The sequence below is a fragment of the Mobula hypostoma genome, chromosome 1 (assembly GCF_963921235.1).
Source record: "Mobula hypostoma chromosome 1, sMobHyp1.1, whole genome shotgun sequence".
Taxonomy (NCBI): Eukaryota; Metazoa; Chordata; class Chondrichthyes; order Myliobatiformes; family Myliobatidae; genus Mobula; species Mobula hypostoma.
Window position 1 is genome coordinate 81,936,265 of NC_086097.1, and position 243,793 is coordinate 82,180,057.

Sequence of the window (243,793 nt, forward strand, 5' to 3'; positions counted from 1 at the left end):
TGGCCTGACTATAATAAATCCTCAGCATTAACTCCTTGCTTTTATATTCTACTCCCCTTGAAATGAATGCCAACATTGCATTTACCTTCTTTACCACAGACTCAACCTATGATTTAACCTTTCGGGTGTCTTGTACAAGGACTCCCAAGTCCCTCTGCACTTCTGATATTTGAACTTTCTCCCCATTGAGGTAATAACACACTGTTGTTCCTTTTACCAAAATGCATTATCATACATTTCCCACTGGATTCCGTCTACCACTGTTTGGCCCATTCTTCTAATCTGCCTAAGTCCCGTTGCAATCACATTATTTCTTCAGCACCAGCTACTCTTCCACTTATTTTTGTATCATTCACAAACTTTGCCTCAAAGCCATCAATTCTGTTAAGCAAATCATTGACAAACAAGGTGAAAAGGAGTGGTCCCAACTCTATAAATTTGTTTCAAATTATTAGACTTATGGAAAACACTAAGTGCATCAAAAAATAAAGCTCCCTGGATAAAACTAACCATCCAACTGACTGCTTTAATTTCATTATAAAAATGCTAATACAAAATCAAAATAAAATAATCAGATGAAAATTTCACTCTGTAAAAATCACATTCATGTTCTTTAGATTATATTCTAATATTTCATTAATAAGGTACAATATTTTGAGAAAGAAGATAATGCTTATGTTATATGAAAGGAAAGTAAAACTTAGGTGGATAGTATGGGATAGAAACTTAGAAATATAGAACACTTACAGCACAATACAGGCCCTTCAGCCCACAAAGTTGTGCCGAACATGTCCCTACCTCAGCAATTACTAGGCTTACCTACAGCCCTCTATTTTTCTAAGCTCCATGTACCTATCCAAAAGTCTCTTAAAAGACCCTATAGTCTCTGCCTCCATCACCATTGCCAGCAGCCCATTCCACGCACTCACCACTCTCTGAGTAAAAAACTTACTCCTGACATCTCCTCTGTACCTACTCCCCAGCATCTTAAAACTGTGTCCTCTTGTGGCAACCATTTCAGCCCTGGGAAGAAGCCTCTGACTATCCACATGATCAAAGCCTCTCATCACCTTATATACCTCTATCAGGTCACCTCTCATCCTCCGTTGCTCCAAGGAGAAAAAGCCGAGTTCACTCAACCTATTCTCATAAGGCATACTCCCCAATCCAGGCAACATCCTTGTAAATCTCCTCTGCACCCTTTCTATGGCTTCCACATCCTTCCTGTAGTGAGGCAACCAGAACTGAGCACAGTACTCCACGTGGGGTCTGACCAGGGTCCTACATAGCTGCAACATTACCTCTCAGCTCCTAAATTCAATTTCACGATTGATGAAGGCCAATACACCATACGCCTTCTTAACCACAGAAGCTGCTTTGAGCGTCCTATGGACTTGGACCCCAGGATCCCTCTTATCCTCCACACTGCCAAGAGTCTTACCATTCATACTATATTCTGCCATTATATTTCACCTACCAAAATGAACTACTTCACACTTAAACAACAGGAATTCTGCAGATGCTGGAAATTCAAGCAACATACATCAAAGTTGCTGGTGAACGCAGCAGGCCAAGCAGCATCTATAGGAAGAGGTACAGTCGACGTTGCAGGCCGAGACCCTTCGTCAGGACGAAGGGTCTCGGCCTGCAACGTCGACTGTACCTCTTCCTATAGATGTTGCTTGGCCTGCTGCGTTCACCAGCAACTTTGATGTATGTTACTTCACACTTATCTGGGTTGAACTCCATCTGCCACTTCTCAGCCCAGTTTTGTATTCTATCAATGTCCCACTGTAACCTCTGACAGCCCTCCACACTATCCACAACACCTCCAACCTTTGTGTCGTCAGCAAACTTACTAACCCATCCCTCCACTTCTTCATCCAGGTCATTTATAAAAATCACAAACAGTAGGAGTCCCAGAACGGATCCCCAAGGCATTTCACTGGTGACCAACCTCCATGCAGAATATGACCCGTATACAAACACTCTTTGCCTTCTGTGGGCAAGCCAGTTCCGGATCCACAAAGCAATGTCCCCTTGGGTTCCATGCCTCCTTATTTTCTCAATAAGCCTTGCATGGCTTGCCTCCTTACTTTCTAAATAAGCCTTATCAAATGCCTTGCTGAAATCCATAAACATTACATCTACTGCTCTTCCTTCATCAATGTGTTTAGTCACATCCTCAAAAAATTCAATCAGGCTCGTAAGGCACAACCTGCCCTTGACAAAGCCATGCTGACTATTCCTAATCATTTATACCTCTCCGAATCTTCATAAATCCTGCCTCTCAGGATCTTTTCCATCAACTTATCAACCACTGAGGTAGGACTCACTGGTCTATAATTTCCTGGGCTATCTCTACTCCATTTCCTGAATAAAGGAACAATATCTGCAATCCTTCAATCCTCCGGAACCTCTCTCGTCCCCATTGATGATTCTAAGATCATCGCCAGAGGCTCAGCAATCTCCTCCCTCTCCTTCCACAGTAGCCCGGGTAACATCTCCTCTGGTCCCGGCGACTTATCCAAGGGGCACATTCTCTTTCTTAATATCTACATGCTCAAGCTTTTCAGTCTGCTGCAAGTCATCACTTCAATCACCAAGATCCTTTTCCATAGTGAATACTAAAGTAAAGTATTCATTAAGTACCTCTGCTATTTCCTCCAGTTCCATACATACATTCCCACTGTCACACTTGATTGGTCCTATTCTTTTCATCTTATCCTCTTGCTCTTCACGTACTTGTAGAATGCCTTGGGATTTTCCTTAATCCTGCCTACCAAGGCATTCTCATGGCCCCTTCTGGCTCTCCTAATTTCCTTCTTAAGCTCCATCCTATTAGCCTTATTATTTTCTAGATCTCTAACATTACCTAGCTCTCTGAACCTTTTGTAAGCTTTTCTTTTCTTCCTGACTAGATTTATTACAGCCTTTGTACACCACGGTTCCTGTACCCTACCATAAATTCTCTAAATTCTCTGTCTCATTGGAACGTACCTATGCAGAATGCCACACAAATATCCCCTGAACATTTGCCACATTTCTTCCGTACTTTTCCCTGAGAACATCTGCTTCCAATTTAAGCTTCCAATTTCCTGCCTGAGAGCCTCATAATTCCCCTTACTCCAATTAAACACTTTTCTAACTTGTCTGTTCTTATCTCTCTACAATGCTATTGTAAAGGAGATAGAATTATGATCACTATCTCCAAAACGCTCTCCCACTGAGAGGTCTGACACCTGACCAGGTTCATTTCCCAGTACCAAATCAAGTACAGCCTCTCCTCTTGTAGGCTTATCTACATACTGTGTTAAGAATCCTTCCTGAACACACCTAACAAACTCCATCCCATCCAAACCCCTCGCTCTAGGGAGATGCCAATCGATATTTGGGAAATTAAAATCTCCCATCACGACAACTCTTACACCTTTCCAGGATCTGTTTCCCTATCTGCTCCTTGATATCCCTGTTACTATTGGGCAGCCTATTAAAAACACCCAGTAAAGTTATTGACCCCTTCCTGTTCCTAACCTCCACCCACAGAGACTCCATTGACAATCCCTCCATGGCGTCCACCTTTTCTGCAGCCGTGACACTATCTCTGATCAACAGTGCTATGCCCCCACCTCTTTTGCCTCCCTCCCTGTCCTTTCTGAAACATCTAAAACCCGGCACTTGAAGTAACCATTCCTGTCCCTGAGCCATCCAAGTCTCTGTAATGGCCACCACATCATATCTCCAAGTACTGTACCACGCCCTAAGCTCATCCGTTTTGTTCACAACACTCCTTGCATTAAAATAGACGCATCTCAAACCTTTGGTTTGAGCGCGTCCCTTCTCTATCACCTGCCTATCCTCCCTCTCGCACTGTCTCCAAGCTTTCTCTATTTGTGAGCCAACCGCCTCTTCCCCAGTCTCTTCAGTTCGGTTCCCACCCCCCAACAATTCTAGTTTAAACTCTCCCCAATAGACTTAGCAAACCTCCCCTCCAGGATATTGGTCCCCCTCAGATTCAAGTGCAACCCGTCCTTTTTGTACAGGTCACTCCTGCCCCAAAAGGGGTCCAAATGATCCAGAAATCTGAATCCCTGCTCCCTGCTCCAATCCCTCAGCCACACATTTATCCTCCACCTCATTCTATTCCTATTCTCACTATCGCATGGCACAGGCAGTAATCCCGAGATGACTGCCTTTGCAGTCCTGCTTCTCAACTTCCTTCCTAACTCCCTGTAGTCTTTTTTCAGGACCTCTTCCCTTTTCCTACCTATGTCATTGGTACCAATATGTACCATGACCTCTGGCTGTTCTCCCTCCCACTGCAGGATATCTTGGACAAGATCTGAAACATCCCAGACCCTGGCACCTGGGAGGCAAACTACCATCCGACTTTCTTTCCTGCGTCTACAGAATTGCCTGTCTGACCCCCTAATTATAGAGTCCCCTATCATTACTGCCTTCCTCTTCCTTTCCCTACCCTTCTGAGCCATAGGGCCAGAGTCTGTGCCAGGGACATGGCCACTGTCACTTCCCCCAGGTAGGCTGTCCACCCCAACAGTACTCAAACAGGAGTACTTACTGTCAAGGGGTACAACCACAGGGGTACTGTCTAGTACCTGACTCTTCCCCTTCCCCCTCCTCACTGTGACCCACTTGTCTGTCTCCCGTGGCCCCGGTGTGACCACCTGCCTATAACTCCTCTCTATCACCTCCTCGCTCTCCCTGACCTGGCGAAGGTTATCGAGCTGCATCTCCAGTTCCCTAACTTGGTCCCTTATGAGCTGCAGCTCGACACACCTGGTGCAGATATGGCCGTCAGGAGGCTGGGAGGCTCCAGGACCTCCCACATCTGACACAGAGCACAGAAAATTGGCCTCACACACATACCTCCTCCTTTCCACAAATAGCACCAGTAAATCTACCTCGCCTCGTCCCGTTACTGCCAAAGCCCATTGAGCCGAAGCCCTATCACTCTGCTGCCTCTCACTCCGCTGCCCGCTGGATATGGCGGTCTTCTTTTTAAACCTTTTGCGCTCTACTGGCTGACGTCACACGCCTGCGCAGTCTTGCCTCTCTTTTACTCTGAGTGGTAAAAACGGCCTTTGTTCCGAAAATCAGCCGTTCACTTGCAGCCTTCTTGCTCTGATGTTGTGAGTTCCTTCTGCTAATTGTACTTGATCTCCATAACCATGTTTCACCAAGACTTGAAGTCATCCATGCCTTCCTGGGTGCTCCTTCTCCATTTTGATCAGTCGAAGGATTGATTGCCTTGTGTCAGCAAGGATGTGACATCTTCAAAATGGCTTTGATATCACCCTCAAACTGTTTTTCCATTCTTCTAGCTAATGCCTTGTCATAACTGTGGCCAGCGCAGTGAATCTGTCCGAGCATGGTCAGAGTCTTGATGCTGAGAGAGGAAGTTGCTTCATCTATCCTGACAATGGATTTGGAAAACTTTGCTGTTACATTTTGAAACTCTGAAAAATAAAATTAGTTGAAAGGAAAAGAAGGGAGTCTGAAATGCAGGTCTAACTTCATGTTTACTTTACGCAAGATGTGTAAATTTCACATGGTAGTGTCATGACGTATGCAATTCATTGAACTTTACAAATAAGCCATAATGAATTATTTAAACAAACAAGAATGTTTAATCAAACAATATATTTACAATATTACTCAAATACTACTGAAATATTAAATACACAACATTTGCAAAGACAACATTAATGATATCCCACCAGTGCTGTAGTTATCTGCTGCAGGCAGTCCATGTTTCTGAAGAAAACAGTAGGTTAACTGCTGTCTAGTAGATGCTTCCTTTTGTCTAGTTTGAAGCCCTGGTCTCCAACACTTCTTCCCTCAGATATGGTGTAATTCTGCTCCTGTATCTTACAGTCTTATGACCAAAGGCTGTACTGATATTCTAAAGACAATGGTGGATCTTACCATCACTGTCCATTTCGTTGGTGCTGAGTCCATTGTCCCAGGTCCTCTCTCTGTGCTTTGTGCACTCAGGGTAAATGACAAAGAAGGCAGCTGTGGAAGTTAAGATAAACATTTTGGTGTCCACGACTCTGCATGCTGGTGTAATTTCTATATAAGCAACACTCGAAAAGAGAGATCAGCCAGAATTAATTACAGCTCCAAACATGTCACTATTTGTTACACACCATTTTACCCAATTTAAGTGAACTCCAAAAATACATCTTCCAAATCACAGGACTTCTCTACAAAATCTATTAGGTAATACACCATCAGTTATGGCAAGTTAATCTTAAAATTCGCAAATGCTATGTTCACACATGCTACGAGATGTCAGTATGATAAATGGAGAATGACTGAACAATGTTGATGATTTTCCTTCTTACCTTGTGAATTACAGATATGCGCAAGCTCAAGCAATTACAGAATTTTACAGCAAAGACGAATGTCATTGTGTTTGTATTGGCTCTGTGGAAAAGCTCTCCAATTGAGACACTTACAGTTCTGTCCCCACTGCAAGTCCACTCCCCCCCCCCATGTGAAAGTATGACAATATGACAATTAGTCATGGTGTGAAAGGTTATGGGGAGAAGGCAGAAGAATGAGATGAGAGGGAAATTCAAATGACGGAGAATACTTGATGGGCTGAATGGCCCAATTCTTCTCCTATCTCTTATGGTCTTATGGTCTTATATCCTTTCAGATCAGTTTTAGAATTTGCTTTCACTTCCCTTTCAATAATTGCATTCCAGACCACACATTCTATATCAAAGATGTCACAAGAACACAATAAAATAAGAGAATGAGCAGGTCATTTGGCCCCTCAAAGCTGCTTTATCATTCAATATGACTAAAACTGATCCATGTAGGCCCAAATCCTCTTGTGCCCCGTAGTCGTCCTTTCAATGGGTACATTTAATGTCAGAGAAATGTATACAATATACATCCCGAAATTATTCTTCTTCAGACATCCACAAAAACACAGGAGTGTTCCAAAAAATGAATGACAGGTAAAACGTTAGAACCCCAAACCTCCCCACAACTTCCCCTCCCAGGCACAAGCAGCAGCAAGGCAACAAACCCCCCCCCAACATCTATCGAGCACTCAAGTGTGCCGCAAAGCATCAATAAAGACACAAACCTGCAGTTCCGCAAAAACTACTTATTCACCCGATAATTCGACATAGCGCAGGCTCTCTCTCCCTCTCTCTCTCTCTCTCTCTCTCTCTCTCGCTAACCCACTGCTCCCGATGTTCTGTGTTCTCCAGCAACGCTCCGGTCAGGGGCACCAGCCTAGAATCAGCACGTCCTCAGAGCCACGAAATCCCGGAAACCTGAAGGCGTGTTCGTCTTCCCGGCCGCATCCTTGGGATGTCAAAAAGCAGCCAGTCATGAGGCCCTGAGAGCGGGTCCCATTCCCACAAAGAACCGAAGTCAGAGTGTAACTTCAGGTCAGAGTCTTCAAAAGAACCTTGAAAAGGAAAAAAAAGGAGATACCAAAGAGAGAAATAAAGCTGTTTCTGAAGTTGCAAGCAAAGGAGTTGCCGTTTAATGCCATCTTCCTCTTCTTTAAATACCACCAGAGATCCATCCTCCACAACTTCCAGAGTAGAGGATTCCAGAGATTCACCACCCTCTGCAAGAAATTCTTCAGCACCTCAGCTTTTAATGAACACCCTTTATCTTGCAAATACATGTCCCTTTGGGCCCCTCTCATTTGAGGAAATACAAAGTAAACTTATTATGAAAGTACGTGCATGTCACCCTGAGATTCACTTTCTTGCAGGCATTCACAGATAATGCAAGAAGCACAATAGAATCAATGAAAGACTGCACCCAACCAAATGGACAAACAACCAATGTGCAAAAGACAATTGTGCAAATACAAAAAGAAAGAACAAATAATTATTAATAACAATAATAACATATTGTCCCAATAGTAATATCTACAACAGGTGTCATCCCAAAGTCACTACACAATAGCATTAAACAATTAGGGCTACACAGTAAGATCTATGTAAGTCTCCAGAAAGCCACAATGCTAAACACCACTAGAATAGTCTGAAAGTTCCTAGCAATTGACAAATGAGCATACTTGGCTATACCCATATCTCAGGTCTTACCAGCTTGAGCTGAGAAAAAATAAATAAAAATAATAATAATAATAATAAATAAATAATAAATATCAAGAACATGAGATAAAGAGTCCTTGAAAGTGAGTCCATAGACTATGGAACAGTTCAGTGATGGGGTAAGAGAAGTTGAGTGAAGTTATCTTCTCTGGTTCAAGAGCCTGATGGGTGAGGGGTAATAACTGTTCCTGAACCTGGTGGTGTGGGTCCTGAGGCTCCTGTACCTCCTTCCTGACTGCAGCAGCGAGAAGAGAACATGGCCTGGATGGTGGAGGTCCTTGAAAATGGATGCTGCTTTCCTGTAACAGTGCTCCATGTAGATGTGCTCAGTGGTGGGGAAGGCTTTGCATGTGTTGGACTGGGCTGTATCTACTACTTCTGCAAGATTTTTCATTCAAGGGCATTGGTGTTTCCAAACCAGGTTGTGATACAACCAGCCAATATACTCTCCACCGCACATCTACAGAAGTTTGTCAAAATGTTAAAGGGCATGCTGAATCTTCGCAAACGTCTAAGAAAATTGAGGTGTTACCATGCTCTCTTTGTAATGGCATTTATGTGCTGGATCCTCAGAAATGATTACACAGAGGAATTTAAAGTTGCTGACCCTCTCCACCTCTGATTTCCTGATGAGGTCTGCCTCATGAACCTCCAGTTTCCTCCTCCTGAAGTCAATAACCAGTTCCTTGTTCTTGATGGTATTGAGTAAGAGATAGTTGTTGTGGCAGCATTCAACCAGAATTTCAATCTGAGTCATCACCACCTTTGATTCAGCCTTCGACAGTGGTGTCCTCAGCAAACAAATATGGCTTGGGAGCTGTGCTTAACCTCACATTCATAAGGTTAAAGCGAGTGGAGCAGGTGGCTGAGCACACAGCCTTGTGGTGCACCTGTGCTGATGGAGATTGTGGAGATGTTGTTGCCAATCCAAACTGACTGGGGTGTGCAAGCAAAAAAATGGAAGATCCAGGTGCACAAGGAGGTATTGAGCTCTTGGAGCTTGATTAGTTTTGAGGGGACGATAGTATTGAATGATGAGCTTTAGACAATGAAGAGCATGCTGATGTAGGCAGCTTCACTGTCCAGATGTTCCAGTGTTGAGTGGAGAGCCAGTGAAATGGCATCTCTTGTTGACCTACTGTGACAGTCGGCAAATTGGAATGGATCCCCCCCAGATTCTAACACTAACATATACATCAAGCACAATTTGTACTGGCCAGTTAAAATTGACCTACCAACCTGCACATCTTTGGGTTGTGGGAAGAAGTCAGAACACCTGGAAGAAATACACACCATCACAGGGAGAATGTGCACACTCCAAAGAGACAGCACCAGAGATCTGGATTGATAAAGGTTCTTTAGAACTAACAAGCTGCAGCTCCACTAGCTCAGCACTGTGCCGATCTGATTGATTTTCATCAATAATAGCACTCCTCACACACATTATCTCTCCTTTCCTTTATATCGTATATGCTTATATTCCTTATATGCTCTCCACGATATCCTGTCATCAGTTTCCATTCCTGTTCAAAATCAGCACACAGTTATAATGACCAGATAATAAATTCACACAGCAAATCTTTGTTGATTGTTTGGCTTTGATTCCACTATCGCTTCTTGCATTCCTCTGTTGCCATTCATCCCTCCTAGTGTTCTGTCCACCACTTTGCTTCCCTCCACTGCTATGTCGAGATACTTGCCATCCCTGTCAACCTTGCACAGGGGAAATGCATCCATACTGCAAGCTGACCATAAGCCAGAACTGTTCGCAGCGCCACTGCACAACTTTCCTTCCCATTCATATGCACTTTATTCCTACTTGTACTCACCTGGGCCTGGGATAAATCAGCATTGCAGAAATATTCAATTTTCGTCCCACACCACCAGTAAAAATGTGCCAAACAACTAGCCTTCAAGGTCCTTAGGGATCGCTCCCTACGCGACTCCCTTGTCCATTTGTCCCCCCCATCCCTCCCCACTGATCTCCCTCCTGGCACTTATCCTTGTAAGCGGAACAAGTGCTACACATGCCCTTACACTTCCTCCCTTACCACCATTCAGGGCCCCAGACAGTCCTTCCAGGTGAGGCGACACTTCACCTGTGAGTCGGCTGGGGTGATATACTGCATCCGGTGCTCCCGATGTGTCCTTCTATATATTGGCGAGACCCGACGCAGACTGGGAGATCGTTTCGCTGAACACCTACGCTCTGTCCGCCAGAGAAAGCAGGATCTCCCGTGCCCACACATTTTAATTCCACATCCCATTCCCATTCTGATATGTCCATCCATGGCCTCCTCTACTGTCGAGATGAAGCCACACTCAGGTTGGAGGAACAACACCTTATATTCCATCTGGGTAGCCTCCAATCTGATGGCATTAACACTGACTTCTCTAACTTCTGTTAATGCCCCTCCTCCCCTTCGTACTCCATCCCTTATTTACTTATTTGTTTATTTATTTATTTATCCCCCCCCACCCACCTTTTCTCTCTCTTTTTTCTCCCTCTCACTGTAACTCCTTGCCTGCGCTCCATCTTCCTCTGGGCTCCCCTCCCCTTTTCTTTCTCCCTAGGCCTCCCATCCCATGATCCTCTCCCTTCTCCCGCCTCGTATCCCTTTTGCCAATCAACTGTCCCGCTCTTGGCTCCATCCCTCCCCCTCCCGTCTTCTCCTATCATTTCGGATCTCCCCCTCCCCCTCTCACTTTCAAATCCCTTACTATTTCTTCTTTCAGTTAGTCCTGACGAAGGGTCTCAGCCCGAAACGTCGACTGTACCTCTTCCAATAGATGCTGTCTGGCCTGCTGCGTTCCACCAGCATTTTGGGTGTGTTACTTGAATTTCCAGCATCTGCAGAATTCCTCATGTTGGCCTTCAAGGTAATTGAGTTTTGAACTATAAAAAAAGTCCTACAAGTCTCAAAGGGGTGCTTCATTTTGTGCCAAATGCTCTATTTGTAAAAGAACATAAATTCCAATGACTAAGAAATGAAGAATGAGGCAAGACAGGAGAAAGTGATCTGTGTGTAGTGCAGTCCAATAATTATTAGAGTTGTTGAGCAGATGTACTGTAGAGAGATCTGTCCCCTGAATGTCCTCCAAGATTCAGAAGGTTCTTGGGAGAGATTCCTCCAATATGCATGGAGATGGTTCTTTCCTACATTTTATACATGTTGCTCAAAATTTCCCGCACCTGCAGAATCTCTTTTGTTTATTACTGCGAATTAATACATTTTAAAGTGTATGCATTATAAGTACAAGTTACTATAAGCAGTGCTGAGGTCACGGTCTTGGAAAAGTTTAGCTCCAAACTCTTTGCCTAAATAGCCAACACCTCAGGTAAGTATGAAGCATGAAGTCTTTGAATGGGACTTCCTGCAGTGTGCACTGCCCCCTGCTGACTCTGAAAATATATTGCAGGTTCTTGCTCAAATTTCTAGCACCTCGTCTAATCCAAAAATTTTTCAGCACCATTAAAGAAAGCTAAGGGATTGGAAAATGCCAATGACCATGCAAAAGGAAACGAAGGGATTGACGTAGATACAGGGGGCTAATTTGAGCTTGGGATAGTCAGGGGAATGGGATGTGTGAACAACTGCGCCATAGATCTATGTGCTTATCACCTCACCCACTCTTCTCACTTTATATTTTTGGCTGTGCCACTGTGTCAGTTCCAATATCATACGTTTGCTGGCAACACCTGAGCTATAGGGAAAGGTTGAGTACGCTAGGAGTTTATGTAAGAGAACAGAGGAGATTTGATGAACGTAAACAAAATTATGAGGGGTACAAAATGGGTAAATGCAAGCAGGCATTTTCTACTGACATTGGGTAAGACAAGAACTAGAGGCCATTAGATTATGAGGACACTCAGTCCTTGTTTATTGTCATTTAGAAATGCATGCATTAAAAAATGATACAACGTTCCTCCAGAAAGATATCACAGAAACACCGGACAAACCAAGACTAGAACTGACAAAACCACCTAACTATAACATATAGTTACAACAGTGCAAAGCAATACTGTAATTTGATAAAGAGCAGACCATGGGCACAGTAAAAAAAAGTCTCAAGTCCTGATAGCCCCATCATCTCAGACGGTAGAAAGGAGAAACTCTCCCTGCCATGAACCTCCAAGGGCCGCCAACTTGCCGATGCAGCACCACTGGAAGCACCCGACCGCAGCAGACTCTTGAGTCCATCCGAAAACTTCGAGCCTCCGACCAGCCCCTCCGACACAGCCTCTCCGAGCACCATCCTCTGCCGAGCGCTTCGACCCCGCCCCGGCCGCCGAGCAACAAACAAAGCCGAGGACTCGGGGCATTCCCCTCCGGAGATTCTGGATCACACAGTAGCAGCAGCAGCGAAGCAGGCATATCAGAAATTTCACCAGATGTTCCTCCGTGCTCTCGCGTCTGTCTCCATCAAATCATGATTGTGCACGGCACCCTACTTGACAGATAACAGATATCACCACTGGAGTGGCCGCTGCGAACTGCATCGCGCCGCCATCTTCTCCTTCCTCCATTATGGGTAAAGGGTGAAAAGTGAAATGTTAAAGGGGAACATGAGAGGGAATTTTTTCACTCTGAGGGTGGTGAGAGTGTGAAAAAAAACTGCCATTGGAAGAGGTGGATGTGGGTTCCATTTTAACATTTAGGAGAAATTTGGATAGGTACATGAATGGGAGGGGTATGGAGGAATGTGGTTGAGGTGCAGGTTGATGGGACTAGGGAGATTAATAGTTCAACATGGACTAGATGGGCCAAAGGGCTTGTTTCTGTGCTGTCATGTTTTATGATTTTATGACTTTTATTTTACTGTCAACTAATAAATCATTAAATTTATTAAAAGGCTGAATCAAAGGTGGTGACAAATCAACATGTAGGAGGGAGATTGAAAGTCTGGTTGAATTGTGCTATAACAACTGCCTCTCACTCAACGCCAGCAAAACCAGAGAGCTGATTATCAACCACAGGAGGAAGAACTCGGAGGTCATGAATTTATATTCATTAGGGGAATGGAGCTGGGGAGGGTCACTAGCTTTAAATTTCTTTGTATTAACATATTAAAGGATCTGTCCTGGGACCAGTGCATACATATCATCACAAGGAAGGCTCAGCAGCTATGAAAAGCCCAGTAAATGGCAGAATTCATGGTTTAAAAAACGGTAGATACTGGGCTAGAATAATCATGAAAAAAGAGCAGAAATGGCTGGCTATATCAGAAAGATTTATGCATTTGATTCCACAACAGATAACTGGATTTTGTGTACTGAGCAAATTGAACAGTATTTTGAAGCAAATAAAATAGCCAATGAGAAGTGAGTACCAATTTTTAGGGTGCATTGGATTTAAAAACATATAGTTTGGTTCAAAGTTTAACAGCTCCACCCAAACCAGCTGAAATGAGCTTTGCTGATATCATAAAAGTAATGCAGGTACACAGAACAGAAACTACCGTTGATTGCAAAACGCTTTAGGTTTCATAAGCAGAATCAAAGGGGTGTCCATTTCAGCATACATGGCTGAACTGAAGAAGTTGTCTGAGCATGGTCAGTTTAGTGATGGACTTAGTATTTAATCAGTAAACTCCAAGACCTGGTCCTCAATACTCCCTTGTGCAATTGGATCCTGGATTTCCTCACTTGTAGGCCCCAGTCAGTTTGGATTGGCAAAAACAACTCCTCCACAATCTCTATCAGCCCAGGTGCACCACAGGGATGTGTACTAAGCCCCCTGCCCTAGTCACTTTACATCTATGACTGTGTGGTATGTACAGCTCCAACACCATATACGATTTTCCCATGACACCACTGTTGTGGGCTGTATCAAAGGTGCTGTTGAATCAGCGTACAGGAGGGAGATTTAAAAACTTGGCTGAGTGGTGTAATAACAACTCACTCAATGTCAGTAAGACATTGTAGACTTCAGGAGAGGGAAGCCCGAGGACCATGAGTCAGTAATCATCAGAGGATCGGACGTGGAGAGGGTCAGTAACTTTAAATTCCAGGGTGTCACTCTCTCAGGATTTCCTGGACCCATCTTATAAATATAATTAAGGATAAAGCAAGACAGTACCTCTATTTCCTCAGGTGTCTGCAGAGATTCAGCATGTCATCAAAAACCTTTGGCAAACTTCTATAGAAGTATGGTGGAAAGTGTGCTGTTTGGCTACATTACGACCTGGTATAGGAACATCAATGCTTTTGAGTGGAAAATCCTACAAAAGGTAGTGGATCCAGCCCAGTACATCATGGGTAAAGCCCTCCCAGCCATTGAGCACATCTATATGAAATGTTGCCGTGGAAAAGCAGTATCCAACATCAAAGATCCCCACCACCCAGGCCATGCTCTTTTCTAGCTGCTGACATCAGATAGAAGGTACAAGAGCCTCAGGACTTGCACTACCAGGTAAAAGAACAGTTACTACCTCTCAACCATCAGGCTCTTAAACAAAGAGCTACACTAATTTAAGAACTCTGTTATATTATTACTTCATGCTTGTTATTTATTGCTATTTATTTATATCTGCATTTGCACGGTTTGTTTACAGTTCCTGATGTTTACAGTTACTGTTCTATAGATTTCCTAAGTCTGCCCGCAGAAAAAAGAACCTCAGGGTTGTATGTGGTGACATGTAAGTACTCTGATAATAAATTTTGCTTTGAACTTTGAATAATGGATTGAGAGATTGTTTAGTTCATGGAATCATACAAGAAAGCATTCAAGTACAGCTCCTAACTGATGCACAATTCAAAGATACTAAACTGAAGCCTGCTGTTTTCCAACTAAGAATTTATTCTGGAGAAAAGATAACTCAAGATGGGAATGACATTTGTTACAGTGAAATACAGCAGCCAACAAGCCACATTAGGCTTGTGTGTGGTAAAAACAGGAGGGCCAGCATTTGTTGTAGTGGTATCGTAGTAGTAGTCATAGTTTAATGATCCCGGCGGAAATTGGTTTTCGTTACAGTTGCACCATGAATAATAAATAGTAATAGAACCATAAATAGTTAAATAGTAATATGTAAGTTATGTCAGTAAATTATGAAATAAGTCCAGGACCAGCCTATTGGCTCAGGGTGTCTGACCCTCCAAGGGAGTAGTTGTAAAGTTTGATGGCCACAGGCAGGAATGACTTCCTATAACGCTCTGTGCTGCATCTCGATGGAATGAGTCTCTGGCTGAATGTACTCCTGTGCCCACCCAGTACATTATGTAGTGGATGGGAGACATCGTCCAAGATAGCATGCAACTTGGACAGCATCCTCTTTTCAGACACCACCGTCAGAGAGTCCAGTTCCATCCCCACAACATCACTGGCCTTACGAATGAGTTTGTTGATTCTGTTGGTGTCTGCTACCCACAGCCTGCTGCCCCAGCACACAACAACAAACATGATAGCACTGTCCACCACAGACTCGTAGAACATCCTCAGCATCGTCCGGCAGATGTTAAAGGACCTCAGTCTCCTCAGGAAATAGAGACGGCTCTGACCCTTCTTGTAGACAGTCTCAGTGTTCTTTGACCAGTCCAGTTTATTGTCAATTCGCATCCCCAGGTATTTGTAATCCTCCACCATGTCCACACTGACCCCCTGGATGGAAACAGGGGTCACCAGTACCTTAGCTCTCCTCAGGTCTACCATCAGCTCCTTAGTTTTTTTCACATTAAGCTGCAGATAATTCTGCTCACACCATGTGAAAAAGTTTCCTACCATAGCCCTGTATTCAGCCTCATCTCCCTTGCTGATGCATCCAACTATGGCAGAGTCATCCAAAAACTTCTGAAGATGACAAGACTCTGTGCAGTAGTTGAAGTCCGAGGTGTAAGTGGTGAAGAGAAAGGGAGACAAGGCAGTCCCCTATGGAGCCCCAGTGCTGCTGATCACTCTGTCGGACACACAGTGTTGCAAGCACACGTACTGTGGTCTGCCAGTCAGGTAATCAAGAATCCATGATACCAGGGAAGCATCCACCTGCATAGACTTGGGAGATTGATTGGCCGAGACAACTGCAACCTGATTGGAGATCCATCCACAATTTGCATGCCACATCTCCTCCAATAGTGTCAACTGAAAGCAAATTAAGAAAGGTACTGGATGATGCCTCAACTGTCTTCATGCTGTGCAACATGAACCGTTGCCCAACAGAGGGCAAGCAGGTGCTGATGCCAACCTCTGTGCCTCTGGTTGGAAAGCGTATTGGATCAAGGAAAGACCATGCTGCTCAGAGGAAGTACGAAAGTCGTGAAAGCTGTCATCTGACTACAACAGTTTTTGCAAGCAACATATCAGAGAAAGCTCCTGGTAGATTAATCAAGCAGTTGCTTGCAAAATAAGGCTTCGTTTTAAAGTGGAAGAGAGTTCAAGGAGCTTCAGGAAAGTTGCAAGCATTTGGCTTTTGTGAACCCGAATCTGCTCTGTTTACATTAAGGTTAATGCATGAACTTCAAGTGGGATCAAAAAGCTGCTTGAAAAAGTAAATGCAAAGACTAAAGCCCAGTTGGATAAATGGAAGACCAAAAAGGAGCCAAGGGAGATATGAAAACAGAGGATTCATCAGATGATATTGTGGATGCAGAAAGCAAGAGGACAGATCAGATCATAAAGGGAACAATAGAAGGATTAATAAGAGAATACTCCAGTGAACTACATGCACATTCCCAAGATCAAGTTGCACAAACTAAAAGGTAAGAAAAGGAAGGAGAAGAAAGGTGTCCAGATCTTTCAGAACCACTTCCTGCCACCTGAGAGAACTCCTACAACCACCATGGAGAAGATCCAGATCCTGATACTTCACAGTGTCCTGTATCTTCACAGCTACAGTTCTCACCTGCCATGCACAGTGATCTCCCTTGTCAGGAAAGACACTATCCCACAATGGTAAGAATATCTCCACAGCAATGAAATCTTCAGGTCCGAATGGGGCAATTTAAAAATTTGCTATGCTGTGGATGTCTGTATAGTAGTTGTACCATATTGCATACTATGTATATAGCTTAGCTGCATTCTATATAGAGTTAGAACGTATAGCTAAGCAGGGAGGAGTGCTGTGTATTTAATGCATCAGTAACATTTGAGTAATATTGTAAATATATTGTTTGATTAAGGAGTCTTGTTTATTTAGTTAATTCATTATGGGTTATGTGTAAAATACATGAATTGCTGATGTCATCATGCTATCATGTGATCAGAACCCACCTCGCTTAAAGTTAGACTCACATTTTGGACTCTAGTCTTTTCCTTTAAATTAGCTTAATGTTTTGGAGTTACAAAATATAACAGTTTTGGCTATATCAAACTTGATGTTAAGCTACTCAGATGTGTAGCCATTTTACTGAACATTGATATTACACTGACATTGAATGACAGACTCAATGTCTCTGGAGCTCTGGGACGGAAAATTTTTCTTGTGTTCTTCTTCAGACAGCCTGCTTGCTCTGACCCGCAGCTACTAAATTTTCAATGTCAGGATATATTTATTGCAACAAATTATTTTCCTCTAACAACTTGCTATTTGGAATGTGATTTTGTGTTGTGGCTGCCTGATCAGTTGTTCCATCATCATCAGTATATTTGAGTACTAATTAAAAAGGGAGGAATCTAATTTTGACATATTGCAGACAGCAATTTTAACACAAATGGTTGATACACAGAAAATGCTGACTCCCTATTTCTATGCTCAAATATCACCATAAATTTTTTTTTTTGTTCTATGATGCCTTACCATTTTATTACGTACCGGAAGGCAAGTTTTTCCTTTAGTGAAGTTAATGAAGTTGACACTAATCGGTTAGGTCTCAGTATGGGAGCTTGCATTCACAATGTTGTGACTCAGAAGCAAGATTATTGCCACTGAACAAAAACTGATATCTACAGCAATTCCACATGTGCAAAAATACCTTTGCAAGGCGAGGGTTGGATATGTCTGCATTTATTGGTTTTGCTGTTCTCTGCATTGCCTATGGAAGCTGTTTCTTCAACATGTCAATAACTTAGACAAACATTTCTAGCCTTGATTAAGTGCTCATAGCACAATGGGAATGGACTTGAATCCATTATCTTCTCACCCAGAGGAAAAGGTTAATACTGTCCTCAATAAATGCAGCCCAGATCAAGTCAACAGCCAGAATATAAATTGTAAAGATATGATAAATTTTCATTGAATGGGCTCTCACAGTTGTCTCCAACAAAGTCAATTTCCAGCAGTAAGAACTAAAGTATTGGTGGGATTTAATCTCAAATTGCACATATTAAACTTGATATAGATAAGGTTCATTCATTGTTCACGTTCAGGACATGTGAATTATGAATAAACATGAATTAAGCTACAACACATGTTTTTAGTTGGCTTCAGATTACTACATAATGGTCAAAATTTACTGCTGTAACTTTATTCAGAATCTCATAAATCCAATATAAAACATGGAAGTTATTTAATACTTAATTCACCACTGATTTTCAGATACAGTAGGACATAAAAATTAGCAGTTAACACAGCGGCAAATTCTCAATTTAAATAAATGAATCTGAAATTCAAGCATTTTTGACAACGCATCTATTCTGATGAATAATAGCTAATTTGTCTGGTGAGTGAGAATTTTCAACATTGTGGAATTACGATGTTTTATTAATAAAAGAACCAAAGGGCCAATACGCATGATCCTAAACCCCACATACATTTTGAATCTTGCAAAATGACCATCTTACAGCTATCTTGATTTTGATTTCCAAATGATGCACATCCACCCTTCCAAACCTTCCAAGTTATTTCATTCAGAAGTCAGTCTTCTAACAGATTGTAATGAAGATTTTACTAGATTATATCAGGTCAGCTCTGATGAAATCAATCTAAGTTCAATCTTGGAAATCAATAGCGAAAATCCCACTGGTCTGTATACAATCTGTTACCAGATTCAGCATGAACAGTATAATTAATAATCAACTTCATTTAATATTGTTTCAAATTACTCACCCTTACACTGCAGATTGAACCTTGGAACAATCTTGCAATTAAAACACACAGTCGTGCTCCATGTCACTCGTTTTGATGACAGCTTAATGCTAAGTAAAGGTTTATGTCACTCTACATTCATTTAAAAATGTCTTACATTTTCTGGCTTTAACATTGCTGCTTTGCTGATGCCAATAGGTAATCAGACCACTTCCGATCCTAGCCAATACCCTGTTACATTAATTAAAGTTTCAGCCTTCCCCTGATTTTGCTTTCTGTTTGTTGCATTCCTCAATCAAGAAGTTTCACCCTGCAAATATGTAAAGATAAAATCTTTCAACCACCAACCTATACCAATTTTGATTGTTTTTATGAAGGGGCCAGAGTAGCTACATGAACAACTCCATTTACCTTCTATTCTTAAACTAAAACCTAACAATCTGCCTATATACTGTACATGCACTTGTTTATAGACCAGATAACTCATTCCCGTCTTTCAAGAGGATGGTTAGTGGTTCATTCCTTCACAATCTGAGATCATTCTCACCTCCTCATTTTGATATATATATTAAAATATTCTTGGTGAGTCTTAAGGACAGCAGAGATTTTCTCGGCAGCAATGCTACATCAATTAAGATCAAAAGCAAACAGCAATCATTTTCAATTCAAAGTAATAAAGAAACTAACATAAATATGGTCTTCATCAAACTCATGCCCAACAAATTATCCATTATTGTGGTAATGTGCTAACGAGGGGCAGAGATGATTGGTTAATTTCTCTATCAATCAAGCTTGATACCCACACTGCTGTAACTAATTGACAATAATGTTATGGATTTAATTTACATATAACTATTTTCTACTCTATCCAGTCTCTGGAGAAATTACTTTGCTTTACTTGGGGGGAAGTTACTATGGTTTCTGTTTCACCCAGTCTTTGAATAGATTCTGCTAATTAAGCTTATTGACATGTTTAGTAATTTCCACATGGTAGGCTTATTCAGAAAGTCAGAAGGCATGGGATCCAGGGAAGTTTGGCCAGGTGGATTCAGAATTGGCTTGCCTGCAGAAGACAGAGGGTCGTAGTGGAGGGAGTACATTCAGATTGGAGGGTTGTGACTAGTGGTGTCCCACAAGGATCTGATCTGGGACCTCTACTTTTCGTGATTTTTATTAACGACCTGGATATGGGGGTAGAAGGGTGGGTTGGCAAGTTTGCAGATGTCACAAAGGTTGGTGGTGTTGTAGATACTGTAGAGGATTGTCAAAGATTGCAGAGAGACATTGATAGGATGCAGAAGTGGGCTGAGAAGTGGCAGATGGAGTTCAACCCGGAGAAGTGTGAGGTGGTACACTTTGGAAGGACAAACTCCAAGGCAGAGTACAAAGTAAATGGCAGGATACTTGGTAGTGTGGAGGAGCAGAGGGATCTGGGGGTACATGTCCACAGATCCCTGAAAGTTATCTCACAGGTGGATAGGGTAGTTAAGAAAGCTTATGGGGTGTTAGCTTTCATAAGCCGAGGGATAGAGTTTAAGAGTCGCGAAATAATGATGCAGCTCTATAAAACTCTGGTTAGGCCACACTTGGAGTACTGTGTCCAGTTCCGTTCGCCTCACTATAGGAAGGATGTGGAAGCATTAGAAAGGATACAGGGGAGATTTACCAGGATGCTGCCTAGTTTAGAGAGTATGCATTATGATCAGAGATTAAGGGAGCTAGGGCTTTACTCTTTGGAAAGGAGGATGAGAGGAGACATGATAGAAGTGTACAAAATAATAAGAGGAATAGATAGAGTGGATAGCCAGCGCCTCTTCCCCAGGGCACCACTGCTCAATACAAGAGGACATGGCTTTAAGGTAAGGGGTGGGAAGTTCAAGGGGGATATTAGAGGAAGGTTTTTTACTCAGAGTGGTTGGTGCGTGGAATGCACTGCCTGAGTCAGTGGTGAAGGCAGATACACTAATGAAGTTTAAGAGACTACTAGACAGGTATATGGAGGAATTTAAGGTGGGGGCTTATATGGGAGGCAGGGTTTGAGGGTCGGCACAACATTGTGGGCCGAAGGGCCTGTACTGTGCTGTACTATTCTATGTTCTATGTTTACCTGGCATGAAACAGCAAGTCAAACATTCCACCCAACTCTAGTAACACACATCAAAGTTGCTGATGAATGCAGCAGGCCGGGCAGCATCTCTAGGAAGAGGCAGAGTTGATGTTTTGAGCTGAGACCCTTCATCAGGACTAACTGAAAGAAGAGCTAGTAAGAGATTTGTAAGTGGGAGGGGGAGGGGGAGATCCAAAATGATAGGGAAAACCAGGAGGGGAGGGCTGGAGCCAAGAGCTGGACAGTTGATTGGCAAAAGGGATATGAGAGGATCATGGGACAGGAGGCCCAGGGAGAAAGACAAGGGGGAGGAGGGAAAAAGAACCCAGAGGATGGGCAAGGGGTATAGTGAGAGGGACAGAGGGAGAAAAAGGAGAGAGAGAAAAAGATATGTGTATATAAATAAATAACGGATGGGGTACGACGGGGAGATGGGGCATTAGCGGAAGTTTGAGAAGTCAATGTGCATGCCATCAGGTTGGAGGCTACCCAGACGGAATATAAGGTGTTGTTCTTCCAACCTGAGTGTGGCTTCATCTTTACAGTAGAGGAGGCCATGGATAGACATATCAGAATGGGAATGTGCCGTGGAATTAAAATGTGTGGCCATTGGGAGATCCTGCTTTCTCTGGCAGACAGAGCGTAGGTGTTCAGTGAAATGATCTCCCAGTCTGCGTCGGGTCTCGCCAATATATAGAAGGCCACATCGTGAGCACCGGACGCAGTATATCACCTCAGCCGACTCACAGGTGAAGCGTCGCCTCACCTGGAAGGACTGTCTAGGGCCTTGAATGGTTTTGCCAATCAACTGTCCAGCCATCCTCTCATATCCCTTTTGCCAATCAACTGTCCAGCTCTTGGCTCCATCCCTCCCCCTCCTGTCTTCTCCTATCATTTTGGATATCCCCTCCCCCTCCCACTTTCAAATCTCTTACTAGCTCTTCTTTCAGTTAGTCCTGACGAAGGGTCTCAGCCCGAAACGTCGACTGTACCTCTTCCTAGAGATGCTGCCTGGTCTGCTGCGTTCACCAGCAACTTTGATGTGTGTTGCTTGAATTTCCAGCATCTGCAGATTTCCTCGTGTTTGCCATCCAACTCTAACTCACTGACTGCTGGGGTGTTGTCAGTTTGTACTCTGTTAATACACAGGGCCATAGGTGAAGCAATGATATGGTGCAATACAGACAGATGCTGTTTCTGTAGTAACTTAATCCCACAATCTCTTTCAAATAAAAATGAGGTTCTGTCTACTTCTCTGTCATGCATTAATTAGCTTGCATTGCCTTCACTGAAGCATGCAACTCAGCAGGAGGTCTTTTGACCCCCATGCGTCAGGAAACATAGAAGAGTCTTGACCCCAAAGCAGAGCAGGAGAAACAATATAACAGTGAGCGATAACTTTAATGAGAAACTGCAAAATAACAAGCCGCAAAGGGCCACCAAACACGAGAGAACAGATACTTAACACAACAAGGCAACTGAAGGCAAGGTGCAACTGGTTGAGTCTGACTGGTTCAATGAGAGAACAAAGATTCTTTTTCTCCTTTTGACTTTTAATGGTGGTCGGCAGTCCAACGTTAAGGTGCATTACCACCAACAACTGGACTGTAGGTGGTGTACAGAATTGAGGGAAAACCCTTTCCTCTTCTCTTTTCAAGCCCTATAGATTTTAAATAGTGAAAGATGATACTGTGAATTAAAGTCCCTTCCATAACTTAAAGATTCAAAATTAAAACTATTTACTCCCAAAGATTGTAATGAAGCCTGCATTTGATTTCTTTCAACCTTATATGCTTCATACTGTAATAATCATAGTCATAGTCATAGGCATAGTCATACTTCATTGATCCCGGGGGAAATTGGTTTTCGTTACAGTTGCACCATAAATAATAAATAGTAATAGAACCATAAATAGTTAAATAGTAATATGTAAGTTATGTCAGTAAATTATGAAATAAGTTCAGGACCAGCCTATTGGCTCAGGGTGTCTGACCCTCCAAGGGAGGAGTTGTAAAGTTTGATGGCCACAGGCAGGAATGACTTCCTATGATGCTCTGTGTTGCATCTCAATGGAATGAGTCTCTGGCTGAATGTACTCCTGTGCCCACCCAGTACATTATGTAGTGGATGGGAGACATTGTTCGAGATGGCATGCAACTTGGACAGCATCCTCTTTTCAGACACCACCGTGAGAGAGTCCAGTTCCATCCCCACAACATCACTGGCCTTATGAATGAGTTTGTTGATTCTGTTGGTGTCTAATAATATACAATGTTCAACTGTTTCATAATAATGACAAACCTGCAAAACCCAGGATGACGCAAATCAGAAGGTAAGCTGCAACAAGATACAAGGAGTAATTAAGTAATTAAGTAATTAAGTAATTATACCAGGGGTCCCCAACCTTTTTTGCACCGTGGACCGGTTTAATATTGACAATATTCTTGCGGACCGGCCGACCTGGGGGGGGGGTGGGGTGGTGTTCAAGTAGGGTTAAACTCACCTCAACATGACTTTTACAGTTAGGGTTGCCAACTTTCTCACTCCCAAATAAGGGACAAAATTAGCAATCAAATCCTGGGACACTTGTGTTTACCCCGGGGAAGACTACCATGACCATGAAGCCTTGCGCAGGCACCTGTGTGCGTATGTGTGACGTGCACATGTGCATACGTGCCGATTTTTTTTTCCACAAATCGGTTTTGTCTTCATCTTTCCAACTATACTGTACATACATTATTTCTACTTTATATAATTGTGTATTTATCATATCATTCCTGCTTTTACTATATATTAGTGTTATTTTAGGTTTATGTGTTATTTGGTACGATTTGGTAGGTTATTTTTTAGGTCTGGGAACACTCAAAAATTTTTCCCATATAGGTTAATGGTAATTGCTTCTTTGCTTTACGCCATTTTGGCCCGAAAGGTTTCATAGGAACGCTCTACCTTAGCGGGGGAAATACGGGACGAGGGCGGTCCTGTATGGAACAAACAAATTTAGCCCAGTATACGGGACATCTCGGCAAATAAGGGACAGTTGGCAACCCTATCATCAAGTTCAACAGTGCATGACAGGGAATGAGGAAAAGGTGCAGCTGACTCCTATCGTTTCCTTGCGGCCCGGTAGCACATGCTTTGCAGCCTGGTACCGGTCTGCAGCCCGGTGGTTGGGGACCACTGAAGTATAGTATGCCCAATTCTAATTCATGTCAAAATAATTCCTTCCCTTCACATTTCTTACCCCCTTCTCCCATAAACACAACAGTATTATGTATTCTGTAAAGGAGTCTCCCCTTATGCTCATTAACCCAGCAGTCTTGCAATAACCCCTAATTCTTAACCCTACCAACCCCTTAGCTTCAGATTTGCTGAGCCAAAGGTCCATATCTGCTGTTAAACTTTTAACAACACACAGAAAAATTGCTGGTGAACACGGCAGGCCAGGCAGCATCTCTAGGAAGAGGTACAGTCGACGTTTCAGGCCGAGACTACCAGCAATTTTTATGTGTGTCTCCTGAAATTCCAGCATCTGCAGATTTTCTCGTGTTTGCGTTTTTAAACTTTTAACAGCTTTTTTAGCTAAACAATCAACCCACTCTTTCTCCTCAACGTGCAGCGACCCATATGAAGAAAACATGTAAACTTATACTTTGTATATGAAATAAGGTTTGATGAAATTTCAACAGTACATCTGACCTACTGCTAGAATGACCTGTTTTAAGACTCATCAAAGCTGAAAAAGAATCTGAACAAGTTACAACTTTACCTGGACATATTTCCTCCACCCACTTATGTATCGATGAACAACAGACTCTCAGGCATAACAGAATCCTTAAGACTTTATTAAATCCTATAACCTGAAATCAACTAAGGTCATCAGAAAAAAAACAAGGTGGAGTTAATGAGAAAGCTACATTAGGACATATTGCGTTAACCAACAAACCCATATTCCTAGTGTGATAAGAACCCAGACACCCAAAACTAAAAACACTCTTCTTATGATGTTCCCAGCAGTCCTCCAACACACCTTTAACAGAATGATCACTTCTTTGCACCCTCAAATTAATCCAGTAGCTTAACATCAACTTCATCCTCCACAATTGTGAAGGTAATTTAGGGACCACGTTAGGGAACAGGAGATACAGCTCGATGACCTTCGTCTGGTCAGGGAGAGTGAGGAGGTGATAGAGAGGAGCTATAGGCAGGTGGTCACTCCAGGGCCTCAGGAGACAGATAAGTGGGTAACAGTCAGGAGAGGGAAGGGCAGCAGTCAGAGGCTAGAGAGTACCCCAGTGGCTGCCCCTTAACAATAAGTACCCCTGTTTGAGTACTGTTTGGTGGGGGGCGGGGCGTGGATGGCCTACCTGGGGGAAGCAACAGTGGCTGTGCCTCTGGCACACAGTCTGGCCCTGTGGCTCAGAAGTGTAGGGAAAGGAAGAGGAAGGCAGCAGTGATAGGCGACTCTATAGTTAGGGGGTCAGACAGGCGATTCTGTGGACGCAGGAAAGAAACACAGATGGTAGTTTGCCTCCCAGGTGCCAGGGTCCGGGATGTTTCTGATCATATCCACGATATCCTGAAGTGGGAAGGAGAACACCCAGAGGTCATGGTACATATTGGTACCAATGACATAGGCAGGAAAAGGGAGAATGTCCTGAAAACAGATTACAGGGAGTTAGGAAGGAAGTTGAGAAGCAGGACCTCAGATTACTGCCTGTGCCACGCGACAGTGAGTATAGGAATAGAATGAGGTGGAGGAAAAATGTGTGGCTGAGGAATTAGAGCAGAGGACAGGGATTCAGATTTCTGGATCACTGGGACCTCTTTTGGGGCAGGTGTGACCTGTACAAAAAGGACGAGTTGCACTTAAATTCCTGGGGGGAACAATATCCTGGTGGGGAGGTTTGCTAAGGCTTTTGGAGAGTGTTTAAACTAGAATTGCTGGGGGGTGCGAACCAAACTGAAGAGACTGGGAAGAGGAGGTTGGCTCACAAATAGAGAAAGCTTGAAGGCAGTGCAAGAGGGAGGATAGGCAGGTGATAGAGAAGGGACGCGCTCAGACCAATGGTTTAAGATGTGTCTATTTTAATGCAAGGAGTATGATGAACAAAGCGGATGAGGTTAGAGAGTGGATCAGTACTTGAAGCTATGATGTTGTGGCCATTACAGAGACTTGGATGGCTCAGGGGCAGGATTGGTTACTTCAAATGCTAGGCTTTAGGTGTTTCAGAAAGGACAGGGAGGGAGGAAAAAGAGGTGGGTGCATGGCACTGTTGATCAGAGATAGTGTCACAGCTGCAGTAAAGAAGGAAATCATGGAGGGATTGTCTATGGAGTGTGTGTGGGTGGAAGTTAGGAACAGGAAGGGGTCAATAACTCCACTGGGTGCTTTTTATAGACCACCCAATAGCAACAGGGACATCGAGGGGGAGATGGGGAGACATATTCTGGAAATGTGTAATAATAACAGGGTTGTTGTGGTGAGAGATTTTAATTTCCCAAATATCAATTGGCATCTCCTTAGAGCCATAGGGTTAGATGGGGTGAAGTTTGTTAAGTGTGTTCAGGAAGGTTTCTTTTTTCTTTTTCATTCATATTTTATAAATTACATGAATACAAATACAAAATGCATAAGGATACAAGTAAATAATACGAATTCCATTACATTTAAATCACAGTATCCCATATTCCAAATCAATCATGTAGAAAAAAAAGATTGAATTATGAAATGAAATAAAATAAAATAATTGCATTTTATTTTAAAAAAATCTACCCCCACTACCAAAATGAGCTGGTTGGTAAAAAAAAAAGAAAAATACCTTACCATATGATATTGTAATAATAATGGCTCAGATCCGTACTTTAATAACAGTTCAAAGATTGTGAAAATAATTCAGAAAGGGTCCCCATAACATTAGAAATTCATGTTTAGAATCAGGATTTGAACAATGAATCTTCTCTAGATCAAGGCACAACATAACGTCAGATACCCATTGAACATGAGTGGGCAGGGCGGCCTCCTTCCACTTGAGCAAGATCGTCCTCCTGGCCATAAGAGACATAAAGGCCAATACCCGCAAATTAGATGGCTTCAATTTTGTAGAACTATCCTCAACAATACCAAACAAGGCAGTAAAAGAATGTGTGTTCAGGAAGGTTTCCTGACACAATATGTAGATAAGCCTACAAGAGGAGAGGCTGTACTTGATCTGGTATTGGGAAATGAACCTGGCCAGGTGTCAGATCTCTCACTGGGAGAGCATTTTGGAGATAGTGATCACAATTCTATCTCCTTTACCATAACATTGGAAAGGGAAAGGAACAGACAAGTTAGGAAAGCACATAATTGGAGTGAGGGGAGGTATGAAACTATCAGACAGAAACTTGGAAGCATAAATTGGAAACAGATGTTCTCAGGGAAACATACGGAAGAAATATGGCAAATGTTCAGGGGATATTTGCGTGGGGTTCTGCATAGGTATGTTCCAGTGAGACAAGGAAAGGATGGTGAGGTATAGGAACCATGGTGTACAAAGGTTGTTGTAAATCTAGTCAAGAAGAAAAGAAAAAGAAAAGAAAAAAAGAAAAAAAGAAAAGAAGTGGAATGGGCTGCCAGCGACGGTGGTGGAGGCGGATACAATAGGGTCTTTTAAGAGCCTCCTGGATAGGTACATGGGGCTTACGTTTGTAGAAAAATAGAGGACTATGGGTAACCCTAGGTAATTTCTAAGTTAAGGACATGTTTGGCACAGCTTTGTGGGCTGAAGGGCCTGTATTGTGCTGTTGGTTTTCTGTGTTTCTATGTAATTGTCTCATTTCAACCAGTAAAGCTGAAACAGTGGATGACCTTATTGCACAAAAGCACAATCTTAAAACCTGTGCTTGTACCATATCCAAACATTTTAAAGTTGACGATGAAGCTGATCCATAAATCATACAGCCGTAATCAAGAACAGATCTAATTAAATAAATATAAATGGTCAACAGAGATTTCATGTAGCACCCCAAGAATACTCACACAGACACCTGCTCCTTTACATTTATAAATTATTTTACTGTTATGGTGCTTCCATGTCAGCTTAATATCCATCCACGTGCCTAGAAACCTTTCTACTGAAACTTCAGGAGTTTCACCATATAATTTCAAATCAAGAACAGGTCTATTAAACCTCTTTGTAAAACACATTACTTGAGTTTTAACTACTAAAAGCTTAAATCCTCATTATTTGCCCAATGTTCAGCCTTATTAATGGCTAAGTGCATCCTATACAGAGTAAAATTGAAATTTCTACCTCAAATCCATTAATTTCTATCGTCTGCATATATTGATTTACCACCACAGTACCTATCTTAGAGAAAGTATCATTAATCATAATATTAAATAATAAAGGTCTACAAACACTGCCTTGTTCAGTCCCATTTTCCATCTCAGAGAACAAGGATTGTGGATGAGAGTTGGTTTTAAATGTGCTACAGGTGATGAGTTAGAAATGAGTGTCAGCAGACTCCTATTAGCTGGATGGAGGCTGGGAGGAGTCTGCATAGAAAACCAACAGCACAATACAGGCCCTTCGGCCCACAATGCTGTGCCGAACATGTACTTACTTTAGAAATTACCTAGGGTTACCCATAGCCCTCTATTTTTCTAAGCTCCATGTACCTATCCAGGAATCTCTTAAAAAACCCTATTGTATCTGCCTCCACCGCCATCGCCGGCAGCCCATTCCACGCACTCACCACTCTCTGCCTTAAAAAAAACTTACCCCTGACATCTCCCCTGTACCTTCCTCCAAGCACCTTAAAACTGTGCCCTCTCGTGTTAGCTATTACAGCCCTGGGAAAAGCCCCTGACTTTCCACATGATCAATGCCTCAGAAAAAGCATCTGACTATCCTTATGATCAATGCCACATAAAGAATTATTATAAAATTATTATTTTCCAGTAGAGACAGCACGTGGTCCATTGCATGTCAGGCCTGACGGTATCCACACCCCCTATGGCTGGCCCCCGACAGCTCAGGATTTTCCATTTGGGTCCCGAGGATGGATCTAAGATGCAATGGGATGGCAACCGAGATCTCTCTACCGGGCCGATCCCTTCCAGTCGACCAGGTACTACACACGCCATCCACAATGACATGAATCCATCAACAGGCGAACTGTTTACACTACACCACCTTCCACCACCCTCGGTTCCAGAGGTGGAGGCACAGGTGGATTGAGTGGTTCATGGACAACAGGCCTGAGGCAGGACACATGGAAGCTAGGTGTGATCCTGAGGGATGGTGGTAGACCGAGACAATAAGTGACTGGATTGATGTGATGGGCAGTCTTAAGGGGACCAACAAACAGGGGCAAGAGCTTGTGGGAGTTGATGTGCGGGGCAGATCTCGGGTGGACAGCCAGACGCGGTCCCCAGGCTGGTGTAGTCTGGCTGGGCAACAATGGCAGTCAGCCTGGTGTCAGTAGGCATGGTTGAGAACAAGGAAGGCCCTTTGAGCCCTCTTCCAAGCATTCCGGTTTAGGGCCCTGGCAGACGGGGCACTCATCGTTGGCTCCTCCGCGGGGAACAATGAAGCTGGTAGCCCTGAAGCACTTCAAAGGGCGAAATACCTGTAACAGAGGAGATATGTAGAATCTGGCACAATTTGGCCCAGAGCAGATGCTTCTTCCATGTGGAAGAGTTAGTTGTGGTGAAGCAGCGCAGAAACTTCTCCACTTGCTGATTGGCTCTTTCCGATTGACCATTGGCCTGCGGATGATAGCCAGAGGACAAATGCACTGAAGTAGGGAGGAGAGAGCAGAAGGCTTGCCAGAATTGTGGGCCCCAGTCCGACACAATGTACTGGGGGAAGCCGTGGAGGCAAACTAGATGTTGCAGAAACAGGTCCACCGTCTCAGTGGCTGATGGACATTTGGGAAGGGCAATGAAGTGGGCTGCCTTGGAGAACCAGTTCACTATTGTCCTGGTCACTGTGGCCCCATGGGAAGGTGGAAAACCCGTGATGAAATACATGGGGACGTGGGACCATGGGCATTGGGGGACCGGTAGGGGCTGCAGGAGCCTATAGGGCTGCTGGTTGGAGGATTTGGACCGGGCACAATGAAGGCAGGCAGCAGCGAGCTGACATACATCTGCGATCATGGCAGGCCTCAGAACTGACGTTGCAGAAAATCCAGAGTCTCTCGTGCACCTCGATGGCCAGAGAGTGGAAGAATGTGCACTTGACTGCCTCAGAGCACATGATCTCCGGCACAAACATGAGGTCATCAGGTATGTCGGCCGGTGTAGGCTCATGCAGTAAAGTCTGGTGAATCTGGTTCTCAAGGTCTCAGAAGATCGAGGTGAGGACCTTGGAGGATGGAATGATGGGCTGAAGGCCAGTCTTCATTTTTGCTGGGTCAAACTGTTGTGACAGGGCATCCACTGAGTGTTCTTGGAGCCGGGCTAGTAGGAGCTGGTGAAGTTGAATTGCTCAAAGAAGAGGTCCCAGCAATACTAATGTGAGCTGAGATGGCAGCTTTGTTGTATGGATGAGGTTCGGCTGGTCAATCCAGATCAGGAAGGGCTTGGTTTTCCCCATCAGCCAATGTCCCCTTTCCTCCAAGGCCCATTTAATGGTGAATAGCTCCTTGTCTCCTACTCCATAAAGGTGCTGTGTGGAGTTGAACTTGGGCAAGAAGAAGGCACAATGTGTTCAGCCCTCACTGGGAGAGGATGGTCCTAGTGCCCAGATCAGATGTGTCAATCTCTACCACAAAAGATCTGGAGGGGCTTGGATGGCAGAGAATGGGAGTGGCAAAGCGTCTTTTGAGTTCCTCAAAAGCATGGTCCATGGCAGCAGACCAGGTTATCTGTGAGGAGCGTCACTTGGTGAGGGAGGTGCAAGGAGTGGCAATTTGGCTGCAGTTTCTGATGAACTGGCAGTAGAAGTTGGAGCACCCCAGGAAGCACTGTAGCTGTTTGAGGGTGTATGGTCAAGGCCACTCAACAACAGCACACACTTTCTCTGGGTCCATGGTTGTGAATTGGGTGAAAGTCTGAAAGGCGTCATCAAGTATTCGTAGTGGCCAATGGGTGTTATGGATGCTGTCTTCCATATTGCCTTGGTGGATGCGGATTAGGTTGTACGTGCTCTGTTGATCCAACTTGGTGAAGATCTGGGCCCCATGGAGTGTTTCGAGTGTGCCATCCATCAAGGCGAGAGAGTACCAGTCCTCAATGTTGATTTTGTTGAGTCCCCGGTAGTCAATGCAGGGACGAAGACCCCCACCTTTCTCTTTGCAAATGAATCCTAAACCAGATGAGGACTGGGATGGATGAACGAAACCATGCTGTGGTGCTTTGACATTCCAGCCACGCTCCATCGCAAGGGTACCGAATTCTATGGTGTAATCCAGCACAGAGTCTGAGCCTCGACACGGGCCAAGCAGCTGCTCTGCTGCCCATTTTCCACTTCCCAGGTGGTCGAAAACCCAGCACACCTCAGCAGCGAACTCAACATATTTATTGCAAATGATGGTTTTATTGCCCCAGTTAGCGGTGGCCCTAGAGCTTAGCCAGTCAATAGAGAGCTGAGAAGGGCAATTTTGCCGGGCACTGTAGAAAACAGCTTTGGCTGGAGCTGAAAGTCTAAGATGCACTGAAAGAGGAAGTTGCAGCATTGGGTTGGGGTTTTGTTGAAGCATTCGGGTACCAGAATTGGGGGCTCAGAGGGAAGAGATCGACTGGTGCAGGGTTGCTGTATCAAGATGGAGAGTTAGAAGAGAGTGCAGAGCAGATAGTCAGTTTTTTCCTGCTGCTTCTGGATGGTGTGTTCATGTTGATGAACACACTCTGCTGGGTCAAATGAAGGTTCACTCATCCCATCAGGAAATGTTGAGGAGGCTTGAGCCAAAAGCAGAGCAGCGGAGATGACACAACAGTGAGCAATAACTTTAACAATAAACTGCAGAATAACAAGCCAGGAGGGGCCACAAATCAGAGTCATAATGCAAAGATTTACTCCCTCACGTTTGGGATGGATGTAAGATTTAAATAAATTCAATACAATTCAAAATTCAATTCAATACTTAACACGGCAAGGCAACAAGGTAACTGAAGGCTAGGAGCAAATGGTTGAGACTGGCTGGTTTGATGAGTGAACAAGGACAGTGGATGAAAATTGAGTTTAAATGGGCTGCCGGTGATGAGTGGGGACTGGAAAGAGAAGGCATGTGCAGAACTGACACACATGCTGGTTGTTTGAAACAATGGCCACGCTTAATCCTGCAGGCAATTGATAACAAAAAGAGCTAAGTGGAAGAACCAGAGACAACAGAATAGAGGTTATGTTGACATTTGAATATCAGGTTAGTGTCAGTGTGAGAACATAGCTGCTGTAATTTTCCACATGAGACAGCTTTACAGTGCTGTGAACATTTTCACCTTCTATACTGATACCAAGAAACATGGATAATATCGAAACAATGTGTACTAGCCTGGTAAATAATGCATGTCTAAATTTTGATAATTGCAGACAAGTTGACTGAAGTAATTCTGGAAACCAGCAGGAATTTTAAAGTACCGAGAAACAGGTACATGTATGGAAAAGGAGTCAGCTTATGGCTATATAATTGGATGTGAGATCAAGGCAATGTCTGGAAAGTTTATAAAAATGTATAAATAGGTAATCAGCAGCAATAACTTCAGACACTGACAACTGCAGAAGACCCCATACCTCTGACTTAAGAATATAGAACACAGAAGAGTAAAGCACCGAACAGGCCTTTTGGCCAAAATTGTCGTACCGATCTTGATGCTGATTTATACTAAATGTTCTCCTTCTGTGTATCACCCAAATCCCTCCAATCCCTTCATATTTCTGTGTCTATCTAAAAGCCTCTTAAAGTCCAAACTGTCTGTTCCCACCAGTGCCCTGTAGCCTTTTTAGGGGCATTACCTCTCTCTGCATGAAAAACTTGCTCCTCACGTCACCTTTAAACTTTATCCCTCTAAGCTTAAAAGCATGTCCTCTGGTGTTTGACATTAAGATTCTGGCTATCTACCCTCTCTGTGCCTCTCATGATTTTAAAAGCTTCTGTCAGGTCTCACTTTCAGTTTCAGGTGATCCAGGGAGAACAACCCAAGTTTGTCCAACCTTTCCTTATAGCTCATACCCTCTAATCCAAGAAACATCCTGGTAAAACTCTTTTGCACCCTCTTCACATCCTTCCTATAATTGTGTTTATTTATTTAGTGACCAGAGCGGAACATGCCCTAATGGCCCAATGAGCCGTGCCACCCAGCAACACACCTATTTAACCCTAACCTAATCAAGCTCCTTTGTCACCTCCTAAAAAAGCTTGATCACATTTATAGGTCATGACCTACTCTGAAAAAGCCATGCTGACTGTCCCTAAGCAAGGCCTGCCTTTCCAAATGCACGTGAATTCTATCCCTCGGTATCTTCTCCAGTAGGTTCCCTACTGACGTGAAGCTCACTGGCCAATAATCTCCTTGGTTATCCCTACTTCCCTCCTTGATAAAAAGGCCCAGCATTTGATACTCTCCTGTCTGCTGGGAGCTTGCCTGTTGCTAGTGAGAGCACAAAGATTCTTGTCAAAGCTCCAGCATTCTCCTCACTTGCTTCAGTATTCTAGGAATATGCCACCAGGCCCTGGGGCATCCATCTTAACTCTTTTCAGAAGAGCCTGCAATATTTCCTTAGTCTCAAAATGTCCCACTCTGTTTTCACTATCCTCCAAATCCCTTTCCTTGGTAAGTACCCACACAAAGTACTCACTTAGTACCTCAGCCACTTGCTCTGATGCCAAATACAAATTCTCTCCTTTATCCTTGAGTAGATCTACCCTCTCCTTTGTTATCCTCTTTTTCTTAATATAAATGTATTAATGTCTTGGGATTCTCCTTGATCCCACTGGCCAAGGATACTTCATGGCCCCTTTAGGATATCCTAATTTCCTGTTTGAGCACTTTCCATTATCTTTATATTCCACGGGCCCAATCTGATTTTAGCTTTCTAAATATTATGCATGCTTCTTTTTTCTTCCTGACTATATCAAGGATTTCTCTGGTCATCTGTTGTTCCATTACCTTACCGGTCTTGCCCTTCCTCCTTACCTGAACATTTCAATCCTGGTGTCCCATCAACTGGTCTCTAATGCCCCAGTCAATGCCCCTTGGCTCCAGTCTTTCTGTATTTGTCCTCCCCCAATTTAGCACCTTCCCACAAGATCTTATTTTGTCTTTACTCATAACTATCTTAAGGATAGTGTGTAGTGTCACGTACCCCGTGACGGGAATAAAGAACCAGTAGAGATGGAAAACACTTTGGAGTCCAGTATTGCTATTAACTAATAATATTTATTAGTAACTACGCAATACAGTAATACAAATGTAGATAAATCAAACAGGTTAGCAATGATTTTATATATATAAGTAAGTAAATCAGTAAGTGCGGAAATATATGTGAAAAACCAAGCTTCTTCAAGTCTAGGGGTAAAAAGATACAGACTTACAATGATGAGTAAAGTTCAGTTCAGTTCAGTTCATGGTTTTGAGTTGAGTAGTGATGGAGAGAGAGAGAGAGAGAGGGAGAGAGTTGAGTCTTTAGTTGAGCTGACCCCGTCGATCTTCTTGTTGTTCTCCGAAATTCTTTAGAAGTCACCGACTGTAACCACAACAAAGGGGACCGTTTTTCTGTGATGGAGCTATCAACCCAGGCAAGGGTTAGACACATGGACAACTCCCCACTGATCACAGCCTTTTCACGCTGTAAGAGCGACTGATCAATCCACCCGATCGATCCTCCAAAAACCCCACTTTTTCTGTGGTCACAACAAAGCTCATTCAGTGTCCATTAACATGTACCTCCGGTCTATCATCTGACCTTCTATCTTATCTTCCCATACTGAGCACCAACTGTCTCTCAAATAACGCCGTCCTTCTCTGTCTGTGTAAGAATACAAGCGGGCGATGTCCTTGGAGAAAGTATAAACAACCTGCGAGCAGTCTTCGTTTCGCTCTCTCTTTTCAAAAGCATACTTTATAGGGGTAACTCAGGACCCCGTCACATCCCCTTTCTTCAGAAAAAAAATTTCAATGAAGACGAAATTTTTAGTTTAAATGTAAATTACAGAGTTTGAAGCAATACAGGTAAAATCATCAGATGACAGAGCAAAAATGTGTACAATTTCCAACTTAACATCTGGATAAGCAATCAGCTAGAACATTTTCAGTACCTTTCACATGTTTGATTGTCAGAAATTCTTGCAATATCAGACTCCAATTTAGCAACCTTCTATTCTTATCCTTTATCTTAGTTAGAAACACCAATGGATTATGATCGTAAAAACCACAAGGAGTCTTTGAGCAGGATAAATATAAACCTCAAAATGTTGTAAGGCTAGTATAAGTGCTAACAGCTCCTTTTCAACAGTTGAATATTTTTTCTGGTGCACATTAAATTTCTTTGAGAAATAAGCTACTGGGTGCTCAATGTCATCCACACCATTCTGTAACAGTACGGCCCCAGCAGCTTCATCACTAGCGTCTGTTGCTATAGAGAATGGTTTAGAAAAATCAGGTGCTTTGAACACAGGACGATAACACAGGATGGTTTTCATATGTTCAAATGCCTCCTGGCAAAGGTCATTCCATAAAAATCTTTCGCTCATCCCTAGGAGTTTTGTTAGGGGAAGAGCGATGTCAGCAATGTTCTTACAAAACTTACAATAATACTCAACCATTCCTAAAAATCTTCTCAAAGCTTCCTTGCCGGTCGGAACAGGAACCTCAGCAATAGCTTGAACCTTGGCCTGTACAGGAGCCAGTTGGCCCTGGCCTACTACATAGCCCAGATATGTAACTGTGGCATGACCAAACTCACTTTTAACGAGGTTCACAGTAAGATTGGCCTTGGAAAGTCTGTCAGACAGTTTTTCTACTGCTGCAATATGCTCTTCCCACGTGTCATTCCCGACCACTAAATCATCAATATAAGCCTCTGTGTTTTCTAAACCTCTAATCACAGAATTGATCATTCTTTGAAATGTCCCTGGAGCATTTTTCATCCTGAAGGGTAAAACATTGTATTCATACAGTCTAGATGGTGTCCCAAATGCTGATACCTCTTTAGCTCTCTCTGTTAAAGGAACACCCCAGCATCCTTTTAACAAGTCGATCTTTATAAGGTATTTAGCCTTCCCCACTCTATCAATACAGCCATCCACTCTCTCTCCTTGTTCTTTCTTGTTTCCAATTTCTTGTTCAACCATTTTACTTCCCTCAAAGTTCATTCTGTAAAGTTGCTGTTTCATGGGCTGGGCAGAATTTATAATGACATGGTGCACTGCAGCTGTGCACCGCTTCAGAATGTCAGAAAATACATCTCCATGCTTGCCAATTAGTCCTTTCACTTGTTTTTGCAGTGTAGGGTCCAACTGAAGGACCTTATCAGTAATATTTTTTAATGGAATTCTGACATCTTGGTGAGACTAGATTCAGTGGGTAAACATGTTTTTTCATCCCATTATCAGATTCCACGACTCCATTTTGTTCCATAACAATTCTCCCCGGGTGCCATTCTAGCAAACAAACGTTTTATTTTAATTCAGCCATTCTGTAAACTTTCCTTTGCAAGGTCACAAAGCTTATTAAATCCTTTCCAGAATTCTGAAGTATAATTAAGCACACCGACACATGTTTCCAAATCAGACCATAGTTCTCTGAGTAGGGTCGAAGGTTCTTTTGGCCTGTAACTGAACACAGGTTCCAACAGACTACCCTCCAATGTCTGTTGATTCAAATCTCCAACAATAAATAAGAGGAGGGGAACCCCCTCATCCCAAATTTTCCCATTCTTCACACAATATGCTTTAATCATGGTCTTAAGAGTTGAGTTGAACTGTTCCAAGGCTCCCTTGAACTCTGTGTGATATGTAGATGACATCATGTGCTTAGCTTCCAATTCTCTAACTATCCCCTGGAATGTTCTTGAAGTAAAGTTACTGCCCTGGTCAAATTGAATTTCTTTGGGCAGACCTACCAGCGTGAAAAACTTACTGAATGACTTCAACACAGTCTTGGCCTTGATGTTTTCACAAAACATGGCTTCAGGGACCTAGACACAGCACACACAATTGTTAACACATACTGATAACCAGCTGCGATCTTTGGCAATGGGCCTACACAATCCACTATGACCCTAGAAAAAGGTTCACCAAAAGCAGGTTTCAGTTTAAGTGGTGTTACCTGAATAACCTGATTAGATTTCCCCTCAACTTGACAGGTATGGCATGTCCCGTTACAATTCACAACATCCTTTCTTAAACTAGGCCAGTAAAATTCCTTCATAATCCTGTTCACCGTCTCCATGAGGTCCACCTAAAGGCATACTGTAAGCCATGTTTAAAATTTCAGCCCTGTAAACTTTCGGAAACTTACTATTCCCAAAATGTTCACCCACTATCAGGTCTGTCACAAAACCAGGTCCAGTATGTTTTTTCCTCCAGGTGGATTCTCCAAAAAACTGTTTCAAGAACCCCTTTGGACACACAAAGAAATCCCATCCCATCTGAGCTTCTTGCATTAAGGATTTTCCAATACAGGGGAAGTTGAAGTCCCCCACTACGACAACCCTTGGTTCTGCACTTTTCCATAATCTGCTTACATACAGTATTGTTCCTCCACTTCTCAGAATTGGAAACCTATTGTGCAAATGTACCTTTTTTTTCCATTTCAGAGCTCCAGCCAAACTCCCTCTGTAGATGAGCCCTCCATCGTTTCCTCTCTGAGTAGTTCTGTGACATTCTGCCTTATCGATACTATAACCTCCTATCTCTCTTACTGCTCTCTCTATCACATCTAAATTAATGAAACCCAGAAACATTGTGATGGTAGACTTGTCCCTCATGCAACCAGATCTCTGTAATTCATAATTCCACGTACTGATCCAGGCTCTTAGGTTCATTCTCCTTAACAATGATACTCCTGGCATTGAAATAAACACATTTCAGCCCATCTGACCCATCGTGTCTACTAGCTTGCCCCTTCTTTTCAGTCATGCTTGTCATACCATCTGCCTTGCTTTCAAGCATTTTGACGTCATGGTAGCGTAGTGGCCAGTGCAATGCTATTACAGCTCCAGGTGTCAGGGTTCAGAGTTCAATCTTGGCATCCCTCATAAAGAGACTACGTACATCCTCCCCCATGGAATACATGGATCGTCAGGTTTCCCCTCAAGTCCAAAGACATCCTGGGTAAGTTAATAGGGCATTGCAAATGGCCCCGTGATTAGGTCAGGGTTTAAATAGGGGTTGCTGGGCAACGTGGCTCAAAGGACAGGAAAGGCCTACTCTGCACTGTATCTCCAGGTAAAGATAAATAAAAGAAAATGAGCCTATCACCTGTTGCCCTGTTGCTGTTCCAAGTTCAAAGTGAATTTATTATCAAAGTACCTACATGTTAACGTATACTATCTTGAGATTAATCTTCTTGCAGGCATTCAGAGGACAAAAAAGAAATACAGTAGAATTTACAAAAAGCTATACATAAACCTTCCAAGGCGCAAATCCATGGTCTCACGAGACTAACGGATGCCTATATCCATAAACTATACCCACAAACACGAGATGCTGGAGGTGCAAAGCAACACACACAGAATGCTGGAGGCCCAGGCAGCATCTATGGAAAAGAGTTAACAGTTGACATTTTGGGCCAAGACTCTTCATCAGGACTGGAAAGGAAGGGGAGAAGTCAGAGTAAGAAGGTGGGGGGAGGGGAGGGAGAAGTACAAGATGGTGGTAGGTGAAAGGTGAAACCGGGAGAAGGGAAGGGGTGAAGTTAGGATCTGGCACGTTGATTGGTGAAAGAGATCAAGGGCTAGAGAAGGGGGAACCTGATTTGAGAGGATAGAAGATCATGGAAGAAAGGGAAGGGGAGGAGCACGAGAGGGAGATGATGGGCAGGTAAGGAGATAATGAGAGAGGGAAACAGGAACGGGGAATATTGATATTCATGACATCAGGTTGGAGCTACCCGGATGGAATATAAGGTGTTGCTCCTTCAACCTGAGTGTGGCCTCATTACCGAAGTAGAGAAGGACATCAACTGACATGCTGGAATGGGAATGGGAAGTTGAATTGAAATGGTTGGCTACCAGGAGATCCAGCTTTTCCTGGCAGACGGAACGAAGGTGCTTGATGAAGCAGTCTATCAACCCTCGTCAGGTCTCACCGATATACAGGAGGCCACAGTGGGAACACCGGATACAGTAGATGACCCCTGCCAGTCTTGCAGGTGAAGTGTCGCCTCACTTAGAAGGACTGTTTGGGGCCCTGAATGGTGGTGAGAGAGGAGGTGTAGGGGCGGGTGTGGCACTTTTTCCAATTGCAAGGATAAGTGCCAGCAACATTTTGAGGACGGCTCACAGAAACTACTGGATATACTGTACATCTTCTGAAGTGGTTCTTATACCCCACCACTCTAGTTTAAACCCCACCCCCTCAAGTAGCACTGGTAAATCTCTCAGTGGGAATATTGTACAGAGAAGCCTATCTGGGCTTCCTACTACTGAACCCCTTATCACTGTTTCTCTGCCTGACTTCCTCCTTCTCCTTTTTTGCCGCTGCACTGATCCAGCTACTCCTGGGGCCTTCTAAAATGTCATCAGTACCCCACCCTCCAACAGTATCCAAAGTTATGTAAATAAGAAGATAATGACACTGAATATATCTAGAACTAATTATTCAATGAGTTGTGTATCTAAATGTTAATGATTTTCTTAATACTACTCAGTCAATCTTTGAACTCATTGTGATCAATAAGGAAGTACAGTTAATAGGTGAAGTAATTTCCTGCTATGGTTTGTCGTGTGCTGCATTTAATTGGATTTAATCTCTTTTTTTTTCCATAGTTGCACAAATTCCATTTAAAATTGATGAACAAACTAACTTTTCAGACGAAGTGTTCTCAGTTCAAGTAAACATCTGAGTGAAAACTATTTTTTCCAATTTAGACAGTTTGGTAACTATTTTAAATCTACAATCCCTGATTATTGCCTACTTTCCCAAGAGAATAGTTGTTTTCTATGAAAATTACTTCTTGATCTTTAAGAGGATCTTGAACTATCTACTTTCATGGAAAACAATCTTAAATTTTCTAACCTCAATTCCCTGAGAAGCCTTTAACTGACAAAGGCAAGCTCACAGTCTTTTTTTTGTGACAGAACAGTGAACGTAAAGAAATCAATGAGCTGGGAATTGTGTGCCACTGCAGTATCCAAGGTGGTAACCGAGTTGTCAATTACAAACAAGCATCACCCATACAGTTAGAATACAACTTCAATTCATCATTCAGTTTCAAGGTGAAGGTTGGACTTACTGTCTCACAAACACAAGGAAATCCTCCTCCCCACCCTTTCCAAAGAAAAAAATGTGTTGTACTTTAACAGTTAGGTAGTCAGATTGGTGGGCTTGTTTTAAAACATATTTTTCTCAACTTTTATGTTTTGTATCTCTAAAACATAAAACTACTTGAAAGAAAAACATGAAGCCAGGGATAACTCATGTACATTTAGTTTTTACTTTAGTGAGGTGCATCTGTATGACAGGGTGGCATAATGACGTATGCCATTCACGTACTTTTACATATAACCCGTAATAAATTATTTATACAAAGAATGTTTAGTGAAACAAAATATTTATGATATTACCCACATACTACTGAAATATTGAATACACAACAGCAATCACAATCCCCGAAGTGAGCCATTGAAGAAAGTAGGTACCAAAGATGAAAATCAAAATATTTTTGAGAAGTATGAAGTCCCTTTACTTTCCTGTAAACTGTACCTGCTTACAACATTAGACATTTCTCTTATCAGGAAACGTAGAGCTTTGAAGTTTTTCTGAAGTTTTGGCTGAGATTTAGATTCAGTAGATTTTTTTTAAATATGTGTGATTTCAAGCAGAATAATCAGCACTAGGAACAATAGCATTGTAATATTCACCAAGTCAGGAAAGAGAGATAAATTTTCAGAGAGCAGAGAATAACATGCAACTGTAATTGTGTTGTACACAGTCACTCTGACACTATATTACTTGTTCCGTGTCCATAAACCTTAGAACTGATTCAAGAGTGATGCACTGAGCAAAGACATAAACGTGAGGAAGTTCCAGATATACTTCAACTAGCAGCTTCCAAACCCCACCCTGATCTCAGTATCAATCATGTCAGTTTGAAACTGGAAAATTACAGTGCTGTGCAAAAGTCTTAGACATACGAGATTTTTAATATAGTTTCAGATGGTATGGCCTCCACAGAACCTGATCTCAACATTATTGAGGCTGTCTGGGATTACCTGGAGAGAGAGAAGCAAGTGAGACAGCCAAAGTCTGCAGAAGAATTGTGGCAAACTATCCAATGTGCTTGGAACAATCTACCAGCTGATTTTCTTATAAAACTGCACAACAGTGCATCTAAGATAACTGATACAGTTTTAAAGACAAAGGATGGTCACAACAAATTTTGGTTTGATTTAGTTTTTTACTGTTTATTCTTCTTTATAGTAAAGTTTTTGATATTTAGAAATTTTTCATTTCATTATTTCTGAAAGCATCATCGGTTTACAGAATGGGAGAGAGAGAGGGAGAGATAAAGTGTGTGAGAGAGAGAAAAACGTGCAGCATGTGTCTGTTCAGAAGGGGATAGAGATGGTTGAGTTAAGAAAAAGGCAGAAAATGTATGAAATTTATGGATTCATAAACAGTGAGTACTGGGTGATAACCATAAATAAAATAAACAGAAATGACCAGCTAATCCATAAAGATAGATACATTTGATTGCACAACAGATAACTGGATCATGTATACTGAATGAATTGAGCAGTATTTTAAAGCAAATAAAATAGCCAATGAAAAATATGTGCCAGTTTTGCAGAGTGCAATTGGTGAGAGAGCATACAGTATGCTTAGAAGTTTGACTGAAATGAGCATTGTTGATTTTATGAATGTAATACAAGAACATTTTGAACCAAAACCATTGTTGATTGCGGAATGCTTTATGTTTCATAAAGGGAATCAAAAGGCAGGCTAGTCCATTTCAACTTATATGGCTGAATTAAAGAAATTTTCTGGCCAGTGCTAGTTCAGTAAGTTCAGTACAATAACAATCACTGAAAAATAATTTAGTTTGTGGAGGGCATTCAAAAGCAACTCCTAAGTGAGGCAAAACTCATATTTGAAAGAGAAGCTGAAATCGCTGTATCAACAGCACCTGCAACAGTTGTTTCTCACTACAGCAGTTTGAAGTTGTACGAGATTAAGGATATTTTGGCTCTGATCTACCGCATTCTTGCAGCTGAAATGGTGCACAATGAAAAATGGTTTTAACACTCACATCAACTGATTTTGGTTGAAAGAAGCAGCATTTGATTAAAAAAATAAGAAATCAGACAGAGAAATGCACAGCTGACATGATTTCACAATTTTCTATTCATAGTTGTTTTCATTTAAAAATAATTCCTCTCAACTGAATTTTGAAAGCTTTAATTAACATTTCATATTTTTATTTTGAATTAGAACTGACTGTCAAATAATTTAAAACTTGTAAAGAGCCTTCCAATGTAGAATTGAAACAGTTAACCCTTGTGCTATTTACTAATTGTATTCATCACAATCTTGTTTGTTGTTATTGTGTTATCAAATTAAACAGAAAAACTCAAAATGATCATTCCTCCAGAGATGGACAACTTTGTGCTTTGAATCTTGTCGCTCAAGTAAACCACAGGATTTATTTTCTATGCATCCTTTTCACTGGAAGTGGTGCTTTCACCCCAAAAAGCAGACTAACCTTCCCGTCCTCCCCCCCCCCCCACCACCCCACCATATTCACACTCAGTGAAACTTTGGCTAACTTTCCCTTCTTAGACTTCCCACTGTCATTATTCTCTGCCATTCCTACTTCTAGTGGACGTCAAACGGAATAAGGAAAACATATTGGAAAATGCACAGGGTGTAATGATGCCTATTTAATATTCCCAACAAAATGCATGTTCTTTGAAGTTTCTTTGAAATGGAGTTATATCCTGCAGTGTCAAGACAGAAATCAATAAGCTCTTTATTCAAAATGTACCCTTGATAACATTATTGCCAACAGAAGATCTGAGGAATGAAGAATCAAGTCATCGATCTAGATCCATTTATATCTGTCGAAGTTCCAAGAGAATTGCTTATGATATATTTTATCTTTTACAAGAATGGTTGCACTGTAAACACGCATTTCTCTCACCATTGATCTCTTTATATTTCTATTCAGTGGATTACTCCTTGTTTTGCCTCTTGCTTTGTTCCCCTCGCCAACGGGATAGCAATTTTACAGGATAAAATCCAGCCTGCTAGCTTGTCTCTGATCAATTCAGTCGGCCTAGTCCTAATGCATCTGAGCATAGTATCTTAATTAACCAAAGTCTTTCGCCTAAGGTAGGAGAGTCCAAACTAGAGGACATAGGTTTAAAGTGAGATTTAAAAGAAACCTTCACAGGGAGGGTGATACATGGAACCAGCTGCATGAAAAGTGGCAGATGAGATATCTTTTTCATTCTGTATTTTCACAGTTTGTTGTCTTTTGCACATCAGTTGTCTGTCTTTCCTGTAAGATGTGGGCTTTCATTGGTTCTATTTACGTTTCTTGGATTTACTGAGCATGCCCCCAAGAAAACAAATCTCACAGATGTATATGGTGACATATATGTACTTCGTGGATATATTTACTTTGAACTTTAAAGATTAAAGACTAGCTTTATTTGTCACATATACATCGAGACATCAAAACATAAAATGACATGTGTCTTTTGCGTCAATGACCAACACGGTCTGAGAAGGTGCTGGGGACAGCCTGCAAGTGTTGCCATTCTTCCAGCACCAACATAGCATGCCCAGAACTTACTAACCCTAACCTGCATGTCTTGGAATACAGCAAGAAACCACAGGACCTGGAGGAAACCCACTCACTCACGAGGAAAACATACAAACTCATTACAGACAACAGCAGGAATTAAACCTTGTCCACTGATGACGGGAGCTGTAAAACATTGCGCTATTGCCATGCCACCACGCTGCACTGTAACTGTGAAATTAAAAGACATTTGGATAGATACATGAATAGAAATGTTTTAGAGGGATATAGGCCAAATGCAGTCAGTTAGGCAAGTTAGGCAACGTGGTTGCCGTGACAAAGGGCATTTTACTATTCTGTATAGCTCTGTGACAGGGGTTCTCAACCTGGGAGTCTATGGACTCTTCCGATAATGGCATAAAAAGGGATGGGAGCCCCTTCTCTATCACACTCTGACTCTATTCCCCTGTTAGTTAATACAATACACTCCTTTATGTTTATGCATTTCATTAGTCAAAATAAAAATGCAGCAGGTATCTTCAGTTGACTTCTAACATCCCAACCTTTCTTTCCTCTCATCCAAGAACTTCACAAATCAAACCTCACCCTTCCCAGAACTTCTTGTCTGAATTCTTCCAATCTGCATATTTTATATGAAATTTATTAACTCTTCCTTTAAATTTTTCTCAGCTTGACTACTCCATTCCACTACCATACTGAATACCACTTACTTGATTTTTGAAAACTCTAACGGCCGAGACAGAAATAAATATTTAAATGGAAAAATGTAATGAATTTTCTATGAAATGAAATACAAGCAAATATATCACAGGACAAAATATATATTAACAATAATTTTGTAGTGCGCAAAAGCATTCAAGCTACTCAACGTTCTGTCAGAAGTGCTGGGAGGTTGAACTATCTCAGCTTCCTGCTGATCTCTCCACAATGACAGAAATCAGTCTTCAGATGATTTATCTCATTGTCTCTGATATCATCAGGAAATGGACGAGACCGCTGGATACTGCAAATGCTGTGGGACAGGATAACATATTGGTGACTATCTGGACAGGCAGAGTTCAAACACCATCTATAAATTTGACAATGACACCACTATTGGCAGAATCTCATTCCAATGTGAAGGCATTTAGGAGTGAGATGGATCAGCTGCTTGAGTCAGAATCAGACGAGAATCAAGTTTATTATCACTGACATATGCTGGGAAATTTGTTCTTTTGTGACATCAGTACAGTTGAATAAAAAAAATCACTATAATTTACAATATGAAATATTAAAATAAATAAAGGAAAAATGAGAGCAAAAAGTGAGTTAGTGTTCATGGTTCATAAATCTGATTGCAGAGAGGAAGATGTTATTCCTAAAACATGGAGTGGTGTCGCAACAGCAATCTTGCACTCAACAATATCAAAACCAAGGAAATGATTATTGATTTCAGGAAGGGGAAGAAGGGAGAACACACACCAATCCTCATTGAGGGGTCAAAGCTGGAAAGGGTGAGCAGCTTCAGGTTCCTGGGCATCAACGTTTATGCTTGGCACAACACGTTGGTGCCATCATGAAGAAGGTATCCAATGGGTCCACTTTATTAGGAGTGTGAGGAGAGTTAGTATGTCACCAAAAACTCTAAGCAACTTTCTATCTATGTACAGTGGAGACCATTCTGACTAGTTGCATCACCACCTGTTATGGAGGCTTCAATGTGCAGGATCATTAGAAGCTGCATGAGGAGTTATCCCTCATTTCCCTCCCCACCGAGGATATCTTCAAAAGGTGGTGCCTCATGAAGGCAATATCCATCAAGGACCTTCACTATTTGGGACATGCCCTCTTCTCATTACCACCATCAGGGAGGAGGCACAGGAGCCTGAAGACTCACACTTAATGTTTTAGGAACAGCTTCTTCCTCTCTGTCATCAGATTTCTGGAAGGTCCATGACCCCATGAATGCTACCTTGCTATCCCTCTTATGCACCATCTATCTATCTATTTATTGTAAATTGTAGTAATTTTTATGTCTTGCTCTGTATTGCTGCTACGAAACAACAAATTTCACAATATGTGTCACTGATAAAAACCTGATTCTGAGCTTGATTCTGTAAGATTGAAGACCTAACTTCATAACCAATTGTGTCTCCAGCCAACCTGTTGCAGTATATTGCTATATTTTGACATGGGCGTGTTCTCATCCATTAACATGGACTTCACATTAGAGATCATTCTATTCCAATTCTGAGCAGGAAGATGTAGAAATGTATTGAGATAAAATTAGCATTGAGCAAAGTGTAAAAGTAATGCCTTCCTGATGCCCTAATTTTACCATCACATCAGCAACAGCTTACCTAACTAAAAAAATAACAATGCACAGAGAAGAGTCTTATAAACTAAATGTATTTCGATTAAAACCACACGGCACAACAACCATATGCATTCAAAGTTCAAAGTAATTTTATTTTATCAAAGTACATATATGTCACCATATACAACCCAGAGATTCATTTTCTTGCTGGCATACTCAATCAATCTATAATAGAATCAATTAAAGATGACACTAACTTGGTGTTCAACCAGTGTGCAAAAGACAGCAAACTGTGCAAATACAAGAAGAAAGAAATAATAAAAATAAATAAATAAGCAATAAATATTGAGAATATGAGATGAAGACTCCTTGAAAATGAGTACATAGGTTGTGGGAATATTTCAGTGATGGGGCAAGTGAAGTTATCCCCTTTGGTTCAAGAGCCTGATGGTTGAGGGGTAATAACTGTTCCTGAACCTGGTGCTATGAATCCTAAGCTCTTGTACTTTCTTCCTGATGGCAGTAGCAAGACAGAGCTTGGCCTCATTGATTCATCAAGCATGAATTCATTGAAACTATCAACTTTTGGCAACATAGGGAGAATTTTATATTTTGAATCATCAAATACATGCTAATATTTCATCAACAAACTAATAAAAAAACTAATCTAAAATGAAACCTTCTTTATTGCAAACACGAGGAAATCTGCAGATGCTGGAATTTCAAGCAGCACACATAAAAGTTGCTGGTGAACGCAGCAGGCCAGGCAGCATCTCTAGGAAGAGGTACAGTCGATGTTTCAGGCCGAGACCCTTCATCGGGACTAACTGAAAGAAGAGCTAGCAAGAGATTTGAAAGTTGGAGGGGGAGGGGAGATCCGAAATGATAGGAGAAGACAGGAGGGGGAGGGATGCAGCCAAGAGCTGGACAGATGATTGGCAAAAGAGATATGAGAGGATCATGGGACAGGAGGCCTAGGGAGAAAGAAAAGGAGGGGGAACCAGAGGATGGGCAAGGGGTATAGTGAGGGGGACAAAGGGAGAAAAAGGAGAGAGAGAGTAAGAATGGGTGTATATAAATAAATAACGGATGGGGTACGGGGGGAGGTGGGGCATTAGCGGAAGTTTGAGAAGTCAATGTTCATGCCATCAAGTTGGAGGCTACCCAGACGGAATATAAGGTGCTGTTCCTCCATCCTGAGCGTGGCTTCATCTTTACAGTAGAGGAGGCCGTGGATTGACATATCAGAAAGGGAATGGGACGTGGAATTAAAATGTGTGGCCACTGGGAGATCCCACTTTCTCTGGCAAGTTCTTTCTGGAATAAATGCAGGGTTCAGCCTTATTTGTCTTGGCCTTTGTACATGGAGCAGTGACTAAATCAATTTTCTGTGGTTATACAATGAGAAGAAAATAAAGTGTCAACTTTGGAACTGTTTTATTTGTTTATGGACTTCACTTGCAAAGCCAGCATTTATTGTTCTTCCCTAGGTGCTCCTTAAACTGGGTAACTTGCCAATCCATTTCATAAAACAATCAATAGTTAAGACTCACATTCCTAGATATGAAGTCACATGCAGGCTAGAATGGAAAGTTTCCTTCCCTGAAGGTCATTTGAGGGGAAGGTATATTTTCATAACAGCCCTGCTGTCGCATTGTTTCTCTTGGTGACATTATCTTTTCATTCCCAATGTATTTAATGACTTAAATTTAAAATTCCCACCTGCAGTGGTAGAATTCAAATTTACTTCTGGATCCAAGTCCAGACCACAATGGTTACACTCCTTTTGAGTACGGCAGCAATATCTATTAACTTGTAAATCTAGAGCTTAGAAGTAAAAGAATACTATTGAATTATTAAATATAATATTTCAATCATCAGCATGGGTCAATTAGCAGAATTCTTACATGTGAGGCAAATGGCTGCGGTTTGAAGTCCCACTGCTGTATGTAGCTGATACTCTCTGTTACGTACCCCGTAACTGGGTTGCCAAACCAGCAGAAATGGGTCACTCAGTTGGAGTCTGGATTACTAGAACTAAGAAAGTTTTATTAAAGAAACAAGCAACACAGTACTCTACTCAAAAGGATAATAAATGCAACAGTTCAGCAATGATAAACACACATGTACACAGAATTAAGATAACAGGATCAATCAAGCTCTATTGTTGTCGAAGGGTAAATGACCAGTTTTAAAGTGACGCAAAGTTCAGTTCAATTGAATTCAGTTCAGTTCACAGTTCTCACTGCCGTGGGAGATGGACAATGGGGGGAAGGAGAGAGAGAGCAAAACGAATGAATATTCAAACGGCTTCCACACAGACCTTCGATATTCTTCGCAGTCAGCTCTCGGGCGAACCCTTTGTGATGTCTTCTGAGGTCACCGACCGTGACCCCTCCGTTTCCAGATACGATCGTTTCTCTGCGGTGAACCTGGCACCCAGGCAAGGGCGGACACACGTCAGGTTCCCGCTGGTCGTGCCTTTCCACCCTGTGTGTCTATGGCTTGGTCCCGCGACCAGCCTTCCAAAACTTCCCACCGACTTGTGGGAGATGCACCGCTTCCAGGGTCTCGTTACCTTGGGGTGTCATGTGTGTCCTGCCTTAGCGAACCTGTCCCTTTTTATCCCCCTGCTGGGGTATCGCCTGTCCATCACTTCAAACAGTTCAGGGTTCAAAGGGGGAGCCGATCTTGACAGCTCTCCGGCCCTTCATTAACATCTCCAAATGCTGCTCCATTGTTTTCCTTATCTCTCTTTCTCCTGAAGACAGGTGGCAGACCAACTGCTGATCCCACTGGTGCCAGCACAGGCCAGCTAACATCTTAATCTATGTGTATTCTCGTCACATCTCTAATTATAATTGAAGAAGGAACTACTGTACCTCATTTTCTGAGGAGTCGTCGTTTGGATGAGAAGTCGCCTGATCTCCGTTTGTCAGCTTTGGTGAGTACAAAAGATCCCAACTAATAATCCATTAGTTTTATTTAACCCACCTGATCATGGACTCGTTTCTGTATCCAACATTAGGTTATTCACCTTTGAATATCCATTAGTTGTGCTCTATTTATTTGTTTCAGATAATTCTAACTCTCAAATTATTTTAAGCAACAGCATTCTATAACTGCTGCCTTGAAGGAAGTGGAATACAATATACAGTCCACAGAGAACATTTAGAATGCAGGATATTTCTATCCAATGTGCCTTGGTATGTGGCGAACCATGTGCTTGTCTCTTTCCAGCCCACATTTAACAAAAATATCAACTTGATCCTCAAAACCAGTCCCTGCACACAAGATCCTCTGACCAAAAATGTCAAGCAATGCTCCCTGAAATGCTCTGCCCACTGAATTAAACGAGGCCATGAACGTTTCTGACACTCATAGCGATTGAAACTTATTCAAGTAATGTTAAAAATTAATCATATCATGAAACAAAAACAAAAAAGATTGTCAAATGTTTTTAATTGAAATACTTGGAGGCATACAATAAATAATAATTAAGTAATTAAGTTCACAAATGTAAATTACTTCAGATGTACCTATCACCCATGGAGCCTCTTCTCTCCGTTGAAATGAATTCAATTGCTGAGAAACAGCAGAAAATTGGTGCTTTACTGCTGGGTTTGGTTCAGTCCGGATAATAATAGCAACAGTATCAGGAAGTTCTGAACATCTTAGTTCATTTCAATGTTCGTAGGAAATAATGTGAATTGTCCATCTTGCTCTTCCTAGAAAAAAGAATTATGTACCACACCTCTAATTATTCAGCAGCCTTCTTCGTATGAACAATTTCTGAGTCATTATTAAAAAGTAGATCAGGATGAGCATTGTACATTCTAGCTTCTCTGAAGTAAAGACAAAATGGAAAACCAGATCTTCAAGGTTTAGATCTGAAACTCTTGGACCTTTTCAATGTCTGCTTGATTGAGATGGAATCATAAAATCATATGGCTTAGAAACAGGCCATTCAGTCCACTCTCTCCATGATAGCCATCAACAGTATCCATACTATTCATATTTTCCAGCACTTGGTCCACAGCTTCCTTTATCTTGGAGACACAGGAGACAGGAGCTGCGGCCATTTGCAGCAATACACAAACTATTGGAGGAACTCAACAGGTCTAGCAGCATCTCTAAAGAGAGGAGGAATTGTGGACATTTTGGGTCAAGACCCAGCATATCATCTGTGCCCTGGCAATTCAACTGAACAAATAAATATATCGTAAATGGTGTGAGAGTACCTGCCCCCCTTAGCACCCACTGAGCTGTGAGTTCCAGTCTTCCATCCCCCAATAACAGTGAAAATATTCTTCCTCAAATCCCTTTTAAAACTCTTGTCAGTTACCTTAAAACTTGACCTTATGCCCTTTGGTCTTGGACATATCTGGTGTGAGGAACAGCTAAATTTTTAGTCCATATATGCCTGTCGTAATTTTGTATATCTCAATCAATCACCACTTAACTTTCTCAGCTGCAAAGAAAACATACCAGGCCTATCCCAGTCTTCTGTCATAGCTGAAATCCTCCAACCTGATGAATCTGTTCTGCACCCTCATCAGTGCAATCATGTCCTTCCTGGAATGAGATGAATAGAAGTGAACACAATACTTTCACCCAGAGTATGGAATGAGCTGCCAGAGGATGTGGTTAAGGCAGGTACAGTAATAATACTTGAAAAATATTTGGACAGATGCATAGTTAGGCAACACATACAAAATGCTGGAGGAACTCAGCAGGCCAGGCAGCATCTACAGAAAAAAGTACAATCGAGACCCTTCAACAGGACTGTAACGTCGACTGTACTCTTTCTATAGATGCTGCCTGGTCTGCTGAGTTCCTCCAGTATTTTGTGTGTGTAGCTTAGATTTCCAGCATCTGCAGATTTTCTCTTGTTTGTGATTGAGAAACATGGTCAGGAAGAGTTTACAGGGATATGGGTCAAACATGAGAAAATTGGACTATGGCTTCAGAAAACAAGGTGTCCCTTGCACTTCACACCAACATGTAGGGGTTGTGATCCTCTTTCTTATGCTGACCTGATAGTTTATTTTGCAATTTTGTTTGACTTCTTACAAACAATATCTGCCTATTCACAATTATTAATTGAGGATGACTTTCTCCCAGATTCCTTCTATATCCAAAAGCTATTTCTCATTGTTAATCATTGCAAAAAGACCTCTTGGACATCTCACCACTTTAAACTCTAGATGTCAAATTTTATTTGGAAACGGTGCTGTGGATTTACTTTTTCCAAAGTGCATCCATGAACTTCTTGTTATTGATGTTTACTGGACTGGCAGCTGTTGGTGGACCTCGGAGGGCAGCTGAAGTTCCCCAACCATATCGCAGCCACCACCCTGCGACCAGACATTGTCCTAGTGTCTGAGTCTACTAAGCAAGTGGTGCTGCTGGAGCTGACAGTCCCATGGGAAGATCGCTTGGAACAGGCCTTTGAAAGGAAGCTCTCCAAGTACACAGGACTGGTCAGCAACTGTCAGCAGGCTGGATGGAGAGCGAGGTGTCTCCCAGTGGAGGTTGGTTGTAGGGGATTCGTAGCCCATTCTTGAGTTAGAGCTTCAGCATTTTGGGCTTCGAGGGAGAGAGGAAGAGGAGAGCCATCCGCAGTACCGCCGATGCGGCAGAGAGGGCCTCAAGATGGCTGTGGCTCAAAAGAGGGGAGCCATGGAGTCATAAGTAGCTAGCCATCTGGACACAAGCTGGGGTCTGATCAGCCCCACCTGGGTCACCTGGAGGAGGTTGTATGATGTTGAAAGACCCGAAATACCTGATGATTCCAGGAACATCACTGAAGATGTGTCCAGAAGCATCAATAGATGTATGTACACAGCTCTGAAATTAGGGATCAACTTTTGTACCTCTGCTTTGAACCACCTTCATAGCATGTGTCAACATTGCCTCAGTGATAGGACACTCTGGATCAGAAGTTTACAGGTTAATATACCACTCTATAGCCTTGACTGCATAATCTTGCTTCTCACTTTCTTGTAGTGTTATTTTATTGGAGGTGCTATCCTTGGGTAAGATTTTGAAATGTTGTATTACATTGTGACCATAAGACCATAAGATATAGGAGCAGAAGTAGGCCATTCGGCCATGGAGTCTGCTCCGTCATTCAATCATGGGCTGATCCAATTCTTCCATTCATCCCCACTCCCCTGCCTTCTCTCCATACCCTTTGATGTCTTGCTAATCAAGAACCTATCTATCTCTTCCTTAAATAGAACCAATGACTTGGCCTCCACAGCTGCCCATGGCTACAAATTCCACAGATTTACCACCCTCTGACTAAAGTAATTTCTCCACTTCTCTGTTCTAAATGGACATCGTTCAATCCTGAAGTTGTGCCCTCTTTTCCTAGACTCCCCTATCATGGAAAATAACTTTGCCATATGTAACCTGTTCAGGCCTTTTAACATTCAGAATGTTTATATGAGAAACCCCCTCATTCTCCTGAACTCCAGGGAATACAGCCCAAGAGATGCCAGAAGTTCCTCAACAGTAACCCTTTCATTCCTGGAATCATTCTCGTGAATCTTCTCTAAACCCTCTTCAATATCAGTATATCCTTTCTAAAATAAGGAGCCCAAAACTGCACACAATACTCCAAGTGTGGTCTCACGAGTGCCTCAACATCACTTCCCTGCTCTTATATTCTATATCTCTAGAAATGAATGCTAACATTGCATTCACCTTCTTCACCACTGACTCAACCTGGAGGTTAACCTTTAGGGCATCTTGCACAAGGACTCCCAAGTCCCTTTGCATCTCTGCATTTTGAATTCTCTCCCCATCTAAATAATAGTCTGCCTGTTTACTTCTTCCATCAAAGTGCATGACCATACACTTTCCAAGATTGTATTTCATTTGCCACTTCTTTGCCCATTCCCCTAAACTATCTAAGTCTCTCTACAGGCTCTCTGTTTCCTCAACACTACCCGCTCCTCCACTTATCTTTGCATCATCGGCAAATTTAGCCACAAATCCATTAATCCCATAGTCCAAATCATTGACATACATCGTAAAAAGCAGTGGTCCCAACACCGAGCCCTGCAGAACTCCACTGGTAACCAGCAGTCAGCCAGAATAGGATCCCTTTATTCCCACTCTGTTTTCTGCCTATCAGCCAATGCTCCACCTATGCTAGTAACTTCCCTGTAATTCCACGGGCTGTTATCTTGCTAAGCAGCCTCATGTGCAGCACCTTGTCAAAGGCCTTCTGAAAATCCAAGTACACCACGTCTACTGTATCTCCTTTGTCTATCCTACTTGTAATTTCCTCAAAAAATTGCAGTAGGTTAGTTAGGCAGGATTTTCCTTTCAGGAAACCATGCCGGCTTTGGCCTATCTTGTCATGTGCCTCCAGGTACTCTGTAATCCCATCCCTAACAATCAATTCCAACAACTTCCCAACCACTGACATCAGTCTAACAGGTCTATAGTTTCCTTTCTGCTGTCTCCCACCCTTCTTAAATGGTAGAGTAACGTTTGCAATTTTTCAGTTATCTGGTACAATGCCATAATTATCGATTCTTGAAAGATCATTGTTAATGCCTCCGCAGCTATTTCCTTCAGAATCCGAGGGTACATTTCATCAAGTCCAGGAGATTTGTCCACCATCAGACCATTAAGCTTCCTGAGCACCTCCTCAATCGTAATTCTCACTGCATATACTTCACTTCCCTGATGCTCTTGAATGTCCAGTATACTGCAGATGCCTTCCACTGTGAAGACTGATGCAAAATACATATTTAGCTCCTCTGCCATCTCTGCATCTCTCATAACAATAACTTAAGCGTCATTTTCTACTGGTCCTATATCTACCCTCAACTCTCTTTTACCTTTTATATACTTAAAAAAGCTTTTGGTATCTTATTTGATATTAGTCACCAGCTTCCTTTCATAATTCATCTTTAACTTCCTAATGACCTCCTTAATTTCCTTCTGCATGTTTTTAAAAGCTTCTCAATTCTCTATCTTCCCAGTAGCTTTGGCTTCCTTGTATGCTCTCTCTTTTGCTTTTACTTTGGCTCTAACTTCACTTGTCAACCACAGTAGTGTCCTTCTTCCAAATAATTTTTTTCTTATTTGGAATATATCTGTCTTGCATTTCCCTCATTTTTTGCAGAAACTCCAGCCATTGCTGCTCTGCTGTCCTTCCTGCTGGTGTGCCTTTCCAGTCAACTTTGGCCAGTTCTCCTCTCAGGCTATTGTAATTCCCTTTATTCCACTGAAATACTGACACATTGGATTTTAGTTTTTCCTTCTCAAGTTTCAAAGTGAACTCGATCATATTGTGATCATTGTTCCCTAAGGGTTCCTTAATCTTAAACTCTCTTATCACTTATCACCTCCGGATTATTGCACTACACCCAATCCATCACAGCCAATCCCCTAGTGGGCTCATCAACAAGCTCTTCTAAAATGTCATCCCTTAGACATTATACAAGTTCTCTCTCTTCAGGTCCAGTACTGACCTGGTTTCCACAATCCACTTTCATGTTAAAATCCCTAACGATTATCATGACATTGCCCTTCTGACACGCCTTTTCTACCTCCTGCAGTAATCCACATCCCAGCTGCTGTTTGGAGGCCTGTATACAACTGCCATTAGGGTCCGTTTACCGTTGTCATTTCTTAACCCAACCCATACAGACTCTACACCTTCTGATCCTATGTTATCCCTTTCTAATAATTTAATACTATTTCTTATGCACAAGGCCACACCACCCTCTCTGCCTACTAACCTATTTTTTTCGATACACTGTATACCCTTGGACATTCAGCTCCCAATGGCAGCCATGCTTTGGTCAAGTTTCAGAGATGGCCACAACATCAAACGCCAATCTGTGGCTGAAATTCAAGATCATCTATTTTATTTCTTATGCTGCATGCATTCAAATATAACATTTTCAGTCCAGTATTTGTTGCTTTCTGTTTTAACTGCATCACGCCTCTATTGCCCTGTAACTCATCCCACTGGCTGTGATTATGCCTCATCTGCTGCCTGTCCTTTCTATCATATCTGTTGCATGTTGTCTTTGATTTATTTCTGTTTTCCCCTTCCTCAGCCCTATCACTCTGGTTCCCATTCCCCTGCCAAATTAGTTTAAACCCTCACTAACAGTTCTATTAAACCCCTCTTCAAGGATATTGGACCCCTTTGGGTTCAGGTGTAACCTGCCCTTTTTGTACAGGTCGTACCTCGCCCAGAAGAGGCCCCAGTGATCCATGAATCTGAAACCTTGACCCCCGCACCTGTCTCTGAGCCACGCACTAATATGCCTGATCATGCTATTCTTGCACTCGTTAGCATGTGGCACAGGCAGCAATCTTGAGAATACTACCCTGGAGATCCTGCTTTTCAGCTTCCTACCTAACTCCCTGAATTCTCTCTTCAGGACCTCTCCCCTTTTTCTACATACGTCATTGGTACCAACGTGTACCAAGACTGCTGACTGTTCACCCTCTCCCTTCAGAATACTCTGCACCCGATCCGAGACATCCCGTACCCTGGCACCCGAGAGGCAACACACCATGTGGCTATCTCCATCAGGCTGACAGAACCCCCTGTCTGTTTATGGCTGTAGAGCAGGCAATACATCTTCTTTACCACTCTATCAACCTGGGCTGCACAGGTTGATGGGGAGGTGCTTGCCTTTATCAGCTGAAGCAGTGAGTTCAAGAGTCAGGAAGTAATCTTGCAGCTTTATAAAATCCTAGTTAGTCCACATCTGGAGTGTTGTATTCAGTACCAGTTGTCCAATATAAGAAGGATGTGGATACGGTACAAAAGAGATTTATTAAGATGCTGCTTGGAATAGAGAGTATATGCTATATGGAGAGGCTGAACAAATTTGCTATGTTTTCCCTGGAAAAGCAGAACCTGAAGGAAGACCTGATTGAAGATTATAAGATTATGAGAGGCATAGAGAGAGTAGACAGCTGCTATCTTTCTCGCAAGGGTTAAAATATTTAATCCCAGAGGCCATTCAGTTAGGTGAGAGGGGGTGTGTAAAGCAGATGTGTGGAGGAAGTTTTTTTACACAGAGGGTGGTGCATGCCAGGAATGCACTGCCAGTGATGGCAGGGGAGCTAAGTACGATAGAGGCATTTAAAATTCTCTTAGATAGGCACATGAACGTTCAGAAAATGGAGGGATATGGATGTTGTGTAGGCAGAAAGAATTGGCACAACATTGTGGACCTATGTTATGTTCTATGTATTTTCTATCTGCCTTGAAATTAACCATTTGTGCTGCCAACAATCATTAATGCATACAGTTTATTAAGTAATTGCTGTGACAAGAATACACATAGATTAAGATGCAGCTGTCCTGTGCTGGCACCAGTGGGATCAGCAGTTGGTCTGCCAACTGTCTTCAGGAGAGAGAGAGATAAGGAAAACAATGGAGCAGCATTTGGAGATGTTAATGAAGGGACGGGAGAGAGAGAGTAACAGAAGGAGAGAGCTGTCAAGATCGGCTCCCCCTTTGAACCCTGAACTGTTTGAAGTGATGGACAGGCGATACCCCAGCAGGGGGATAAAAAGGGACAGGTTCGCCAAGGCAAGACACACGACACCCGAGGTAACGAGACCCTGGAAGCGGTGCGTCTCTCACAAGTCAGTGGGAAGTTTTGGAAGGCCGGTTGTGGGACCAGGCCACAGACGCACAGGGTGGAAAGGCACGATCGGCGGGAACCTGGGGTGTGTCCACCCTTACCTGGGTGCCGGGTTCACCGCAGAGAAACGATCGTATCTGGAAACGGAGGGGATCACGGTCGGTGACCTCAGATGACATCACAAAGGGCTCGCACGAAAGCTGACTGCGAAGGTCTGTGTGGAAGCCGTTTTGAATATTCTTTCGTTTTGCTCTCTCTCTCCTTCCCCCCACTGTCCATCGCCACCGCAGCGATTACTGCAAACTGAACTGAACTAAATTGAACTGAACTTTGCGTCACTTTGAAACTGATCATTTACCCCTAGACAACGATAGAGCTTGATTGATCCTGTTATCTTAATTCTGTGTACAGGTGTGTTTATCATTGCTGAACTGTTGCATTCATTATCCTTTTGATTAGAGTACTGAGTTGCTTGTTTCTTTAATAAAATTTTCTTAGTTCTAGTAATCCAGACTCCAACTGAGTGATCCATTTCTGCTGGTTTGGCAACCCAGTTACGGGGTACGTAACGTAAGTGGGGTTCTCGCCCGCAATTTTGAACGCTAAATTTGGGACGGAGTAAATTGATTGGGTCAAAATTCCCGAAAGAAAGAAAAGACAAACAGCAGAAATGGAGGCTGAGGAATTTATAAAGGCGCCGACCTTGGAGGCATTAGAGGATGCCAGGAAATCGGAATTGGCAGCTGTGGCCAAACGGTTGAATCTTGCTAAGGGGAAGTCGACAATGAGGAGAGAGGAGATACACAGATCTATCGTAGAGCACTATGTATCTAAAGGTGTGTTTCCCCAAGGCGAGCTGGAGGTGGTGTCTGTTGAAACACCTGCCGGAGACGCGGTACAGGTGTAGCTTGAAAAACTGAGACTCGAGCACGAGTTCCGGGTACGGCAGTTGGAGAGAGAAGAGAAAGAGAGGCAATGGGAGTGAGAAGAAAGAGAGAGACAGTTGGAGCGAGAGGAGAAATAGAGGGAAAGGGAATTCGAGCTGGAGAAGTTAAAGATAAGGGCAGAGCAGGGGCCCATGCCGAACCAAGGTGGACGGTTCAGGGCGACCCAGGAGGTTAGGCTGGTTCCCCCATTTGACGATACCGATGTGGGTCGGTACTTTCTCCATTTTGAAAAAGTTTCTACAAGTCAGGACTGGCCGAGGGATAAGTGGGCAGTTTTGCTTCAGAGTGTACTGAAAGGGAAAGCCCAACAAGCTTACTCAGCTTTGTCCGCGGAAGATGCCCAGAGGTATGAGGTGGTGAAAGAGGCCATCCTCAGGATTTATGAGTTGGTCCCGGAGGCATACCGGCAGAGGTTCCGGAATGCGAGGAAGCAGTGGGACCGCACGTATTTAGAGTTTGCCCGTGAGATGCAGACATATTGTGAGCGTTGGTGCGCCTCGAAGGGGGTAGAGGGGGATTATGACAGACTGCTACAGCTGATCCTGATTGAGCGGTTTAAAGGTTGTGTCCCTGAGGGTATGAGACCCTACCTAGGTGAGAAAGAGGCAGCCATGTTAGCCGCAACTGCTAAGTTAGCGGATGAGTATGCGTTGACGCATAAAATGAAGTTTGCCCCGAGTAAAGGCTACCAGAAGGGTAGTCAGGACGGTGGGGAGAGTCCGCCAGAAAAGTCAGAAAGTAAGCCGGGGACTAGTGGGAAGGATAAGGTAGACCAGGGGCAGTCTGGTAGGAAGTCTCCTGGGGTCATCTGTTATAATTGCGGGAAAGTCGGACACTTTGCGTCCAGGTGCTTTTCCCTAAAGAAGGAGACGGGAAAAGGAAAAATGGCGATTTTGACTGGCTGTATCGAGCTGGTAAACGAACCGCTAGGAGAGGACAGGTCTGCCAAGGTTCAGGAAGGGCGCGAGAGGTTTATCTCGGCCGGATTGGTGTCAGTGAAGGAGGGGTTAAAACCAGTTCCAGTGCGGATCTGGAGAGACACAGGAGCGTGTCAGTCACTGATACTGAAGAGTGTATTAGAGTTTAGCTCAGAGACCCAGACTGGGGAGGTCAAGGTCAAAGGTATTGGGGAAGGGACAGAGGCCGTCCCTTTGCACCAGATACACTTACAAAGCCATCTGGTCTCTGGACTAGTCACGATCGGGGTGAGGTCCGAATTACCGATGAAAGGCGTGGAAGTCTTGCTTGGTAATGACATTGCCGGGGGAATCGTGTTCCCAGCCGTGAGATTGACAGGTCAGCCTGCCAGCATTGAAGCCCTGCCCATGGACTCACAGGTTCATCACGGGACTGCGGTAGTAAATTTAGCTGAGACTTTTCTGCCAGCCTTGTACGAGAAGGGGGTAGAAAGTGAAAAGAAGGAGTGTAGGGAAACAAGAGGTAGTGAGGGAGCTGAGACAGACTTAGCATTAGCCAGGAAGGAATTTGTGCAGGCGCAGGAGTGAGACGAGGGGCTGATGGTTTTGGCAGAGACAGCTCTGTCTGACGCAGAATTAACAAGGGAACTAGTAGGCTATTGTGTGGAGGAGGAAGTGCTAAGGTAGAAAGGGAGACCAAGTACCGTACCCGCAGATGAGGAATGGGGGGTGGTGCAAAAGAGTTATGGGGATGAGGTTTTTAACCTGGCCCACATGGTACCCCCTCGGTGGACATTTTGCGGTGCTGGAGGGAACAGTTGGTGGAATCATGAAAGAGGTTTACCGGCTGCCCAGGAGGAAGGATGTTATTGATTATGACTGACGCGAACTGAGACGGTCACAGGCTTTTGATATGCTAGCAAACCTAGTCGGTGTTAGCGCGGAAATCAATGAAGCTAGGGTCCCCCGATAAGAGAAAAAAACCATTTTGAAAAGATGAGTATGGTATCGACCAGATGGGAGAAGGCTATTGTTTTGTCCAGCTCTGCTGATAAGGTCTCTCCCTTAATCTCCGAACAAAGCGACTCTTTAGGAGAAGTAATTAAACGACTCGCACACATGTGTTTGATTGTCCCGAGGCGATGCAAAGAACTGGGACGTTGGGTGGTGCTTGTTACACTAGGTTAGCCTAGCGAGCAACAGCCCTATAGAATGAATAATTCAGTGACAAAAGGGCTGACAAACACAGAGGTGTGTATTGGCAATGTAACACGGCTGTCTGAAGCCAGCTTGATAGTGAACCTTGAAAAAAATGAGTTCGGCCACATGAAGGTCACTTACCTGGGAATTGTGGTGACACAGGGGCAGCTGGCAGCGATGCAAGCTACAGTGCAGGCTATCGCTGACATCCCAACCCTGACAGACAAGAGGGCCCTTAGAAGGCTCTTGGAGATGGTGGGGTACTGTAGGAAGTTTTGCAATAACTCTGCGGTTACTACCCCTCCCCCTCCTACTAAACCCTTGCGAGAGAAAACTAAGTCGGAATGGGACGACCCTTGTTATTGTGGTCCGGGACGAAACTCAATGAAAGGTTACATTGATCGCAATTCATCAGTGTTTTTGGCCACTATGAAGTTTGCCAAATTGGAGCCTGGTCTAAGGGATTATTAATAACACATATAAAAGGAACAGAAAATATGATGGCTGACTGTCTGTCAGGTGTTGACAACTTCAAATTTGCTGTATTAGCCAAATAGCTGATAAAGATGTGTATTTGTGTGTATCAAATAATGTATTCATGTTTGTAATTTTTACCCCAGTAAAAATCCTTAAAGGAGGGAAGTGTGACAAGAATACACATAGATTAAGATGTAGCTGTCCTGTGCTGGCACCAGTGGGATCAGCAGTTGGTCTGCCAACTGTCTTCAGGAGAGAGAGAGATAAGGAAAACAATGGAGCAGCATTTGGAGATGTTAATGAAGGGACGAGAGAGAGAGAGTAACAGAAGGAGGGAGCTGTCAAGATCGGCTCCCCCTTTGAACCCTGAACTGTTTGAAGTGATGGACAGGTGATACCCCAGCAGGGGGATAGAAAGGGACAGGTTCGCTAAGGCAAGACACACGACACCTGAGGTAACGAGGCCCTGGAAGCGGTGCGTCTCTCACAAGTCAGTGGGAAGTTTTGGAAGGCCGGTTGCGGGACCAGGCCATAGACGCACAGGGTGGAAAGGCACGATCGGTGGGAACCTGGTGTGTGTCCACCCTTGCCTGGGTACGGGTTCACTGCAGAGAAACGATCGTATCTGGAAACGGAGGGGATCACGGTCGGTGACCTCAGATGACATCACAAAGGGCTCGCACGAAAGCTGACTGCGAAGGTCTGTGTGGAAGCCGTTTTGAATATTCTTTCGTTTTGCTCTCTCTCTCCTTCCCCCCACTGTCCATCGCCACCGCAGCGATTACTGCGAACTGAACTGAACTAAATTGAACTGAACTTTGCGTCACTTTGAAACTGATCATTTACCCCTAGACAACGATAGGGCTTGATTGATCCTGTTATCTTAATCCTGTGTACAGGTGTGTTTATCATTGCTGAACTGTTGCATTCATTATCCTTTTGATTAGAGTACTGTGTTGCTTGTTTCTTTAATAAAACTTTCTTAGTTCTAGTAATCCAGACTCCAACTGAGTGATCCATTTCTGCTGGTTTGGCAATCCAGTTACGGTGTACGTAACATTGCATACAGTTGTATTACTTTCTGATAATATTTGAGGACTTACTCTTTGAATATGTTAACATAAGTAAGCATTTAGGAAACCAAATGGCGAGCCTTTATTAGAAGGTGTTTGGAGCAAAAGAATAAGGAAATCCTACTGCTATCACTTAGTGCATTGACGAGACCACAGTGGGTATTATTGATGACACATGAGGATAGGAGAATACTGACTGGCAGGAGGCAAAGTGAGGGAATAAAGGGGAACTTCTCCAGTCGGCTGCCAGTGACTAGTAGAGTTCCACAGGGATCAGTGTTGGGCTCGCTACACTGACTGTATGTCAATGACCTGGATGATAGAACTGATGGCTTTGTGGCCAAGTTTATGCATGATACAAAGATAAGAGGCGGGATTGGTTATGTTGAGGACTTGGACAGGTTGGGATAATGGGCAAAGAACGGGCAAATGGATCACAGCTTATGAAATTATTACTTTCTAAATGGGGACAGAATTCAGAAATCTGATGTGCAAAGGGACTTGGGAGTCCCAGTGGAGGATTCCTTAAAGGTTAACTTGCAGGTTGAGTTTGTAGCAAGAAAGGCAAATATAATGTTAGCACTCATTTAGACCATAAGATATAGGAGCAGAATTAGGCCATTTGGCCCATCGAGTCTGCTCCACCTTTTCAGCATAGCTGATCCATTTCCCTCTCTGCTCCAATCTTCTGCCCTCTCCATAACCCTTCATGCCATAAGACCATTTAGAGAGGACTAGAACTTTAAAGCAAGGATGTAAGTCTGAGGCTTTATAAGACCATATCTGGAGTATTGTAAGCAGTTTTGAGCTCCATATAAATAGATAGATACTTTAATGATCCCAAAGGAAATTACAGTGTCACAGTAGCATTACGTGTGCACAGGTATACAAATATTAGAAGAGAAGTAAGAAAAAAATAAAAAAATATGTTCCTTCAAACAGTCTGACAGGAGGGGGTCACTTCCCCGGCTATAAGTTGGCTCATTATAGAACCTAATGGCCGAGGGTAAGAATGACCTCATATATAGCGCTCTTTGGAACAGTGCAGTTGTCTTAGTCTATTACTAAAAGTGCTCCTCTGTTCAGCCAAGTTGGCCTGCAGAGGGTGAGAAACATTCTCCAGAATTGCCAGGATTTTCTGTAGGGTCCTTTCTTCTACCACAGTCTCCAGTGTGTCCAGTTTGACTCCTGTAACAGAACCAGCTTTTCTAATCAGTTTATTGAGTCTGTTGGCATCACCCATGTTGATGCCATTGCCCCAGCATACCACTGCATATACAATTGTACTGGCAACAACAGACTGGCAGAACATGTGAAGGAGAGGCCTGCATACTCTAAAGGACCTCAGTCTTCTCAGGAAGTAGAGGCGACTCTGGTCCTTCTTGTGCTCAGCCTCCGTGTTGGTGTTCCACTCAAGTCTGCCTTCCATGTGTACCCCCAGGTTTTGTAGGTCCTCCTCACATCCACATCCTCACCATCAATAGTAACAGGGAGAAGTGTAGGCTTAGTCTTCCTAAAGTCCATCACCATCTCCTTTGTCTTACTGATGTTGAGCTGCAGATGATTCAGCTTGCACCACTTGACAAAGTCCACCACCAGGCCCCTGTATTCATCCTCCCATCCTCCCTTTATACACCGAACTACTGCTGAGTCATCAGAGAATTTCTTCAGATGACATGACTCAGTGTTGTATCCAGAGTCTGAGATCTACAGGGTAAACAGGAAGGGAGCCAATACTGTGAGCCCTGTTATGTGACCACGGTTTCATTTACTGTGGGTGTCACTTTAAAACACCTGAATGAGGCGGGACTATGACGCCAGTATAACAAACTGCAACAGACCATTGGGATTTTCAGAGGAGAAGGAGAAAGAGAGAGTGTGGAAATTTTGGACTGCAAGCTGTTGGCAGGAGCTTGCTGGAACATGGGTAAAGTCTGATACTTTCCCATGTCCAGAGAATTGGGCTGATCAACACACCCAGTGCACATTGGATGTGTGACTGTCACTTCATATGATCCATACATGGATTTTGTTGGAGTACCCTGTGGCGACCACCTTTGTTAACCCTTACATAGTTTCGGGTATGTTATGTGGTAACTACTTGTGCTAGGGTATATTCCGTGACTGTCACCTTGTGATATTTCTACGTGGATTTCGGGACGACTCGACGGATAAGATCTTCGGTGACTGTTACTTCATTTTCCCAGCATGGAACCTGTGGAATCCTTCGTGATCGCCTCCTCTCTACATTTTAACGTGGATTTACCAGTCCCTCCCCTCAGTTATTCCATGGATTACTGGACCTTTCTAGTTTGCCATTTTAAGACTCTAAGAACTGTTCCTAAACTTGACAGTTTGGGAGCCACACACACACATAACACTGTTAACTTCTGTTTATTCTGTTTCATTTTCTATATTTTTGAGTAGATACTAATAAATATAGTGGTTTAACATTAAACCCTGACTCAATTTGTGATCTATTGCTGCTTATAGCCATGTCTGACACACAGCTCTGAAGCTTGCACAAACTGTGGTCTGCCAGTCAGGCCGTCCATTACCCAGGATACAAAGGAAGTGCCAACCTTCATTGAACAGAGCTTTTCCCCCAGTAGTGAGGGCTGTATGGTATTGAAGTCAAAAATCATGATCCTCACAGTGCTGCCATGCTTATCCAAATGGGAGTAGGCTCTGTTCAGCAGGTAGGTGACAGCAATGTCAACTCCAGTGTGCACCTGGAAGGCAAACTGTAGGGGATAGAGGCTTGATCTGACCAGGGGTCAGAGGTGAGCCAGAACCAGCTTCTCTTCATGATGAGTGAGGTCAGGGCCACTGGACGGTAGTCATTCAAGACTTTCGGTTGGCCCTTCTTGTGTACTGGAAGCACACATGATGTTTTCCACACAGTTGGGACCCTTTCCAGGCTGAGACTCAGATTGAAACTGCGTTGGAGAACTCCACACAGCTGCTCAGCACACTCCTTCAGGACCCAGGGCTCACCCAAAACTTTGCCATGTCTGAGTTTCCCCAGAGCCCACTTCACCTGCTCAGCAGTGAAGGTGAGTCCATGATAACTGGGGAGTTGGTGGAAGGTGGGGACTGGGGTAGGTGAAGATCGGGACATTAGCAGTTGACATGTGGAGCTGTGGATGGTAAGTGCAGGGCAAGGGGGTGATGTAGACAGTGGTAGCCTGTGTTGTTCATCCATCTGTTGAACTGGAGGGGGAAAGGGGGGAGAAGGGGAGGTGTTGGTGCTGAGGGAGCATTGAGTGCCTCTGCACCTGGACTGGTGTGCTGGGGGGGGGAGGTGTGAACAGGAGGGCAATTATCAAACCTATCGAAGAATTGGTGTAACTCATTAGCCCATTCACAGCTGCATTCTGAGGCTCTACATCTAGGCTGATTGAAGCCAGTGATGTTCTTCGTGCCCCTCCACACCTCTTATGTGCTACTCTACCCAAGCTTGCTCTCCAGCTCTCTCCTGTATTCCTCTTTAGCCACCTTGATCTTCTCCTCTAGCTCCCTCTGCACATGTTTCAATTCCTCCCTGTCTCCTGATCAAAAGACTCTCTTTTTGTAGTTGAGAAGAGCCTTTAGATCACTGGTGGCCCATGGTTTGTTTTCGGGGAAGCAGTCCCTGATGGTATTTCAGTGCCCACACAGAAGTTAATGTAACCAGTAAGTCCGTTAATGTCCAACCCATATGGTTCACAAAGAACATTCCAGTCATTAACTTCAAAGCAGCTCTTCAAGGCCCTGATGGCCTCTAGAAACCACTTAGATTAGATTATGAGGACACTCAGTCCTCGTTTATTGCCATTTAGAAATGCATGCATTAAAAAATGATACAACGTTCCTCCAGAATCACAGGGAAACACAGGACAAACCAAGACTGAAACTGACAAAACCACATAATTATAACATATAGTTACAACAGTGCAAAGCAATACTGTAATTTCTTTACTATCTCAGTGGTAGCTAGCTGTTGCTGTACTTCGGGCTTATACAAAGGCATGAGGTGAACCAGGGGGGTTGTGATCTGATCTTCCAAGTGGGGGGAGAGCTGTGATCTTTAACGTTTGTATACAAGGGGTCCAGTGTTTTATTTTCCCTTGTGTGACACTTGACAAACTGATCGAAGGTGGGTAGGGTTGTTGAGAGAGAAATCTCCCGATACTGCAATGAACACATTGGGGTGTTGAGCCTGGAGTCTCGCAATGGTAGTGTGTATGACGTCACATGTATTATTGGAACTGAGTCGGGAAGGCAGAACATAGACAACGAGCAATAAGGTGTGGCCGAACTCACGCAGTAGATAAAACGGACACAAACTCACAGAAAGCAGTTTGATGTCCGGACTGCAGATTCATTCTTTCACAGAAATGTGACCAGGATTACACCATCTATTGTTCACAGGCACAGCTAAGGAAGGCTGTGCTGGCATTGGGAAGGGTCTAGAGGAGGTTTATGAGATTAATCCTGGGTGTGAAGGGATTAACGTATGAGGAGCACTTGATAGCTCTGTACCTGTACTTGCAGGAGTTTAGAAGAATGTGGGTAGATCTCATTGAAACCTACTGAATATTGAAAGGCTTGGATAGAGTGGACATGGAGAGGATATATCCAGTAGTGGGAGAATGTAGGACCAAAAAGAATGCCGCTGAATGTCCCTTTAGAACTGGGATGAGGAGGATTTTCTTTAGCCAGTGGGAGGTGAATCTGTGGAGTTCATCGCCACAGAAAGCTGTAGAGCCCAAATCATTGAGTATACTTAAAACAGAAGTTGATAGGTTCTTGACTGGTGAGAGTGTGAGAAGTTACGGGGAGAAGAAAGGAGGATGGAGTTGAAAAGGAAAACCAAATTCACCATGATTGGCCGAGTAGAGTCAGGTTGAATGGCCTAATCTGCCCCTATGTCACATGGTCTTGTGTATAGTTCTCATACCTTACTCTGGAAAAATACTCACGTTGTATAATTTGATTTTGAATGAGAAGGTAGTCTTATGTGTTGAAATTGATCTGAATGCCTGTGGAGTTTAGAAGAACAAAAGGTAATATCATTGAGATGTAACTAGTTTACTGTATAGAGGCAAGAGGCTGTTTCTGAATTGCTGGCTTTCATAGAAAAGGGGTCATAATCTCAGGATAATACGTAACCTACTTCAGATTAAGAAGGTTTAAGATTTCTTTGTTCAGTTGTTAAGTATTTAGAGTACTTCAAGGTACAGTTTCTAAGATAAAAAAAGACAACATCTGATTTTATTATTACTTAATAAAAACAGTGGCATTCCTGACAATTCAAGATTCAAGATTCAAAAGATTCAAAAAACTTTATTGTCATTCTAATCATACATCAGCTCTGCAGGGCAGAATGAGACAGCGTTTCTCAGGGGCAGTGTAATCATAACATAACAAACGCAACACTAAATAATAAACATAACAATAAATAGTAAAGCACAATAGCTACATGTCAGTTAAAATCAGTTATAAGTGTCCAGTGCAAGTTAAAAGTGTCCAAAGCAGAGTCAGGTGGAGCAGCTATTTAGTAGTCTGACTGCCTGTGGGAGGAAGCTGTTTAGTAGCCTTGTGATTTTAGTTTTGATGCTCCTGTAACGTTTGCCTGATGGCAGAAGAACAAACAGTTCATGGAGAGGGTGTGAGGGGTCTTTAATTCTCTGTTTGTTGAGGTTTCCAGTTTGTGATTATTTGGGAACAGCAAGTAAGGCACGGATAAATACACCTCAGTGACTGACAATGGATTCCGGTTAATTGGGACACTTTGCGACCAGCACATTTTGGCCCAATTTATGGGCTGGCCAACTTAGCCAAAGTTTCATGGAAATAGTTTAAAAAAGACAAACTGTCGTTTAACTAAGTAACAAATTATGTATTCGAATGAAATACAGAACAAGCTAGAACACTACCAATATTACTGCAGTATTCTGAAACTGGGTATTAGTTCCCAAACATCATCAAGGAAGGAATACATCAAGTGTACGCTGCTGTGTTCTTTTGATTGACTGTAAGTAAACAGTCTCAGCACAGACACCTAGCGCAGATAATGAATGGTACTCATTGCCTTCCTGCATGAAGTAGTGTCAAAAATCACTGCTTTGGAACTTGGCGTCAGTTGGCTCAAACGAATAACATAACACAAGCATACGCAGCTGACACTGTTTAAAAACTGTCCCCTCTAAGTATGGGGTAGTGATTAACGACCACACCAACGCCTGCAACTGACACTAGTTAGAAACTGTTTGGCAACAGTCTCCTGTCCCATTTAGTGTCCCAAATAAATGAAGGGAATCCCGGCTCTTTGCTTGATTCGTAGTTGTTCTTGACAAGTTGTCCAAATTAAGCAGCTGTCCCAATTAATCGATGTCTCAATTAACCAGAATCCACTGTACATTAAGAAAGAAAATGTCAAGAAAACTGTTTAGACAGTGAACAGCACATGGCTCAAATTTCATTTTCACTGTGTTCAGGGCTTGCAAGCATACCTGAGCTTGGCATCATTTAATAAAAGGCTGAAACTTATAGAGGGATTTTTGTTTTCCTTTTCACACATACTGTATGAAGGTACAATGAATACTCTCCTGCATACATAACTGTGCAGAAGCTGATCTATGAATGGACACAAATGTAATATTTTAAAGGAAAGGATTTAGGAAATGAGGCACTTTTTGAGATATCCTGAATAAACCTAGTGATCTGCAACTGCAACATTATTTCTACATAGATATATTCTTCCTTCTGTATCTTGTGTTTCAGTCTCTGAATGTGTATAGATTTACAATGTAGTGTATTTTATATTTTTATAGAAAGCAATTAGAATATACTTACATGAACTATCAAAGACAACGAGGACGCTATAAAACAATGCACAAGTCATTAATCAGATTTCTTAATGAGTTGGATATAGAGATACTATATCAAAATAGACTTCATAGTTTTCATAAAAGATTAGATTATATTAAGGAAAATGGAAATCGTTCAGCTGAATGAAGACCATTAAGAATAACATCTCAAAAAATAATAGTGCATGGAAGAATTCCATTTAAATTAGATTTTAAAAGTCTATATTGTATTATCAATCATTAGACACTAAATTTTATAATGGATAAATAAAAATCAGATGGTAAATTGTAATGATATAGATTTATGTATATTTTGAAGAAGTTTTATTATAACCAAATGGTTTTGTTTGCAACTTTGCCTTATTTTCAAGACTGTGCATTTTCTATTAGCCAATAGAACTGGTTGAAGTGGAATTGTTTTGCTCGTTAGAGGATGATATCCATTTTTGATTTGTTCGTTCTGGAAGATAGCAGAGGGAAACAGGATTTTGGTGGTGCTTCAGAGTTAATACAGTTCCACTAGAAGCTATATCTGGCTATTCATTGTTGTAAATACCCTGTCTAGTCGCTTTTTTTTACCTCATTTGAGTTCATATAATTTTTTTTCGAAATGTGTACTTAAATGTTTGTTTCAAAAAGGAACATCACCAATAGCTTGAAAAATTAATTTCAAGCACAATAATAGAGATTTGAATCTTTTCACCCACAAAATGTCATCCATAATACAAAACTTGGAATGGTTGTAAATGCCGATTAGGATATCTTAAATGCTTATTTGGTATTTTACAACACACAGAAAATGAGGAAATAAGATGATGAGAGTATAAGTTGATGAGAGGCATTGATCATGTGGATAGTCAGAGGCTTTTTCCCAGGGCTGAAATGGCTAGCACGAGAGGGCACAGTTTTTAGGTGCTTGGAAGTAGGTACAGAGGAGATGTCGGGGTAAGTTTTTTTATGCAGAGAGTGGTGAGTACGTGGAATGGGCTGCTGGCAACGGTGCTGGAGGTGGATACAATAGGGTCTTTTAAGACAGGGGTCCCCAACCATTTTTGCACCGCCGACTGGTTTAATATTGACAATATTCTTGCGGACCAGCCGACCGAGGTGGGGAGGGGGTGGTGTTCAAGTAGGGTTAAACTCACCTCAACATATCTTTTACAGTTAGGGTTGCCAACTTTCTCACTCCCAAATAAGGGACAAAAGTAGCAGTCAAATCCCGGGACACTTCACCACAGGAAAGACTACCATGACCATGAAGCCTTGCGTGGGCACCTATGTGCGCATGCGTGACATGTGGATGTGATGTGCGCATGTGCGTATGTGCCAATTTTTTCTCCCACAAATCGGTTTTGCCTTCATCTTCCTGACTATACTGTACATACATTATTTCTACTTTATATAGGCTGTGTATTTATCATACCATTCTGCTTTTACTATATGTTAGTGTTATTTATTTTCGGTTTTATGTGTTATTTGGTATGATTTGTTAGGTCATTTTTTGGGTCTGGGAACGCTCAAAAAATTTTCCCATATAAATTAATGGTAATTGCTTCTTTGCTTCACGCCATTTTGGCTCAAAAGGTTTCATAGGAATGCTCTACCTTAGCGGGGGAAATACAGGACAAACCAATTTAGCCAATATACGGGATGTCCCGGCAAATACGGGACAGTTGGCAACCCTATGGTCAAGTTCAACAGTGCGTGACAGGGAATGAGGAAAGGTGCAGCTGACTCATATCGTTTCCTCACGGCCCGGTAGCACATGCTTTGCAGCCCGGTACTGGTTCGCGGCCCGGTGGTTGGGGACCACTCTTTTAAGAAACTGCTGGATAGGTACATGGAGCTCAGAAAAATAAAGGGCTATGGGTAACCCTAGGTAATTTCTAAGATAAGGACAAGTTCAGCACAGCTTTGTAGGCAGAAGGGCCTGTATTGTGCTGTAGGTTTTCTATGTTTCTATGTTTCTAAATCATCAGGCCAGGCAGCATCTATGAAAAGAGTTAAACAGTCTATATTTTGGGCCAAGACCCTTCATCAGTTTATTCTTTTCCGTGGAAGCTGCCTGAACTACTGAGTTCCTTCAGCATTTTGTGTGTGTTGCTCTAGATTTCCAGCATCTGCAGAACCTCTTGTGTTTATGGTATTTTACATAGTGAAGTATTTCGGCACTTCAGAGCAGCCTTCCAACAGGCTAAGGAGTACTTAACAGCATACACCCGCTTTTCAAGTCCTATGATAAGCTAGTGACAGTCATAGGAGGAAACAAATCTGATATCAATGTTCATTTAAGATGAAGCCAGATAATAAATCTTGTGTTTGGTGTATTAGTTTATGTATTGTTAAATAAAAGATCATTGGGGGCATAAAAATTACTTTGTAGAGAGTCAGCAATGTGATCATTTAATATGATAAACAAACATTACTAATTATTCACCATATCAAGCTCTTTTGGGAATTCCTACAAAGTCCAAGACAGGGAAGCAATCCAAGATTCAAGATTGTTTAATGTCATTTGCAGTGCATAAGCATAAAGAACAAAATAATTGTTACTCTGGATTTGACGTAGCACAAAAAAAAAGAGCGATAACAAAAAAACACAATAAACTTTAAAATGTAAGTTACATACATAGATTGATTCTATGTCCATAAAGTGACAGTAGGCACAGGTGTCTCTGCACATGGGTCACTGACAGGAAATAATGAAGTAGTAGTTGTAGGGGCTGTGATGGGGTGGGTTGATGAGTGGAGGAGTTGATCAGCCTTACTGCTTGGCTGCTTCTGCGCTTAGTGGTCCTGGCGGGTATGCTACACAGCCTCCACCCTGATGGAAGTGTTCAAACAGGCCATGAACAGTGTGGGTGGGATTCTTCATGATGTTACTGGATCATGACCTTTTCCAGCACCTTTCTGTATGTACATAGAAACCATAGAAACTACAGCACAGAAACAGGCCTTTTGGCCCTTCTTGGCTGTGCCGAACCATTTTCTGCCTAGTCACACTGACCTGCACACGGACCATATCCCTCCATACACCTCCCATCCATGTATCTGTCCAATTTATCCTTAAATGTTAAAAAAGAACCCACATTTACCACCTCGTCTGGCAGCACATTCCATACCCCCACCACTCTCTGTGTGAAGAAGCTCCTCCAATATTCCCTTTAAACTTTTCCCCCCTCACCCTTAACCCATGTCCTCTTGTTTTTTTCTCCCCTTGCCTCAGTGGAAAAAGCCTGCTTGCATTCACTCTATCTATTCCCACCATAATTTTATATACCTCTATCAAATCTCCCCTCATTCTTCTACGCTCCAGGGAATAAAGTCCTAACCTATTCAACCTTTCTCTGTAACTGAGTTTTTCAAGTCCCGGCAACATCCTCGTAAACCTTCTTTGCACTCTTTCAACCTTATTTATATCCTTCCTGTAATTTGGTGACCAAAACTGAACACAATACTCCAGGTTTGGCCTCACCAATGCCTTATACAACCTTATCATAACATTCCAGCTCTTATACTCAATACTTTGATTAATAAAGGCCAATGTACCAAAAGCTCTCTTTACGACCCTATCTACCTGTGACGCCACTTTTAGGGAATTTTGTATCTGTATTCCCAGATCCCTCTGTTCCACTGCACTCCTCAGTGCCTTACCATTAACCCTGTATGTTCTACCTTGGTTTGTCCTTCCAACATGCAATACCTCACACTTGTCTGTATTAAACTCCATCTGCCATTTTTCAGCCCATTTTTCCAGCTGGTCCAAGTCCCTCTGCAGGCTCTGTAAACCTTCCTCACTGTCTACTACACCTCCAATCTTTGTATCATCAGCAAATTTGCTGATCCAATTTACCACATTATCATCCAGATCATTGATATAGATGACAAATAACATTGGACCCAGCATTGATCCCTGTGGCACATCACTAGTCACAGGCCTCCACTCGGAGAAGCAATTCTCTACTACCACTCTTTGGCTTCTTCCATTGAGCCAATGTCTAATCCAATTTACCACCTCTCCATGTATACCTAGCGACTGAATTTTCCTAACTAACCTCCCATGCGGGACCTTGTCAAAGGCAAGGTCTTTGTCAGAATGTCTTTGATGGCGGGTAGGCTGGTGCCAGTGATGTGTTGGGCAGTTTTGACTACCTGTTGTAAATCCTTCCTGTCCACCACCGTTTCCGTACCATGCAGTGATTCAGCATGTTAATTTGCTCTCTACCGTGCATCTGTAGAATAACTCCTCAGAAAGTGGAGGTGCAGGTGAGCTTTTGCGACGTGCAGAGTGTGTTTCGGGGCCATGGGGTGTTGTGTGAAATATGCATTCCCAGGAGTTTGAATCTGCCTCCAATTTCCACTGCTGTGCCGCTGATGTAAAGTAGGTTGTGAGCGATGCAAGTTCCCCTGAAGTCGGTAACCATCTCATTTGTCTTGTTGTCATTGAGGAAGAGGAATTAAGTACCCACATGCTCCTATGAGAATAAACGGAATGTCTGCTGTTAATTTAGTTAAATGGTTCTGTTGTTTTCAAAAGCTTTAGCTTTTTATTTTCTAAGGTGTGATAATTTGCTTGATCTATTTAAAACAATTTGATTGTTTCTGATTGTCAAGAGGTATAGCTCATCTGGGAAATGTCTTCACACTGTTTTCATGGAATGGGCTTGTTCCAACCCCTTCCTCAAACAACGCCTTGGCATTTATGTGTGCAAGACCATTGAATCTGTGGTGTGAAGTTGACAGTGGTGTATCCGCTGGTGTTCAGTATGGACTTAGCACATGGGTCAGCAAATGATGAAATAAGGAAAGCACAATATTAAATCAATGCCATATTTGCTGATGACAATAAGGTTGAGGTTGCAGTGGATAGCAAGGAAGGCATTCAAATTCCAAAGTAAATTTATTATCAAAGTACACATACTATCCTATAAGAAGTATTTACCCCCCCCCCAGAAGTTTTCATGTTTTATTGTTTTACAACATTGAATCACAGTGGAATTAATATGGCTTTTTTGACATTGTTCAACAGAAAAAGACTCTTTTGTATTAAAGTGAAAACAGATCTCTGCAAAGTGATCAAACTTAATTACAAATACGAAACACAAAATACTTGATTGCATAAGTATTCACCCCGTTCAAGTCAGTATTTAGTAGCTGCGTCTTAGGCAACAATTACAGCCTTGAGCCTGTGTGGATAGGTCTCTATCAGCTTTGCACATCTGGACTCTGCAACCTAGAAACATAGAAACATAGAAAATAGGTGCAGGAGTAGGCCATTCGGCCCTTCGAGCCTGCACCGCCATTCAGTATGATCATGGCTGATCATCCAACTCAGAACCCTGTACCTGCTTTCTCTCCATACCCCCGATCCCTTTAGTCACAGGGGCCATATCTAACTCTCTCTTAAATATAGCCAATGAACTGGCCTCAACTGTTTCCTGTGACAGAGAATTCCACAGATTCACCACTCTCTGTGTGAAGAAGTTTTTCCTCATCTCGGTCCTAAAAGGCTTCCCCTTTATCCTTAATCTGTGACCCCTCATTCGGGACTTTCCCAACATCGGGAACAATCTTCCTGCATCTAGCCTGTCCAATCCCTTTAGTATTTTATATGTTTCAATAAGATCCCCCCTCAATCTTCTAAATTCCAGCGAGTATAAGCCTAGTCGATCCAGTCTTTCATCATATGAAAGTCCTGCCATCACGGGAATCCATCTGGTGAACATTCTTTGTACTCCCTCTATGGCAAGAATGTCTTTCCTCAGATTTGGGGACCAAAACTTTTCCCCATTCTTCTTTATAAAACTGCTCAAGCTCTGTCAGATTGCATGGGGGTCGTGAGTGAATAGCCCTTTTCAAGTCCAGCCACAAACTCTCAACTGGATTGAGGTCTGGACTGTGACTTTGCCACTCCAGGACATTAACCTTGTTGTTGTTAAGGGGGGGTGAATACTAATGCAATCAATTGCTTTATATTTGTAATTATTTAGATCACTTGGTAGAAATCTGTTTTCAGTTTGACACGAAAGTCTTTTTCTGTTGATCAGTTTAAAAGAGAAGCCAAATTAAATCCACTGTGATTTAATGTTGTAAAACAATAAAACATTAAAACTTCCAAGGGGGCAAATATTTTTTAGAGGCACTGTATATTAACTCATATATAACCCTGGGCTTCATTTTCTTGTGTGCAATCACAGTAAATACAGGTAGGTTCTGAGGCTCCTGTACCTCCTTCCTGATGGCAGCAGCAGGAAGAGAGCATGGCCTGGGAGATGGGGGTCCTTGATGATGGATGCTACTTTCCAGCAGGAGTGTAGATGTGCTCAGTGGTAGGTAGGGCCTTGCCCCTGACGGACTGTTTGCAACAGGATTTGGACCAGTAGGAAATATGGACTGAAAAACAGCAGATAGAATTTAATGCAGACAAATATGAGCCTTGAACTTTGGGAGGACAAACCAGGGTACAACTTACACAGTTGAGCGGTGGGGCACTGAGGAGTGCAGTAGAACAAAGGGATCTGGGAATATAGATCCCTTATTCCTTGCAAGTGCCATCTTAGGCAGATAGAGTTGCAAAGAGAGCTTCTGGCGCATTGGCCTTCATAAATCCAAGTACTGAGTACAGGAATTCGGATTTTATGTTGAAATTGTATAAGATGTTGGTGAGGCCTAACATGAACTATTCTGTGCCCTCTGGTCACATACCTACAGGAAAGATATCAATAAGGTTGTTTAGAGTGCAGAAGGAACTTAGAAGGATACTGCTGGGACTTGAGGACAAATGTTATTGGAAATGGTTGATTAGACTAGGACATTTTTTCCCTGGAGCATAGGACAATCAGGGGAGATTTGTTAACCATGTTGAAGGCATTAATTCACAACAGATTAGGCAGGCTGCCAGTTGAAAACAGAATATGAGTATTAGCAGGATAGTGAGTGATGTGGATCTCGAAGTCCAGAGTTAAGGTAAATTTACTATGAACGTATGTCTACTATATACAACCTTGAGGTTCTTCTTCTTGCAGGCAACCAGAAAACACAATAGGATCCACAAAAAAACCTCACAGAACAAAGATGATCAAATATCCAATGTGCAAAAAAAGAACAGATCATGTAAACACTAAAAAAGTAAACAAATAACACACAGAACATGAACCCCAGAGTCCACAGACACGGAGCCATAACCCAGTTGTGGACTTTTAACAATACTGAGGATTGTTCTTGTAATGGGATGGTATTGTTGGGGATGGGTGGAGGAGTGTGGGTGTATCTGAAGTCTGGACTAAATTAGATATTTGGTTTAATGATAGATACGATATCAGTCAGAAGTGAGGGGAGAGAGCTAGCATGGGTTTGAAAGCACCATATAGCCAAACTGGCAAGGGATCTCTGGAATTCTAACTGTATTAGTTGGGTGTCTCACAGTGAAAAAGAATAAAATACATACTTCCAAATCATTAATAAAACTATGGTTTCTTTTTCCTTTGAATTTCCAAAACTCAAACCTATTCTTTGAAGAAAAATAACAGATTAGGGTGAAGATAACAATTGTATTCTCTAACGAACTGAAAACTTCATCCAATTGATCATAATGCAGTTGTGGGCTTCTGACAATAATGAGAATTTGTTTAGATTCTTATATTTACTAAAGCATAATTATTCTTGACGATACAAAATTATCAAGGTTATATATGTCGAAGTTCAACATTCAAAATAAATTTATTGTAAAGGTACATACTGTATATGTCACCATTTACAAACCTGAGATTCATTTTCTTGTGGGCATTCTCAATAAATCCTAAATAGATTAATAACCATAACAAAATCAATGAAAGACCACACCACTTGGGCATACAACCAATGTGCAAATGACAACAAACTGTGCAAATACAAAAAGATAGAAATAATAATAATAATTTATAGATAATTGGGCAGTTTTCCAGGGATGGTGGGACCTGTTCTGGCGGGATGGTTTACATCTGAACTGGAGGGGGACAAATATTCTTGCAGGTAGGTTCGCTAGAGAGGCTCCAGTGGATTTAAACTAGATACAAGGGGGGAGGGGAACCAGAGAGTAGGAACAGATGTAGGGGAGAAGGAAGAAAAGGGAGATAATAAAGTTGTTTGCACCGTTAGTGATAAACAGAGAGTAAGAGGTGGAAAATTTCTTAGAAGCATTTATTTTAATGCTAGGAGCATTGTAAGAAAGGTGGATGAGCTTAGAGCATGGATTGATGCCTGGAAATATGATGTTGTAGTTACTAGTGAAACATGGTTACGGGGGGGGGGGGAGAGTGTGATTGGCAACTAAATATTCCTGGATTTCGTCGCTTCAGGTGTGATAGAATCCAAGGGACAAGAGGGGGAGATGTTGCATTGCTTGTCAGAGAAAATATTACAGCGGTGTTCTGGCAGGATAGATTAGAGGTTTCATCTAGGGAGGCTATTTGGGTGGAATTGAATGGGAAGGGTGTAGTAATACTTATAGGGGTGTATTATAGGCCACCTAATGTGGAGTGAGAATTGGAGGAGCAAATTTGTAAGGAGATAGCAGATATTTGTAGTAAGCACAAGGTTGTGATTGTGGGAGATTTTAATTTTCCACACATAGACTGGGAAGCCCATACTGTAAAAGGGCGGGATGGTTTGGAGTTTGTAAAATGTGTGCAGGATAGTTTTTTGCAGCAATACATAGAGGTACCAACTAGAGAAGGGGCAGTGTTGGATCTCCTGTTAGGGAATGAGATAGGTCAGGTGACGGAGGTTTGTGTTGGGGAGCACTTCGGGTCCAGTGATCACAATGCTATTAGTTTCAATATAATTATGGAGAAGGATAGGTCTGGACCCAGGGTTGATATTTTTGATTTGAGAAAGGCTAACTTTAAGGAGATGTGAAAGGATTTAGAAGGAGTGGATTGGGACAATTTGTTTTATGGGAAGGATGTAATAGAGAAATGGAGGTCATTTAAAGGTGAAATTTTGAGGGTACAGAATCTTTATGTTCCTGTTAGGTTGAAAGGAAAGGTTAAAAGTTTGAGAGAGCCATGGTTTTCAAGGGATATTGGAAACTTGGTTCGGAAAAAGAGAGATGTCTATAATAAATATAGGCAGCATGAAGTTAATGAGGTGCTCGAGGAAAATAAAGAATGTAAAAAGAATCTTAAGAAAAAAATTAGAAAAGCCAAAAGATATGAGGTTGCTTTGGCAAATAAGGTGAAAATAAATCCAAAGGGTTTCTACAGTTATATTAATAGCAAAAGGATAGTGTGGGATAAAATTGGTCCCTTAGAGAATCTGAGTGTGTGGACAGCTATGTGTGGAACCAAAAGAGATGGGGGAGATTTTGAACAATATCTTTTCTTCGGTATTCACTAAGGAGAAGGATATTGAATTGTGTAAGGAAAGGGAAACAGGTAGGGAAGTTATGGAAACTATGATGATTAAAGAAGAGGAAGTATTGGTGCTTTTAAGGAATATAAAAGTGGATAAGTCTCCAGATCCTGACAGGATATTCCCTAGGACCTTGAGGGAAGTTAGTGTAGAAATAGCAGGGGCTCTGACAGAAATATTTCAAATGTCATTATAAGCGGAGATGGTGCCGGAGGATTGGCATATTGCTCATGTTGTTACATTGTTTAAAAAGGGTTCTAAAAGTAAACCTAGCAATTATCGGCCTGTAAGTTTGATGTCAGTGGTGGGTAATTTAATGGAAAGTATTCTTAGAGATGGTATATATAATTATCTGGATAGACAGGGTCTGATTAGGAACAGTCAACATGGATGTGTGCATGAAAGGTCATGTTTGACAAATCTTATTGAATTTTTTTGAAGCGGTTACTGGGAAAGTTGACGAGGGTAAAGCAGTGGATGTTGTCTATATGGACTTCAGTAAGGCCTTTGACAAGGTTCCACACAGAAGGTTAGTCAGGTAGGTTCAATCATTGGGTATTAATATTGAAGTAATAAAATGGATTCAACAGTGGTTGAATGGGAGACGCCAGAGAGTAGTTATGGATAACTGTCTGTCAGGTTGGAGACCGGTGACTAGCGGTGTGCCTCAGGGATCTGTACTGGGTCCAATGTTGTTTGTCATATACATTAATGATCTGGATGATGGGGTGGTAAATTGGATTAGTAAGTATGCAGATGATACTAAGATAGGTGGCATTGTGGATAATGAAGTAGGCTTTCAAAGCTTGCAGAGAGATTTAGGCCAGTTAGAAGAGTGGGCTGAAAGATGGCAGATAGAGTTTAATGCTGATAAGTGTGAGGTGCTACATTTTGGTAGGACCAATCAAAATAGGACATACATGGTAAATGGTAGGGCATTGAAGAATGCAGTAGAACAGAGGGATCTAGGAATAATGGTGCATAGTTCCCTGAAGGTGGAATCTCATGTGGATAGGGTGTTGAAGAAAGCTTTTGGTATGCTGGCCTTTATAAATCAGAGCATTGGGTATAGGAGTTGGGATGTAATGTTAAAATTGTACAGGGCATTGGTGAGGCCAAATTTGGAGTATTGTGTATAGTTCTGGTCACCGAATTACAGGAAATAAGTCAACAAAATAGAAAGAGTACAGAGAAGATTTACTAGAATGTTACCTGAGTTTCAGCACCTAAGTTACAGAGAAAGGTTGAACAAGTTGGGTCCTTATTCTTTGGAGTGTAGAACGCTGAGGGGGGACTTGATAGAGGTATTTAAAATTATGAGAGGGATAGATAGAGTTGACGTGGATAGGCTTTTTCCATTGAGAGTAGGGGAGATTCAAACAAGAGGACATGAGTTGAGAGTTAGGGGGCAAAAGTTTAGGGGTAACACGAGGGGGAACTTCTTTACTCAGAGAGTGGTAGCTGTGTGGAATAAGCTTCCAGTAGAAGTGCAGGTTCGATATTGTCATCTAAAGTTAAATTGGATAGATATATGAACAGTAAAGGAATGGAGGGTTATGGGCTGAGTGCAGATTGGTGGGACTAGGTGAGAGTAAGCGTTCGGCACGGACTAGAAGGGCCGAGATGGCCTGTTTCTGTGCTGTAACTGTTATATGGTTATATGGTATGGTTATATAAATAAACAATAAATTTCGAGAACATGAGATGAGGAGACCTTGAAAGTGAGTCCATAGGTTGTTTGAACATTTCACTGAGTGGGGCAAGTGGAGTTGAGTGAAGTTACCCTCTTTGGTTCAAGATTCTAATTGTTGACGGGCAATAGCTGCTCCTGAACCTGGTGGTGTCAGTCCTAAGGTTTTTGCTTCTTTTTTTCTGATAGCATCAGTGAGAAGAGAACATGGCCTGGATGGTGGGGGTCCCAGAGGGTGGATACTGCTTTCCTGTGTCAAAGCTCTGTGCAGATGTGCTCACCATAATAAATGTCAACATAATGAATTTACTTCACCCTTCGTCTTTACTGTGACTGCTTGCAGGAAAATGAATCTACCCTGAGATAAAGTATAAATATAAAAAAAGAAACACAATTGACTCAATCAAAAACAACACACAAGATGAACAAACAACCAATGTGCAAAAGAAACAAACTGCGCAAATACAAAAAGAAAAAAAACAAACAAAATAATAAAATAAATAAATAAGCAACGAATATCAAGAACATAAGTTGAGGGGTACGCTTGCTCTTTAGCCTCTGCTCATAGTGTGGAAGAACTTTGTAGTCGTGTTTAAAATGAGGCTGTTTTATTCAAAGAATGGTTTATGAAGAAAATAATAAACCTTTTAGAAGTATAAAGCTACTGAAGATTCTTCACTTTCTCGAATTTTGGAAAAACAACTTAATAAGGATTGCTGGAAATTCTTGAGAAACATTCGGGGCCGACTTACCAATGCATTCTGGCTAATCGTACACATTCAAACCTGAAGTTCTGCATTTGGATAACAGTGATATTACTCTTGTAAAAATCTTTATTCAAATATCATCTTAAAGGGTTTAATTTGCATGAGATTGTAAATTCATATCACTTACATTTGCTTGTTTTGTTTAAAGTTTTAAACTTTAGACATAAGTTTCAATCAGGACACCTCATCAGAACCATTTTTCTCTCTAAAGATGCTGACCCGTGAGTATTCCCAGCATTTTTCATTTTTATTTCAAACTTGCAGCATCCACAGTTTAATTTTTGTGTTTTAATTCATTTTTTATAGTCTGCAGGTTCTCATCAGGTTTCATAGTTATATGGAGATATAAAAAATGGGTTCAAATTAGGGCATCCGTCACTTAAACCTGCCTGGTAAAACCCCCACAGGCCTAATCTCCTCTTCTCTACCAGTTCCCTACCGCCCTCAACTCCCCGACTTTCCAAAAACAAATCCACTTCGTCCTTAAGTACCACCTATGTTTTATCATTCACAATCTTCTGAATTAGAGAATTCCAGAGACACTTCGTGAAGAAAAAAATGTACCTTAGTTTCCAGTGGACCATATTTTTAAAAAAAAAACCCTATAATCTTGTAACTATATTCCCTCATTCAAGTTTTTACGACTAATGGAATCATTCTGACATCTAGTCTGTCCTGCTCCATGGGACCTTTAGGATTCAATAATATGCTTCACTCTTCAAAGCCACAAAGAATATGGATTTAATTGCTTTCACTGCTCATAATAGGAGTCATCTCATCCCAGGAGTTAGGCCTGTGAATCTCCTCTGGACTGATTCCAATGACCTCACGCCTTTCCACATTAAACTGCATTTTGCAAGTTTTTGCCCTCTCAACCTCTCTGCAGTATATCATGTTTCTGAGTCCACGAGTCCTCATCACAACATCCCTTTAATTATCCTGATCTTCTGCTGTTGTTCTCTGGCATTGTCCTCCATCAATGCTGCCAGACCCAGTTTCTTCTTTTCTCGTTCCAAGTCCCAGCATCTGCAGCCTCTTGTGCTTCCAACTCATAAATTGGTTTATTACTGTCACACATACTGAGGTACAGTATGAGGTACTTGCGCTTCCAACTCATAAATTGGTTTATTACTGTCATACATACTGAGGTACTGTGAAAAACTAACATACCAGGCCCCCAACCCCACCTTGAACTCTCAGATCACTTACCTGTTATGCTAATTCCAGCATACAAACCACTGATTAAACAGACCAAACTAGCTCTAAAGAAGCCAAAAACCCGGTAGGAGGGAGCAATCTCAGCATTGCAGGATTGCTTTGTAAACACGAACTGGAGAATGCTCAGGGAGGCTGCTACCTATTCCTCCTGTTATCGTTGAGGAATATATGGATTCTGTGAGCGGCAAAAAAAGAGAAGTTTACTGAGGATGTTAGCACCACAAAACACATCCACATGAGGGCAAGTTGGAGGCCATGTCTTATTGCAGAGTTCCATGCACAGCCGAGGCTGCCTTTAGACTGGGGAATGTGACAGCTCTCAGGGAAGCAAGAACCGTGCTTTCCCACTCCATCAGGAAGGCAAAATAGGAACATTTTCACCTGCTTCTGTGATACCAGAGCCATGAGGCGCACATGGCAGGGAACTCAGAGGATTACAGACTACAAGTCTAACCAGCTCGTCAGCAGCCAGGATGCCTCACACCCCGACAGGCTGAACTTCTTTTGCACAGTTTGATGCACAGAACAAAGTGCTGGTGAGGAAGAAACCTCTTCCCCCAGGGGAGCAGGCGTCCCGTCTGGCTAAAGCAGAGGTGTGGAAGACCCTGGCCAGGGTCAACCCACACAAAGCTGTGGGGCTCAATACTATACCTGGATGGGTCTGAAAGACTTAGCAAACCAGCTAACTGATGTGCTGATGGATATATCCAACATCTCTCTGCAACAGTTTTCAAGGCAGCAACCATCATTCCCGCAACAGTAACCTACCTAAATCACTATTGTCTGGCAGATTTAACATCAACCATTATGGAGTGCTTTGAGCAGCTGGTCAAGGAGTGCATTAAAGCCTTTCTTCCGGCTATATTGGACCCCTTCCAGTTCGCTTATCACTTGAATCCATCCACTGATGATGTCATAACTTCTACCCTCCTCTCTGTCCTGTCCCTTCTGCAAAAATGCAGTCTCATATACCAGTTCACTGTTTATGGACTTCAGTTTGGCATTTAACACCAACATAACCCAGAAACTGTCCTCAATGGGTCTCAATGCCTCCCTCTGTAACTTGAACCTTGATTTCTTAATAGCAATGCCACGGTCAGTCTATGTGGGCAGCAACGTCTCTAGTCCCATTACGCTGAGTACTGACACTCCCCAGGGCTGTGTGCTCAGCCCACTGCTGTTCACACTGCTGACACAAGACTGTGTCGCAGGATCCAGCTCAATGCATGTCATCAAGTTTGCAGGTGACACCACAGTGGTTGGCCTCATCAACGATGATGAGTCGGAGTACAGAGAGGAAGTGGAGCAGCTGGTGGACTGGTGTGAGAACAACAACCTAGGTTTGAACATGGAGAAGATCAAGGAAATGATCGTGGACTTTAGGAAGGTGCAAATGAACCATCCCCCTGTGAGCATACATGGCTCTTCCATAGAGAGAGTTAAGTGCACCAAGTTCCTGGAAGTTCACATCCTAGACAACCTCAAAAACACCTCCCTGAATAAGAAGGTACAGCAGTGCCTCCACTTCCTGGGAAGATTGAGGCCCACCCACCATCTTAACTGAATTTTACTGGAGTCCCATTGAGTGTGTCCTGACAAGCTGCATCTCTATCTGGTATGGGAGCAGCAGAGCATCAGACCGTAAGTCCCTACTAAGGCCTGTGAGAATGGCCAAGAGGATCATAGAGGTCTCCCTACCTTCCATCAGGGGCATTTATCAGGAGCATTGCTTATGCAGGGTCCTCTGTATTATCAAGGATCCCACCCATCCATCCAGCACAATGCACAAAGACAAGAACGGTCAGGGTGAAAAACAGCTTCTTCCCTCGGACCATTAGGCTTCTGAACTCCCTGCTGCATTGCATTCAAAGTGTCACCAGATGATTTGTTCTGTACCCTACAATATTTAATTTATGCACTTTACTTTGTTTATCTATGTGTAATTCATATGTAGATTTAATTCTTACTTTCCTAAGTTATTGTGTATTATGTGTGTGCTATGTGTACTACTGTGCCTTACACCCTGGTCTGGAGAAATGTTGTCTTATTTAGCGGTATACACATATATAGTTAAATGACAATAAACTTGACTTGACTGTCTTGCATATAATTCCTAAAGCAATTCATTATAAAATGCAGAATTAAGTGTACAGTTACACAGAAAGTATAATTCAGGCAAACAATAAGATGCAGAGGCACTACGAAGTAGATGATGAGTTCAAGACTCCATCTTACCGTACTAGAGAACTGTTCAATAGTTTTACACCAGTGAGATGGAAGCTGTCCTTGAACCCAGTGGTAAGTCATTTTATGCTTTTGTGTCTTTTGTCTGATAGGTGGGAGACGAGCGGATACCTGGGGTAGGTGGCGACTTCAATTATGCTGGCTACTTTACTGAATATTGAACCTCAGTTGCTAGGCATTGTACAATGAAAACAAACAAGCATGCAAATAGTGGTGATCAAAGGTCAAAATAAATTTATTAGCAAAGTGCATATACGTCAGCGCACACAACCCTGAGATTTGTTTTCTTGCAGGCATACACAGCAAGTCCAAGAAACGCAACAGAATCAATGAAACACCAAACCCAACAGGATGGACAAACAACCAATGTGAAAAAGACCACAAACTGCCCAAATAGTAAAGAAAAAAAAAGAAATAATAATAAACAAATAAGCACTAAATATCGAAATGTGAGATGAAGAGTCATTGTAAGTGACTCATTAGTTTTCGGAACAGTTCAATGCTGGGACGAGTGAAGTTTTCCTCTCTGGTTCAAAAGTCTGATGGTTGAAGGGTAATAACTGTTTCCTGAACCTGGTAGTATGGATCCTGAGGCTCCTGTACATTTGGTGTGATGGCAGCAGTAAGAAAAGAGCATGGCCTGGGTGGTGGGGACCTTGATGATGGATGCGACAGCGCTCCATGCAGATGTGCTGAATGGTGCGGTGGGCTTTACCTGTGATGGACTGGGCCACATCCATTACTTCTTGTAGGATTTTCCATTCAAGGCCATTGATGTTTCCATACCAAGCAGTGATGCAACCAGTCAATATACTCTCCACCACACATCTACAGAAATATGTCAAAGTTTTAGATGCCATGCTGAATCTTCACAAACTTCTAAGGAAGTAGAGGTGTTGTCATGCTTTCTTCATAATGGTAATTATGTGCTGGGCCCAAGGCAGATCTTCTAAGATTGATAGCACTGAGGAATTTAACGTTGCTAACCATCTCCACTTCTGATCCCCCAGTGAGGACTGGCTGATGGACCTCCGGTTTCCTCCTGCTGAAGTCAATACTCAGTTCATTGGTCTTGCTGATATTGAGTGAGGTGTTGTTGTTGTGGTGCCACCTTTGCTGCGGCCAATGACAATGGTGTTGTCAGCAAACTTGAATATGGCACAGGAGCTGTGCTCATCCTCACAGTCATAAGTATAAAGTGAGTAGAGCAGGGGGCTAAGCACGCAGCCTTATGCTGCACCTGTGCTGATGGAGATTGTGGAGGAGATGTTGTTGCCAATCTGAACCGACTAGAGTCTGCAAGTGAGGAAATCGAAGATCCAATTGCACAAGGAGGTATATTCGGGCAAAGTCTTGAAGTTTTATTTGAAATAAAATCAGAAAAGCTGCACACACCCACAGGTTTTCAGTAGTAAAAAGAAACATGGTTAATGCTTCAAGTCAAAATTCCGTCATAAGAATTTGGAGAGAAATGATACATAAGCATAAGAGTTTCTGCAGATGCTGGACATCGAGAGCAACACACACAAAATGCTGGAGGAACTCAGCAGCATCTAGGGAAAAGAATGAACAGCTGACATTTCAGACCAAGACCATTCCTCAGAACTGGAAAGAAATGGGTAAGAAGCCAGAATAAGGTGGGGGGAGGGGAAGGAGTACAGGCTAGAAGGTGATAGGTGCAGCCAGGTGGGTGGGGGAGTGAATGAAGTCAGAAGCTGGGAGGTGATGGGTGGAAAAGGTCAAGGCCTGAAGAAGGAATCTGATGGGAGAGGAGAGTGGACCTTGGGAAAAGGGGGAAGTGGAGGAGGGGCACCGGGTGGAGGTGATAGGTGGTAAGATGAGGTAAAAGGGGAGCCAGAATGTGAATGGGTGAAGAGAGAAGGAGGAGAGTGAAGATTACCAGGAATTAGAGAAATCAATGGTCATGTCATCAGGCTGGATGCGACCCAGATGGAATATGAAGTGTTTTTCTTACAACCTGAGAACGGTTAAACATGTTGGAATGGGAATGGAGATTGGAATTTAAATGGTTGGCCACTAGGAAATAATGCTTTTTACAGATAGGCATCTCCATCGGGTGTAGTAGATACAGCAGGTGACCCCAATAGATACACAGCAGAAGTGTTGCCTCAATTGGATGGACTGTTTGGGGCCCTGAACAGAGGTGAGTGAATAAGTGAATAGGCAGGTGTAGCACTTTCTACTCTTGCAGCAGTAAGTGCCAGAAGGGAGTTTAGTGGGAAGGGGCAAATCTACAAGGGAATCACAGAGAGAACAATCTCTGCAGGGAGCTGAGAATGGTGGGGAGGTAGTAGATTCTATTGAAGATGGCAGAGGTTGTGGAGAATGATGTGTTGGATGCAGAAGCTTATGGGGTGGTAGATAAGGACAAAAGGAACTCTATGCCTGTTAAGGCAGCGGGATGATGTCCGGGAAATGGAGACGTGGGTGATGGCAACATCAATGGTGACGCAGACAAAACCCTATTCTTTGAAGGAGAACATCTCTGATGTACTGGAAAGGAAAACATCATACTGAGAACAGATGCGCTGGAAACAAGGGAAATGAGAAAACAGAATAGCAATTGCACAAGAGACAGGGTGAGGATAGGTAAAGTCAATTTAGCTGTGGGGGTCAGTGGGTTTATAGAAGATATCAGTAAACAGTTTGCCTCCAGTGATGACAATAGAGAGATCGAACGAGGTAAAAAGTTATCAGAAGTGGACCAAGTGAATTTAAGGGCAGGGTTTAAGTTGGAGGTAAATTTGATGAAATTGACAAGCTCAGGACAGGCACATGAAGCAGCACCAATGCAGTCATCAATGTAGCAGAGGGTTGTGGAACATTACCAGGGAAGGCTTGGAACATGGATTGTTCCACATAATCGCCAAAAGGCAGGAATTGCTGGGAACCATGGCTACACCTTGAGTTTGGAGAAAGTGTGAGGAGCCAAAGAGAAACCATGGAGGGTGAGGACCAGTTCCACCAGATGGAGGAGGGTGGTGGTGGAGGGGAACTGGTTGGGTCTGTTGTCAATAAAAAAGTGGAGAGCTTTAAGGCTTTCTTGATGGGGGATAGAGGTGTATAGAAACTGTACATCCATAGTGAAAATGAGATGGTCAGGGCCAGAGAATTGAAAGTTGTTGAGGAGATCAAGGACATGTGATAAGCCCCAAAAGTAGATAGGAAAGGACTGAAACAAGGGGGATAAAATGAATCCGAGGTATGCAGACACGAGAACAGGCAGAAGCAATTGGTCTACCAGGAAAACATCACACATTAATGTCTACTCTGAACTTTACCACTGAAGTTTCAATCCAACAGAAAGACTAAAATGTTTACTGTAATAAATAAGAACCCGAAAGTCTCAACGAAAATTCTTCGTTTGTCGTAAATTCTAAAAGCTCGCTCCATAAACTACTCTCGACATCTACAACTACTTCCTCCTGCTCTCCCTCCCCAAGCAGCCATCTCCTTTAACATGGAGCTTTGAATCATGGGAAGTCCTATCGCGAAGAGGTCAACGGAAACTACATTTCCCTTAATGCTCTACGTTCAATACCTACGCAATTTCCGTCACGGAATCTCCAGCCTGACAAACCCTGCGCGGAAAAAAACAAAGACGGCTTTTTGGGAAATGTAGTCCAATGAAGGCCGCTCAAGTCGCAGATCAGCGGGCGGTTAACTACAACTCCCGAAGGGTAGTGCGATCGGCGCGCGTGCGTAGTCGGTCACTGGCAGTGCTGGAGTCACGAGTGGTTTCCGCTGGTTTCTCCTGTGTGTTTATCTCTTCTTCCACGTTCATTAACATTGAGACAGTCTGCGCCTGTGGAGTTTTTAGTTTCAGTTTTAAGGTCGCCGTGTTTGTTATTTTTTGTCTGTAAAAAGCATGAGCGACAATGATGACATCGAGGTGGAGAGCGATGTAAGTCTGGCCGGACTGGTCTCGGCCTTTTTATCGCTGTTGAATTGAACGTGTTGTTTTCTTGTTTTTATTCCCTCCTGATTATATACATTTCTTTTCCTTTCTCTGTAGTTACGGATTTCCCCCCACCCCCTTCTCACCGTTAATTTTTTTTTGTAAAGCGCCAGACTCTAGCCCTTTATGATCATTTTGTCACTTGTCTGTTTTTCAGGAAGAACAACCGAGGTTTCAGACAGCGGTACGTAACGGAGGATTAACATAGACCCCGTGTCGACGCTTTGTTTTTTTTTCATATTCATAAAAAAAATTAATCATCCCAAAACAATATGGATTATTGATTTTTTTTTGTATTTTTTCAAAAAAAAACACTTCCTACCCTTTTCTCTCTTAAATACGGGATTGATTTTTAATCCTGAGGTTGGCTCGGATGAGGCTCTCTGTAGGAGGCCTTTGAGTCCGAGACAGGAACTGGCGATGTGTTAAGAGGAAGGCCACTGCTATCTTTCACGGCACGGCTCCTGTTCCTGGGCGATTATCCAACCACAGGCCTCAAGAGAGAAATCGGGTTTATTGTTCACTTAAAACAAATAATAGCGATTTTTCTAAATATTAAAGCGTACCTACTTTGGGCTCCTTAATCTTTAGGATGAAAGAACCCTTGCTGTCTTAATTCTAAAACGTCAGTTTTTTTGATGTGCTAGTTTTTCCCTAGTTGAAAAATATTCGTCTCCTGTGTTTGTGTGTATATATAATCAGAAAATATACATTTGGCCTACAAGCCTCGGCGCCCTTGTGCTGAAGCTGGGCAGATAGGTTACTGGAAATAACTTGTTTAAATTTTTTTCGTTTGTCATTTTATCTTATTGAACCCTACCCACCTTCTTCCTCATCCTGTCAGTATGAAAGGTTTACATATGGTAAACCTGAAAAAAAGTTTTAAAAGAACACCTGAAATTCGTCGTGACGCTTTTTCCCCTTCCTCTTTTGCAGTTGTGTATATGTATTTCATACAGCGTGTTCGGATGACCAGCTGCTGCAAAGGATTCTTATTCGTGTTCTTCAAGAAACATTTAAAAAAGATCAATAACAAATGTAAATAGTTAAGTTAGATGTACGAGGTTTTCTTTTGATTGTGGGTGTATAACACAAAATGGACTCCAGGAAGTTTTGTATAATTGTTGATCAGCTTGCAAAACAGTTTCCTTTTAAAGGGACTGGCATTAAGTTTCATAAGTTATCTACCTTGGTATGCACTGTCTAAAGAAGTCAGTAAAATTAGCCTGAGTGGTCACAGAACAAAGTAGCTCATTTTGTGATTACACAACATAGTCTATATATTATGTTTGCATTATATCAGACATATTGCCTTTTCCAACTAAGCTGGTTGCCAAATGGTTTGCTGACTTCTGAGTATTGTGTGTATATGGTGCCCAATTTTAGGCAACTGGGAATGTCTTGATTTAGTAGATGAGGCATAATCTCTGTTGTCACAGCTGTAAGTTCAGTTTGAGTGTCAACAGCACTGAAACTTTTGTTAGAGTCTGCAGTCCTGATTTGCTGAAAAGAAAATGCATTGGGATGACTTTGCTTTTTAGAGCAAAAATGGGGAAATTTTTTGTGCATTGTCACCCACTAATGAGTTAAACTTTATTGGTAATTAACTAATGTTTAAATACCAAGAGAGAGGGTAATTTTGACCTAAAGAGTAGAAATGGGAATTGAAAACTTAAATGTTCGCTTCTGACTGGGAAATAGAAAAACTATGGATTGCCTTTTAATTTGAATGATAGGCAAAAATTGTGACCTTACTGTGAATGTACATCTTTCAGTTTATGGAGTGAAATAAATTAATGCAATCCAAATAAAACTGAAAGTGTTTTAAACACGGCTGTACCAGGAATGTTTATAACCTTAAATGGTTTGTAAATTAATTGCAGACTGTACTCCCTTTATTACATTTTATTTTCCTAATTCCAAACCATTTTGAACATATCAATTATAGTGGGAATGTCTGTATGCTTATAGATGTTACGGCGATTAGATTTTTAAAGAAAATCTTGGTATCAGATTCACTCAGACAAATCTGTTTCCCAATTCAATGTGCTTCATTTGCAACAGAATTTCCTATGTTAATCAATTGAGGCAAGTTACACCCTTTAACAATGTTCAAATTTGGCTGTAGATAGAGGATTTGGATTGATGTGGTTGTATGCTGAACTGTGTTGGTTTGTTAGATGAAAATTCCTGAGAACTACTTTAGGAGAGAATTTGCTGACTTTTTTTGGTTAGTGTAACTTTTAAATGTTTATGTATATCTTTTTGGAACACAAGGGGTAATCATGTGCCTGACCACCCCTCTTTCTCTCCCCAGCCTCTTTCCACATACCATTTAGGCAGGTTGTTCATTGACTTTGATTCTCTCAGAGCCAAAATCCAATGTTTTGTACATCCACAGTGCTCTGGAGTGGTGAATTCCAAATGGTCACGATTCTCTGAATGATTAAATGTCTCAAACTTGTGTAGCTGAGTTTGAAAATGGAGTTTTATGCAGGAAATTTGAAACTAAAACAGATATTGCTAGTAATACTCAGTAGGTCAAGCAATATCTGTGAAAAGAGAAAAAGAGTCAGATAAAGGAACTATGACCTGAAACTGTTTGAGTGTTTCCAGCATTTCCTGTTTTGCGGCTGACCCCGTGTTCTGAGACCTGCCCTAGTTACACATATGCCAATCAGTGAGTGAGACTTTCAGCATTTACTCTCATCCCGTAAAGAATTTTGTGGTTCCTCAAAATGGTTGGATTCCTCCTCAGTCTTCCAATTATGAATTTTCATGTTCTTTATCTGCATTTTTTTGGAAGCTTTGCTTTCCTACTACGTAATAAGCATGTACAAGCTCAAAGTTTAATTAGTCACTGAGTTGTCTCTTCTGTGCCATTAAAATCTTGACGGGGGGAAGTTGTTAGTAAAGTGGGGAAAATAAAATAGGGTTACTGTAGAGAGGTACTTGATCATCAGTGTGACAGAACCTGTGTGATCATGCTGTATGATGGTGAAAACCATTGTTTCGTAGAAACAATTATTCACTACTTCAAAGTAAAGTTCTGCATGTTGTTAAATCTAGATACTAAAACTGTAGGGCTCAAGATTTGGCTTCACTTCATTGGAGTTAAAAACAAGCTGTCCAGAAATGAAAAGCTTTTATTTACCTCTTGTGGGGGTGTGATTTATTTACTAATTACCTCCATTGTGGTTGAGTTCACAAATTGTAAAGTCATTACAACTAGAGTGATTACAGCAATCTTTTTTTCTTGAGCGTAAGTTTATATAAATATTTGTGCTCAGCACAATTTTGCATTTAATATTTTTTGTTCAGCAGTCCCTTAGTGTATCACTAAACTCCAAATGGAAATTTTCAAATGTCAAGATTTAAAATTTAAATACAGCAATTATAGATATTGAAGTTAATTATACTGGGCAGAAATGCTTAAAACTATTGTGTCAGGATTTTTTCATTCTACTATTGCAATATCCGCTCTTTTATTACAAAAGAACTTGCATTAGATTTGCAATAGCACCCCCCGCCCCCCCATACTTTGGGCCAGAATTTATTTATTTCACTCTGAAGTGATGTTATTTAAGCTAAATATAGAACAGTTAGTAACCAAATTTAAATTATTTTCATGATATAAATAAATATAAGCAAACTTTGCTTGTAGCTACCAGTTTGAACTCCTAGAGCTGCTGGAATAATATTGTGGAAAGACTGGATCATTTTAGTTTGCCATTCTTTTCAGTCATGTTTCTTACGAATACCAAGGGTTCTTTTATGTCTATTGATTACAATCTTAGGCGATGCCCAGATTTTAATCATCTATACTCTAATGAGGTGATGAAAGCGTGCCGATGATGCTATGGGGAAAGAGTTACATGACTGTAATCTGTGAATGATAAAGAATACTCTGTATTTCCAAATTAAGATGATGTATGACTTGGATTTGGTGTTGATATCTCTTGTTTAAATGTGCGAGATGGTGCAGTGTATCTTGTACTCCTCAGTCACGGTATAGTAATGTATGAATACAAGAAGTGGTAGATGGTGTGTTGATCAAGCTGTTTTGTCCAGGATAACATTGACGTAGTGGTGTTGGAAGTGTCTGAGCTTTGAGAGTATGATGAGTGGCTTGCCACATATTTACTCGCTCTCTCTGCTACTCCTAAAGCTGCGAAGTTTATGCAGCTGCTGCAGTTAAGTTTCTGGTCAGTACTGGTGTAGAGGATGTTGATCTGAAGATTTAGCAATGTTAATGCTGAGTTTCAGATAGAAGTGATTGGATTATCTCGTTGGAGATGGCCACGGTTAGCACCTGTGTTGGGAGTATTACTTGCGACTCAGCAAATAGCTGAATATTATGTTGGTAGAGGCTATGTGGAGGTAGGGCCTGTCGCACGATTGAAAGGTTTGTAAGCAGAATTCCGATCTCTGCAGTCATCAGTGTTTCTGTCTGGATGATGTAGCTGACAAAGGTTAGGCCTGGCATGCTGCCCTGACAAACTCTTGCAAGTGTCCTCGGATTATGACAATGTGCTTTCTGCCACTACTGTTCATCCTTCCACAAATAACTGGTCACTTGAAAACATTTCTGCCTGGTACGAAATGATTTCAGTTTTACAAAGCAATCCTGATTCACAGGATAACATGCCACTTTGGTTATCACTGTGGCCTTAGCTGTAGAACTCAGCTGATGTACTTGCCAGTGCTGTTGACACTCCAGGTATATTTCACTGTCTTTAAAAAGAACACTGTCTTTCCCTGCACATCTCCTTTGACTTAACCTCTCTCACTTTAAATACGTGTCTTCAAGTATTAAGTATTTCAACAACGGGAAAAAGATACAGGCTTTCTACTCTTATCTGTGCCTCTCATAACCTTACAGACCTCTATCAGATCTCTCCTGAGCCTCTGCTGCTCCAAAGAAAACAACTTACATTTGTCCAACATCTCCTTGTAGCACATGCTCTCTGATTCAGGCAGCATCCTGGTAAACCTCTCCTGCACCCTCTACAAAGCTTTGGCACCCTTGCAATGATGCAGCAACCAGAATTTAATGCACTATTCCAGATGTGGCCTAACTGGAGTTTTATAAAGCTGCAAAATAACTTCCTGACTCTTGAACTCAATTCCTTGACTAATGAAGGCAAGCATGCCATATACTTTCTTTATCAGCTTTCTGTTCTGTTGTAAAAATGTGGCATTACTGAGTTGGCTATTAACAAGTGCTGCTTCATAGTAATGCACCATAACTCCTGCTGTGACTAGATAGATTAGAACAGTACTTGGGAAGGTTTGGTTTGCTTTGCTCTGTTGTTTGTCAGCTAGACAAAGCTAGACATTCACCTTATCAGGCATCTTGGCTATTTGAATTCTGATGGTCATGATAATCTGATTCTGGAGAAAAGGGAATACACAATCTTTTTTTCCACTCTGCTGTGTTTAAGTACAGAGAAAATAAATAAACGTCAAGTTCTAACACGATGGTACTTGGACTGTTGAACTTAGTTACTTGAAATCAGCTATCTTTCTATTCTTTTATATGGGCACTGCAGTGTTAAATTATCCTTAAATTTTTTTTTCACAACTTGGATTTCAGTACAATGTTTGAAGACAGGATAAACAGGATTTGAGCCTGTACTGACAATTTTCCAAAAGTTTGAATAATTGAAATTGAGCCTTGCAAGGAAAAACAACCATTGGACTTCTAAACACGAATAAGATGTCGATGGTTTAGTGGGGCTGGTAGAAGCTTAAAACCCAAACTAGAAGTGTGATTTTAGGATCTTGTGACATTAATTTAAATAGTGCCACTTTTGAGTCAATCTGATCAAAATAATTTGGAATGTTGCCAATTGTAAATATTGTCAAAGCATACTGAAATCCATTGAATTTTGGCTTATACTTGTATGAAAATCAAATCTTAAATGTTACTTAGCTACATAAAATTGTAATAGTAAAAGACATTTTAAGATAGATTACATTAAGGTATGATTTAAAGAATGAAAATTGTCTTTCAGGCGGACAAGCGAGCACACCACAATGCTTTGGAGCGCAAGCGCAGAGATCACATTAAAGACAGCTTTCACAGTTTACGTGACTCCGTACCATCACTCCAGGGTGAAAAGGTTTGTGTTCCACAACTTTATTTTCACCACTAGTGTTCATATTAAGCAAAATGTTTGGGGAAATAAAGTAGTTGATGTGTTAGTGTTGAGTGAGGTGAGAATATTTTTTATATCTACGGCCTCATTCCTCCAAGATGCAACACAGCGTGTCATAGAAAGTCATTCCTGCCTGTGGCCATCAAACTTTACAACTCCTCCCTTGGAGGGTCAGACACCCTGTGCCGATAGGCTGGTCCTGGATTTATTTCATAATTTACATATTACTATTTAACTATTTATGGTTCTATTACTATTTATTATTTATGGTGCAACTGTAACAAAACCAATTTCCCCCTGGGATCAATGAAGTATGATTATGACTAGTAGATGTTGCACAAAGATGAAGCATGAGATTGCTGTGGAGCAGCAAAGGCAAATGTCTAATCTGCCTCCACAGCCACCTTGCTAAGGAACTATCAATATGAATTCTGAGATTTCTCCACTTGGCCCAATGTCCTGTCATTTATTATGCAGTCCCATTGTCTAGCCAAATCAATAATCTTAATCAGGTTTTCATAGCTGTGGGAGATGGTGCGGATAATCTCTCTCTACCTATTAAATGCTTATAATGGCATGCGTCTCATAGCCTCTGACAGCCGAGTCCAGCTCCTGGCCTTTTCATGTGGCTTAGCTACTGAGCCGCATGAAGCCATTTCTGCTGGCAGGAGAAAGGACAAAGGTTGGGTTACTGGCACCTTAAAACCAGTCACTTCTGGCAGATGGGGCTTAGAAGCCGTGGTTGGCAGCTCATCTACGAGAATGAAAACTCTGATCTCAAACCTTTGCTGCTGTGTGGCTGTACCCTCTCATGGGGAAGGCTTCGGGAGTAAACCCTGAGGGGGTGGAGGGGGGTGGGGAGAGAATCAGAATCCAAATTGGAGTTCCTAAGACAGTCTTGCATTGAGTTTGGCACCTACTGGCGAGTTCTGTGACGCTGCTGGTGCTGTTCCTTTGGATTCATCAGCTGTATGGAGATGGGGAGCCTGATGCGTGGGCAACAGCTTGCTTTCCTTATTGCACTGCCCCAAGTTGCGTATCACGTGGATAGCTAGGAAGCAACATCTATGGTCAACCCTCACAACTGGAGGGCCTAATAATCACCTTGTCCTCCTGGTCCACTAGTAGATTCCTATAGCCAAGAACCACACTCTCCTGTCAGTTTTGATGTCATCTTCAAATTTGCTAGTAATGACTCCCAAGTTACTTCAATATACACAAGAAGCAAGGAAAACTTTGAGTCTTACAGAATCCCCGAGGCACTAAAATTCACAATCCCCAATCCTCTGGCACCAAGTCAATCTCTTGTGCAACCTCCTACTTTCCTCCAGATCTTTGATCTTTTACTCTCAATCAATTTGTCGCGTCTAACTCTTATCAAATCATATCAAGCACATCAAATGAGACGTGTAAATGGAAGTAATAGACAGTCAGACATAATCTTTTATCAGAATTGATTAATTGGCTGACCAGTATTGTGAAGTTTCTTTGATCCTTGTTAACATAAGAGTTCAAGGTGAGGCGTTCAGCTTTATTTGCCATTTCAACAGATCATGTCTGATATTTTAAATCAATTCCACTTTCTTGCATTGACTTTCCTTAAAAACAATGTCTTTCCATTCATGCTTAATATAATTAGTGATTAACCTGCTGCCATAGCCCTCTTGGCAGAGAATTCCAAAGTTTCACTTCTCTCTTGTAGAAGAAATAACTTCTCATCTTTGTCCAAATGGTTCTGTGACCTGCGGTTCTAGATATCCCCAGGAATGGAGAATCATAATCAGTCATGCATTGTAAGAACGTTGCATGTTTCAATGAGATCATCTTTTCATTCTTGCATAGTTTGCTTAGTATTTTATTTGTTTAATAAACCTGCCACCTTTGGAATCTGGTGAACTCTGCTGCACACCCTTTATTACACCCTTTATTACTGGTACATCCTTGCGTTAGGAGATCTGTTTTTCAAATGCAGTCTACTGAGGGCGCTAAATGATGAGGCATAATGACGGTTCGAAACAGCGGATTGATTACACTGGACAACAATTTTTTTTCAAAAACGTTGCTTCCTCAGAATTTCATTTTGCTTATGATAGATCGCTTGAAGCTGAACATAAAAAAACTTCAGATGACTTGGAATTCGAAGAAACAAAAAATTAACTTTTATTGCATATAATGCATTTAATTGCATAACAGTGCTGACACTTTGCAATAGTTCAACTTAAGTTAAAAATGTTTTGCTGATGACTTTTGTTTGCACTCAGGTGTCTGAGGCTTCTCACTTAAATGTCCAACAATAATCAGCCAGCATTGATGGGTTCCAATTGCCCTGATACAGTATCTCCATGACCGCAATGTCCTGCTGAGACCTTTCACCATGTCTGGCACTGACAGCGCCAAGATTTGCAGGGAAAAAGTCTAAATGGGAACGCAGAAAATGAATCTTTAGTGACATCTTGCACTTCTTGGTTTTGTATGCTTAAAGCATGTTGTTAATCAGCTGCACGTAGCTTGGTGCTCTGTAGTTGCCAAGAAAATTTTCAACAACTTCCTTGAATGCCTTCCATGTGATTTTCCCCAGTCCCCTAGAAGTTCAAATTGCCTGTCTTTGATGACCTGTTTGATTTATGGACCTACGAAAATGCCTTCCTTAATTTTGATTTCAGTTATTCTGGGAAACATCTGTCTCAAATATCGAAATCCTTCAGAGAAATTTTTGGGTCTGGTGACGGCGGATTCTATCCTTGCAGAGTGGAATCCAGTAATTCTGCTTTTGCCTTTGACAAACCCAAGTCTCTGATCAAGTCATTTTACTCTGAGTTAGTAGAGGAGGTTCATTCAACATAAAGGGTTCAAAACCTGTATCGGTATCAGTATCGTTTTTCATTCCTGGCTTGTGCATCATAGCATCTTCATCTGTTTCCTCTAGACTCCGTGTCCTGTTTTTCTAAAACCTGTCCTGCCATGTAGCATACCCCCTGCCTAAACATGCCCAGCTATGCCTGGACAGGATTGAAAACTTTTTCAGCTTACATTATGGGCAACATTTTAACTGACTCGAATTATGAATTGAAATAACAGATGTGCGGATTAACAGGGCCTTGTGTGCCTCGTACTTGTCTGTTACTGGTGGCTGATGCAGAAAGTCGATAATGCGGCCCGCTGTCTCCTGTTCAAGGGCACCCACCACGTAGTAATAACTGGTGGTATCTGAAACAATTTGCCTGACCTAGAACTGGGCGAGGCTCAAACCAGACCAGGGGTTGAGTGGTCCAGAAGGTTGGCAGTTTAAGGGAAACTGCATTCTGCAGAGCCGAGTTGTTCATGCTGGGTCCAAATGCTGTTGGACCGTCGGGATCACCAATGTAGTTGTGCTGATATGCAACAAGTGAAAGCAACACACTGAGTCAAGCAGGGTCTGGTTGAACTGTTTACTGTTTCAATCCGTGCGCGCTTAAGTGCCCACTCCCAGCATCCCCCGCTCTTTGCGGGACAGAAGTGACGTCGGCTTCCGGGCCAAGGTCTGTCCCGTACTCAAAGCCCTCTCGGTTGCCACTGGCTGTGGACTCACCCACGACTGCTGGAGCCGGTTCGCTTGCCACGTGAGCAAGCAGCCACAAATTTCAAATTAATAAATTTTCTATTTAAGAATAAAGAGGTGCGTAGTAGGGAAACTCCATGGTGATTTTTCACGATCAGCAGCCCAAAATCATAAGATACATCCAAAAGTATTCAGGAAGCAAAATCTTTGTTGTCCAGTGTTATTTTTGAAATTGCCTCAGCTTGGAACTGATAGCCAAAATGAAGGAAGTCATTTTTGCTGTTTAAAATGGATTAAAAGATAGATAATCAAAAATAAGACAGCAATAATTTGGTTGATCAACATCTTGATATATACCCTCCCCCCCCCGACCCCTCCCCTGTATTTCTCTGAGAAAAGGAGTAAATTATTGTAGGTTTTATAAGAACAGTAAGATCACATACTTATCTTGCAAAGCATTTTGGACTGCCCGGAGATGACTTGTGTAAGAGCATACATGAGATAAGAAGATACCTTTTTCATAGGTTCAAAGATGAGGAATATCTTTGAACCTATGGTTTATAAGTAATGATGTATTGTAAATCTTGAAAAACTATATTTGTCAAATATAATTATACAAGATTTTTCTGTTTCTAGTTTATTACTAAAGGAACAATATTTTCATGAGAAATTGTTTTGTGGCACTTCATAGGTTTTAAGGTTTTTAATAATTGAAAATGAAAATAGTGAAACTGTAAATTGGGGTCTTTAAACTGAAACAGCGACTCTTTCCATAGATGCTACCAGACCTGCAGAAAGCTTCCAGAATTTCCTGTTTTAAATTGTAACCTAATTGGCTTTTTGATAATCAGATATTAGAGCTGCGCAGGCTTTCTTCCTGCATGCTGACAATTTGATTGTTTAGGATGTATTCCTGACCAATATATTTGTATTCCTGTCAGCCAGAATATTACCCCGGTATTCACAAAAGGAATGTCATTATTTCTACCTCTATCCCACCCCATTCAATCTGCCATTCAGTTTATTTGCAAAATGTACTTTTTAAAGCAGTAGGAGAAGTTTGGAGAAGAGAAACTGTTTAAAGCTCTTCAGTTACAAGACATTTTACTTTTACAAAAATGGAAGTGGAGGGAAGCTTCTGTTAGAATTGAAAGTTATGTTTTAATTGCTTGAAAGGAATTTGTGTCGTTATGAAAGTCTATGGTCCAAATTGATTGTGGCTGGAACACAGTTTTAAAAAAAATATAACTGAAGAAAACCATGTAGTTTTTTAATGGCTCAGATTTCTTGCTGAGTGTTTCAGTCACAGCCTGCTAAACCCACTTCACCTGTTTGAGGGTTGCTGAGCACTAAGCTGGTTCCAGAATGTCAGGACTTGAGCAGTATGGAGCTCCAATGATTATATGTGGCAGCTACACCCAGAGGTCTGACAGGCTGGATGCACTGTTGTTGTTTCTGGTGAGATCTAACACCAGGAGTCACAGTCTCAGTTTATAGAACAAGATGTTTACAGCTGAACTAGGGAAAAGTTTGCAAAATTAGGGGTCATGGGCTGAATGTATACTGGCAACATATTTCTTGACACAAGGCATTAAGAGCTATGAGAAGAGAGGGAAATGGTATTGAGGATCAGTCATGAATTCTTTGAATCGTGGAGCAGAATCAGAATCAGGTTTATTATCACTGGCATGTGTCATGAAATTTGTTAACTTAGCAGCAGTTCAATGCAATACATAATATAGAAGAAAAGCAATTAATGAATTATAACATATGTATATTGAATAGATTAAAAATCATGCAAAATCAGGTTTCTATACCTCCTACCTGATGATAGCAATGAGAAAAGGGCAGGCCCTGGGTGCTGGGGGTCCTTAATAATGGACACTACTTTTCTGAGACACTGCTCCTTGAAAATATCCTGGGGTACTTTGTAGGCTAGTACCCAAGATGGAGCTGACTAAATTTACGACCCCCTGTAGCTTCTCTGTGCAGTAGCTGTCTTCCCACCCCTCCCCCCACCCTGTACCAGACAGTGATGCAGCCTGTCAGAATGCTCTCCACAGTGCATTTATAGAAGTTTTTGAGTGTTTTTGTTGACATACAAAATCTCTTCAAACTCCTAATGAAGTATAGTTGCTGTCTTGCCTTCTTTGTAGCTGCATCCTGTTGGGTCCAGGTTAGGTCCTCAGAGATCTTGACACCCAGGAACTTGAAGCTGCTCACTCTCTCCACTTCTGATCCCTCTATGTGGATTGGTATGTGTTACTTCGTCTTGCCCTTCCTGAAGTCCACAATCAACTCTTTCATCTTACTGACGTTGAGTGCAAGGTTGTCATATGACCTAGAGCTGCTGTTATTTTTCTACGTTTCTATAAATTGCACTGGCTGCACAGTAAACCGTGCCAGACTTAGTAGCTGTCAAGGACTGAATATTTGTTAATATCTAACTGACATTTTGCTTTTTATTGTATTAGTTGTCAGTAATACTCAGTGTACTGGGCAGTATATAAATGAATTTAAATTAATTCAGGTTAAATCAAATTTTTGTAATGTAAGGCATGCTTAACTTTTCTGTTTCTGTTCAAATTATTTAGCTTGTTGTAGTTGAACCAGATCTAGTATTCATAAACTTTGCAAAATTATGCAGATAAATGTCTGCAGTTCCATGCAAGTCTGCTAGCTTTTGTAGAAAATTGATATATTTTAAATGTAGATTTAAAAAAATCGTGTAGACAATATTTTGTAACTGGTGTTTGATGATCAAGTTAAAATGAGAATTAATTTTGGGTTCCTATTTTAGATTAATTTGATGTGTCGCTATTAAAGGGTACAGGTAATTATGTAGTACAGTATCATTTACTTGTTAGCATGTAGGATACATTTGACCAGGTGAAATCTTTAATTTTGCTTTCTTTGCCATTGTTCTTGCATCACATTTTATTAGTTGTGTTTTTTGGTTGTACTTCAGTTGCATAATAGTCTAATAGAGCTTTCATAACATCTAATTATAAAAGGACCAAAAGTATCTGGTGGAAAGGACGTACTGCAGGATGCTTAAAGTTTGGCAGCAGCAGCAGTGACCACAATGTAATTGGAGGGAAAATGATCTTGACCTGTGGGACAACACTGCATTTCTGATAGAAATTTGGTTAAATCAAAGTGCCCTTTAAAGGGGCATCTAATTGTCAACCAAATTGATGTGTTGCAGTTGTTTCTGAGCTGGATTGGATGAGGATGATGGATTTTAATTTCCTTCAACATAATAGTGAACAACAATACTGCGTACGTCTTGAGCACATGTAATAGAATTGTGTAAAGCAAAGATGTTTTCAAATATAATGAAATGAAAAGTTTCTGAATGTCAAAAAATACTATAAACAGCAGTAAAACAGTTCTTAAAAAAAGAACTAAAATCAATTTTTGTTGTGACCATCCTGTGTCTTTAAAACTGCATCATTTCTCTTTGGTACACCGTCATGCAGTTTTATAAGAAAATTGGCCAGTAGGTTGTTCCAAGCATCTTGGAGAACTTCCCAAAGTTCTTCTGCAGACTTCGGCTGTCTTGCTTGCTTCTATCTCTCCAGGTAATCCCAGATAACCTTCATAATGTTGAGATCATGGCTCTGTGGAGGTCATACCATCTGTTGCAGAACTATTTGTTCTTTTTTTTTTGCTGAAGATAGTTCTTTATGACCATGGCCATGTGTTTGGAGTCATTGTCCTGCTGCAGAATGAAGTTGGGACTGATTAGATACCTCCCTGAGGGTATTATATTATTATGTGACAGATGGGAATCTGCTTGTACTTTTTCATTGAGGGTTCCATTAATTCTGGCCAGATCACCAACTCTGTTTGCAGAACTGTAGCCCCAAACCTGAATGCAACCTTCGCCATGCTTCACTGTTGGTTGCAGAGAGTCACCGTTGTAGCACTCGCCAGCTCTTCTGCAGACTTCCTGTTTGAGCCACAAATTTTAAATTTTGACTCGTCAGACCAAAGCACTTGATACTATTGTCAGCACCCCAGTCCTTGTGTTTTATGTGTAGATGAATCTCTTGGCTTTGCTTCCACTTCAGTGGAATAGCTTTTTGGCAGCAACTCGTTCATGAAGACCACTTCTGACTGTAGAGGGGTGTACATGCGTTCCAGTGGTTTCTGTGAGTTCAGAGCTGATAGCAGTGTTGAACTATTTCCAATTTAAGAGGGACGTCAGTTTGATGTATCTCTTATCTGCTATACTCAGTTTCTACGGCCATCCGCTGTGTTTCTGGTCCTCTACCTTGCTGGTGTTTCTTCGTGCTTCTTCAGAAGAGCTTGGACAGCACATTTTGTAATTCCTGTCTAGCTTTGGAAAGACCTTGCTGATCCAGGGTGACAACCTTGTCTTGTTGCTATTTTCCCTTTTGCCATGGTGTAAGAATTGATGACTTGAAGGTTAAACTCACATCTGCTACAACCTTGCCTTTTAGTTTGGTTATCCTTCAGCCAGTTTGTTCCTTCTACACCCGTTTCTGTTTCAGTTTGTTTAGTTCATTCAACTCATGATGCCATGGATCATTGGCATCTGCTTACCTTGGTTTAATCACTCACTGGACTAGATACCTACAGAGTAATCAAGTTTTTATTTGAAATGTGGTCTATTATTTAATATGTTACTTTAATGAAATACAAATTATTCTCTAACGTTTAATTTTTTTTGCAAAATGATTGATAATCTAAAATTTGCTCTTTTCTACTGACACTCTAATGCAGAATACAGACAAACATCCAAAACAAAATGTATGTAAAAATCAAGGAGGCCTAGCCTAAGACTTCTGCACTGTACTGCAGATAGGTTTTTCAACAACCCAGCAGTTTCATGCCTACTGTGCTGGGAATAACAATTTCTAATTCCATGTTTGTTTAACTTAATTTAAATTTCTCAGATGCCATGTTCAGATTTGATGTTATCACTCTGAATGAACTCTTGACTTCTGATGCCGTAATTTAACCTCTTTTCTGCCACATCTTAAATTGGTATTCGAAGTCCTTTGCTCTGTGGGCAACATCATGCAGTTTAATAAACCAAAAGACATGGCAGTGGAATTAGCCATTCAGCCCATTGGGTCTGCTCCACCAATTGTTTGTGGTTAATCCCTTTCTATCTCAATCCCATTCTCCTACCTTCTCCCTGTAACCTTTCATGCCCTGATTTATCAACAATATGTCAACCTCCACCTTAAATACACCCAATGACCTGGCCTCCACAGCTGCCTGTGGCAACAAATTCCACAGATTAACCACCCTCTGGCTAAAGAAATTCTTCCTGCTAGAGTTCTAAATGGACCTCCCTGCACTGAGGTTGTGCCCTCTGGTTCTAGACTCCCCCACTATAGGAAACATCCTCTCCACATCTCAACATTCAGTAGGTTTTAATGAAATCCCCCATATTTCTTCTGAATTTCAGTGAGTATATGATAATTTAATACTGCATTTGCCTTCCTCACCACCGACTCAACCTACAAATTAACCTTGCCTGAGGACAGCAAGTCACTTTGCACCTCGAATTTTTGAAATTTCTCCCAGCTTAGAAAATTGTCTACACTTTTATTCTTCCTATCAAAGTGCATGACCACACTGTATTCCATTGGTTACTTCCTTGCCCTTTCTCATGATCAATAAGTCCTCCTTGTAGCCTCCCTGTTTCCTTAACACTACCTGTCCTTCCACCTTTTGTCCTCAAAGCTATCAATTCCATCATCCAAATCATTAACATACAACGTAAAGAGAAGCGGTCCCAACACTGACTGTGTGGAACACCACTAGTCACAGTCACAGGCAACCAATCAGAAAAGGCTCCCTTCCTGCCCGCTCTTTGCCTTCTGCCTAGCAGCCAATGCTCTATCCATGCTGCTCTCTTTCCTGAAATACCATGGGCTCTTATCTTGCTATGCAGCACCTTTTCAAAGGACTTCTGAAAATCCAAATACACAACATCCACTGATTCTCCTTTGTCTTTCTGCTTGTTAAGAGGGCTGATTGATAAGTTTGTGGCCTAAGGTAGAAGGAGTCAATTTTAGAAAACCTAGCACACTTATTTTTAACATAGTCTCCTCCTACATTTACACACGTAGTCCAGCAGTCGTGGAGCATACGGATCCCTTCTTTGTAGAAGTCGGCATCTTGGACCTCCAGAAAGTGGTCCACAGCAGGGGTGATTGATAAGTTTGTGGCCTAAAGTAGAAGGAGATGGGTTATTAACTTCAAATTTTCTGCATAACCACTCGGAGTTGAATTGCACCTGCATTAATGAGAGCTGTATAACTCATCTCCTTCTACCTTAGGCCACGAACTTATCAATCACCCCTGCTGTGGATCACTTCCGGAGGTCCAAGATGCCAGATGCCGACTTCTACAAAGAAGGGATCCGTATGCTCCATGACCGTTGGACTAAATGTGTAAATGTAGAAGGGGCAACCCACATAAAATTTGCTGGTGAAACAGCAGACCAGGCAGCATCTATAGGAAGAGGTACAGTCGACGTTTCGGGCCGAGACCCTTCGTCAGGACTAACTGAAAGAAGAGATAGTAAGAGATTTGAGAGGGGGAAGGGGAGATCCGAAATGTTAGGAGAAGACAGGAGATGGAGGGATGGAGCTAAGAGCTGGAAAGTTGATTGGCAAAAGGGATACGAGGCTGGAGAAGGGAGAGGATCATGGGACAGGAGGCCTAGGGAGAAAGAAGAGGGGTGGAGAAGCCAAGAGGATGGGCAAGGAGTTATAGTGAGAGGGACAGAGGGAGGAAAAAAGAGAAGGGGGAAAAAGAAAAGAAAAAATTAGTAATAAATAAGGGATGGGGTACGAAGGGGAGGTGGGGGTGTTCAGCGAAACTGTCGTCCAGCCTGCGTCGGATCTCGTTGCATTGAGAGCACCGGATGCAGTACATCACCCCAGCCAACTCACAGGTGAAGTGTCGCCTCACCTGGAAGGACTGTCTGGGGCCCTGAATGGTGGTAAGGGAGGAAGTGTAAGGGCATGTGTAGCACTTGTTCCGCTTACAAGGATAAGAACCGGGAGGGAGATCGGTGGGGAGGGATGGGGGGACGAATGGACAAGGGAGTCGCGTAGGGAATGATCCCTGCAGAAAGCAGAAGGAGGGGGAGGGAAAGATGTGCTTAGTGGTGGGATTCCGTTGGAGGTGGCGGAAGTTATGGAGAATTATATGTTGGACGCGGAGGCTGGTGGGGTGGTAGTGACAAGGGGAACCCTATTCCTAGTGGGGTGGCTGGAGGATGGGGTGAGAGCAGATGTGCGTGAAATGGGAGAGATACGTTTGAGAGCAGAGTTGATGGTGGAGGAAGGGAAGCCCCTTTCTTTAAAAAAGAACAACTCCTTTGTCCTGGAATGAAAAGCCTCATCCTGAGAGCAGATGCGGTGGAGATGGAGGAATTGCGAGAAGGGGATGGCATTTTTGCAAGAGACAGGGTGGGAAGAGGAATAGTCCAGGTAGCTGTGAGAGTCCGTAGGCTTATAGTAGACATCAGTAGATAAGCTGTCTCCAGAGATAGAGACAGAAAGATCAAGAAAGGGGAGGGAGGTGTCGGAAATGGACCAGGTAATCTTGTGGGCAGGGTGAAAGTTGGAGGCAAAGTTAATAAAGTCAATGAGCTCAGCATACGTGCAGGAAGCAGCGCCAATGCAGTGGTCGATGTAGCGAAGGAAAAGTGGGGGACAGATACCAGTATAGGTTTGGAACATAGATTGTTCCACAAAGCCAACAAAAAGGCAGGCATTGCTGGGACCCATATGAGTGCCCATGGCTACATCTTTAGTTTGGAGGAAGTGGGAGGAGCCAAAGGAGAAATTATAAAGAGTAAGGACTAATTCCGCTAGACGGAGCAGAGTGGTGGTAGAGGGGAACTGGTTAGGTCTGGAATCCAAAAAGAAGTGGAGAGCTTTGAGACCTTCCTGGTGGGGGATGGAGGTATATAGGGACTGGACATCCATGGTGAAAATAAAGCGGTGGGGGCCAGGGAACTTAAAATCATCGAAAAAATTCAAAGCATGAGAAGTGTCACGAACATAGGTGGGAAGGGATTGAACAAGGGGGGATAAAACAGTGTCGAGGTATACAGAAATGAGTTTGGTGGAGCAGGAGCAAGCTGAGACAATGGGTCTGCCTGGACAGGCAGGTTTGTGGATCTTGGGTAGGAGGTAGAAACGGAAAGTGCGAGATGTGGGAACTATTAAGGTTGGTAGCAGTGGATGAGAGATCCCCTGAGCTGATAAAGTTGGTGATGGTGTGGGAGACAATTCCCTGGTGCTCCTTAGTGGGGTCATGATCGAGAGATAAATAGAGGAGGTATCCGCGAGTTGTCGCTGTGCCTCGAGGTAGAGGTCACTATCAACTCTGCTCTCAAACGCATCTCTCCCATTTCACGCACATCTGCTCTCACCCTATCCTCCCGCCACCCCACTAGGAATAGGGTCCCCCTTGTCCTCACCTACCACCCCACCAGCCTCCGGGTCCAACATATTCTCTGTAACTTCCACCACCTCCAACAGGATCCCACCACTAAGCACGTCATTCCCTCTCTCCCCCCCCCCCCACCCCCAGCTTTCCGCAGGGATCACTCCCTGCGCGACTCCCTTGTCCATTCGTCCCCCTCATCCCTTTCCACCGATGTCCCTTCCGGCACTTCCCCTTGTAAGCGGAACAAGTGCTACACCTGCCCTTACACTTCCTCCCTCACCACCATTCAGGGTCCCAGACAGTCCTTCCAGGTGAGGCGACACTTCACCTGTGAGTCGGCTGGGGTGATATACTGCGTCTGGTGCTCCCGATGCGGCCTTCTATATATTGGCGAGACCCGACCCAGACTGGGAGACCGTTTCGCTGAACACCTACGCTCTGTCCACCAAAGAAGGCAGGATCTCCCAGCGGCCACACATTTTAATTCCACGTCCCATTCCCATTCTGACATGTCTATCCACGGCCGCCTCTACTGTCAAGATGAAGCCACACTCAGGTTGGAGGAGCAACACCTTATATTCCGTCTGGGTAGCCTCCAACCTGATGGCATGAACATTGACTTCTCTAACTTCTGTTAATGCCCCACCTCCCCTTCCTACCCCATCATCCCTTATTTATTTATTTCTCACCATTTTTTCTCTCTTCTTTTCTCCCTCTGTTCCTCTCACGATAACTCCTTGCCCATCTTCTGGGCTTCCTCCTCCCCCCTTCCCCCCCTAGGCTTCCCATCCCCCGATCCTCTCCCTGCTCCAGCCTCATATCCCTTTTGCCAATCAACTTTCCAGCTCTTAGCTCCATCCCTCCCCTTCCTGTCTTCTATCAGTTTGGATCTCCTCCTCCCCCTCCCACTTTTAAATCTCTTACTAGCTCTTCCTTCAGTTAGTCCTGACGAAGGGTCTCGGCCTGAAACGTTAACTGTACCTCTTCCAATAGATGCTGTCTGGCCTGCTGCATTCACCAGCATTTTTTACGTGTTGCTTTAATTTCCAGCATCTGCAGATTTCCTTGTGTTTGTGTTTTTAAATGTAGGAGGGACTATGTTGAACAATGTGCTCGGTTTTCTGAAATTGGCTCCTTCTCCCTAGGCCACGAACATATCAATCACCCCTCATATTTCCTCAAAAAATTTCAACAAATTTGTTAGGCAAGGTTTCCCAAAGAAACCATGCTGACTTTGGCCTATTTTATCATGTGCCTCCAAGAACACCAAAACCTCATCCTTAACAATAGACTCCCAACATCTTCCTAACCACTAGCCTATAATTTCTTTTATTCTGCCTCTGTTCCTTGAACAGCGAAGTGACGTTTACAATTTTCCAGTCTTCTGGGACCATCCAACAGCTAGTGATTCTTGAAAAGTTATTACTAATGCCTCCACTTCAGCTACCTCTTTTGGAACCTTGGGGTGTAGTCCTTCTGGTCCAGGGGTGACTTATCTACCTTCAGACCTTCCAGCCTCCCATGATTCTTCCTAGTAATACCAACTGCTCGCACTCCTGTCCTCTGACACCCAGACTTCAGGCATACTGATAATGTTTTCCACGGTGAAGATTGAAGTGAAAGACTTGTTAAGTCCGTCTGCCATTTCCTTGTTCTCTATTGCTACCTCTCCAGTGTTATTTTCCAGTGGTCCGATGTTCACCCTTGCCTCTCTTTAACTCTTTATATATCTGAAAAAAAAACCTCTGGTATCCTTTTTGATATTATTGGGCTTGCTTATAAGGCATTTGACAAGGTTCCACACAATAGGCTTATTCAGAAAGTCAGAAGGCATGGGATCCAGGGAAGTTTGGCCAGGTGGATTCAGAATTGGCTTGCCTGCAGAAGGCAGAGGGTCGTGGTGGAGGGAGTACATTTGGATTAGAGGGTTGTGACAAGTGGTGTCCCACAAGGATCGGTTCTGGGACCTCTACTTTTTGTGATTTTTATTAACGACCTGGATGTGGTGGGTTGGCAAGTTTGCAGATGACACAAAGGTTGGTGGTGTTGTAGATAGTGTAGAGGATTGTTGAAGATTGCAGAGAGACATTGATAGGATGCAGAAGTGGGCTGAGAAGTGGCAGATGGAGTTCAACCCGGAGAAGTGTGAGGTGGTACACTTTGGAAGGACAAACTCCAAGGCAGAGTACAAAGTACAGACATTTATAAATGGCAGGATACTTGGTAGTATGGAGGAGCAGAGGGATCTGGGGGTGCATGTCCACAGTTCCCTGAAAGTTGCCTCACAGGTAGATAGGGTAGTTAAGAAAGCTTAGCTTTCATAAGTCGAGGGATAGAGTTTAAGAGTCGCGAGGTAATGATGCAGCTCTATAAAACTGGTTAGGCCACACTTGGAGTACTGTGTCCAGTTCTGGTCACCTCACTATAGGAAGGATGTGGAAGCATTGGAAAGGGTACAGAGGAGATTTACCAGGATGCTGCCTGGTTTAGAGTATGGAGTATGATCAGAGTTTAAGGGAGCTAGGGCTTTACTCTTTGGAGAGAAGGAGGATGAGAGGAGACATGATAGAGGTGTACAAGATATTAAGAGGAATAGATAGAGTGGATAGCCAGCGCCTCTTCCCCAGGGCACCACTGCTCAATACAAGAGGATATGGCTTTAAGGTAAGGGGTGGGAAGTTCAAGGGGGATATTAGAGGAAGGTGTTTTACTCAGAGAGTGGTTGGTACGTGGAATGCACTGCCTGAGTCAGTGGTGGATGCAGATACACTAGTGAAATTTAAGAGACTACTAGACAGGTATATGGAGGAATTTAGGGTGGGGGGGGTTATATGAGAGTCAGGGTTTAAGGGTCGGCACAACATTATGGGCTGAAGGGCCTGTACTGTGCTGTACTATTCTATGTTCTATATTCTTATGGAATTGGTTTTGTGGCAAAGTTTGTGGATGATACAAAGATAGGTGGAGGGGTAGATAGTGCTGAAGAAGGAATGCAGCAGGAGTTAGACAGATTGGAAGAATGGGCAAAAAAGTGGCAGATGGAATACAGTTCTGGGAAATGTATGATGATGTATTTAGGTAAAAGGAACAATAGTGCGGACTATTGTCCAAATGGGGAGAAAGTTCAAACATCAGAGGTGCAGAGGGACTTCGTCGTCGTGCAAGACTCACAGAAGATTAATTTACAGGTTGTTTGTGGTAAAGAAGGCAAATACAATGTTGGCATGTATTTCAACAGGAATAGAATATAATAGCAAGGAGATAATGCTGAGTCTTTATAAGGCAGTAGTCAAGCCGCACTTGGAGTATTGTCAACAGTTTTGGGGCCCCATATCTCAGAAAGGCTGTGTTGTCATTGGGGAGTGTCTAGAGCAGTGGTCCCCAGCCTCCGGGTCGCGGACCGATACATTGCCGTGAAGGATGCAGCGGTACAGCGGTAGCCAGAACGCACCCAGCACATCTTTAAGAAAAAAGCCGAAATATTCAAGCTAATTAATTAGGTACCGCCTGGCACATAAATGTCGGCCCAGATCAGAAACGATTGCCAATTGCGTCGCCTCTGATCTGGGCCAACATTTACGTGCCGGGCAGCACCTAATTACTTAGCTTGTTTATTTCAGCTTTTTTCTTAAAGATGTGCTGGGTGCGTTCTGGCTACCGCTGCACCCCTGCATGCTTTGTGGCATGTATCAGTCCGCGGCCTGGAGGTTGGGGACCACTAGTCTAGAGGAGGTTCACAAGGATGATTCCCTTTAGAACAGAGGTAAGAAGGAATTTTTTGGCCAGAGAGTAGTAAAACTGTGGAATGCTGTGCCACAGATTCGCGGTGGAGGCCAAGTCTGTGTGTATATTTAAGGCAGAAGTTGATAGTTTCCTGATTGGTCAGGGCATCAAAGGATATGGTGAGAAGGTGGGTTTGTGGGGTTGAATGAGATCTGGGATCCGCCATGATGGAATGACGGAGCAGACTTGATGGGTTGAATGGCCTAATTCTGCTCCTGTATGTTATGGTTGTACCCTGATATTTATCTTTTCCCTCTTTGTGGCTTTTTCAGTTGCCTTGTTGGTTGTTAAAAGTTTCCCAATTCTCTAACTTGGTATGATACATACAGCACTGAGATTGAGACCCAAAAAAAACAAAGAATCAAACATTAGGACTATATGAGAAAGCGAATTTGAGTTGCATGATGAACTGTGCTTTTTAATGAATGACTTCAGTTTGAGTGACTATAAGGCCTACTATTTGTTAATTTATATTTTTAAGCTTTATCCTCGTACTTTTATTACAGATGATCATTTAAGCATTAGTATTGTTTTCTTTACTGTTCTTTCCTTGGGAAGGCTCAATTTTTAAATTGTTTTATTGTTATCACATGTACAATGAGGTATAATGGAAATTATACCTCATTCCATCCATATATACGGATCATTTCATCGCATCACATCAGTGTGTTAGGTGGTACAAGGGAAAAGCAAAAGCAGATTGCAGAGTAAAGTGTTACACTAATAGAGTGCAGGGCAGGTAGACAATAATATGCGAGAACGTAATGAGGTAAATTGTGAGGTCAAGAGTCCATCTTATTGTAGGAGACGATTCAGCAGTCTTGTCACAGCTGGATAGACGTTCTTGAGCCTTGTGATACATGAATTCAAGACTTTATATGTTCTGAAGAGAGATGTTTTTTGACTTAAACCAAGTGATCCTTATGTGAGCCATTACAGACTTAATCACCTATGTGGTTTGAGCCATGGGATTTTAATGTACTTCTAAAATAACAAAATCTGACTAATAAAATTTAATGTGTTTGGTTTGATAATCGAATTATCTTGAAATTCTCCATGACTTTTTGTTGCTTGAGGGAATGAAGAGTTCAATAATAATTTTGTACTTCACTGAAACTTTACTCAATAGGCGTCCCGTGCCCAAATCTTGGATAAAGCTACAGAATATATTCAGTATATGAGGCGGAAAAACCACACACATCAACAGGATATTGATGACCTGAAGCGACAGAACACCTTGCTTGAGCAGCAAGGTAAGAGTGTATTATATTGAGTTTTATTTTGAGTAAAGGGGGATTTTTTTGTTATAGATTGATTCTGCAGTATGGAAATTCTGTCTAAAATCTTTTCTTTCTGCCTAATGCACTGTCTTTTGCAGATAAAACTTAAGACTGTAGTTAATTCCAGTCTTCATAGAAAAGACTTATCAATAACTAAACAGAAGACAGTTTTTTTAAAGCTAATGAAATTGGTGATTAGCAGTTCTGCAACGGCAGTAAAAGATAGGACTAATTTTACTTTTGGCTTCTCCAATTAATGCAATGATCAAGGCTTCTGAAGATACTTATTAATCCTACTTTGTACTGTTCAAAGGTACAAGTTGCAGGTTTGTGTGTCTAGGGGAGATTGGATGGGAGGGGGAATTGCATTTGGAATTTGAAGGTCATTAGTGCAAATTTCCTCCATGTTAAACAAACCACAGAAGAGAGATTGTGAGCTCTGCAGTGAGGATTTAATTAATTGAGTTTGTGGACCAATAAATATTTATTTTGCATGCAGTGTGTAGAAAAAAAAATATTGGACCTGTCTCTGAATAATGGGTATTTTCCAACCGTTATAGGTTGAAGCAGAGGCTTTGAACTTTGCTTCAATATACATATTAAAAAAGGAAATAGTTGCCTCATTAAAGCACTGGCTTCAGTTTTTACATATATGTACATTTATTTGCACTAATACCTTTAATACTAATATGAAGACCCAGGGTGTGTTTAGTTATTAATTGTACAGAAAAATGAAGCAAAATATTTGTACATCAAATCATGTGATAATCTGTATAAAACAGAAGCCATTCGGCTGCTTAAGCTTTCATCATGGTGCTGACTGTAGCTAGAAATCACAATGCTAGAAACTGAATCAGAAAGTTTGCCAACTTGCTTTATGTTTGGAAAATAATTTGCTGCAGTCAAGTGTTATTGTTAGCAAATTATCATTTGAAATGCAAATGTAAATCAAAATTTATCAGAAAATGCCAATCAAATGTTCTTGTGGATATTAAAGTAACACAAAAGTATCCTCAAGTGCCAAGTAAATAAATTGGCTTATGATTGATGACTACAGATTTAGTATGCATGTATCTGTCCACCTCCCCTCTACCCAACTTAGTCTTTGTCTTCCATCCTTGTGAATGAAAATTATAAATGGTTCTTCATTGGTGGCCTCTTTGTACATCTAAAATTTTAATTACATCTTAACTGCAGTAAAACCTGCAGCTGTAACTTATCAGGCATTAACCACATTGGCTGTAGAATTACAATGGTATTTACCCAATTGCATCAGAATGCCAAAGGAACCTGATAAATACTTGTCATCTATTGCTTTAATCTTGCTGTATAGAGATATGTAGTGCAAAATTGAATGACATCAAAAACCCGGTAGGCTTTTTTTTACTGATTCAGTTGAAGTCCAAGGTGTGAAATGAATCTCCACTACATGTTTAACTTATTTCCTATCCTTTCATATTCCCTTCAGTCTTGTTCCTTTGTCTTAAAAAGCCATATGACTTTCCTTAAAATTTTCCTTTCCTACATTCCTGTTATAGTTACATGTGCAATGTTGCAGTGAGCACTATATCTGGAGTAATGTCACTCAAATTTGAGAGTATTTTGAGCACATAGTGGATGTGGCACATACAATCGCGTGTCCCAAAAAACATGGAATAGAGTTAGGGGAAATGGTGTATGCAACTATTGTATATTTTCTTTTTTGTTTTTGGGCATGAGTGATCTTAAATATTTGAGACTCCCTTAGTTTCACTTCACATTGTTGTAGAATTTGCCTGTCTGGAGTTTGCTGAACGTGGCACTTTCCTACAATAAGCAGTGGGAATTTATTTCAGAGTGTGTCAGTGTACAGAATCAATGTAGCAGATAACCCAGGAATTTTAAATTGGTGAAAATACTTTTGAGTTTACTAAGGTTGCCTTGGAAGTCCCTAAGCTTCAAGGTAGTTAATGGAAGCAGATAAAGTTGGTACTCAAGATTGGGTTTTAAATGTGGGGGGGCGCAGATTTCAACAGTGAGAAATATTACCTGGAGGAAATGGATTGAGAGCAGCTGTTAGATCTCATAAATGGGAGTTGTTTATAAGCAGAGTTCAGAGTTGGCACATCTGTGTAAGAGTAAGAAGCAAAGGTGGTAAATTTAAGGAACCATGGTTAATAAAGGATATTCAAGGTTTGATTAGGGAATAAGAAGCTTGTCATGTATTGGATGTCAAGTTATTTGATCCTTTTGAGGCATACCGTAGAGAAAAACAGGAGTATGGAAAGTGACCATAAAGTAAGGTTAAAGAGAATCCTTAACTCTGGATCATGTGTGGATCAGGTAGGACCGTGTTCTTTATAAACAAGGGTGACTAAGTCTCCAGGGCCTGTCTGGATCTACCTTCAGATCCTCGGAAGCAACAACTAAAATTGGAAGGGTGCTGATGTAGATTTTTCCATAATTTGCCGTTGGTGCTGTACAAGACTGCAGTGGGGTGGACAGTTAATATCTCCTTGTATAAAAGGGGCAAGAGTGGTAAACCTAGAAACTGCAGGCCAGGAAAATGCTAAAGATTTTGAGTGACAGCATTTTATTTTCATTTGGAAAGCCAAGTACTGATTAGGAGGAGTCAGCATGCTATAGATGATGTCATACAAACTAGCATTGGTAGACTTGGTTTACATGGACTTGTGAGATTTCTGACGAGGTTCCACATACATTTGGCTGGTCATAACGATAAGGCAAGGGGGATCTGAGGCATGTTAGCAAACTGGATCTGGACTACTGATTGGAAGCAGAGAGCAGTCGGAATTTTCCGTAGCATGTGCTCAATGTTGTAACAATATTCATTGTTTTCTCTTCCTGCAATAGTTATGAGTGTACATATAAATTGGGTTTCAGAGTAAAAGTAGACTACATAGTCTCGAGTCTACTCTGCCTTTCAGTAAAATCAGTCTGGTCTGATCGTCATTTTAACTCAGTTTTTTTCAAAACTATCAGACTAAAACAAAGTGTGATCTAATCTGTCAAAGGCAAAATCCATAATATTACTAGCCGTATAATAGGTTGTTATTCTATCAAGAATATTGGGGAGAAGGCAGGAGATTGGGGCTGAAGGGAAATAATGGATCAACCATGATGAAATGGTGGAGCAGACTCAGTGGGCAAATGGTCCTCATATTATTTGGCCTTGTCGTTGTAGCAGATTCCAAGAATATGTATGGGATCAATTCAGATGTATGGAGTTGATGTTGACTGCAGAAGAGGGTTTCACTGTGTAGTAAATGAGTTGTTCTTTCATTTATCTCATGGCCTTTCCTTTCTTTTACAGTACGTGCATTGGAAAAGGCACGGGCAGCTGCTCAGCTACAAGCAAACTTTTCATCCTCTGACAGCAGTTTGTACACCAACCCCAAGGGCAGTGCAGTTTCTGCCTTTGATGGGGGCTCTGACTCAACTTCAGAGTCAGAAACTGAAGAACCCCAGACCAGAAAGAAACTGCGAATGGAGCCAAGCTGAGCCTGTTCGGGCAATAAACTGGCTGGCTTTTACTAGGGATTCTTGTGTATAGCTTTACTTTTCAATTTGTCTTCTGTCAGACCCCTTTGTGCTAAAAAGATTATAACAAGATGCTATTAAATGGATAGCATCTTCTTTCATCAGTGGAAGGGCTCTCTGCTCTTCCTCGAAGTTACAACATGGCAGCTGTCAAACTATTACGGACTCTTATCTGCTGTTAAAGGAACTTTGCAGCAGTTCTTAAGACTTGTTCACTTATGGCACCCAGTGGAAAAAGACTAGTCTTGAAATTGAGTACTATTGAAAGAATAAGGAAGCAAGGCACATGTTATTTGACATGTTGTTAATCTGTAGAGTTGTAGACTTCAACCTGCTTTTACTTATATGACTAGTTTTTAAATCTTGCTTTGAGAGCCTTTTGCCTTTATTCGATTATGAAATAAGTTCAGTAAAACTTGACTTTTTAGTCAAGTTGCATTTCATTTTTCTAAATGTCTTGCAGATTAAAAGTACTCAAATATTCTGTGCCTTGAGTTGCTTTTTATGTGACTACAAAAAAATGATGGAACAGCTTAAGTGCCCCTGAAGGAATATTTGATACTGAAATGTCAACTGTCAGTACAACTGAAAAGGGTATGTTAAGTTCATGTTTTAGCAGCAACTGAAATAATTGTATTTATGCCTCAGTCTGCAAAATACAATGTACAAAATTAAATTGATTTATAAAACTGCTAATTATTGTTGTTTGAACAATCAGCTGGCTGCCAGTTACCATTCAGGCTGTGTCAGGGATGTGTGTACATTTGTCTGGGTCTGCCTTTTCAATTACTGGTCTAAGCTTAAACTAGGTTGTAGTATTGTGTAGAATTGTCTTTCTTGTTATTTGATTCCATTCCATGGAAATTACAGGTATGTTGTACATACTGCCAAGAAATGTCTTGCAAGTTGAGGCTGACCTTTACTATAAGACTATAAATAAAAACTATTTTATCCTTGTTATTTTGCCTACAGGTCTTTACTTTTAATTAAACTAAGTTAGGCTATTTCAAAGATTATTTATCAAAGTATACAATTCTGAAATTGTTCTTCTCCAGACATCCATGAAACCAAAACAGAAAAGAATGGCAGCACAATCATCAACCCCCAATCCCCCTCCCCACACAAAAAAAATGAACAAAAGCTGAACAGGCGCATCAACCCATGTATTTTAACGGTTTAGATACACAATAGTGTACAGAAGTCTGAGTCCCCTTTGAGGCTTAATGTTTCAGACTGAATTAATGAGTTATAGCAGCTATTTCGTTGAGTATTTTTATCATTGTTAATTGTTTTAAAAAGTGTAAAAATTCCAAGAAGACAATGCAATGACAACCCCATCTCTGGAAATGCTGAAGCGCTCTAGGCAGTAATTTAAGCAAAGTCAAAATAATATTTTAAAAAATCAAACAGAAGGGTGATACGAGTTCTGTGTGGGAATCTGTCCACAAGGAAGAAGTGTGTCAGTTACTTGGTTGGTGGGCAGTGAAGGAAAACTATTTTGAGACTACTCAGACTTCTAAAGGACACCATATGAAAGTGAACTGCATGAATCTGACTAGGCCTTCCCAGTAATATAAATGTAGGAAAGTATATCATTTGATCACTACCCATGGAAATTATGCTAGTTTAACATTGGCCTTGTCAAATTATATGTACTAATTTACTGATTTTTATTTTTGCTTTGTTGAGTGATTAGTTGCTAGTTTTTATTTTAAGATGGAGATACTAATGTGCAAGTTGAGGAACATGTTACACTAAATATTGATTTCAATAGACATTGAGAAGAGTTGCTATTTACTCTGCAATGGACACCTCTGGAAATTGGTCCTGTCAATATAGGATGGTACCCTTAAAATAGTTGAGTGCAAGTGGATGGTGCACATATTGTCACAATCTATTTCAAATCCCAACACAATGATTTCCACCCGCTACAACTGGAGGGTAGGCGAGGGCTAAAATTTTAAAATTCTCTTTTGGGTTGAAGAATAAGTACCAGTAAGCATACTGCTGGATTACAGGAAAATAAGATCTTAAAAGAACACAAGACTGCAAAAGCTTCAAAAAGAACAAACGTGCATTCTTGTAATGGGGATCAAAGAAGGAGCAATTCAAATAAATTAGTTTTAGTGATGATAGTGCTGGAAAAATAACCAAAGCCTGATAATCTGGATTCATTTTCTCTTTTTCAAAAATAAAAAGATTTTGGCTGTATTGGCTGTTGTCTTCCAGAATCATATAGATTTGGAATGACAGGAGAGTGGTAAATGTAACCCCATTACATGGCAAGAGAGAGAGAGAAATTGGAACTATAGTTTGTTCTACCACATAAGTAGCAAATAGGATAATACCACTAAGAAATTATTGCTGTGAAATGAACTTCATATTTGTACTGTATAGCTTACAGTATAATAAGGGACTACTTTGTTCTAGTAACACGTTGTTGAATGCGCTATTAGGCGTGTATTGATCTGTACATGTGTGCCGAGTTCGGATTCTGCCAGTAAAGAACCATGAAACTTGGCTCCCGTCTCCAGCATTTTTATTAATAGCATTTTTGTGTAACCAGGCCACATACACAACAATATTGATTAGAGACTCTCCTCTGGGTACTTTAAGATACATCAGTTGATTCTGATTTTGTGGTTTAGACATGGAAATAATTTGTATGAAGTTGAAACTAGAGTGGCAAGCTTACTTATAGGCCATCAGTGATCCGGAATGCTATCCAGAATGTGCTATACTGATCTACAAAGCATGTTGAATAAAAACATTCAAGTGGCAGAGAAAGTACTCAGGGATCCAAAAATATTTCTTAAACATTGCTGAGAATGTCCGTTTTTTTTAAACAAATAGATTGTAAATTTACAATACTATTAAACACCACTGCTTGATAAATCAGCATGCAAAATAGATTCCAGCACTAGCACGATGTAAGACTGAAAACCAGCATTTTGGCCCTCTACCACCCATTTTACACCAACTGCACATCTGTCTCATTTCTTTTATTCACCATAGTCTTTCGGCTCCTCTCCGATTCTACCAGTTACATTCAGAACAATTAAAAATGGGCAATTAACCAACTAACCCACATCTTTGGTATATAGATGAAACCAGACACACTCAGGATATGCAAACTACAGAAATCACACCCAAGGTCAATATTCTGTTTCTATAGATGTCAGACTGAAAATTTACCTCTCTCCCTGCCCACCCCTCAAATAGATTATATATCTAGCTCAACTTCCAAGTTCTCAGTCATTTCAAAGATATAATACTGAGTTTCAGTAAGTCTAATAATACTCGGTGTGTGAATTCCAGCAGCAAAATAAAACATTTTCAGTTAACAATCTAAAGTACAACTTTAAACAAGCCCGTGGGTGTCACATGACCTGCTTTGAAAGAAAGGGCCAGGGTAAAGTTAGCTATCTGGATACTAAAAAGTGGTTTAAAACAAATGATCCTTTTTAAAGATTCACAACTGCTACATTCAATGAGAAAATGGCTGCAGCAGCTCATAATTCACTTTTCATGTCAGGAGCCGTCCAAATTGCTCTCTCCCTGTTCTTTCCATAAAGCTCTGTAAATATATTCTTCCAGTAAGCAATTCTTTTCTGAAAGTATCTTTTGAATCTGCTTTTGTGAATCTTGTTATGTAATGTACTCCAACATAAAAATAGCTTTCTTCATAGTGCCTCTGATTCACTAACTGACCTTTACATGCTTACTTCTTTATCTTATTTGCTATATAAAATTGATGAGGATTTTATATAAAGCTCCTCTTAATTGTCTGATTTGAGTACCGCAATAAGTCACTTAGTTCTCAAGTGTAGTTACATCAAAATGGCTCACTGCTAAAACAATTTGGGTAATGCACAGGTATTGAATACTATGTGGATTATAATTGATATTAAGTACTATACATGCTTAAATGCCATGTGTCCAAGTTTGCCAATGGCAAAACAACATATGATTGCCTTCTAACTCCACATAAAAAATTCTGTACTAACCTTAAAAATCTTCAGTTAACAAATGTCTACCAACCTCATTTGAATTTTGTAGCGATTAAGACTTTTGTAGCATTTAGAAGAATCTCAGGGTCTTATAGCCCAGGCTCTAACGTTTAGAAATTTAGCCAGATACACCAGCTAGCAGAATAAATTTATGTCTATCCTTTATTCCACTTTTTAATAGGCATTGAGTCATACAGCATGAAAACAGGCCCTCTGGTCCATCTCATCCACCCAGTAAGGTAAACCCATCTGCCCACACTTGGCCTCTAACTCTCTAAACCCCTCCTTACCATGTACTTAGTGGATGCTTTGTAAATGTTGCTGATGTGCCTGTCTCATCAATATTTCTGGCACTATTCCAAATATGCACTACTTTTTGTGAAGAAGCTGCCTCTGATGTACTTTTACATCTCTGATCTGAAATCTATGCACAAACAAGAGAAAATCTGCAGATACTGGGAATCCAAGCAACACACACAAAATGCTGGAGGAACTCAGCAGGCCAGGCAGCTTCAATGGATGAGTACAGTCGACCTTTTGGGCCGAGACCTTTCAGCATTTTGTGCATGTCGCTTAAGTTTATGTGCTCTTGTTTTTAGCACCTCTCCATGAAAAAAAGACCATGTGCTTTCATCAAAGTTGCTGGTGAACGCAGCAGGCCAGGCAGCATCTCTAGGAAGAGGTACAGTCGACGTTTCGGGCCGAGACTCTTCGTCAGGACTAACTGAAGGAAGAGCTAGTAAGAGATTTAAAAGTCGGAGGGAGAGGGGAGATCCAAAATGATAGAAGAAGATCCCTCCTGGGGGAGGGATGGAGCCAAGAGCTGGACAGGTGATTGGCAAAAGGGATATGAGAGGATCATGAGACAGGAGGCCCAGGGACAAGGAAAAGGGGTGGGGGGGGAAATACCCAGAGGATGGGCAAGGGGTATAGTCAGAGGGACAGAGGGAGAAAAAGGAGAGAGAGAAAAAGAAGAAAAATGTGTGTATATAAACAAATAATGGATGGGGTACGAGGGGGAGGTGGGGCATTAGCAGAAGTTTGAGAAGTCAATGCTCATGCCATCAGGTTGGAGGCTACCCCCAGACGGAATATAAGGTGTTGTTCCTCCAACCTGAGAGTGGCTTCATCTCGACAGTAGAGGAGGCCGCGGATAGACATATCAGAATGGGAATGGGATGTGGAATTAAATGTGTGGCCACTGGGAGATCCTGCTTTCTCTGGTGGACAGAGCGTAGGTGTTCAGCAAAACGATCTCCCAGCCTGCTGATGTGATATACTGTGTCTGGTGCTCCCGGTGTGGCCTTCTATATACTGGTGAAACCCGATGCAGGCTGGGCGACAGTTTCCTTTTTGCCAATCAACTGTCCAGCCTTTGGCTCCATCCCTCCCCCTCCTGTCTTCTCCTATCATTTTGGATCTCCCCTCCCACTTTTAAATCTCTTACTAGCTCTTCCTTCAGTGAGTCCTGACGAAGGGTCTCTGCCTGAAACATCAACTGTACCTCTTCCTAGAGATGCTGCCTGGCCTGCTGCGTTCACCAGCAACTTTGATGTGTGTTGTTGAATTTCCAGCATCTGCAGAATTCCTCGTGTTTGTGCCATGTGCTTTCACTCTGTTTGTGTTCCTCATGATCGAGCTACCCTCAATTAGGGCACCCCTTAATCTCTTTAGGAGCGTGTTGGTTCATCAATATGTTAAGGAAAATTATTTTTACTGATAAATCATGAGATAATTTAACCTGGAATGTTGGTGTTGCTGTTTTTGTGCCTGAATAAAGGAACATCTTACTAACCATCTATAGTATATACAGCAGAATTGGTTGCCATCATTTTGGGCTTACAGTGGGTGGAGGAAATTTGTCCTTGCAAAGTTGTAATTTGTTCAGATTCTTTTTCGGTTTGACTCGTCTTAAAACAGGTTATTCTAGCAGTAGGCCGGATTGACTGCTGGAAGCTCTTCAAACTTTTATTTCATATTCAAAGTATTGGTCTACATGTCTGCTTATGGGTCTCTACACATTGAGGTATTGAGGGAAGTGAGCCGGTTGATTGTTTGGCCTAAAAAGCTGTTAAAAATTCAACTGTGGATGTAGACCATCTACTTAGCAAATCAGAAGCTAAGGAGTTGGTGGGGCTAAGAATGAGGGGATTACGGCAAGACTTGTGAGATAATAGGCATAGGGGGAGACACCTTTACAAAATGCACAAGGCTGTTGGATTGATGGGAGAAGGGGATAAGACAAGAAGGGAAGGAATTATTGACTTGACTTAGAACTGGGCATACTATGCTTAATTATTCCTTATATCTTGTTGGAAAACATCACTCTGGGTTGTGTAAATGTTATCATTATTATGAAACATTTGAACTCATTTACAATGTGAAGTATGTAAGGTTAAAAGTAAGTAAATGCAGGCTGCACTACTATCTTTGGGGTTTGATAGTTTTAATTGTAAAACTTCACTAAGTTATGGAAGTGACTTTAATTCACAATATTGTCTTTCATTATTTAGAATCTAAAGAGCTCTATGAGGTAATCTTGTTTTCATTTGATAAAGAACTAGTAGAGGTTTTACTTTCCAGTTCGCTACATGACATTTCAGTCCAGGTGGTGGCAGTAATGCACCTTTAAGTTGGACTGCCAACTACCATATAAAGTCAGAAGAAGAAGAAGGAATAAAGTACAAGTCTACACCAGCTCTCCTTGCAACGCAGGCTCCCAAGTCCAAGCAACATCCTGGTAAATCTTTTTAGCTTAATGTGCCCAAAACTGTATACAAAGCTCTAAGTGTGGCCTCGCCAATAACTTAATTGGCTCCAACATAACTTACCACCTCCTATACTCAGTCCCTTGACTGATGAAAGCCAGCACTCATGACACGTTCCTAACCACCCTATGTACCCATGACATCAATTTCATCAAACTTTGTACTTGCACACCTAGGTTCCTGTGTTTCATAACACAATCCAGGGCCCTACCTTTCACTGTATAAATCCTAGCCTGGTTTAGTCTGAAATACGAAACGTCATCTTTATCTGGATCAAAAACCTTTTGCCAGTCCTCAGCCCACATGCCTAGCTGATTGATCCCTCCGTAGTTTTTCATAACCTATACCATCTACAACTTATTTTAGTATCATCTCCTAATTTTCTAACCATACCTTGTACATTCACAACAAAATCCCTTATATAAATTACAAACAACAAAGGTCCCAGCACCAATCGATGTGAATCACTAGACACAGGTCTCCAGTCAAAAAACAACTCTTGACAACCACCCTCTGTTCCTGTCATTGAGTCAATTACAGAACATAGAACAGAGAATAGTACAGAACAGTACAGGCCCTTCAGCCCACAATGTTGTGCTGACCCTCAAACCCTGCCTCCCGTGTAAGCCCCCACCTTAAATTCCTCCATATACCTGTCTAGAAGTCTCTTAAACTTCACTAGTGTATCTGCCTCCACCACTGACTCAGGCAGTGCATTCCACACACCAACTACTCTCTGAGTAAAAAACCTTCCTCTAATATCCCCCTTGAACTTCCCACCCCTTACCTTAAAGCCATGTCCTCTTGTATTGAGCAGTGGTGCCCTGGGGAAGAGGCGCTGGCTATCCACTCTATCTATTCCTCTTATTATCTTCTACACCTCAATCATGTCTCCTCTCATCTTCCTTCTCTCCAAAGAGTAAAGCCCTAGCTCCCTTAATCTCTGATCATAATGCATACTCTCTAAACTAGGCAGCATCCTGGTAATTCTCCTCTGTACCCTTTCCAATGCTTCCACATCCGTCCTATAGTGAGGCGACCAGAACTGGACACAGTACTCCAAGTGTAGCCTAACCAGAGTTTTATAGAGCTGCATCATTGCATCGCGACTCTTAAACTCTATCCCTCGACTTATGAAAACTAACAACCCATAAGCTTTATTAACTACCCTATCCACCTGTGAGGCAACTTTCAGGGATCTGTGGACATGTACCCTCAGATCTCTCTGCTCCTCCACACTACCAAGAATCCTGCCATTTACTTTGTGAATTGAATTATGAATCCAATCCACTAATATCCTGGATCCCATGCAATCTAACCGTCCAGACTAGCTTGCCATGAGGAACCCTGCTAGGCCTGCTAAAGGCCATACACTGCCCTACCTTCATCTAGCCTCTTGGTTATCTCCTTGAAGAACTCCAACAGCTTTCTCAGACATGAGTTCCAATGTACAAAGCTATGCTGACTGTACTAAATCAGACTGTCTCTCCTAATGTTGGTAGATTTACTCACCACTGATGTCCAATTCACCAGCCTGCAGTTTCCAAATTAGTTTTGTTTAAAACCAAAGTACCACATTAGGAGCTCTTCGGGTCTCCAGAACTTAATCTATGGCTGGAGATCAGAATCAGAATCAGATTCATCACCGGCATGTGATGTGAAATTTGTTAACTTAGCAGCAGCAGTTCAATGCAATACATAATCTAGCAGAGAGAGAACCACTGAACACTACAGCACAGCAAACAAGCCATTCGGCCCTTCTAGTCCATGCTGAAACTTTATTCTGCTAGTCCCATTGACCTGCACCCTGTCCATAACCCTCCAGACTTCTCCCATCCACGTATCTATCCAATTTATTCTTAAGACTTAAGAGTGAGCCCGCATTTACCACATCAGATGGCAGCTCGTTCCACACTCCCACCACTCTCTGAGTGAAGAAGTTCCCCCTAAACCTTTTCCCTCTCACCCTAAAGCCATGTCCTCTCGTATTTATCTCTCCTAATCTAAGTGGAAAGAGCCTATTCACATTTATTCTGCCTATACCCCTCATAATTTTGTAAACCTCTATCAGATCTCCCCTCATTCTTCTACGCTCCAAGGAATAAAGTCCTAACCTGTTCAATCTTTCCCTATAACTCAACTCCTGAAGACCCGGCAACATCCTAGTACATCTTCCCTGCACTCTTTCAATCTTACTGATAACCTTCCTATAGTTAGGTGAACAGAACTGTACACAATACTCCAAATTTGGCCTCACCAATGTCTTATACATCCTCACCGTAACACCCCATCTTCTATACTCAATACTTTGATTTATGAATGCCAGGATGCCAAAAGCCTTCTTTACAACCCTGTCTACCTGTGACGCCACTTTCAGGGAATTATGTGTCTGAACTCCCAGATCTCTTTGTTCCTCCGCACTCCTCGGTGCCCTACCATTTACTGTGTATTTCCTACCTGATTTGTCCTTTCAAAATGCAACACCTGACACTTGTCTGCATTAAATTCCATCTGCCATTTTCTAGCCCATTTTGCAAGTTGGCCCAGATCCCTCCGCAAGCTTTGAAAGCCTTCCTCGCTGTCCACAATGCCTCTAATCTTAGTGTCATCAGCAAACTTGCTGATCCAATTTATCACATTATCATCTAGATCATTGATATAGACAACCCTATGCCTGTTAACTTTGCCTTTAATCCTAGCAGGAATATGCAAACTGCACTCTCGAAATTTCGCCTTTGAAGTCCTTCCACTTATTGAACATATCCTTGCCAGAAAACAACTTATCCCAATCCACTCTTCCTAGATCCTTTCTCATTTCCACAAAATTGGCCCTTCTCCAATTTAGAACCTCAACTCGAGGACCAGACCTATCCTTATCCATAATTAACTTGAAACTAATGACATTATGGTCACTGGACCCAAAATGTTCGCCTACACATACTTCTGTCACCTGACCTGTCTGGTTCCCTAATAGGAGATCAAGTATTGCATCCTCTCTCGCTGGTACCTCTAAATATTGATTTAGAAAACTTTCCTGAACAGATTTGACAAACTCCAAGCCATCTAGCCCTTTCACAGTGTGGGAGTCCCAGTTAATATATGGAAAGTTAAAATCCCCTACTATTCCAGCTCTCTGTTTCTTACATCGGTCTGCTATCTCTCTACAGATTTGCTCCTCCAATTCTCTCTGACTGTTGGGCATTCAATAATACAACCCTATTAGTGTGGTCGCACCTTTCCCGTTCCTCAGCTCCACCCATATGGCCTCTGTAGACAAGCCCTCTGGGCTGTCCTGTCTATGCACAGCTGTGATATTCTTCCTGACTAGTAATGCTACTCCTCTCCCTTTCATCCCTCCCCCTCTATCACGTCTGAAACAAATGAACCCCGGAACATTAAGCTGCCAGTCCTGCCCCTCCTGCAACTAAGTTTCACTAATAGCAATAATGTCGTAATCCCACGTGTCAATCCACGCCCTAAACTCATCTGCCTTACCTTCAATACTCCTTGCATTGAAATAGATGCACCTGAGAACATTTCTATCATGTACAAACCTTTGAGTTCTGTCTATACATGCAGTCCTCACATGACCTTTATCCTCCTCCACCTCACTATCTGCTCTAACACGCTGGTTCTCCTCCTCCTGCAAACCTAGTTTAAACCTCCCTGAGCAGAACTAGCAAACCTTCCTGCAAGGATGTTAGTCCCCCTCCAGTTCAGGTGCAAACCGTCCCGTCGGAACAGGTCCCACCTTCCCCGGAACAAAGCCCAATCGTCCAGAAACATGAAGCCCTCCCTCCTGCACCATCTCCTTAGCCACGTATTTAGCTGCATTATCTTCCTATTTCTAGCTTCCCTAGCATGTGGCACGGGTAGCAATCCTGAGATTGCAACCCTGGAGGTCCTGTCCTTCAACTTTGCACCTAACTCCCTAACCTCTCTTTGCAGGACCTCCTCCTCCTTCCTATCCACGTCATTGGTCCCTACATGGACCACGACATCTGGCTGCTCACCCTCCCTCTTGAGAATACTGAGAACTCAATCTGAGATATCATGGACCCTGGCAAGACCATCCAGGATTCTCGATTCCTCCCACAGAACCTCTTATCTGTCCTCCTAACTATCGAATCCCCTATCACTACTGCTCTCCTCCTTTTCCTCCTTCCCTTCTGAGCTGAGGGTCCAGTCCTGGTGCCAGAGACGCGACCACTGCAACTTGTCCCTGGTAGGTCGTCCCCACCAACAGTATCCAAAACGGTACACTTATTGCTGATGGGAACTGCCACAGGAGTGCTCTGCTCTTTCTGTCTATTCCTCTTCCCTCTCCTGACAGTCACCCAGCTACCTGCCTTCTCACTTTTAGGCGTGACTGTCTCCCTGAAACTCCTATATATTTCTGCTTCTGCCTCACGAATGATCCAAAGTTCGACCAGCTCCAGCTCCAGTTCCCTAACTGGGTTTGTCAGGAGCTGCAGCTGGATGCACCTTTTACAGGTGTAGTCAAATTAGCACAGAGGAGGTATTGGACATGTTAAACTGCATTAAGGTGGATAAATCCCCAGGACCTGACCTGGTATATTCCCCAACATTGTAGGTAGGTAAGTAGGTAGAGAAGAAATTGTGGAGGCCCTTACAAAAATCCTGATAGAGATGTTGCAGAACCTGGGCCTCCGTACCTGTCTCTGCAATTGGATCTTCAACTTCCTAACCAGAAGACCATAATTTGTGCAGATCCCTTATGCCTACACAATGTCCATATCCTTCTATTTTCTTCACATTTATTTGCCTATCCAAATATATATTTTTAAAGTCCATTATGTTTCTCCTGCTACCACCACTCCCAGTAGTGCATTCCAGGCATCTGCTACTCTCTGTGTTAAAAACTTGCCCCTCACATCTCCATTAACATGACCTCCTTTCTCCTTAAATGCTTGCCCTCGGGTACGAGACATTTCAACCCTGGGAAAACGATATTGACTGTCTACCATAGTTTTATTAACCTCTAACAGGTCTCCCGTCAGCCTCCGCCACTCCAGAGAAAACAACCCACATTTGTCCTACCTCCTGCCCTATGACCCAGGCAGCATCCTGATAAACCTTTCCTGCACCCTCTCAAAAGCCTTGAAAATAGACGAATTCATCCACCTTAACCAGTCAGGCCTCTCACATTGAAATAAATGGTGTTTAAACCAATGGTCTTTCTGCTCCGTTTACTGTGCTCCTATCCCGATGACTAAACATGCTCTTATTGACTACATTATTACCCTGAGTCATAGAGCTACACAACCTGGAAACAGGCCTTTTTGCCCAACTCATCTAAGCCAAACTAGTTGTTTACCCGAGTTCAACATCTGCCGGATGATGCTGAGGATGTTCTACGAGTCTGTGGTGGCCAGTGCTATCATGTTTGCTGTTGTGTGCTGGGGCAGCAGGCTGAGGGTAGCAGACACCAAAAGAATCAACAAACTCATTCGTAAGGCCAGTGATGTTGTGGGGATGGAACTGGACTCTCTGACGGTGGTGTCTGAAAAGAGGATGCTGTCCAAGTTGCATGCCATCTCGGACAATGTCTCCCATCCACTACATAATGTACTGGGTGGGCACAGGAGTACATTCAGCCAGAGGCTCATTCCACCGAGATGCAGCACAGAGCATCATAGGAAGTCATTCCTGCCTGTGGCCATCAAACTTTACAACTCCTCCCTTGGAGAGTCAGACATCCTGAGCCAATAGGCTGGTCCTGGACTTATTTCATAATTTACATATTACTATTTAACTATTATGGTTCTATTACTATTTATTATTCATGGTGCAACTGTAATGAAAACCAATTTCCCCCGGGATCAATAAAGTATGACTATGACTATGACTAACACATTTCAGACCATAAGATACAAGAGCCGAGTTAGGCCTTTTGGCCCATTGAGTCTGCTTCACCACTTCATCATGGTTGATCCACTTTTCCTCTCAGCCCCAGTCTCCTGCCTTCTCCCCATATCCCTTCATGAGCGGACCAATCAAGAATCTATCAACCACTGCCTTAAATATACATAAAGACATCCTCCACAGCTGTCTGTGACAAAGAATTCCACAGATTCACCACTCTCTGGCTAAAGAAATTCCTCCCCATCTCTGGTTCTAAAAGGACACCCCTCCATTCTGAGGCTGTGTCCTCTGGTCACAGACTCATCCGCCATAGGAAACATCCACTCCATCAAGGCCTTTAACCATTCGACAGGTTTCAATTGGGTCACCCCTCATTCTTTTGAATTCCAGTGAATACAGGCCCAGAGCCATCAAACACTCTTCATACGACAAGCCATTCAATCCTGGAATCACTTTTACGAACCTCCTTTGAACTCTCCAGTTTTCTAAGACGAGGGGCTCAAACCTGCTCATAATGCTCCAAGTGAGGCATCACGAGTGCGTTATAAAGTTTCAATATTACTTCCTTGCTTTTATATTCTAGTCTTTTTGAAAGGAATGCTAACATGGCGTTTGCCTTCCTCACCACAGACTTAGGCTGCAAATTAACCTTTAGGGAATACTGCACAGGAACTCCCAACTCCCTTTGCACCACAGTTTTTTGTATTTTCTCTCCATTTAGAAAATAGTCATCCCTTTCATCTATCAAAGTGCACGACCACACACTTCCTAACACTGTATTCCATCTGCGATTTCTTTGCCCATTCTCCCAATCTGTTTAAGTCCTTCTGTAGCCTACTTCCTCAAAACTACCTGCACCCCCACCTATCTTCATATTGTCTGTAAATAATAAAAGCCATTAATTCCATTATCCAAATCATTGACATATAACGTAAAAAGAATCGGTCACAACACAGACCCCTATGGAACACCACTAGTCATCGGCAGCCAGCCAGGAAAGGCTCCCTTTATTCCCACTCTTTGCCTCCTGCCAATCAGCCACTGCTTTATCCATGCTAGAATCTTTACTGTAATGCCTTGAGCTTGTAGCTTGTTAAGCAGCCTTATGTGTGGCACCTTGTCAAAGGCCTTCTGAAAATCCAAGTGCACAACATCAACCATTTCTCCTTGTCTATACTCCTTGTTAGTTCTAAGATTCCCAGCAGATCTGTCAGTCAAGATGTTCCCTTGAGGAAACCATGCTGACTGCAGCCTATTTTATCAGGTGCCTCCAAGTACCCTGAGACCTCATCCTCAATAATCAACTCCAACATCTTCCCAACCAGAGGTCAGACTAACTGGCCTATAGATTCCTTTCTTCTGTCTCTCTCCCTTCTTGAAGAGTGGAGTGACATTTGCAATTTTCCAGTCTGGCAGAACCATTTCAGAATCTAATGATTCTTGAAAAATCATTACCAATGCCTCCATGATCTCTTCAGCTACCTCTTTTAGAACTCTAGGGTGTACATCATCTGGTCCAGGTGACTTATCACTTTCCCAAGAACCTTCTCTCTAGTTATGGTAACTTCACACACTTTATGCTCCCTGACACCTGGAACTTCCACCACACTGTTAGTGTCTTCCACAGTGAAGACTGATGCAAAATACTTATTCAGTTCATCCGCTATTTTGCTGTCCCCCATTACTACCTCTCCAGCATTGTTTTCCAGCTGTCCAATATCCACTCTTGACTCTTTATGTATCTGAAGAAACTTTTGGTATCCTCTTCAATATTATTGGCTAGATCACTTTCGTATCCCATCTTCACCTTCTTAGTGACTTTTTGTTGCCTTGTGTTGGTATTTAAAAGCTTCCTAATCCTCTGACTTCCCACTAATTTTTGCTCTATTATGTGCCCTCTCTTTGGCTTTTATGCTGGCTTTGACTTCTCTTGTTAGCCACAGTTGTGTCATCTTTCCTTTAGATTACTTCTTCCTCTTTGGGATGTACATATCCTGTGCCTTCCAAATTGCTTCCAGAAATTCCAGCCATTGCTGCTCTGCTGACATCCCTGCCAGTGCTCTTTTCCAATCAAATCTGGCCAACTCCTCTCTCATGCCTCCCTTTACTCCACTGTAATGCTGATACATCTGACTTCGGTTTTTCCCTCTCAAACTTCAGGGTGAATTCAAACATATTATGATCATTGACCCCTAAGGGTGCTTTTATTTTAAACTCTCTAATCAATTCTGGTTCATTGCACAACACCCAATTCAGAATAGGTGATCCTCCAGTGGGCTCAACCACAAACTGCTCTAAAAGGCCATTTCATTGGGACTCTCGAGATTTCCCCCTCCTGTAATCTAGCAGACACCTGATTTTCCCAATCTACCTGCATATTGAAGTCCCCCATGACCATTGTAACATTGCCCTTTTGGCATGCATTTTCTATCTCCCACTGTAATTTGTAGGCCACATCCTTACCATTGTTGGGGTCTGTATACAACTCCCATCAGGATCTTTTTACCCTTGCAGGTGCTTAGCTTTACCACAATGATCCAACATCTTCTGACCTTATGTCACCTCTTTCTAATGAGTTGATTCCCTTTTTTTCAGCCAACAGAGCAAAGCCGCCCCCTCTCCCTTTCTGCCTGTCCTTTTGATACAATGTGTATCCTTGGACATTGAGCTCCCAGCTATAATCTTTCAGCCATGATTCAGTGATGACTACAACATCATACCTGCCAGTTTACAACTGTGCTGCAAGTTCATCTGCCTTATTCGTAGACTGCGCACATTCAGATACAACACTTTCAGTCCTGTATTCACCCTTTTTGATTTTGTCTGCCTTTTAAGCTGCAGCTCATCCTGTTGACTGCAGTTTTGCCCTATCACCAGCTTCTCCTCACTACACATTGCCTCTGTTTGTAAACCAGCTACCTCTTCTTAGAAAGACAGACAAACTACAGCACAATATAGGCCCTTTGGCCCACAATGCTGTGCCGAACATGTACTTACTTTGGAAATTACCTAGAGTTACCCATAGCCTATTATCTTCAGCACTATTATCCAGCCTTCCTATGATGCTTCTTGCATTTAAATGCAGGCAGCTCAGGACACTAGTTACACCATGCTCAACCTTCTGCTTCCTATCTTTGTCTGGGGTCTTAACAACCTTTCCACTAACTGTTGTGGCACTCTGGTTCCCATCCCCCTGCAACTCTAGTTTAAAACCCACCATGCAGCATTAACAAACCTTCCCACTAAGATATTAGTCCCCCTCCAGTTCAGGTGCAAACTGTCCCTTCTGTACAGATTCCACCTTCCTTGGAAGAGAGCCCAATGATACAAAAATATTATGCACTCGCTCCTACACCAGTTCCTTGGTCACATTTGCATCTGTTTGGCCCATATCCCTCTAAACTAGGGGTTCCTAAACTTTTTTATGCCATGGACCAATACTATTAAGCAAGGAGTTCATGGGTCCCAGGTTGGGAATCCCTGCTCTAAACTATTCCTATCCGTGTATCTGCCTGAGTATCCTTTAAATGCTGTAATTGTACTATTATCACTTCCTCTGTCGGCTCATTTCATAATCCCAATTACCTGGCCTTCTGGTCCTCTTTAACTCTTTCCTCTTTCACTTTAAACCCATGCACTCTAGCTATAGACTCTCAAATATGGGCACCTTATCAGTGCCCCGCATGATTACATTAACCATTAGAAAGTCACTCCTCAGCTTCTAACACTCCGGCGAAATAAAGACACAGGCTATCCATTAAAACTCAAGATCTGCAGTCCCAGTAATATTCTTACGTACCTTGCCTGCACTCTTTCAGTTAAAGTATGCTCTTCCCATAGCTAGATGATCAGTATTTCACAAAATTATCCAAGTCAGTCTTACCAGTGTTTTACACAGCTGTAATCTGAAAACCAGCGTTGTAATCAATGCTTGGATTTAACCGTCCTCCCCTCTGCCCTCCCAGAATATGTGTGCTGCTACTTTCAGGGAACCATGTCCTGTATCCCTAAGGTCTCGCTGTTCTACAACACTCTCCAGGGCCATGCCATTTACTGTGGAACTGCCCTCTTTTCATTGATCAAATGCAACATTGCATTTGTTAAGAGTTAAATTCCATCTGCCGTTCCTTGGCCGACTTTCCCAGTTGATCTAGATCCTGTTAGATAAACTTATTCTCATTCCAATAAAACATAATTTTTGTGTTATTCAGAAACTTAACAACAATGCCACCTGCATTCTCACATAATCTTTAATACAGGGGATGCTGTGGCAAATAGCTGATCACAGGTCTCCAATCTGGGGGAAAAAACATCAACCACCACCTACTGACTCCTTCCAACAAGGTAATTCTATATCCAGTTGGCTAGCTCAGCTTGGATCCTTTGAGATCTTTAAGCCCTTGTCAAAGACTTTGCTCAAGTTCATGTAGAGCACATCTACTATGTTGACCTCTTGATCACCTCAGAATCAGGTCTAACATCGCTGGCATATGTTGTGAAATATGTTGTTTTGTGGCAGCAGTAGATTGCAATACATAGAACATAGACCAGTACAGCACAGGAACAGGCGATTTGTCCCGCAATGTTGTGCCGAACAAGCTTAAAAGCAAATCAAAAACACCCAAACACCAATACTTCCTATCCATCTCATGTCCGTATCCCTCCATCTTCCTTGCATACATGTGCTTATCCAAATATCACTTAAAGGCCGTATCTCAGGTAATGATGAGTTTGAGTACAGAGAGGCAATTAAGAACCTGGTGGCATGGTGCGAAGACAGTAACCTATCCTTCAACGTCAGCAAGACAAAGGAATTGGTTGTTGACTTCAGAAGGAGTAGAGGACTGCATGACCCAATTTACATCGGTGGTGCACAAGTGGAACAGGTCAAAAGCTTTAAGTTCCTCGGGGTCAATATCACAAGTGACCTGACTTAGTCCAACCAAGCAGACTCCACTGCCAAGAAGGCCCACCAGTGCCTTCACTTCCTGAGAAAACTAAAGAAATTTGGCCTGTCCCCTAAAACCCTCACTAATTTTTATAGATGCACCGTAGAAAGCATTCTTCTAGGGTGCATCACAACCTGGTATGGAAGTTGTCCTGTCCAAGACTGGAAGAAGCTGCAGAAGATCGTGAACACAGCGCAGCACATCACACAAACCAATCTTCCATCCTTGGACTCACTTTACACCGCACGCTGTTGGAGCAGTGCTGCCAGGATAATCAAGGACACGACCCACCCAGCCAACACACTTTTCGTCCCTCTTCCCTCCGGGAGAAGGCTCAGGAGCTTGAAGATTCGTACGGCCAGATTTGGGAACAGCTTCTTTCCAACTGTGATAAGACTGCTGAACGGATCCTGACCCGGATCTGGGCCGTACCCTCCAAATATCCGGACCTGCATCACAGATTTTTTGCACTACCTTACTTTCCATTTTTCTATTTTCTATTTATGATTTATAATTTAAATTTTTAATATTTACTATCGATTTGTAATCCAGGGAGCGAGAAGAGCAGAATCATATATCGCTATGATGATTGTAAGTTCTAGTATCAATTGTTTGGCGATAATAAAGTATAAAGTAAAGTAAAGCCTTTAATATATTTGCCGCTACCACCATACCAGGCAGCGCTTTCCAGGCATCCGTGACTGAGTGAAAAACTTACCCCTTGCATTCCCCTTGAACCTACCCTCTCTCACCTTCATGCCCTCTGGTATTCGACATTTCAAGCCTGGGAAATAGACAAATTCTGTCCACTCTATCAACTGTATACCTCTCATAATTAACAAATTTCACGAGACATGCCGGTGATAATAAACTTGATTTTGATCTTGTAAACCTCTATCAGATCTTGCCTCAGCCTCCAACGCTCCAGAGAAAACAACCCAAGTTTATACAGCCTCTCACAATAGCACATGCCCTCTAAACCAGGCAGCATCCTAGTAAACCTTTTCTGCACCCTCTCCAAAGCCTCAACATCCTTCCTATAGTGGGGCAACCAGAACCGTACACAGTACTTAATTTAAAAATCTATAAATTACAATAATATATTTTAAAAATTAAATTAAGTGCAAAAAAGAGAGAGGAGGAGGAAATAATAGAGAAATAGTGTACATGGGTTCATTGTCCATTCAGAAATCTGATGGCAGATAAGAAATTGTTCCTAAAATATTGATTGTGAGTCTTCAGGCTCTACTACCTCCTCCTTGATGCAGCAATGAGAAGAGTTAATGTCCTGTGTGAAGGGGATCCTTAACGATAGATACTGCCCTTTTGAGGCATTGCATTTTGAAGATGTCCTCGATGCTAGGGAGGTTAGTGCCCATGATGGAGCTGGCTGAAATCTGAAACTCCTAATGTAAAATAGCCGCTGTCACACCTTCTTTGTAACTGCATCAATACTTTGGGCTCAGGAGAGACCTTCAGAGTTGTTGACACCCAGGAACTTGAAACTGCTCAGCTTTTCCACTGCTGATCCCTCAATTAGGACTGGATTTCCCTTTCCTAAAGTCCACAGTCAATTCCTTGGTCTTCCTAATGTTGAGGGCAAGGTTGTTGTTGCAACGTCACTCAACCAGCTGATCTGAATCACTCCTGTACACCTTGTCACCATCTGAAATTCAGCCAACAATTGTTGTGTCATGGCAAATGTATGAATGGTGTTTGAGCCGTACCTAGCCACACAGTCATGTGTGCAGATAAACTGAAGCTTTGGGCTAAGCGTCCTTGAAGTTTGCCTGTGTTGATTGTCTGTGAGGAGATGTTATTTCAGATCCCACTGACTTATCTCCCAATAAGAACTCTAGGATCCAGTTGCAGAGAGAGATAGAAGTCCAGGTTTTGGAGCTTATTGATTAGTACTGAGGGTATGATGGTGTTGAGCACTGAGCTGTAATCATGTTTCTATTGCCCAGGAGACCCAGGGCCTGTAGACCTATTGTGGCAATAGGCAAATCGCAGCCATCCAACTCCCCGCTTAGGCAGGAATTAAATCTGACCATGACTACCCTCTCAAAGATCTTCATTGCAGTAGATGTGAAGTCAACTGGGCAATAGTCTAATCAGTTCTTGCTTTTCCAAATACATGCAGATCTTGTTTCTCAGAACCCAATACTGTAACCTTTCCACCATTGATGTTAGGTTCACCAGCCTATAGTTTCACACCTTGTTTTTACAGTCCTTATTCAACCTTAGGACTTTGATCAAATTGCCCTTTAGCCCTGAAATTTTTGGAATGCAGCCCCGGTTTGTGTAATCTTTCCTCAAATACTGATTCTGCTATCATTCAGGTAATGCTCTGCTGCATTAGATCCTAGGCTCATGCATTCTTCCTTTTGAGCATTGCTGTTAAAAGCTGTTCACTGTACTCTCGGTACAATCTAGGCAAAGCTTTGTATACCTGTACAATATCTTATCGCTTTGGCATCTGACAATACTCAAACATACACAATCTCAGCTTCCATTGGCCCTTGGGGCTCAATACTGAATTCCAAGAAGCTTTTTTTCTCTCTTTTTGCACAGATGTGGCTGTTTCAAATTATTTCCTTTTTCCCCTCTTGGCTGCAACTGCTGTTTTGCAAATATTTTCAGACAACTTTGATCCGATTTCTGTCAGAGACATTGCCTCTGTTCTCTATCTCATCTCACTGTATCTTAAAACATTTGCTTCTAACTTTTCCAATTCTGATGAAGATACTGGACCTTGATCTGAGAAATTAACTTTGTTCTCTCTTACGGATGGCACTTGACTTGCTGGCTCCTTCAGCATTTTTGACCTTTGCATTGAATTGCCAGCATCAGCAGTGGTTTTTTGCCTTTATCACTTAGAACCTCATTTTTTTTTCACTCCCAAGATTAAAAAAATATTCTTGGGTTATTTTCTACACCTGTGCCTGATATTTTAACAAGCTCAAGGCTTTTTGATGCTACATATTTCTAGCTTTTTACCACTTAGGAAGTTCTCTGTTTAGTCTCTCTTCTGTCAAAAGTAGATGATCTTACATCTGCTACATTAGGAGTGTGGTTGCATAGTTGTTAAATTACCTGGAAAAGTAGCCAGAGTGCTGGTCCACTGATTTGGAGAAAACGAGGTTGAATTCCACTACAGCAGCTGGAGAATTTAAATTCACATAATTTTGCAAGTTTAAAATAGTTATTGTGAGTAACTAGAGTGAAAATAAATGCCTAGAAAGTAAACTCCAGGCCTAGCAATGTGGTCGACTCTGGTTACATAAGAAAAAACATAAGAAATAGGAGTATGAGTAAGCCATCTGGCCTGTCGAGCCTGCTCCGTCATTCAATAAGATCATGGCTGATCTGGCCATGGACTCATCTCCACCTACCTGCCTTTTCCCCATAACTCTTAATTCCCCTACTATGCAAAAATCTATCCAATCTCGTCCTAAATATATTTACTGAGGTAGCCTCCACTGCTTCAATAGGCAGAGAATTCCAGATTCACTACCCTCTGGGAAAAGCAGTTCCTCCTCATCTCCGGCCTAAATCTACTCCCCCAAATCTTGAGGCTATGTCCCCTAGTTCTAGTTCTAGTTCTAGTGTAGTGGCGTCAGGCAGCTGGGTGGAGCTTAAAATGCTTTTAGATATACATATGAATATGAAGGGAAAGGAGGGATATGGATGATACATAGGAGAATAGTTAGTATAAACCTATAGCAAGATCGACACACCACTGTGGACTGAATGGCTGTTCAGCGCTGTACTACATCTTAAGTCAAAAGGTGCATCAACTTTTATGAAGCAATGGAAAGGTTATACTAAGCAGAGTGTAACAAGAGTGACTGAGAACCAGTATCTCGTGAGAGATAAAATTGAACAGCTATGAAATACGACAGAATATTTTGATGCAGCAGAGGAAACGAGAACAAGGCAAATTTTCCAAGCAAGTTATAGAATTAGGTTCGGGTTTCATTATTAATTCATGCAGAGTAACAGTAATGAATAAAACTGCCATCAAATATTAACCAGTTCACAAGACTAGATTGTTTCCATCCCGGGTTTTGAAAGAAATGAGAACAGTTCAAGATTAGTCAAAGTTTTCTCATTGATTGGAAAATAGTGCTTGCAACCATCTTTTAGTAAATGTTGAAAGAGTCAACCAGATAAATAAAGACCAGTTAGCTCTGCATCTATATCAGGAAATTAAAGACACCTTTACAAATTCATGGTGTTCTCCAATTAACTTAAAAGTTTTCTGTGTTCAATTACTCTGTCCTTAATTACAACTCATTTTCAGACAGCAGATATTAGGTTAACGAGCTGGTAATTCCTGATACCCTACAGTATTCCAATGCTCAATTCTAATTGAAAACTCTGTTGTAAACTCTTCAAAGAAATCACTCTTCAGTCCCATAATGACATAGACTCATATATATATAGACATAGAAATCCACAGCACATTACAGGCTCTTCGACCCCCAATAATGTGCCGACCATGTAACCTACTCTAGAAACTGCCAGAATTACCCTACCACATAGCCCTAAGCTCCATATCCCTATCTAAGAGTCTCTTAGAAGACCCTATTGTATCTGCCTCTGCCAATGTCACTGGCAGTGCATTCCACACACCCACCATTTTGTGTGAAAAACTTACCCCAGACGTCCCTTCAGTACCTACCTCCCTTGTACCTACTTCTAAGCCCTTTCAGCCCTGGGGAAAAGCCTCTAGTTATCCACACGATCAATGCCCCTTATCATTGTATACACCTCTATCAGGTCACCTCTCATCCTCCATCGCTCCAAGGAGAAAAGGCCAAATTCACTCAACCTACTCCTATAAGGCTTACTCTCCAATCTAGACAACATCTTTGTAAATCTCCTCTGCACTCTCTCTATAGTATCTACATCCTTCCTGTAGTGAGGTGACCAGAACTGAATACAGTACACCAAGTGAGGTCTGACCAGGGTCCTATACAGCTGTAACATTACCTCATGGCACTTGAGCTCAATCCCATGGTTGATAAATGCCAACACACCATATATCTTCTTTAATAACACTGTCAACTTGTGCAGTAGCTTTGAGTGTCCTAGGGACATGGACCCCCAAGATCTCTCTGATCTTCCACACAAAATGCTGTGTTCAAATCTGACCGACCAAAATGAACCACTTCACACTTATCTGGGTTGAACTCCATCTGCCACTTCTCAGCCCAGTTTTGCATCCTATCAATGTCCCACTGTAACCTCTGACAACTCTCCAGACTATCCATAAAACCCCCAACCTTCGTGTCATCAGCAAAATTACTAGCCCACCCTTCTACTTCATCATCCAGGCCATTTATAAAAATCACAAAGCGGAGGGCTCCCAGAACAAATCCCTGTGGAACACTACTGGTCACCAACCTCCGTGCAGAATATGAACCCTTTGCCTTCTGTGGGCAAGCCAATTCTGGATACACAAAGCAAGGTCTCCTTGGATCCCATGCCTCCTTGCTTTCTGAATGATCCTTGCATGGGGAACCTTATCAAATGCCTTACTGAAATCCATATACACTACATGCACTGCTCTACCTTCATCTATGTGTTTAGTCACATCCAAATGCTCATAAATTCTGCCTCTCGAGATCTTCTCCAACAACTTGCCCACCACTGAAGCAAGACCTACTGGTCTATAATTTCCTGGGTATCTCTACTCCCTTTCTTGAACAAAGAAACAACATTTGCAACCTTCCAATACTCTGGTACTTCTTCCATCCCTATTGATGATGCAAAGATCATCGCCAGAGGCTCAGCAATCTCCTCCCTTGCTTCTTACAGTAGCCTGGGGTACATCTCATCCAGTCCCTGCCACTTATCTAACTTAATGCTTTTCAAAAGCTCCAGCACATCCTCTTTTTAAAAAAAAATGTCTATATGCTCAAGGGTCTCAGTCTGCTGCAAGTCATCCCCACAATTGCCAAGGTCCTTTTCTCCGGTGAATACTGAAGCAAAGTATTCATTAAGTACCTCTGCTACCTCCTCTAGCTCTATGCACACATATCACCATAAACATCCATTGTATTCCTTCCCTATTTTCCCTAAGTATTCTGAAGGTTAAACATTGACTTGGACAGGCCTTACCATTGACTTAGAAGAAAGTATCCTACAAAGATTCAGATAGTTCCCTTTCAATGTCAGTTGCTGGTCCAGAAGATCTTCAGTACCCAGTAATAGTGACATTACAAACAGGAAAAAGCTAACCAAAAAGTGAACAGGTTTCTTAACTAACCTTTTACATTGCAAACTAATTGGACAGAACTGAAAATTAACATCTTTCTATAATCAGGCTATCCCCAGTTGCATCCTCTACTGTCATGCCCACCAACTGTTTGTGCCCTTAAAAGTGTCCAAAGCCATTTTGGCTCTGCTTGCAATCAAAAGAAATTCACAAAAAAGCAAAATATCATTCAATTACACCACATGCCAAATAGGTTCCACATTCATCCTCTTCTTGCCTCTCCCTACCTCCTTTAAAATTAAAATCAACTCTGCGTTAATTGTTTATAGTAACTCATTTTCATGCTATCTTCTCAAGCAATCTTCCCCTGCAAAGATCAGAGTTCTCAATATCATTCTGAATGCTTTTTGTTATAACATTCACATTGGAATCTGTTCTTCTAATTGCCCCAGTTCACTATTTGAGTGATGCATATAGTACTTAATTAATCAGTAAAAATGTTCTCCTTAAGTCTTGCATCAATCGAGACCATCAAATCAATCTCCAGAGCTGGTATTGTTGAGAATACAAGACATTCCTACAGCATTAGACCCAAGGATAGTGGAATACACTCCCAAAAATCTGTCTATTAAATCCAACCTCTTCTTTCTTCACAGATAAAAATACAACCACTCCTTATTTGATTAGGAGAGGATTTTTAAACATGATTTAAGGATTCAAGGATTGACGGTGGATATGCAATGGCAGGCATTTAAAGGTTGCATGGATGAACTACAACAATTGTTCATCCCAGTTTGGCAAAAGAATAAATCAAGGAAGGTAGTGCACCCGTGGCTGACAAGAGAAATTAGGGATAGTATCAATTCCAAAGAAGTAGCATACAAATTAGCCAGAGAAAGTGGCTCACCTGAGGACTGGGAGAAATTCAGAGTTCAGCAGAGGAGGACAAAGGGCTTAATTAGGAAGGGGAAAAAAGATTATGAGAGAAAACTGGCAGAGAACATAAAAACGGACTGTAAAAGCTTTTATAGATATGTAAAAAGGAAAAGACTGATAAAGACAAATGTAGGTCCCCTGCAAACAGAAACAGGTGAATTGATTATGGGGAGCAAGGACATGGCAGACCAATTGAATAATTACTTTGGTTCTGTCTTCACTAAGGAGGACATAAATAATCTTCCAGAAATAGTAAGGGACAGAGGGTCCAGTGAGATGGAGGAACTGAGCGAAATACATGTTAGTAGGGAAGTGGTGTTAGGTAAATTGAAGGGATTGAAGGCAGATAAATCCCCTGGGCCAGATGGTCTGCATCCCAGAGTGCTTAAGGAAGTGGCCCAAGAAATAGTGGATGCATTAGTGATAATTTTTCAAAACTCGTTAGATTCTGGACTAGTTCCTGAGGATTGGAGGGTGGCTAATGTAACTCCACTTTTTAAAAAAGGAGGGAGAGAGAAACCGGGGAATTATAGGCCGGTTAGCCTAACGTCGGTGGTGGGGAAACTGCTGGAGTCAGTTATCAAGGATGTGATAACAGCACATTTGGAAAGCGGTGAAATGATCGGACAAAGTCAGCATGGATTTGTGAAAGGAAAATCATGTCTGACGAATCTCATAGAATTTTTTGAGGATGTAACTAGTAGAGTGGATAGGGGAGAACCAGTGGATGTGGTATATTTGGATTTTCAAAAGGCTTTTGACAAGGTCCCACACAGGAGATTAGTGTGCAAACTTAAAGCACACGGTATTGGGGGTAAGGTATTGGTGTGGGTGGAGAATTGGTTAGCAGACAGGAAGCAAAGAGTGGGAATAAACGGGACCTTTTCAGAATGGCAGGCGGTGACTAGTGGGGTACCGCAAGGCTCAGTGCTGGGACCCCAGTTGTTTACAATATATATTAATGACTTGGATGAGGGAATTAAATGCAGCATCTCCAAGTTTGCAGATGACACGAAGCTGGGTGGCAGTGTTAGCAGTGAGGAGGATGCTAAGAGGATGCAGGGTGACTTGGATAGGTTGGGTGAGTGGGCAAACTCATGGCAGATGCAATTTAATGTGGATAAATGTGAAGTTATCCACTTTGGTGGCAAAAATAGGAAAACAGATTATTATCTGAATGGTGGCCGATTAGGAAAAGGGGAGGTGCAACGAGACCTGGGTGTCATTATACACCAGTCATTGAAAGTGGGCATGCAGGTACAGCAGGCGGTGAAAAAGGCGAACGGTATGCTGGCATTTATAGCGAGAGGATTCGAGTACAGGAGCAGGGAGGTACTACTGCAGTTGTACAAGGCCTTGGTGAGACCACACCTGGAGTATTGTGTGCAGTTTTGGTCCCCTAATCTGAGGAAAGACATCTTTGCCATAGAGGGAGTACAAAGAAGGTTCACCAGATTGATTCCTGGGATGGCAGGTCTTTCATATGAAGAAAGACTGGATGAACTGGGCTTGTACTCGTTGGAATTTAGAAGATTGAGGGGGGATCTGATTGAAACGTATAAGATCCTAAAGGGATTGGACAGGCTAGATGCGGGAAGATTGTTCCCGATGTTGGGGAGGTCTAGAACGAGGGGTCACAGTTTGAGGATAGAGGGGAAGCCTTTTAGGACCGAGGTTAGGAAAAACTTCTTCACACAGAGAGTGGTGAATCTGTGGAATTCTCTGCCACAGCAAACTGTTGAGGCCAGTTCATTAGCTATGTTTAAAAGGAAGTTAGATATGGCCCTTGTGGCTACAGGGGTCAGGGGGTATGGAGGGAAGGCTGGGTTCTGAGTTGGATGATCAGCCATGATCATAATAAATGGCGGTGCAGGCTCGAAGGGCCGAATGGCCTGCTCCTGCACCTATTTTCTATGTTTCTATGTTTCTATGATTTTGGTGCAAAATAGAATTAGCAGCTAAATTAAATTTGCACGTGTTTGAATAAGGGGGCCTCTTGTTTGAGAACATGCTGCATTTTAGTTTCTTGTGAATATACTTTAAATTGAATAAATAACTAGAACTCTTTGCTTTGTCTATATGCACAATTTTATCACATTAAATACTTAGAGAATGCTCTCATTTGTTCACCACAATTGCTATTTTTTCTTAAAACCTACATTCTGAAAGTATCCAATTTAAAAGTAATAAGAAGACTACAAAAGGCCTGTTTCGTTTAACTCTAATTTACAACATCAGAGTAATGGTATGGAGACCCTGATTCAAATCCTAATGTGACAAGTGAATTCAGTTAATTCACTGAATAATACATAATTAAAAATACATATGACTAGAATCATTGAGTACTAAGGCACTGAATTGTTTTTAGAAAACATTCTGATTCATTAATGATTTTCAGCAAAGGAAACCCGCCATTTCCTGGTCCAATTTACATTTGATTCCCCATTGATTGCAATCTAATTATTACTTAACTATCCTCTAAAAATGGCCAATCGCTTCCGTTAAAACACTAGCTTTCAGAACAACTGGATATGGTAATAATTGCTGTTTTTTTCCAGAAAACCACAGCCCATAAGTGACTAAAAAAATTAAAGTCAACCACAGTACACAAAAGAACTTTTGTTTATTGAATAGAGTACCATTTCCAAAATATTTCCAAATAAAAATCTTACTCATTAATAATTCTGACAATAATAAGCTTGTTAAAAACCATTGAACTTACCACTGTTTTGCTGAAAAATGAAATAATTTAATTCTATATTATCGAACTGCACAAAGTATGAATCTTAAAAAAAAGTGCAATGCTGCAGATGTTGGTAATCCAAGATGAAAAATTCCACACATATACAGTTGGTCAGGTAGTATCCATTGAGATAAACTGTCAATTTTTCAAGCCAATGAGAACTATTCAGAATGGAAAAAGTAGATTGACCTGAAAAACTTCTCTGCTTATTCCACAAATATGCCCTGACTTAATGGACAGATTCTAGCATTTTGTGTTTTGAGTTCAAAAATCCTATGTTACATTTCCAATCTGGGAAAATGAATATCATCTTAACTAGCAGAAGACAACATAGCAACCAGCACTGGGGCCCCACAGGGGACAGTCGTGGCTCCCTTCCTGTTTACCCTGTATACCTTGGACACTGATGCAACACTCAGTTATGCCATCTGCAGAAATTCTCTGATGACTCAGCAATAGTTGGGTGTATAAAGGGAGGATGGGAAATAGTGTCAAATGATGCAAGCTGAATCATCTGCAGCTCAACATTAGCAAGACAAAAGAGATGGTGATGGACTTTAGGAAGACTAGGACTGCATTACTCCCTGTTGCTATTGATGGTGAGGACGTGGATGTGGTTAGGACCTATAAATACCTGGGGGTGCATCTGGACGGCAGATTGGAATGGAGCACCAACAGAGGCTGTGTACAAGAAGGGCCAGAGTCGCTTCTACTTCCCAAGGATACTAAGTGCAATGTTGCAGACTGAGAGACTGAGACCGCAGGCGACTCCTTCACATGTTCTACCAGTCTATTGTCACGCCAGTACAATCTTCTAAGCGGTGGTGTGCTAGGGCAATGGTATCAACATGGGTGATGCCAACAGGCTCAATAAACTAATTAGAAAGGCTGGCTCTGTTATAGGTGTCAAAATAGACACATTGGAGACTGTGGTAGAACAAAGGACTCTCCAGAAAATCCAGACGATTCTGGACAATGTTTCTCACTCTCCGCATGCCACCTTAGCTGAACAGAGTACTTTCAGTAATACACTAAGACAACTGTACTGCTCCCAAGAGTGCTATACGAGGTCATTCTTACCCTCAACCATTAGGCTCTATAATGAGTCAACCTATAGCCAGGGAAGAGATGACCCCCTCCAGTAGGACTGTTAGAGGCAACTTTTTTAAAATTAATTATTTCTTACTTCTCTTCTATTATTTGTAAATTCATATATCTGTGCATACGTAATGCTACTGGAACACTAATTTCCTTTGGGATCAATAAAGTATGTAACTATCTAGTAAGGCTTTACCAAAATAATCCAGGGTTAGCAGCGGGTCAAATGATGTATTTAAATGTACACATTGCGTCGATTTTCTCAAGATTAACTAAAATCTATTTGTAAAACATATGAGAAATTAATATGCTAAAGTGTTCTATTACAATTGATACACTAGCATCCATCTGACTGTGTGGAAAATTATTCACATGTCCAGTCACAGTAAGCTGGAAAAATACAATCTGGCTGATAACTACCCAATCAGTCTACTCTCAAATATCAAAGTGACAGACATCAACATCAAGCACTGGATGCTGTGTTGTATTATGAAGCTGTACTTACTCAGGCCCAGAATAGATTTTGCAAGGCATACTCAACTTCAGACCCAACTTTGCTTCAAACTCCTAAGGTGAGATGGGGATTTTGACCCATGACACCAGAACAGCAGTTAATTGAAGGTGGCATTAGAAATATTGATCAGTGGATGATACCAAAGAGTTGAGGTGATCCATTGCACAAAACAAGCCAGTCACGATTTTTAAACACCTCAGGCTTCACAGATCATGATCTCAGTGTAGAATATTATAGACCCAATCATCTTCAGTAGCTAACTCCCATCACAAGGTGAAAAAGTGGGGTAGGTTTCATTCCATTGACAATTCTTCAGCAATGAGACATCACATGCCTACATGCATGAAGAATTAGACAACCCTCAGGCACAGGCTGATGTCAGACAAAGTATTCATGCCACAGAAGCGTCAGACAATGATTATGTCCAACAAAAGAGGAGAGAAAATCCAAAAATGCAAAGGGATTTAAGAGTCCCTGTGAAGAACACCCTAAAGGTTAACTTACAGGTTGAGTCAGTAGTGAGGAAATTAAATGCATATGTTAGCATTCATTTCATATTCTAGAGCTCTAGAATATAAGAGCAGAGATGTGATGCTGAGGCTTTAAAGGCACTGGTGAAGCCTCACCTTGAATATTGTGAACAACTTTGGGCTCTTTAAGAAAAGATGTGCTGGCATTGGAGAGCATTCAGAGAAGGTTCACAAGGGTGATTCTGGGAATGAAAGGGTTATCATATGAGGAATATTTGATGGCTCTGGGTCTGTAGTCGCTGGAATTTAGAAGGATGGGGGGGGAATCTCTTTGAAACCTTTCGAATATTGAAAGGCCTAGGCAGAGTAGATGTGGAAGGGATGTTTCGCATGGTGGAGGAGTCTAGGACTAGAGAGCACAGACTCAGGATAGAAGGGTGTCGGTTTAAAGCAGATGTGAGAAATTTCTTAAGCCAGAGAGTGGTGAATTTGTGAAATTTGTTACTATGGGTAGGCTGTGGAGGCCAGATTGATAGGTTCTTGATTCACCATGGCATCAAAGGTTACTGGGAGAAGCCCAGAGTGTGGGTCTGAGGAGGGGAAAAAAGGATCAGCCAGTATTGAATGGCAGAGCAGACTCGATAGGCCAGGTCTAATTCTGCTCCTATGTCTTATGGTCCATCCAACCGTACCTGACATTCAATGACATGACCTCTGCAGATACCCCATTAACGATGGTGTTGCTGTTGACCATAGACCTCAGCTGGATCATCCAAATAAATACCATGTTCCTTAGTGCAGGTCAGGGACTAGTAGTAAATTACTCATCTCCTGACAACCCCAAAGCCTTCCCACCATCTACACAGCACGAGCCAAAGGTATGATGGCAAATTATTGTGCATTATAGGAATCCCTATACTAGAAGGAATAGAGCAATTCAAGATGCTAGCTCACCTCCATCTACAAGGGCAATCAGGGATGGGCATAAATGATAACCAGTGATGCCCAAAACCTGATAAGTTAACAACAAATAAGAGGTGATGAATCCCCAGGACCCAATAAACCATATCCCAAGGTCTGAAAGAAATGTGAAGGAAATAAAGACTGTCATCTTCTTAATTTTACAGGTTATACAGAGGTTCTCACAGAAGGGAATGCAGCAAATGTAATCCCATTATTTAAGAGAGCGAGAACACAAATCAGCTAGTCCAGCATCAATAAAAACAAAAGATCTATTATTAACAAAGTGGTAACAGAACCCTAATAAAAACGTTGGGCAGGGTCAACATGGTTTTTATGCAAGAGAAATTATGTTTGACAACTATTACAGTTCAATTTTCTAACTTGCAGAATAACTGCAGAGGCCAATGAATATGATGTATTTAAACATTCTGCACCTCAGTAAAGTGTCATACAAAAGGTTATGAAACCAAACTAGAATGAAGAGGATTGCCAGTAACATTTTAGCAAGGACTGAAGATTATCTGATAGACATAAAACAACTGTAATAAGCAGGGTGTTACAGAAATCATTTCCAGCTCCTAGCAATCTATGTTAACGATATGGATGAAGGGATCAGGTGTTGTTGATAACTGAAACCTGGGTGGTAGAGGAGGATGCAATGGAACTTTGCGGGGGGGAGGGGGGGGGCTGCAAAAATAGTATGTGAGTATAACAAGGGCACATCCTGCTATTAGGAGGGTGGATGATTGTGAAGAAATCTCCAAACCATTGAAGAAACCAGATGAAAGAGCATTTAGAATTCTCTAGCTAATAGGACTTGAAGCTCAGTCACTTAGAATATTCACATATCTATAGTTCTTTTGGTTAGTAAGGGAATAAACACAGGTAGGGATAATACTGGGAAGTCATGCTGAAGGAGGATATTGTCTGATCTTCATAGATAATGGGATTGGTATGAAGGGTGGAGTAATCTACTCCTGCTTCCATTTCCTACTTTTTTTTACGCTACACAAAATGTTGGTGATTGCATACAACTATCAAATTGTGATTGATGTTATTTTATCATTGCAAGTTCATCCTTGATATTTAAAATTAAGATGTAAGCCCTTTGCAAACATAATTGGAATTCAAAAACCAAAAAGTTACATTTTACTTTAATGCACCTTCCATTAGTTGCTCTAATGAACAAGTTTACAAAACTTTACAAAATTGAAAGTAAAGCATGGTGTTTACAGATAAATGTTCAAAAAAATCCATTTAAAAATTCACTTTCTATCTCAGTTCTAATCCCTTTAAAAATACATAGATGATTTACTGCTTGTAGGAACTTTAATTTTGATGGCATATAAACCAAAATTTTCTTGATATTTGGAGAGATTTCAGAGAACAGTTCCTCATTTTTAAGATCAACTAAGGTTACCCAGCCAACAACATCATATGCCCACACAGAGATAATGTGAGTTTAATATTTATTTTAATATTTATATCTGCAACCAAACAGTTCAAAATAAATTTAAAAGCAGGAAGACCTGAGCACTGTAATTACTACATCTGCCAATGCAGAAAATGCAGTGGTTAATGCAATTTCCCAATTAGTTATGGAGAGGGGGAAATATTATTGTTGTAAAAACATAGCCATCACAGTGAATTTCCTTTCCATGGGTTACCTGCATCGATATTATTTCAGCCATAATTGGAATGTTCTGTCTATCCCGCTGACTGAGTTAAGACCATAAGACCTGAAGGCATAGGAGCACAATTAGGCCATTCAGCCCATTGTATCTTCTCTACCATTCCATCATGGTTGATTTACTATCCCTCTCAAACCCATTCTTTTGCCTTCTCCCTGTAATCTTTGACACCTTTACTAATCATGAACGCGGCTGCTTTGAAACGAGAACTGTTGATAGCGCTTCTCTGATGCTTTTGCCCTTTGTTGTACAGTTCTGATTATGTGAAATATTATATGAACCATACCAAACAATACAATCAAGCAGTCACTAAGCTTCTATCTTATCTTTGTCTGACAAATAGCTTTGCATGCTTCAATTACTAAACAATGCTGGGCCACTCCTAAAGGTTTTGAAAACAATAAATTGCTTTGCCTTCTCTGGCATGGTTTCTGCATGTGACAATCACTTTGTAACTGTTTATTCTTTCATTTAAACCCATCCAAAAATTATGTTACTAAAAGCAAAACATATCACATACTACTCAACGTAACATTATCTTTTTTTGTAACACTGGCCTTTTTTTTAAATGGCAAGCAAAAAGAACTGCTTCCAAAATAGTGAAAATTCAGGCAAAATGGAAAGCTCAAAGAAAAAAAAAACTTTATTGTGACATTGATAAATTATTTCTGAAAACAGTGAAGAGCACCGTGCTCTAGTCACACTAAAACTATTCACTTTTCTGAGAGATGATGTTGTGAGAACAGGAACATTTACAGATAATAGTCTCTGATATTTCAGTTCTCAGGAGCAAGTTGCCTGAATGTAAACTGGACTAGGTAGCCATACTATATGCAGTTCCAATGGCTTTTATCCTTGTTGCAAGAAGCAAAATGCTTCATATTAGAATGTGCTCCACGTTGAACATTTTACTTTGAAAAACATAATTCTTTGGACTTGGGATACACAATTAGTATTTGGAAATTTATTTATATCGAATGCATAGTGAATTTATTAAGAATTATTCTTCATCTGTGGAACTGGTAGCTTGAGAAAGTGCATTATAGCTTGTGCTACTTTTTCAGGACCGATGTTGTATACAGGATGGGTTGGTTCCTGGAGGAGAGAAGACAATTTATAAAATGTATAAGACTGCGACTGAAATTTGATTAATATTTTGTATGAACAAAAAGTTAATTTGTATCTAGTCTACACTGAATGGGACTAATTATTACTTGCCTATGAAATTTTAACAATTGTATAAAAGCTGGCAACATAAACAACTCAAATACATCCATGAAGCTATCCACAAAGAAAAAAAAAATCAACGACATTCAACATAAATATTTTGACAAATGAGGCAAAATTATTAAATTGTTATGATTGTGCAAAATAATTTGAACTGCACATTACTCCAGTAAATTATTGACAAATTCCTGTAATTTCTATTGGTAAACTGCAATTGCCACATAACCTTTTCAAAAGATGTAACCTCTAAATGATTATTAGTGCTTATCTCAAACACAAGAACTGTACTGGAGGGCAAACTATGCGTAGATCATAAACAATGCAAAGTAATTTGGGGAGATTCAGCATGTTGCTGAGGCTTGCAATTCTTAGTTCAATGTCAAATTTCAAACATAACTGCAAAACAAAATTTCTATTCAAAATTTCACAATGAGAAAATAGCTGAGATTCCCTTAATTTATTTGAGACACTACGCCGCGTAATTGGAACAGGAGACTGTTGCCGAACATTTCCTAACTAGTGTCAGTCATGTGCATGTTGTGTGGCCGTGAGACAATACACCGTGCTTAGAGCAAACAGTTTTTAAATAGCATCACTTGCATGCATGTGTTCAAAAAGCAGTCATTTTTGTTGCTGATTGCTGGCGAGTAATAAACAGTAAGATAATTCAGAGCAGTTTGGCTCACTGCGGTTTCAAGCATTCAGGATTGGAGATGCCAGAAACAGCCGGGAGTGAAAATGAAACGATTTCATTACTTCACAAGTTAGGAACTAGAAAGAATTTGAAGATATTGACAATCGTCTAGTATACTACAATTAGAATGAAGATCTGGAGGAGGTTATCGTCAAAAGCACTGTTTGAAGGCAGTCCACTCATCTGTAATAGGAACCTGCGCTGATTTAGTTCATTTACAGTCAATCAAAAGAACATATCAGCGTACACTGGATTAATTCCTCCATTGATAACAATTAGGAATGAATACACAGTTTTATAGTACTATAGTAGTTTTGGTAGTTTCTAATTTATTCTGCATTTCATTTAAATACATAATTTGCTACTCAGGTTAAAAGGCAGTTTGTCTTTTTTTATACCTTTTTAACTATTTCTATGAAACTTTGACTAATTGGGGTAGTTGCTTAATAGGGCCAAATGTACTGGTCCTGATGTGTCCCAATTAACTGTACTTTATAAATGAACCCCTAAAGGACGGTTGCTTAGTTCTCCCACATTCCTTCTTGCTTACCAGCCTGTTTTTTTTGTCACCCACAATGGTTTCATGCAGAAGTTCTCCACCAGCAAAATGCTGTGCCACTGAAAGACCACTTAAACAATAGCAGGTATGGTAAAAATCTCTTGATCTAATATGGGAAAAATATGACAAGTGTCAATATGAAATAATATCATTTATTATCCAAAAAATCAGAAGAACAGACAACATTCAAAAACTGCAATCAAAGAAATTATATTGTATATTCTAAATTGTAGTACTTACTCAGCTTCACCAATTTGCCAGTGAAATAAAATACTTAAGTATTTTGGAAGCTATCAAAACGTGCACGCAATCTAAAATAGTGTGATAGACTAGTATTCATGAATGCATGTTTGTGTTTACCAACAGGGAATATTCAAACCTTGCTTCATAGAGTCCTTATAAACTTATGAAGCTGGCGGCTCCCTCAATCGCAGTGGCCTCTTTGGTCCAAACAAAGGTTTTGTGTGATTGCAAGACACTGCTGAAAAAAAATGCTGTGACTGTATGTTTTTCTGCTATTGTAATTATATGTGCTGTGTGCGATTGCTGATACAGTGTTTTGCACCTTAGCCCCAGAGGAACACTTTCATTTGGCTGTATCCATGTGCATGGGTGAATGACAATTAAACCTGAATGTGAATTTATGCATTTTGTTTGCTACAAGATAAATGCCCCACTTCAAAAATAATGCTCAGATATACAGTACTAAGTCAGCAAAATGTTAAACTGCTCTTCCCTTATAGTTTCTAGATTCTTCTGCACAATTCGAGGTCTCTTATACATTTGTTGATTCCATTACCAAGTCGAATTTTCTGCCTCCATGAGAATTACACCTTTTGAAAGCATTCTCCATTTTATCATTTTCTTTCAATCAGCAGAAACTGCAAGATAAACTGCAGCCTCATAAGGTTGAGTTAGAATGTACCATACAAAATTACCACTCACTTGCCAGGTTTATCCAACAATCCTCCAGTGGAATTCTGACAACAGAGTAAGATGTACTCTTGAAGCGCTTCCTGATGAAACATCCAGTGTGTCATACTGAGAGCATCTTTCCCTATAAAAGCATTACAATAGAACAGCATTAGCTCACAGAGCTGGAGGAGCAAGAGGACTGAATTTGATAACCTAGAGATTTAAAACTGAGAAATGAATGGAACGGGGTTTCAGAAACAGACAGGACAAACTTCCACTTCATAATCTTCAGCTCCTTTCTTGTTTTTGCCCCCATTGTTTAAGTTCCACGAATCTCAGGTGATCCAAAACATTAATATCCACATTCTGCCTCAAAGTCATGTTCAAACATCAGCTTTATCTTCACTCAGTATTCATCCTCATATTCTACTTCTCTAGCAGTCTCAAATTGTAAATATTTTTGTTTTGAAAAGCCGCTCATGGCTTTGCATTATCCATTACTCTTCTAGAGTTCCAAGCACATTCTCTGCAGTTTCTTCCACATGCCCATCCAACTCTTTAAAGGCAGCCTTCTCATCTCCCTCAACAAACCTGCATCAACCACATGCTTCTAGGAAATGCCTTACAATCGCAAGATTGACTGCTTATTTTCACAAAGGAATATACTTTCAAAATGGGTGTCATTTGATTATTCTACTTCCAGCAAATATCAAAACCATGCTTCAAAGTTTTTCTTTAGCTCATTCGACAAACAGTGCTAGAAATGAATTACTTAGATGATAAATTGTAATTTTTTCTTTCCAGATGATGTGTACCACACTAAATTGCCAGTGAGTAAACAGCAAATAATAATTTAAAGCAAACATACTCCGTATACTCAATAGATCAGGTTCAAGTTCTCTTTCTTGATATTTTAGAAATTGAGATTTGCCTATTTGATATGAAAATTAACTGCAATAAATAAAAGCACATAATATTTAACTGGTGCTTTGCACGTACCCTCCGCATGTAGTGCACGGTGTAGAAGTGGCAAGAGTCCAGCCTGCCAGAATGAGTAACAACCATCCACCAACTTGTTGCATCGACCTTGAAATCCACCTTCAAACCGCATTTGCCGACTTGTCACCCAGCGCTGTATGAATTACAGAAATACAGTTTAGACCAGAAAAGTAGCATTGTTAATATCACATCATTTTATGCAAGTTAATATCTTTAGACTAATTCTCGTTATGAATTATCAAATAAAAGAAATTAAGTAATTGCACACCTGTCCTTTATTTACTACCTTCTCAGCTCCTTGTGCAGTACAAGAGTAATCAATCAAATTCATTGTCAATACATCACAGAATTACTTTGATTTCACAATGCATACAGTACTGTGCAAAAGTCTTAAGACACATAAATATAGCTAGGGTGCCAAAGAGTTTTGCACAGTACTGTATCTGTCAACGTGGAGTGGAGAGCAAGTTTGTAAATCTGGCGAGAGCAAAGGATGTTGGGAATGGAGAGGGTGGAACACCATGGGAGGGGTGTGGGACAGGTGGCAGAGGAATGCCAGAGGCGGGGGAAGCTGTGGATGCAGACACATCAGACTTAAGACACCAGGAAAGGTTATTTGAATCCAAACAATTGGTTTATTGATTATTAAAGCATGCCTCTCTCTCTTCCCATTTTCCCAACCATGATTCCCCTCTCCCTGCCCCCTTCCCACTCTCAGTCCACAACAGAGATCCATATCAGAATAAGGTTTACCATCACCAACATATGTCATGAAATTTGCTTCTTTTTTGTGTCAGCAGTACAGTACAATACATAAAATTACTACAGTACTGTGGAAAAGTCTTAGGCACTCTAGTTAAATATATGTGCCTAAGACTTTTGCACAGTACTGCACAAAGTTCAAATTTAGAGACAATTTTCAAACTAATAGCCCTTTTACTTACTTTCACACAAATTAACATAAAGCTACAGCCTATATTAACAGCTGTTAAAAAAGTTACAACATACCACAAGTGTGCATATATTCATCAATAAAGAATGTATTCATAGGTTTTCTTTTCTCTGGAAAAGAGAAATCTGACTAGTAACATAATAAAGATCTTGATGGTCATGAATAGGTTTGATGGAATACTAGACTGGGAGAAGGATGCAGAGAAGCTTCAGGAAGATATGGATTAGGTGACTGGGCGAAGACATGGCACTTGAAATCATGCACAAAAATGTGTACTCATCCAATCTGGTAGATCAATTGCTTTTCTTTGAAAATGGTTAGAGACTGATGTTCAAGCTCAGAGGGTCTCAAGGACCCTTGAATGCTAATGAAAGTCGACATGTAGGGACAGCAGGCAATTATGAAAGCAAACATGTTGCTCTTTACTGCATGAGCATGAAGACAAAAGTTGGGATTTCTTCTTCATTTCTGTAGCGCCTGAGTGAGACGACATCAAGGACACCATGAGCCAAACTGATCTTCCTGTCAAAGCAAGCATACTTTAAGTAGAGGGAGTGTTCAGCAGATTGATTACTGGAATAGCAGGTTTGTCATGGGAGGAGAAATAAAACTACTGAGACTATAATCTCAAATTTGGAAGAACAAGAGCCAATTACACTGAAGCGTGATAAGGTAGGGATGAAGTTTCTGCTAACTAACAAGAGTAGGACCACTTGTCAGTCTTAAAGGAGGATCCATTGTTGATGTCTGCATCTGTGTGAAGCAGCATACCACAGTGTCTGTCATATCATAGTGGAAGACTTTAATCAGGCGAGGTGGAAGTCTCTGTTTAACTACTTTCAACAAATCACCTGCAACACTAGAGGGCTCAGTAGTAGTGCGATCACTCGAGTCGAGTATGATGTTCTCCTAAGGATGTGTCCTTAGGTGGCTGTAGAGGCCAATCCAGGACCCATATATTCCCGTGCAATGTGGGAAAGGGTAAATGGTGGTTGTGGTTAGTGGTGTTTTTTTTTGGTTTTTCAGTCTCTCCTTTCATAGCTGCCACTAGGACACAACAGAGATCGTTCTCATGTAGCACAGCTCTCTCCGGAACATTTTTCTTTCAGGTGTATATATTGAGTTCAACTTCTTCCCAGATTTTAGCTGTAATGTTGAGTTTCTTTAGACTAATTTTGATGTTATCTTTGAACTATTTCCTTTGCCCACCAGGGGCTTGTTGACCTTCCTTCAACTGAGTGAAGGATCTGTTAGGGGAGAGGTGAATTATGGCCTATCCATCAGCATTGGTATTACAAATACCACTGATATACTACCAACAATAATGCCAACATTCCATCCATCACCCTCACGTTGTTGCAGGCTGTACTTCTTGGACCTATGTGCAGAGTGAACAGCATAGAGTTGGATGGCAGAGGTGAATGAGTGAATTCAGGACTGCTTTGAGTCGGTGACTGGACCATGTTCAACAATTCATCAATGAATGCAAATGAATATGCTGCAGTCACCACTGATTATGAAGACATAATCCAAGTGACTATAATCCATCCTGATGAGATCAATACATTGTATGCACACTTTGATAGAGATAACGCTGACATACCTGCATGCATTCCACATCTCCAGACAACCCTGTAATCTCAGTCTAAGGTCAAGGGCTGAATGGGTTAAAACAATAAGGATAAATGTAAAATTGAGGAAATACCAGATACGTATTGGTTAGGGGCAGCAAGAGACATCACACCCTTCACATGCTTCTTTTTTTTCTTTACTTTAACTCTGTTACCATTGCTGGTGAAATGCTGATATTGTTTTACTCTTCATAAAAGTTCTTGAGTAGTCCTGCATTCTGCTATTCAGTCTTCCTGCATCAGAATTTCCATAATAACCCGCCAATCGCTGAAAAGTCAACTCCACTTTAAATTCTTCAACTGTTGACACTGAAGCCACATTTGAAAACTAAGCCTTCCTGGATCTCCTCCTGCCAACTTCAATGGAAACAGACCATTTAAAATGCTTTTCTCCCATGCTTTCCAAATGAGTCTGCATGTTACTGTAGCTGTGGTCTGAATAGTTTCAATTAATGATCTTCACTATGATCAAAAAGACAGTGTTGAGGATGCCCAGCTAACTAGCTAACAGGTCATAGAAAAACAACTTGTGCAGAGATTGTTAAATGTTACTTCAGCGTCATTTATTTTACAACTGAACTTCCAGGGCAATTGAATTTCATAAATAAACTTAAATGTTGAAGATTGCAATTTAGACTTACAAGCTAGGTGGTGCTATACCTCTATGCAATACCAATAATTCAAACTTGCTGTATACATTTTGTAACTTGCATATCATTGGTACAGTTTATAAAACTGATTTTATGACTGGATAAATCATCTTTAATTCCATAACTAAATTATTTGGAAGTAAAAACAATCTTCCAAAAATAATTTAGGCATTTCAAGTAACATTAATGCACAACTGAGATCAATGATTCAACATTGTTAGAAGTAGTGCTTAGAAAATTAAACATTTTTTATGATTTCAGAAATAATTATACTGCAGCCTCCATGAGTTAGATGAAAAAAATTTCTGAGGAACTATGTTCTTTTTTTCAAAGACTACTTTGCAATATCTAAACTGGCAAACATCTGTGGAAAAAGAAGCAGTTAATGTTTCAGCTCTGAGACCCTTTGTCTAAAATGGGGGAAAGAAAGGGGAAAACTAATGTGAGGGAGGGGTTGGTATAATAAATGTTCTGATTTGGGACTACCACCCTAAACCCTCCTCTCCTTCCACCCCACCAACACCCATTTCAAGTCTGTGACCCTTCATTTATTTCTCTTTCTACAGGGGTTGTTGACTGTTCCCAGTTTATTCCCCCAGTTTTATTTCAGATTTCCAGTATTTATAGATTTTATTGATTTTCATTTACTGGACTGAACTAACTTATCAAAGCTGCCAATATGTTCATTGTCTCATGTTCATTTAATTATATGATTTTAACGATTCAATCAGTTTCCTAACCTATCCAACCTTTCCCTATTATTCAGGTCCTCAAGTACCAGCAACATCCTTAAAAAATTTCTCTGTACTCTTTCTATCTTTCCTGTAGGTAGGTGACCAGTAGTACACGAGATCTTACTTATGATTTTAATTATAATGAAAGGATGTAGCCTACAATCCCAATGCCACATGATAACTTCAGATTTCATGTTGGAAGTGCCTGCAGCTACTCAGATTCATTCTCTGTTTTCTTTCCAGCCAGACTAAGCTCAAAACAGTAAGGGGGTGGTAACGGGAAACAAGAGTCACATGAGGGTGTGAGTTGCAGACTAATGTTCAACTATAAAGACCAGGAAGATATTCAGAGAAATGCTAATTCGGTAAAGAGCTATATGGTTGCTGGCAGCGGTATATGGTAGCACACTGGGGAAGTGGCACCATGCAGGTGCATAGTGAGGTGTTGGAATCTGCTAAGAGTCGACATCAGAGGAGAGACAAACAGTTCTTAAAAAAAAGCCAAAGACCACGTGGCCCTTGAGGTGTGCTCCGCCATTCAGTAAGATGATGGCTGGTGCAAATCAGTTCTGTTATGCTTAATATGAGACCTATATGACACATTGCCTACCAGGTGCAAGGATAAGGAAGACTTGAGAAGATAAAGAAAATTCTGGAAAGGGGAAGTGTCAAATAATGGCGAGTGTCAAAACAAAATGTTAGGAAACACTTGGATAAGATTACTTAGGCAGAATTTAAGATGCTGTGAAGTTAAAAAGATGACCATGCAAATGTTATATATTCCATACGCTATGAAGGAGCCATGTATCCTACCTTCTGTCTGTCTGTGTTGTATTTTGTGTGGCGTGTTTATCATGGGTAGTCACCTGGGTTGGGTATGGTAGAAGTGAAGAGTTTAGTTATGTATTCATGCTTTTTCTTTATTTCAGTCTAGTTTCCGTAGAGCCAGCAAGTGGGCCAGGGGTGATTTTTTTTTTTGCTGACTGCTTAAATACTCGTAAATATGATTAAGAACGCTTTGCTAACATTTAAATATGCTAAGACTGTTTATTTTGTTACTTTGCTTCATTTTCATCAATTTCTTTTTTTTAATCATTTCAAGATTGTTTTGCTGGTTTCTTAATAAAGGATCAAATGTACTTCAACTTTACAACTTTTTTTTCTTTCTTTTTCAATCTTTTTATTAATTTCAAAATATAGAAACAAGACATAGCAATAATACAAATAGTAGGAGATATATTGTTACACTTAAGAAAAGTAATTGTAAAATCAAATAGTGTAAATTAACAAAGCTCCCAATCATGTAGAACTAACAACGGATAATACAAAGCAAAAAAAAACTGGAAAAAAAAATCATGAAAGAGAAAAAAAAAACCAAACCAAAAAAACAAACCCCATCCCCAAAGGAAAACAAAATTAATCAACTAAACTAAAAGACTTGGGCAAAACTAACAACTTAAAAATGGAAAAGAAGAAAACCTTAGTATCGACGACTCCATTCCCCTCCAACAACAGTAGAGAGAGATAAAACAAGTTTGGAAATTATCAAATTACATCAAATGAAAATGCTGAATGAATGGCCTCCAAGTTTTTTCAAATTTAATGGAAGGGTCATAAACTGCACTTCTAATTTTCTCCAAATTCAAACACACCATAGTTTGTGAAAACCAATGAAATACATTAGGAGGGTTAATCTCTTTCCAATTCAACAAAATGGACCTTCTAGCCATTAAAGTAAGAAATGCAATCATCCTTCGTGATGAAGAGGTTAAATTATTTAAGTCTATCATAATTGTTTTATGTCTTTTGATCAACTCTCTAATAAATATAACTTACCCAGATCTCACTTTTTTAGGTATCTACAGATTAGAAACTTTCTAATTACTGTCTCCCCTAATTTTCCACACCCATATCCAATGGACACTTTGGAAAAAATCTTAGATTTAAATCTCTCTCAGAAAAGTGTAGTAGCAATTATATATAATATAATTATGAATTTATGTCCTGATGCTTCTAATAAAATTAAAGCTAACTGGGAAAGAGAACTTGAGATTAATATACCGACTGAAAAATGGGAAAAAATTCTTCAGTTGGTGAATTCATCCTCTGTATGTGCTAAACATGTGATGATACAGTTTAAAGTAGTGCACAGGGCTCATATGTCCAAAGATAAACTATCTCGTTATTACTCTTATATTAATCCAATATGTGACAGATGCCATTCCGAGATAGCTTCTTTAACCCACATGTTTTGGTCATGTCCCTTGTTGGAGAAATACTGGAAAGATATTTTTGATATTATTTCAACGGTCCTAAATATAGACTTACAATCTCATCCAATTACTGCTATCTTTGGACTACCAATGATAGACAACTTTTTTTTATGGTGGATAGCGCGTCATACAGTGTCAACCCCTTATTTCGTTTCTGAGCTGTTTTAGTTGGTTTTTAAAATAACCACTACAGACCATACTTAATTGAAAACTCTAGTGATTGCTACAGTACGGAAATATCAAAAAGTCAAGACACTGGGCAAAATGCAGTGGGGAGAGATTAAGCTTCCTAAACATAAAAACTAGTCAAGCAGGAAGCTCTCAGAAGATGCATCGTTTGCATCTGAACAGATTTGGGATCAATATCCTGAAGAAGTTAACCAAGAGCTGTGGGAAGTGCTTAAAATAATTAGACATATTAGCCATCTGATGCAGAATTAAAAATTAGGTACGAGATAGAATTAAACTGAAATTAGAGCGGCTATTTAGATCTAAAGCATCTATCCCACTTTATTTGTTAACTCAGTAGCGGCAAAGCTGAGACAAGAAAGATCTTTGTATGCTCAATAGTAAGGTTGAAAAATGCTCTGAATTTTTCAGCTTCATTTTCTTTTCTATTCACCTTGAATTCCATGTTTTGAAATAGCTCTTTAGATCTGTCTGCCTCTGAAGTAATAAATTTGGGGCAGCATGGTAGCGTAGGGGTTAGCATAAAGCTTTACTGTGCAAGTGAACGAGGTCCAATTCCCGCTACTGCTCTCTGTGGACAGTTGTACCTTTTCCCTGTGATTGCATGGGTTTCACCTGGGACCTCCCACATTCCAAAAGCAGATGATTTACTTGGTCACATGGGTGTAATTGGGCGGCGTGGGCCTGTTAGGCTGGAAGAGCCTATTACTGTGCTGTATCTCTAAATAACAATAAAACAATAAATTCAACTCTTCCAATCTCACAGCTCGCCTCTAGCACTTAAAGAAATGATCAATTTCTTTAAAAAAACATAATTCATTACATCAGATTTTATTTACCACAAGCATTTTTTGTCAAAACTCTTTTGTGGGAAGCATTGTTTATGCTTATAGTCAGCACGAGCTGTCCTCAAGGTGGTAGTTATGAGTCCAATCCTTTATTTTCTGCAGTTAGTGTACTGGAAAGGCAGCAGTCCACCCAATGAGCAGTAATATAAAGAGCCTCAATACATACAGCACTCTTGGGAGTCCCATTCTAAACACTGATAAGCCTGTACATTCAAAAGATACCTACTTAGGCTGTGTATTACCATGCCAGGTGTAAGTTGTGAATTTCTCCACTTCCTGTCACCATGTGTCAACTGCGCAGTTCTGTGAATCAAATCCTTGCCCTTCCTGTTGCGGCACCCCAACTCAGTGTGGAGAGGCTGCCAAAGGTGGCTGGTGTTGGGCCAGCTGGGTACCTGGTATGGCTGGTCTACACTGAAATGTGGGGTTCAGGGTTGTACCTCAGCTGATGTGGTGAGGGGGTGGCTTCGTAGGTGGAGAGCAACGTGGGTTCTCTGTATTGACAGATTGCCCAGATCTCGGTCTCCCATAGCATCACCTGTTCCGTCTGATGGAAGCTGCAGTCACCCTTCCCTTCATTTGGCTGCATAGCTCTCCCCTGTCCAGAATTGCTTCTCCAGAGAAAGCAGCTCACGGGACTCCATTCAAGATTGTGGTTATTGTTGAACTGACAAATTCTGGCTGAGTAGAAAATAATTCTGAAGATGGAAAGATGGGGAGTCAAAACATGAATCTTTTGCTGCAAAGTGAATTGCATTTTGAATTGAAGATTCCAAAAATCCCCCTCCAAAACATATTTGGGCATTGGTTCACATGCCTGCAAAAATGTAGTTTTGGTTTAAAGAAAATCTAAAAGTAAGAAATGTTTGGGCAGGGAAGAGCTATTCTGGAAAAGGAAAGTGAAACTGCAACCTCCATCACATACAACACGTAGTGACTGTATGATCAGGGTGGCCTGTCAGCTGTGGAGAACACATTCCCCAGCAAAGGTCCACCCATCACCCATACCTTGTCATCATGAACCTTAGTGAAATCTAGATCTAACAGACAAGGATCTAATTGACAGAGTTCACATATGTTGAGATTGGGACAGGTTTTTGATTTAGTGTTGGGAAAACCTAAACATTCCATGAACTTGGAAAAAAACAAAAGTCTTCATCAATATTAAAAAGAATTGAGTTTTACAAATGCACAAGATCAGAAAAGAACTGCAATGACTACAGTTTGTCCTGTGCAGGCATGTAAAGTTGCTACTGGCAAGTTGAAAACTCCACTGAGAACAACAGAGAAGATAACCAGTGACTGAAATAAAAATGCCACAATGGGTTACAAGGATCCATTGCCAAACACTACAACTTTCATGGAGAGCTCCCAGAACTCCCGCTGCAACTGGATAACTGACGTCCTCAGTGAGAATTGGTAACAACTCCTCTTTGCTGGTCATCAACCTCACATCAAGGCTGTCTGCTTAGCCTCCTGCTCTTCTATCTATATACACGTTACTATGTGGCTAAACACAGAGTCAATGTCATACATAAATTTGCTGAAAGCACCACTGTGGATGAATCACACGTGATGAAAAGTCAGTGTACAGGAGTGAGACAGGTTACCTGGTCGAGCGGTGCTGCAACAACAACCTCTCGCTCAATGACAATAAAAGCAAAGAGTTGCTGTGACTTCAGGAAGGGGAAAGAAGGCAAACATGTGCCAGTTTTTATTGGGGTATCACTGGTAGTACATACAGCAGGAGCTGCCTCACGAAGCAACATCCATCAAAGCTCTCCATCATCCAGGCCATGCCATCTTTTCGCAGCTACCATTGGGTAGAAGGTACAGAAGCCTGAAGCCCCACACCAATGTGTGTCTAGCAACATCCACGTCCCTTCAACCATTCAGAGTTGTTGAAACAACCAGTGCAAGCCACATCACTTCAATTTAACAACACTCTGACCACTTTGAACTAAAATGGACCTTGTTTTGGGAACTGTAATTAATTTGCATAACATAGATTTAACTCACCAACAGTGCTCTGAGATCCAACATCCACTCCTTTTTAAGGATAACCATGGCAGCCATACCACAGAATGTGTACCCACCATGGGCTTCCATTCCAGGGACACCGCCTATCCCACCTTCCCAGTTCTGACACCTACAAAAAGCAATTGTCACCAAACTGTTTAAAAAAGGTTAGAAATAAATTAGAATAGTTCCCATATACTATTACTGAGATACAATAATGGGATATATTGCAATGCAATGCCAAGTGTTCTAGTTGGTGTATCAGTCTTATTAACCAATGACATTTTCCAACCTTTTGATGTGAAATGCCAATTTCAAGCACAAAAATAGAAAATTGGTTCAAATCAGCAAAGTATACATTTCTTCACACTTACTAAATTTTTGCTCACTTTTCTTACTTCAGTTGTAATTTAATTATACAAGGATAAACTGATTTCAAGGCGAGATCTTAAAATGTGTACTTTTCATAAGCCTATAATCACCATTGTTTAAAGACTTTTCAAGAAATTCTTATCTTTCCAATAGTGACTCCCTCATTATCTAAGCAATCATGGAGATATCAGCTGACTAATTCTCCTCCTTCAAAGGCTTCAGAGGGAACATAGACATGAAAAGGGGCCATGTACTTATTACAGGGATTTCTTTAATCAACTTATACATTCAAACCTACTCAATGACAAAGACGACCTAAATTCCATTTGCATTCTCAGCTACTGAGAAAATTTCTACACTTTGAGAGCTTTGTTGGAAAATAAATAAAAGTACAGGAAAGAGGCTGGTAGGTTCCACTAGTCATTGGAAGTATTTCTGCGAACATCCATCTTCCCAGACAACTGACAAATTGGTAAACAGTGCAAATAAATAAATGTTCTAAGTATCTTTCATCTCTCCTAAAATAGTCTTCACATTATTCTTGATTATTTATAAGCAGCCTAATATTGGATACTGTAGAGAAATCTAGTTAGCTGCATATCTTTATCTCCCGAAACATACGTACCTTATCACCCACTCAGGTGTTCCCTCAAACAATGTAGGTGTGATTATGTTTGTTAAGGATGCAACAGATGCCGCACAGTAGGCACTCCTGAAAAAACAGCAATTTTGCTTTGAGTATTATTAAATCATTAATGCTCAAAATCAGTTGTGAAATAACAGATACAACGAATTTGCACTTTTGTTTTCATGGCATTGCTATTAATCATTTTATTCTTTAAATTCTGAATTCCCTTTCCTTAGAAGCTGTAGTTTTAAATGAAATCTGCAAAAATTAGTATGCTTCCTTTACAATGATAGAATTTAGTCCATAGACCTTTCACTGCAATAAGGACTCACAACATTATTTTAAATATAATCTTACTTCCTCTAAAAATTATTTAGAACATTTTTAATAATTACTGTGGAGTTGTGATAATGGCAAAATTTTGGATGTTTTGCATTAATGTAATGGATTTTTAAAAAACCTTCTGTCCTCAGCAACAGTATTAGTAATTCCCAAACATGAAATAAATGAAAAACAGATTCTACAGATGCTGAAAATCTTGAGTAAAACACACAAAATACTGGAGGAATTCAACAGGTCAGGTAGTAACTTCCCTTTAATCCCTTTTACTGAAGCATGCCGAACACCAAATTCTAAGATCAAGGCCAATAGATAAATGACAATTTAAGAATGATCCTAACTAAAAAAAAATGAGCAGCTTTATGAGGTGATCTGATTGCTTAAACTGGGTTCTGACTAAGCCATACATTATATAAAACAGGTACAAGACTTTGTATTTTCACCTCGTTCTCTGGCACTCTTGGAACATGCCTGATTTGGAACATTTGACTAAGAATATTTTACAGAATTATGTAAGAGAATACAGCACAAAAATAGATATTCAATGCAACATTTTCTTTGCCAGTAAACTCTGTACACATCCACCACTATCTCTTCCTTGTATGTATGAATCCACTTACTTACAGTAAGCATTAAAATCATTTCCCTCAATAATGTCTCGCAGCAAGTTCCATTTTGTACCTATACTTTGGGGGAAAAACAGATTAATTTCCCTCCTGGAATTTTTTTGTAGGGAAGTTTGTACTATAATGCTTAACTTAGATTATTTCTCCGTCTACCTTGTAGATCTTAACCATAATTTCAAATAGCCTCTACCAGCTATTCTCTAAATCTGATTATCCAGGAAAAAAATAACATTTCCCCAATAAAATTTGGGGAGAGTTTAAACTAGATTTGCAGGGGGATGGGAACCAGAGTACCAGAGCAGATAGTGGAGCGGGGGTGAAAATGACTGTTAAAACTTGGTGCAAAGTCACAAATAGAAAGGTTGTGTGTGGTGGTAATAATCTTCTGAGTTGTGTCTATCTCAATGCAAGGAGTATTGTGGGGAAGGCTGACGAGCTGAGGGCGTGGATTGACACCTGGAGTTATGACGTTATAGCCATTAGTGAAACTTGGCTGCAGGAGGGGCAGGACTGGCAGCTTAATGTTCCAGGGTTCCAATGTTTCAGACGTGATAGAGGCACAGGAATGAAGGGTGGTCGGGGGATGGCATTGCTAGTCAAGGAAAATGTTACAGGAGTGCTCAGGCAGGACAGATTAGAGGGCTTGACTACCGAAGCCATATGGGTGGAGCTGACAAACAGGGAAGGAATGACCACATTAATGGGGTTGTATTACAGACCACTCAATAGTCAGCGAGAATTGGAGGAGCAAATCTGCAGTGAGATAGCAGACAACTGCAGGAAACATAAAGTTGTGATAGTAGGGGATTTTAATTTTCCACATATTGATTGGGATTCCCATACTGTTAAAGGTCTAGACGGGTTAAAGTTTGTAAAATGTGTTCAGGGAAGTTTTCTAAATCTATAGAGGTACCAACTAGACAGGATGCAATATTAGATCTCCTATTAGGAAACGAGATAGGACAGCTGATGGAAGTGTGTATAGGGGAACACTTTGGTTCCAGTGATCATAACACCATTAGTTTCAACTTGATCATGAATAAAGACAGATCTGGTCCTCAGGTTGAGGTTCTAAACTGGAAAAAGGCCAAATTTGAAGAAATGAGAAAGGACCTAAAAAGCGTGGATTGGGACAGGTTGTTCTCTGGCAAGGATGTGATTGGTAAGTGGGAGGCCTTCAAAGGAGAAATTTTGAGAGTGCAGAGTTTGTATGTTCCTGTCAGGATTAAAGGCACAGTGAATAAGAATAAGGGACCTTGGTTCTCAAGGGATATTGGAACTCTGATAAAGAAGAAGAGAGAGATGTATGACATGTATAGGAAACAGGGAGCAAATAAGGTGCTTGAGGAGTATAAAAAGTGCAAAAAAAAACACTTAAAAAAGAAAACGAGAGGGCTAAAAGACATAAGGTTGCTCTGGCAGTCAAGGTGAAGGATAATCCAAAGAGCTTCTACAGGTATATTAAGAGCAAAAGGATAGCAAGGGATAAAATTGGTCCTCTTGAAGTGGTCAGCTATGTATGGAACCAAAAGAAATGGGGGAGATCTTAAATGTTTTTTTTGCGTCTGTATTTACTAAGGAAACTGGCGTGGAGTTAATGGAAATAAGGCAAACAAATAGTGAGGTCATGAAACCTATACAGATTGAGGAGGAGGAGGAGGAGGTGCTTGCTATCTTGAGGCAAATCAGAGTAGATAAATCCCCAGGACCTGACAGAGTATTCCCTCGGACCTCGAAGGAAACTAGTGTTGAAATTGCAGGGGCCCTGGCAGATATATTTAAAATGTCGGTATCTACGGGTGAGGATTGGAGGACAGCTCATGTTGTTCCGTTATTTAAAAAAGGCTCTAAAAGTAATCCGGGAAATTATAGGCTGGTAAATTTGACGTCGGTAGTAGGTAAATTATTGGAAGGAGTACTAAGAAATAGGATCTACAAGTATTTGGATAGGAGGGAGAGTCAACATGGCTTTGTGTGTGGTAGGTCATGTTTAACCAATCTATTAGAGTTTTTCAAGGAGGTTACCAGGAAAGTGGATGAAAGGAAGGCAGTGGATGTTGTCTACATGGACTTCAGGAAAGCCTTTGACAAGGTCCTGCATGGGAGGTTGTCAGTCGCCAGGTATACATGGAGAGGTAGTAAATTGGATTAGACATTGGCTCATTGGAAGAAGCCAGAGAGTGGTAGTGGAGGATTGCTTCTCTGAGTGGAGGCCTGTGACTAGTGGTGTGCCACAGGGATCAGTGCTGGGTCCATTGTTACTTGTCATCTATATCAATGATCTGGATGATAATGTGGTAAACTCGATCAGCAAATTTGCTGATGATACAAAGATTGGAGGTGTAGTGGACAGTGAGGAAGGTTTTCAAAGCTTCCAGGGGGATTGGGACCAGCTGGAAAAAAGGGCTGAAAAATGGCAGATGGAGTTTAATACAGACAAGTGTGAGGTATTGCACTTTGGAAGGACAAGCCAAGGTAGAACATACAAGGTAGGGCACTGAGGCGTGCAGTAGAACAGAAGGATCTGGAAATACAGATACAAAATTCCCTAAAAGTGGCGTCACAGGTAGATAGGGTCGTAAAGAGAGCTTTTGGTACATTGGCCTTATAAGAGTTGGAATGTTATGGTGAGGTTGTGTAAGGCACGGCTGAGGCCAAATTTGGAGTATTGTGTACAGTTTTGGCCACCAAATTACAGGAAGGATATTAATAAGGTTGAAAGAGTGCAGGGAAGGTTTACAAGGATGTTGCTGGGACTTGAGAAACTGAGTTACAGATAAAGGTTGAATAGGTTAGGACTTTATTCCCTGCAGCGTAGAAGAATGAGGGGAGATTTGATAGAGGTATATAAAATTATGATGGGTATAGTTAGAGTGAATGCAAGCGGGCTTTTTCCACTGAGGAGAAAAAAAAAAGGACATGGGTTGAGGGTAAAGGGGGAAAAGTTTAAAGGGAACATGGGGGGGGGGCTTCTTCACACACAGAGTGGTGGGAGTGTGGAATGAGCTGCCAGATGTAGTGGTAAATGCAGGTTCACTTCTAACATTTAAGAAAAACTTGGACAGGTACATGGATGAGAGGTGTATGGAGGGATATGGTCCAGGTGTAGGTCAGTGGGACTAGGCAGAAAAATAGTTCAGCACAGCCAAGAAGGGCCAAAAGGCCTGTTTCTGTGCTGTAATGTTCTATGGTTTCTAAAAATAATCTTTAATTTTGCCACCATTCTCAAATATTTTTGTTTAAAATACTTCTTGCAATGCTGTTATAGTATAGACCGCAAGACTACATCTGCTAACATCTGAATTTGTGGAGTTCTACCTGCAAAAATGTTTTCTTCCTGCCTTATTTATTCATCCACAATCCAGGAGTGTCTTAATTTCCAACGGGATGGATATGTTTCCATTATCCCTTCTGAAGTGAATCACCTTACCTTTACTCATTTGCCAGTTAACTACCCAGTCTACAGTTCACTAATTTTCTTGTGGTGTTGCATTCTCTTTCATTGCTAGCTATGATCAAACTACACTCTTATACCAACTCCCATACCACGGTACACATAATCAGATAATGCTGCTATGAGGTTACTTATCCCTGCTTAAATATTAATTATGGATAACAGTGGTTTCACCACTGGTAATGTGATATTGGTGATCATTATGACCATAGGGACTAACATCCTACTTACAGGACTGCTACTTCACAATGTGAAAAGATATCTAGTGCAGCCTGCTAATGAATTATGAAGCACAAAGTAGGTCAAGATAAAAGTGAAGAAAAACATTAAATGAGACAGCAATGTATAACTTGCTCCTCAAACAAATCAGCTTCACATCTCTAAGATGCTTTGAGGAAAAGCACAAACTCCACAGTGACATCCAAAAAAAAGGGTTCAAAGAAATACACACTCCAAAATCATAAATTGAAGTAAGCTACTGAAGAAATGGACAACAATGTACATCTTTAGTCTATAAGAATTTAATGCAGATTTCTATCACTGATTCTCTGCACTGTCATTTTGTCTCCACTGTAGAAAAGTGAGTGGAAGCCAAAATATAACACATAAATGCTTCAAAGTTGTAAGAAAGAAAAAGGACAACTGTTACTCTGTCTGCAAGAAGGGATAAATAAGGTCAAGTCAGGTTCAGACTACATATGGAAATAAGAAACATCAGTGAGGATCCTATAAATTCACCCAAATGACAATTTCATGCATGTAAAGTTTGATCAAGTTTCTATTAGATTCAGAAAATACAGGTACTTCTCCAATGTTCGTGGACTGAAATCCTAGATTCCATCACCAGTCCCAAATATATCCTGTTGTACTGCAAGGACTAACCACTGGAAAGAATGACAGAATGGTATACAATTGGAAAACAGTGCTATAGGAAAATTCGACACTGATACCAGACACTGTGAAGTATCAGGACACCAGGTCAAACACACCAAAGAAATGTGCTGCTGATCACAACTTTCCTCAGCAGAATGGTTCAAGAGTTCCATTAGTGACTGAACAGTAGGATCCGAAAGAAAAGCAGCTATACTGGTTCTGTTACCAGCTGTCCTATATCCAATGTGAAGAAAGAGCCACAATGACACTATTCACAGCAAACTGTCCACCATTAATGTATCTGTCCATAATATAATATGCAGTAATGTGCACTGCTACAATGTGTTGGAAAACTAAATCCTGCTCTCAAACAGATGAAACTGCACATCACTTTTGTATTTTGCGCCAAGAAGAAGAAATTCACATTTGATCTACTAATGAAATAAAGAAAACAAGAGGCAAGCTGGTCATTAAATACAGCACAGGTGCATTATATCACATTCTGTAGCAATCTCCCTCTCATTACCAAAGTACAGAAGAGCATTTGTTGTGCTAAAATCTTATGCTCTAGAACTACCTGTGCCAATAGTTACGCTGCTTAAATACTGCTAGTGACACTAAGCTGCAAGTTGCCATGGCATTCCCTGGTCCAAATGTTATTATACCCTTGGTTCAAATATATGAAAAAAATTGCCTAGGTTGAGGTTAGTTTGGTACAAATGAGATCTGAGGGAGCTTTCATGAAAGTGAACTATGCAAGACTTAGTAAGGGTGTAGCAGAGGTTGAAAAGTATCAAATTAATAGGTACAAGGATGAAAAAGAAGTTGAGGTTCATATTTTTTCACTCCACAAAGTGTTGGGAACTTGCACTGTCTGAAATTGGGGTGAGGGGTGTGAGAGGTGGCAGCAGAAAGCCTCAACATTCAATTGCATAATGGAGATTTGACAGATATAACTGCTAAAGCAACAGGGCCAAAATATGGAATAGACTGACAGATTATTTTATATGTAGCATAGACATGACAGGCTGAAGTGTCTTCTTTGTTGTAAATTTCCAATGTGACGAGAATACACATAGATGTTAGCTGTCCTGTGTGATCAGCAGTTGGTCTGCCACCTGTCTTCAAGAGAGAGATAAGGAACACAATGAAACAGCATCTGGAGATGTGTAATGAAGGGACGGGAGAGAGAGAGCTGTCTGGAGCGGCTCCCCCTTTGAACCCTGAACTGTTTGAAGTGATGGGCAAGCGATACCCCAGCAGGGGGATAAAAAGGGACAGGTTCGCTGAGGCAGGACACACACGACACCCGAGGTAACGAGACCCTGGAAGCGGTGCGCCTCTCACGAGTCGGTGGGAAGTATTGGACAACGCACAGGGTGGAAAGGTACGATCAGCGGGAACCCGGTGTGTGTCCGCCCTTGCTTGGGTGCCGGGTTCACTGCAGAGGATCGACCGCATCTGGAGGAGGGGTGACAGTCTGTGACCTCAGGTGACATCACCAAGGACCCGCCCAAAAGCTGCTTGTGAGCAATTATCGCCGGTCTGTGAGTGGAAGCCGTTTCTGAATAATCAGTCGTTCCCGTTCTCTCTCTCTCTCCCCCCACGTTGTCCATCGCCATGGCAACGATTACTGCGAACTGAACTAAATTGGACTGAACTCTTGGGTCACTTTGAAATTTGGTCATTTACCCCTAGACAACGATAGAGCTTGATTGATGCTGTTATCTTAATTCTGTGCACATATGTGTTTATCATTGCTGAACTGTTGCATTTATTATCCTTTCGATTACTGTGTTGCTTGTTTCTTTAATAAAACTTTCTTAGTTCTAGTAATCCAGACTCCAACTGAGTGATCCATTTCTGCTGGTTTGGCAACCCAGTTACGGGGTACGTAACACCAAGAACTATAATCCTGAACTTCTTTCTCATCCTTGTACCAATTATTTTGATCTTTGCCCTTCAACTGCCCAAAGATACTGTATATCCTCACCAAATCATCTGCAGATTTATTCTCTTCACTAATGGTAACTGAGAGTTCAGCTTCTAAGCACATAAGTGATGGATATGATCCTCCAACCAAATCAAAAGCTTGATCAAGCTTTTAGATGCCTTCCATAATATTTCTTTACATAGCCCAGTGTCAGATTGTATTGTAAACAATCGTGTAAGTCTCTTTGGGAACTTTTTGTGATGTACACTCAGTGGCCACTTTACTAAGCACACATGTACACCTGCTCATTATTGTAAATATGTAATCAGCCAATCATGTAGCAGCATAATGCATAAAAGCATGAATTTATAGTAAAGAAGTTCAGTTATTGTTCCGATCAAACAGCAGAATGGGGAAGAAAGGTGATCTAAGTGATTTTGACTGTGGAATGATTGTTGGTGCTAGATGGGACGATTTGAGTATCTCGGAAACTGATCTCCTGAGATTTTCATGCACAACATTCACAAGAGTTTACAGGGAATGGTTTGAAAAACAAAATAAAACACCCAGTGAACAGCAATTCTGTGGGCAAAAATGCCTTGTTAATGAGAGAGGTGAGAGGAGGATGGCTAGAGTGCTTCAAGCTGACAGGAAGGCAACAGTAACTCAAATAACCATGTGTTGCAACAGTGGTGTGCAGAAGAGCATCTCTGAACGCACAACACTTTGAACCTTGAAGTGGATGGGCTTCAGCTGCAGAAGACCACAGCTGGTTCCATTCCTCTGCCTCATAAGGTGGCCACTGAGTTCATGTGTCTGTCCTTTAAACTTCTCACTTGTCTACCTTTTAGCTTAGAGGATAAATAATGGTGGGACTTACTAATCAATGACTGAAATTACCCAAACAAATAAAATACAAATTTACAATTATGTTCAATAGTTCAAATTCAAGTTCGAGATTACAGTTATGGACATACATACCCAGGGTATAAATGCCATGAAAATTAGCTTTTTGCAGCAGTAGAGCTGTACAGTACAAACATAACCAACATAAGCTTCATAAACTTACATCAGCATTACACAACAAAGAAAAAAACCACACCATGATATTAATGCAAGTTGAGAGAAATATAGTCTGAAGTAGAATCAGGGATTTTCAGGTCTGGCTGAGAATTTTTCAGATCATGAAAAGCATAAACAGAAACAGAATAACAAGAAACAGCAAATGAAAAAGGGGAAAAACAATGCTGATTTTACTGAAAAAATGAAAAATACATTCCTACTGAGTGAAAACATAGTGACTTAGTTACTGTTGTTTCTAAATCTCTACAAACTTTCCAGTAAGTAACAATTCAAAACCCAAACATACCTGACATCAACTTCTCCACTGACGTGCATAGTAAAGGATCCATTTGGTTGTTTCACAGAGTATAGAAATTCTAGTAACTTTTCCCTAAAATTAGAAGAAGACATCATTGAGACCTAGTCTTGGAGAAATGAAATATGTGATTCAAGTTATTTTCTTTTACTTAAATTCTCAGCTAGCTTGTTTAGTTTTTGTGGTTTGAAGATTACATCTGAAGCCTTTTTCTTCTTCTGAAGTACATTGCTTTGAGAAAAAAACAAGAATATATGAACACGTCACTACAAATGTTAAATTATGAATAGATAATTGCTTTACTTACAACAGACCAAGCATGGCATTTGTTTTCAGAAATGGGTAGTACTTGGAAGTCAGATGCAAGTAAAGATACCATTTAATTAAAAGGAATTAATTCATTTATCTTACAAAGGATGGCAGACTGGAAATCTGTTTGCTTGACTTAGTTGTATTCAAATATTCAAGTAATAAAATACTATGCTGAGAAACAGAATGTTACATTAAAATAGGTTTGAATCCTATTATACTCGAATCCCTACACCAAATGTATAAACTGGAACATTTTCCTTCACTGTCTTTCTCTAGCCATTTGTTGATGCTTGATAGTGAGAAAATGCTGGCAGCAGCAGCAGTGGAGAACGAAAAGAAAACGTGAGTGATTTGATTTCACAGAGAACCAAGGTTTAGAGCTCAACACAAACTTTTATCCCGTCAAATCTATGGCATACAATAATTTACAGAGTTTGACAGATTTATATTTGTTGGTATGATCACTGTGCAAAAAAAATTGGTAGGAATGTTTATCATTCAAATCATAAAGTATAATACCTAAAACTTCTATCTTTAAAATATCATTGATTTAATATGGAAGGCATACAGAATACAAACTGGCATGTGCCAAGTAACAAAGGACATGAAAAATCTACATCTAACTCTGCTTGAAACAAAGCTGATGTAGGTTGGACTGAAAAAAATACTTGTGCTTCCAGTAAAAGAAAACACACCTGAAACTTCAGATTATTCATGCCTGATTATACTATTCAGAATTATTGGCGTTAATACTTTGACAATGGCTCAAACACTCGTGGCAACATTGAGCTGTTCATGTTCTTTTATTTACCTACCAAGTCTGCACTGACCATCGGTGTATCTACTCAGTACAACTTCCACAAAGCAGTGCTAACTTTATCAATGAGGCTTTTGCAACAGAGGGCATTCCAGACTTCATTAGTATTACGGAAGTAAACCACAACAAGCTTTATCCAAAGTGCTGTGGAAATATAAACTGTCAAAAATTGAATGCTTGACATTCAGAAACATTAAAAAATGATTAATTAAACAAACAGAAATAATGCCAAAACTTGAGCAAGACACAAACCTTGCCTTCCATAGCTATTTTTCTCCATTGAAATGAATGGAGTAACTGAACCTGCAACTGGTCTAACCTGGCACAGGTTTATTACACCAATTCCTTCACAGTAGTGTTGGTGAACTGCAAAGGGTAGTGTTCCATGACACATCCTGCATGAAGCAAATTCCATAAAGCATCACTGGGATGCTCAGAACTTTTGTATCCAAGTGGAACTGCTCTCACTCCTCATGAAAAGCAAGTCCTGTGTACCAAAAAACTACTCTTCCTCCATTTCTCTTTCCTGTGCTGCTTTTAGTTCAAATCATTGACATACCTAGACATGTCGAGATGTCTGGCAATAACGGTAATTTAAAGGAATTAGCAGCAATGATCACTGCTGAGTTGGAGAAAATGTATGTGTTGCACTGTAATCTCACAGGTTCACTCAGCATTTATGGGTGTTACTTTGTTGATTATTGTGACTGAAAACGACATTAAATAACACGGTGAATGATTTTGCCAATTCACACAACAAAGTTGGTTTTGCCTGTCTGTAGATTTGCAAACATGGAGTAGCAGACAATATATTCAAAAGAATAAAACTGATAATTTGGCACACAATTGTTTGGTAATGCTGGATTAGCAGATTTCCTGAACTATACAATTTTATTTCTAGCAATAACACTATTCTTTTCTATTCAAAATGTATTTAAAGATATCATACAAAATTATAATAGCTTTTCCAAAGAACCCAGAGAACGGACAGGAAGTGTGGAAAGTAAGGGGGCAAACATCAGGGCCTGATGTTAGAGGGAAGTATACCAAACTTAGAGGGAGGTGATGCGAAATAGGGATAGAGGAAGGCAGGGGGACCTCCCTCATAGTTCCGCCTCCTTCTACTATTGCTCTCCTGCTAATCACCTCCCTGCTTCCCCTCCCCCACCCCTTTGTCTTAAAAATTACTGTTTTTTTCAACTACCAGCATTCTTCAAACCCTCCCCAAAGTTCTTCCTTCAGTCCTGATGAAGGGTTTCGGCCCGAAACGTCGACTAATCTTTTCAACTGATGCTGACTGACCTGCTGAGTCCCTCCAGTGCATTGTGAGTGTTCCGATAGAAAAGGTGTGTCAGAAGGGAAATGTCATGATAATCATTGGGGATTTTAATATGAAAGTGGATTGGAAAAACTAGGCTAATGGACCTCGAGACAGAGAATTTGTAGAATATCTAAGCAATGGCTTTTTAGAACAGCTTGTTGTTGAGCCCAATAGAAGATCGGCTGTACTGAATTGGGTGTTGCGCGATGATCTGGAGGCGATAAGAGAGCTTAAAGTTAAGTAACCCTTATGGAACAGTGATCACAATAATGATCGGGTTCACTTTGAAATTTGAGAAGAAACTAAATTCCAGTGTGTCAGTATTTCAGTGGAATGAAGGAAATTACAAGGCATGAGAGGGGAACTGGCCAAGGTTGACTGGAAAGAGACACTAACAGGAAGGACAGCAGAGCAGCAATGGCTAAGGTTTTTGTGAAAAATGAGGGAATTGCAAGACAGATATATTCCAAATAAGAAGAAATTTTTGAATGGAAGGAGGACACTACTGTGGCTGACAAGTGAAGTCAGAACCAAAGTAAAAGTAAAAGAGAGGGCATACAAGGAAGTCAAAGCTAGTGGAAAGACAGAGGATTGGGAAGCTTTTAAGAACTTGCAGAAGGAAACTAAGAAGGTCATTAGGAAGGAAAAGGTGAATTATGAAAGGAAGCTGGTGACTAATATCAAAGAAGATACTGAAAGTTTTTTTAAGTATATAAAGAGTAAAAGAGGTAGATATAGGACCAATAAAAAATGACGTTGGAGATATTGTAATGAGAGACACAGAGATGGCAGAAGAACTGAATGCGTATTTTGCATCAGTCTTCACAGTGGAAGACATTTGCTGTATACCGGACATTCAAGAGTGTCAGGGAAGTATGTGCAGTGAAAATTATGACTGAGAAGGTGCTCCAGAAGCTTAATGGTCTGAGGGTGGATAAATCTCCTGGACCTCCTGGATGGAATGCACCCTCGGGTTCTGAAGGAAGGATTGTGGAGGCATTAACAATGATCTTTCAAGAATCGACAGATTCTGGCATTGTACCGAATGACTGGAAAATTGCAAATGTTACTCCGCTATTTAAGAAGGGTGGGAGGCAGCAGAAAGGAAACTATAGACCTGTTAGCCTGACATCAATGGTTGGGAAGTTGTTGGAATCAATTATTAGGGATGAGATTACGGTATATCTGAAGGCACATGACAAGATAGGCCAAAGCCCCTATGGTTTCCTGAAAGAAAATCCTGCCTGATTAACCTACTGCAATTTTACAAGGAAATTATAAGCTGGATAAACAAAAGACATTCAGTAAATGGGACACCTTGTGCAGGATACCCTAAAGGTTAACCTCCAGGTTGAATTGGTGGTGAAGAAGGTGAATACAATGTTGGTATTCATTTCTAGAGGTAGAGAATATAAGAGCAGGGATGTGATGTTGAGGCTCTACAAGGCACTCATAAGACCACACTTGGAGTACTGTGTGCAGTTTTAGGCTCCTTATTTTAGAAAGGATATACTGACGTTGGAGAAGGTTCAGAGAAGATTCAAGAGAATGGTTCCATGAATCAAAGGGCTAACGTATGAAGAATGCCTGGCAGCTTTTGGGCTGTATTCTCTGGAGTTCAGGAGAATGAGGGGGGATCTCATAGAAACATACCAAATGTTAAAAGGCCTGAACAGATTACATATGGCAAAGTTATTTCTCATGGTAGGGGAGTCTAGGACAAGAGGCACGACTTCAGGATTGAAGGACGTCCATTTAGAACAGAGATGCGGAGAAACTACTTTAGTCAGAGGGTGGTAAATCTGTGGAATTTGTTGCCACAAGTGGCTGTGGAGACCAAATCGTTGGGTGCATTTAAGACAGAGGTAGATAGGTTCTTGATTAGCCAGGGCATCAAAGGATATGGGGAGAAGGCAGGCGAGTGGGATGACTGGAAGAATTGGATCAGCCCATGATTGAATAGCAGAGCTGACTCAATGGGCCGAATGGCCTACTTTTGCTCCTGTATCTTATGGTCTTAACACCTTCAGTCCTGTATTCATCACCCTTTTCGATTTTGTCCCCCTTTTACATTGCAGTTCACCCTGTTCACTGCATTTTTGCCCTCTCATCAGTCTCTCCTGCTTCCAAGAGGACCATAACTTTGTCATGCTTTGGAGGCTTGTGTGCCTTAGTGACCCGGAGAGCTGTGTTGGCTGGAGTCAGGGTCTTATGCTTTGGCTTTTGGTAGGCTGACTCATGCCAAATAGGCCAAAGGGTAGAGGCCAGACTAAGTGTGGTCCAGGGCAAACAAACCTGACTAGTAAAACAAAATTGTTATGGAAGTAGCACGAAGAATCCTTCTACATCTGAGTGCAATGGTACTCCTGAGTCTCCACCTGGGACTTGGATGAGTGTTAATAGAGAAAACTGAGAGAAGTAACGGAGTAACATTTGCAATTTTCCAGTCATTCGGTACAATGCCAGAATCTGTCGATTCTTGAAAGATCATTGTTAATGCCTCCACAATCCTTCCTTCAGAACCCGAGGGTGCATTCCATCCTGGAGGTCCAGGAGATTTATCCACCCTCAGACCATTAAGCTTCTGGAGCCATCACATGCCATCACTGGCATGATGAAGGAAGCCCTGAACACCACCAGAGATGGAGGACCTTCATCTCTGCCCTATACCTCTAATCACCAGCAGTGTCACAGACAGTAAGTATCAGTCTCTCCTTGCTAGCAGCCTCACTACACACTGCCTCTGTCTGTAAACTAACTACCCCGTCTTCAGCCCTATCTCTCCGTTTCCCACTTCCCTGCCAAATTAGTTTAGACTCTCCAGAATGGCTCCAGCAAATTTGCCGGCAAGGATATTGGTTCCCACTCGGGTTCAGATGCAACCTGTTCCTTTTGTACAAGTTATATTTTCCCCAGAAGAGATCCCAGTGTTCCAGAAATCTGAAGCTATGCCCCCTGCAGCATCTGTCAAATCATCCTATTCTTACCCCCAATGGCACATAGCATGGGCAAGTAATCCAGAGATTACTGGAATTGATGGCTTTGTGGCAAAGCTTGCGGATAATATGAAAACAACAGGAATCCTGCAGATGCTGGAAATTCAAGCAACACACATCAAAGTTGCTGGTGAACGCAGCAGGCCAGGCAGCATCTCTAGGAAGAGGTACAGTCGACGTTTCAGGCCGAGACCCTTCGTCAGGACCCTTCAACATTCAGTAGGTTTCAATGAGATCCCCCCACCCTACCTGCATTCTTCTAAATTCCAGTGAACACAGGTCCAAAGCTGCCAAACACTCCTCATACGTTAACCCCATTCATTCCCAATGAAGGGTCTCGGCCTGAAACGTCGATTGTACCTCTTCCTAGAGATGCTGCCTGGCCTGCTGCAGATAATATGAAGATAGGTGGAGGGATAAGTAGTGCTGAGGAAGCAATGCAATTGCAGCAAGACTTAGATAAATTGGAAGAATGGGCAAAAAAGTGGCAGATGGAATACAGTGTTGGGAAATATATGATAATACATTCTGGTAAAAGGAACAATAGTGCGGAGTACTATCTAAATGGGGAGAAGGTTCAAACATCAGAGGTGCAGAGGGACTTTGGAGTCCTCGTGTAAGACTCCCAGAAGGGCCCCATATCTCAGAAAAGATGTGTTGTCATTGGACAGAGTCCAGAGGAGGTTCACAAGGACGAATAAGGGAATGAATGGGGTTAACGTACGAGGAGTGTTTGGCAGCTTTGGGCCTGTGCTCACTGGAATTTAGAAGAATGCAGGTGGGGTGGGGGGATCTCATTGAAACCTACTGAATGTTGAAGGGACTAGATACAGTGGATGTGCAGAGGATGTTTCCTCTTGTGGAGGTATAGAACTAGAAGGCAGAGCCTCAAAATTGAGGGGCAACCATTTAGAACAGGGCAAGGAGGAATTGAGATTAGAACTAGGGACCTAGCCTCAAGATTTGGGGGAGTAGATATAGGATGGAGATGAGGAGGAACTGTTTTTTTCCCCCAAAGAGTGGTGAAACTGTGTAATTCTCTGTCTGATGAAGCAGTAGAGGCTACCTCAGTAAATATATCTGAGACAAGGTTAGATAGATTTTTGCATAATAGGGGAATTAAGGGCCATAGGGAAAAGGCAGATAGATGGAGATGAATCGATGGCCAGATCAGCCATGATCTTATTGAATGGCGGAGCAGGCTTGACAGGCCAGATGGCTTACTCATACTCCTATTTCTTATGTTATGTTTTTTCTAGCCAGAGAGTAGTGAATCTGTGGAATGCGCTGCCACAGACTGCGGTGGACTGCGATGGGAATATTTAAGGCAGAAGTTGATCATTTCCTGATTGGTCAGGGCATCAAAGGGTATGGCATGAAGGTAGGTGTATGGAGTTGAGTGGGATCCAGGATCAGCTGTGATGGCATGGTGGAGGAGACTTGATGGGCTGAATAGCCTAATTCTACTCCTCTGTCTTATGGTCTTACTCTGTAAGTCCTGCTTTTCAGCTTTCTATTTGGCTCCTTAAAAATTCTCTTCAGGACCTCCTCCAGGTCATTCATGCCAATATGTACCAAGACTGCTCACCCTTCCGCTTCACAATGCTGTGCATCTGAACTGAGACAGCTCTAACCCTGGCACCTGAGAGGCAACACACCATCTGGGTGTCTCTACTGCACCCACAGAATCTCACCTCTATTCCTCTGACTACGGAATCTCTTATTGCCACTGCACTCCTTTTCACCTCTGTCCTCTTCTGAGCCACAGCACCAGACTCATTGCCAAAGATCTGGTTGCTGCGGTCTCTCTCCCACCAAACAATATCTAAAGTGGTACACTTATTATTGAGGGGAATGGCTACAGAGGTATTCTGCATTGGTTGCTTATTTCTCTTCCCTCTCCTGACAGTCATCCAGTTACCTGCCTCCTGCAAACTAGGGGTGACTACCTCCTGTAGCTCGTATCTATCATCTCCTTTATTTCCCGTATGAGTTAAAGGTCATTGAGCTGCAGCTCGGTGCACCTAGTACGGACGCAGTTACTTGGGAGGCAGGAGGTCTCCCAGAATTCCCACACCTCACACAGAACAAAACACTGCCCCTAGAGCCATTCTCTCTGCACTAACTTTGCCCTAACAGACAAGGAAAAAAGCCTGGCACACTCACACAATGGCCTTGCCCCTGCCTTATTATTTATTTATTTATCTATATATCTTATTTGCCCTTTGTAATGAATCCCATTCACTGATTGGATACTGTCCAACTCTGGAAAACTGCCGTGAAGCACTGCCTTTTTAATCTTCAGCCAGGAACCTAAGTGTAAACGTATCTTCTCGTCAAGCTCCTGTTCATTGATTGGGCAAAGTCCAATTCTGAAATTCATGTGGAGAATATACAGACCCCTTACAGGCAGCGGCTGGAATCGAACCCCGATCTGTGATCGCTGGTGCTGTAAAGCACTGCACTAACCACAACTCACTGTGCTGCCTTCACAAATAACCAACCTCCAAAAATCTTTACATCACTGACATCAGAGCAAGTTATAAATTTCACATTTCAGGCACACAGCTTTGAGACAAAGTTTCCAAAACATTCCTACTTTCTAGAATTGTGCTGAAATATCTTTGGTCCCATCTTTCCATTCTTACCAAACTTCACTACTCCCAAGACTTTTAGCATCGTTCTCCTCTTGAATCAACTTAAAGCGACTTTTTGTATTCTCAAAATTTAATATATTTTTCAAGGTTACTGGTCATGTTAAAAAAGAACCCAATTCCTAGATCACTCTCCAGAATACAAAGTTCATCAGAATAATGGTTGAACAGAATGGAATAACATTTAATGATAGTACAATAGGATTTATTGTTCACCCTTTACTAGCAGCTTCTGTGTCAAGTCACATGCTAGTCTAGCAGAAACAAGCAAGTATTTATTCGCAAAACAATTCATCCCTGACAAAAGAGCACTTTCAAATCCTAGTATTTTACCTGAAAGCAAATCCAAACATTACAAACTGTGAACACAATTCCATTAATAATCCTAAATATCACAGTCAATAATTTCACAAGTAATATATTTAAAAACAATTACAATGTCTTTGGTCACATGCAGGATCAGCTTGGTCAGTTAAGTGATCAAGTTACAAAATTAGTGATGTGAACTTAGTTATGGATACTGCATTAAAAATGTTGAAAAGTGTTACCTTTGAAGGATAGATAAAATACATTTAGAATTGAGATTTGTCCTTTCCTGCAAAAATATACCTTCCCTAACCCCCAATTTAACCTGTGTTTTTGTGTAGCCATATCAACAATATTATCTCGATCCTGTAGCTATTGATCTAACGAGTGATCAATCAACAGCTTACCGCTAACCTAAGCGTTCAAATTGCTCAGCCTTATGCATGAATGGTGCTTGGATCATCCAAAGCACCACAAATGCTGATTACTGCTTGGGATTATAAAACAGTAAGACTATAAAGCATCCTTTCTTAGATATTCTTAAACGCTTTCTTAGTATGGTGAGCAGTATTGGGCTCCTAATCTAAGAAAGGATTTGCCAGCATTAGAGAGGGCCCAAAGGAGGTTCATGAAAACTATCCCAGGAATGAAAGGGAGGAATAAAAGGGTTAGTGTGTGAGGACTGATTGATGGCACTGGGCTTGTATTCACTGGAAGAATGGGTGGGGGGAAAGGAATCTTATTGAAACCCATTAAGAACATAAAAAATAGGAGCAGGACCTTATCTTAAATATATTTACTGAAGTAGCCTCCACGGGTTCACCACTCTTTGGGAAAGCAGTTCCGCCTCGTCTTCATCCTAAATATACTCCCCCAAATCTTGAATATGTCCCCTAGTTCTAGTCTCACCAACCAGTGGAAGTAACTTTCCTGCTTCTATCTTATCTATCCCTTTCATAATTTTATATGTTTACATAAGATCCCTCATCCTTTTGAATTCCAGCAAGTACAATCCCAGGCGACTCAATCTCTCCTGATAGTCTAACACCCTCATGTCTGGAATCAACCTGGTGAACCAGCTCTGCACTGCCTCCAAAACCAATATATACTTCCTCAAGTAAGGAGACCAGAACTGCATGCAGTACTCCAGGTGCGGTCTCATAGTTGCAGTACAATCTCCCTGCTCTTAAATTCAGCACCTCTAGCAATGAAGACCAACAGTCCATTTGCCTTCTTGATAGCCTGCTGCACCTGCAAACCAACCTTTTGCAATTCATGCACAAGCACTCCCATGTCCCTCTACACAGCAGCATGTTGCAATTTTTTTTACCATTTAAATAATCTGATCTCCCATTTTTTTTTCCCAAAGTGAATGACCTCACATTCTCCTCCCCCGCCCCCCGTCTTCTCCTATCATTTTGGATCTCCCCCTCCCACTTTCAAATCTCTTACTAACTCTTCCTTCAGTTAGTCCTGACGAAGGGTCTCAGCCTGAAACGTCGACTGTACCTCTTCCTAGAGATGCTGCCTGGCCTGCTGCGTTCACCAGCAACTTTGATGTGTGTTGCCTGACCTCACATTTACCAGCATTGTACTCCTTCTGCCAGACCCTTGCCCACTCAAATAACATACCTATATTTCTCTGCAGACTCTCTGTATCCTCTGCACAATTTGCTTTTCCGCTCAATTTGGTGTCATCAGCAAACTTAGATATACCACACTCGGTCCCCTCTCCCAGATCGTCAATGTATATCGTGAACAGTTGCAGGCCCAGCACCAACCCCTGCAGCACACCACTCACCACTGATTGCCAACCAGAGAAACACGCATGTGTCCCAACTCTCTGCTTTCTATTAGTTAACTAATCCTCTATCCGTGCTAATACATCACCTCTAACTGTGCATCTTATCTTTTTTGGATAAATCTATTATGTGGCACCTTATCGAAGACCTTCTGGAAATCCAAGTAAATAATGCCCATCTGTTCCCCTCTAAAGACTGTGCTCGTTATATCCTCAAAGAACTCCAGTAAGTTTGTCAAACAGGACCTGCCTTTGCTGAATCCATGTTGCGTCTGCCTGATGCATCCATTTCTTTCCAGATACCTCGCTATTTCATCTTTAATGATAGTTTCAGCTGTTAGAGTGGTTTTTGGGTTTTGGACATATACATTTAGCAATTGACTTTGGCTACCTGTCCTCACATCTGAAAACGTATTGTGGATTTACTTTGGAGTGGAGCTCTGAACAATGGGTTTCTAAAAGCTGTGAATCCCAGACCAGGCAATGCTGATTAAAGTTCACTTGGATGTCTGTGGTGTGGATGCGAATCAGGAGGTGTGATGGCTGTATGTTGTCTCAAAGAAAGCATTGTCCATACATTGTAAACATGGAGTTATCCTTTGATGTTTGGCACATAAAATATCGAGCCCAACACTGGGCCAGCCAGACCTTTTGACCGAAAGTGTCTCTGTATGATGCCTGCTGTACTTTGTTTTGTCGAATAAAGAAGTTGCTTTATATCTATCAGTACTTTTCTCCGGTGACTTAATTCACGCAACAACTCAAGCATTTTTCCAACTGCAGATGTTAAACTAACTTGCCTATAGTCACCTGCCTTTTGCCTACATCTTTTTTTGAACAGTGACGTGACATTTGCCTTCTTCCAGTCTGCCATGACCAGCCCAGAGTCCACAGAATTTTGGTAAGTTATCACCAAAGCATCTACTACAAACTCTGTCATTTCTTTCAGTACCCTGAGATGCATTTCATATTGAAAGGCCTACACAGAGTGGATCTGGAAAAGGTGTTTCCTATAGTAGGGGAGTCTAGGACCAGAGGATACAGCCTCAGAACAGAAGAATGTCATGGTATAATAGAAATGATGAGGGATTTCTTTAGCCAGAGGGTGGTGGATCTATGGAATATGTTGTCACAGATGGCTGTGGAGGTCAAGTCATCGGGGATATTTAAAGCAAAGGTTGACAGTTTCTTGATTAGCAAGAGTGTTAAAGGTTATGAGGAAAAGGCGGGTGAATGAGGTTGAGAGAGATAATAAATCAGATATGATAGAATGATGGAACAGACCCGATAGGCCAAATGGCCTAATTCTGCTCCTATACCTTATGATTTTATAAGAGGCCCAAAACTGCACACAATACTCCACGTGTGGTCTAACCAATGCCTTATAAAGCATCAGCATTATAGCTTTGGTTTTATATTCTTGTCCTATTGAAATATTGCTAACTTTGCATTGCTTTTCTTACCACTGACTCAACCTCCAAGTTAAAATTAGAGAATTCTACATGAGGACTCCTAAGTGGCTTTGCACATCTGATTTCAGAATTTGCTCCCCAATTAGAAAATATTTTATGTCTTTATTTCTTTTACTAAAGTGCACGACCACAGACTTCCCTATGCCGTATTCCATCTGCCACTTTTTTGCCCAATCTCCTAATCTGTCCAAGTCCATCTTCAACAACAACCGCCACCCCACTTACTTTTGTATTGTCTGCAAACTTGGCCAGAAAGCCATCAATTTCCGCCATCTGAATTATTGACATATTATTGAAAAGAAGAGGTCTCAACACAAATCCCAGCGGAACACCACTAGTCACTGGCAGGCAACCAGAAAAGGTCCCTTTTATTCCCACTTGTTGCCTCCTGCCAATCAACCAACCTTCTATCCATGATAGTATCTTTACTGTAATATTATGGGCTCTTATCTTGATTAGTACCCTCAAGTGTGGTAACTTGTCAAAGACTTCCGAAAATCCAAGTAAACAACATCCACTGATTTGCCTTTGTCTGTCTTGTTACTTATTTCTTAAAAAATAATCCCAACAGATTTGTAATACAAGATTTCCCCTGAAGGAAACCATGTTGAATTTGGTCTATTATCATGTGGCTCTAAATACTCTGAGATCTTCTCCTTAATAATGGACTCCCAACATCTTACCAACCACTGAAGTCAGGCTGGCTGACCTATAATTTCCTGTCTTTTGCCGTCCTTCCTTCTTTCTGAAAGAGTGGAGTGACATTTGCTATTTTCCAGTCCTCTGGAACCATTTCAGAATCAAGTGATTCTTGAAAGATCACTACTAATGCCTCCAAAAGCTCTCCAGCTACAATACCTCTTTCAGTACCCAGGAGTGTAGTCCTTCTGGTCCAGGTGACTTATCCCTTAGACCTTTTGGCGTCCCAAGCATCTTCAGCTTAGTAGTAGCAAATACATTCACTTCTGCCCCCTGACACTCTCAAATTTCTGGCATACCGCTGTTCTCTTCCACAATGAAGACTGATGTAAAATAATTATTGTTTGTCCGTCATTTCTTTGTCCCTCTTGACTACCTCTCCAGTTTCATTTTCCAATGGTGTAATTTCCACCCCTGCCTCTGTTTTACTCTTGAAATTTCTGAAAAAGCTTTTTGTGTGTCCTATTTTCTTGGTTAGCTTACTTCAATATACTAACTTTTCTCTTCTTATTGCATTTTTAGTTGCCTTCTGTTGGATTTTAAAAGCTTCGCAATCCTCCAGCTTCCATTAATGCTTGCTGTATTATATGCCTTCTCTTGTTGTTATGCAGTCTTTGACTTCAATCGTCAGTCTCCATTGCCTTATCCTTCCTTTAAAATACTTCCTCTTCTTTGGAATATATTTATGCTGTACCTTCCAAATTTCTCACAAAAACTCTAGCCATTGCTGTTTTGCCATCATTCCTGCTAGTATCCCCTAGAAATCAACTTTGGTCAGCTGCTCTCTCATGCCTCTGTAGTTCCCTTCCCTCCAGTGTAATACTGATACATCTGATTTTAGCTTCTCCCTCTCAAATTGCAGGCTGAATTCTATCATATTATGCTAAAGGGTCCTTTACCTTATGCTCTCTATAGTAGAGATGAGTAGGTTACAAGTATGCTTAAAAGGTCACCACTAGGCTGTTTTTGTACTTCGTAATCCTCATAAGGATTAGACTTGTTTCTATTCCTTGTTATACTAATTTGTGTAATGTACTTTAAAAAAAATATTGTTTGAATACCATAAAAATAAACATTTCAACCCAATGATCCAGTGAATGATATATTCTGTTCGGTACTGTATTTACAATTTCTTACCTGTTAATAACGCCATACGCCTCTTCAGTGCCTATTATACAGAGTGCATTCACAGCAGCATATGTTGGAGCAAGATGTGGTTCTTGGCCTGGTCCGCCACCAAATCCACCATTTGGACTTTGACATCTTGCCAAGAATTGACAAATACTATTTATGAAAGGAAAATGCAACTGATTTAATAAATCAATTTTTTTTTCATTATTTGGCTTCAAGTTGTGCTATAGCAACATATGATTTCTAGTATTTCACCCAGAGCCCACTTGCGAGTATTCAACATGAACGATCATCTCAAACACATAAGCACATTATATAGGTGTCTTCTACCCAAAGTGGAAACTTAGTTTGGAATTTTCTTTAAATATAATTGGAAGTCACATCAGAAAATTCACTCAGTGCAAAAACATTATGCCCATGTCAAGTCAGATGAATTATACTCCAATCACATCAGAGAACACCCAAACGTATAAGGTACAAATCAGTGGAAAAAAAATTGGGGCCCACATGCACATCAACAATATTCCATTAATGATTAATAAGCTAATTTTTATCTCATTTTCAGCAACATGGTTACAGAAGAGTAGCAGATAGCGCAACGTATTACAGCTCCGGACGTCAGAGTTTGGAATTCAATTCCAACACTGTCTGTAAGAAGTTTGTACATTCCCCACATGACTGCATGAGTTTCCTCCCACAGTCCAAAGACCTACTGGTTAATAGGTTAATTGCTCATTGTAAGTTGTCCTGTGATTAAGCCAAGGTTAACTAGGTGGCATGCTCGGCAGCATGTCTCGGGCCAAAGAGCCTGTTCCATGTTGCATCTCTAAATAAATAAACATACTCATACTTTACATAATATATTATATGTACTCAAATTGAAAATAATTGACTTGAGCACCATAAGCATGTTACTAACAATAATTATAGTTTACTATATTAATAACTGACAAAAGTTACATGCCAAAGTTGGCCCCTGGCTAAAATTGGTGGCACAAGTACTGTACATGGAAGTACAAAATTAGAGACCTTGGTAGATTAAGGGAAAGGCCAAAACCAAGACACAAATTTTAAAGCAGCCAATTACATCATTCACTTTGGACCAAAAAAGATCTTCAAATATCTTTTAAATGATTAAAACACTTGAAAGAAGTTTCAGGGTCACCACAAATAGATCACAAAGGTATAGATGCCTAATTGCAGAGAGCTGGAATCCAAAGAATACATTTTTTCTGCAGCTTTTCAAAAGCCAACTAGCACGTGTAGAACTTGCTATCATGTCTTGGAAAGGATATAGTGGCAATGGCTACGAAGGAGTGCATTGCAAATTCGCCTCATTTACTGGTTACAAGGGTTAGGTTATAAGATTAAATGAACTAGATTTTCTATACCACAAGGTTATGGGGAAATAACAAAGACTGAAGTGTTTGCAAGGAAACAAAAATAATTATTTGAAACAGAGAGAAAAAAAATCAGAAGGCTGTCCTAGATAGCATCTGAAAATTAGTTCCAGGTAATTCAGAGAAAAATTAAGAAAGTGAAACACAGTGAAATATTTCAACATATGTTGAAAATCTGCAGCAAAACACAAGAAGCTGGAGGAATTCAATGGGTCAGGTATCTATGAAGGGAGATAGTCAACATTTTAGGCTGAAACCCTTCATCAGGACTGCAGGCCAAGTAAAGACTACTGTACTTCCAAGGTCCCCATATATGCCAAATACATCATTATATATGAAGAATGTTGTACTTTCTTAGCTATTCATGAACAGAATTAGCTAAGTAAGGATGACAACTTTCCTCCATAAAATACACAACATCCTATTCCTTAGCACTTATTATTTACCATCAATAAATGCTAAGGAATAGGAAGACAATGTTGGTTGGTGAAATTAGAATACAGAAAAGCTATGATGATTGCAAGCTGGTACAAGTTCAAGGGAATACTCCAGAACAATACTCCAGCTTCAATGGATGATTTAAACATAGAAGAGAACAACTTACATCATTAATAACACTTTCGAACATTTGACTTGTTGCATGTAAAATAATTGTGGGAATGCATTCAGAATAATTTATTAATTTAACTGCAGTATGGCATTACCACTTTACGCAACAGTATTTCATTTCTCTGAATGAAATTATGGTGATTTTGTAAGAATTAAATCCTTCATTAATACTGAAGATATTTAAACCACAAATTTGTAAATTCAACATTAAAAAGCACTGTAGAATTGCTTTCTACCTAAATCATCCTGTATGTCTTTATTTCTACTTTCAAATGAGGTGAAATCCCGTTCACGAACAGCTAAGAAAGTACAACATTCTTCATAAATAGCGATGTATCTGGCATGGATAGGGAGGTGGAAGTACAATAATCATTACTTGGCCTGCAGTAATCAAGAGTTTGTGCATTACAAGTCAAAACTCATAAGCTGAGTTTCAAATACAAGGTCTAAATCTCAACTTTCAGAAGGCTTTTTGAGAAAGAAAACTGTGCCAGAAAATAACAAGGAAATGGAAGTCAGACCCTGCAGCAGAAACCAGCGCAACAAATGTATCCATGATTGATATCAACTTATACAACAAAAACTGGGTGATCATTCCAGAATCATTTCAAAGTATCAGTGCAAATTATTGCCCCATACTGTGGAATGGGATTGATCAGAAAGCCAGAAATCTGTGAAGCTCTTTTTATCTGCTTTGAATTGCTACGACATGATAGCAAGCACTACTAGTCAGAAATTCCTGCTAAAAAAGAAAATATGTGATGATTAGCTGGAATAGAACAGCCAACTAAAGCAACAGGAGGCAGTAAAGAGATAGTAAGCAAACTACAACACCTGATGAGTTATCACATTTTTCAAAGCTTACAGCGGTATTCCAATAACAGGTTCACATTTTCCAAGTTTAGCATATACTCACTGGGAAGCTGTGCTTTCATCGAGTGGCTCGTTGAGAAGCTCCAAGCTGTGTAAGATCCAGTAACAGAGCCAAGGTCGACTGGCATCCAAACACTGAATTAAACCAGAAACATACTGTATAGTGACAAGAGAAATAAGTGAAGCAAAAATTTAAAATGCCTGATACATGCAGTATGTATACAATGCTTATAAAAAGTATTCGCTTCCCCCCTTTAATATGACACACCAAATCATCACTTGGTTTTAGAATTATAATTATATAAATTATAATTTATAATATAAACTATAATTCCTTAAATGGAGATCACTGGTGTGCAGTCAATGTGTTTCAATTAATTGCAGTAAAAATACACCTGTACCTGGAGGGTTCAACTGTTGCTGAGTCAGTATCCTGGCAAAAGCTACACCGTGAAGACAATCTAACACCCCATGCAACTCTGCTACAAGGTTGTTGAAAAACACGTCAGGAGGAGGATACAAGAAAATTTCCAACTCACACAGTTAAGTCAATCATCAAGAAATGGAAATCATATGGCACAGCTGTAAATCTGCCTAGGGCAGGCCATCCTCAAAAACTGAGTGGCCATGCAAGAAGGGGACTAGTGAAGGGAGGACACCAAGAGACCTGTGACAACTCTGGAGGAGTGACAAGCATTGGAGAGAATGCACATACAACAATTGTTGCCCAGGCAGCTTTCTGGGAGAGTGGCAAAGAGAAAGCCACTGTTGAAAAAAACTCACGGTTAGAATTTGTCCAAAAGCATGTGAGAGACTCTGAAGTCAGCTGGAAGAAGGTTCTATGGTCTGATGAAACAAAAATTCAGTTTTTTGGCCATCAGACTAAACGCTGTGTTTGATGTAGACTAAACGCTGTGTTTGATGTGAACCAAACACTACACATCATCACAAAAACATCGTGAAGCATGGCTGTATCATGCTGAGGGGATGCTTCAATGCAGCAAGCCCGGGAAGGCTGGTGAAGGTAGAGGGTAAAATGAATGCAGCAAAATACAAGGAAGTGCTGGAGGAAAACCTGATACAGTCTGCAAGAGAACTGCGACTTGGGAGAAGAGTTCTTTTCCAGCAAGACAATAAGCCCAAGCACAAAGCCAAAGCCTCACAGGAATGGCTTAAAAACAAAGTTAATGACCTGGAGTGGCCATGTCAGAGTTCAGACTTCAATCCAATTAAGAATTTATGGCTGGACTTGAAAAGGGCTGTTCACTCACGGTTCCATACAATCTGACAAAGCTTGAGCAGTTTTGTAAAGAAGAATGGGTAAAAATTGCAGTGTCCAGATGTGCAAAGCTGATAGAGACCTATCCACACAGACTCAAAGATGTAATTGCTGCCAAAGGTGCATCTACTAAATACTGACTGTAAGGGGGGGTGAGTAATTATGCAATCAATTATTTGGTTTTTAAAAACTACAATAAATTTAGACCAATTTGTAGAAACTTGTTTTCACTTTGACACGCAAGAGCTTTTTCCGTTGATCAATGTCAAAAAAGCCAAATTAACCCCACCGTGATTCAATGCTGTAAAAAATAAAACATGAAAACTTTCGGGGGGGGGGGTGGTGAATACTATTTATAGGCACTGTATTAACAGTTAAATAGGTTTTTATGTTGCAATTTCATAAAGTTATGAAACAAGTATACCTATAGAGTACTAAAAGTAAAATTTATCCTTACACTGAACATTGCTACTTTAGACTTACAAAAGAAAAAACAAATATATGTTTTCTGCAAAACACTATAAAAATAAAGTGCTCATGTTGGTTATGTACTAGGGCTTGAAACAATATTATTTTTGTGATAGTTCAGGCGAATATAAAAGCCAATTATTCATCGATTCCATTGCCTCAAACTACACATACCCTCTCAGCTCTCACAGCTCATCTAGTGTAAGCTTTTCCATCTTCATCATCACCTTCTCCTGAGACCCCACATTCATATATTCCAGATTATATCACTCCTCCTTTCTTATGTGAGGATGAAGTGGGGTTCTTGGGGACATTGCCTCAAGATTTAGGGGAGAAGATTTAGGATGGAGATGAGCAGAAACTGTTTTTCCCCAGAGAGTGGTGAATCTGTGGAATTCTCTGCCCAGGGAAGCAGTTGAGGCTTCTGCACTAAATATATTTAAGGAACAGTTAGATAGGTTTTTACATAGTAAGGGAATGAAGGGTTATGGGGAAATGGCAGGTAGATGGAGCTGAGTTCATGGACAGATCAGCCATGATCTTATTGATTGGCAGGGCAGGCTCGATGGGCCGGATGGCCGACTCCTGTTCCTATTCCTTATGTTCGTATGAAGGGGTGGGCTTCTTAATGAAGTTACAGCCTCACTCATCTCACTTCAATCAGACCACCAGTATCAAGTACCTGATACTGGGGCATTATCAATCGAATTGTCTTGCAACTCGGTGTTATCCATCTGTTAAGGCTGCCATATCCAAGGAAACATACAATAAATGGCAGGATTTTGAGTGATATGGTAGGACAAAGGAATGTATGTCCACCAGATAGTTAAAAGGATAGCAAATGAATTCCATCTGGTGATTAAGTTGGCATATGGGGTGCTTCCCTTTGTTATCTAAAGAATAAGAGCAAGGAGTTTATGCATGTACTGTATACTACATAAGTCAAACCATAGCCTGAGTACTATTTACAGAGCTGGTTATCACACTACAGAAAACCACAATTACACTGGAGAGCAGAGGAGATGTATGAAAATAGAGACAGTAATAGAAAGTATGTGTGACAGTTTTCTTCAGAGCAAAAGAGGCTTAGCAGCTGTAATTACAGTTCAAAACATTATGAAGAACATAACACAGATTAATAGGAGAAATATTTGCTGAGAAATTAAAAATATAAGATACAGATTTAAGAAAATAGGATTACAAGAGAGATGAGGCAATTTTTTTTGAGTGAGAGTATGGTAGATATCTGGAACTGACTGTCTCAAAGGGTGGTAGAGGTGAAATCCTCATTGCTTCTATACAGTATTTGAATATACACCAGAAGGACCACAACTTGCAGTGGTACAACATATTGGTAAAAGAAGAGATTAAGTTGGATAGCTGTCTATTTGGACTGGCACAGATACAAAAAGTCACAAGGGCTCCTCTTGCTTTGTTAGTTTTCTATACTTCTGTAAAAAAAAAAATTTGCTAAAGTAGCTAAAAAAAATCAATACAAAGATAAAACTTCGTAATACCTTTTTTAAAAAAAAGAGATGCAGCACGATAACAGGCCTTTTCGGCCCTGAGATCTTATCCTTAATAATCAACTTGAACATCTTCCCAACCACTGAGGTCAGACTAACAGGCCTATAGTTTCCTTTCCTCTGCCTCTCTCCCTTCTTGAAGAGCCAAATGACATTTGCAATTTCCCTGTCTTTCAGAACCATTCCAGAATCTAGTGATTCTTGAAAGATCATTATTAATGCCTCTACAATCTCTTCAACCACCTCTTTCTGAACGCTGTTGTGTACACCATCTGGTCCAGGTGACTTATCTACCTTCAGACCTTTCAGTTTCCCAAGAATCTTCTCTTCAGTAATGGTAACTTCACAAATTTCATGAGCCCTGACAGCTGGAACTTCACCATACTGCTAGTGTCTTCCACTGTGAAGAATAATGTAACATACTTATACAGTTCGTCTGCCCTTTCCTTGTCTCCCACTACTACCTCTCCAGGATAGTTCTCCAGCAATCCAATATATACTCTTGCCTCTCTTTTACACTTTTATGTATCTCATGAAACTTTTGGTATCCTCATTAATATTATTGGCAAGCTTATTTTCGTATCCGACCTAGTCATAGTCATAGTCATACTATATTGATCCCGGGGGAAATTGGTTTTCGTTACAGTTGCACCATAAATAATAAATAGTAATAACACCATAAATAGTTAAATAGTAATTTGTAAATTATGCCAGGAAATAAGTCCAGGACCAGCCTACTGGCTCAGGGTGTCTGACCCTCCAAGGGAGGAGTTGTAAAGTCTGACGGCCACAGGCAGGAATGACTTCCTATGATGCTCTGTGTTGCATCTCGGTGGAATGAGTCTCTGGCTGAATGTACTCCTGTGCCCACCCAGTACATTATGTAGTGGATGGGAGACATTGTCCAAGATGGCATGCAACTTGGACACCATCCTCTTTTCAGACACCACCATCAGAGAGTCCAGTTCCATCCCCACAACATCACTGACCTTACGAATGAGTTTGTTGATTCTGTTGGTGTCTGCTACCCTCAGCCTGCTGCCCCAGCACACAACAGCAAACATGATAGCACTGGCCACCACAGACTCATAGAACATCCTCAGCATTGTCCGGCAGATGTTAAAGGACCTCAGTCTCCTCAGGAAATAGAGACGGCTCTGACCCTTCCTGTAGACAGCTTCAGTGTTCTTTGACCAGTCCAGTTTATTGTCAGTTCGTATCCCCAGGTATTTGTAATCCTCCACCATGTCCACACTGACTCCCTGGATGGAAACAGGGGTCACCGGTGCCTTAGCTCTGCTCAGGTCTACCACCAGCTCCTTAGTCTTTTTCACATTAAACTGCAGATAATTCTGCTCACACCATGTGACAAAGTTTCCTACTGCAGCCCTGTACTCAGCCTCATCTCCCCTTGTTGATGCATCCAACTATGGCAGAGTCATCAGAAAACTTCTGAAGATGACAAGACTCTGTGCAGTAGTTGAAGTCTGAGGTGTAAATGGTGAAGAGAAAGGGAGACAAGACAGTCCCCTGTGGAGCCCTAGTGCTGCTGATCACTCTGTCGGACACACAGTGTTGCAAGCACACGTACTATGATCTGCCAGTCAGGTAATCAAGAATCCATGACACCAGGAAAGCATCCACCTGCATCGCTGTCAGCTTCTCCCCCAGCAGAGCAGGGCGGATGGTGTTGAACGCACTGGAGAAGTCAAAAAACATGACCCTCACAGCGCTTGCTGGCTTGTCCAGGTGGGTGTAGACACAGTTTAGCAGGTAGACGATGGCATCCTCAACTCCTAGTCGGGGCTGGTAAGCGAACTGGAAGGGACCTTTACCTTCTTAATGATGTTTTTAGTTGCCTTCTGTTGGTCTTTAAAAGTTTCCTAATACTCTAACTTCTCACTAATTTTTGCTCTATTATATGCCCTCTCTTTGGCTTTTTTATATTGGGTTTGACTACTCTTGTTAGCCACAGTTGTATCATCTTGCATTTATAGATACTTCATTGATCCCAAGGAAATAACAGTGTCACAGCAGCATTACAAGTACACAGGTACACAAATATTAGAAGAGAACTAAGAATAAAAATAAGTTCACTTAGAAAAAGATATACAAGATTTACAAGTCAAAGTTTGCAAGATCTCTTCTCCGGCTATAGGTTGACTCATTATAGAGCTTGATGACCGAGAATAAGAATAACCTCACATAGCACTTTTTGGAGCAGTGCAGTTGTCATAGTCTATTACTGAAAGTGCTCCTCTGTTTAGCCAAGGTGGAATGCAGGGGTTGAGAAATGTCTGGAATTGGCAGGATTTTCTGGAGGGTCCTTTGTTCTACCACAACCTCCAGTATGTCCAGTTTGACTCCTATAATAGAACCAGCCTTTCTAATCAGAAGAATACTTCTTCCTCTTTGGAATGTATATATCCTGTGCATTCTGAATTGCTTCCAGAAAGTCCAACATTTGCTACTCTGCCATCATCCCTGCCAGTGTTCTTTTCCAATCAATTCTGGCAAACTCCTCTCTCATGCCTCTGTAATTCACTGAAATACTGATACATAAGACTTTAGCTATTCCTTCTCAAATTTCAGGGTTACTTTATCATATTATGAACACTTGCCCCTAAGGGTTCTTTTACCTTAAGCTCTTTAATCAATTCTGCTTCATTGCACAACACCCAATCCAGAATAGAGGACCCCTAGTGGGCTCAACCACGAGCTGCTCTAAAAAGCCCATTTATAGGCACTCTAGAAATTCCCCCCTTGGAATGCAGCACCAAAGTGATTTTCCCAATTTACATGCATATTGAAATCCATGACTATTGTAACATTACCCTTTTGGCATGCATTTTCTATCTCCTGTTGTAACTTGTAGACCACAGCCTTACTACTGTTTGGGGGTTTGTATACAACTCCCATCAGGGTATTTTTACCCTTACAGTCCCTTAGCTATATCCACAATGATTCAACACCTTGCAACCCTATCTAACCTCTCTCTCTCTCACACACACACACACACACACACACACACGAGGAATTCTGCAGATGCTTGAAATTCAAGCAACACAACTCAAAGTTGCTGGTGAACGCAGCAGTCCCATTCCCATTCTGATATGTCTATCCATGGCCTCCTCTACCGTAAAGATGAAGCCACACTCAGGTTGGAGGAACAACACCTTATATTCCGTCTGGGTAGCCTCCAACCTGATGGCATGAACATTGACTTCTCAAACTTCCGCTAATGCCCCACCTCCCCCTCGTACCCCATCCGTTATTTATTTATATAAACACATTATTTCTCTCTCTCTCCTTTTTCTCCCTCTGTCCCTCTGACTATACCCCTTGCTCATCCTCTCAGTTTTTTCCCCCCTCCCCCTTTTCTTTCTCCCTGGGCCTCCTGTCCCATGATCCTCTCATATCCCTTTTGCCAATCAACTGTCCAGCTCTCGGCTCTATCCCTCCCCCTCCTGTCTTCTCCTATCATTTTGGATCTCCCCCTCCCCCTTTCAAAACTCTCACTAGCTCTTCTTTCAGTTAGTCCTGACGAAGGGTCTTGGCCCGAAAAGTCGACTGTACCTCTTCCAAGAGATGCTGCCTAACCTCCCTCTAATGATTTAATTTCATTTTTTACCAACAGAGCAATGCCGCCCCCTCTGCCTTTCTGCCAGTCGTTTTGATAAAATGTGTATTCTTAGATATTAAGCTCTCAGTTAAAATCTTCTTTCAGCCGTGATTCAGTGATGCCTGCAACATTGTACATGCCACTCTGCCTCTGTGCTACAAATTCCTCTACCTTATTCTGTATACTGCGCACATTCAAATACAACACCTTCAGTCCTGTTGATTGAATGAACACCTTTTTTGATTTTGTCCGCCTTTTACATTGTAACTCATTCTGTTGACTGCAATTTTGCACTATCAGCAGCATCTCCTGACTACACAATACCTCCTTTTGTAAACCAGCCTCTTCATCTTCAGCACTATCATCAGCCTTTTCTGTACTTCTTGCATTGAAATATACATGGCTCAGGATGCTCAACTTTTGATTCCTAACTTTGTCTGAGGTTTTACCAACATCTGCCTCCACAACTGGCTATGATGCACCCAGTCAGTATACTCTACACCATACATCTATAGAAGTTTGTCAAAGTTTTAGGTATCATGCCAAATCTTCACAAACTCCTAAGGAAGCAGAGGCACTCCCGTGCTTTCTTCATACTTGCACTTATGTGCCAGGACCAGGATAGGTCCTCTGAAATGAAAAGATGGAGGAATTTATTGCTGACCCTCTCCACCTCTGATCCTCCGATGAGGGCTGGTTTATGGACCTCTAGCTTTCTCCTCCTGAAGTCATTAATCAGCTCCTTGGTCTTCTGACAGTGAGTGAGAGGTTGTTGTTGTGGCACCACTCAGCCAGATTTTCAATTTCCATCCTAAATGCTGATTCAACACCACCTTTGATTCGGCCTATGACAGTGGTGTCATCAACAACCTTGAATATGGCTTTGAGGTTGTGCTTAGCCACACAGTCATAAGTGTAAACAAATAGAGCAGGAGGCTAAGCACACAGCCTTGAGATGCACCTACGTTGATGGAGATTGTGGAGGAGATGTTGTTGCCAATGTGAACTGACTAGGGTCTGCAAGTGAGGAAATCAAAGATCCAATTGCACAAGGAGGTAATGAGGCTCAAGCTTATTGATTAGTTTTGAGAGGATTACCATTGAATGCTGAGCTGTAGTTGATAAAGATGATCCAATTCGCTTCTCAGGCAGAATATGTTTTATCACCAACCTCTCAAAACACTTCATCACTGTGGATGTCAGTACTAGTAGATGACAGTCACGTACGTAGGTTACTATTTTCTTCTCAGGCATCAGTAAGTGAAGCCTGCTTGAAGCAGGTGGATATCTCATACTGCCGAAGTGAGAGGACAAAGATTTCATGAACACTCCCACCAGTTGATCAGCATAGGTCTTTAGTACGTGGCCAGGCACCTTGTCTTGGCTGAATGATTTTCATGGGTTCACCCTCCTAAAGTCTACTTGCACATCGGCCTCAGAGGCTTACCACAGGACCATTGAGAGCTGTGGGAGCTCACGATTGTTCCTTCATGTTTAGATGGTCAAAGTAAACATAGAAGGCATTGAGCTCAGTTGGAAGTGAAGCCCAGTTGTCACCCATATCACTTCATTTAACTTTACAAAAGGTGATAAAACCACAACTGTCAAAATTTCTTCATTGATTCAAGTTTAGTGCAGAATTACCATTTAGCCCATGAGATGGTTTTCCCGAGATCATACCTGGACCTCTTGTAACTTTCTTATTCACTAGACTTGAGTGCATTTGATCTGGCCTTCAGCAGATTGCGGATCACATGGTTCACCCAGGGCTTCTTATTGGGGAAGATTCTGAATAATTTTGGGGGGGCACACTTGTCTACAACTGTTTTAGTAATGTCTGTGACAAGCATGGTGTATTTATTCAGATCCACAGAGGAGTCCTTGAAGACGACCCAGTTCACTGACTCAAAGCAATCCCGTAGCGGCTCCTCTGCCTCCCGTGACCAACTCTCTGGAGCTTTGCTCTTTAGCCTCTGTCTATATACAGGTTGAAGGACAGCCAAGTGATCCAATTTACCAAAATGCAAAGTGCCGTAAACACAGGATCATCAGGGACTGTGGGAGTTTGTGATGGTTCCTCCATGTTTTAAAGGTCAAAGTAAGCATAGAAAGCATTGAACTCATCTGGAAGCAAAGCCCTGTTGTCACCTATGTCGCTTGATTTTCCTTTATTTCAATTGGGTCCATAATTGCTCATGTGTACCACATTCAATGACATCAGCTGTCTGATACAAGAAAATCTGCAGATGCTGGAAATCCAAAGCAACACGCACAAAATGCTGGAGGAACTCAGAAGGCCAGGCAGCATCAATGGAAAAGAGTAAGCAGTCAACGTTTCGGGCTGAGACCCTGCATCAGGATTGAAGGAAACCAGTCCTGATGAAGGGTCTTGGCCCAAAATGTTAACTGTTTACTCTTTTCCATAGATGCTGCCTGATTAGCCGACTAACCTAAAAGCACCATTCAAATCATAAATGGCCATAATCCAGTTGACACCTATCTGTGTTCTCAAAATAATTTTATTATTCTTGAATAGCAAGCAAACCTTCGGCTTAACAATAACATAATTTCTACAAGCTATGAATACAGGGTTCAGCGAGAGGAGATTGGATTTCCCTCCCTAACTTCTACACTCAAGCAGTAGAACCCCGCAGAACAAGTCTAATGGCAAAACCCCTACTTTATGGATTGTAGCAACCAATAATTTTCCATATATCAAGGGCTAATCTGCAGGTAAGTATAAAGATAACAATCACTGAAAAAATCTTGTGGTTTGTCATCCTATCAATAATCTTGAAAATATTCTCCAAGGAAAATATTTTAGCTGTTTATGCCTTGGATTCATATAAACAACGGTTAGTTTTAAAGCAACATATTTTCTGTTTAAAACACTTGAATCCCAAATAAAATAACTGCATTCCTTCATTTTCATTTGGGAAAAATCTCCCAAACTGTAATTTAAAGTAGTACAGTGCGGAAGTTAATAGATCAAAATATTTCAGCAGCTCCAAACTTCATCATGAAGCTACATATCAGAAGTTCAGGATTCACAAAATCATTTCCACTTCCCTTGTCTGAAGTCTTACCGTATAGGACTCAGAGAGGTGCCTCAAACCTTTCTTCAAGTACTGGAAATGTTTCTCCCTTTGCAGAAAAGGCCTGTAAAATATCAGACACAATTGGATCAGCCATTACATTTATACAGTATATAAACAGTACTGAAAACTGACATATTCATTTATACTTTTGGACTGGTTTTCATTAACTTGGAAGTTAGAAGCAACAATTATAGTTCTAACTACAGGGCTCAAATCACACCATGAATTGATGCACTGAAGCTTAAGTGTTTCATTGTGTAAATAATGACCATCTTGCATTCAAGGAAAGGAGAAGTTATAGACAATAGACAACAGGTGCTGGAGTAGGCCATTCAGCCCTTCGAGCCAGCACCACCATTCACTGTGATCATGGCTGATCATCCACAATCAGTACCCTTTTCTTGCCTTTTCCCCATATCCCTTCACTCCGCTATCTTTAAGAGCTCTATCTAACTCTTTCTTGAAAGAATCCAGAGATTATGTTACAGCATTACTACACAAAACACCAAATGAAACTCCATGCGCTTTGTGTTCAACGACTCCAACACAAATATCCATGATGAGGCCTAGTTATAAAATCTAAAAGTTTTAAACTTATATGTTCCCTCTCAGGATGATGAACAGACTATTTTCTTTTAATAAAAGCACAACTCTGAAGTTTCAGAAATACAAGCCTGGAAAATGAATTCAGATGCCAGCTGCGACTGAGTTTGTTATAACTGACACAAAACAGTTTATGTGCCATTGTTCCCAAAGCCACCTCAGTTTTTTGCACAACTTCCAAGAAATTGAAAGTGTAATTGTATTTGAAGCAGTAACTGTCATTCACAAAACGTCATTCAAGAGGTGCTGAAGGTATGGCTTCTGACCTGGATAAGGAAAGTATATGCAATGTGCTTCATTTCATAATGTATCACAGAGTGTAATATTGAATTTACATATTTTAATATTCATAAAATTGGAGTAGCCAATAACTGAGCAGTCCTGAAAAACAGTTAGCCACTCTCTCTCCAGCTTTACTGCTTCATTTAAAGTAGCTGGCTGGTCTAAATTTTATCATCCAAGTCAATCCAACCAAGCCTTGAAGCACTTTAACTTACACAATTGGCAGGGAGAAGACTTGGTAAGTAGCTTCATTTTGTTCCAAACTTAATTTTTTTACAAAAATTGAATTGATACAAACTTGATTCCAAGAACGGCAAATTGGTCATTGCACCTATAACCATTGTTGCATGTGAACAAAAGAAATGAACCCTGGCAAGGGAATGCAAACTGTGCATTACATCAAAGTTCAAAGTAAATTTATTATCAAAGTACATATATGCCACCATATCCAACCCTGAGGTTCATTTTCTTGCAGACATACTCAATAAACACAAAGAAACACAAAAAAATCAATCAAAAACCATACACAAGACAGACAAGAAAAACATGCGCAAAAGATGACAAACTATGCCAATACAAAAATTTAAAAAACAAACAAAATAATGAATATGTAACTCTCACTTCGGCTAGCAGTTTAATAGAGGGGGTGATAACCCCCGGCCTGGCCAAACTTAAGAAATCTCGTTTGGGTGGATGCTGCGCGACGTGTCCCCCATTACAAATCAGTACCCCAAAATAACAAACAGTAGTACATAATATGCGATCAAATAATTAAGCTTTATAAGGGGTGATATACTGCGTCCGGTGCTCCCGATGTGGCCTTTTATATATTGGTGAGACCCGACGCAGACTGGGAGACCGCTTTGCTGAACATCTACGCTCTGTCCGCCAGAGAAAGCAGGATCTCCCAGTGGCCACACATTTTAATTCCACATCCCATTCCCATTCTGACATGTCTATCCACGGCCTCCTCTACTGTAAAGATGAAGCCACACTCAGGTTGGAGGAACAACACCTTATATTCCGTCTGGGTAGCCTCCAACCTGATGGCATGAACATTGACTTCTCTAACTTCCGCTAGGCCCCACCTCCCCCTCGTACCCCAGCTGTTACTCCTTTTTATGCACACATTCTTTCTCTCACTCTCCTTTTTCTCCCTCTGCCCCTCTGAATATACCTCTTGCCCATCCTCTGGGTCACCCCCCCCCCCCGTCTTTCTCCCTAGGCCTCCTGTCCCATGATCCTCTCATATCCCCTTTTGCCTATCACCTGTCCAGCTCTCGGCTCTATCCCTCCCCCTCCTGTCTTCTCCTATCATTTTGCATCTCCCCCTCCCCCTCCAGCTTTCAAATCCCTTACTCACTCTTCCTTCAGTTAGTCCTGACTAAGGGTCTCGGCCTGAAACATCGACTGCGCCTCTTCCTATAGATGCTGCTTGGCCTGCTGCGTTCACCAGCAACTTTGATGTATGTTGCTTGAATTTCCAGCATCTGCAGAATTCCTGTTGTTTAAGCTTTATAATTCTTACTTTGACTATATGGTTAGTAAAGAAACAAAGAAAAAGGGAAAAAAAAGGCCCAATTTATTAAACAGTCTGTTGCGCAAAGTTGGAGCTCACTCATAAGTTGATTGTCCATCATTGACCTCCTACGATCGTCGCTGCCCTTTGGACCCTCGCTCCAAGTCCACCCCATCCGGCGGTCTACCAAATCTCTCCATTCGTGTCTTCTCTCCTCTCTCCCCAGCAAAAGCCCGCGAAAAAACTCCTTCCAGATTCACAAGACAGAGCAATAAAATCTTCATTGGCTAACATGCATACCACAATTCTGTTATCTCCAGCCATAACCCAAACATTGCTGCTACAGGGAAACTGTTACCTCAGCAGTGAACATTACAGAGAAGCCATTTCATTAGCCTTAGCAGTGAAACATTACAGAGAAGCCATTACATTAGCAGTGAATCCTTACAGCACGTTACAAATACATAAGCAATAAATACCAAGAACATGAGAAGAGGAGACCTTGACAGTGAGTTCATAGTTGTAGGAATAGTTCAGTGTTGGGATGAGTGAAGTTGAATGAAGTTATCCCCTCTGGTTCAAGAGCCTGATGGTTGAGGGTAATAACCATTCCTGAACCTGGCAGTGTGGCTCCTGAGGTTCCCGTACCACGTTCATGATGGTAGCAGCAAGAAGAAAGCATGGCCTGGATGGTGGAGGTCCTTGATGAGGGATGCTACTTTCCTGCAACATCCTCCTTATAGATGTCCTCAATGGTGGTGAGAGCTTTACCCATGATGATCTAGGTCATATCCACTACTTTTTGGAGGCTTTCCATTAAAGAGCATTTGTGTTTCCATACAACCAGTCAATATACTCTCCACTGTACATCAAAAGAAGTTTGCCAAAGTTTTAGATGACACACTGAATCTGCGCAAACTTCTAAAGTAGAAACACTTACTAGGCTTTGCAAAGCATGATCCCATACATAGAAAGAAGATACTTGAGCTTGCAAACCAATTGTCACTCACTGCATCAGAAGACTCTGTATGATTAAATACTCATACACAGATGACCTAGCAACTGTGGTGAGCAAAATGCTATTACAGTGCCAGTGACCTGGGTTCGCTGTCTGTAAGGAGTTTTGATATTCTCCCCATTACTGCATGGGTTTCCTCCGGGTGCTCTGTTCCCTCCCACATTCCAAATGGTTAGGCTAGTAAGTTGTGGGTATGCTAGGTTCGTGCCAGAAACATGGTGACACTTGTGGATTGTCCCAGCACACCCTTGAACTGTGCTGGATGGTGACATATCTAGCACTTTTCACTGTATGCTTCAATGTACATGTGACAAATAAAACTAATTTTTAATTTTTATTCAATTATCTGCCAATCACAGATGTCTACTCCGTTGTATAAAATCCACACTAAAATAATAGCTCAAGAGGTTCTTATCATAAAGGAATGTTTGAACAATTGGTGTAATTTGAACCAAGACTTAAGAAATAAAAGGCAGATTTCCAGAACTGACAACAGCTTTGAAAGGATGAATATTAATGCAGTCACACATGAAATAAACAAAACATCTTAAACTAGTACCGCCACAATCAAATCACATCAAGTTCCAAGTACCTGCTGTGACTGGTTTTCAGTGAGGTTGCTGCCTCTTTCAATTGTAGCTACTGCAACGTTCCTAAACAAAGGGGTGGGAGATATTTCTCACAAGCATCATTCTCAATTCAAGAAAGCTGTTTCATATTGCTTATCATGTTATGGTGTTAGACTGCGCAGCCCCCTCACTGGGCTCATATGGAAACTTGGCTTGCTGTCGGCCCCATTAACAGAACAGGACTCAGTGGTGAGAAGACCACCTTTCATAAACAATATACATCTAGGGTCGGTATGATTTGGGGTTCAGCCAAACAGGAATGTTGTCATGGTCCTATTGAAGAAACCTCGATTTGAGCCAATGCTGTGTAAATACTGTTCATAGACAATTGTCAATCGGCATGAAATAACAGATCATACATTGCATAAAGGACAGTTCTTTACAAATTTCAGCTTCATGGAACATTTAGTAGGAAAAGGAAAAAAAAAGGCCCACTACTGTTAACCCAGTCCAAACGTGCACACAAAATTGGAGCTCATCTTGAAGTCGTCCTTTTTACTCATGCACTGGACCCACAATTTGCATGAAAGCACACACCACATTCTGAACTTCACTCAAAATCCATCTTGAATAAATGGGCACTCTCTTGCAAGTATTGGCCCTTTCTCCTTGGAGCCATTCATCTGCACAAAGCAATTTGTGCAACAGGAATGCTCCTTCCCAAGGTATTCTCAGCCATCTTCCCTCCTGTCCTCTCCGCAACTCCCGCAAAAAAAACACACAAACCACACCGTCCCTCACAAATCTCTCCCCGCGGTGTTCTCTCGAACTTTCTCCCGGTTCCACTATCCTGGTTGGCTGACACAACATTCCAAAGTTGAAAGCCCCTTATCTTTTAGCTGAAACCAAAACATCCTAAAAACACACTGCTTTTACAGAACTTCTAAAATGAAATACCTACAACGTAGCAGTAAAAATTTTAACCAGGACATTACAATTGTTTTTCTAGTACACAGAACCATATAAAACACATTCAGATTATTTAAGCTGTTCTCCAGAAAAAACAGCCACTTGAGGGTTTGACTGTCTGCTAGAGTTTATTAATACCCACTTGGTGTATTTAACTCAAGGAACCTGTATATGCTTCAATAGGATGGTAGAGACCCAAAGTTCAGCAATTAGTCACCTAGTATTTTGCCTGTGTCTTTGCATTTTGTTAAAATAGTACAAAATATAAAATGGACCATGCATTGTCAGTAGCTTATTATAAATCAACTTGATGTCTACCCTTATTATAAAAGAAAGATAAATAACTTACACAAATAGACCCTTCATGATAGAGTTCAGATTTATTTTCAAAGGCTTGGCATTTTTTTTAAAACAAGGGTTAGCCTTTAAGCAATTAAATAATGCAGCAAAACTATAAGTTGCGGTTTGCTTATAAATGCTAACATAACACTGTTGGGAGTAGGCCATTTCAATTCCTTGATCATACAATGCTGCTATTTTCCCTTGATCTGAGTATTCAGAAAAAGTCACAAAATAAACAAATCCAAATATTCACAACTGAGACAAGATATTTAGTATATTTGTGTTTGTTGTCTTTTTATAAAGTCTAAAGAATATACACTAATTACATAGAAATATTTTCCCATTTTCTAACAGCACTAAGTTTCTTGGAACAGTAAAAGAAACATACATTTAAAGCAAATAAGAAACCATGATCTATTGCAGAATGCAAAAATGTTACTCTGAAAGCATCTTAAAAATTGCATTAACTTGCTACATTGTCGTTCCCTATTCTTCGTGATTGCCAGTCATGACATTGCAGTCTCAAAGAAATATCAATTTTATAATAAATATCCCCTCAATCAAGAGCAAGCTCATAATTTTGGAAAGGCATTCCACTCTGTGATACCTAGCACTCACTTCAAAAGTACAATTCTATCTGCAGTCTGGATTAATAACACCCAACAAAACAAAGAACACTCATGTGAATTTCACTTACATTTTCTAGTCCATAAGCATTCACACAGCAGTACCTTGAGATTTATTTCCAGAGCACACAGCAGGGATTTACTAAAGGTTGCATTTCTCCTGTATTTACGCACACATTTCTCACTGCCGTGTAGTACATTAGTTGGCAGAAATGCCACAATTACTTAAATATGGTGTTAAATTTTAAACTTTCGCTTCTTTGCACCTGACCAGCACTAACAGGCAAATTATAGTACCATCACTAAGGCACAAGTTGGGATAAATGTGCAAGTCAAAAGACGAAAGGAACATCAAATCTGACAAGCAAGAACTCAAATGCTTCTTCTGCCACCCACATTTCACTGTAGAAGTGGCACAATCATCCAGTCTTCAAGATGTTAACACCATTTATGATTTCACTACAAGTCTGGAGCTTTAAATGAAAACTGAAAAACTGAAAATGTCATACTTCTCATCACAACGACAGTATTTATCAGCTCAGATTCAACCGAAGGGCAAAGCACATAAATGAATTAGAAGCAGCTTACTGATTAATGGTAGACCACCGCCATCTCCTGCGTCTCCCAGAAAACAGTCATTTTTTTAACCATGCCAAGTGTAGCATATTTTCTACTTCAATAAAATAATGCAGTGCTAAAAATAACAGTTAAATTCAAAATGATTCTGAAATCTAATGAGATGCAGACTTTGCAAATTGAAATACTTTCACCTTTGATGGAAGATCAGAAAGCATTTCATCTTGTGATATTTTAACATCTTTTTTTAAAATCACATTGTTCTCCTTTTTGAAAATTCAACTCTTTATGGTTCTTCCAGCACCAGCCACCTGCCTACATCTTCCCAGGTGGCTATCATTTTAAATTTGACTGCGAATAGTGGACTAATGACTCACATGGGGTACTTCAGCCTAGCTGACCTTATTGACATCTGAACTCTACAGACATTTTTGTAATGGCCACGACTAAATGGCAATCAAATCAAATCAGTTTCCCCCTTCCAAGCCACACAGGTTCAAGGACAGCTTCTGCACTGCTATTAAAGGACCTCTTATACAATCAAGATGAATTCTGACCTCACAATTTCCTTCATGATAACTCTCGTATTTTATTATCTGTCTACACTTTCACTATAATTACAGCAACATATTCCACATTCTCTTTTGTTTTTCCCTTTTGTACCTCCTCAAATTTATAAATGGAATGATGTCTGGATGCAAGCAAACAAATCATTTCACTGGTGCACTTGATAATAATTAGCCAATTCCCAAAATTGTTTGTAAACATGGAAAACATTTGTTACCAAGCAACGGTCTGTATCAGCAACAGAAAAAGTTTCTTTAAAGAAGTATTTATGTACCACTGTGCAATAAACATGTCAATGCCCTGGAACAGAAAATGCTACAGAAAGTAGTGGATATAGCCGCTCCTTCACAGGTAAAGCCCTCTCCACCATTGAACGTATTTATAGGGAGCACTGTTGCAGGAAAGCAGCGTCCATCATCAGGGAACCCCACCACCCAGGTCATTCTCTCCTCTTGCTGCCACCATCAGGAAGCTGGTACAGGAGCCACAGGGCTCACACCACCAGGCTCAGGGACAGTTATTACCCCTCAGCCATCAGGCTTTTGAACCAGAGGGGATAACTTCACTTGTCCCATCACTGAACTGTTTCCACATCACTGAACTGTTTCCACAACCTATCAACTCACTTTCAAAGACTCTTCATCTCTTGTTTTCAATATCTATTGCTTATTTATTTATTATTATTTCATTCTTTTTGCACAATCCTGATGTGATGGAGACAGACGTGAGAGCACAGCAGAACATCTGGAAAACTTCTGAAATGTCTGCTTTGCTACCGCTGCTACTGTGTGGTAACCAGAATCTCTGGAGCTGAAGGCCTCGAAATCCTCGGCTTTGCGTGTTTCAGCAACCAGGGAGAGGTCGAAGGCGCTCAGGAGGCTGTATCGGAGAAGCTGCTTGGAAGCTTGGAGTTTTCGGATGGATGGACTCAAGGTCAGCTGCTTCCAAAGTATCAGCAAGTTGACGGTGCCTGGAGGTTTAAGGCAGGGAATTTCTCCCTTTTGCCGCCTGCTATCGGGTACTTGGGAGTCAATCAACTCGAGACCTTGAGACTTTTTTTTTTAAACTGTGCCTATGGTCTGCTCTTTATCAAATTATGGTATTGCTTTGCACTGCTGTAACTATATGTTATAATTATGTGGTTTTAGACCATAAGACCGTAAGACAAAGGAGCAGAAGTCAGCCATTCGGCCCATCGAATCTGCTGCACCATTTGATCATGAGCCGATCCATTCTCCCATTTAGTTCCACTCCCCCGTCTTCTCACCATAACCTTTGATGCCCTGGCTACTCAGGTACCTATCAATCACTGTCTTAAATACACCCAATGACTTGGCCTCCACGGCTGCCCATGGCAACAAATTCCATAGAGTCACCACCCTCTGACTAAAAAAATTTCTTCGCATTTCTGTACTGAATGGGCGCCCTTCAATCCTTAAGTCATGCCCTCTCGTACTAAACTCCCCCATCATGGGAAACAACTTTGCCACATCCACTCTGTCCATGCCTTTCAACATTCAAAATGTTTCTATGAGGTCTCCCCTCATTCTTCTAAACTCCAAGGAATACAGTCCAAGAGTGGACAAACGTTCCTCATATGTTAACCCTCTCATTCCTAGAATCATTCTAGTGAATCTTCTCTGTACCCTCTCCAACGGCAGCACATCCTTTCTTAAATAAGGAGACCAAAACTGCCCACAGTATTCCAAGTGAGGTCTCACCAGCACCTTATAGAGCCTCAACATCACATCCCTGCTCCTATACTCTATTCCTCTAGAAATGAATGCCAACATTGCAATCACCTTCTTCAACACCGACTCAACCTGGAGGTTAACCTTAAGGGTATCCTGTACGAGGACTCCCAAGTCCCGTTGCACCTCAGAACTTTGAATTCTTTCTCCGTTTAAATAATAGTCTGCCCGTTTATTTCTTCTGCCAAAGTGCATAACCATACACTTTCCAACATTGTATTTCATTTGCCACTTCTTTGCCCATTCTTCCAATGCATCCAAGTCTCTCTGCAGACTCCCCATTTCCTCAGCACTACCGGCCCCTCCACCTATCTTCATATCGTCAGCAAACTTAGCCACAAAGCCACCTATTCCATAATCCAAATCGTTGATGTACAATGTAAAAAGAATCGGCCCCAACACGGACCCCTGTGTAACACCACTGGTAACCGGCAGCCAACCAGAATAAGACACTTATTCCCACTCTCTGTTTCCTGCCTATCAGCCAATGCTCTCTCCACGTATGTAACTTTCCCGTAATTCCATGGGCTCTTATCTTGTTAAGTAGCCTCATGTGTGGCACCTTCTCAAAGGCCTTCTGAAAATCCAAATATACAACATCCACCTCATCTCCCTTGTCTAGCCTACTGGTAATTTCCTCAAAAAATTGTAATAGGTTTGTCAGGAAGGATTTTCCTTTAAGGAATCCATGCTGAGTTCTGCCTATCTTGTCATATGCCTCCAGGTACTCTGTAACCTCATTCTTGACAATCGACTCCAACAACTTCCCAACCACTGATGTCAAGCTAACAGGTCTATAATTTCCTTTTTGCTTCCTTGCCCCCCTTCTTAAATAGCAGAGTGACTTTTGCAATCTTCCAGTCCTCCGGAACCATGCCAGAATCTATCGACTTTTGAAAGATCATCGCTAATGCCTCCGCAATCTCCACAGCTACTTCCTTCAGAACGCGCGAGCGCATTCCATCTGATCCAGGAGATTTATCTACCTTTAGACTATTCAGCTTCCGGAGTACTTCCTCTGTCGTAATTGTGACTGCGCACACTTCTCTTCTCTACCACCCTTGAGTGCTCGGTATACTGCTGATGTCTTCCTCAGTGAAGATTGATGCAAAATACTCATTCAGTTACTCTGCCATCTCCTTATCTCCCATTACAATTTCTCCAGCATCATTTTCTATCGGTCCTATATCTACTCTCACCTGTCTTTTACTCTTTATATACTTGAAAAAGCTTTTAATATCCTCTTTGATATTATTTGCTAGCTCCCTTTCAGAGTTTATCTTTTCCCTCTTAATGACCTTCTTAGTTTCCTTTTGTAAACTTTCAAAAACTTCCCAATCCTCTGTCTTCCCATTAATTTTTGCTTCCTTGTATGCCCTCTCCTTTGCTTTAACTTTGGCTTTGACTTCTCTTGTCAACCACGGTTACATCCTTTTTCCATTGGAAAATTTCTTCTTTTTTGGAATATACCTGTTTTGCACCTTCCTCACTTCTCGCATAAACTCCAGCCACTGTTGCCCTGCCGTCTTTCCCACCAGTGTTCCTTTCCAGTCAACTTTGGCCAGTTCCTCTCTCATGCCACTGTAATCTCCTTTACTCCACTGAAATACCGACACATCAGATTTCGGCTTCTCTTTTTCAAATTTCAGTGAACTCAATCATGTTATGATCACTGCCTCCTGAGGGTTCCTTCACCTCAATCTCTCTAATCACCTCCGGTTCATTACACAATACCCAATCCAGTACAGCCGATCCCCTAGTGGGCTCAACAACAAGCTGTTCTAAAAAGCCATCTCGCAGACATTGTACAAATTCTCTCGAGATCCAGTGCCGACCCGATTTTCCCAAAACACTCGCATGTTAAAATCCCCCACAATTATCATAACACTGCCCTTCTGACAAGCCTTTTCTATTTCCTGTTGCAATTTGTAGTCTATATCACTGCAGCTGTTTGAAGGCCTATAAATAACTGCCATCAGGGTCCTTTTACCCCTGCGATTTCTTAGCTCAACCCATAAAGATTCGGCACCTTCCGATCCTATATCACCTCTTTCTAATGATTTAGTATCATTTCTTACCAATAAAGCCAAGCCTCACTCTCTGCCTACCTTCCTATCCTTCCGATACACCGTGTGTCCTTGGACGTTCAGCTCTCAGAGACATGCATCCTTTAGCCACGTCTCAGTGACAGCCACAATATCATACCTGCCAATCTGTAGCTGTACGACAAGATCATCCACCTTATTCCTTATGCTGTGTGCATTTAAGTATAACACCTGAAGACCAGTATTTAGTACTTTTTGCTTTGATTTCACTGCAACTTTATTGCACTGCAACTCATCCCAATGGCTACAAATTTGCCCCATCACCTGCCTGTCTTTCCTGACATCTTTACTGCTTACTCTTGTTGTCAGTATTAGTCTTTGGTCTGTCTTGTTTTCTGTGATATCACTCCAGAGAAACATTGTATCATTTCTTAATGCATGTATGCATTTCTAAATGACAATAAAAGAGGACTGAGTGTTTTCATAATCTAAAAAAAAAATTGCATAATTTTTGTCATTTGAACAATGGTTGAATGCCCAAGTTGGTGCGGTCTTTCATTGATTCTGTTATGACTATTATTCTATTATGGATTAATTGAGTATGCCCACAAGAAATTGAATCTCAGATTTGGTAATATATGGTGACATAGTTGTACTTTGAACTTTATGACTTTTTGAAAATACTATTAATAAAAAATTACATAATGTAAGAAACAGGAGCGGCACCTGGCCTGTTGAGGCTGCACCACATAAATATATGGCTTTCTTTATATTTATTGTTTCATGCAGTTTATACATTCATAGTACTGTTCAATAAGATCATGGCTGATCTGGCTGAGATCAGATCCACCTACTTGATTTTTCCTCCCACAGTCCTCAATACCCCTGCTATGCAGAAAAACTATCTCATTTCAATATATTTAATGAGGATCCTCTACTGCTTCCCTGGGCAGATAATTCAACACATTCACTACTCTCTAGGGAAAGCTGTTTCTTTTCATCTCCGTCCTGATACCTTTTCCTCCAAATCTTCAAGCTATGTGTCCTAGTTCTAGTCCTTGTTGAAACAACTTTCTTGCCTCTATATGATCTATCCCTTTCATAGTTATTTGTTCCTTTTTAGATCCTCTCATGCTCTTGAATTCCAATGATTATAGTTGAAGACCCTCCCCATAAGCTAACCCCCTCATATCCAGAATCAACTTGCTGACCCTCCTTTGCACAACCTCCAAAGCCAGTATATTTTTCTTCAAGTAAGGAGACATTAACTGCTTGCAATAATTGAGGTGTGGCCTCACGAGTACCTTGTACAGTTGTAGCATTACCTCCATGCTCTTAACTTCAATCCCTCTTGCAATGAAGGTCAACATTCCATTTGCCTCTTAGATAACCTTTTGCACCTGCAGTCCAACCTTTTGTGATCCATGCACAGGTACCTCAGCACAACAGCATGCTTCAATCTTTCACTATTTAAATAATCTGATCTATTTTTCCTTCGAAAGTGAACAACCTTGCATTTATCAACATTGTACTTCAACTGCCAAATCCCGGCCCATTCACTTAATCTATCTCTCTGCAGACTCCCCATTTCCTTTACACAATTTGCTTTTTCACTCAATTTAGTGCCATCAGGAAACTTAGATATGCTATATTTCATTCTCTCTTCCAAATCGCTAATGTACATTGAGAAGTTGCAAGCCCAACACTGACCCCTGCAGCACTCCACTCACCACTGACTGCCAACTGTCCTCTCAGCCTTCTATTGAGTAATCAATGCTCTATCCATGCGAATACATCACCCCCACTTCATACATCCACATTAGTCTTTTACGTGGTACCTTATGAAATGTCTTCTGGAGATCCAAGTATGCAAAAATCGACCTGTTCCCCTTTATCCACTGCACTCCTTATATCCTTATAGGAATCCAGTACATTTGTCAACAGGACCTGCTCTTCGTGAACCCATACAGTGTTTGCCAATTGGAACCACTTCTATCCGGATGCCTCACTGTGTCTTCCTTAACTATAGCTTCAACCATTTCCCGACTACAGATGTTAAACTTACTCGCTCACCTTTTGCCTGCATCCATTTTTTTTAAAAAGTAATATGACATTCACTGTCTTTCAATTTGCTAAGACCTGCCCAGAGCCCAGAGAATTTTGGTAAATTATAACAAATACATCTGCTATAGCTTCCTCTTTTCCTTTTAGTACCCTGGGATGCATCCCATCAGTACCAAAGGACTTCTCCATCTTTAACTAGCTTGCTCATTGTTGTAGCGTGGATGAAATCATCGGAGAGACAGAGTCACTGGTAGATACAAAGCAGCTTCTTTATTCGACACAAGGTACAGCAGGCATCTACGGACGGAGACGCTTTCAGTAGAAAGGTCTGCTAGCCCAATGTGGGCTCGATATTTATATGCTAAACGCAAAGGCAATCACTACTTAAAAAGTTATAGACAATGCTTCCTTTTGAAGCTACATACAAAACATCACACCTAACTTCATCCTTTCCTTCCGACGCCAACATGTCTGGGTTGGTATCCACAGCCTTTAGGATTTATTTGGTATTTTACGTGCAAACATATACCCCCAGATCCCTCTGCTCCTCCACACTATCAAGTATCCTGCCATTTACTTTGTACTCTACCTTGGAGTTTGTCCTTCCAAAGTGTACCACCTCACACTTCTCCGGGTTGAACTCCATCTGCCACTTCTCAGCCCACTTCTGCATCCTATCAATGTCTCTCTGCAATCTTTGACAATCCTCTACACTATCTACAACCCACCAACCTTTGTGTCGTCTGCAAGCTTGCCAACCCACCCTTCTACCCCCACATCCAGGTCGTTAATAAAAATCACGAAAAGTAGAGGTCCCAGAACAGATCCTTGTGGGACACGACTAGGCACAATCCTCCAATCTGAATGTACTCCCTCCACCACGACCCTCTGCCTTCTGCAGGCAAGCCAATTCTGAATCCACCTGGCCAAACTTCCCTGGATCCCATGCCTTCTGACTTTCTGAATAAGCCTACCGTGTGGAACCTTGTCAAATGCCTTACTAAAATCCATATAGATCACATCCACCGTACTACCCTCATCTATATGCCTGGTCACCTCCTCAAAGAACTCTATCAGGCTTGTTAGACACAATCTGCCCTTCACAAAGCCATGCTGACTGTCCCTGATCAGACCATGATTCTCTAAATGCCCACAGATCCTATCTCTAAGAATCTTTTCCAACAGCTTTCCCACCACAGACGTAAGGCTCACTGGTCTATAATTACCTGGACTATCCCTACTACCTTTTTTGAACAAGGGTACAACACTCGCCTCCCTCCAATCCACCGGTACCATTCCTGTGGACAATGAGGACATAAAGATCCTAGCCAGAGGATCAGCAAACTCTTCCCTCGCCTCGTGGAGCAGCCTGGGGAATATTCCGTTAGGTCCCAGGGACTTGTCCGTCCTAATGTATTTTAACAGCTCCGACACCTCCTCTCCCTTAATATCAACATGCTCCGGAACATCAACCTCACTCATATCGTCCTCACCATCATCAAGTTCCCTCTCATTGGTGAATACCGAAGAGAAGTATTCATTGAGACCTCACTCACTTCCACAGCCTCCAGGCACATATAGAGAAACTAAATCAATGCTACCTGTTAGGGAGGGCCACATGCTCATCATAGATCAGTACAGATTGCAGAATTTATTGAATTTTAACTTCAGAAATGAACTTTATTCATATCATTTATTAAAAACTATAATTACGTTCATTGTGTCATCCAGTTTATACATTCATACTACTGTCAAGTCCATACATTCGCTGTGTCATCCAGTAGTATTCTTTGTACACAACACCAATGTCACTCACGTGGCATTTGTATAATACACCTTGAAGTGTTCAACTGGCTCTGATGATGTTCCATATGACAACCCCTGACCACCTCTCATCATCCAATGACTGCAGGACCTTAGATTGCTGCCTTTTCCCATAAAGCCTTTGTGTTGGCTGCCCAAGCTTCAGTGTGTCCAAGGTGCTCCTGCAGGCTGGAATGGGCCAGGTAACAGCATTCACTTATAAATATCTCATTGCACTAGAAGGACAATGTGTTTCACACAGGCTGAAGTACATCTTTCACTGAGTTGATGATCTTCCTAAAGCATATGATGTTTGTTCTGTTACGCATCCCAGGACACAACCTGTCAATCAGAATGTGCTCTGCTATGCACCTGCTCAAGATGAATCTCAACATGGATCTTGTATCTTCATCCAGGTCTTCTTTACAAATACACACTCCACAAAGAGGTGAGCAATTGGTCTCAGCTTCATCACAGCTGTCTGGTGGACAGCATTTGCATGAAGTGAGATGACAATTTTGCAGGAGGAACCTGACAGGTGTGGAGCTCCTCTCACTGCAAGCCAAGCAAGGTCTTGAAGCCTTTTAGCAAGTTCTAGCATCTAGGCATTGAAACAAATGTCTTTAGAGTCTGATTGGAAAATGATAACAAAGGGCCCATTCTGTTCTTTTCTTCCAGGGCCTATAGTTGTTAGGATGCTTTTCTCAAGGAGAAGGACAGGTGTGCAACAAATACCCATTAAATGGAGCACTATGCAGAAAAGAACAGGCCCATCCATTGCAACACAGAGAACAGGTTAAAATTCAGCATATAGGACACTTGGTGTTTGTACACATTGATTCAACACATAGCTTGATGCAGTTACACACAAACAGGTCATCGGGTCATTGGCACTGTTGGGTACACCTTATAGTCCACTCTGGAAGCATCTGCGTTGTGACAATGAGCTACACTTTGATCCCCAGATGAAATCCAAGATAACTTGGGTGATATCCATGGCAGAACAGGAAGGCATAGGGCAAACCTGCACCAAAGCACCCTTCCCCTTGCTGAACAGGTTCTTGCCTTCCATCTAGAGGAAGAATCCTGAAGGAATTCCACAGGGAACCTTCAGGCTGCCAGACTTGACCATGAAGGGAACGGAGGGCTGGTCAGGCCACTTGCCATAGAATGTGCCTTCACTCTTTCTGTAGCTGACTCTGGCCCTAGGTCTGTTCAAACTGGTTGAAAATGCTATCAATCCACGTATAGATCTGAGCAGAAGTCAGAAATGTTTTTATGTCCTGGGGGACTTAAAAACACCAGGGTAATAAAAACATGGAGTGTGAACATAAGTTTTCATAGGTATTGGAAAACACTATACAATTAGCTCATTTAAGTGAACTGTCAAGTCGAAATAAGTTGGCATATAATAAAAATATCCTTGAAGGATAATTTTTGGTATTTTACCAGTGATGAAGCCAAACTACTACCAAGCAAAAGATAAAATTATTTTAATGTGGAGATAAGTACAAAACACAAGTCAAGTGAATATTTCACAGCTTAAATTGCCGTTCAGTGATTTTTACATTAATATATTTGAGTATTGAGTACATCAGGGAAAGTGCAAAATAAAACTGATGTACCTTTGAAAAACAATGGTCACCTACAAGAATTTTCTCCGGACCACAGCAAAATAAAATCCACAAATCTGTTGCAGGAGGATGTAATGAGCAACGTAATTATTATTAAGCACATATATCTGCTTACATAACTACTTCCCACATTACTTTTATGGCATTATGATATTTGATTCAAGTAGTACTATATAACCTTATTTTAACAGCATCATAAAGTAACCAGGTATTTCTTTCTACATGTATCAGGAGTGTACACTCTCCACAAGCTTCTTCTAAAGTTGTACTGACTGTGCAAATGCGGTTAACTCTGTTTCTGCTGTTAATCCAGTGCATAAACACGTGACTATTTTGGATAATTACAGGATTGATGAAGCTTTGATCCACGAACTTACTGCAGCATAGGCCAATTATTTCTGAAGGCATTGTAGGCCTCTTCGACATTCAATTCTACTGCTATCTGTTGGGAAAGAAAAGAAATGGTCATCTCTGTGCATTGAAGAAAGTTTATAGATTTTTAACAGTAAACAACTTTTTTTAAGCTGGATAACAACTTTCTCCTTCACAACCATTTTTGAATATTGGAAAGATAGAACATTTACTCAATAATAGTTTAAACCCAACTAATTCTTGAATTGACTTAAATATTGCGCAAGTTAATCAAGAACATTTGGGCTATGGTGAGCATGAGAATACGTTTTCTCCAAAGTAGCACACTTTGTATCATGTACTAAAAACAATACAGTAAAAATCAGTTTTTAATAACATGATTTGTTTCATAAATGTTTCTACATTTGATTAAAAAAAATTGAAGAATTCAACATGATGCAACATCAGGGCAAGGCAAATGGTATGTCCTCAGAGAAAGTTAAACAAATATTCAAATGAAATATTGCAACATATGCTATATGGCAATGATATAAATATGAAATACTAATCTCCATCACCAACATAAAACAATTGGGCTTGATGAACAGAATCTGGTTAATTGCTCAGTCACACCAGGGACACTAATCTGATTTGGATCTGGGACCAGCTGAGCTGACTGCCCAGAGAAGAAAGACCTCCCACTGGCAAGCAGGAATTCTGCCTTTGGCGCCAGATCCAGAGACTCCGGTGTGACCTTTTGTCTGTTTGCTGAAATAAAGGGCATTTCTAAATGTGATTTAAAAATAAATGTAAAAACACCTTAAAGCATGCAAATTAGAAACATTAAGTAAATAAAGCATTGTTTCCACCAGCCCACTTTCTCACCCCAAGTCAATGACCACATTCAAATGAAGGGAATTGTGCGACTTATGCTGGAGTGTAAACTGCATTGGGTCCCTCACCTTAGCAAATTGGCATCTGACCATCAGTTTATCACTAACTTCAACATGCAGAACACAAGCTCCACAAAGACAAAACAGTTTACAGTATTCCACAGAACTTCTAAACTGAGGTAAGTACAATCCTGCTTACTGAAGATAGTGCAAGGGTTTAAGAGATAATTAACCATACTAACTTTTCCACATCTCAAGTCAAGACTTAGGAGTGAAATTTGAATGCCTATATTGGAATCTTGCCTTAAAGCATGCTTGACCACTACATATTAATTACAACACCTCATAGATCATCAGTAATTGACAGAGTGATCAAGCTGCACAGACTAACTACATCAATTCGTTCATTTTGGTGCCTGTGGTTCAAGTACTTTGATACTTTATTGTCGCCAAACAATTGATACTAGAACATACAATCATCACAGCGATATTTGATTCTGCGCTTCCCATTCCCTGGATTACAAATATTAAAAATATTAAAAATAGTAAAAATTAGTAAATATTAAAAATTTTAAATATAAATCATAAATAGAAAATAGAAAAATGGAAAGTAAGGTAGTGCAAAAAAAAACCGAGAGGCAGGTCCGGATATTTGGAGGGTACAGCCCAGATCTGGGTCAGGATTCGTTCAGCAGTTTTATCACAGTTGGAAAGAAGCTGTTCCCAAATCTGGCCATACGAGTCTCCAAGCTCCTGAGCCTTCTCCTGGAGGGAAGATGGACGAAAAGTGTGTTGGCTGGGTAGGTCGTGTCCCTGATTATCCTGGCAGCACTGCTCCGACAGTGTGCGGTGTAAAGTGAGTCCACAGATGGAAGATTGGTTTGTGTGATGTGCTGCGCTGTGTTCACAATCTTCTGCAGCTTCTTTTGGTCTTGGACAGGACAACTTCCATACCAGGTTGTGATGCACCCAGAAGAATGCTTTCTACTGTGCATCTATAAAAATTAGTGAGGATTTTAGGAGACAGGCCAAATTTCTTTAGTTTTCTCAGGAAGTAAAGGAGCTGGTGGACCTTCTTGGCAGTGAACTCTGCTTGATTGGACCAAGCTGGGTCATTTGTGATATTGACCCCAAGGAACTTAAAACTTTTGACCTGTTCCACTTGCGCACCACCGATGTAAATTGGGTCATGCGGTCTGCTACTCCTTCTGAAGTCAACAACCAATTCCTTCGTCTTGCTGGCACTGAGGGATAGGTTACTGTCTTCGCACCATGCCACCAGATTCTTAATTTCCTCTCTGTACTCAAACTCATCATTACCCGAGATACGGCCTACAATTGTTCTGTCATCAGCAAACTTATATATTGAGTTTGATGGAAACTTGGCTACACAATCATGGGTGTACAGTGAGTACAGCAGGGGGCTGAGTACTCAGCCTTGTGGGGCACAAGGAGTGATTGTAGAGGAGAGCTTGCCCCCTATTTTTACAGCCTGGGTCCTGCCTGTGAGGAAGTTGGAGATCCAGCTGCAGACCTGAGTGCTAAGGCCCAAGTTCCAGAGCTTAGGAACCAGTTTATTTGGAATGATGGAATAGGTCATTAGTTTTCAAATCACAAACAAAAGAAAATCTGCAGATACTGAAAATCTGAGCAAAACACACACAAAATGCTAGAGGAACTCAGCAGGCCAGGCAGCATCTATGGAAAAAAGTACAGTAGATGTTTTGGGCTGAAATGCCAACTGTACTTTTTTCCATAGATACTGCCTAGCCCGAGTTCCTCCAGTATTTTGTGTGTGTTGCTTTAGTTTTAATCAGACCCATTTCTAGTACATTATTGCAAAGCCTTTTTACAATCCATAGTTTCCTTCACTCTTTAATGCTGTTAATTACCCTCTCCATAAGTTACTACATTCCAAGAAATAAAGTCCCTATAATTCAGGCCCGAGTTCACACAGTATTTATTTAATAATTCAAATAGAAACATAGAAACATAGAAAATAGGTGCAGGAGTAGGCCATTCGGCCCTTCGAGCCTGCACCGCCATTTATTATGATCATGGCTGATCATCCAACTCAGAACCCCGCCCCAGCCTTCCCTCCATACCCCCTGACCCCCGTAGCCACAAGGGCCATATCTAACTCCCTCTTAAATATAGTCAATGAACTAGCCTCAACTGTTTCCTGGGGCAGAGAATTCCACAGATTCACCACTCTCTGTGTGAAGAAGTTTTTCCTAATCTCGGTCCTAAAAGGCTTCCCCTCTATCCTCAAACTGTGGCCCCTCGTTTTGGACTTCCCCAACATCGGGAACAATCTTCCTGTATCTAGCCTGTCCAATCCCTTTAGGATCTTATACGTTTCAATCAGATCCCCCCTCAATCTTCTAAATTCCAACGAGTACAAGCCCAGTTCATCCAGTCTTTCTTCATATGAAAGTCCTGCCATCCCAGGAATCAATCTGGTGAACCCTCCTTGTACTCCCTCTAAGGCAAGGATGTCTTTCCTCAGATTAGGGGACCAAAACTGCACACAATACTCCAGGTGTGGTCTCACCAAGGCCTTGTACAACTGCAGTAGTACCTCCCTGCTCCTGTACTCGAATCCTCTCGCTATAAATGCCAGCATACCATTCGCCTTTTTCACCGCCTGCTGTACCTGCATGCCCGCTTTCAATGACTGGTGTATAATGACACCCAGGTCTCATTGCACCTCCCCTTTTCCTAATCGGCCACCATTCAGATAATAATCTGTTTTTCTATTTTTGCCACCAAAGTAGATAACTTCACATTTATCCACATTAAATTGCATCTGCCATGAATTTGCCCACTCACCCAACCTATCCAAGTCACCCTGCATCCTCTTAGCATCCTCCTCACAGCTAACACTGCCACCCAGCTTCGTGTCATCCGCAAACTTGGAGATGCTGCATTCAATTCCGTCATCCAAGTCATTAATATATATTGTAAACAACTGGGGTCCCAGCACTGAGCCTTGCGGTACCCCACTAGTCACCGCCTGCCATTCCGAAAAGGTCCCGTTTATTCCCACTCTTTCCTTCCTGTCTGCTAACCAATTTTCCACCCACACCAATACCTTACCCCCAATACCGTGTGCTTTAAGTCTGCACACTAATCTCCTGTGTGGGACCTTGTCAAAAGCCTTTTGAAAATCCAAATATACCACATCCACTGGTTCTCCCCTATCCACTCTACTAGTTACATCGTCAAAAAATTCTATGGGATTCGTCAGACATGATTTTCCTTTCACAAATCCATGCAGACTTTGTCCGATCATTTCACCGCTTTCCAAATGTGCTGTTATCACATCCTTGATAACTGACTCCAGCAGTTTCCCCACCACCGACGTTAGGCTAACCGGTCTATAATTCCCCGGTTTCTCTCTCCCTCCTTTTTTAAAAAGTGGAGTTACATTAGCCACCCTCCAATCCTCAGGAACTAGTCCAGAATCTAACGAGTTTTGAAAAATTATCACTAATGCATCCACTATTTCTTGGGCTACTTCCTTAAGCACTCTAGGATGCAGAGCATCTGGCCCTGGGGATTTATCTGCCTTCAATCCCTTCAATTTACCTAACACCACTTTCCTACTAACATATATTTCGCTCAGTTCCTCCATCTCACTGGACCCTCTGTCCCCTACTATTTCTGGAAGATTATTTATGTCCTCCTTAGTGAAGACAGAACCAAAGTAATTATTCAATTGGTCTGCCATGTCCTTGCTCCCCATAATCAATTCATCTGTTTCTGTCTGCAGGGGACCTACATTTGTCTTTACCAGTCTTTTCCTTTTTACATATCTATAAAAGCTTTTGCAGTCCATTTTTATGTTCTCTGCCAGTTTTCTCTCATAATCTTTTTTCCCCTTCCTAATTAAGCCCTTTGTCCTCCTCTGCTGAACTCTGAATTTCTCCCAGTCCTCAGGTGAGCCACTTTCTCTGGCTAATTTGTATGCTTCTTCTTTGGAATTGATACTATCCCTAATTTCTCTTGTCAGCCACGGGTGCACTACCTTCCTTGATTTATTCTTTTGCCAAACTGGGATGAACAATTGTTGTAGTTCATCCATGCAACCTTTAAATACTTGCCATTGCATATTCACCGACAATCCATTAAGTGTCATTTGCCAGTCTATTTTTGCTAATTCACGTCTCATACCTTCAAAGTTACCCCTCCTTTAGTTCAGAATCTTTGTTTCTGAATTAACTATGTCACTCTCCATCTTAATGAAGAATTCCACCATATTATGGTCACTCTTACCCAAGGGGCCTCTCACGACAAGATCGCTAATTAACCCTTCCTCATTGCTCAAAACCCAGTCCAGAATAGCCTGCTCTCTAGTTGGTTCTTCGACATGTTGGTTCAACAAACCATCCCGTATACATTCCAAGAAATCCTCTTCCTCAGCACCTTTACCAATTTGGTTCACCCAATCTACATGTAGATTGAAGTCACCCATTATAACTGCTGTTCCTTTATTGCACACATTTCTAATTTCCTGTTTAATACCATCTCCGACCTCACTACTACTGTTAGGTGGCCTGTACACAACTCCCACCAGCGTCTTCTGCCCCTTAGTGTTACACAGCTCTACCCATATCGATTCCACATCTTCCCGGCTTATGTCCTTCCTTTCTATTGCGTTAATCTCCTCTTTAACCAGCAACGCCACCCCACCTCCCCTTCCTTCATGTCTATCCCTCCTGAATATTGAATATCCCTGAACGTTGAGCTCCCATCCCTGGTCACCCTGGAGCCATGTCTCTGTGATCCCAACTATATCATAATCATTAATAACAATCTGCACTTTCAATTCATCCACCTTATTACGAATGCTCCTTGCATTGACACATAAAGCCTTCAGGCGCTCTTTTACAACTCTCTTAGCCCTTATACAATTATGTTGAAAAGTGGCCCTTTTTAATGCTTGCCCTGGATTTGTCAGCCTGCCACTATTACTTTTCTCCTTAGTACTTTTTGCTTCTACCCTCACTTTACACCCCTCTGTCTCTCTGCACTGATTCCCATCCCCCTGTTGTGAACTAACCTTCTCACGCCTAGCCTCTTTAATTTGATTCCCACCCCCCAACCATTCTAGTTTAAAGTCACCTCAGTAGCCCCCGCTAATCTCCCTGCCAGGATATTGGTCTCCCTAGGATTCAAGTGTAACCCGTCCTTTTTGTACAGGTCACGCCTGCGCCAAAAGAGGTCCCAATGATCCAAAAACTTGAATCCCTGCCCCCTGCTCCAATCCCTCAGCCACGCATTTATCCTCCACCTCATCGCATTCCTACTCTCACTGTCGCGCAGCACAGGCAGCAATCCTGAGATTACTACCTTTGCGGTCCTTTTTCTCAACTCCCTTCCTAGTTCCCTATATTCTCCTTTCAGGACCTCATCCCTTTTCCTACCTATGTCATTGGTACCTATATGTACCACGACCTCTGGCTCCTCACCTTCCCACTTCAGGATATATTGGACACGATCAGAAATATCCCGGACCCTGGCACCAGGGAGGCAAACTACCATCCGGGTCTCTGGACTGCGTCCACAGAATCGCCTATCTGACCCCCTTACTATCGAGTCCCATATCACAACTGCCCTCCTCTTCCTTGCCCTACCCTTCTGAGCTACAGGGCCAGACTCTGTGCCGGAGGCACGGCCACTGTCGCTTCCCCCGGGTAAGCTGTCCCCCCTCAACAGTACTCAAACAGGAGTACCTGTTGTTAAGGGGCACAGCCACCAGGGTACTCCCTATTACCTGACTTTTCCCCTTCCCCCTCCTAACCGTGACCCACTTGTCTGCCTCCCGTGGCCCCGGCGTGACCACCTGCCTGCAACTCCTCTCTATCACCTCCTCACTCTCCCTGACCAGACGAAGGTCATCGAGCTGCAGCTCCAGTTCCGTAACGCGGTCCCTTAGGAGCTGCAACTCGATGCACTTGGTGCAGATGTAGACGTCCGGGAGGCTTGGAGACTCCAGGGCCTCCCACATCCGACACCGAGAACAGCAAACTGCCCTCACACTCATACTGCCCCTCTCCTCAAATAACAACAGAAAATGAATGCCAAACCTTCCTCGCCTCGCCCGTTTCCACCTAAGCCCGTTGAGCCGAAGCCCTTAAGCCTTCACTCTGCTCTGAATTAAGTAAGCAACAATTAAAACTATGCAGTGCTTAGCAACTGCAAATACCTTAAAATCTAAAAGTTAAAACACAGAAAAACATAGAAAACCTACAGCACAATACAGGCCCCTCGGTCCACAATGCTGTGCTGAACACGTACACGTAGTTGAAGTCCCTCATTGGATTCTCCAAGCAGAACAATTCATTCACAACGCAAAATTCTTTGAAAAGCTTTATTCATAAACAAACCCGACATTGATAGTGTCGCTTAGATTGATAAAAGTCTGAGTTTGCCGGCTTTCTTCTTCCTGGAGGGATGTGCCAAATTAATAATGACCGGGAGCTTAGCATCCAAATGTGTGCATCTGCCAACTTCATCTGTACATCAAAACTGAATAACTAAGGTTAGAGTAACCTTGATTCTGGAGTGATTGGGTTGAATAGCTTCTCATTCATCTTGTAGATTAGTTCTATTCCAGCTGAAAGCTTGGTGGTTTTTTTTCGCTGTGACATTGCAGCTAGATAGTGCAACTATCAAACAAAATAAGAAGAAAAAACTGTGCTGAAGAACAAGATCTGTGCCAAATGCCTTTCCATCTCTCTTTCTTTTATTAGAGCATACAAAGGAACATACAAGTTGCGAGCAGAAATAGGACAAACAATCCTTTATGCCAGTTCTCTCATGCAATAAGATCATGACTAACCTCTGAGATCTATCAATGTGTGACGGAGAGTATATTAACTAGTTGCATCACAGTCTGGTTTGGAAACATGAATAGCTACAAAATGTGATACAGACAAGTCCATCATGGATAAAGCCCTGCACACCACTGAGCACACCTACACAGATGCTGCTTTCTTGTGACAGCACGCCACCACCCAGGTCATGCTCTCTTCTCACTGCTGCCATCAGGAAGGTGGTACAAGAGCCTCAGGACTAACACCACCAGGTTCAGGAACAGTTAGTACTCAGCTATCATGCTCTTGAACCAGAGGGGATAACTTTATTTGCTCGTCACTGAAATGTTCCAACAGCCAATGGACTCACTATCTCATGTTCTCAATACTTATTGCTTATTTATTAGTATTATTTCTTTTTTTCTGTATTTGAATAAATTGTTGTCTTTTGTTTGTCGTGCTGGGTGCAGTCTTTCATTGATTCTACTGTGTTTTTTGTATTTACTATGAATGCCTGCAAGAAACAGGCTTGAATACGATGACATATCTGAACTTTGATAGTAAATTTACTTTGATTATTTCTACAAGGAGTCACTTCTCAATTCCTTGCCTATCAAGTCTCTGTTTTGAAAATATTCAAAACTCTGCTTCTACTGCCCTTTGGACATGAGAGTTGCTAAAAGTTTCGATCTTTTGAGAGAAAAATTAAAATGGTGATCTTTAGTTCTGAACTCAGCCAACAGAGGAGACATCTAACTCCATTGCTACTCTTCAACACCCTTGAGATTTCTTTAAGTTTGAAGTGAAAAGTAAATTTATTAAAGTACATATATGTCACCATATATACAATCCTGAGAGTCATCTTCTTGCAGGCATACACAGCAAATCCAAGAAATATACAATAGAATGAATGACAGACTGCACCCAACAGGACAGATAAACAACCAATAAGGTAACAAATTGCTCAAATACAGAAATACAGAGATTCTTGAGCCCTCTTGAATGCACTGCTCTTTTGAGGTCTATCCACAGATTCTCGATGATGTTTAAGTCGGGACTGTGAGGGCGATGGCAAAACCTTCAGCTTGCGCCTCTTGAGGTAGTCCATTGTGGATTTTGAGGTGTGTTTAGGATCATTGTAGAAGCCATCCTCTTTTCATCTTCAGCTTTTTTACAGACGGTGTGATGTTTGCTTCCAGAATTTGCTGGTATTTAATTCAATTCATTCTTCCCTCTACCAGAAATGTCATTGCTCATTGCGGCCAAAAAGTTCTATTTTAACTACATCAGTCCACAGGGCTTGTTTCCAAAATGCATCAGGCTTGTTTAGATGTTCCTTTGAACCTTTTGAATAGAACTTTTTGGCCGCAATGAGAAAAGGTACGTTTGGAGAAAAAAGGATGCAGAATTTCATGGAAAGAACTCCTCTCCAACTGTTAAGCATGGGGGATGGATCTATCATGCTTTGGGCTTGTGTTGTAGCCAGTGGCACGGGGAACATTTACTGGTAGAGGGAAGAATGAATTCAATTAAATACCAGCAAATTCTGGAAGCAAACATCACACAGTCTGTAAAAAAGCTGAAGATGAAAAGAGGATGGCTTCTACAACAGGATAATGAACCTAAACACACCTCAAAATCCACAATGGACTACCTCAAGAGGCACAAACTGAAGGTTTTGCCATGGCCCTCACAGTCCCCTGACCTAAACATCATGAAGAATCTGTGGATAGACCTCAAAAGAGCAGTGCATGGAAGATGGCTCAAGAATCTCACAGAACCAGAAGCCTTTTGCAAGGAAGAATGGGCTAAAATCCCCAAAGAAGAATTAAAAGACTTTTAGCTGGCTACAGAAAGCATTTACAAGCTGTGATACTTGCCAAAGGGGGTGTTACTAAGTACTGCCATGCAGGGTGCCCAAACTTTTGCTTCGGGCCCTTTTCTTTTTTTGTTATTTTGAAACTGTAAAAAATGGAAATAAAAAGTAATCTTGCTTAAAATATTAAAGAAATGCGTCATCTTTAACTTTATGCCTTTTGGAAATCAGTTCGTCTTTTATTCGCTTAGCTATTCACAGTGACAGAAATTTTGACCAGGGGTGCCCAAACTTTTGCATGCCACTGTATGTGTTGGATGCCAGGACAGATCTTCTGAAATAATAACACTGAGGAATTTAAAGTTGCTGACCCTCTCCACCTCTAATACCTCCAATAATTAGCTCATGGACCTCCATTTTCCTCCTCCTAAAGTCAATAATCAGCTTCTTGGTCTCAGTGACACTGAGTGAGAGGCTGTTGTGGCACCACTCAGCCAGATTTTCAATCTCCCTCCTATATGCTGATTCGTAGCCACCTTTGATTCAGCCAATAACAGTGGTGTCATCAGCAAACTTAAATATGGCATTGGAGCTATACTGAGCTACACAGTCATTAGTGTAAAGTGAGTAGGCAGGGGGCTAAGCACACAGCTCTGTGGTGCATCTGTGCTGACGGAGATTGTGGAGGAGACGTTATTGTCAATCTGAACTGAGTGGGGTCGGCAAGTGAGGAAATCGAGGTTCCAATTGCACAAGGATTTTCACCGAAATCATCTCTTGCTTTCCTAAGCTTCAGAGCACACACTAAAATAATACCATTTTAACTACCTTTCATTTCAATCTCAAAACCCCATCACTGAACATGTATAATTTATGTAAATTTGTGTTCTTTATGTTGGTCATGTTTGTAATGTGCAGTGCTGCTGCAAAAGGCCAATTTTAATGGCATTTATAACCTGGGCATGTATGGCCATGATAAAACACTTGAAATTGTTTGGCGGGCAAATGGTGAGCCTGCAGAGAGGGGTAGAGAAGGGCAAGGACACAATGAAGGTCCAGCACAAAGCGTTCTTGTAAACAAGTAAACATGATTCAGTGATCCAGACAAATAGGATCACAAACGGACTATTTGAACTGCTCTTAAGATAACTGCTCATTGCTTTTGGCTATACATGAGGCTGGATCACTTTAGATTTGTCTGAACATCCTATTGAAAATGACAAAATATGTTAACAAACATACACATTTTATTCTTCCTGCAGTGTTCATACCAAGATAAAGGAAACTGTGGTAAACTAAACATCTTCAGCTCCATTCTTAATGCTAAAAAAATTCCATTATTTGAAACCACATGCAGACAAAATGTAGGAATTAAATTAGGCAATTTCTCTATTACATTAGCAAGCAACAAATCCAATGTAATGCACGAAAATGCAATGAGCAATATCATTGAGAAAGAAACAGTTAACATAAAGCCTAAGATACAAAGTCAGTATCTGCAGACCCAAGGAAGAATATTTATTGATAAAAACTATTTCTGTAAGTCTTCACTTTTAAGAATTCTGAAAACAAATGCATCTATGAACTTTTTTAGCTGTAAATAGCACTACTGGTAAAACCAACCCTACTTTAAAACCAGCACTGACATAATTCTCTATAAAGAGACAGCAGAAAAAACAATAATAATAGTAAATACGCTACTGCAGATATTGAACATTAAATGAAAAAAAACAAATGCTGCAGCAGACATTCAAGTCAGGCAGTATCTGAAAACTTAGATTATTTTATCTCTGTACATAATGCAGCCTATCCATTAAGTCAATGGCAAAGAGAATACATGATGTGCTACATATGTTCTCTTTTTGCTTGAATATGTAGACTTTGCTTCTATCTTTGGGAAAATAACAAAAATGCACAAATACCATATTGGCAAAAATTCCAACTATACTAATCTGTTTTAAAGTGAACCAGAAAATCCAGTGAATCTATTAAACTGAGGAGATAATTAGTTTGGGATTTTCAGAGATTGGGCCTTTGCAACTGAATGGAGCACCACAAAAACTATGGGTATGAAAAGGCCAAAATTTGGTGGAGGACAGAAATATCTCAGGGTTATAAAATGGAATAAGATTACAGAGCTGCATTAGTTTATAACAAGTGTCACAGAAAAGAACATTGAAAAATTACTGTTGGTAAAACAATTTTTCCATCAATTCAATTTGTATACTGTTTTTAAATTACTTTTGCATGTAATAATCTGATTACTTAAATTGATTACAAGCCTGCTGTCACTAAAAGGAAAATCAGTACTGAAAACACAGTATTTAGCAATTTGCAATAAATCTTCCCAAAAGTAGCACATCAGTTCCACAGGATGTATTTTCTCATAATAAGACACCTACATATTATCTTGGCACACTGCCATGATGCAGCATTCTATTTAGCACTATTTACAGCCCTCACTAATTGAAATTTGTATCCTTCCAATCAAAATAAATTACAAAAGCCCTTCTACAGCCTCAAAGTATCAAAGCTGTTAAAAATGTCTCGAAATGAATGAACTGCTGATTTTCAATAAGAAAATGCAAATTTTTTTTTCATGCCAGCTTAATTCCTAGTATGTTTTAAAGATGATTTTGATACATAACAGAATACAAGGTAAAATACAAGGTCAGGAGGGCTAAAAGAAGACATGAGGTTGCCTTGGCAGTCAAAGTGAAGGATAATCCAAAGAGCTTTTACAAGTATATTAAGAGCAAAAGGATTGTAAGGGATAAAATTGGTCCTCTTGAAGATCAGAGTGGTCGGCTTTGTGCGGAACCAAAGGAAATGGGGGAGATCTTAAATAGGTTTTTTGCGTCTGTATTTACTAAGGAAGCTGGCATGAAATCTATGGAATTGAGGGAATCAAGTAGTGAGACCATGGAAACTGTACAGATTGAAAAGGAGGAGGTGCTTGCTGTCTTGAGGAAAATCAAAGTGGATAAATCCCCAGGACCTGACAGAGTGTTCCCTCGGACCTTGAAGGAGACTAGTGTTGAAATTGCGGGGGCCCTGGCAGAAATATTTAAAATGTCGCTGTCTACGGGTGAAGTGCCGGAGGATTGGAGAGTGGCTCATGTTGTTCCGTTGTTTAAAAAAGGATCGAAAAGTAATCCGGGAAATTATAGGCCGGTGAGTTTAACGTCAGTAGTAGGTAAGTTATTGGAGGGAGTACTAAGAGACAGAATCTACAAGCATTTGGATAGACAGGGGCTTATTAGGGAGAGTCAACATGGCTTTGTGCATGGTAGGTCATGTTTGACCAATCTGTTGGAGTTTTTCGAGGAGGTTACCAGGAAAGTGGATGAAGGGAAGGCAGTGGATATTGTCTACATGGACTTCAGTAAGGCCTTCGACAAGGTTCCGCATGGGAGGTTAGTTAGGAAAATTCAGTCGCTAGGTATACATGGAGAGGCGGTAAATTGGATTAGACATTGGCTCGATGGAAGAAGCCAGAGAGCGGTGGTAGAGAATTGCTTCTCTGAGTGGAGGCCTGTGACTAGTGGTGTGCCACAGGGATCAATGCTGGGTCCATTGTTATTTGTCATCTATATCAACGATCTGGATGATAATGTGGTAAATTGGATCAGCAAGTTTGCTGATGATACAAAGATTGGAGGTGTAGTAGACAGTGAGGAAGGTTTTCAGAACCTGCAGAGGGACTTGGACCAGCTGGAAAAATGGGCTGAAAAATGGCTGATGGAGTTTAATACTGACAAGTGTGAGGTATTGCATGTTGGAAGGACAAACCAACGTAGAACATACAGGGTTAATGGTAAGGCACTGAGGAGTGCAGTGGAACAGAGGGATCTAGGAATAACAGATACAAAATTCCCTAAAAGTGCCGTCACAGGTAGATAAGGTCTTAAAGAATGCTTTTGGTACATTGGCCTTTATTAATCGAAGTATTGAGTATAAGAGCTGGAATGTTATGATGAGGTTGTATAAGGCATTGGTGAGGCCGAATCTGGAGTATTGTGTTCAGTTTTGGTCACCAAATTACAGGAAGGATATTAATAAGGTTGAAAGAGTGCAGAGAAGGTTTACAAGGATGTTGCTGGGACTTGAGAAACTCCATTACAGAGAAAGGTTGAATAGGTTGGGACTTTATTCCCTGGAGCATAGAAGAATGACGGGAGATTTGATAGAGGTATTTAAAATTATGATGGGTATAGATAGAGTGAATGCAAGCAGGCTTTTTCCACTGAGGCAAGGGGAGAAAAAAAAACAAGAGGACATGGGTTAAGGGTGAGGGGGGAAAAGTTTAAAGCAAACATTAGGGGGGGCTTCTTCACACAGAGAGTGGTGGGAGCATGGAATGAGCTGCCAGACGAGGTGGTAAATGCAGGTTCTTTTTTAACATTTAAGAATAAATTGGACAGATACATGGATGGGAGGTGTATGGAGGGATATGGTCCGTGTGCAGGTCATTGGGACTAGGCAGAAAATGATTCGGCACAGCCAAGGGCCAAAGGGCCTGTTTCTGTGCTGTAGTTTCTATGGTTCTATGGTAATGATTTTTGACCTTGTTTGCTTTTAAATTTATGACCAATACGGAAGACAAAGTTGCAGGCACTGTTACATAAAATATATAGCACAGAAATTGGTCAGTCATGACTACATTTATGCTCCAGAAGAGCACGTCTTCACCCCTCCAGAGTATCATTCTATATTTATTCTGTTACCTCCTGGGATTTTCCCTTAAAGCCCGTGTCTGTCTTACTACTCCTGGTAGGTGATGTCTACACCAGATTCTCACCTTCCCTCCATGAAGAGCTTTCACCCAAATACAATAAATTTTAATCAAAGTGTCATGCATATTTCATCCAAAAAAATTACAGTGAACTCCAAGAATCATAATTAAAATTAACAAAAAACTGGGTCAATTTTTACTGCTAAGTTTTGAGATTTTCTTTTTATTTTAGCTGTTTTCTGCAAAAAGCAGTGTGTCCTGCTAGTAAAAGTGTTTTGGCTTCGGCTAAAGGAGCTATGTTGTCCAACTTGGGACAATCAGGTTTGTCTGTGTACGTGCTGCAACTCAGCTTTCTGAAGGACAGTAGTCTGGTTTAGTGTCTTTTAGTGGGAGTGGGGCACAAGGGAGGATGCCTGCAAAATGCTGCCCGAAGTAAGAAGTCCTTTGTGCAGAAGAATGGCTCCAAGGAGGAAGCACCAATACTTCTGAGTTAGCAGTTTGTTCGAGATTGTCTTCAAGGGAAGTCCATACTGTGGCTGGTAACTTTCATGCAGACGTGGGTTTAGTATGTGAGTACAGCTATTCACCCGGCAACTTCAAAAATGAGCTCCAATGTTTACAAGCACATTGGACTGGTTTAACTGTAAAGGGCCTTTTATTTTTCTTTTCTTTTTCTGTCAGCTGTTTATTAGTCATACTTTATTGATCCCGGGGGGGAATTGGTTTTCGTTAGTTGCACCATAAATAATTAAATAGTAATAAAACCACAAATAATTAAATAGTAATATGTAAATTATGCCAGGAAATAAGTCCAGGACCAGCCTATTGGCTCAGGGTGTCTGACCCTCCAAGGGAGGAATTGTAAAGTTTGATGGCCACAGGCAGGAATGACTTCCTATGACGCTCTGTGTTGCATCTCAGTGGAATGAGTCTCTGGCTGAATGTACTCCTGTGCCCACCCAGTACATTATGGGATGGGAGACATTGTCCAAGATGGCATGCAACTTGGACAGCATCCTCTTTTCAGACACCACCATCAGTGAGTCCAGTTCCATCCCCACAATATCACTGGCCTTACAAATGAGTTGTTGATTCTGTTGGTGTCTGCTACCCTCAGCCTGCTGCCCCAGCACACAACAGCAAATGTGATTGCACTGGCCACCACAGACTCGTAGAACATCCTCAGCATCGTCCGGCAGATGTTAAGGGACCTCAGTCTCCTCAGGCAATAGAGACGGCTCTGACCCTTCTTGTAGACAGCCTCAATGTTCTTTGATCAGTCCAGTTTATTGTCAATTCGTATCCCCAGGTATTTGTAATCCTCCACCATGTCCACACTGACCCCCTGGATGGAAACAGGGGTCACCGGTACCTTAGCTCTCCTCAGGTCTACCACCAGTTCCTTAGTCTTTTTCACATTAAGCTGCAGATAATTCTGCTCACACCATGTGACAAAGTTTCCTACCGTAGCCCTGTACTCAGCCTCATCTCCCTTGCTGATGCATCCAACTATGGCAGAGTCATCTGAAAACTTCTGAAGATGACAAGACTCTGTGCAGTAGTTGAAGTCCGAGGTGTAAATGGTGAAGAGAAAGGGAGACAAGACAGTTCCCTGTGGAGCCCCAGTGCCGCTGATCACTCTGTCGGACACACAGTGTTGCAAGCACACGTGCTGTGGTCTGCCAGTCAGGTAATCAAGAATCCATGACACCAGGAAAGCACCCACCTGCATCACTGTCAGCTTCACCCGCAGCAGAGCAGGACGGATGGTGTTGAACGCACTGGAGAAGTCAAAAAACATGACCCTCACAGTGCTCGCTGGCTTGTCCAGGTGGGCGTAGACACGGTTCAGCAGGTAGACGATGGCATCCTCAACTCCTAGTCGGGGCTAGTAAATATACTTCCTTTATGATGCTGGTTAATGTTGGTAAATATACTTCCTTTATAATTTTGTGCCCGTCATTTCTTGGCAACTGATAATTGTGTATGAGGTAGTATTTACACAGCATTCGCTACAATCAATGCTCCTTAACTAGAACATACCAACTTTCCTGTTTGGTTGAACCTCAAATCATACTGACCTTAGATGCACATTGCTTATAAAAGGTGGCCTTCGCACCGCTGAGTCATGTGGCTGTTAGCAGAGTTAGCTAATGAGCCGAGTTTGTATATGAGCCCAGTGAGAGGGTTGCATGTGGGGGCTTGTCTAGGATCTGACACTGTGTGAATGCTCTACAAGCAGTTTCTTTGTGTGTTAAAGTCAGTGTTTAAACTAGTGTTTGTGGAAAGTAAGGTGTGTCGTAATTGAGGTACTTTATTATGGATGCCCCAGAGATTAAGGCTTGGTACGATTCTGAAAGCATATCCATGAGCAACGCTTGTGTTCTGAGTGGGACGGATGTTTGAATTCCTGCCAAACTGCTACCTAGAGTGCTGAGTTCTGTACAGGTGTCCCCTGCTTTTCGAACGTTCGCTTTATGAAACCTCACTGTTACGAAAGACCTACATTAGTTCCCTGTTTTCGCTAACAGAAGGTGCTTTCACTGTTACCAGAAAAGCAGCGCGTGATAAAAGGCAGCACGCAAAAAAAAGCAGCGCACGCCCCGAGCAGCCGCTCTCCCCCGGATTCGGAACGGCATTCTAGCCGGCACTGCTTAAACACATGCCTGTGAGCAGCTGTTAGAAAGATGGGTTCTAAGGTATCGGAAAAGCCTAAAAGAACTCGTAAGGGTGTTACATTTAGCGTAAAACTAGACATAATTAAGAGTTTCGATCGAGTTGAACAAAGTAAGGACAAAGTGAGTTTGGCTTGTGGAAGATGACGAAGATGACGTTGAAGAGGTTTTGGCATCCCATGACCAAGAACTGATAGATGAAGAGCTGATGCTATTGGAAGAGGAAAGGATAACAATTGAAACCGAATGCAGTAGCGAACGGACCGAAAGTGAAGTCGGCCAGAAACTGAACGTGAAGCAACTGCGTGAGATTTTCGCTGCAACGATAAGTACGACTTTAATTTTGAAAGGGTATGTCGGTTTAGGGCATATTTGCAAGATGGTTTACAAAGAACTGTATAATAGAAAAATGCGCGAGGCTCAGCAGTCAAGCACACTGTCGTTTTTCAAGCCTTCCACATCAGCCACAGCTGACGACAAACCTTGACCTTCGACATCGAGGCAGGCAAACATAGAACAAGATGACCTTCCTGGCCTGATCAATGATGAGATGACACCCGTGTCCCACCACCCCAACCCCCAGGCCGCGGACAGATACCAATTCACGTAGAATGCAGCAGTAGCCAGGAGGCACCCAGCACATCTTTAAGAAAAAAAAGCCAAAATAAACAAGCTAATTAATTAGGTGCCGCCCGACATGTAAATGTCAGCCTAGATCAGAGGCGACGCAATCGGCAATCGCCTCTGATCTGGGCTGACATTTACGTGCCGGACGGCACCTAATTAATTAGCTTGTTTATTTCAGCTTTTTTCTTAAAGATCTGCTGGATGCGTCCCAACTACCACTGTACCCCTGCATGCTTCGTGGATCGGTATGGTTCGCTGCATGGAGGGTGGGGGCCATTGCACCACCCCAACCTCCGCCAACTCAGCCTAACACACCATCATCAGTGTGCTCGGTGCTGTCCCAATTCCAGTAAGTGACACTACACTGTACATACATTATTTCTACTTTATATCGGCTGTGTATTTTTGTGTGTTATTTGGTACGATTTGGCAGCTTCATAACTTAAAGGTTACTGGAGAGCGCTTGTGTGAGATTTTCTGCCGACGGCGCTTGTGCCGTGTTTCTGCCGACAGCGCTTGCATGAGATTTTCGCTACGGAGAACAGTGCAGCAATGATTGTGGAAAAGTACAAGGTATTTCTACTTTATATAGGCTGTGTATTCATCATATCATTCCTGCTTTTAATATATGTTACTGTTATTTTAGGTTTTATGTGTTATTTGGCATGATTTGACAGGTTATTTTTGGGTCTGCGAATGCTCAAATTTTTCCCATAGAAATAAATGGTAATTGCTTCTTCGCTTTATGACATTCCGGCTTACGAACCGTTTCATAGGAACGCCCTACCTTCCGATGGCGGGGGAAAACTGTAAAAGTATTGGGGAAAGTTATGCTGATAGAATGGTGTTTTGACCAATCAGCTGATAAGGATGTCATGTTAGGCCAGACTACCAGTGACGTGATTGAAATTGTGCTGCCCAATAAGATAGAGGCACCTGGAAAGGTGGAGCCATGGCCAGTTCATAGCTCTAGAGAAGTGGGGTATGCAGCTAAGGGTGAAGACTTTACAGCCAAGTGTTCTTGTTGCTGCAAAGTGAGGGGAAGTCATAGTCATAGTCTTACTTTATTGATCATGGGGGAAATTGGTTTTCGTTACAGTTGCACCATAAATAATAAATAGTAATAGAACCATAAATAGTTAAATAGTAATATGTAAATTATGCCAGTAAATTATGAAGTAAGTCCGGGACCAGCCTATTGGCTCAAGGTGTCTGATCCTCCAAGGGAGGAGTTGTAAAGTTTGATGGCTACAGGCAGGAGTGACTTCCTATGACGCTCTGTGTTGCATCTAGGTGGAATGAGTCTCTGGCTGAATGTACTCCTGTGCCCACCCAGTACATTACATAGTGAATGGGAGACATTGTCCAAGATGGCATGCAGTTTAGACAGCATCCTCTTTTCAGACACCACCGTCAGAGAGTCCAGTTCCATCCCCACAACATCACTGGCCTTACGAATAAGTTTGTTGATTCTGTTGGTGTCTGCTACCCTCAGCCTGCTGCCCCAGCACACAACAGCAAACATGATAGCACTGGCCACCACAGACTCGTAGAACATCCTCAGCATCGTCCAGCAGATGTTAAAGGACCTCAGTCTCCTCAGGAAGTAGAGACGGCTCTGACCTTTCTTGTAGACAGCCTCAGTGTTCTTTGACCAGTCCAGTTTATAGTCAATTCGTATCCCCAGGTATTTGTAATCCTCCACCATGTCCACACTGACCCCCTGGATGGAAACAGGGGTCACCGGTACCTTAGCTCTCCTCAGGTCTACCACCAGTTCCTTAGTCTTTTTCACATTAAGCTGCAGATAATTCTGCTCACACCATGTGACAAAGTTTCCTACTGTAGCCCTGTACTCAACCTCATCTCCCTTGCTGATGCATCCAACTATGGCAGAGTCATCCGAAAACTTCTGAAGATGACAAGACTCTGTGCAGTAGTTGTCATTATTGCAGTAGTTGTCATTGCAGTAGTTGTGCAAGGAGTTGTCAGAGAAGAGGTCTAATAAGTCCTTCAGTTGTTGCTTTAAGGTCTGAGCTGGTTTTGGTTATGACATCACTGGCTGATAAATGGCAAGGTGTACCTGCAGAGAGCTGAGCATGTCACTGGAGTTAGGCCCACACGCAGTGCAGAAGAAAACAATTCCTGGGCTGAGTAGACATCTCAGTTACTGAATGAATAGCAGTGCTCAGATAATATGAAAAAACAGAACCTGGTAGAGTTTAAAGGGTCCAGCGGCTCATATAGTGAGGTTCCTAAAGGCAGAAACCCCATTAGCCACATCAGCCAATCACACACAAGCTCTGAAAGATGCTTTTGGCACTACTGAAAGTTCAGCCAATCTTATGTTGAAATTGAGGCACACATTCCAGGGGGAAGGAGAGAGCTGTCTGCCTAACTTTTCCGGTTGGAAAAGCTGCTGCAGGGTTTGGGCCACAAAGGGAACATTCAACTGTCTGAGAGAAATTGCTTGAGGGTGGAGCAACTTGTGAAGGGCACACTGTCACATGATGTGATTGCTCTACGTATTCGAACGATCCACAAGGTGTGCCCTCCTCCATCTTTTACCGAGTTACTCAGGGAAGACAGAGAGGAGGAAAACATGATTGAGAAGTGGTACATTTCCAAAAGCAGTGCAGGGTCTTCAGTGGTAGCCTCTGTTGCTAAAGTGACCCCCTATACCACGGAGATAGATAGACCTTTTGAGGAATGAGGTGAAAAGCCTTTGAGCTGAACTAACTCGATGGATATCTGCTAATGTTTCAGCTAAACGTGACACGTGCTTTGGGAAACCCAACCCACCTGTAGGACTTGCTATGCAGAGGAATGCTGCTAAAAAGGGTCTTTTGACTAAAGAGGCGACTGGTATTTTCTGTTTCAGCTGTGGAGAAGATGGACATTTCAAAGGAAACTGTGAGGGACAGCAAAATCTTCAAGAAGTCAGTGTTTAGTCACAGAGGAAAAGAAGCAAAACTACAGAGGGACCCAGTAAAGGCACAGCCTAGCATCTCAGAGAACACATTCCAATCAGTGTATTAAAGGAAATTATAAAGTGCAAAACACTATTTCTGCAGGTTTAGTGGGACCAAGCTCTGATGTATCTATATTGATGGAAGGTATTGATGCTAGAGCCATACTGGACACAGCTTCTCAAATTATTTTATAGATCCTTTTACAGCCAGTATTTGACGCATTTACCATTGATGCCTCTCAGTGCCCTTGAGATTTGGAGGCTCAGTACTGATGAGTACCCGTACGATGGCAAAACCAGAGTTTTTGGAAGCAGATGTTGGAGTAACTGAGACTATTGATACACCAGTGTTGGTCTGCCCAGATCCAGTTGAAAAAGATGAAATTTCTATTCTTGTAGAAACAAATACTCCCATTGTGAGAAGGATTGCGGGAGCATTAAAGGAGAGAAATGGGGAGAATATTTTGAAAATTTTGTTCATTCAGCTGGTGTTCAGAGTTGCTTTTGAGACGTTCCTCCTGAGCAAAATGCTCATTCTGCTGAGCATTAATCAGGAACAGTGTGGTACATCCAGTCTATTCGTTTGTTAAAGTTGAAATGTTGGTAAATATACTTACTTCATAATTTTTTGCTGGTGTACGATCTATCATTTCTTCGTGACCGATAATTGTGTATGGGGTGGTATTTACTCAGCATTCATTACTATCAATAGTCCTTAACCGGAGCATCCCAACTTTTCTGTTTGGTTGAACCCAAATCATACTGACCCTAGACATATATTCCTTCTGAAAGGTAACTTTCTCAGTATGTAGCTGTTAACAAAGTTAGCTAATGAGCCAAGCTTGTAAGAGGGTTTGTGACAGAGCTGGACTTGATGGTGCAAATCTATGATTAAATTAAAGAACTGCAACCCTTGAGCAGGTCAGGCAGCATACGCCAAAGGGGAGTGATTCTTTATTCGGAAATGGAGAAATAAGAAATGCGCTTCTTATTTAAGTTGCAGAGAGCAGAAGGGTAGAAAAAACAAATGGAATATCTGTGATAGGTGCAAGTATTGTCCAGATGACAATACTTCCGGAGCCATATAGGGGCAATTAATGAATGATAAGATGAATAGGGGCAATTATAAAGATAATAATATACAAAAAAAAGGCATAATGCACTGGGAGAGGCACAACAGACCAATTATTAGAAACCTGGAACAAAAGAGAACACTATAAATACTTAGCAGATCAAGTGGTATCAGTGGAGAGAAAAAGAGACAGAAAAAGTTAAAACAGTTTCTGACAAATGGAAAAGGTGTTATCTAAAATTGTAGAATTCAATATTGTATCCCATAGGTTGCAATGTGTCCAGACAGATGTGACAGGTTCTCAAGCTTGGATAGAACTTCATTGGAAAATATAGGCACCTCCAATTATGTCACTACCTTATCCTAACTTTTCTCACCAGAATACAAAACATACTTGTTCCTTATTTCTCTAATTCTGATGAAGGATTATTGGCCCTGTAACACTGTTTCTCTTTCTGAAGTGCTGCCTGACCTTTTGAACATTTCCAGTATTTTCTACTTTATCTTGTGTCCATTGACATTTCATAAAATATTTGTTTTATTTCTAATCTGTACAGCTAAATTTCATATAATCACAATGGCAAAAGATGAGGAACTTGCATTTTCACAAATAGCAGGTTGAATAAAACTTGCATAAATGCAAGAAAACCATTGTATATTTCAATTTCCTCAATCCGCTTCTGCTCTCTAAACCAGCCTCTATGTTGGGCAGCACTGGGCTCAATAAATAATACTACATGATAAAACAGAAAGAAAACGGTCAACATTTCTTTTACTGATTATTTAAAAAGCCACTGAAAATTAATGCACATGAAAGATAAAAGCAAGCTTGAAGCCAGTATTTCCTTCTGATAAGTAAGCAGCTCCCAATGTCAGTCTGCTTGGTTGTGAAGTGCAAGATAACAGCATCAAACCAGCATCCAAAATAAGTGAGTCATAATTACTACCTTCAGAATGGAAAGTTAAAACGGCAGGGTGGATGGACTTCTCAAACTTTCTCCTCACTTGCATCAACAGAATGCTGTAACCAGAATTCCTGACTGCTCTATCTCAATTTCCTCAGTGCCTTTTCCTGCTTTCTTAAACTAGGACATAGTGTCAGCATTAACAGAGGACATGGAGGAATATGACACTAAAATGGGGCATGCTAATGTTTCAAGGATTTTTCGATCAAGGAACTTGCTGCTGGGTCTGTTGAAGAGCATTCAGGCTGACAAGCTGCCTCCCCCCACCCCCAGATCCCGATTACCAGGTTTTTGAAACAGGGAAGGGAGTAGTTTCATGATCTCTATATCCTCATTAAAAACAGGTTAAGACCAAGAAGTCTGGAGAGAGCTGAAGTTGTTCCATACTTTAAGGGAAAAAGGGATGATAATCCAAGAAATCGTAGGTCAACGAATCTCACTTTGGGGGGAGGAAAACTGCTGGAGAGGATTCTTATGAATAGGATTAGAGCACATTTTATAAACATGGTTAATCAGGGACCATCAACATGGCTTTGTGGGGAGTAGGTCATGTCTTGCAAACTTGACTGAAAATTTTTTTTATGATGACAAAGGTGATTGATGAGAGCAAGACAGTGGATATTCTCTACGTGGACTTCAGTAAGGTATTTGACAACGTCCCTCAATGTTTGCTGATCTTGCATAGAAAGATGCATGACAGTTTGGATTCAGAATTGGCTTGCCCATGATAGAGAGAGAGTAGCGGTGGAAAGATGTTATTCTGGCTGAATGTGTGATCAGTGATCTGGTGTTGGAATCTATGTTGCTGAAAATATATATATGAATAACTTAAAATATGGATGGGGTGGGATTGTAAGTTTACAGACAGTGTAAAATGATTAGAGTTGTGGACAGTGTAGATGGCTATCAAAGAATACAACAGGGATGTAGAGCAGCTGCAGATGTAGATGGAGAAGCGGCAGATGGCGTTAAAGCTGAGGTGTTGCACTTTGGGAAGTTAAGTGCGAGGAGAAAGTATAGTTACTAGCAGGACCCTTAACAATGTTGATGTACTGAGGGATCTTGAGGTCCAAGTCCGTAGCTACCTCAAAAGTGGCCAGACGAGTGTAGTGTAGAGGAGGAATATGGCATGCTTAATTCATTGGTCAGGGCATTGAGCATAAGGAAGTCATTTTGCAGTGATACAAAACTTTGATTAGGCTGTATATTGAGTATCGCAGTTAATTCTGGCTTTGGAAAGGGCAGAGAAGAGGTTGACTATGATGCTGTCTGAATTAGGAGAGGCTGGAGAAACTTGGGCTGTTTTCTCTGGAGTGTCAGACTGAGGGAAGGCCTGATAAAAATCTATCAAATTATGAGAAGGACAGTCAGATTAATTAGTACTTTTCCCAGGATAGAAATGTCAAATATTGAAGGACATGTATTTAAAATGAGAGGGGGAAATGTTTAGATGAGATGTTGGGCCAAGTTTCTTCCTTTTAAAAAAAAATAACAGAGTGGTAGGTGACATATGTCATGAATATGCAAGGAATGGAGAGATCTGGATAATGGACAGACAGAAGAGATATAGTTTGATTTGGCATCACGTTCAGCAGAGATATTGTGGGTCAAGGATCTGTTCCTGTGCTATACTGTTATATATTCATTGCCACTTCATTAAATACTTGATGGCATGAGAGTTATACTGTGGATCTAGGAATCCAGAGACATGTACAAGTAATGAAAAAATTTACAGTTACTTAAATGTATCGGCAATTAATAAATGGTCAGCATTGATAAAGTGATCCAATGTTCATAAAATATTCTCTGACTCCTGTCTCCTTTGACAAGAAATGAGATGTTCAAGACTTCTCACTGCCCCTCTGCTTTCTGTGGGCAAGTCAATTCTGAATCCACTCAACCAAGGACACCACGGACACCATGCCTCATGACTTTCTGCATAAGCCTACCATGGAGAACCTCATCAAATGCCTTAAAAACCCATACACACCAGCTCTACTGCTGTACCCTTATCAATTTATTAGTTGCCTCCTCTAAAAGCTCAGTCAGGCTTGTGATGCACAACCTGTCACAAATCAATGCTGACGACCCCAATAAAACTGCTTCTCTAAATGCTCATAAATCCTTTCCCTAAGAATCCTCTGCATTAGTTTGCCCATCTCCATAAAACTCACTGGTCTTTAATTCCCAGGATTATCCCTATTACAGTTCTTGGACAATGGAACACTGCCATTCTCCAATCCTCTAGCTCTACTCTTGTGGCCAGGGAAGACTCAAGGATCATCGTCAACTCTCCAGCAACCTATTCTTTTGCTTCCTGTGTAACCTGTGGTATATTCCATCGGGCCCCAGGAAATCATCTATCCTAATTTTTTTTTCAGAAGCTCCAACACTGCCTCTATCTTAACCGGAATAAAAGGGAAACGTTTAATAGGTCAGAATCAGATTTAATATCACTGGCATATGACATGAAATGTGCTATTTTACAGCAGTACATTGCAACACATACTTATTCAAATATCTTGTAATTTATAGATTTTTATTAAGTAGTGCAAAAAGAGAAAAAAGTGAGGTAGTGCACATGGGTTAATTGTCCACTCAGAAATCTGATGATGGTGGGCAAGAAGCTATTCCTGAAACAATGAAGTACCTGTACCTCCTCCTTGATGGTAGCAATGAAAAGAGGGCATACCCTGGGTGATGAGGGTCCTTAATGATGGATGTTGTCTTTTTGGGCATCGCCTTTTGAAGGTGTCCTTGATGCTTTGGAGGCTTGTGCCCATGATGGAGCTGGCTGAGTTTACAACTTCCCTGTAGCTTTTTCTGATTTTGTGCCATGGCCCCTCCGTACCAGATGGTGATGCAATCAATTAGAATGTGCTCTACGGTACATCTGTACACATTTAGATGGAGTGGCTTAGGAGGAGATAATGCGCCTAATGACAACTCCTTTGCTTGCATCTTCGGAAACAGCTTTATTTCCATCTTTAATATCTCTGTTTTTCCCTTTCAGGGTTCTTTTGAAGACCGTGACCTGGAGTTACACGCTGACTATGGTTCTTTGTGGGAATGAGACCCGCTCTCGGGGTTTCACGACTGGCCGTTATTCGGCACGCGAAGGGGACGGCCTCAGAGCTTCGCTTGCCTTCAGAGGTTCCAGATTTCATGCCTCTGGAGACCCCGGGGGGGGGGGGGGAGGGTGAAATCGGAGGTCAGTGTCCAGGCATATCAGTGTGTTGTGGGAGATGGAAAATCTAAGGCTGTGCGCCTAGAGACCCAAGATCTTTGGGCACAGAGCTCAGACACAATGATGCAATGGACTTTTAACATCGTAAACCAGCAAGTTGTTTGTTATGTCTCCCCTTTCGCTGTGAGACACCTCTTTCTCCCTTTTTAGGGAGAGAGAGAGAGAGAGCCTGTGGTATGTTGAATACCGGGTGAGCGAGTAGTCTTTGGAGTACTGCAAGTCTGTGTCTTTGCTATTGTTCTGCTCACGTTTGAGTGCTCAGTGGTGGGTGCTGATGCTTTTTTTTCCAGTGGGGGGGGGTCATTGCTTGTTGGCGCTTATGCACGGGAGGGAGGGAAGCTGGGAGGGACTGTGGGGTTCTAACATTTAACTGTCATTCACTCTTTGGGGGCGCTCCTCTGTTTTCGTGGATAGTGTGAAGAAAAAGCATTTCAGGATGTATACTGTATATGTTTCTCTGATATTAAATGTACATTTGAAACCTTTGATTTACAAGAGTCTTTGGTGACAGAGCAAGTCTTCTCAAACTCCAAATGAAATATAATCACTGCCAAGCCTTCTTTGTAATTGCATCTTTATGTTGGGTCCAGCATAGACCTTCAGAGATATTGACACTCAAGAACCTGAAACTGATTTCCAGGTGAATACCAATTAGTGGGCTGGGGGGGTTTGGGTGACCGGTTAAAATTTTGTGAAGGGAGGATTTGGGGGTGTTTGGGGTTTGCAAGTCTTTCTTTCAACTACTTATATGGTTTTCTGCATTCTCTGGCCACCCGGAGAAGACAAATGTCAGTGTTGTATTCTGCATACATACTTGATTATAAAATGAACCTTTGAACTTTTTGAACCTTTGAAACTGCTCATCCTTTCCACTGCTGATACCTTGATGTGTACTGGCGTGTTGTTTCCTTAGCTTCCCCCTTCCTGAAGTCCACAATCAATTTCTTGGTGCTCCTGACATTGAGTGAAAGGTTGTTGTTTCAATGTCACTCAACCAGCTAATCTATCTCACTCCTGTACGCCTCTTCGGCATCATCTGAAATTCTGCCAACAACAGTTGTGTCACTGGCAAATTTATAGATGGCATCTGAGCTATGTTTAGCCACACAGTTGTGGGTGTAGAAAGACTAGAGCAGCGAGCTCAGCACAAAACCTTGAGGTGTCGATTGTCAGTGAGGAAAACATGTTATTTCCAATCTGCACTAACTGTGGTCTCCCGAAGAGGAAGTTGTGGATCCAGTTTTAGAGGGAGGGGTGGGGCCGAGGATTTGGAGCTCATTTATTAGTACTAAGGGAATGGTGGTGTTGAACACCGAGCTGTCATCAACAGTCAGCTGGTGTAGGTATTGCTATTGTCTAGGTGATCCAAAGCCAAGTGAGGATCCATCTGCAATAGACCTATTGTGGCAATAGGCAAACTGCAGCAGGTCCAGGTCCTTGCTTAGGCAAGAGTTGATTCCGCCCATGACCACCCTCTCAAGGCATTTCATTACACCATCAGGGCCTGGCTCCTTGCAAGGGTTCACCATCATGAAGGATGCTCTGACATTGGCCTTTGAGACCGTGATCTCAGGGTCACCAGGTGCTGCAGGGATCTACACAGGTGTACTTTTATTCTCCATTTGAAAGCGTATATAAAAAGCATTGAGTTCACCTTGGAGTAAAGCATCACAGCTATTCATGTTGCTAGGTTTCACCTTGTAGGAAGTAATAACTTGTAAGGGCTGACCTGCATCTGATTCCAGTTCTAACTTCAATCCGAATTGATTTTGCACTCTTAAGATGGTCTTCTGTAGGTTGTACCTGGATTTCTTCTATAGTTCTGGATCTTAAATGCCACAGATCTAGCCCTCAGCAGACAATGAATCGCCTGGTTCATTCGCAGCTTTTGGTTTGGCTATGTCTGGTATGTTCTTGAAAACAGAACTGAGACAGAACTGTCACATCTGAGTAACACAATAAGTTAATCATGAAACATGCTCCCCCTCATCTACCTTTAAAAGACTCGATTGACCTGTCTTTGTGGAGAATGGTGAAACCATCAGGCTGCAGTGCTGTATCTGAAATTGCGAAAGAGAGCCATGTTTTGTGAAGCAAAGTATACAACAGTCCCTAATCTCCCTCTGGTACTTCAATCTTGCTTTGAAATCTTCAGTTTTATTTTCCAGAGACTGTACATTGGCCAGGAGGATAGTTGCAGCTGGGGTTCTAAGGCCTCTGCTTTTCAATTGTACCTGTAGACCAGTACACCTTCCATGCTTCCATTTTCGTAATGGGGAACTGCACTCACGACCTGAGACTGCTGCCAGGGTCTGTTGATCTTGAGGATCAATAGATTTTTTTTAGAACATCTTAAAATGATGTTTCTTTCTGAATTATCCATGGCTGTGGCTGGAGTAGTCCTAAATTGGAATATTTGTTGAGTCCCGTTGGAGCGGCATGCAAAGAGTCACCACTTATCAACATAATTTTCAGGACAGTATTGCTGACCTATTTATTAATAGGTCAGGACCTTATTCCTTGGAACATAAAATAATGAGGGGAGACATTATACATGCATTCACCATTACGAGGGGCATAGATGGGATGAATGCATGCACTTTTCCTCTCATGTTGGCTGACAGTAGAAATAGAGGTCATAGATTTACAGTGAAAAGTGAAATATTTAAGGGGATCTTTTGCACTCAGAAGGTGGCGTGAGTATGGAACGAGCTGCCAGAAGAAATGATAGATGTAGGTTCAACTGAAACTTGGATAGGTACATACATAGGAGAGGTACGGAGGACTATTATCTGGGTGTAGGTAGGTGAGACTAGACAGAGGACCCAGATGGGCACTGACTAGATGGGCCAAAGGGCCTGTTTGGGTGCTGCAATACTCTTATGATTCTATGACTATAAAATCACCACTTATTGAAAAAAAGTCAAGAATTATGCAGATAATACTACAATAACTCAAGTTTTGTGACCCAACTTTAGCTACACTTAACTAAACTGTACAGAAAGAATCTAACTACAATTTTCAACAGCATGTCAATGTCTCACAAGTCATCGTCATCATCTTCAAGCAGAAATATCACTGGTCCAGTCACATAAACACTGCAACTCCTAACGAAAGGGATAGTTTTGTGTATTCTTCTGCAAGGCTTCCCCGCTCCAACCCACCCAAAACTTCCCAAGGCCTTTCCAATACCTCCAGTGATAATGTGAAGAGTATGATGGAATCCGTTCCACCTACACATTGAGAACAGCACACAAGAGAAAGTTCAGAAAAATCTACAATAAAACTACCCATTCAGTGCTAGTTTGAAGACCACCTTTAAGTTTCATTCTCACCACTGCCAGCTCAGAATGGATGCAGTGGTCATTGCAATAGTCAAGGCTTCTTCACTCACACAACAAATTCTCTCATCCAGAAGGAAAACAAACGCCAGCAGACACTTAGGGGCAAAACTCACTGCAAGGCACACACGGCCCTGGAATACTGCACAGTTAGTTAATAGTCATAAGAATTTACCAATGCCCCACAAACCTGAACCAACCTTAAAGCCAATCCCAACCTCACTACCCTTCAGCATTGAAGGTGTAACATTATACGACAGCAGCGGTTAACTACCTATCCCCTCTCCCAGTACTGGCTGGACGAAAATTGCTGGCTTTGCCGTCGACGCCTGCAACCCACAAGTAGAATGGCAAACTTCCCAAGTCTTCAAAGACTGGCATTGAATGGGCTTTCCAGTTCTCCACCTTCTCTATTAACGCTGCCAAACATTCCGCACAGCTCCGTTCTATCCACATGCAACACGCACCGAAATGTTCCCTGGCTGTTACAAAGAAAATCACAACCACCTAAACCCGCATTCATTTATTTTGTATTAAGTTTAATATATCTCGCAACATCTAAAAAAAAGTGAAGTGTGTTTCTTACGGAGAATTCGCCAAGTATACTATTAAACTTTGCACATAAAAACAAATTTTTGAACTGTTGCGCTTCAACTAGGTTAGAAGATATACACGAGTGAAAGCAAAATTGATACCTTCTGGGAACTGTAGTCTATTTGCTATAGACAGAGAACCTCCGAACATAACCAGAACTACAGCTCCCAGCAAGGTACACGGCGCGGCCTACGCCCATCCTGGCACCCATATCTCCTCACCTGCTCGACTGAAGTTACTGTTACCACATTTTCGTCGTTAAATTTTTCTTTGAAGTGATCCTCACAGAAGCACCTCAGTGGCGTAGTTCCCTCCGCCATGACAATAAAAGCAGTGTAACCCTACTAGTGCCACCCTCTCTATTTCTCCGCTCAAACTCGATTCAACATGACTTCCAATCACCGGTAAATCCGACCGGAGCCCAGAAGGGACAAACCTTCGCTCTGCAACGCCCAAACGCGTTGTACGTCTCCGGAGATTGACGAGTCCCAATCTTCCGCTGCAAGTCTCCGCTTTTTGTCGGCTTTTGCCTTCTTAACCCAGGATTCGTGAAATGATCATTCCTTTCCGTACGACTATTTGAAAAGAGCAGAAACTTATAAATTTCCCCATCGAAGCATTGTTTTTCTATTCCTATAGAAATAGATAAAGTATAATTTCTTTACGATTTAACTGTTTTTAAAGGTACCTGAGAGTAGCAGTAGGACATCTGGCCCGTTCAACTGTCCCGCTCTTCATTAAAGCAACACACACAGAATACTGGAGGAACTCAACAGGCCAGGCAACATCTATGGAAAAGAGTAAAAGAGTTTCGGCGCTGAAGGGACTCCGCCCGAAAGC

General features: G+C 41.4%; 2 protein-coding genes across 3 annotated transcripts; one reads left to right on the top strand and one right to left on the bottom strand.

Moving 5' to 3' along the window:
• Positions 1–87,537: 87,537 nt before the first annotated feature.
• Positions 87,538–117,054, top strand: max (myc associated factor X). 2 transcript variants are annotated; one of them, XM_063051781.1, is made up of 5 exons: positions 87,538–87,739; positions 87,951–87,977; positions 93,811–93,918; positions 110,856–110,979; positions 114,320–117,054. In XM_063051781.1, exons 1-5 carry the CDS (start codon positions 87,704–87,706, stop codon positions 114,505–114,507), a joined length of 483 nt encoding a protein of 160 aa, XP_062907851.1. In that variant the 5' UTR covers positions 87,538–87,703; the 3' UTR covers positions 114,508–117,054. The 2 variants fall into 2 exon arrangements, with proteins under 2 accessions (XP_062907851.1, XP_062907862.1); XM_063051792.1 differs by lacking the exon at positions 87,951–87,977 and having other exon boundaries at positions 87,541–87,739.
• Positions 117,055–142,048: 24,994 nt separating this feature from the next.
• fntb (farnesyltransferase, CAAX box, beta) lies at positions 142,049–243,362 on the bottom strand. The gene is made up of 12 exons (XM_063051739.1): positions 243,175–243,362; positions 213,223–213,287; positions 196,466–196,538; positions 186,528–186,619; positions 183,609–183,755; positions 170,085–170,168; positions 161,488–161,574; positions 160,491–160,620; positions 151,195–151,327; positions 150,226–150,337; positions 149,272–149,386; positions 142,049–147,895 (listed from the first exon to the last, which is right to left on the bottom strand). The coding sequence occupies exons 1-12, from the start codon at positions 243,271–243,273 to the stop codon at positions 147,794–147,796; spliced, it is 1,239 nt and encodes a 412-aa protein (XP_062907809.1). The 5' UTR covers positions 243,274–243,362; the 3' UTR covers positions 142,049–147,793.
• Between the last annotated feature and the right edge of the window lie 431 nt (positions 243,363–243,793).

Bases quoted from the DNA above. Each gene is read 5' to 3' on its own strand.
- fntb (XM_063051739.1), bottom strand. From the start codon at position 243,273: ATGGCGGAGGGAACTACGCCACTGAGGTGCTTCTGTGAGGATCACTTC. The intron at 183,756-186,527 runs GTGAGTATATGC...TTTCATAAATAG, and splicing joins GATGAAAGCACAGCTTCCCA to TATTTGTCAATTCTTGGCAA. The intron at 160,621-161,487 runs GTACGTATGTTT...TGCTTTTTGTAG, and splicing joins ACACCTGAGTGGGTGATAAG to GTGTCAGAACTGGGAAGGTG.
- max (XM_063051781.1), top strand. From the start codon at position 87,704: ATGAGCGACAATGATGACATCGAGGTGGAGAGCGAT. The intron at 87,978-93,810 runs GTACGTAACGGA...ATTGTCTTTCAG, and splicing joins AACCGAGGTTTCAGACAGCG to GCGGACAAGCGAGCACACCA. The intron at 93,919-110,855 runs GTTTGTGTTCCA...TTTACTCAATAG, and splicing joins CATCACTCCAGGGTGAAAAG to GCGTCCCGTGCCCAAATCTT.